Source organism: Canis lupus, chromosome 36 (genome assembly GCF_011100685.1).
Source record: "Canis lupus familiaris isolate Mischka breed German Shepherd chromosome 36, alternate assembly UU_Cfam_GSD_1.0, whole genome shotgun sequence".
Classification (NCBI taxonomy): domain Eukaryota; kingdom Metazoa; phylum Chordata; class Mammalia; order Carnivora; family Canidae; genus Canis; species Canis lupus.
Genome location: NC_049257.1, coordinates 14787333 through 15075690, shown reverse-complemented (window position 1 = coordinate 15075690; position 288358 = coordinate 14787333). Strand labels below are relative to the sequence as shown.

The window sequence follows — 288358 nt, the reverse complement described above, 5'->3', positions numbered from 1 at the left end:
CTGCAGCCTGGAGGCTCCTTTGCCAAACGCTGGTTTTGGACCAAAAGCAATGAAGCCTTGGTTTCCAAAAAACTCCAAGGGGACACCTGCTGTTCGAGGGAACCTCTTCTCTGGGGCCAGTCACCCGGTCTCGCACCTGAGCCTGCGCAAGTGGACACTGAGTCCAGCATGATCCCCGTGTCCCAGAAGCGGCCACTTCTAGGAAACTTCTTTTATGTTCAAAGCAGCTTACTACTGCAGGCCCAGCAACTCCACTAAGCCATTCGTGGGTTCTTTTTTTTTTTTTTGACATTTTATTTGAGAGAGAGAGAGAGAGAGAGAGTGCAAGCAGGGGGTAGGGGCTCAGGGAGAGGGAGCAGCAGGCCCCCCTGAGCAGGGAGCTGGACTCCGAGCTCCATCCCAGGGCCCCGGGATCATGACCTGACCCGAAGGCAGATGCTTCGCCGACTGAGCCACCCAGGGCCCTCGCTGATTCTTTTAACCACGCATCCTTCATTCAACAAATCTTTACGAAGCCTCTCTCTCTGCCAAGATCTGTGCCGAGACCCTGGGATCAAAAAGCAAAACAAGACCAAAGTGTCTCCAGATAGGCTTGCGATTTGTGGCTTTCAGTGCCTGTGTTGGTGACTTTCACATTGCTGTCCCCAGCCCAGACTTCTCCCCGAAACTCAAAACTCAGAGCCAAATTGCTCCTGGATACCTCACGCTGTCTAATAGGAAGTTGTCCAAACCAAAACTCCAGACCTTCTCCCACGGCCTCTTGGCATCATTGACGCCTTCGGCTTTAGTCAGAGTCTGTTTGGGAACTTGAACCACAACAGGTATTTTAACAGAGAGAGTTGAATATAAATTGTTGTTAACTGAAAAGGCCAAAGAGGACCCTTGAGGTGGCACTATGGTGGTCAGCATTGGAAGCAGCCACTACCCTAAGAGGTTGGCCAACAGAAAGAAGAGTTGGGGTTATCTGAACCCATAGGAGGGGCCCACAGAGCTAGACCTCTGAGGAGAGAACCAAAGGCAACTGGCACTGGTACCTCTGAGGGGGCCCAGTGAGGCTGGTTCTGGTTGTGTGAGGAAATGGGAACCGGCTACAGTTGCAGTGTCACTGACAGGGACATGATGGAACATGTCCCCCTCCTTCCTCAGGCTGGCAGTCCCCTCCAGCACCTCCTGTCGGCAGAGCCTCATGTGGAGCAAGCTGGCACAGCTGAAAGGCGGTCTGCAGGGGGACAGGAGCTGAGAAACAGGAACTTAAGAACCAGCACAGTCCACCTCTTTAGCGACTTAGCCTCCACTCACCTTCCCACCAAGCTTCCTTCTCTCACACCCCACCTCCGACTTGCCGCTTGGCTCTCCCTTTAAACTACTTGTGCAACGTGGCTGCTCTCACCACTGCACCGCCACCGCTGTGTTCCAAGCACACGCTGTGTCACCTGGACTGTCACAGCAGCCTCCTGAGAGGCTTCCTTTGCTCACCCTCCAGTCAGCTCTCCACACCGAAGCCAACGTTACTGTACTCATTAGCTCGGCTGCCGTAGCAGATGACCACACGCTTGGTGGATTAAAATGGAAATTGAACTCTCTCCTGGTTCTGAAGGCCAGAGGTCTGAAATCCAGGTGTCAGCAGAGGCGCTGACTTCCGCAGGCTCCCGAGGGAGGATCTCGATGTTCCACGCCTCTCTCCTAGCTTCTAGGATTGCAGGCAATCCTTGGCCTCCCTGGTTCTCGTAGTCACATCACTCTGCTTCCGTTTTCACATTGTCTTCTTCTCCATGTCTCTGGGTGTTTCTGTGTCCACAGACTCTATTTTCAAATAAGTTCTCATTCACAGGGACTGGAGATTAAGACATGAAAAACTTCTAGGGGCCACTATTCAACCCACTACAGCAATAGCATTAAAACACAAATCAGGTCATGTCACCCATCTGCTCAGAATCCTGCAATGGCTCCCATCAACCCTTGAGTAAAAACTGCACTTCTCTACAGTTCTGGACGCCATATCTCTCTGATTTCCTCTCCTACTTCTCTCACCTTCTTCACCCCGCGGGAGCCACTTCATTCCCCTCCCCATTACTCCCCACACACGCCAGCCTCAAGTCTTTGCACATGCTGTCCCTCTACAGAACATTCTCCCCTTCCTGATATCCCCATGGCTCTCACCCTGAGATTCTTCAGATCTTTTCTCAAAAGTCACCTTCTCAGCGAGGCTTCCTCTAACCTTGCTGTAAAAAATTCCACCTTTATCCTCATTTCCTGCTTTATTTTTTGCCATAGCACTTAATGTATAGTATATCATACTATACCTTTTGAGTTTTATTACTTTATTTCTCCTGCCATTAAAATGTAAGCTCCATGAAGACCAGGATTTTGGGTTTTTTTGCTAATTTCATTTGCTGCTATGCCTGAAGTACTTAGAACAGTGCCTGGTACCTATTTAATTACCTATTCAGTAATTCTACTTAAAATGCAGCTTATACAATTGAAATTGCACAAAAGAGAATATATCAAAGCTCCTGGGTTAATAGGGCCCAATCTTAGAGAAGCACTAAAAATAGCAAGTACATCATCAATAAAGACATATGCAAATCTCATCTTAGGGTGTCTGATTCACCTTATACTGGTGATGCCTAATGTTTCCCAAGCAGAATGCATAAGTATCACCAGTGGAGTAAAATAGTTTGAAGCTTTTCTCAAATACGAATTTTTTTCAAATACAAATTTTGATTAACAATGATAGAGGAAAGACTGAATTCTTTCAATTCTAGCTGTAGGACATAATGTTCCAAAATCTTTGCCCTATAGAAAGGCAATTAAAGAGAACTCAGCAAAACTTTGTAGGAAAAAAGTACTTCAGAGATGTGTCAGAAGGTTAATTAATGAAAATATGTTATTTTCTGGATTATTTTATATTTGCAGGATCTGACAGCTTTTTAAATGACTTTTTAAACAACTTTATTGAGATATAATTGGCAGAATAAACTGCACATAGACTATACAATTTGGTAAGTTTTGAAATTTCTATAAACCCATGAAATTATCATCCTCAAGAGAGTGAATCACACATCACAATTAAGATAGTGAATATAGCCGTTATTACACGCAGAACTTTCCTTGGGACCCCTTATAACTCCTTGTAAGCTGCTTTTACCTGCTCTTCAATAGGTTGTGGTTTTATTTGCATTCAGATTAAAATACTTTCTAATTTTCCTTTTGATTTCTTCTTTGATCCATTTAGAGGTATGTTCATTAGTTTCTAAAGATTTGGAAACTTTCCAGAGATCTTTCTTTTCTTGGTTTCCTATTTAATTCCATTATGATTACAGGGCATGTTTTGAGTGACTTGAATCCTTTTAGATGTATTGGGACTATTTTATGCTGCAGGATATGGTCTATCTTAGTAAATGGACTATAAAAAGAATGTGTATTCATTCCACTCTTATTAGATGGCAAGCTCTCTAAATGTCAGTTAGGTCTACTTGGCTGGTAGTGTTGATGTGGTCTTCTATATCCTCACTGATTTTCTTATTTTCTCTACTTATTCTATTGATTATTGAGGGAGGGGTATTGAAATCTCTAGCTATAATCAAAGATTTGTCTATTTCTCTTTACATTTGTTAGTTTTCTCTTCATGTATTTTAAAGCTTTGTTAGTAGCAGCATAATATTTAGGATTTGTATGCCTTCTTAATGAACTGGCTCTTTCACCATTAGAAAATGTCATTTTGTATCCCTGGCAATACTCTTTACTCTGAAATCTGTTTTGTCTGATATAAATATAGCCATTTCAGCTTTATTTTGAATGGTATTAACACAGTAAACTTTTTGCATTTTTTTTATATTATTTGTGTCTTTAAAGTGTATTTCTTGCAGGCAATACATAATTAGTTCTTGCTTCTTTTATCAATTTGACAATCTCTACCTTTTAATTGGAGTGTTTAGACTATTTGTATGTAATATGATTACTGATAAAGCTAGCTTTAACCCTATCATCTTGTTTTTTGTTTTCTATTTGACCCATCTGTTCTTTATTCTTTTCCCTCTAGTTTTCTACCTCTTTTCAATTGAGTACTTTTTACAATTTCATTTTATCTCCTTATTTGGCTTATTGACTATGATTCTTTGTTTTCTTATTTTAGTGTTAGCTTTTGGGGGCTGTGCTCTACATCATTAATATAGCATGATATGTTTCAAGTAAAATTATATCATTTTATGTAGAGTATAAGAACCTTACAAGAGTGTATTTCCAGTTCTTCCCTCTGGGCCTTTATACTATGTTTCTTGCATCCTACTTATATATATGTTACAAAACTCACAATTAATTATTACTTTTGTTTAAATAGTTATCATTTTATAATCACTTTATTGAGATATAATTCACATTCTATGTAATTCACCTTTTGATAGTGTATAATTTAGTATTTTTTAGTATATTCACGAGATTGTGCAATTGTTACCACTAATGCCAGAACATTTTTATCACAGGAAACCCCTTTTGCCTATATCTATCGAATGCTCCATCCTTCCAGCCATAGGTAACTACTAATTTTCTTTATGTCTCTATAGATTTGCCTATTCTGGACATTTTATATAAATGGAATCATACAATATGTGGTCTTTAATGACTGGCTTCTTTCACCTAGCATGTTTTCAAGGTTCATTCATGTTGTAATATGTATTAGTATTTTATTCCTTCTAATTGCTGAATAATATTCCATATATAAATATATTACTTTCTAAATACTCTATCAGTTGATGGACATTTGGGTTGTTTCCACTTTGGAACTGTTATGAATACTGTTAGTATGAACACTCTGAAAATAAATAAAGGAAACCCCATTTACACTGGAGCCAGGAGCTCTGATGTACTACCTCTCAAGCACTACCACTCACTGTGAGAAGCATAGCTCACATTCCCCAGCAGAAAGAATCTCACTCTACATACTCCATCAGGAAGAAGGAAGAATTCCTCCTTGCCCAGCAACAGCCCAGCCAATGAGAAGCTGTAACAGCCCCTCCCAGCTTTTTTCTTTCCCTCCTAAAAGCAAACCCCTCTTCTCTATTCTCTGACCTTGCCTATAGTTCCCCATAGTTGGATGTCCCAAATTGCAATTATCTGCTATTTCCAAATAAACTCATTTTACTGGTAAAATGGTATTTCCAAATAAACTCATTTTACTGGTAAAATAACTGGTTATCTTTTTTTAGGGGTCAACAACACTCGTGCATGTTTTTGTGTGGATATATGTTTTCATTTCACTTGTGTATATACCTACAAGTAGAATTGCTGAGTCATATGGCAACTCTCGTTTAACCATTTGTGGAACTGCCAGACCATTTTCCAGAGCAGCTGTACCATTTTACACTCATATTAGCAATTATAAGGGTGCCATTTTCTCTACATCCTCATCAATACTTGTAACTATTTGTCTTTTTGACCATAGCTGTCCTGGTGGTACTTCACTGTGGTTTTGATTTGCATTTACCAATTAATTATCATCTATAAAACTAAGTTTAAATATAAGATTAAGTCATATATATTTACCCATGTAGTTATCACCTTCAATATTCTTTAGCCTTTTTTAGATCCTTATTTCCATCCAGTATCATTTTTCTTCTGCCTGATGGACTTCCTTTAATTTCTTAAATTAAAGAAAGGACTTTCTTGTACTATAAGTCCATAAATGATAAATTTATTCACCATTTTATGTCAGTAAAGTCTTTATTTTGCTTCACTTTTTGAAAGCTATTTTTGTTGGGTATAAAAATCTTGTATTAACAGAGGTTTTTATTCTTTCGATTCTTTTAACATGTTGCTCCACTGTCATGTGCTTTGCTTGTGTGCGTGTATATGTGTTTTTCTGATGAGAAACCTGCTGTCATTATTATCTTTGTTCCTCTGAGTGTAATTGTCCTTTTTCCTGTAAGCCACTTTTAAGATTTTCCCAGAAATCTGATTATGATGTGCTTTGGTATGGTTTTCTTCATTTTTTGTGGTTGGGGTCATTAAAGCTCCATGTAGTTTTAATGAGATTTGAGAAATTGGGGACCCGTGTTCTTCAAATAATTTTTCTTTGCCCATTTCCTTTTCAGAGCTCTAATTGCTTGTATATTAGGCCACTTGAAGATGTCCGTTAGTATATAGATGCACTGTTCACTTTTTAAAAATTATTTTTTCTCTCTTTACATCATTTCAGAACTGACAAATATCTTTGTCTACAAGTTCACTACTTTTTTCTTCTGCAATCAATTCTTCTGCCATTAAGTCTCTCTAATATTTTTCCATTTTGGCATTATAGTTTTTATCTCTAGAGATTTAACTTGGATCTTTTAATAACTTTCATGTCTTTACTTACCTTTTAAAATATGTATCATGCAGTTATAATAACTGTCCTACATTCCTGCCCACCAATTCTAACATCTATATAAGTTCCAGGTTGACGTTTTTTTTTTATAAGATTTTATTTATTCATTCATGAGACACACACACACACACACACACAGAGGCAGAGACACAGGCAGAGGGAGAAGCAGGCTCCGTGCGGGGAGCCCAATGTGGGACTCGATCCCAAGACTCCAGGATCACGCCGGCTGAAGGCAGGGACTAAACTGCTGAGCCACCCAGGGATCCCTCCAGGTTGACTTTTATAAATTTTTTTTTTCCTTATGGGTCATACTTTCCTGCTTCTATTGATACCTGATAATTTTTTATTGAATGCCAGTTGTGGATTTTTCTTGTTGGCTGCTGGATATTTTTTAATTGCTATAAATATCATCGGCTGTTTTCTGAGACGCAGTTGTATTACTAGGAAACAGTTTGATTCTTTTTCATCTTGTTTTTAAGATTTCCTAGGTGAGAGCAGACCAGTCTTCAGTCTAGAGTTAATTATTTCCCACTACTTAGGCAATGTGCCTCTGAGAATTTTACCTAATGTTTTGAAAATTATGAGGTTTCCAGTCTGTGTGGTGGGAGGAGATACTATTATTGGTCTTGTACAAATTCCAGGCATTGTTCCTTCTGGTCCTTTTGACACACTGATGAGTGCTCTGCCAAATACTTAAAGGGAACCATCTGTTCTTTGGAATTCTTTGTGCAGCTCTGTCCTCTCCAGTACTCTGTGAACTTCAGTTGCCTTGCCCCAGACCCTCAGTTCAGCCTTCTTATCCAGGGAATCAATCTGGTTCTGCCTAGTTTTTTCTTCTTTGTCTTATAGCCTGGAAATACTCAATGAAGTAATTTGGGCGCAATTGTAAGGTTTATTTCATTTGTTTCCCATTTCTTAGAGTGTAGTGTCCTTTGCTGCTTGATATCCAATCTTTTGAAAAAACATTGTGTCACTTATTTTGTGGCAATGTTAGTTGTATATGGTAGGAAGCAAATGTGGTGCCTGTTATTCCATCTTAGCCAAAAGTGGAACCCTCTGCCAGCCCTTTAAATTTTCAGTTTATTATGATTTCTTTTCTCATTCTAAATACATGTTCACTTTTCTACTTAATTTTTACTTATAATTTTGTATTCTTTTTCTTAAAGAAGGCTTCCATTGTTGTATAATCTCCAGCTCTGTACTCACTTGAGCTGAACCACATGGGTTGGAATTCTGCTTCCACCTCCTCTTACCACTGTGACCTTGAGTAGCCTCTCTCCTTCCATTTCTCCATCTATCAAACCAGGATGATAATAGGACCTACTTCAAGATGTTGAGCATTAAATGAGTTATTATAGTGAAACACTTAGAAAAGATTTTGAAATCTAGAAACTACTCAATAAATTGTTTTTTTTTTTGAGCTTTATCAATATATAGGTGGGATTATAAATTACAAGATTGCCTATACAGCATGTGAGGGCTTAGGAAGACAAGATATTCCCCTACATAACTGATGAGAGCAGAGAAAGTGTAGATCACAAAAGAAAGAGCATGGCCAGAAAATGGGATGACCAAGGAATATAATGTCTTAGAAAACAAAGTAGGTAGTCTCCCAAAGAAGGGAGAGATTAATATATTCTATGCCACTAAAGATCAAAATGAGGACTTAAGAATGGTCCCTGGATTTGACAAGATAGCAGTCATGATTGATGTTGTCAAGCAGGGATATGAATAGGCTGCACCACATATGTTAACAATGAGTGTTAAATAAGAAATTCATGCTAGTTCCTTAGCATACAATAGGCATTCGAAAATATTAGATACTATTGTTACTATTATATTCAAAATTATGTTCACTTTTTGTATCACTAGATCCAACACATGCCCCACCCTCGTATATAAATGTTAGGGCAGATCCAGAGTCTCTCTCTGTTATTATCTCTGTTTCCCTTGGCTCACTATCACTCATACCTCAAGGTATGACACTAGGGGTCCTTCTGTCACACATCACATCACATTACATCACAGGCAATTGGCCCTACAAGCTACCTTGCTTTTTTCCAAGGGCAGTCATTTCCCCCAACATCCTTCCCTATCTTATTAAAAGAGTGTAGGCTTCACCAATTATTAGCACACTCCCTGTGGATTCAAGGGGCAAGGTCAATTCTGGGTCAATCCTGGGTCATATGCCTATACCCTTATGGTCTAGGAAAGATATTTGGGCCTATCTTCTCACCAAAATTCCAAGTAAGAAGGGGGATAGACTCTTAGAAGCCAAAGACTATGACCAGTGTGCCAAAGACTCAGCCAATTTCAGGGGTCCAGGGCATAACCAACCAAACCAAAAAGATACACAGGTGTAGTAGATTAAACACCTTGAATTCTATTTCTAAATTTCCTTTTTAATTTAGAGAGGCACTGAATCTATTTGTAAGCCCATATGGATTCCAAGTGAAAAATTGATCCTGAGGTTCTGATTCATCACTGTATGAATCATATTAATGCTATTTGCAGAGAGGTCTGTGTGAAGTCCCAAATTATACCTTTCAAGATGAGAAGCATAATTTGCACCAAGAATTAACTGATTTAAACACCAAATACACTTGTGTTCAAGCCAAAAATTTGCTATCTGGGCTTCTTTGAGCCTTGTTCCATGAGTCTTTCTAGATGACTAAGTCTTCCAATACTTGAATGTTTAATCATTTAAACAGAAAACTTTAGAATTTTAATGATGTGAGACAAAAATCTTCCTAAACAAATATATTTCAATTTCCTAAACAAGGCAAAATGAACATAATTTTTTTTCTTTTCCTAGAGACTCCAGGTTACTCATAAAACTATCATAAATGGCCTAATCTATATAGATTTAAGACTCCAAGGGTTATTTAACCCTACAATAAATGAGTCCACATGGTTGGTTTAAGTTCTCGACACTATTATAGTTTTTGTGTCTCCCATCCTGTTGGCACCTGTCATTTCCTATTGTCAGTTACTATTTGCTATAGTAGGTTCTTCCACATTTAATTATTTATTGCTTTTTATATGAGAGTTTGGATGATGGATGAGAAAAATGTATAAAGTTAATGTAAATGGATTCTGAATGGGGCCTTGAAAGATTTCACAAGTAAACAACCTAAAGTTGCTCTAATGTTGTTTTTGAAAATAGGGTATAAACAAACCAATGGAACATTGTGTAACATCAATTCTGGCTTCTCAGGTTTGGTTGGTTTATTTCATTTTTCTTACTTTGTGATTCTTGGCCCTGTCCTGTATTGGTAAGGATGACAAAATGGTAGGTTTCCCAAGACTGAGACTAGGCTTCTGTTGTGCTTCATTCTTTCTATATCATCATGGGGATCCGCCTGGCTGAAAATATAGCCAGAATTGCTAAAAGCATGAGCTTTTGTGTCGGACCTTATTGGAAGAAGAAACTTTGTGCCATAGGTTTGGATGTGAGGGGAAGTTAGGCTGTCAGACACCATATTCCCATCCTACAGAAATGGCTCGCAAGCAGGGCTTTTTCTCTGGAGCCTCTTCTGTGGCACATCATCCGCCTCTGAATTTCTCTGTACCAGGAAAAAACCCCGCCCAACACTTCAGTATAATCCTGGGGAGCATTTTTAATGGATGAGTGAGCTTCCAACCATTTAATTCCTTAAACAGCAGAAACTTCAACTGTTCCCAGGAGTCTGTGCATTGGCTCAGAAAAAGCCCTGCTGCTTCCATTCCCTAAAAATCCACTGGCAAAGGACAGCTGAGGCATCCATCATCTGTTAGCACAATGGTTGTAGGGGGGTCCCCTGGAGAGGCAGGGGTTCTCGTCCTGGAGCCTGCATCTCATGCCGCCCCCCTTCTCCTCCCCAGACAGGCTGGCCTGTGAGCTTCTTTCCAGCCTCTTCCTTCTGAGCAGCTTCTGGCTTACTTGACCTATTTTTCACAAGCTCAAGACAGAGGGCATAGGAAAGCACCAAATCACTCTAGGGTTTGCAGTGTGTCCAGCTATAAAGCCCAATGTCAAAGTAAAATACCACCCTTTTAGCAGCCCCATATCTCACAGATTTAGTGATCAATTGTAATTAAAGATCAGCCTATGTTTCTTTATTTTCTTTCTCTAGAGTAAAAGAAAAAAGTTATTTTCTTTTAGGAGACTAGATCCTGTTTTGTTTTAAGATTTTATTTATTTGAGAGAGAGAGAGAGAGAGCGCATTAGCAGGAGGAAAAGCAGAAGCAGTCTCCTCGATGAGCAGGGAGCTGGATTCGGGCCTCGATCCCAGGACCCCAGGATCACAACCTGAGCCAAAGGCAGACGGTTTTTTAAGATTTTATTTATTTATTCATGAGAGACACACACAGAGGGAGAGAGAGGCAGAGACACAGGCAGAGGGAGAAGTAGGCTCCATGTAGGGAGCCCAATGTGGGACTTGATTCCAGGACTCCAGGATCACACCCTGGGCTGAAGGTGGCGCTAACCTGCTGAGCCACCCAGGCTGCCCCCAAAGGCAAATGTTTAACCGACTGAGCTACCCAGGTGCCCTTAGATCCTATAGTTCTAAACATCATTAGAGGCTATATGTTTTCTTAGTGATAGGAAAAGTAAATATTTCATCTATTCACCCAATCAGAATAGAATTGTTTCTCCTTTTATTGTTAGGAAGTTTTCCCCCTCCCTATCTCCAGCTTAGTGTCCTGTCTCTCTAGGTACATAGTAGCTACTCAAGAAATATTCATTGATTGAGGGGCACCTGGCTGACTCAGTCAGTAGAACCCTGATGTCAGGGTTGTGAGTTTGAGCCCCATGTTGGTGTAGATATTACTTAAAAATAAGGGGATCCCAGGGTGGCTCAGCGGTTTGGCACCTGCCTTTGGCCCAGAGCGCGATCCTGGAGTCCCGGGATCGAGTCCCACGTCGGGCTCCTGGCATGGAGCCTGCTTCTCCCTCCTCCTGTGTCTCTGCCTCTATCATGAATAAATAAATAAATAAATATTTTAAAAAATCAGTGTCTAAATAAATAAATAAGTAAATAAATAAAGTAAAATAAAATAAAATAAAATAAAATAAAACAAAATAAAATAAAATAAAATAAAATAAAATTTATGGCAGCCCAGGTGGCTCAGCAGTTGAAGCGGCTGCCTGCAGCCCAGGGCATGATCCTGGAGACCAGGGATCGAGTCCCACATTGGGTTCCCTGCATGGAGCCTGCTTCTCCCTCTGCCTGTGTCTCTGCCTCTCTCTCTCTCTCTCATGAATAAATAAAATATTTTTTTAAAAAGTTGTTGAAAATCTCCCTTTTTCTTACCTGCCTGCCTCCCAGATATATAACCAGCCACCCCTCAGGCCCAGCAGCTCTTCCTGCCCACGGGCCCTGCCTGTCCCTGTGCTTTAATAAAACCACCTTTTTGCACCAAAGACGTCTCAAGAATTCTTTCTTGGCCGTCAGCTCTGCACCTCACCCCCGCCAAACCTCACGTGTATTCACCAACTCCGCATGTGGCAGTGACTCCCCACATATTGCTTACTAGCGTCAAGGGAAGGAAGAAAACCAGCGAGCAGACAACGAAGACATTATACCCAATGACTGGATGGTCCAAACTATCATCTACGTGGGACAGATGACATCATGTGGCTCCAGGTGTGGGGGATAGGACACATCTCAGCTGGCCAGCATTTTCTGGCTGAGATTGTACAGCCAATCTCACCAGAGGAAACACCAAACACATAATGAGGAACGTGCTACAAAACAAAACGGCATGTGCTACTCTCTTGGGCAGCAGATAGACGCAAGTCGGAATAAAGCCCGTGCACAAGGATGACGCACAAATTTGTGAGGGAAAAAAATGGTGTGAGGGAGACACAGGGGATGGACCTCATACAAGCCAGATTACAGGAGGCTAAACAGACACGCCAGCCAAACGTGAGCCCTCAGCCTGGAGCCAGGTGCCGAAAAGGACATGGACTGGTCGACTAACAACAGTGGCGTGTGGCGGGTGGAGCAGATAAAAGCACTATGTCAGCCCTATGGTTATGTAAGAGGATGCCCCTATTCACAGAAGACAGCAGCATGTTCAGGAGTCCATGAATTATGGACCTTACTTTTACATGGTTCGGGAAAAAAACTACGTTGTACATATATTCCTGTGTGCAGCTAGAGGCATAAATCAGTACAGATACATGTTATATATGACATCTTCTCTGAACCATTTACATCAATGTACATATATATGGAGTGGAGGAGAAACATGCAAACAATAAAGCAAGTGGGGTTAGATGAAGGCCAGGTAGGTGCTCCTGTACTTTTTAAAGATTTTATGTATTTAGTCATGAGACACACAGAGACCCAGGCAGAGGGAGCGGCGGGCTCCCTGCGGGAGCCAGTGCAGGACTTGATCCCGGGACGCGGGACTCGATCCTGGGACCCGGGATCACACCCTGGGCCGAAGGCAGACGCTCAGCCGCTGGGCCACCCGGGCGTCCGTCCCGTACTGTTTTTATCTTTGCGACTTTTTCCTAAGTTTGAAATTGTTCCCAAACAAAATGTTCAAAAACACAGCTGCAGTTTTTGCAGTTCTCACGCAGTCCCTGACCCTTCCGGACCGGCGGGGCGCGGGGGCCTCAGCTGCGGGAAGCCTCGCAGGCCCAGGCCCCGCAGCCGGGGCGCAGTTCGCGCTGTCCCCCAAGTCCCGCGGGCGTCCTGCGGGGCGGCCTCCCAGGGCCCCGACCGGCAGCCGCCACGCCGCGTCCACACTGAGCGGGGCGCGGGGTCGAAGGCCCCGGGGCCAAGGGGTCCCCGCCACTGTCAGCGGCGACCGCGGAGGCCGGCGTCCCTCCCTGCGGGGGGCAGGGCCGTCGGGAAGAGGACGATCAGGTGCGATCAGGTGCGTGGCGGGGAGGCGCGCAGGCCGGGGAGGGCCCTGCAACCGCGGGGAGCCAGGAGCCCGCTCAGCTGCGCCGGACGCCGCCTCGGTCCCAAGGGCCTGGGAGCCAGAGGGCCGGGCATCCGGGTATGTGGGCATCCGGGCATCCTGGCCGGGAGGGCGGGAGGGCAGCCGGCTTCTGCCCGCCAGAGGGTTTCCTCCATGGGAGGAAGGCTGAGCGCGAGACCGGCACTAGGCCTGCTTGCTCCAGGGAGCGTCCCCGACGGGAGCCACGGTCCCTTCAGGCCTTCCTCCCCTGTGTGGTCAGGACGGGACACGCACGCACACGCACGCACACGCACACGCACGTACACGCACACGCACGCATACGCACGCACACGCACACGCACACGCAGGAGCTCTGCGGCGTCACCGAGCAGGGCGATTTGGACAGTTTTAGCAGCAAGGCCGAATCTCTGTATGAGAATTACCGATCCCTCCGCTTGGGTCAACCGTCTCGGTGTCCGACAAGTACCGGGAAGAATCTAGAGTGTGCCCTTGAATGATGAAGCCCCGCCAGGAGCCCCTGAAGGCGTGGAGAGGCCGGGGGCGAGGCCGGAGGCGGGGGGCGGAGGGCGACACCCTCCTCCTGCAGTGCGGCCATCGCGCAGCCGCGTGCTGCCCGGTCTTTGGGGTTGCCGGACGCCCTCTCCGTCCTAATTCCAGACACACTTCCTCGAGCCAACGCGGATTCTGGTCCGGGCCCTAAATGCCTGTGCCCCGACGGCGTTTGCCTCCTGGGCGCTGGTTCCGTTCCTGAAGTTCTCTTCCCCGCCGTCTAACCCTGCCCTCAGCACGTGGGAACCAGGGAGGCCTGCCGCCACCGCAGGGCACCAAGGACAGGAGGATGCCTCGGACAGTTCTGGAACCCGGATTGGCCCCCTCACACAGTACCTCCACCCACCCACGCCGCAGCCTTTACAGGTGTCCCCTGTGTGCCGGCACTGGGACAGACACCCAGCTGTGGAGGAGAACGAGCCATCACCCTGCCCACCAGGAGCTGGGCACCCAGCCGGACAGAAGGACGCGGACAGCCGACCCGGGGCAGAGCTGCAGCGCAAACACCTTCTGTGCCCGAGGCCCTGAGCAGCGTATTGAAAATGCAGCCTCCAGGCCCAAGCTCACCAGACCCACCAAATCGGAGCGTCTGGGGCTAAGGCCTTGGAATCAGCGTTTTAATAATGAAGTCTTAGATCCCCCATCGTCTAAAACGCACACACTTGCCTCATACTCTACTACATATTCAGACACATCTGGGTGTTTTTGAGGGGCCAGCAGGAGAGGCCCATCGAGGATCCATTTCTGTGGGGTTCCGTAGCCCATGAGACTGAAGGAGGTACCGACAGAGAGCACAGCCCATGAAAATTCTTTAAGAAATGGGAGGTCTGCTGGAGCTTTGGGAATACAAGAGAAGGCGAAGGGGATTCACCTCACCCCAGCATTGGGGTGCAGCGTGAGAGGAAGTACAGAGGTCATGAGGCACTGCGATGGAGGAGCAAGAGCAGAGTCAAGCAGCCACCCAAGGCTGACGGCGCCACCCCCTGGTGTCAGGAGAAGAGAGGGTGGCCGTGCGGTCAGTGCTGTCTGCCTACTGTGCTGTGCTGCAGCCTGGGGACCCCTGAATGCATCAGGAAGAAAGTTTTGGGGGTAGCAAGTGAGTGAGCTGTCTACACCAGAGCTGCCAATGTCTCACGTCATATACTTGGAGAGAAATCTCTGGGCGTTTCTGAAGTGTCCGGCACCAGTGCTGCTGCAGCTTCCTGCATGGAGTTTAAATGTAGCCTCTTCCCCCCAAGGACTCTGTTCTGAGTCCACATGCCCTGTGCTTCCGCACATACAACCCAGAGGGGCCACTGAGGAGAGGAGTCCAGATTCTCAGTTGAGCCATGTTTGACCCAAGCCGGCCCATCTACACTGGCTTCCACACTGGCCTTATCGGGTACACCCACCCGACTAAGGGCCTCCGTCCCTGAGATATCACGTGATGACAACTAGACCATCCTGCAAGTCTGTAGAGAGCCGGCAAAGAGCCAGCCTCAACACCCCTGGGTCCATGCTGCTTTGCTGCTGACCCTAAGCTGGGCTGTGGAAACCACGCTCCCTTGGGTTCACTGAATCCTGGCGCTGCCACGAACTCATCGTGTGACTTCAGGAAAGTTATCTACCTCCTTTGAGAGTCAGTTTCCTCTGGTATTAAATTTGGATAATGACATTTGTTACACAGTATCGTTTACCAAGTAGCAGCCCCTTCCTACTTCTCTATAGTTGAGTGTCATAACAGGCCCTCCGATCTGCCATCTGAAAAGACACTTTATAATCAGCCATTTTGTTAATATTTTCATATATTGATCTCAGTTTGAACATTTAGTTAATAGAAAAAACTTTAGACGCAGCAGGAAGTTCTCCAAATATATTTTTCAATGGGTGGTAGGTTTTAAAGTGTCTCTAGGCCTCTGGAATGGATGGCAGACAATTAGCCTGCCTCTTGCCTGAGAAATCAGACTAATTACTGGTGAGGCTTGGCTAATGGGGTCTTTTGTGAACTCCCTCCCTAAATGAGAAATCTTTAACTTTTCACAAAAAAAGCTCATTTGTGCTGCTGATCCTAATATTTCTAAACAAATGCTTGGCCTCTGGGCTTTTGTAGTCAAATAACCCAAATCAAACCAAGCTGCTCTGCCAAGGGAAAAATTTATTTTGTGTAAATCTATTGGAAGAAATGTTTAGAATCAGTTTGGAGTCACTATAGGCAAAGACTAGCTGCAGCCCACTCTGGGGCAAGTTTTGTGGATGTGGGCTAAAAGATGAATTTACTCTATTTGGGCTTAACTGCCTCATTGAGATTGCTTAAACAGTAAACACTGGCATGGAGAGGAAATATGGAATGTTCTACATTTGGGTCTTTCCTTCCTAGTTCTTCCTCACCAAGGACTTTTGCAACAACTCTTAAAATACAGGGTCAAAGTGGAACTTGGGAATGCTGTGTGCCTTTGGATTCTTTTCATAATATTAAATTGCATTGAATTGCCTCCTAGGTGACCCTGAGATCTTCCTCTATTGTATTTTTACCAGCTCCATTGGTTCTTTCCAAAAAATTTAAGAAGAGATGGTTGTCCGTCCCATGGCTCCTTGGGATATTCTGGGTCCTCAATCTGTTCTGATTATAGAATGGGGGGGAAAAAAAAAACCCTTCTCTTTGGTTTAAAAAAAGGTACTATTCAAAAAATTTTTTAAAAGATTGGATAGAAAATTTCAAGAAGATAAAAAGGGACAAAAATAGTTTCAAGACATAGTTTTTTATTGTAATGAGAGTGCCTGGCAAAAGTTAAGATTAAGTAAACTCCTGTTTCATTCCCTCTCATCTATGCTTCCCCTTGGCCTAGAATGTCCTGACCAAAATCCTCTTTAAATCATTTAGCATCTCCATTCTCTGGTTCCATTCTTAGCATATATATTTCCCCTCCAGAAATAAGCTTAGGCAGGGATCTCAGTCACCACATGCAAAACTATATATGTCTCAAAGGCCTATTCATAGTAAAACAAGAAAGCTCCTCATTTCTAAATGCCTATGGTTCTCAAATTGCAGTATGCATATGGACCAGTTGGAGAACTTATCAAAATGCATATTTTCTATATAAGAGAAATAGTGAAAGTTACTATCAGGGAAAGGAGGGAAACCGAGTGGGGAAAATTAGAGAGGAAGACAAACCATAAGAGACTCCTAACTCTAGGAAACAAATAAAGGGTTGCACAAGGGGAGGTGGTTGGGGGGATGGGATAATTAGATGACAGGCATTCAGGAGGGCACCTGATGGGATGAGCACTGGGTGTTGTATGCTGCTATATTGAATTTAAGTATTTTTTTTAAAGGACACTTTTGAAAGCCTGTTTGAGGGCTACAATAACATCATGAGTCTTAGAGAAGCAGTACAACTCCTAAGAGTAATCAAGGGTCATTTCCCTCTACTTCTCTAGACCAAAAGGGAATCATCCCCTCAAGATCTGGACGTCAAGAGGCCAGCAGGTTGAGTCATCCCACTCCAAGATGGTGTTCTGTGAGTCTGTGCTGCCCATAACAGCTGCTACCTCCTCCTGAAGATCACTTGGGAGCAAGACTCCATAGCCTCCCTTAAAAGCCATTCCAGTGATTAATTGTCTCTCAGTTAAGAAATTCTTCCTTACGTTTAATCAATTCTCTCATTGCAAGACTCATCAACTTTGCGCTATTCTCTGTGGAGATGGAAAAAAACAACTTATTGTGCAATTTCTATCCATTCATTGAATCTCAAAGCACTGGAGACAAAGGGATTGCAGATATTATCTGGCACTATGTTTTTTTTATTTTTTTTAAGATTTTATTTATTTATTCATGAGAGACACAGAAAGAAGGCAGAGACATAGGCAGAGGGAGAAGCAGGCTCCCCACAGGGAGCCCGATGTGGGAATCTGGGATCATGCCCTGAGCCAAAGGCAGACGCTCAACCACTGAACCACCCAGCTCAGTAAAACCCAGCACTATGGTTTTACTGGACCTATGAAGATGCTTGTCCAAAGACATACATAGATTTAGTACGTTTTAGTTTCCAGTACCTTCAAAACATCTGAAAGAAGCTATCCAGAAGGTAGTTAACTATACTAGTGCCCCATCCTGTGCATTTTCTATTCTACTGTGTGCCCTATTTTTTTTTTTTTTTTTACGTATTTTATTTATTTATTTGAGAGACAGTGAGTAAGAGAGAGAGAGACAGAGAATGAGCAGGGAGAGTGGCTCAGGGAGAGGGAGAAGCAGACTCCCTGCTGAGCAGCCGGCCTGATATATGCCCTAATTTAGGGGTAGGAATGAGAGCATCCTCTTAGCCTTCCCTGTTACAGAATATACATAGGAACTCCTTCATCATTCCTCCAAAGAGACGTGTTTTCCATCCTTGTAATCATTTTAGCGGCTTGTCTTCAGATTTTCCTTTGCTCTATATAAGACTCCCAGATACAGCAAATAAAAATTCAAGATATGTCTAGTTAAATTTGAATTTCAGATAAATAATTAATACCTTCTAGTAAATATATCTATGTAATATTTGGGACATGCTTATACAAAAAACAAAAATTATTATTTATCTGAAATTCAAATTTAACAGGGAATCAGGTATTTAATCTGGCAACTCTCATTCCAAACATTCTAGAAATGTATCAATTAAAACTAGAAACAGGGATCCCTGGGTGGCTCAGTGGTTTGGCGCTTGCCTTTGGCCCAGGACGTGATCCTGGAGTCCCAGCATCGAATCCCACATCGGGCTCCCTGCATGGAGCCTGCTCCTCCCTCTGCCTGTGTCTCTGCCTCTCTCTCTCTGTGTCTCTCATGAATAAATAAATAAAATCTTAAAAAAAAAAAAAAAAACTAGAAACAGAACTCTTCACATATTTGGCAATTTCCTCATACTCCCTATGGACACTCTCACCTCATGGTCTTTATGTTTGAAGCTCCATCTGTTAGAATGTTCTGCCCCCAAAATATCTGTGTAGCTTGATCTTTCACTTCAGGTCACTTTCAAATTTCTACTTATCAAAGAGGTGTTCCTGACCATCTTACAGAAACCTCTCCATTACTTCCAATCTTTTCACTCTGCTTTATTTTTCTACCATCACTTACTAAAACCTGACAAAGCATATGTTCATCTATTTATATCTTCCATCTCTTCCTTTAAAGTAGAATATAAACTCCATGATAGAAGGCACTTGGCTTTATTCATTGCTATATTCCTATCATGTAGAACAGTGGCCTAGCACACAATAGGCCATATATTAGTTATTTAATGCTGCATTAAAAGGTGACCTAAAATTTAGTGGCTTAAACAATAATCATTTATTATTCTCTCTTACTGTTTCTGTGGTCAGGAATTCAGGAGTTGCTTGGCTAAATGATTTGAGCTAAGGATTTCTCTTGAAGTTGTGATCAGATGTCAGCTGGAGCTACGGACATCCGAAGATTTGTTTGGGTTTAGAGGATCCACTTCTAAGGTGGCTCACTCATATGACTAGAAAATGATCCTGGCTGTTGGCAGGAGGGCTTAGCTTTTTCCATTCCTCTTCACAGAGCTGTTATGAGGTTGACTTCAAAGTAATACACTGTCATTTCCTCTATATTCTATTGGTCATACAGGCTAACACTGATTCTATGTGGCAAAAGACCTATATTCATTTTCTATTGCTGCATGACAAATTACTACAAAATTAGCAGCTTAAAAGCACGCAAATTTATTATCTCATAGTTCTGTAAGTCAGAAACCTAGGAAACCTAGAAAGGAGTTTCTAGGCTTTCTGCTCAGGATCTCACAAAGCTGAAAACAGAAACATAGACTTACAAGCAGAAAACAAGCACTAAGATTATAGACTTAAATCTAAACATATAAATAATTACATTAAATGTAAATGGTTTAAATATAGATATCAGAATATTTCTTTAAATTTTATTTAAGTAATTTTTATCCCCAATGTGGAGCTTGAATTCATGACCCTGAGATTGAGAATCTCATGCTCTTCAGACTCAGAGGGCCAGGTGCCACAGAATGATTTTCTTTTAAATGCTCCAATTATATACTATACCCAAGAAACTTTTTTCAAATGTAATGATATAGATAAATCTAAAGCAAAAAATTGAATAAAGGTACCATGTACACATTTTCAAAACAGGAAAATAAGTTAGTGGCTATGTTAATTACAGACAAAGTAGACTTCAGAACAAAGAAAGTGATTAGGCATAAAGAGGGTAATTCTATTAAAATATGATGATCATTTCACCAAGAAGTCATAACAATTCTAAATACGTATGCATCAAACAGCAGAGCTTCAAACATGAAGCAAAAACTAACAGAACTAAAAGGAGAAATATGTGAATTCACAATTATAGTTGAAGACTTCACATTCTTCACTCAGTTATTGATTGAAACAGAACACAGAAAATCAGCAAGATTATATAATTGCTGATTTGAACAATCACCATTAGCCAACTTAATCTAAATGACATTCATAAAATATTCCATCCAACAAGAGCAGAATATGTATTCCTTTCAAGTACACAAAGAACATTCACCAAGACAGACCATATCTTTGGTCATAAAATAAACTTTAACAAATTTAAAAGAATTTGAGTCATACAATATATGTTCTTTGACCATAATGGAATTAAACGAGAAGTCAATAACTAAAAGAAAAATCAGGAAACTCTCCAAACATTAAATGGTTATATTAGAAAAAAATAATAAAAGTAAAAAATAAAAAATAAAAAATAAATAAAATAAATGGTTATATTAGAAAGGAAAAAGATCTCAAACCAATTATTTAAGTTTCCACCTTAATAAACAAAAAAGAGAAGGGAAAAATAAACCTAAAGGAAGCGGAAGGAAGGAAATAATAAAGATCAGAGTGGGAATTAATTAAACCATAAGTGGGGAAAAAATACAACCAAAAGCTGGTTCTTTGGAAAAAACAATAAAATTGATAAACATCTTAGAAGTTTGAAAAGAAAAATGATCAAAGACACAAATTCCCAAGATCAGGAATGAGGGCATCACTATAGATTAAATATGCATTAATAGGGTAAGTGAGCACTACCCTATTAATGCACTATAGATTAAATATGCATTAATAGGGTAAGTGAACATCTCAATGCTCATCTATAGTGAGCACTATAGATTAAATATGCATTAATAGGGTAAGTGAACATCTCAATGCTCATACATGTAAAAACTGGACAAAATGAAGTAATTCTGCAAAAAACTCAAACTACCAAAACTCACCCTACATGAAATAAGTAATCTATGTAGTCTTAAAACTATTAAACTTAAAACTATTAAACTATCTATGTAGTCTTAAAACTATTAAAAAATTAAATTAAATCCATAGTCAAAATCTTTCTGAAAAGGGAATTTCCAGGCCTAGATTGTATCACTGCTTGATTCCATCTAGTGTTTAAAGAAATAACACAAATTCTGCAAAATGTCTTCCACAAAACAGAAGAGGAAGGAATACTTCCCAACTCATTTTATAAGGCCAGCACTATCTTGATACCAAAACTTGACAAAGACAGTCCAAGAAAACTGCGGACTGATATCTCTCATAAACATAGATACAAAAATCTTCAATGAAATAGCTAATTGAATCCAGCAATATATTTTAAAATAATAGTACACCATCACGAAATAGGGTTTATGCTCGGAATGTAAGGCTGGTTTCAATAATCAAAACTCCATGTATTCCATCCTATCAACAATCTGAAGATGGTAACAACTGATGGAAAAAAAGAATGAGATAAAATTTAACATCTATTCACAGTTAAGACTTTCAGCAAATTAGAAAGAGAAAGGAACTTCTATTAAAGGACATCTACAAAAAGGCTATGGCTAGCATCCTACTTAGTAGGTGAAAAGACTAATTACTCTCCCCTTAAGATTGAGAACAAGGGAAAGACTTCTGCTCTTATGACTGCTCTTCAATACCATACTTGACATCCTAGTGAGTGCAATGAGGCAATAAAAAGTAATAAAAGAAAAAAAAAAAGTAATAAAAGGCATATAAATGAGAAAGGAAAAAACTATCCCCATTCATAGATGACATGATTGTCCTCATGGAAGATCCTGAGAAAGCTACAAAAAGCTCCTGGAACTAATAAGTGAGTTTGATAAGATACAAAGCCAACACATAAAAATGATTTCTATACATTAGTAATGAATAGTTTGAAATTCAAGGGGCAGCCCCGGTGGTGCAGCGATTTAGTGCCACCTGCAGCTCGGGGTGTGATCCTGGAGACCCAGGATCGAGTCCCACGGGCTCCCTGCATGGAGCCTGCTTCTCCCTCTGCCTGTGTCTCTCCCTCTCTCTCTATCGCTCATGAATAAATAAATAAAAATTCAAAAAAATTTCAAAAAATTTTAAATGCCACTAATAAAATGAAGTTTTGGGTATAAACTTAATATTTAGCCTTAGATTATTTTTCAAATTCCTGCTGTGCTAAGGTATTTTTTTCAATTTTTAAAAAAGATTTTATCTATTTATATGAGAGAACAAGTAGGGGAGAGGGGCAAAGGGAGAGGAAGAAGCCAGCTTTCCACAGAGCAAGGAGCCAGATGTCGGGCTCAATCCCAACACACTGGGATCATGACCTGAGCTGACAGCAGACACTTAACCAACTGAGCCACCCAGGTGCCCCTGTACTAAGGCATTTAAAAGTGTTAAACTGAAGTTCAAAAAGAGGCAAAAGTAAGCTATGGCGCTAGAAGACAGAAATGTCACTGGGGAGGAGAAAGGATGTAGTATTTGGGGTTGGGAAACGGATTTCTGGTTTCTCTGGTACTATTGCATTTCTTGCCTTGGGTGATATATTTACTTTGTGACCATTCGCTAGAATATACAACTATGAATTGTATACTTTTCTATGTTCTCCATAACAAATTTTTAAATAATGATAAACATAAAAGGAAAATATAGAGTGCTATCATGTCTTGAAACATTTATAAAACTGCATTTTGAAATTGTAGTTTGTATTTGCCATTAACTGATTAAACATTAGGCAAATGATTCGAGAAATGCTTAACTTCACCTAATTTACAAGGATGATTAGATCCCTATAAAATATTTTTGTTTCATAAAATTTGCATCATCCTCATCTAAATTTTCCTCACATTATTACCTATCAATGACAGTAAGTGTTGTTACAATGGCTAACACCAATCTTCCTTACAAAGCTTTTATTTGGGGGATGGGTGGTCTTAGGGCCAGAGAGTTGGGATAACTCCCCATCTACACAAGTCCCATCTTTTGTTTGTTTTCGGCAACTGTAATTCCTCTATTTCCCTCTCTGTCCTCCCCCTAGCCCAGACATAGGTAACTAGAGAATGCCCTTGTGATTATCTTGGCTGTTAATGTATTCTTTAAAATTATAAATGGTAGAAAGTTCCAGTTATACAGGATGAATAAACTCTAGAGCTCTAATGGACAGCAGGATGATTATAGTTAGTAATACTGAATTGTATACTCAAACTTTGTTGAGAGTAGATCTTAAATGTCCTCACCACACACACACACACGTGAGGTGATGACTATGTTAACTAGCTTGATTGTGGTAATCATTTCCCAATCTATATGTGTATCAAAACATCACATTGTGCATCTAAATATATACAACTTTTATTTGTTAATTATACCACCTCAATAAAGCTGGAAAATTATATAGTTTTTTTATGTGTATAAAATTTTAATTTATACAAATTATTTATGCCATAGATTTTATTCTTCTTTTTCCACCTGACACCATGGTTTTGAACAATTCTCTGTCATGCTGTGTGGACATCTAGTTCATTATTTCTAACTGTTGCAGAGTTTATTCAATGTATATCTTCTACTTTTTATCCATCTTTTTCTTCGGTGATGAACAATAAAAAAACACTGCATACCTCCTATCCATCTCCTGTGCAGAATGTTTCTCTGGAATATATATCCAGGGTTGGGATAGCTGGATCACCAAGTATGTACATTTATCTTTGCTAGGTACTGCCAAAATGCAGCTCTCTAGAATAGTATCTCATTATGCTCTTTTTTTTTTTTTAAGATTTTATTTATTTATTCATGATAGTCACACGGAGAGAGAGGCAGAGGGAGAAGCAGGCTCCACGCAGGGAGCCCGACGCGGAACTCGATCCCGGGTCTCGATCCCGGGTCTCCAGGATCGCGCCCCGGGCCAAAGGCAGGCGCCAAACTGCTGCGCCACCGAGGGATCCCTCATTATGCTCTTAAATTGTATTTCCCTGATTGTTAGAGCATTTCTTTCTGCTTGCTTGCTTTCTTTCTTTCTTTCTTTCTTTCTTTCTTTCTTCTTTTTTCTCTCTTTTAAGATTTATTTATTCATGAGAGACAAAGAGAGGCTAATAAATAAAGACATAAATAATAAAGACATAGAGCGATAAGCAGTCTCCCCTAGAGGAGCCTGATGTGGGACTTGATCCCAGGATGCTGGGATTAGGACCTGAGCTGAAGGCAGATGCTTAACCACTGAGCCACCCAGGTGTCCCTAGAGTTTCTTTCATAGATATACTAGTCATTGAGATTACTGGATCAGTAAATTGCCTGTTCATATCCTTTGCTCATCTTTCATCTAGGTCTCCAAATACTCTTTACTGATTTAAACAAGTCCTCCCCAAAGTGCAAAGTAAACAATTTGACATCAAACACTAAACATTTTTCTTCCAAAAATAACAGTCTAGGCAGAATTCAAAGTTCACACAGATAACCAAATACGGGAAGATATTTGCAGCATCTAAAACATCACAGCAATCTCCATTCTAATTTACTTAATCCTCCCAAAGAGCATAGAAGTCAGTGCCTTTATAACCCATTTTATAGATGAGAAAACTGAGACCAGAGAGGCTAAATAACTTACCCATTATCCAATAACTAATTAGAAGATTATCTGATAAAAAAAAGAAGATTATCTGATTTTTAAAGTCTATGCCCTGGGATTTCTGCTTTTCCTTTCCATAGAGAAGCTTGAAAGTCATCACTCCATCAATAACAAGTAAAAAGCTGAACGGGCTGAAATATCAACAACTCTTCTTGGATCCATAAGAGAGGGGAGGACACAAGGCAAACCAGTGCCCCCCAAGACTGGACAGACAGGCAACTGTAGGGAGGAGCAGCTAACTAAAGCAGAGACTCAGGAGGAGAAAAACGAATGGGAACCAGTGCTGGGGTAGAAAACCTGAACTAGAATTGACAATTTGCTGGAGGCTCAGTGTGGACAAGTCTGAGAGTTAAAAACTCCAGGAGAACCTGGGCCTAAGGGGAGCCCACAATATTATGAGACTTACTTCCAGAAGCTTGATCAGGTGCCCACAGTATCAAAGAAAACTCCCTCACGTTTCTGGCAGCAGGAAGGGAAAAGATGCCATTTTGAAATGCACCAGAGCACAGTGTTCTTCTTATCAAGGCCTGCCCTCAGGGGAAACCAGTTAAGCAGAGCTGAACCTGCTGGGGTAGCTTTAGAGCCTCATTGACCTGGGGAAGGGAAATACCAGCTCTAGCCATTTTGTCCAAGATAAGAGGGAGAAAAAGACTGAGAAATGCCTCTGAAGTTCATAACCCAGAGGCACAGGCTCAAAACACTGAGTCCTAATCATAAAACTATAGAGCACTTACCCTCGCCCAACACCATATCATCATGTTACTAAAGGCCTATTTACAGCAGCTTCTTTTTCCCGGTACATCATGTCTGGCTATCAAGAAAAAAATTAAAGCCGAGAGGTAAGAACACAATTTGAAAAGACACAGCAAGCATCAGAACCAGGTATGGCAGGGACGTTGCAATTATCAGATCAGGAATTTAAAGTAACTATGATTAATATGCTAAGAGCTTTAATGGAATAAGTAGACGGCATGGGAAATCAGATGGGCAAAGTAAGCAGAGAGATAGAAATCCTAAGAAAGCACCAGAAAGAAATGCTAGAGATCAGAAACTCTTAACAGAAATAAAAGAATGCCCTTGATGGGGTTACTAGTAGACTGGACACAGGTGAAGGAAATCTCAGAGCTAAAGATTATCTCGATAGAAGCCTCAAACACTGAAAAGCGAAAAGAACAACGACTGAAAAAAAAAATAAAGTAGAACAAAATATCCAAGAGCTGTAGGACAACTACAAAAGGTGAAACATACACATAATGGGAATATAAGAAAGACAATGTAAAAGAAGAAATAGTTGAATCAACAACGACTGAGAATTTTTCCAAATAAGTATCAGACACCAAACCATAGATCCAATAAGCTCAAGAACACCAAGCAGGAAAACTAACAATAATAAATACACCTAAGCACATCATCCTCAAACTACAGAAAATCAAAGATAAAGCAAAAACCCAGAGAGGAAAGAGCTACCTAAAGAGGAAGAAAGGTAAGAATTACATCTGGGGGCAGCTGGGTGGCTCAGGGTTGAGTGTCTGCCTTTAGCTCAGGTCATGATCCTGGGGTCCTGGGATTGAGTCCCACATGGGGCTCCCTGCTTAGAGGGAAGTCTGCTTCTCCCTCTCCCTCTGCCACTCCCCCTGTTGCATTATCTCTTACTATCTCTGTCTCTCTCAAAGAAATAAAATCTTTAAAGTTTTCTTTAAATTTTTCTTAATTGATCTAACAGATAACAATTTCTTCAAAATAATAGCAACAATAGTTGGATTATGTATTCTTGTATATGTATTTTGTGTGTGTATACATACCTATATATGTTTTTGTATATTTATATCTAAGTGAAATGAAAGACAACAATGGTCTAAAGGATGGGAAGAAGGAATTAGGGTTATTTTGCTATTATAAGTTACACCATCCATGAAGTGGTATAGTGTTATTTGAAAGTGGACTTGAATTTATTGTAAATGTATATCACAAACTCTAGGACAATCATTTTAAAAAGTAAGAAAAAGAGGAAGAGGGGAAGGAGAGGAGGAGAAGAACTGTATGCTAAGAAAGGAGAGAAAATAGAATTATATAAAATGTTCAATTAAAACCAAAAAAAAAAAAAAAAAGACAAGGAAAAAGAGAAGACAAAAATAAGAACAAAGATCAAGTCCAACCAATAGAAAACAGTAAGAAATATGGTAGCTATTGGGCAGCCCTGGTGGCTCAGCGGTTTAGTACCACCTTCGGCCCAGGGCCTGATCCTGGAGACCTGGGATCAAGTCCCGCGTCAGGCTCCCTGCATGGAGCCTGCTTCTCCCTCTGCCTGGGTCTCTGCCTCTCTCTCTCTCCCTGTGTCTCTCATGAATAAATAAATAAAAATTAAAATAAAAAGACAGATGGTAGCTATTAACCCAACTGTATCAATAATCACTTTAAATATCAATGATCTAAATGCAGCAATTAAATGAGAGATTATCTGAGTGGATCAAAAAACATGGTGTTGTCTGTAAGACACCCTCTTGAAATATAAAAGCACCTATAGATTGAAGTAAATGGATGGAGAAAATACACCGTGCTAACACTAATCAGAAGAAAACAGGAGTAGCTCATTTCAGACAAAGCAGACTTTGAGGAAAGTTATCAGGGATAAAGAAGAGCACTCTATAGTGATAAAAGGGTGAATTTGCAAACAAGGCATCACAATTCTGTATGTGCCTCACAAGAGACTATCAAATTATGTGAGGCAAAACTGATAGAACTGCTAGGAAAAACGGATGAATCCACAATCATGGTTGGAGACTTCAACACCCCCCTTTCAGAAATCGCAGGTCCAGCAGGCAGAAAATCAGTAAGAACACAGCTGAACTGAGCAACTATCAATCAAGTGGATAATGTAATTGACACACACAGTGTACTTCATCCAACATCAGAATACACAGTTTTCTCAAGCTCACAAGAAACAGTCACCAGGAAAATCCACATTCTGGGCTATAAAACACACCTTCACAAACTTAAAAGAACAGAAATCATACAGTGTTTGCTCTCAGACCACAGGGAATTAGGCCAGAAATCAATAACACAAAGATAACTGGAAAACTCCCAAAATAATAATTGGAGATTGAAGAAAACACTTCTAAATCACACATGGATCAAAGAAATTTCAAGAGAAATTTTAAAATATTTTGAAAATGAAAACACAACTTATCAAAATTTGTGAGATGCAGTGTAAGTAGTGCCTAGAGGGAAATTTATAACATTGGATGAATCTCTTAGAAAAAAAGAAAGTTCTTCTGGGCACCCAGGTGACACAAGTGGTTAAGTGACTGACTCTTGGTTTCAGCTCAGGTCATGATCTCAGGGTCATGAGATCGAGCCTCACATTGGGTTCCACGCTCATTGGGTTCCACGCTCATTGGCTTGAGATTCTCTCTCTCCCTCACTGTGCTTGCTCTCTCTCTCTAAAATAAATAAATAAATCTTTTAAAAAAAAAAAGAAAAGAAAGATCTAAAATTAATAATCCAAGTTTCTATCTTCAGAAACTGGAAGAAGAGAAAATTTAGCCCAAAGTAAGCAGAAGAAAAGTCTATGCTCATAAGTTTCCTCCTTTTCCTTCCAGCAGATTGAGAACACCAGTCTTCCAATTGCCACAATTGTATCTTCTCTTCTCTTGTATCTCTTCTTTCCTTTCCTGTTCACCAAGGTCCATACTCCTCAATAACATCAATGCCTTCAATTCTAGGAAGTTTTTGTAGACTTTTTTCACTATACTATGTTTATAATTTTATTATACTAGCCAATTGTGGTTCACACTATAATTTCGATTCTGAGTTTTACAGGTAAATTAATGTCTCACCAGCTACAGTATAACCCCCCTGAGTACATGACATTTTAATTCTTTGTATTGCTAGGAACAAGCAACATAGGGTCTTGAATTTAAGGCCTTCAAGACATACATGCTGCTTTAAAACAAATAAATACACAAGACACCTCTATCTTCCTCTGTCTTACTTTCTGTCATCAATTTCCACAGAGAATGGAAGATAGAAATGTTTCATGTGTCTTTTAGGCATACTGCCTGATTTTCTTTTGCTGCTTATGGTTAGTACATAGCTTGTTTTTCTTTTCTTTTCTTTTTTTTAAGTGGTTAATTAAGTAAATAGTTAACAATTGAAGAGTTGAAAGATTTACGTCCACCTTTGGCCCGACCATTCACTGGTTGAATCACCTTAGGGCAATTATTTCTGATACTGTTTTAGTTTTCTTACTGGTAAAATGTGGAGGATTGTATGCTTCAGGGTCTTTTGGACAGAATAATACAAGAATATAAAGCCTATGTAAACATGTGGATGGTGAGTTTATTTTAAGATTTTATTTATTTATTCATGAGAGACACACAGAGACACAGGTAGAAGGAGAAGCAGGCTCCATGCAGGGAGCCTGACGTGGGACTTGATTCAGGGAATCCAGAATCACGCCCTGAGCCAAAGGCACTCAACCACTGAGCCGTCCAGGTGTCCTGTGGATGGTGAGTTAAAAAAACAACAACAAAAAAATACCCCATCTGGTCATTGTTAAACCCCTTGATTGATGAAGCTATATCCTATAAATCTATATATGCAAACATATGCAGTTATATCTAATTTATAGTATATCTTTCTATCCTTTTCAAAATAGTAAAATATATGTAATGGGGGCGACAGAGTATTATTGGAATTGCAAGCCAGACAGATTTAGAAGCAAGTAGAACTAAAACCAAGGGGCATACAATAAACTTCGAGGTTGATAAAAACAATTAAAGGGATATTAAGAAAGTCCCCAATTTGTTGTCAGACAACAGGTCAAAAACAAAGATATCAATGAGAGATCAACTATACAGAATCATTTGCCTTTTTCAAAAAGAACTGTACATTTTGAAATAATTACAGATTTTCAGGAAGTTGTAAAGATAGTACAGAGACAACCCTATATCCTTCACCCAGTTCCCCCAGTGCTTATATCTTATAGAACCATAGTCAGACATCAAAACTAAGGAACTTTGGTAAAATATGGGTGAGGTTCTGCTGTTTTATCATGTGTGAATTTGCATAACCACTACTGCAATCAAATACAGAACCATCCCATCCCACAAAAATCTCCCTCTTGCTCCCCTTTATAGTTCAGTTGCTCTTAAGGAAGGTAATAAGAGCGTATTAAGAGCCCGGTCTGGGAGCCCATTCAGGTGTGTCTGGAGATAGTAAATGAAAGGAAATTATCACTATAGCCAGACTCTCCAGTGTGTTAGGGATTCATGGTTGGGGATCTCCCATCATTGCTCGTGACCTCCCTGAGCGACAAACTCTTAAGTAGAAAGAGATTAAAATTGTTCCTGCTACATCACCCTCAGTGTGCACAACTTCATCTCTTGCCCCCCATCTCCCCAACCTGGTCCATTCACTCCTACTCTGGCTTCTCTTCCACTAAGAGTTGCACCCACTCCTCAAATCCCTCCAGCAGACCCTGGCCTGCCTACTCTAACGAGTGCCACCACCTACCCCAGGTAACCACCCCCCCCCATATGCTTATAAATGGAGGTATTCCCAGGACTCTGTGCTCTGACCTCTCTTATTGTGTCTTATTCTCATGGCCCCATGGAATTCAGAGCAGTTGACGAGTGTAGTTGCAGACAACTTTCTCTGAGGTAGCTCCACGTGCGTGGCACTAGCACCAAAAACTCAACTCCATTAATCCAGGAAAACTTTCCTCGACCAGGCTCCCTCTTGTGGTAACTAGAATCATTACTCTCCCGGTCATCTAGTCTAGGAGCCTCGGGAACCTTTAATTCTCTCATCTCTCTTACCTCCAGCATCCAATAGCCTGGGCTTTTGAGCACCTTTTTGTGGTTCCCTAGTTCTTCTTCCATTTCCCTCGGGCCCTGATTACTTCTCACGTGTACCACTAAAATAATTTGACTCTCCTTCATGTGCTGCAGTGCTCTTTCCCTCAAAACTTGGGATGGAGAACATCACTCCTCCCTTCAAACTCCTGGGATAGCTTGTTGCCTCCATTCCCTACATACAGTGTATGCTCTAGAGCCACCTGCTTCTGCTGCTCCTTCACTGTCCCTTTTACCTGTTTAATGAAATTCTATGCGTTCTTCAAGGCTACATTCAAAGCCATCTTCTTCGCTGAGCTTCTTTGACCTCCCAGATGGAATCAATCCTCCTTGGCACTCCTATGGCACTTCATTCTAACAATTACTTAAGTCTGCCTAGAAATATGGTTTATGAACATCCTAACATTGTAATCATCTCAGTCATTTTCGATACAGCAAAATCTTGAAGATAATGGGTTTTAGAATTAAACTAGGGTTTGAATTCCAGCTCCTTTGCTGACTGTGTGACATTGCACCAATTAGCTTTTGTGAGCCAAATTTCTTCCTAAGTAAAATGGGGAAATAATATCTAATAAGGTGGGGGCCAGGAGGAAGGCTGTGTGTGTGTGTGTGTGTGTGTGTGTGTGACCTCCTAATAAATACCAAGAGTAATAATACAATCAATTTCAACTTTGAGGCATCTATTCAAATTGTGTCCATATTCTCCTATGTCTCTAGGTTATCAGAAATGCTGAGAAGTGGACATTCCACTCAATTCTCGGTATTCATCCATTTCAGATTTTTGCAATAAGAACAAGTATTTTCACAAATGCTTTTCTCAATCACAAGGATAATTAGTTGACAGGCTTAGCTTTCCTGTCCACCAATTCAGGGTCTTAGTCTAACATGCTCTCTCTATTGTACCCTCTAAGTAGAGTTGGTAAAATGAATTATGGTATAGTTGAGCTATGGGAAGTGCACTGCAATAGTAGAGTAAATTTTTTTAAAAATCTCCTAACCTACCAGATTAAATATCAGTGAGCTTACAAAACAGGTATGAGAAATGCCTAATGACATGTATATGACAGGAGACCCACCTGCTAGCTACCATGCAGTCTGGGATTTGTCTTATTTTCCTCTCTAAAACTAAATTGATACCCTGAAGCACCAAATAGGAGAAAAGACATAGAAAAACCAAGAATATCATTTCCCCAATGATTTGAAAGAACTTTACTATTTATATCATCTTTAAGAGAAATCAAATTATGTGTGACAAATTTTATGGTGGCAGAATTATTAAATGGTAATATAGTATATATTATATGGTAACATATAAATGTATATATACTATATATATAATATAGTATATATATGGTAGTATACTATATGGTAATATAGTATAATAGATGAGAACCACAGGTTCTTTTTTAAAAAAATTATTTATTCATGACAGACAGACAGAGAGAGAGAGGGGCAGAGATATAGGCAGAGGGAGAAGCAGGCTCCCTGAAGGGAGCATGATTCAGGACTCAATCCCGGGACCCCGGGATCACAACCTGAGCCAAAGGCAGACACTCAACCACTGAGCCACCCAAGCGCCCCCATAGGTTCTTATTTTATAAATAATTAATAGTGGAAAATTACAGAGAAAGTTTTTTTTTTTTTTAAGCAACTCTTCCTTTAAATAAACAACATTTAGGAGAAATTGCTTGCCTATAAAGTCCATTCCAGGCAAGCAACCAATCTGTGTAGCTCTAGGTCTCCAAAGTGATGAAATTACCTCTACATAATCATTCATCATGGATTACCCCTTTGGAAAAACTACAGTGAAGGGCATTGATCTGAAGAAATGTAAAGGTCATTGAAAAAATATAACCTTTAAAAATCCCAAATGTCATATAAGGAAAGAAAACCCTGAAGATAAAGTTACATAATTATGATTCTTTTAAGCATCCAGTGATACAACTAGTTTGGACAACAAAGAAAATTTACTAGCAAGTAGATGGCTTGTTTTTGAAGGAAACAAACTAGAATATATGAGTCAATATATGGGTCAGTATAAATAACTCAGTAACATAGTTACTGAAATAAAATATTTTACCTCAGATAGAAATTCTCAAATGCTTTTTAGGGCAAAAGCATAATTTCATTCCATCTAAATGTTCTCCTCATTGACCTTTATTACTTGGTTATATGTATTTTACTTACAACAATCATAATCCTTTCAACCAAAATATTTTACTTAACTTTGACATCTGCTCCTTTACATCTAAAGTCTGTAATCCCTGGGGTTTTTATCTTAATGATTAGTTTTCTTTAGAACTTTTTAATAACATAAAGTGATTTCGTATACATTTTAAGAATTAAAAACGGTTACAGGATGCCTGGATGGCTCAGTGGTTGAGCGTCTGCCTTCGGCTCAGGGTGCAATCCTAGAGTCCTGGAATCAATTCCCACATCAGGCCTCCTGCATGGAGCCTGCTTCTCCCTCTTCCTGTGTCTCTGCCTCTCTCTCTGAGTCTCTCATGAATAAATAAATAAAATCTTTAAAATAAAAAAATAAAAACAAATAAAAACCTGTTACAGAGAAAAACATTTTTAGTTAAAATGTCTAATTACATAGAAAAGCAAAATGTAAATATATAATAAGGGACTAATGACTCTAGTAAACGCTTCTACTTAGAAAGTGGAAAAATTAAAGAAATACAGCAGTCATTGATTCATAGCAATTTTGAAGTATGCCTGGCAAGACATTTTGAAAGCCCTTTATCTGATGGGTGTATAGTATTTCTTGATTAGGTCCAGATTCTGCTTCTTGAGAGGATGTCCTTTGTCCATTGTCTTTGTGGCCTATGGCTCCATGCTCTGGGAATAAGTTCTTTTTCTGTTATACTACTTGTCCACACTGACTGAAGAGAATGTGTCTCCTTGGGAGCTGCACAGCTCTCGGCCCACTTTTTTCAGTATGTGCTTACAAAGTCATTTTACGTCTTGAAAAGTCACAGATTTCTTTCCTGCTTCTTCTTCTTTTTTCTTTTAGAGGGAGAGAGAGAGAGAGAGAACGAGAACGTATGAGGTGGGAGGGGGAGAGGGAGAGGGAGAGGGAGAGGGCATCCCAAGCACGCTCTGTGCCCAGTGGGGAACGTGACGTGGGACTTGATTCCATGAAATCCTGACCTGAGCAGAAGTCAGGAGTCAGATGCATAATCGACTGAGCCACTCAGGTGCCCCAAGAGTCACAGATTTCTAATACCCTGATTCATGGTTTCTTTAACTCTTTTTTTTTTTTTAATTTAACTCTTAAAAACATAGTAGACTTTTTATATATTGGTGTCATTTCCAGTTTTCAGAAGCTCTAGCAACATTTCTTTTCTAGACATTCTTCTTAGATTTGCTCTGTATCATTGCTTTCTGGCTTTCATGCCTCTCTACTTGTTTGTAGGTAGGTTAGACTTACCAGACCTCAGTGGGAGAGCCACGTTTTTAGTCTCTCTTCCATAAACCATTTTGTCTGGCTGAAGGATATATTGCATGCCACACCCTTAGTTTGAGCTTTACTCTGAAGCAAGGACTTTCACAAAGGCTTATCAGAGGTTTTAACAATGATGTCAAGACCATAACCTCATTTCATCTTGGCCAGAAGACTGAGTTTTTTGTTATTCAAAACTTACTCAGTTTTATCTCTTAGTAAGTGGAATTGAGAGTAGTTGTGTTTTACAACTCTTCAATTCCCCAAATTTCTGGACTGTGTTTTAATTCCTGCTATAAAATCGTCAATTCTTTTCCAAACTCGTCTCCTCTTGTAATACATTGTTATAATGCAGCCAACAGCGGGTAACGCATTCTGTTTTCCAACCCTTTCTCTTAGGGCTATAAGTTCATTAGTATGTTCTTCATCTTATAAATTATTGTAGACAACAGCTTAACAAATATTTTACCCCTGGATAACATAGCTCTCCTCTTCATCCTTCAGTATCAGCTTTCTTGCTATCTACCATCAACTCTTGAACCACTGACATGTATTTTATTATTTTTTTGTCACAAAAAATGCCATTCCTCATAGCAATCAGTAGGGATAATCTAGATCATATTGCAGTAACAACCAACTACAAGAGCCTCATCATATTAAAACACTAGGTTTATTTTTGTTCATGTTTGTTTTGCTTATCCAACGCAGAGTTGGATTGTTTTCAAACTGAGACCCAATAGTACTCTGGGAGTAACCACCACCTGGAGCGTCACCAGTTGCCATAATGGGAAAAACAACAGGGTGAATCATTCACCCTGAAATAAAATATTTTACCTTTATTTTAGGTAAAATATTTTACCTAAAATATTTTACCTTTATTTTAAAGGTTCTACAAGGAAGCACACATCACTTCTAGTTATATTACATTGACTGAAGCAAGTTACATGAGTTCACATGAACCTGAAAATGAACTAAAAAATATTTGGTGGATGGCATTAATTATTATTACAACCTCCAATATCTTTAATACGTCCCTTTTCACATTTAGGGCAGCATGTATCTGGTACAGATATTGGTATGGTGTGATGGGATCCATTATAGATACCAGTATCATTTACTGAAAAATCCATACCCTTCCCACTGCTAGGCAGTTGCGACCCTTGTTAAAAACAAAGTGTTCATATATGCATGGCTCTGTTTCTGGGGTCTGTACTGTTTCTTTCTACTTATCTATCCTTACCCAGCTACACATTACCTTAATTCTTGTTGAACTATTACTAAGTCTTCATAACAGACAGGACAAGTCTTATCTAGTAGAACACTGTTCTTATTTAAGAATGTCTTGGCTTAACTTGGATCTCTGCATTTCTATATAAAACCCAGAGTCAGCATATCTTTGAATTTCGATTGGTGGGCAATGTAAGGAAAAATATCTTTACAAATAATGAGCCTATACTTTTATAACATGTAAATCTGTTTAGATTTATCTTTTTAATCTTTGATTTTTCTCATTGATATAATTTTAACCAAAGAAGTCTTCACAGGGGCACCTGGGTGGCTCAGTGGTTGAGCATCTGCCTTTGGCTCAGGTTGTAATCCTGGGGATCTAGTCCAGTATTGGGCTCCCCACAGGGAGCTTGCTTCTCCTTCTGCCTGTCTCTCTGCCTCTCTGTCTTTTATCAATCAATCAATCATCTTAAAAAATAGAGAAGTCTTACAAATCTTTTATTAGATTAGCTCATAGGTACTGGATACTTGTGTGCTTTTGTAGATGGTATGTTCTAAAAATGTTTTTTTGGAAAAAAAGTAATTGATTTTTCTATATTGATTTTATTTCTAGTAACCTATCTAAACCCTAATTGGAATAATTTATCTATAGATTCTTTTGGACTGTTTTAAAAAAAGGTTTTATTTATTTATTTGAGAGAGAGAGAGAGAGCATGAGCATCGAGGAGGGGCAGGAGGAGAGGGAGAAGCAGGCTCCTTGAGGAGCAGGGGGCCCAATGCAGGGCTCAGTCCCAGGACCCTGAGATCATGACCTGAGCTGAAGGCAGATGCTTAACCGACTGAGCCACCCAGGTGCTCTCCTCTTTTGCACTTCTGTGTACAATCACATCATTACTGAATCTGAATACTGACTTTATTTCTTCCTCTACAATCATTATTAGGACATTTGTATGATGTTGAACAGAGTAGCTATATAAGACATCTGGTCTTTTTCCCAATCTCAAAGGGAAAGTTTTCAATGTTTCATCATTATATGTGATCTTTGCAGTAGGTTGGTTTCTTCTTTCTTTTTTTTTTTTTTTTTGCTCTCCAACCTTTATGAGATTAAGGAAATTATCTTCTATTCCTAATTTATTAACAATTTTAACTATGATTGTATGTTAGATTTTTGTCACGATTTTTTTTTGATCAACTGATCTTAGCATTTTCTTCTTTATATGTTAATGTAGCAAATTACATTGATTGGTATTTTAGTGTTAAATAATCCTTCCGTTATTTGAGAGATAATCAACTTGGTCATAATTTGGAAATTTTCAAACTATGTAAAAATTGAGATAATAATATAAAAATTCCCATGTACCCATCCTCCAGCTTCAATAATTAATACATAATCAGCCTTCCTTTATCTATATTCCCATTTCCCCATTTCCCACCCTCACCTCAGATTATTTTAAGGCAAACTCCAGACAATATACATCAGTATATGTCTCTAGAATTCTTTTTCAAAATACAGCCATAATTGTTTTGGATGTGTCTCTGGTAAACATCAAGTGTTGGTTTTCTGTTAAAACTAGTCTGACAACTTTTTCTTACAGAGAAATTCAAACTATTTACATTTAATGTAATTTCTGTAAGTATAAATTCAAATGACTACCTTCTTATGTAATTTTGCTTCTCTCTACTGGCACATTTCTTTTTCACTCCTTTCTTATGTTATTTTTTATTGTTTTTTTTAATTATTCCATTCTCCACTCCCATATTAGTTTGGAAGTTTTACTCTTTTTCTATTTGAAACATTTTATTTATTTATAAAGATTTTATTTATTCATGAGAGTCATAGAGAGCCAGAGACGTAGAGGGAGGAGCATGCTCCCTATTGGGAGCCTGATGCAGGACTTGATCCCAGGACCCCGGGATCACGACCTGAGCCAAAGGCAGATGCTCAACCACTGAGCCACCCAAGTACCCCTCTATATGAAATATTTTAAAAATTGCCCTAGAAATTTACTTTCCAATATTAATCTTATTTCATTTACCAAAAAGTACTGAGTACCTCCATGGTGAAGTAAAAAACCATGGAGGTGAAATGAGCAAGCAGTCTGGTCCTTGAGAGCCCAAGTCAGTCCCTTTATTTTCCTTTTGAAGAATCTCCAGGTCTCCGAAGTTCAGACTACTGCTTTTTTTCACTATGTAAATACCATGTGCTTATAAAAAGACCTAAACATTTCATATGTTTATTGTTGAGATTGTCAGCAGTCTATTACATCTTTTTTACATGTTAATTTTTTGGTTTTGGCTCATCATTTCAAAGGATCCAGCTACTCTGGATCTTTATAAGTATCGTTCTACACATTATATCTATCCTCACAAATTTGCAGTGAAGTATTATCACCCAATCAGGAAAGTTATTTCGGTGAAATTGATTTTCCCACAATCACACATCTAGTGAGTGGTGGGCTGGATTCGTATACAGATCTGCCTGTCTCTAATGCTTATAATTTTTTCAACCCTATTACATGGAAGGATTTGTCAAAATGAAGGCTAGAGAAATTATAATGTATATTAATACCTTAAAAGTACATGACTGTCAGTTTGTCGAGATGCAGTTCACATATCATAAAATTAATGTTTTATTTATTTATTTATAGGGGGGTGGAGGAGCAGAGAGAGAGAATCTCAATCTCCTCACTGAGGCTGATGTGACTCACGACCCTGAGATCATGATCTGAGCTGAAACTGAGTCAGATGCATAGCCATCTGAGCCACCCAGGTGCCCCAAAATTCATCTTTTTAAAGTGTATGGTTCAGTGTCTTTTATCATATTCATAAAGCTGTACAACCATCAGTACTATCTAATTCCAGAATATTTTCATCTCCCCCAGAAGAAATCCTCTATTAGCAACCATTCCCATTTCCTCTTCCCCCAGAACTTTGGCAATCTCTACTCTCTGTCCCTATGGCTTTGCCTATCCTGGGTATCCCAGCTTTTGTGTGCAGCCTTTGGCTTCTTTCATTTAGCATGTTTTCAAGGCTTATCCATGTGGTAACATATATTAGTGCTCCACTCCTTTTGTGGTTGAGTAATATAGTCCATCGTATGGATATACTACCTTTTGTTTATCCATCATTTGTTGGTAACATTTTTGACTATTGTGGATAATGCTGCTATAAACATTTGTGTACAAGTTTTTGTATGAATGTATTTTTTGTTCCCTTGGGTATGTAATTAGGAGTGTTAACTGCTGGGTCATGTTCAACTTTTTGAGGAACTGTCAAACACAGCAACCTTACTTTATGTTCCCACCAGAATATGAGGATTCCAATATTTCCACATTGTCAGCACTTATTGTCCCTTGTTCTGACTATAGTCATCCTAGTGGATATGAAGTACTATTATACTGTTATTTATTTATTTATTTATTTATTGATTGATTGATTGTTTGATTTATTCATGAGAGACACAGAGAGAGAGGCAGAGACACAGAGAGAGGGAGAGGGAGAAGCAGGCTCCTCGCAGGGAGCCCGATGTGGGACTCCAACATGGGCCCTGGGATCACACCCCGAGCCAAAGGCAGAGGCTCAACTGCTGAGCCATCCAAGCATCCCTATATTCTGGTTTTGATCTACATTTCCCTAATGGCTAATGATGCTGAGCATCTTATTAATAGTGCTTATTTGCCACTTATGTATCTTCTTTGGAGAAAGTTTATTCAAGTCCTTTGTCCATTTTTTAATTGAGTGGTCTTTTGATTGTTGTATTGCAGGAGTTCTTTATATATTCGGTATAGTAAGCCTTACCATACATATGATTAACAAATATTTTTTTCCTATTCTGTGAGTTTTCACTTTCATGATAGTGTTCTTTGAAGGAGAAGTTTTTAATATGGATGGAGTACAATTTATCTTTTTTTTTTGAGGGGCAAAGGGTTGTTTGTGCTTTAGGTGTCATAGCTAAGAAACCACTGCCTCATCCCAAGTCACAAAGATTTGTAACTGTTTTCTTCTAAGTAATATTACCTTTACCCTTTTCTGAGACAATGTAAGAAATTTGAGGCATTTCATTTATCCCTGTAGCTTACATTCTTTTTCAAATACATACATACATATTGAAATCCCATATAGTACATTATCATAATCATTGTATGCAATATGTTCATTAAGTTATATATTTACCACAATTTTTGTTTTTTTGTTTCTTACTGAAATTTAATTTTCCACCAGGGTTCTTTTCCTTTTGTCTCAAGAAGGGGGAGAGAGAGTTTCCTTTCTTAGGGAGGATATGTTGCATTAAATTCTATCAATTTTTATTTTAATGTCTTTATTTTGCCTTCATTCGTGGAAAATATTTCTGTTGTGTAGAGAATCCTTGGTTGAGAGTCATTTTCTTTCAATACTTTGAAGATATTTTTCTACTGTCTATTTGTTTCCAATATACTATTGAGAAATCAGATATCTTTTTAAGGTAGTTCTTTTTCCAGTGAGAAACTTTTAAGATTTCTTTTTTTTTTTTTTCCAACTTCACTATGGTGTGTCTAAATAAGGATTCTTTTGTAGTTATCCTACTTGGGATCTACTGACTTCTTGAATTTATGGCTCAATGTCTTTCATCACTTTTGAAAATCTCAGCTATTATCTCTTTCAATATTGTCTCTGACACATTCTTTCTCCCCTATCTTCCTGGAATCCAAGTGTATTTGACATTTTCACAATGCCCTCTATAACTTTTACCTCTCTTACCCACTTTCCATTTTTTAGACTCTTCTGACTTATAATCCAGTTTACCAAGTCTTTATTTATTTATTTATTTTTAAATTTTTATTTATTTATGATAGTCACAGAGAGAGAGAGAGAGGCAGAGACACAGGCAGAGGGAGAAGCAGGCTCCATGCACCGGGAGCCTGACGTGGGATTCGATCCCGGGTCTCCAGGATTGCGCCCTGGGCCAAAGGCAGGCGCCAAACTGCTGCGCCACCCAGGGATCCCTACCAAGTCTTTAAATGTGTCTCAAATGATATTAAACAGCTCCATTGAGTTCTTAATTTTTTTCACTGCCAGAATTTCTAATTGGCTCTTTCTCAAATTAAAAAAAAAATAACACTTTTAGTATCAAGAGACCTTGTGGCCCACTACTATTATTTTTCTGTTGATTCTGGTCTATATATATTGTCTCATCATGTTCCTTCACTTTATTTGAAATATTTTCAGAAATAATTTGGATATTTTCCAGACAGGATGGTTTTTTTTGCTAGTCACTGGAAAGCATTAGTAGTTTATGACCAAGACTTTTTTTTAGAGCTGGAATTACTCCCTTCATTCCATCCATCCATCCATCCATCTTTTTTTTTTTTTTTTTTTTTTAAGATTTATTTATTTGTGAGAGAGAGCATGCAGAGGGAGAGGGAAACAAGCAGACTCCATGTTGAGCAGGGAGCCTGACACAGGGCTCAATCCCAGGACCCTGAGATCATGACCTGAGCCAAAATCAAGAGTCTGACACTTAACCGATTGAGCCACCCAGAAAGCCCCTACTCCATTGGTCTTTTTGAAGTCTTCCTAGTCAACTCATGGTCATGATCCTAGTATCTTGAGATCGAGTCTTACATCGGTCTCCCTGCTCAGCAGGGTGTCTGCCTCTCCCTCTGCCCCTACCCTCTCTACCACTCATGCATGTATGCTCTCTCACAAAAATTAAAATCTTTTAAAAATTGTTTAAAAAAATAAAAATAAAGTGGTGTCTACCAGGTTTCTCTACTATAAAGTTACTATCTTACCCTTTGTGGTTAATTAACATTTTAAGAGGCATACTTTGAGACTACACAAATACTGTTGCTTCTTCAGCTTTTGTCTACTCAATTGTCTTTTAAAGTTTTCTTCAGTAAGATGGGCCCCTAATGATCTCCACCTCCTGATTCTTAAACTCTTGTGGAAATTGATAACTAATGTAGTCTGAATCACTTAATCTGATGTTAACAGAAGCCAGAAGTGTCTATATTCAGTCATATTAGCTATTGTCTCTATTGCACAGATGAGAAACCAAAGTGTTTCTTGCATTGAATTAACCATTGAGAAGTCACTTGCAATCCCTTTTATCCACCCTATATTTCCCTAGCAGAGAGGCTCAAAAGCTAAAATGCTTACCTTCCCAGATTTTTTGCATTTAATAGTGGCCATCTGACAGTACTGACTGAGATGTATGTAAAAGTGCACTGGGAGGAGTCTTCTCTTGCTGAACATGGACAATGCCTTAGGAAGAAGCCTCTGGCTTTTTGTCTTCCCTGGAAAACAAGGTTAGCAGCCATCTTGCTTTTCATCCTCATAGTAGCCTGGAGATTAACAGCTGGCTTGTATACAGCTATGAGGATGAAAACTATAACCTAACAATGTAGAAAAGAGAAACAGTAGGGGTCTAGATCCATAATGATTTCCTTGTGCAGCTTCTCCTTCCCGGTCTAACTTCCTTTTACTTGAAACTAATAAACCCTCTTCTTCAAGCCATTGCTTAGTCAGGTTTTTTGTTTGAAACAGGGCACATTCCTAACTAATATACTGAGGTGAAGTGAGGTCATTCAAACCCAGGTCTGCTGACTTCAAGCCCTAGACTCAGATGGTAAAACACACCATCTGAATAAAAGCATAAACTATTGGAAAGGAGGTTTTAATGCAAATACCCCGCCATCCTGCAGACAGGGATATGGTCTGGCCATGCTAGGGAGATTTGAAAATTGTGTTCTACTCCTCCACTTCACTATCTACTTTCTACTTTCTCACCTCCAGCAGCTATACTTTGGCTTCTACCTCTACCACTTCACCAAAACGAAGCTTGGCAAACTCTGGCCCATAGCCTGTTTTTACAAGTAGTTCTACTGGAAGACAGCCATGCCTATTCACACTTATACGGATTAATGGATGCGGTCTGCATTGTAATGGCAGAATTGAATAGTTGTGACAGAAACGGTCTGGCCCTTTATAGAACATGCTAGCTGACCTCTGCTCTAAATTAAAGCCGTAATGTTCTTTTTAACATTGCAATCTGCCCTAATCTCTTACAATGACTTCCTTCTACGTTTAAGATGAAACCCAAAATCCATAACATGGCTCAAGAGGCCATAATCTGATTCCTGCCTACCTTTCCTGCATAATCTCTTGTTACATACCCTACTACCTTCTGCTTCCAATGCTTCAGCTGTACTGCATTTCTTTCAGTTTGGTGAGTGTCTCCTGCACTTGCTAATTTCAGAGCCCATGTGCTATATGTAATTCCAGGGCCTTTAGAATCCCCTTCCCCTACTTCCTCCTTCATTTAGCTCACATCTGCCCCTTTCTTCAGGTCTTGAACTTAAACATCACTTCCTCCATGTAGGCTTCTGTGAACTTCCCAAATACATGAGTCCACTGGTTCCCACAACCCTCTAACTTGCTGATAACATCTATTTACTTGTAATTACACATTTAGTGGTGTTTTCCATTAGATGGTAAGCAAATACTAACTCTTTCTGTGATATACCTGATCTTTAGCTCAGTATTTGGAATATAGTAGGTGCTTAATACCTAGTCATTGCTCTCCCTCACTCACTGAATTGTCAAATCTCATGATTCTTTCCACTTCCGTTTCTACTATGATTCACCTAGTTGAGCCAACCATCATGTCTTGGCTCTTTCGATAGTTATCTAACAGGTCTTCCCACTCTGGATTTTTCTCTAGAGTATAGCCTGATTGATTTTTCTAAGATGCAAATCAGATTATGTCACCCTCCTGTCTAAAGCCCTAAAATGGCTTTCCATGCTCTCTGAACAAAGTCTAAAACCCTTAGAAGGCCTATAAAAACCCTTTATAATTTAGATTTTATATCTCAAAAGCACCTATGTTAGAGTCAGAAAGATCTCTTTCAGGTCTGTAACTACAAGTTCTCTCTCAACCCTGAGTCTTTGCAAATGGTATTCCCTTTACCTGCCTGAAACTCTACTCCCCACACCTCCACTTTCTCCCAAGTATCTCCTACATAGTATTCAGAATCAGCATAGGCATCTCTATCCCCGGGAAGCCTCCTCATACCTCTGAAGTCTGATTTAGAGGTCCCTTCAATAGTACCTTATATTCCATTCTCCTCCCAGCCAGCCCCCTGACCCCTCAACACACACACCATTTGTAGCATTAGTTACACAGAAAGCTATATGAGAGAAGGGAGTATCTGGTTTCCTTTTCATTGCACTTCCAGTATTCATCACTGCTGGCTCATAAGAGGAGCTCAATAAATATTTACTGAATGAATTAAAATGCTTCAACACAAAAGCAATTTGTCCTAATTCCAAATGAAAACTTTGAAAACTTGCACTACATCTGCTCATTAAGCCTCATCAGGAATTCCAATCCTATATCCAACTTACCCAGCATTGACCCCACACTTATTTCAACCAGTACTTCTATTTCTCTTACCACCTGATGCCCCCCACCTCTTGAATCCCCAAATTATGAATTAATTTAGCAGTCTAATTTCTACCCTTCAGGTTCTGGACTGCTGATCTCAGGGGCTCTAAAAATTCATAAAACCTTTCTAACTGGCTCCATTGAAATGTTATGGCTTCTAACACCATTGGGCTCTCAATGACTTCTGTGGTGCTTCTCCTTATAGGAGCCTATTCACTCCTAGCATATAGCTAAATCCTACCACTTAACTCAGAACCCCAGATATGCTAGGCCTGCTCACTCTCAAGATCATCTTGCACCAACGTAAGAGGGAATCAGATACGTATCCTCTTAGTTTGCTCTAAAGTTTTTCCTTTCTCTTGTCCTTTTCCCTTGACCCTACTTTTCTGGCTTGCTCTTGGGCTCTGCCACATTAATTTTGTTATTGCCACATCTTACATTGCAGCTCTACATAAGGTCCCGTACACCTTTTCATTTTGTTGCATCAGCTGGAGTCACATTCACTCCACTGCTATTTGATTACGGCATACGGCATAGGATGGTAATAGCTTTTCCATATTTGATATGCTTCATTATCAAGGGGAACTTGAAGTGTCACAAATCAAGAAGTGATCATGTTGGCATCCTTCTGCCCACTCCAGCTCATCCAGCCAGATCATAAAGGAAAAGAACTATGTGCTGTGAATGGGCCTCAGATAGGCATAAGTCTTCTGCCCTCCCACCAACCATCATGTCATAAATAACCCCCAGGGAATTTATCTTGTCTTGGTGATTTGATTATAATTATGGTTAAAATAATGCTGTGCTTTGTTTTTGTTGCTGTTTAACAGGACCACAAAGATAAGCCAACAATAAGAACTTGAGAATCAGCAATTACAATCCTGGAGATAGTAGACTCTTGCTTCATATATCCTCTCATACTATTTGTCACCTCCAACCCTTCAGAAAAGCATCTTTCTAAGTTACAGAAATCAATAAATACCAAAATACATAAAACAGAAAAAAAAAAAGGTTTGTGAACACAAATGGATTCCTAGCTGATAACTGCCTGGTGAGCTTCAGTATGGAAGAGCAGGGATGAACACTGTCAATTCCAATAAAATCAAACATCACTCAAAATAAACATTATCATAAAGTCCTTTAGAATTCTGAAGTCTAACTGGAATTTTCAGAAAGCAGCAAGGATTATAGCAGTGTTCCTCAGGTCTGCAAGCTCATTTCCTTCTCCCCAACTTCCAAGAACACACACACATACTTAGCAAAAAGGTTTGCATCCATTTTGAGACAAGGATAGAAGAAACAGGAACTACCTCTGTAAATAAAAGATATAAGGGAAAGCAAACCTTTTATATTTAACTCCACCTTAAAGCAACTTTCCTGCTATGCTCACTTAGATATATTGTTGTCAATACCTTTTAAAAAAAAGAAACATGTATAAGAATTAAACATTTTAAGGACCTTTCACAAACCAAATGACAGTAGGTTTTTATTAACATATCTTACAATGTTGATTATTCCTAGTTTTGTAATCTCTGCTTAATTATAAAGATTGATTTAACCTCTACAGTAATGTACTGTATTTAAATGATCATTCATACAAGATATCACACCAGTACATTTTTTTTGAATAATATACACACATCACTCTAGCTTGGACCTGTTATTTTTAAAAGTGGGCTTATAAATGGGACTTATAAAAGTTATGGGGAAAAAAATTAAAGTTCTAGTTTAGCAGCATGCATGTATGTAATTCAAGTACAATTTTCAACCAAGTGCTTTTTAAAAATTTACTGGTGACTAATTCACCAATATCAAAATAAACACTATCAAATACCCAAATTTTAATGTTAAGGCTAATATTTTCACTTCACATCCATATGCACAATCATAAAACATTCCATTTTAAATATGTAGTAATCAAAGTCTGAATACATTATACCATGTATATATAGCATCAGAGTTTCAAACTGTAGAATTATTCAAGTTCATGAATCCTGTAACAGTATTTACTAGAGATTTAAATTAGCATTTTGCTCTTCAACCACACTTACAAATGGTCTGGTATTCAGAATGACTGATGCAAAAAATATGACAGGCTGAACTTATGATACAGTATTTAAAAAAGTAGCAATGTGTTGGAAAGGACAACTATTTAGTTAAACAGAATCAGTCTTGTCTTTCAGAAAGTTATCTTAATATTTTGGAAATGTATATAAAAATAGCAAGCTATTTCCATGTATTTTATTGTAGAGCTATAGGTAATTTTTTGATGTTTTAAACACATTTGAATATGTACTGTTCTGCTCTATTTTAATGCAAGGCCATCATTTAATGTCCATTTTCACATTCTGTAATGTCATGTCATTCAATAATTTTTAGAACATAGATCTGACTTTATTTTTGTATTTTATCATTAGATGTTTTTTTAGTTTATTTTACATGTAAAAATGTAATTTTATATAACAAGCCATGGAAGTCCAAAGTACCAGGAATTGCTTGATAACACTATATATTAAATAATCATCAAATTACTAAATCATTTGGAAGAAAAATCTTGTTAGCAATATATAACATGCTTTTCTGTAATCTTCCTTCTCTATTTATAGAGTGGGTTTTTAGCTCAATCATTCCCATTCTTACTGATTAAAAAAACTCAACAAACATAAATTGCTTTTCGCAGCAGCTTCTAAGAAGAATGCAGATGCATGGCTCATTCGTGAGGGTCATCACCACTGAGCCTCTTTTTTCCTTTTAGGAAACCAAGCAGAAATAGCAGTGATTATGCTGCACAAATACAATATAGATGAACCTCTTGAGCTGACAGGAAAGTTCCAAAACTAAGCTTCATTTGTGGGTAAGTCTAATAAGCATTTCCAACTCAATCATTTAAACAAAAACTTGGTTGGTAATAAAAGGTGGGCATGCACAAAATCAAAATCTGCCATGTGAACGCTCTTAAAACTTCTGATTTTACAGCAAAACTATTTGTGTATTAATACCTCAAGTAATTCACCGACTGAAATGGCAAATTTTGATTTTTAATGACTCCCTTCCCCAACCACGCATATGTCCCCCAAAATGTACTGTATTATATTAACAGCAGCTATCTACTTATTTTACAACTATTTCAATTATTTACCTGGGGAGAATATTTATGAAATTCCTGAGAATGAATTAAGTTTTCAGCAAAGCCTTAAACTTTTAACAGATTCCTCACAATAAGAAAAAATTTTAAAGTCCTACTATTAGACCAACTTTTACTATACAATATTTCACATAAATCATGTTTTACATTTTTTTCTAATTACATACAGCAAAAATCTCAAATCAACACAAGAATGGGAGAGGGAAAGGATGCATTGTGTTTAGCAGATGCAAATTAAAACACACAGATATAAAGAAGCAGTAAAACTTTAAATAAATCACACCCACTCTAAGTATCAATGAATAGCTGATATGCATTGCTGGGAGAATCATTTTTAAATGATTTTGTCAACAAGTTGTGCTTCTTATTAATTGTGGACTTAAAAAAAAAAAAGGACCACTAAAGAATGATTTAACTTGTTGTTACGTTCTCCAGATATTTAAAAAATTTTTTATTATACCATTAATGTGATTACCAAGCACCTAATTTTGGAAAGGCTTTATAATATATGTTTTCTTTTTCTCCTTCAGCAAAAGCGTTAATCCTCCAAATTAAGGTAAAGCTTATTGTTGATAAATTCTTAATGAAAATGATATAATGCAATGCTGAGGTGGTGAGTCACAGTCCATTGTAATGTGGACCCCATCTTTTATTGATGTGATCAAAAGTATGAGAAATCCACTGTTGCTCAAGAACTTTGTATCTTTCCTTACAAATGTAGAGAGGTTTGCCTCGCCTAAAATAAAAAGGAAAGAAAGGTGTTAAAAGTTATTTAATCCAATGAAGATTTCACACATACTTTTAAAAAACAGATTCTTAATGGCAAAAATCTCACACAGTGGTTTGGTTTATTTCATATTTCCTTAGCATGTGGATGTGGAAACTATCTCAAAAACTAAAAAGAGCTTAAAATTAATGACTGTCAGAATTTCTTAATATAAAAAAATATTATTACAATTACAAAGCCAGGAATGGAGCATTGTCCTCTAATCAAACTTCAATAAACATTCAAACATATGCATGCGTATCTAACCTAAGATCTCGATCTTCTTCTCCATGAGCATCCAAATACACAGAACCCCAGAGGCAGAAGCGGTGGCCTCTAATGATGATAATCACTGATGCATTGATCAAAAGGAAAATCCCCGTTCCAGCACCACAGTTCTGAGAATGCTAAAAAATTAAAAATACATCAATGATATTCATAATCAAATGGACTTCATAAGAAAATCAAGAATGCCTTAGTTAAATATCATATAAATAATACTGAAAATTTTTGTTTTTAATAAGATTTCATCTAAGTTAAACTTACAATTTCATTCTTAACACTAGATTAATAATACATTAGGAGGAATGTGGGTAAGGATTATCTAGGAAAGCAATTAAGAGCCAACGTAAACCAGATTCAGAGGCTGGCATCCACAATAGCAGGTTTGACTACTGTTTCATTGCCCAACATTTAAAAACCCATGCAATGGCTTAAGAAAAGTTTTGTACTTAAGAAAAGTTTTACTCACTTAAATAAAGCCCTGGGTGTTTTTTTTGTTTTTGTTTTTTTAAACCCTTCTATTGGATTAAAAAGAACAAAAGAACAAGAATGAAATCCTTGTGTACTGTGTATTTACTTCAAAGAATAGTTAATGTGAAGAGCTGGCTTAACTACATATACCACATTTCTTTTTTTTTTTTTTTTTTTTTACATTTTTATTTATTTATGATAGTCACAGAGAGAGAGAGAGAGAGAGAGAGAGAGAGAGAGAGAGAGGCAGAGGGAGAAGCAGGCTCCATGTACCGGGAGCCTGATGTGGGATTCGATCCCGGGTCTCCAGGATCGCGCCCTGGGCCAAAGGCAGGCGCCAAACCGCTGCGCCACCCAGGGATCCCCATATACCACATTTCAATGTGATAGTAGATTTGGGTTTTCATAAATTTTATATTATTTACTACTGCTTACCAATACACATTCACAGTAACTTTGTTGCTTGCAGCAAAGTCCTTTCAGGCACACAAAAGTACCACAAACAAGGCAAACAGCAGGATCTTTAGGAACCTTAGTGCAGACACTACAGGTTTTTCTATGGTAGTACTGAAAAATGGTGTTATAATTCTCAGGCAACTGGAGCAGGTGTGGTAATTTCCATCTTGCCTCTTGGATAAGCAAGGCCTAAAATAAAATCCAAAAATATTCATTAGTCCTATAAACTTAAGTCACTAACACAAAATGCTTGTATTTTAAAGGCCTTTTGTCTTTATAAGGAAGAAACATCTGTCTCTAAGTATGTGACTTATTTTCTTTAATAATCTCTCATTTCCATTTTACAAATGACTTAAATAGTACTTCAATAATTACCAATCTCTATTTTAACATTTTGACAATATGATGTCAGTTTTCAGATTAAGCACCCTGAAACATTTAAACTTGTCGTTACCCTAAGAGAAAAATACTAAACATAAATAAGAATGCATGGGAAATATATCTAGATGTACTTGTTTTTAAATATGCTTAATGTAAAATTTTATTTTATTTTTATTTATTTATTTTTTTTGCTTAATGTAAAATTTTAAATAAACACTTTTAAAAATCAAGTTTTGATCTTTCTTGGATAAAAAAATTTTACTGGCCTTTCTTAAGGTAATGTCATAGTTATAGCCCCTTATTTTTATCTCAATATTTTATAATTTAGAATCTCCTTCTTAGAAAATGTAAAATCTTCTCATACCACAATCTGTTAAGGCCTTTTGTATCCATATGTGCTAAGGCTACAACTCTTCATAAATTTTCTGCTACAAGTATGAAAACAATGCCAAATTAGTTAAGTTTCCCTGTAGAATATACTAAATTCATTATTTGCAGTTGTACAATACTGGTAATAGCACTAATTTTTTTCTAAATGCCTCTCCAGGGATCCCTGGGTGGCGCAGCGGTTTGGCGCCTGCCTTTGGCCCAGGGCGTGATCCTGGATACCTGGAATCGAATCCCACGTCAGGCTCCCGGTGCATGGAGCCTGCTTCTCCCTCTGCCTGTGTCTCTGCCTCTCTCTCTCTCTCTCTCTCTCTCTCACTGTGTGCCTATCATAAATAAATAAAAATTAAAAAAATAAAAAAATAAATAAATGCCTCTCCATTAACACTTAAAATAGATAAAATGTAGTATGAATCTATTAGCTCAAGACACTGTATAGATATCAGGCAACTCATGTGGTGATCATTTCACATTACCTACAACCATAATCTATTTAAATTGATGTAGTAGTTAAGTAGTCAGCTTGGCGTTTATCAATAAGTTCATGGACAAAGTGGCCATGGAAGCAAGGATAAGGACAATATATGGGCTTACAATATGCTATTTGCCTGTATTCAGTGCCCAAACCAGACTGCAAAGATTGCATATTCTGTAATGGGTTGATTATATTGCAATCTTCCATTAGTGGAAAGAACAGCAGTTTGTCCTCACTGAACTTGATCTCTATCTAGATTAGGTTGTAAATTACCCAGTAGCTCACACCACATGGTCTTAAAGAATTTTCTTCGTTAAGAGAGATATAAGGCAATAGGTGGATGTCTATGGAATTAACTGTTCCTAACATATATTCAAACATCTGACAAAACTGTTGATCTTTTAAATGATGAACTACTTTGCTGATAAATTTTTAGATGGTACCAGTTGGGAGAAAATAACTATAAAATGAGGTATATGTTCCTACAGAATGAAGTACATGGTCTAAACTAGCAACCAGTATATATGGGTGATCACTTTCTCACGATGAAATTCATCAGTTTAGAAACCTAGAAACCAGGGAGTGCAAAGTGGTTTGGCACATCTCATGATTACACCTAAGAATTCAGTTTTTTATTTCTGTTTCCTGCTATTCTGGATTGTTCTGTGGTTTTAGGACCATCCTAAAAAAGTTGTGTATTATCCTCCAGCAGAGGATAGGATAATAGTTTTACTGAATTGGAAACTAAACATCATCTGGCCATTTTTAGGTTCCCCATATCACTAGGAGAAGAATGGAAGGCTTATAGCATTGTCTGGAGGGACTGACCCTAACTATCAAGAAGAAAAGAAATATTGCTCTACAATTAGCAGCAGTATATTTTGAACTTAGAGATCCACCCATCACTCGCCATGTCCCAAAGCTTGAAAGGAAAAAATTTAATACAAAACTATTAGGCCTTAATATAAGCAAGATAGAACCAAATCACCAGAAGCTCAGACTTCTCAGAATAAAGTCTAGTTCACATACTTGGTCAAATAAATATAAGCTGTCAAGGTTCTGGTCAAAGAAGGTCTAAGAAGAAAGTCATATATTTGACTATATATTAGCTACAGCTTTATGACCACTTGTAAATGTTCTGGCTTAGGTGGTATTTATTCTTGCAATATGTTCCATTCTCTTCTTCTTTCACTTAATTATGGAATTCAGGGTGATAAGCTGCTAATTAAAATTTTCCAGGCCACCAGGGTGTAAATACAACAAATCACAGAAAGAATGGACATCTCTCAGAGCCTCTGAATTCAGAGAGGTCTGGTAATCTAACTGTTGGGTGTGACTTCAGGTTGCGTACTTGGGAAAGTGGTAGATGCATTTGTGATTATGAATGGAATGGTTACATCATTTTGAACAGGGGAAGAAGTGAAACTGTGAATGAGCATAAAGAATGTCTATGTGCTAACAGGTAAGATATGAAGACAGTGTTGGTTATTTATGTTTTTCAATTTGTCTATCAACCTTATCTGCTTTTTTTTTTTTTTTTTAGATTTTATTTATTTATTCATGAGAGACACAGAGAGAGAGAGAGGCAGAGCACAGGCAGAGGGAGAAGCAGGCTCCACGCAGGGAGCCCAACACCGGACTCAATCCCGGAACCCCAGGATCACAAGTCAGGCTGAAGGCGGCGCTAAACTGCTGAGCCACCCAGGCTGCCCCCTTATCTGCCTTTTATATTATTAACAGTATTACAAGTATTTTTGGAAAATAATCTCCTTTCTGGTTCCATCAGGTTTGATAGGACCGCTCTATCACAAGATCTTGCCTCATCACAAGGGTGTACATAGGATGCAAATTATGCCAACTGGATCCTTCCTCCCAGGAATATCAATCTTGAGCACCACATGGAAGAAAGGAAAGTGGTTCAGGTGCAGTTATCCAGTGGTAGCACTTCAGAGAAAACACACCAAAACTGTCTGTGCAATCCAACTGTATGTCTGTGACCAAAGAATCTTAGCTGATACAAAAAATTAGAAGCAGTAACTCAATTTTTCAAGGTTATTTTTGTTGGACTATTCAGCTCCAGTCACTGTTTATATCTTGTTCAAATTTAAAATTCCAAGTAAAGAAAATCTGGTTGGCCTGGTCAGAGTGAGGATTAGAGATAGAACAGAGTGGAGCAGGGACAAGAGTAGGGATGCAGGTCAGATGGGAGTGCATTCAAATAACTGGTAAAAATTCTGCATAAGTAGAAATAAACAAATGACTACTGTATGGCTATAAAACAGATCCTTATCACTCAATTTTACAAAACGATTAATTATTTTAAAATGATAAATTCTTATTTTCCATCAATATCCATACCAATAATCATACATCTAACATGTAAGTAAGCTTGTTATTACACTATCAAATGAGTTAATGTGTATTTATTGCTTAACCCATGACTCCTATGAAGACAAAAACTTTAAGGACACTCATCACTTTCTCCTGTCCTGGTTCTACAATTATACCCATCTCTTATGCCTAGTCATTCCTTATAGGTTTTCAGATATCAATATCTAACTTCAGATTCCAGTTATAATCTGAAAATAAAGAAATTACTAGATAGAAAAAGATTTTTATACATAATATACAAAGTTCAATTAAGGTCTTGATATTGTCTTTCCTTCAAAAAAAAGGAGCGGTATAAAATGAGATACGATCTCCTTAAGGATTTTAATAAAAAACGGAAATGAACAAAAGCAGAAACACTTATTATTTATGCTTACCTTGCCTTTATTATTCACTGTCTTAAAGATTAAGTCTAGTCTGACATCTCTACCTAAAATACTAATCTTTTATTGTCTCTTGATGTTAAAATTAAAATTCTCATTTTCCCTGAAACATGGCTTTTCTTTCACCAGTTCTATTTCTACCTATGAGATCATCCCACCAGTTAACCATTCCACAAATATTTATTAGGTGACTATTCTATATTGGTACTTTCTAGGAACTAAGAACTCAAGGAAAAGTCAGGAACAATTTTTGCTTTTGGAGCCTCCACTCAGACATATTAAACAAAAAAAAAGTGATAAATATGGTGACTATTATAGGTCATCGCAAAAATACTGTCATACAGCACACAACAGAGGGAGCGGATTAGAACTAAAAGAAGATGGATTATCAGCCAGACCTTTATAGAAAAGGTACATTTATCATAGCCTTGATGAGTGATTAATTCAACAGGAGAAGGGTAGGAAAATTGCTTTAGATAAAAGTAACAGCAATAAGCAATAACATAGATGTTTAAAAATATACAGCACACCTAAGAAACATTCTTCTCTGGTTTGACCAAGGTGATAGTAGGGGAGTGGTTTGGATGAGGTTAGAAAGGCAAGCCAGATGGTGAAAATCCCTGAATGCCATGCAAAGACTTCCATAGGCAATGGGGCACTATCAATGGTGTTTTATTATTTTTTATTATTTTTTTAAGATTTTGTTTATTTATTCATGACCGACACAGAGAGAGAGAGAGAGAGAGGCAGAAACACAGGCAGAGGGAGAAGCAGGCTCCATACAGAGAGCCTGAACATGGGACTCAATCCCGGGTCTCCAGGATCACACCCCTGAAGGCAGCACTAAATCACTGGGCCACGGGGGCTCCCCTCAACGGTGTTTTAAGCAGGATCAGATTTCTATCAGAACTATGTCTACTAGTTATTATTCTTTTAATGCTTTGAGTTCAGATCTTAAAGTCAAGTACATCTGGTCATCAAGTCCTATATATTTTTCTCAGATGTCTCTTGCCTTGGTTATAGTCTGTCTAATTTCTACTATCAGAATAATAGGCCAGATTTTCTTCACCACGTAAATAATTTCTGGCTTCCCTCTCTCCTTACTTCAATTTACCTACTAAAAAGCTATCTAAATTACCTCCCTAAAACACTATCATCACATTATTCAATTTTTCAAAAACCGTAGTTCTACCTATAGAGGAAAATCTGAGCATCAAACCATGGCATTCATAGCCACCTCCCACTGCCTCCACCCTACCTTTCCAATTCGCTCATCTCTAATATAAAACCTTACACGGGCCCAGCTGGCAGCACAGGCACGCAACTTTTACAGTTAAAGACTGGCCTTTTAAATCTGCTACTCCAAATCTTTGATTTTTTTTTAATATTTTATTTATTCATGATAGACACAGAGAGAGAAAGGAGAGAGAGAGAGAGAGAGAGAGAGAGAGAATGGCAGAGGGAGAAGCAGGCTCCATGCAGGGAGCCGGATGTGGGACTCGATCCTGGGTCTCCGGGATCACGCCCTGGGCCAAAGGCGGCGCCAAACCGCTGGGCCACCCGGGCTGCCCCAAATCTTTGATTTTTATGTGACAGTTCTCTTTCCAATAAGTTACAAGTTCCTTGTCTATCTTAAAATTCCTCTGTATCTTTCAAGTCTATGATTGTTTAAGACATTCAATAAAACCTGATGACCTAAAACAAGCCAAAAGTAGATTAATAACTTAGCTTTGTTAACTGAAATATTTTTGCTTTTACACTTATAAATATTATATAAGTAAACCATTTTTCAATATAATTAGTTTAATAAATGCTGCCAAGAATAGATGACCTGAAATTTATAATTCTTCATTATTCTCTTACCCTTTTAGCATATCACCACTGTGACAAAGTAGGTAATACTACTCTTTTTTACATACCTTTCCTTGTTCTGCATGTCTTTCAGTAAATGAATTTATCTCAAAACACCACTGAGATATAATATCAAATGCTGGAACTGGCCAATCCAGACAGGAGGCACTGATGAATGGATGTTCTGTTTGGTAAAACGTTGGCAGAAGTCCCAAGCAGCTGGAAAGAACTGAAAATTCTTCTTCTTCCTTTTAGACATGAAATAGAAAATTCTCAAGGCATTTTGTAAAGAACATTTTGCATTATAGATAATTTAAATACATCTTCATTGATTACTTTTGGACAGTAAGAAAATTTTCTTATTACCTGAGTCAACTAAAGGAAAGTAAAGAGAGAAGAGGCAAAGTAGAGAGAATAGGTTCCCAGCCGTATATCCAAATATCCCCATAGTATTTCTCTTTAAGTCTTAAATGCCATAACATCTGCTTCTTCTATATATTTATTTTTAAAATAGTGTTGTCATATTTCTCATGAATACAGTCTACAGAATCTAACCACTCTATAAGAACAAATGTTTTTGTGGCAAAGGGAGAGTGACTTCTGGTTAAAAAGACACAGGCTGTCAGTGTGGATGAAGAACAACAGTAAAAACATGGAATTGACAAGATGCAGTACAAAACAATTTGCCTAGACCCTTAATGAGTGTGAAACAAAGTCATTTTTTAAAAGAGGGTGGACTTTCTAAGAATTTGAGAGATGTAAGTACCAGCTAAGCTGAAGTTTTATTCAGTAATAACAACAGAAATAACCAAAAAAATCAGTGAGCCAAGGACTAATTTCCTGAGTTTTAAAGGAGTTTGTTAGTCTTATAAACACTAAAATATACTTCCCAGCCCTTCTTTATTTAACTAAAAGACTATTTAGGAGGCTAATATGTTTACTTCCCCTGGTCTACTGGATCAATTCCTATCATCCTTCAAATTCCAGTTCCCCAGGGAATCCTTTCCTGATCAAACCTAATAGCACCTTAGATCACTCCGCTCCATTCAGATAAAGTTAATCCCTCCATACTTTGTAAACACTTCTCTACTTGTGTTTATATTTTCTATTAATTAATTTAAAAATAAATTAGCATTTATTGTAAGACTGTACGAGTAGTCCCTGGGGGTAAGGGCTCTGTCCTCCCAGTTCTTCACACATTATAGACATTCTAAAAACATCTGTTTGTAAAACTGAACTAATTATGTAGATTAAGTACAAAATTCTAAATGGTGCTACAAAGAGAAAAAAAATAATATGCAGGCTGAAAAAAATGTAAATTTTTATAATCTTAGAAATAAGGTTATACATCTCCTACTTATACAGCTACATAAAGAAGGCTTTTTAAAAAGCAACTTTACTGAGATGCAGTATATATACCATAAAATTCACATACTTTTAAGTGTAGTTCAATTAATTTCAGCAAATGTATAGTCAGGTAACTACTACTACAATAAAACTTTAGAACTATTCCATGCCCTCCCAAAATTTTGCTTGTGCCTATATGCAATCAATTCCAGCCCCAAGCAATCACTAATCCTGCGTCATTATAGTTTTGGATTTTTAAAAGCTTTCATATTAATAGAATCAAACAGTATATGTGTGTATGTGTGTGTATATTTATATCTATATTTGTGCCTGGCCTGCTTTTACTTAGCATAATATTTTGAGATTCATTCATGTTATTGTATCAGCAGTCCATTCCTTTTTACTGCTGAGTAGTATTCCAGTGTATGGATATACCAACATTTGTTCACATATTCACTTGCTGATGAATTCTGGGTTTACACTTTTTACGACCACAAATTAAACTGTTTTAAACATTTATGTAAAAGTCTTCATGTGAACATATGTTCTCATTTCTTTTGGTAGACACCTAGAAGTAGAATCGTTGGGTTGTATAGTAAGTGCATGCTCCGCTTTTTAAAGAAATTGCCAAACGTTTTTCAAATTTGACTATACCATTTTGCATTATTACCAGCAATGACTCAGAGTTCCAGGTACCCCAAATTCTCATCAATAACCGTGACATTAATTTGTACTCTTCTAATCAACAATGATGGTGAACACATTTTCATGTACTTGTGGGTCATTTATATATATTCTTATAAGAGAAGTGCTTGTTCAAATTTTATGCTCACTTCATGTTTTTTGTTTTCTTATTGAATTATAATCTTGATATATTCTGGATATAAGCCTTTTTCAATATATATATTATTTTTCAATATATTTTTAAATTGAGATTTTTTTGTATACTATAAAATTAACTTAAACATGTATAATTTAGTATATCACAAAATTGTGCAACCATCACAAACTAATTCCAGAATATTTTCATCACCCTATTCTAAATGGAATTTTTAAAAATTTTATTTTCAGATTGCTCATCACTAGTACAAAGAAATAAAATAGACTTTTTTTGTACATAGATCATATATGCTACAAACTTCCTGAACTTATTAGCTCTAATAATTTTTTGGAGATCCCTTCTAATTTTCCACATATAAGATCATCTCATTTGCAAATAGACATTATTTTACCTCTTCTTTTCCAATCTAGATGCTGTTTATTCCTTTTTCTTGCCTAACTGCTCTTTCTAGAGCTTCTAATTCAATGTTAAAAAGCGATAAGGGCAGCCATCCTTGTCTTGTTCCTGATCTTAGAGGGCAAGCTTTCTATCCTTCAGTATTATGATGTTAGCTATAGTTTTTTCCATGCATGCCCTTTATCAGGTTGAAAAAATTCTTTTCTTTTCCTTGTTTTTTTAGTGTTTTTACCAAGATCAGGTGTTGAATTTTGTCAAACATTTTTTGACTACTGAGATGATCATATGCTTTTAAAAAATCAACTTTATTATAATAATGTGAATTAAATTAACAATATTTTTGTTGCTGAACCAATTATACACTCCTAGGATAAATCCATTTGGCTATGGTGTATTATCCTTTTCTTTCTTTCTTTTTTTTTTTAAGATTTTATTTATTTATTCATGAGAGACACACAGAGAGAGAGGCAGAGACACAGGCAGAGGGAGAAGCAGGCTCCATGCAGGGAACCTGACGTGGGACTTGATCCCAGGTCTCCAGGATCACACCCTGGGCCCAAGGTGGCGCTAAACCGCTGAGCCACCCAGGCTGCCCGTATTATCCTTTTCTATTGGTAATATATTTTTAAAGCTTTTGCTTCTATGTTCATGGAAGATCTGGGTTGGTAGTTTTCTCATGATTCCTGGTTTGAGTATCAGGATAAAATTGGCCTAATAAAGTTTGGATTGTTCCTTCTTTCTCTGTTTTCTGAAGGTTTGTATGTATGGATACAATTTCTTCCTTAAATATTCACAGAATTCACCATGATGTTATCTTTGTTGGTATAAAGTTGTTGACTTCTCTTTTTGGAAGAATAATAATCAAAGAAGCTTAATAAGCTAATTAAACTTTCTTACTTGATACAGATCTAGCCAAGATTTTCTATTTCTTCTTGAGGCAGTTTTAGTAATTTTCATTTTTCAAGAAATTTGTCCATTTCATCTACATGATCAAATTTGTTGGCAAATGTTATTCATAATATTCTCTTATGGTTCTGTAGGGATTTTTCTCCTTCATTCCTGATATTGATAATTTGTACCTTCTCTTTTTTTTTCTTATCCATCTAGTGAGGAGTCTGGCTCCTGGTTAAAAATCTGTGTGATTTTTTTCAGGCCTAACTATAGACAATTTACAAAGTTTTTACTTCACAGGCTTTGTGGGTTGAAACTGCCCTCCCTACATCAGACTCAATACATAACCAATGCATTGAAGTCTCTGAAGGAATTTATAGTTAGGGTCTCAGGACCACCTCCCCCAGTCACATTATTTCACATATTTACATTCCTAGCTCTGGTACCTTTATTCCTAGGCTTCTTTATCTGAAGCCTTGGGAAGGAGTTTCTTCTACTCTTATCCCTTCCCCTGACCTTTTTCTACCTCAGAGCCCATAAACTACCAAAGCCTTTTATTTGGGGGCTCCTTTAACATCTCCCCACATCTGTGCTGATCCACTTGATCCTCAGTTGGTGTGCCATTTCATTCCACGAGGGTAGATGGAACAGGAGGAACTGGCATCTTCCCTGGTTTTAGCCTCTTACTTATACCATGACAGTAAGTGATTAGAGACTCAACTCTCTCACTTTTGGCTTGTTGCTTTAATCAGCTACTCTGACACCTACACCTAGTAACTCAGCTCTCTCTCTTCCAGTTCAGCTGAGCTCCTAACGTTTAGGTTTACCTATTTTACTGATCTTTGCAAAATCAACCAGATGTTGATTTTCTCTATTCTACATAACTACTTCATTGACTTCTGTTCTGACTTTAAAATTTCCTTTCTTTTACTTGCTTTGGTCCAACTTGCCCTATTTCTAGCTTCATAAAGTAGGAATTTAAATGAATGACTTGAGAACTTTCTTCTTTTAAATATAAGCACTTGAAGCTATATCTCTTCAAGAATTTAGTGGCATTCCACTTTTTTGCTATGCTGTTTTCATTTTCACTCAGTTTAAGTATTTTCTAATTTCCTCAGAATTTCTGCTTCGATATATAACTTATTCAAAAGTATGTTGCCTAATTCCCACACATTTGGGAATTTCCATATTTTTTATTATTGATTTTAATTTAATTTTTATGTGGTCAGAAAATATGTTTTATGATTTCAACTCTTATAAATTTATTGATACTTGTATTACGGCTTGGTATATGATATATTCTCATGAACATTCAATGTGCTTGTAAAAAAAATATGCATTCTGCTATTGTCTGGTTAAGTATTCTACAGATGTTAATGACACCACCTTGACTGATAGTATTGTTCAGGTTTCATTTATACTGTGTCTCCTTATTAGTGACTAGTAAGAAAGAACACTGATGTCTCCAGCTATAACTGTTGATTTGTCTATTCTTTCAATTCTGTCAATTTCTATTTATGCAATTTGGGGTTTTATGCACATATATTTTTAAATGTTATATCTTCTGCTGTATTGAGAGAGGGCATTTATTTCTATGTAAGGCACAAAAATAATCTGAGAAAAAAGGAGTACCAATGGTAGAAAAATAGCAATATTTTTCAACTTTATGATAGGAAATCCAACAATGAATAAAAATTAACAAAGATCTACATAAATGCATTTTTTTCTCCTGGGATTCATAGACTATTTCAGGATTACTTGGCTTATCTTTATACAGCAGATGTTGAGCCCAAATGTGGGTCACTAAAATGAGAGAAACCATAGCTAAGGAAAAATTTATGAAAGAAGAACAAAATAAAAGTTTCTCACTTGATTTAGATAAAATAGAGTGGCAGATTATTGTAAACAAGGAAAAGTCATGAGATACTTTTTTTTCAAGATCAAAGAGTAAATTATCTTTTTACTTGTTTTCATTTTCTAGTTTCATTTTCAAAATAAGAATTATGTAACAAGTAAGTTATAGTAAAAGAAATAAAGTGGCTCCTAATATGAAAATGCTCAAGCTTAGGAGAAATGCTAATTAAAACTACATTGAGATATATTTTACTCAGACAAAAGATCTAGAGGCAAAGATCAAATAGTCTGAAAACATGATTAAGGAAACTCATATATTATTATTAATGTAACTGATACAATTTCAGTGAAGGGCAGTTTGGTAATAACCATCAGAACTACAAATGTATGTAAAAGCTGAAATAGCAAACCACTTCAAAGAATTTATTCTACCAATACAATTGAAAACATGCAAAATAATTTGCATGTACTATGATTCGTTGTTGTATCATTTATAAATAGCAAAGAATTAGAAATAACCTAAATGTTTACTAATAGAGGACTGATTAAATACATCCTGGTGCATCATACAATGAAATATTCTGAATCTGTAAAACAAAATGAGGAAGGTCTTCATACGTTGAATATGAAATTATCTCTAAGATACACTCTTAAGTGAAAAAATGCAAGCTGCAGAATATGTAAAAAGAGGACTAAAGAAAAAACACACACCTCTACACACATATTTTTTGGTAGATGTATAAAACGTGTCTGGAATAATACAGAGGAAACTGATAGCAGTTGATGATGACTAAGTGTCTAGGGAAAGGGGTAAAACAGTAATTTCTTTTATAGAAAATGACACAAAGAAATAGACATTCCATGCTCATGCATTGGAAGAATAAATATTGTTAAAATGTCTATACCACCTAAAGCAATCTACACATTTAATACAATCTCTATCAAAATACCAACAGTATCTTTCACAGAAGTAGGACAATCGATCCTAAAATTTGTATGGAACCACAAAAAAACCCAAATAGCCAAAGCAACCTTGAAAAAGAAAAGCAAAACTAGAGCTGTCACAATTCCGGACTTCAGGTTATATTATAAAACTGTCATGATCAAAACAGTGTGGTACTGGCACAAAAATAGACACATAGATCAATAGAACAGAATAGAAAACCTAGAAATGAACCCACAACTTTATGGTCAATTAATCTTTAACAAAGCTGGAAAGAATATCCAATAGGAAAAAGACAGTCTCTTCAACAAATGGTGTTGGGAAAATTGGACAGCAATATGCAAAAGTATTAGACCATTTTCTCACACAAAAACAAATTAAAAACATATTAAAGAGTTAAATGTAAGAGCCAAAACCATAAAAATCCTAGAGGATAACATAGGCAGTAATTTCTCTGACATCAACAACAGCAACTTCTTCCTAGCTATATCTCCCAAGACAAGGGAAACAAAAGCAAAAATAAACTATTGGGACACTTCATCAATATAAATCTCCTGCACAGCAAAGAAAATAATCAACAAAACAAAAAAGGCAATCTACATAAAGGGAGAAGATTTGCAAATGACCTATCTGATAAAGGGTCTAAATCCAAAATCTATAAAGAATTTATACAACTCAACACCTAAAAAACAAACAGTCCAATTAAAAAATTGGCAGAAGACATGGATTGGTATTTTCCCAAAAAACACACCCAGATGACCAACAGACACACAAAACGACGCTCAACATCACTCATCATCAGGGAAATACAAGTTTGAGAATGAGATATCACCTCACACCTGTCAGAATGAGATATCACCTCACACCTGTCAGAATGGCTGAAATCAACAACACAAGAAACAACAGGTATTGGCAGGGTGTCTGGGTGGCTCAGTCAGTTGAGTGTCTGCATTTGGCTCAAGTCATGATCCCAGGGGTCCTGGGATCAAGCTCCACATCGGGCTCCCTGCTCAGCAGAGAACATGCTTCTTCCTCTCCCTCTGCTGCTCCCCCTGCTTATACTTTCTTCTTATGTCAACTAAATAAATAAAAACTTAAAAAAGAAAGAAACAAACAGCAAGTATTGGCAAGGATTTGGAGAAAGGGGAACCCTCTTGTACTGCTGGTAGGAATGCAAACTGGTAAAGCTGCTCTGGAAAACAGTATGACATTCTTCAAAAAGTTAAAAAGTGAACTATGCTATGATCCAGCAATTATACTACTAAGTATTTACCTAAAAAATATGAAAATATTGATTCAAGGGGATACATACACCCTGATGTCTATAGCAACATTATCTACAATAGCCAAATTATGGAAACAGCCCAAGTGTCCAATGACTGATGAATGGTAAAGAAGATGTGGTCTGTATGTATGTATGTGTGTGTGTGTGTGTGTGTGTGTGTGTAATGGAATATTACTCAGCCATAAAAAGAATGAAACCTTGCCATGTGCAAGGCCATGGGTGGAGCTAGAGAGTATTATGCTAAGTGAAATAAGTCAGTCAGAGAAAGACAAATACCACATGATTTCACTCATATGTGGAATTTAAGAAACAAAACAAGGGGTCATAGTGAGGAGAAAAGAGGCAAACTAAGAAACAGACTCTTAAAAAGGACAACAAACTGATGGTTACCAGAGGGTAGGTAGATGAGGGGGATGAGTCAAAGAGGTGATGGGGATTATATACATAAGCAAATATAAATACCACTCTCTCTCCCCTATCTGCCATTTAATACAAGCATGCCTTGTCTTTGGTTACTTAATATATCTTTGAGATTTTTCCACATTAGTACATAGAATACCTTTTCTTTTCTGTAGAATATTCCATTGTATGAATAAACTACAATTTACTTAACCAAGTTCCCATTGATCGATATTTGCGATGTTTTAATTTTTTTTGCCATTTCAGTATGTCTATTCAGCTATCAGTAAATTGATTACCCTATTATTGTACTATAAGAGACATCTATAGGTGGAGTACAGTCATAATTACATGAGATTGAAATAGAATATAACATGCAATATTTTAGTGGTTTTTACAGACTTAATAGTAGAAGAAAATTACCTGTATTCCTCAAAAAATGCTTTGTGTTGCAAGCAGCAGCACAGCTCAGATGTTAACAGTGCGGATTTGGCATCCAGACTAAATGTGTTCAAATCCTGGCTGCTTTAAATACTAGCTGTGAATCCTGAGCAACTTACTCACTCTCTGTGTCTGTTTCCTTGTCTGCAAAGTGAGGATTATAACAGCTATTTCATAGTTGCTGGGAAACTTAAATGAATTTATTTTTTTAAGATTTATTTATTTATTTATGATAGACAGAGAGAGAGACAGAGAGGTACAGAGATACAGGAGGAGGGAGAAGCAGCCTCCATGCCAGAAGCCCGACATGGGAGCCCGACGTGGGACTCGATCCTGGGACTCCAGGATCGCGCCCTGGGCCAAAGGCAGGTGCCAAACCGCTGAGCCACCCAGGGATCCCAACTTAAATGAATTTAAATGCAATGCACTTAAATCAGTGCTTAGCATGTGTCAATATACAATAAATGCTAGCAATCATTGTAATTATTTATGGCAAAACTATTGTTGACAGAAGAAAGCAAAAAGAATTAAATAGAAGAAAGAAAAAAGGATTAAAGGAGATATATCAGAGCACTAGTTTTCAAATTGGGGCAGGTGATAATCACAGTCTCCTGTAAGAGTCTGATAATCATTTTCTTCCAAGAAAACTACACATACACAAACATTTTACAAACAATGCCATGGAATTCAAAAATTCCTGAAGTCCCTGTATAAGAATTCCAGAGTTAAAGGATAAATAAAAGAAGATGCATTTAAATAGGAGAAAATGTAACAGAACCATACAGGTCACTATAAGTAGCCCTATTATGGTAGTAGAAACAGTGTCAGATTAAGACATTTAACTAAATTAGGAAAGTCTAACAGATCACTGTGAAGAGCAAAATGTTGTGTCGGGACATGTACTGGGCACCACTCCTCATGAGCAGTAATGCTTACTGGAATGTCTAAAAATCCTGAAAAATTTATTGTTAAGCTCAAGAGTCTCCTGGCTTTTAGAAATAACCACTCAAACTATTAGCAATGTGGTAAATGTGGATGATTAATGTTCAAAACTTCCAATTGGATTTCACCATTTTAGCAACATATTAGAAAATATAATTTTATTTTTATTTTTTTAAAGATTTATTTATTTATTTATTTATTTATGATAGACAGAGAGAGAGAGAGAGAGAGAGAGAGAGAGAGAGAGGCAGAGACACAGGCAGAGGGAGAAGCAGGCTCCATGCTGGGAGCCCGACGTGGGACTCGATCCCGGGACTCCAGGATTGCGCCCCGGGACTCCAGGATCGCGCCTCCAGGCGCTAAACCGCTGAGCCACCCAGGGATCCCAGAAAATATAATTTTTAACTAAAAACAAACAAAAAGACATGCACAGGACATTTTAGAATTCTCTTTGGGATGCAGCAGAATAAAAAAGGATGCTGCCTGTTATTTCCATTGCTCAGAATCCTAAATGGACATGTATTAAGACAACAAGACAAAAATAAAGATGTGAAGGAAAAGGACAATTTTCTCCTTATTTTCAGATGACATGGTCATAATTACATAAAACAGCTAAAAGAATCAATAGACAAATTATTAGAACTAATAAGAGAAATCAGCAAGTAGCCAGTCACAAGAACACACTAAAAATCAATAGTATTATTCCGTACCAGGAAGGAGCAATCAGTGTGTCACCGAAAGAAGGCATCATTTAGATAGAAACTAAAACCATAAAGCGTAGAAACCTAGGATTCTCTTTATATACAATGCTCTAGAATTTAAAGTGACAATTTTACAATTCTATGAAAAGTATTAAAAGAGAACTGAATGAATGGACTTTATATATAAACTATGTTAAATGTTTTTAAAACTACATGTTCAAGGCAATTCTCATCTAATATCCTGGAGTATTTTGGAAGAAAATTTACAAATTGATTATATAATTATTTATGAAAATAAATGTTCACGTATAGCTAACCAGAAAAATTATTCTAAGTGAAAACGACAAAAAAAAAAAAAAAAAAAAGAAAAAAAAAGAAAAAAAACGTGGGGCAGCCCGGGTGGCTCAGCGGTTTAGTGCTGCCTTCAGCCCAGGGCTGAAGATCCTGGATCCTGGAGATCTGGGATCAAGTCCCACATTGGGCTCCCTTCATGGAGCCTGCTTCTACCTCAGCCTGTGTCTCTGCCTCTCTCTCTCTCTCTCTCTCTTTCTCTCTCTCTGTGTCTCTCATGAATAAGTAAATAAAATCATTAAAAAAAAAAGTGAAAAAAAAAGTGAAATCTGCAAGTGAGATTACATAAATGACAGAAATCTAAACAAAAAGAGACCAAATTTCTATCTAAAGTTGTAACTTAACTTTTCTCGCTTCAGTTGAATATATCCACATCCAACCAATCCCTCAACTTGAATATATGCAAAGTACTTTCATTCGGGCCCCACAAACTTACTTCACATTTCCTCCTTCTATTAATTGTATCAGAAAGGTTCAAGTGTCCCAGGTCCAAAACCCACATACAGTATGACTCTTCTCCCTTGACTCCCACATGTTCAACTAAAATCTTGACTATTCCATCTATGAAATCTTTAATATCTTCCTATCCTCTTCTATTTCTATACTATGTCATTCCCCAACTAGCTTTTCTGTTCCCAATTCTTCCATTCCTCACACCCCCAAATCTTATATTATTAGAATGAGATTTTATCCTAAAATAAAATTTGAATCATGTTACATTTTTGTCTCAAATCTTTCAATGGTCCAAATTCCTTCATGTGAAATTCAAGATCCATTACAACTTCACCACAATGTATTTCTTTTTTAAACATTTTAAAAAAATTTTTATTTATTAATGATAGTCACAGAGAGAGAGAGAGAGAGAGAGAGAGAGAGAGAGAGGCAGAGACACAGGCAGAGGGAGAAGCAGGCTCCATGCAACGAGAGCCCGATGTGGGATTCGATCCCAGGTCTCCAGGATCGCACCCTGGGCCAAAGGCAGGAGCTAACCTGCTGCGTCACCCAGGGATCCCTCCACAATGTATTTCTAACACTATGTAGCATTGTTCCTTTCTGTGCTAATTGAATCATTTCTTCCCTGTCCTATGCATATGCCTGGTGCTCTATCACAAGCATCACTGTACAGCCAACCCCAACCAGCTTTCAATGCCGAGGTCAAGAGCTTCTGCTTCCAGATAATTTCCAACTCATGGAAGAAAAATACCTTCCAGTAAAAACAAATGATAAAATAAACCATAAGGTAATAAGTATACAAAGAACCACAGCCTATAGCCTTTAAATGTGAAGGGAAAAAAGCTGATGAATGAAATAGGTTTTTTTCTATTAATATCCATGCTTGAGGATGCTCATACAGTAGTCCCCCACCTTATCACAGTTTCACCTTGTGTGGTTTCATTTACTGGTGGTCAACTGTGGTTTAGAAATATATGATTCATCTTCTGACATATAATCACAAGGTCAACAGTAGTCTATCACAATGCCTACATATCGTTAATTTCATTTCATCATGTAGGAATTTTATCATCTCATATCACAGGAAGGGTGAGTACAATACAGTAAGATATTTTAACAGACTGTATTCATATAACTTTTATAACATATTGTTATAAATATTCCATTATTATTGTTAATCTCTTACTCTGCCTAATTATAAATTAAACTTTATCATAGGTATCCTTTTTCCATAGGAAAAAAACCTAGTATATACAGAGTTCAATACAAGCACTAGTTTTAGGCATCCACTGAGGGTTTTAAAACATATCCCCTGCAGATAAGGGAAACTACTATATGTCAGAGGAAATACTTTTAAGGTGAAATTTTAAAATAAATAACTATGAAAGAAAATATCTAGTGGATGAACATTTAAAATTTATTCAATATCCATAAACTTTAAATGTTTGAGGACAAATGTACAGAGTTTATCTTGAATCACTTGAAAAAAAAAAACACCAAAGAATCTAAACTATTTAATGTAATGATCAATTACTTAAAAAAAGAACAATCAACTGCTTAATTGTGATATACTGCAGGCTTTGAAGACCATATATATGATAAATGTCTTAATTCCCATATCGAATTCCCTGGAAACAGATGACAGATAATGTCAGGATTATAATCCTATGAGCAGTTTGGTTTACTTACCTTCTGGTTTTCTACTCTGTCACTTTCTTGCCTACTCACATCAACTTAGTTTTATGAAATAGATTAAACCAGTGATAATTCATACATCCAAATTTTTAACGTAACTTGTTTACAAACTGAACATTTTCCTGTCCCAAAATTATATAAATGCCATCATGTCTTCAGATAACCAGCTTTCTGACAACATAACTTTTAATAGGATAGTAAAAGCAGATAATGATCAGTGATTAATATATCAATATGATAAAAATAATGATAAATATATCAGTATGAAAACTGATCTTGTTCAAGTACTGGGCATTTAATAGCATTGATCTCATACAAAAATGCTCAAATATTAAATATTAGTAATATCATAAATGTAAGTAGATGCTAGCAAATACAAAAAAACAATAGTAAATGTTCTAAATGTTTATTCCTTTGAGTTGGACTAACATATACCTGCATGACAGTTCTGTATACATATAAATATTTTACTATTTGTCAGTATATTTCAAAAAATTAACTGTAAACCAAGACTTCCTATTCTCTACCACAAATTATACCTGGCAGCTAGGTAAATCTTCCCCAAAAAGATGATGCTGAAGAAGGCTGGTGATTCTGAGGAAAGGTAAGCAGAAGTCCTGTAAGTATTTTTCCATGGATTCAGGAGACCAAGAAATAGGGCTAACCTAAAGTTAAAAAAAGAGAATCTCAACAATTCATTCTATAATAGATATAGCTTAAAAATTATATTCATAATGGCAATAATACCTAAATTTTTAACAAATTACTATATCTGGAACATACCATTGCAGATTCCTGAGTTCCTTCTTCATGGTATAACTTTCCTTTAGATAGTTCACTTATCACAAAGCTCAGTAACACTTCATAAGACTTTTCAGTATCACATGTATTCTGGGAAAAAATTTAAAAATTAGTTCCATCGGTCACTGAAAAAATTACATTGGAAAGAATACTTTTTAATAATTGTGACTGCATTTTTTTCACACATGTAAACTTCAATTCCTTAAAATCTGTTAACAGTACACCCCTGGATTCTCTATGAAACTGGGTATGTCATTAAAACTATTCCAATACTTCTTTATTTTATTTTAAGATTTATTTATTTATTTATTTATTTATTTATTTATTTATTTATTTATTTATGAGAGAGAGAGAGAGAGAGAGAGAGAGAGAGGGGCAGAGACACGGGAGGAGGGAAAAGCAGGCTCCATGCTGGGAGCCCAACACGGGACTGGATCCCGGGACTCCAGGATCGCGCCCTGGGCCAAAGGCAGGCACTAAACCGCCGAGCCACCCAGGGATCCCCCATGTCCTGATTCTAAACTACAAAAACAGCCCTGACTCTACAAGTGCACTCTTTAATCAGGTGACCCTCTCTACCCTTGACTAATTAGCCAAAAGGATGATCACCTGCCAATCAACAAAAATCAATATCCCACTAAATATCAAAAAAGCAACACATTATGTTTCCAAAATTAATTTAATCAGAGTAGTTTTTAAATAGGCAGAGTTCACTTAAACTCAAAATGCAGAAGACTCAAGAGAAAATATTACCATGATTTTGCTGCTTATTAATCAATGTGATATATTAAAGTTTCTGAAAATATACAATTCAGCCTAAAAGCTTCCTGAATTCAATATACCCTTGAGTAAAAGATTTACAGAGTATAACAACAGCAAAGTATTTCAAGTTATAATACTTTCTAATTTATGGGGAAAATACCCTTCAATAAAAACAAATGATGTTCAGATCATTCAAGTAAGTTACTGAGTGATAATCAGCTTTTAAATCATTATTATCAAAACATATCTTAAGCACTTCTTTTATACATGGCAGGTACTATTCAGATCAGAAAGCAAATATAATGTAATATTCACTCTTGTATGGAGAACTTCTGATGAGAAGATTTATTAGATAAGAAAATAATTTTATTTCATATCTAAGAAGTCTCAGGAAAGCATATTTTTATGTAAGCACTATTTGAATTTTACGAGGAGGGTTGTAAAGCTTAAGAAGAGGATTTCTAATACCATGGATGAAAGACTCAGAATCAAGATCAAAAGAATCCAATGGGAGAGATGGCAAAGGTATGTGGGTTAAATAAAGAAAAGGATCAGGGGTTGAGAGATTCAACAGTTATGTGTGGGGCAGATGCTTTATCTAAATAATAGTAGTTCTTCAAATTTGGGGGGGGGGGTGACAGGACCTTTGAATATATGTTGGATGCTATGGTCCTACTCCCCAACAAAACAAAACAAAACAAAACAAAACAAAACAAAACATGAAAAAGGAAAGGAAAAGGAAAAGGAAAAGGAAAAGGAAAAGGAAAAGGAAAAGGAAAAGGAAAAGGAAAAGGAAAAGGAAAAGGAAAGGACCGGACCTTAGATTATGAAATACTGGTACAGTCTTTTAATAGAAATTCCACTAACCAAAAGAACACAACTTATACAAACTGTAATAATTATATTTCTAGCATAACTAAACCTCATTTTCCTTTACAAATATGTAATACCTGTATTTTTATTGCCCTGGACCAGATTAGGGCTGGCAAAATATCTGTTTTCATTGGAACTGTCATATTTGAGGATAAGAAAATGAGGGATGGAATGAGTAAGTGAGACTCAATGAAGAAAGGAAAGAAGAAGAGGGTGAGGGAAAGAAGGAATAAGTAAAGGAAGAAGGAAGGATAAAGAAGAGGAATGACTGATGCAGAATAGTTACAAAAATCACAATGACTTATTTCATTACTTATAAATTTTGTTGTTGCTATTATTTATAATCTGCTATATATCTAAATGTTTCAGTTTATTACAGAATAAGCTAGCAACATGTGGCAAACCAACCAACAGAATACCATAATTTTTTTGTTTCCATTCACTAAAAGCAATTTATATGGCTATAACCTTCTAATATAGGTTCTGATAAGAATCTGCCTTACATTAAATGTTTCATTAACTACTTTTAAAAATAGCTAACAATTATCAAATTGAGAAAGAAAATTGACAGAACAGTTACCTAAATTAGTTCCATCATAGATTTACAATTGTCTGATTTTCTGTTATTAGGTCTCATTTTAGCAAAAATCAGATGAATAGATTTAGACCTAAATTATATCAGAAAATGTTTTAAATTAGTGTACTGTTTAGACATCTTATTAAGGAAATATATTTAAACAACATAGAAATCGAATATACCTGATTTGAATATTAACAATCCAAATATCAGATCATAGTGCAGAGATATGAAAAGAGTATTTAGAAAAAAGAAAGATTAAAAAAAAAAAAAAAAGAAAGATAATTGCAGAAAGCAAAATTATCCAAGAATGAGCTATTTAGTGGCAGGAGCTCAGCCTGGTATTCAGGCCAACAACTAATATCCCTAATTAAAACATAATGAACTTGGTGATGATACTATATTAAATTTTTGTACACATATTCATGGTTTGGGAGTAAACTAGTGATAAAAGTGAAGATTATATTGACTAGATTTCATGTATTTATAATTGCTTCTCTTTTGATATAAGTAGATACGATTTTATTTTTATTTTTTAAATAAATTTATTTTTTATTGGTGTTCAATTTACCAACATAAGTAGATATGATTTTAATACAAACTTTTCATTAAGGTTCAAAACCTCCTGAAGACTCTATAAATCAATCAATAGGTTCAATTAACACCATAGTTACTATTTTTTCCTACCAACTTCCCCAAATAAAACACAGAAGTAATTTATTTTACCTACCTCTCAGCCAAACCATCTAACTCAGTTCTTTGGTTCTATAGTATCATTTCTGTTCTGAAGTCACTGAAAATACTTAGGTTTAACTAAACTTGCACAATTTTTCCAAATTATTTATGTAATTTTAACTGGAAAACTTTAAATTTGCTAAGAACTTATGTTTTTTTTTTTAAGAGGGGAGGAGGGAAGAGCAGGGAGAGAGCGACAGAATCTTAAGCAGACTCCAAGCCCAGAATGGAGCCCAACCCAGGGCTTAATCCCACAACCCTGAGATCATGACCTATGTCAAAATGCTTAACTGACTGAGCCCCCCGGGTGTCCCACTTCTGTATTTTTTTAATTTAAAGAATAATAATTAAGAAAAGGCTAGGATTTTTAAACTCATAAGTGATGAGTCAAAAGCCATCTTTGGATGGACTGGAAATAGGAGCAAGGAGAAGAAAATATGACAAGTAAAATAGGTAAGTCTGTAGATACTTTATTACTTGCTCACTGTGGTTGGCACAAATTTTATAACTTCTCTAAGTTTAAGGTTTGCAAGCAAAGGCAAAATAAAACTGCTCAAATAAAAAGGGAAAAAGGTCAAGGATGCAGAAGACCTTATTGATCAAGGAGACATTTTTAACTTTTTTAACCTAAGGTGCTCCATTTCAATTGAAATACTATAAATAACTCATTTTGCCTTTCAAACACCTAATCTTATTCACTCATATCCCCAACTTAAAGGAGTTCACCGAACTAATAAATAAATTCAGACAAGACACTAACCTTTTTGAGAGCTCCTGTGTGTTTCCAGGCCGACCTATCTTCCTCATTGCATTTAACTGAAAGTGCCACAAGAGCTTGTGTGTATAGTAGGGTAAAAAGCACCTTCACAATGCAGGTGAAGTGGTCTGTAAGAGAAAGAGAAGATCATTATTTCTTTGGAATCTAAATATTTTGTGCTCAAGATCATTTCACAAATATATACCTTTCCTTGAACATGTTATTGGTTTTTGTTCAACATTTAAGTAGTTTAAACTAATGAGATTATAATGTAGTATTAAATTTGCTACCCAATGGACCTGAAATCATGAAAGCAAAATTCTATTATTCATCCACAGAACATATAAATGAGAGGCAGTTAGCACAGCATAAAGTGTGCTCTGTTTTAAAAGACCAGAGTGCTAATGCCACTCAATCTTGGAATAGTTGTGTAATGTTGGCAAATCCCCTTACTGGACATTATGTGCTTAACAACAACATCTAGGAGCCAGTGTTTAAAACCAACACTTCATCTACTCCAGTGTGATATGAACCTTATAAAGAATATAATATATAATATAGAACTTCTAAAGTTAAAAAAAAAAGAAATACTAATATTTTAGGCACTACAATTGAGTTTGAAATTTTGATTTAAAACTGTAATAAAAAAATAAAAATAAAATTATAATAATGCAAAAAGAGTAGTAACAATACATAAAATAAAATGCCTGGTAGCTTCTGGCACATATCTGATACTTCTAGCACATATTAGATATTTCATAAATGGTAGCTTAAAAATCATAATTAATATTTAAATTGATCTAATAGCTTAGAAAATTTCCTCAAATGTCTCATTTAATCCTCATAACAGTCTCAACTGGACATCTGAGCTTCAAAAGGAAGTGCCTCTGATACAAAGCACCCAGGTCTGAACTTGAATCCATATAGATTATTTTATTGCAGATTCAGTATAACTATCTCAAGTCAGTTCCAACATCTCGGACCATGCTTCTGTCCTTTCTTGCCTACAACAGCTTAATTAGTTGTGTTGGGGGTCCCTGAGACCACTTCCAAGATGATGATTCATCAGGAGGACTCACAAGACTTACACTATAGTCCTATGATTTATTATTACAGCAAGAGATATAAGGTAAAATCATAGAAGGCAAAAGGCACATTGGGCATAATCCAGATGAAACTTTCAGAGTTCTCTACCAGTAGAGTAACACAGAGCATGCTTAATTCCTCTAACAAATTGTAAAAGCATGTGAGAAACTCATGTCAGGTAAGTTCATTAAGAAATTCAGTGCCCAAGGTTTTTATTGAGGTTAGGTCACATAGGCACCCTCTACCTAGCACATAGTAAAGTCCTAAACTCCCAGGAGGAAAGCAGGTGTGTTCAGCATAAATAATCATTGTTTGTGCAGTTTAGACAGAGTGAGCCACTCTCATCAGTTCTGTGGACGGGGGTGGGGGGGGGGTTGTGGAGACCCGCCCCAAAACAAAGTTCCCAAATGCCTGTCAAGGCCTTTCAAAAGTTAACAGTGAGGCCTTCTATGTTAATTCTTTCCTCCACAGTGAGTGATTTATGTGCATCACCTCTTAGCCTCTTGCAACCTTTTCTTTCTTTCTCTTTCTTTTTCTTTCTTTCTTTCTTTCTTTCTTTCTTTCTTTCTTTCTTTCTTTCTTTCTTTCTTTCTTTCTTCTTTCTTTCTTCTTAATTACAGGCAGACTGATATTTTTAAAGGAAATATTTGGCATCCTTCTACTGGACCTTTGTACAAGTTGCAACATTCTTTCCTTCCTGATAACCTGGTTAACTCTTAAATTAGATGACACCTTAAGGTCACTTCCTAAGGAAAATCTTTCCTGATTCTAAAGTGAGTGAGTGGGTGTGTACATGCATACACACGTGAGCACCATCTCTTCCTCATGTTGATGGGCTGGGGTGGGAACTTGACATAGCTGAGCTAGTCAGAGTACCTATCTGGGATTTTTCTAACTGGAGGTAAAGATATAAGTCTGGAAGTGTTAGAGGTCATCCTCCTTGGTTTATGGCAGAGACTGTCTAAAGTAACACTGAATGAAGCAGATCCACAGAGAGGAGAGATCCAAGATGGCAAAAACCCTGCCAGCATCCAAAGCCCTGGTTCTGGTAATTCCCAAGACTACTCTCAACTGTTAAAGTTTGATAATGTGAGTCCATCAGTGTTCTTCTGTGCTTATAAGCTAGCTCTAAATGATTTTCTAAATGTCCTAACACCTACGTGGTTACCATATGCCAGGATACAGACAATAAAAACTTACAATCTGTGTAGAGAGAGAGAGAGACAGATGGCTAGATATATGCATGTGGTATACTGGTAGAAGATAAGAGGATGAACTAATGAAGATAAAGGGCAGGGCATGAAAAAAAATAAATAAATAAAGCCTCCTGTATCAAGCAGGAAAGTTAAGTCTTGAATGACAAAGCCTTAATGAGGAAGGCAAGGGCAGGGAAAGGAAAGAAAGGGGGATTCTAGGCTGATGAAGCCATTTTTATGAGAGCACAGAAAAAGCCTAAGGTTTGCAAGAACTATAAATTGTCCATTGTAACTAGAATCAAGTAGTGATTTTTGAGAGATGAAGCTCAAAAAGCAATATTCATGCTAAAGATAAAAGGTTGTGACCTATAGGCTACCTAACTGCAGCTTACAGAGATGTTTGTTTTTCCTTTACCCTGTTTAGTTTTTAGTAACTAACATTTAATTATAGTATATTTCTTATAAAATCCCAGAATTCCCCTTATTCTCAAAAAAACAGGAAGATCTGACAATCCTGGGCTTACATTCTTACATGCCAACAATGATCTGGAGCTGAGTGATAACTGTCCTCTTCAGCCAAGCATACATTCTAGAGAATTGTCAGTCTCCCACTCCTGATTATATCAAACCAAAGGCTGTTTCACAAGGAGTCAATAAATAACATTGTTAACAACAGACTTAGGCTATGAAGCCAAATTGTCTAGATCTAAATTCTGACTTTTTAGATCTGAGGCAGGTTAGTAATACATTCTTGCTTTTGTTTCCTCATCAATTTAATGGAGATAATAATCTCACCTACCTTAAAAGGATTAAGTGATAAAAGGTTTATAATTAAATGCTTAAGATAGTACATAGCAATGGCAATCAGTAAATTTCTGTTATTAATATTAGTATTTATGTTACTTGTTTATTTATAGGCATTGTATTTATAGCACCTGGACTGGCCAATGAGAAGCCACTGGAGAACTTTAAGCCACTGGAGAACTTTGAGACTAATAATATCAGATCTGCATTTTAAAATATTCACTGTTGGTATTGGGTGTTAAGATGGTAGAGGAGTAGGGTGACCCTAAGCTTTCCTCTTCCCTCAAAAACAGCTAGATAAATATCAAATCATTCAGAATACCCAAAAAATTGCTCTGAGGACTGAGAGAGAGCTGTAGGTCTACAAGAAGAAAAACAGCCACCTCATGGAAGGTAGGAGCTGCAGAGAATTGATTTGGGAGAGAAAAAACTCATGGGAACTGCAGAGGGGAGGGAACCCTGGTCTCAGAGAGAGGAGTGAGATTGACAGGGAGAGAGAGAAAAAGAGTGAAAAAAAAAAAAGAGGAAAAACACATACAGGGGATTGCGCAAGAAAATTCTTCCCCAAAATTACTGACTGGGAAAAGGAGAAGGTTTAAAAGCTGCATTTTTTATAAACAGTGGAATGTAGAGTCTGAAGTTTCAAAGGTCAGTGCCATGCCAGGGTCATACCTGGTGGCCTTAGTGGTACTCCTGTGGGGAAGAAGGGTAGAGATCGGGGAGCGGCAGTATGGTCTGAGGAGCCCTGGGTCCCATCAGAGAGAAACAGTTCCCCTGCTTGGAGTGCATTTGGTAGTGGTGATATGGCCTCTCTGGGGCAAAAGACCTGGCAGGTGCCGTTGAACTGGCCTCTTCACCAGCATAAGAACAAAGAAGCCAGCTGAGGGTAGCAAACCTTAGCAGCAACTTTGTGCTATTATTTACCATAATCTCCAAATTGCTGTGCAGTCACATGACCATTTTTTGGGACCAGCTGGCCCTGGCCACAGTGCAGTGAGATCCTCCCCCAGAGAATCAGTGCAGGTCCAACCACAGGTGCCCCTGAAGTTTGGAGTTTTGAAACCTAGCCATGCCTGAGACAAAATACAGGAGTACTGTACCAACTAGCAGATGGACAGTTCAGACACAGACAGGGTAAAGGCAGGGGACTGACAGAAGCTGGGGAAATAGGACAGGTGACCATTTGCTCGTCTGTGAGGGCTTCCTGAGGAGTGGTGGGCATGAGCTCCCAGTCGTGAGGCAAGAGAGTGGGTTGAAGCCATTCCCCTTCCCATCCTGCCCCCCATCAACACTGACCAACTTCAGTAAATAAAAAGCACTATCAAGTGGAAGTCAGAGCTGCTTACACCAAACCCTGCCCTCCTCCACCCTGTAGGTGCATCTCTACTGGGGAAGTCTATCTGAAAATCAGAGCAGCAGGCCCCTTCCCCAGAAGACCAGCACAAATCCCTTGTCTGTAGCAAGTCTTTCGATCATAGAGTGCTGTAAAGTTTCAGCTTTAGGGGAAACAGGATCTAATTTCCTTTGGGGTTTTTGGTTTTCTTTTTTGTTTTTGAGATAGAAAAAGCAATTAATTTATTTTTTAGTTCAAGGTTCTCTTAACAAGCAGACCAAAATGCACCTTGGATCTAGCTTCTTAATTTTAATTTTATTTTATTTTGACCACCAAAATGACAAGATGGAGGCATTCATCTCAAAAGGAAAAAACAGAAGTGATAGCCAGGGATTTAATCAAAACAGATATAAGTAAGATGTCTGAGCCAGAATTTGAAACAATTATAAGGATACTAGCTGGACTTCAAGAACAGTATAGAAGACACTAGAGAATCCCTTACTACAGAGATAAAAGAACTAAAACCTAGTCAGGCCAAAATTAAAAATGCTATAACTGAGATGTAAATCTGAATGGATCCCATGACAATGAAGATGGACAAAGGAGAGGAATGAATCAGTGATATAGAAGATAAAATTATGAAAAATAATGAAACTGAAAAGAAGAGGGAAAGAAAGGTACTGGATCACAAATGTAGACTTAGGGAACTCAGCAACTCCTTAAAGTGTAATAACAGTATCATAGGAGTCCCAGACGATGAAGATAGAGAAAAAGGGGCAGAAAGTTTATTTGAGCAAATTATAGTTGAAAACTTTTCCTAATCTGGGGAAGCAAACAGACATTGAAATCCAAGAAGCACAGAGAACTTCCATTAAATTCAACAATAGGTGGCCATCACCAAGACATATCACAGTAAAATTCACAAAATACACAGACAAGGAAAGAATCCTGAAAGCAGCAAGGGGGAAAAAAGTTCTTAACCTACAAGGGAAGACAGATCAGGTTCACAGCAGATCTGTCCATAGAAACTTGGCATGCCAGAAGAGAGTGGCAGGATATATTCAACATGCTGAGTGGGAAAAACTCGTAACCAATAAATTTTACATCATTCAGAATAGAAGGACAGATAAGAGTTTTTCAGACAAACAAAAACTAAAAGAATTAATGACCACTAAACCAGCCCTGCAAGAGAAGATATTAAACAGGACTCTTCAAGTGGGGGGGAGTAAAAGACTAAAGCATCAAAGACTAGAAAGGAACAGAGAGCATCCCCAAAAGCACCAATTTTACAGGTAACACAATGGCACTAAATTTGTATCTATCAATAATCACTGATTGTAAAGGGACTAAGTGCTCCAAATGAAAGACACAGTGTATTTCAGAATGGATAAAAAGAACATGACTCATCTAAAACATTCACTACTGCTTCTTGTGAGAAAGGGACTGAAATAAGGCAAGACTAGAGGCAAGACAACCTATTAGCAGACAGCAAAAATACCACAAATGAGAAATTAGACAACCTGAACTAAGGAAGAATAATGATTTAAATATTAAAAATGACAGGATTCAGTAGCCCTCTGGAGGTAGAATGATGGTACTCTCTCACTGACAACAAAGTTTAGTGGTAGGACTAAAATGGAACGACTAAAACAGAGAAAGAGGGCAAGTTTGAATGGGGGAGAAAATTAAATTATAATCTTAATGTTATATATGCTGTTTGTAGTATGCATTGGAACTTGGGTCTGGAGCTCACCAGGAGGTTGTCAACTGGAGCTAGAGATTTGGGAATCATCAGACAATAGGTGAGTAGAAGTCATTGGAAAGAAAATAAAACTGAGAAGGGGCAGGAACTAAGGAACAACTCCAAGAATGGTGAGAGGAAGAGATGAATGAAAAGGAGCATTGAAAATGAGTGAAAAATAGATAGGAGGAGAACCAGAATACAATGGTATCATCAAAGTCGAGAAAAGAATATTTCATGACTTAACTGAATGTCTTAATAGAATGATGAACATTACAGAATTTGTCTACTAAACACAACAAAATGAAGGAAGTCATTTATGCTGCCCAGAAATACCACTCATATATAATTACTTCTCATTTTAAACCATGTGTGTGTGTGTGTGTATATATATATATATATATATTTTTTTTTTTTGCTTAAAAAGAAGTAATATATTTAAGGAAAATAACAGCTACTATAAGCATAATCTTAGCTTTTCAATGTAGCAAAGTACTAGTTTGGGTTTCAGTCATTTTATCTACCTTGATTATCATCATTTTTCAAGTATTTCAAATGGCAGTTTAAAGTCACAGCTTATGCTTAAGTTCTCACATTTACTCATTTATCTAACAAATATTTACTAAATGCTTACCATGTGCAATCAGTGGTTTTTAGGGACTTGGAAGAAAACAAGCTATCACTCACATAAGATGTACATTGGTTCCACAGGTTGTTACTTTCTAAGGTTGCAAAAGAGAACAAAGCCTTCAAATCCAATTATCAATATTTTAAAAGGAAAAGGAAATTGGACATCTACTCTCTCAGCCAATATGCTTTTTAAAAGCCCCAAACCAGAACCCTAACTACCAAACCACCTGAAGGTGAACAAAGGAAGATCATTACTTCCTTGAAATGCCTGTGCAAGCAGACTGTGCACCACGGCACAGACTATAAACTTTATAGTGCTACTGCATGATAAGAAAAAGGGGTGGGGGACCATGGTGCTGCAAAGGCTGCTCAATAATGAAAAACTGACCATAAAAAATACAAGAGTTTAGTATGGAAGATATGTTAGCCTAGAGTTCTTTAAAAAGTGAATTTTTCTTTAGAATCAACAATGAAAATTATATTCCTTATTTCCTATTCCAAATGTCTGTGAACTGAAGTTTCTTTTTCGGGGGGAGGGGCAGGGGAAAGAGGGAGAGAGAATCTTAAGCAGGCTCTAAGCCAGACACAGGGCTCGATTTCTTGACCCTGAGATCACAAACTGAACAGCAAGCAAGAGTCATATGCCCAGCTGACTAAGCCACTCAGGCACCCCTGTGAACTGAAGCTTCTGAAATCTTGGAGAGGTGCCACATCTACCTCATTATACTATTTGAGAACATGAAGTCATCAGTTTTGTTATTTATATTCAATTCATCATTTTAAAAAATCTTAAACTTCATACTTCATTAAATTAAAACATTTTAAATAGATAACATGTGTAAATCTTTGCCTGTATTTGACTTAATTTCATCAAGATAAAATCTTTAAAAAACAGGGATAGTTCAAAGAATGGTTCAAAGGGTACTGACATAACTGAGACAACCCCTTGACTCTATAATGATATCATTAAAATATGAGTAAACCAATTTTCTTCAGTGAGTAATACATGAAGACTTAATGAGAAATTTTAAAAATGAGACAATTCAGTATTTAGTAAGTACCATCTCTATGCAATGGCATTTGTGCTGGGTTCTGTAAAAGTAATCCAAGAAATCTATAGTCTTCTGGGAAGATAATTTACTGGCTTGCTTGCAGGTACCATTCTTAGAGTAAGTGATAAAACAAGAAGACAAACGGGATTCAGATGTCTGCAGAAATTCCTTTCCCATAAATATTTTAGAGTTAAGGTAATACAAAATGCTCCAAGTTTCTTTTATGACAAGGTATAATATATGTAAAATAATAAAATCCTAAGGGTAAAATCATGTAAAAAAGATACAATCTAAAGATGGTATCAGACATTTTAATGTTTTCCTAAAATTACCATGAATAATTTCTGTAAAGATACACTATTCCATTGCCTCCATAAAGCTCTTTGCACATATCCATACAAATATCAAATCTTCTCAGTCTTCTCTTTTATGATCTGAGTTTCTAACTACACATGCTCTGACTCTCTTCAAAAAGTCTAGTCTACAACAAAAATCAATTTGTGATGTGTTTTGCATAATAAGCTCAACTCCATTTTCTCTTTGATGAGTGAAGAACCCAAATAGTTTAATAAGACTTTCTTTGTCTTGATCAACAGAACTCAGAAAAGATTCTAAGTTCATCTAACAACTAATAAGGTAGTTAAAGCTGTTCCCTTGGGTATACTTCATGGCAATTGTGGTTAATAAACTGCCTACATCCTCCAAGAACATTATATAGAAATGATCACAATATGAGATATAAAGATTTAAACCAAAGCAATAACTTTCTTGAATTTCAAAACAGAAAATACACCATTTACCAGAAAATAAGACAATTGGATATTTAACATATCCATTATATGAACATTTACAGCATATTATGTAGCAAGTAGGCACTAGGGATATATGTAAAATGATTCAAGTTCTTGAGGAGCTGATAGCTTAGAGAAGGAGATATTAAAAGAAAACCTACCATTATGACAATGAGACAAGTGTCAAAACAGAACTACAGATGAGTTATTATGGGAAAGGGGAAAAAACGCCCATTTAAGTGAAAGTTTTTCAGGAGAAGGTAACAAGGTAAGAGTACCACACCAGGAGTTATTAAGTAAATAATGGAGAAATGGCAAACATTAAAACATGCTCAAAACTCTCCAATCTTTAAAAAACAAAACTCCTTTGACTATAACCACATATAGCTTGTGCTCTTTCCCCACATTAATTCTTGACAGTTCTCTCTGCCATTTTCTTATTGCCCTCCCATTTCTCATCTCACTATAATCTGCTTCTGATTCTCCAACTACACAAAAGCAACTTCCTTACTATGATTCCTCATTACTGTATATAACTAGGAGTCCTCAGGAGAATTTACAGCTAACACATCTTTAGGGGTCCAAATCCTTTTGAAAACCTGGTTATGGGCTATGGAACTTCTCGGGAAAAAAACTGCATATATACATATAAAAATCTCCTATATAGGGGATCCCTGGGTGGCTCAATGGTTTAGCGCCTGCCTTTGGCCCAGGGCACGATCCTGGAGTCCCGGGATCAAGTGCCATGTCGGGCTCCTGGCATGGAGCCTGCTTCTCCCTCCTCCTGTGTCTCTGCCTCACTTTCTCTCTCTCTCTATCATAAATAAATAAATAGGGATCCCTGGGTGGCGCAGCGGTTTGGCGCCTGCCTTTGGCACAGGGCGCGATCCTGGAGACCCGGGATCGAATCCCACATCGGGCTCCCGGTGCATGGAGCCTGCTTCTCCCTCTGCCTGTGTCTCTGCCTCTCTCTCTCTCTCTCTCTGTGTGTGACTATCATAAATAAATTTAAAAAAAAAAAAAAATAAATAAATAAATAAATAAATAAAATGTGTGTGTGTGTGTGTATATATATATATAAAATAAATAAATCTTTAAAAAATCTCCTATATCATTTTAGGAGATTCATGGATTCCTACTAATGAACCCTTAAATCACAAATCAAAAAAGCTTTGGTCTGAAAAAGCTATCAAATCACATGGGATGATTGGGATCATATGATCAGAACATAAGCCAACACAAACCAAACACAGTATTTAAACAGTTATTATTCTACACTGGGAATAAAAGACATCAACTTTATTAAAATCTATGCTTTCAAGGTCGCCTTGGTGGCTCAGTCAGCTAAGCGTTTGCCTTCAGCTCACATTATCAGATCCTAGGATCGAGCTCCATGTCAGGCTCTCAATCTCTTTCTAATAAAGAAATTACTTAAATCTTTAAAAAAAAATCCTATGAATTCATAACAATACTAAAAAACAAAAAACAATCATCTTTGGAGGATGCTAAAAAAAAAAAAAGCACTCAATAGGGGTGTCTTGCTGACTGTCAGTAAAGCATGCAACTCTTGACCTCAGGGTTGTGAATTCCACATTGGGTGTAGAGATTACTTAAAAATAAGATCTTTAAAGAACAAAAACAATCTGGGAACCATGAACAGCCTCTATGTTACAAAAAGAGAGATACCTGGAAATTGTCTTGTGATGAAAAATATGTTACATCATCCATGAAGTATTTTTGCAAAAATAAAAAGAAATAAGAAACTGAATCTAGGTGCTTAAATCTACCTGCCAGTTTGTAGGGAACACATGGGAATAGAACCTATTATTAAAGGATGCCGTGAGGATGCAATTAAAGTACAGACAAAAGATCCAGATTCTTCAATGAATAAAATATAAGGGGAGGGGGGGAAACCTATAGAGTTAAAAGAGAAATAACTACCAAATTCAACGTGTAGATTTTGTTTGGATCCCAAATCAAATAAACCAACTGTAAGAAACCATTTCTAAAACTTACAGAAATATGAACACTGACTTGGTATCTAATGATATTAAGGCAAAATTACCCATTTAAAAGTGGGCTTATAGTATTGTGATTATGTTTATTGAACAAATCTTTATCTTTTAGAGATACATACTAAAGACTACATAGATGAAATGATAGGATGTCTAGGAGTTGCTTCAAAATAACCCAGGTAAGAGGGAGGATTGAATAGGAGGGGGTATAAATAAGATTGGCCATGAGTTGATAATTGGTGGGTACATGGAGGTTCATTAAACTCTGCTCTGTATTGTTATATATGGTTGAGTTATTCTAAAATAAACAGTATATTTTTACACAGCCTTGGTTTGTAACAAAGCAAGACTGAAATACTTCTTTCTTAAAGTGAATGGGAAATAATAAACAACCTTCTATCTCTGGATGCTGGATGCTGGATGCAGAAGATGGTGTATAATCACTAGTACTAGATGTCCCACTGAATCCTGGAGTCTCTAAACTGTAAGGCATGATTAAACAGAATTATGATACTCCTCAATAACTATCATGGGAATGAACAACATGATCGAAATCTGAGTAACTGATCCTTCCTAAAAAAAGATAATAGTTTTATGTTTTAAATCCCAGGGGTTCAAAAAGAAGGAAAACTTTAGCCAAAGATATGTAAGGTAAGTTTTGTGTGGAACTTTCAAGAGGATAAAGTTCTTCCCTCAACTTTCCATACTGCTGCCTTATTAAACAAAACCCTGATGATAGCAACTGCTGCAACTTTCTTAAAATAACAAAGATGAGAGTCACATCATACAACTGGAGTGTTGTGAAGTTGAAAGACCTGAGCTACCTTCAGACTTCCTTCTACATGAAAAAATAAAAATAAACCCGTCTTAGTTAAGCTACTGTGTCATGTGGGGTTTCTCCTCTGTTACATACAGCCAAACCTGATCCTAAGTTATAAAGGAACTAAGCATGAATACCTGAAAATAGCAACATAAGTTACTTTTAAGCTTATTTTTTAGAGGCCAATGGTATAATGGGTATAATAATGGATAAAAGGACATGAAAAGAGATAAAAGGAAAATAAGCACATGTCTTTAATATATTAACTCAAGCTTCTGAAGAGACAACTGGTGTAAAAAAAGTCTTTTAACCTGAACACGGTGCTAAACACTACAAAGCTAAAGGTAAGTTTCTGCATCACCTATTTTCAGATAAAATTGTGGGATCATTTAACATTCTAGTACATACAAACAGTAATATTTCCTCACTTTCCTTTCTTCTAATAACAACCAGTAACTAAAGAGGTACATGAATACATATTATTATATAAAAAACACAAATACAATAAAGATCACTGCTTGTTAACCCTATGTCAACAGGGAGTACAAAAGAAAAGTTACATTAACTCTACCTCTCCTACTCTACAACTCCCCATCTTTAAAAAAAAAAAAAACTATCTGAAAAAAATTCAAGTAACTTACTATTATGAGGCTCCAAACTTCCTAGCAATTAAATAAAAGTCTCTATCTGGTTATACATAAAATTCAAATAAAGGTCTCTATTTAGTTCTCAATGAGTGACAAACTAAAAGAAATTAACAAAGAATGGCAAATTTTTTTCTGGCCCTAAATTCTAAGAGGAATTTATGACTACAATGACAGTGAGCAACATATCTAATATCTTTGAAGCTGTTTTATAAAAACAGTGCGGATAATCAACCTTGAATTATTATGAAGTTTTAAAAAATATATTTTTAAAAGCAATTCTAACTAAAGTTAATGACTAAATACTTAGCTCTCTGGTTCTCCAAAAGTCAAGTCCATGTTTTATTCATCTTTGCATCTCCATGCTATGCAAAGAAGTACAGCAACCTGGCACATTAGCAGGTACTCATTAAAATCTTTTTGTTTCTTTTTTAATATTTTATTTATTATTCATGAGAGACAGAGAGAGAGAGAGAGAGAGAGGCAGAGACCTACATAGAGGGAGAAGCAGGTTCCATGCAGGGAGCCTGATGTGGGACTCGATCCCAGGACTCCAGGATCACGCTCTGAGCTGAAGGCAGACGCTTAACTGCTGAGCTACCCAGGCATCCCTCATTAAATATTTCTTGAACTAAATCAGGTAATGACTTTTACAACTAAATACTAAACAAACATCTATTGATTAAATTTGTCCACCAAACACTTCTTTAACGATATTATTTTAAGATACAGTTACTAACAGTTACATAGATGTTTTCCTGAATCTATTCTATTCATCTAGCTATTATTAAGTAGATCAATTTTCTTGACTCAAATTTTGGTAAACAAATTTAGAATATGTTTCCACTGAATGTAATTTACCATGTTCAATTAATTCAATGTATTACATCCTCTTTTGGCATTAATTTCACTTTCTATTGAGGGCTAGTGCTAACAATTGTCATCTCATGATAAGGGAAATGCACCAGTTACAGCTCTCAGACACTAATACAGTAGGTCCTTTACAATTAACTGAACTATTTTCAATTTAGATAAACATTAATTATAGAAATCAGTTTATTTCTATATATCAAGTTTCCTTCATTTTAGCTTTTCAAAGGTTTATGTAGTAATTATGCACATACATAAAATGTATATTTAAATATAGTATCTTTAAAAAATAAAAAACCTATTTTGAAAAAATTTTTAAATTTTTAATTTTTTTTTAAAGATTTTATTTACTCATTTGAGACAGAGTGATACAGACAGAGAGAGAGAGAGCAGGAGCAGGAGGAGAGGGAGAGGCAGAGGGAGAGGGACAAGCAGGCTCCTATGGAGCCAGGAGCCAAACATGGGGCTCGATCCTAGGAGCTGAAGATCATGACCTGTGCCAAAGGTAGATGCTTAACCATTTGAGCCACCCAGGCATCCTTATTTTGAAGACTTTATAAAACAAAATAAAATTGTTTACATTTCAAAATGTAGTATTACTAGTATAATTACAAGAGCACAGTCAGGGCAAATCAACCTAACTCCAAAGCAACTATTTCCCTAAAATAAAAAAACTAACCAAAGTAACACAAAAAACCTAGACAGCTTATAACTAATTTTGAAGAGATGAAATTCAATAAGGCTATTTAACAAGTATATTTTGTAAAGTCTGTAAAATAAATAATGAAATTCATATAGACAGCCAAACCTCAAAAAAGTAACATTCAAAAATAACTGAAATTTGGCAGTTTCTCAAGAAGTTAAACAGAATGGCCATGACTCAGCAAACCCACTTTTGGCTATGTACAGGTATTCAAACAAAAAGTGTACACAAATATAACAGTAGCACTACTCATAAGAGCCAAGTGGTAAAAACAATTGAAATGTCTATCAAATGATGACTGGATAAACAAAATGTGGCATAGCCCTACAATGAAATATTACTGAGCCATGAAGAGAAATGAAGTACAACACATACTACAACATGGATGAACCCTGAAAATATTCAGTGAAGGCAGCTGGACACAAAATGCCACATATTATATAATTTTATTAATATGGAATATCTAGTACAGGCAAATCCATAGAGAAAGCAAGCAGATTAGTGGTTTCCTAAGGGGTGGGGAAGAAGGAAATAGGAGTGATTTCTTAATGGATACAAAGTTTCCTCTGGGCTGATGAAAATGTTCTGGATTTAGATAACGGTGATGGTTGTACAACATAGTGAATGTACTGCATTTATACACTTTAAAATTGTCAGAAAGGTGAATTTTATGAATTTAAAAAAACTATTTACTTGAGAGAGAGATAAAGAGCACGTACAAGCTGGGGGACGGGCAGAGGGAGGAGAGAGAATCTGCAGCAGACTCAATGCTGTGTGTGGAGCCCAATGCAGGGCTCAATCCCAGGACCCTGAGATCATAATCTGAGCCAAAATTAAGAGTCGATAACCAACTGAGCCACCCAGGCACCCTGTGAACTTTATGTTTCATAAATTTTATCTTTAAAAACAATCCAAAATTACCGGATGGATTTAGCAAATATACTCAGAACATTTCATTCTAAAACAACAGAATAATATTCAAGTGCATATGGGACATTCTCCAAAATCGATCACATATTAGGCCACAAAACAAGGCTCAACAAATTCAAAAAGATCAAAGTCATAGCATGCATCTTTTCTGATACAATGCTATGAAATTACATGTCAACCACAAGAAAAAACCTGGAAAGACCACAAACACATGGAGGTTATATAACATGCTACTAAACAATGAATGCATCAACCAGGAAATAAAAGAAGAAATTAAAAAGAACATGGACACAAATGAAAATGAAAACATAATGGTTCAAAAACTATGGACACCACAAAGTGTTTCTACAAGGGAAGTTTATAACAATATAGGCCTATCTCAAGAGGCAAGAAAAACATCTCAAATAAACAATCTAACCTTACACCTAAAGAAGCTACAAAAAGAATAAACAAAACCTAAAACCAGCACAAGGGAAAAAAAAAGAAAACCCAGCACAAGGAAAGAAACAATAAAGATTAAACAGAAATAAATGAAACTAAAAAAAAAAAAAAAATCCAATAGAACAGATCAATAAAAACTGGGACTGGATCACTGGAAAAAAAAAAAATTGGTAAAATTGATTAACCTCTAGCCAAACTTTATCAAGAAAAAAAGCGAAAGGACTCAACTAAATAAAATCACTAGTGAACCAATATTACAGAAGTACAATTTTAAGAGAATACTATGAAAAGCTATATGCCAAAAAACTGGACAACCTAAAAGAAATGGATAAATTCGTAGAAATATATAACCTACAAAAACTGAAACAGGAAGAAACAAATTTTGAACAGACTGATTACCAGCAAAGAAACTGAATCAGTTATCAAAAAACTCACAACAAACAAGGACCACATGGCTTTCAAATTCATTCAATGAGGCCACCATTACCCTGATACCAAAACCAGATAAAGATACCACCACAAAAAAATAAATAAATAAATAAAAATAAAAATAAATAAAAATAAAAAACCACACCAAAAACTCCCACAGGCTAATATCTCTGATGAATATAGATACAAAAATCCTCAACAAAACATCAGCAAACCAAACCCAACAATGCATTAAAAAATCATTCACCACAATCAAGTGGTATCTATTCATGATAAAAACCCTCAACAACATAGGTTCAAAGGGAACATAATAAAGGCCCTCAATGAAAAACCCACAGCTAATATCATCCTCAATGGGGAAAAACTGAGAGCCTTTCCTGTAAGGTCAGAAACAAGACAAAGATGTCCACCTTCACCACTTGTATTCAACATAGTACTAGGGCCTCAGCAATCAGACAACAAAAAGAAATAAAAGGCATTCAAACCAGTAAGGAAGAAGTACAACTTTCACTATTTGCAGATGACATTATATATAGAAAACCTGAAAGATTTCACCAAAGAACTTCTAGAATTGATAAATGAATTCAGTAAAGTCTGAGAATACAAAATCAGTGTTCAGAAATCTGTGGAATTTTTTTGTGGCATCTCTATATATCAATAATGAAGCAGCAGAAAGATAATTTTAAAAAATAATCCCATTTATAACTGCACCAAAAATAGTAAGATACCTAGGAATAACTCTAACCAAAGAAGTGAAAGACCTGTACTCTGAAAATGTAAACACTAACCAAAGAAATTGAAGATGACACAAAGAAATGGAAAGATAGTCCACGCTTATGGATTTGAAGAATAAATATTGTTAAATATCCATACTACAGAAGGCAATCTACACATTTAATGCATCTCTATCAAAATGCCAACAGCATTTGTATGGAACTACAAAAGATCCCAAATAGTCAAAGCAATCTTGAAAAGGAAAAGCAAAGGTGGAAGCATCACAATTCCAGATTTCAGGTTATATTACAAAGCTATAGTTATTCAAACAGTATGATACTGGCACAAAAACAGACACTTAGATCAACAGAACAAAATAGAAAACCCAGAAATGAACCCACAATTATATGATCAGTTAATCTTTGACAAAGCAGGAGAGAATATTTAATGGAAAAAAGACAGCCTCTTCAACAAATGGTATTGGGAAAATTGGACAGCAACATGCAAAAGAATGAAACTGGACTACTTTCTTACACTATACACAAAAATAAATTCAAAATGGATTAAACTCCTAAATGTGAGACCTGAAACCATAAAAATTCTAGAAGAGAACACAGGCAGTAACTTCTTTGACATCAGCCAAAGCAATTTCTTTCTACACATGTCTCCTGAGGCAAGGGAAACAAAAGCAAAAATAAACTATTTGGACTTCATCAATATAAACCTCCTGCACAGCAAAGGAAACAATCAATTAAACTGAAAGACAACCTATAGAACAGGAGAAGCTATTGCAAAGGACATACCTGAATAAAGGGTCCAAATCCAAAATCTATAAAGAATTTATACAACTCAACACCCAAAAGGCAAATAATCCAATTAAAAAAGACATGAATTGACATTTTCCCGAAGAAGACATCCAGATGGCCAACAAACACATGAAAAGACGCTTAACATTACTCAATATCAGGGAAATGCAAATCAAAACTATAATGAGATGTTACCTCACACCTGCCAGAATGGCTAATATCAAAAACACATGAAACAAGTGTTAGAATGAATCTGGAGAAAAAGGAACCTTCTTGGACTGTTGGTGGGAATGAAAACTGGTGCAGCCACTGTGGAAAACAGTATGGAGCTTCCTCCAAAAGTTAAAAATAGAACTATCCTATGATCCAGCAATCGCACTACTGGATACTTATCCAAAGATTACAAAATTCTAATTCAAAGGGATACATGCACCCCTATATTTATAACAGCATTATTTACAATAGCCAAGATACAGAATCAGACCAAGTATCCATCGATTGATGAACAGATAAAGATGTGATATATATGTGTGTGTATACATATATGTGCATATATATGTATATATGTATATATGTATACATATAAAAAGAATGAAATTTTGCCATCCATAATGACATAGATGGAGCTAGAGAGTATTATGCTCAGTCAAAGGAAGACAAATATCACATGATTTCATTCATGTGTAAAACTGAAGAAACAAAACAAATAAGCAAAGGGAACAAACAGAGAGAGAGAGAGGCAAACCAAGAAACAGACTCTTAACTATAGAGAACAACACACTGATGGCTACCAGAGGGGAGGTGGGTGGGTTATGGATGAAATAGATGATGGGGATTAAGGAGCGCATTTGCCTTGATGAACACTAGAGGTGATTAAAATAAAAACTTAAAAAAAATCCAAAATTCACAGTTCAAGTATAAAATATTATGCTTGTTTATTAATGACATTTAACTCCTCAGAAAATATAATACTTTGCATAAAATATCAATTTGTTTATGTTAGATAAATGATCACTTCATACCCTTAGGTAAAAAATTTTATCAAAGATCAAGTTGAAGTACATGCAAAAGATATCATCTCCAGTAATAAGGCCTTTATACATTTACAGATGTTCTTTCAAGTAACTCTTAACAACACAAAAACAAAACTTTTCACCAAAAGAGAATGATTAAATTTTTTTTAGATTTTATTTATTTATTTGACAGAGAGAGAGCACAAGAAAGGGAAAGAGCAGGAAGAGGAGCAGGCTCTCTACTGAGCAGGCAGCCTGATGTGGGGCTTGATCCCAGGACGGTGGGCTCATGACCTGAGCCAAAGGCAGATGCTTAACTGACTGAGCCACCCAGGCATCCCAGAGAATAGTTAATTATTTAACAGAATATTTTAAATGTCTTTAAATGAAAACTACAGACTATGGAACAATAATTAAAACACTGCAAATGTATCATTAATGCTATTATTATCATAGTATTTAGGCTGTTAATATCAAAATAGTATATTAACTCTAAAAATGATGGGATATCACATTTTGAATAACTCTATGATTACTACTATATAAAATATTTATACATATAAGGTTGAGGCATTAAGGCTCACAGTTTGCTCTTTTTTTTTTTCATATTTTGTATTATCACTTTAAATTTTTTTTAAATGAGGGTTTTCAGAGTGATTTCCCCTTTACCTTATTATTGACTAAACAGCTGAAAAGAACAGACCCATAAATGAAAAAAAGTCCTTTATTTCATTGTCATCTTTTAGATATATGATTATTATTTACTACTTAATAAAAATAATAATAAAAGCATTGACTTCAAAACATTTCCAACAGACTAAATATTTGTCCCCACAATTTTTAGAGTATTATGTATACTATATAATCTAAGAATCGGAATTATAAAGACATACCTTTGCGTAAGGGTTGTGGCATCATTAAGATCTGGATAAGCAAGAGGGATGTAACATCATGATAAAGAATTGGGACCTCAGGCTGTTGTTCTTCATTTCCCTGCCTAAAAGAAAAACACATAATCACTTTAGATGATATTATATATCTTTTCTAATTCATTTCATATTTCACATATATGTCTATGGAACAGAAATCAAACTTTTATAAACAATTGAGAAATCTCAAAAGAAAAAGGGCCATATTTTTTGCTTAAAAATATAATCTTTTGTATTCATATATTCTCTTGATTCTACCGAATATGAATAAATTACATGGAGAATTTATTAGATCTTCTTAAGTAAACAAGTGGGATACATTAACTTGATTATGAGTCTTTCTGATCTCTTGATTGATTACAGGAATCAAATGAAGGATTAACTGGAATTTAGAGGATTAGTTTCACTATAAATGGAGTAGATATAGGATACTTGCTATCACAGACTTTGCACTACAGAATAAATGTTCACATTATTAAAAAAAGAACAGGTATAATTCACAAACAAGTTATATTGAAAAGGTATGATTTATATTTTTTGTTATTTCAATTTTATGACTATCATAAAAATTTTTTAAAAATCTTTAACATTTTCAAAGTTTCAAAAAAAGATAATGATAGCCAAAGCAGAACTTAAAACACTATAAAAGACAAAGTAGTAAACTTTAGGAATGTGTAGTACTATGAGAAACAGAATATATTCTAAAGCAGATCTCATTCTAGATTTATAAGAATTTTTAAAACCGTGTAGAAGGACACATTTTTTGATCACAGGTTTAATTTTTATTATAAGAAAACACAATCAAATCTTAATTGTCTTAATTAGACAATTCTAGAATTGTCTAAATTTTGAAAGTATAATTCAGTCTAGATTTAGGATGAACAAAAGTTGTTCAACTCTTTTACTAGGCTCCATCATTCAACAAATATTGATTATTTACAATATCTTCTTCTATCAAACTGCTGCAGGCACTGGACACAATGGTGAATAAATGAATGCCTGCTGCTCTGAAGATTGTAATTGCCAGAGGAAGTCAGTTCTTTAAGTGTCTCCATTCTCTATAAATATCCCTTTAATTTACTTGTCTCCCTCTCCAAAGCTAACTTTCCATTAATGCTATGAAACCTACTATTTGTCTCTCCTGTCTCTCTTTTATACCAGCCCAAAGTTCCTTTTTTAAAAAAATGAGGGGTGTCATCATTTGTTCACCTATTATTTAAATTCACTCCCTCCCCCCACCCCCCGAATGGTTTCCACATGGCCAACAATGATCTCCTAATTACAAAATCTAGTAGACATTTTTCAATCCTTATTTCATTGACCTTTAATTCTGCATACAGTTGAACACTTTTGTCTGGAAACTTCTCTTGGCTTTTGTGAAACACTCTCTCAGGTTCCCTGGGAGATCAGTAATCTCTGATTACTCTAGATTTTTCTTTTCTTTTTTCTTTTCTTTTCTTTCTTTCTTTCTTTCTTTCTTTCTTTCTTTCTTTCTTTCTTTCTTTCTTTCTTCTTTCTTTCTTTCTTCCTTCCTTCCTTCCTTCCTTCCTTCCTTCCTTCCTTCCTTCCTTCCTTCCTTCCTTCCTTCTTTCTTTCTTTCTTTTTTTTTTTAGATTTTATTTATTCATTCATGAGAAACACAGAAACCCAGGCAGAGGGAGAAGCAGGCTCCCTGTAGGGAGCCCGATGTGGATTCGAGCCCAAGGCAGACAGACTATCAACTGAGCCACCCAGGTGTCCCTGATTATGCTAGTATTTTGGACAAGTTTGACTAACCTAGAAATGGCGATATTTCCCAAGGCTCAATTCCCACTCTCTTTTAACATAAAGGACTCTTTTTGAAAGACCTCCTAATCCATGACTCCAATCTCCAACTATACACTGATGACTCCCAAGTCTGTATCTTTGGCTAGGACTATCTGAATATTTACTCTCTCCACTTGTACATCTAATGGGCAGCTCGACCTCAGCATGCTTGAAACTGAATTCATGATCATTCTATTCAATTCCACACAAACAAACCCCCCTACCCATAACCAACCTACTCTCCCTTCTATGTTCTTAGTCTTGATGTGGCTTATTTATTATATCCTCTAGCATTTAGCACAATGTCTGAATATAATATACACACAATAAAAATATAATAAATAAATAAGGTAGGATCTTGGGGATATCCTGAACCTATCTTCTCTAACTCACTCCATATTTAATTGTCAGTAAGTCCTAACAACTATCTTTATTCCTGTCATCTCTATGGCCACTTCCTTCTCACTATTCAATCTCCCCCAATTATATGTTCTCCCAATTCATCCTCTATATTGTTAAGTGCCCTGAAAAAAAAAAAAAAAAAAACTTTCTACAGGAACTATCTCTTGTTTACCATCATTTCCCTGATGCCTAGATTAAAACAGTTAATAAAAACCAGCTGAATAAATAAAAAAATGAAAAATGAATGGATGGACGGATGTCAGATGGATGGACAAACAGGCGGCAAAAGAGACAAAAACTAGAGAGCTAAGGCTCCTGAGCATAGAGATAAAATGCACTGAGGGAAGAAACATAATAGTAAATTACAAACTTGATGAGATTAGGGCCTATAAATCCCACTATTTGTATTTCTGTGGTTTTATCACAGTTCCTTTAGTGAAATGAACAAAATGACTCAAAAGGAAATATGCAGAGGATAAAATCTGTTCCTAAAGAGGAAAATACACTGAAAAATCCTTGCTGTCCTATGGATAAAAAAGAAAGTGGTAAGAAACAAGTCTGTTAAAAGTTATTTAGAATAAAAATGATTTTGGATTATCAAACTGCTGCATTAAATCTAACAACTAACAAAAGACTCACACTCAGAATTCAAAGGAATTTTATATGCTAGGCCAATCTCAGTCCTATGCAAAGATACATTTTACTGGACAAAAATCAAAGAGGCTTGAGAACTTCTTCTGTCATGATCTAAAGACTAACAAATTACAGAGCTTTTAGGTACAGAAAATAAAAGTATCTCCAAATGAGTAAGTTAAATATAGTTTCTTAAAATAGGGATATTATAAGCAACTGGAAAGCTTAAAGGGCAAATATAAGTCTAGATTCTCATTTATTTTATTATGTTATGTGTCAATAATTTTTTTATAATAGAAGCAATCTTTCTCAAATTTAGAGGTTAGTTACCTTTTGTTATTATTACTTAATTGATTATTATTGCAGTGACCTTCAAATATTATTTAAAATCAGTCTAAATCTTCATATGCATAGAAAACTATACTTCAGATTACATCCTCTATCATATATACTTGATAAAAATTCAGCAATCTTTATATATTAAATTGAGAATGTATAATTAAGAGATGTTTCAAAACTACAATGATACAAAAATGAATTTAAAAAAACGAGAATGTTCTGGGGTACCTGGCTGGATCAGTTGGTAGAGCATGCGACTGCTGATCTCTGGGTCATGAGTTCAAGCCCTACATTGGGCTAAATAATTACTTTTTTAAAACTGGGGAATGTTCTTAATTGAGGAAACTGTCTACTACAAAGATACCTATTTTCCCAACATTAATTTATGAGTTTAAAATAATTCTAATCAAAATCACAAGTGAAGGGAAGGACTTAGAAAATGGTTCTAAAGATCATCTGGAAGAATATGCAGGTGAGAACAGTAAACAAAAATTGGGAAGTAGGGGATGGGATGGGACAGGACAGGGGCGAGGAGACAGAAGAAATGAGAAAAGCCTAATCTAACCAGAGACATACACATAACATAGCTCCTCAGTAAGTAAACCAGAATAGTTCTATCACAAATAAGCTTGTAGGTCAATAGACCAATGTAAAGTCCTTAATCAGGACCATAATGTACAAACATTTAGTATATAATAAACGGGATGTAAAATTTCTAAAAAATTAGCTAGTTATTTGAAAATAAATTTTAAATCTTCACCCATTACTACTGATGAAAATAAATGCCAAGATTTTTTTTAAAAATCATCCCATAAGAAAATTCTACAAAGAATGTATCAATAGGTATTGCACACTCTAAGACAAGAAACACATTGCAATACAGGTTATAAAGGTAAACACTAGAACTTGGATAGGTGAGGCAGGTACTCTAAGTATGAAAGTAACCAGAAAAAATAAGAAATGTAAGGCATGATTGGTTTGGCTACATGAAATTTTAAAACCTTAGTATATCAAGAAAAGTAATACAAAATCAAAAGGCAAAACATATTTTGGAAAAAATGTTTCAACGTCTATGGAAATATAAGGTTTACTATTTTAAGCTGTAAAGAATCACTGAGATAATTTTTTAATTCTTTACTTAAATTCAACTTAACAGATTAGGGCCTATAACAGATTTTGTACTTTTTTTTAATTTTTATTTACTTATGATAGTCACAGAGAGAGAGAGAGAGAGGCAGAGACACAGGCAGAGGGAGAAGCAGGCTCCATTCACCGGGAGCCCGATGTGGGACTCGATCCCAGGTCTCCAGGATCGCGTCCTGGGCCAAAGGCAGGCGCCAAACCGCTGCACCACCCAGGGATCCCCAGATTTTGTATTTTTAGTTTCAGGTGTAGAATTTAGTGATTCATCAGTTGTATATAACACCCAGTGCTCAGTACATCAAGTGACCTCCTTAATGCCCATCACCTAATTACCTCTTCCCCCCACTCACTTCTCCTCCAACAACCCTGTTTGTTAGAGCTCAGCATCTCTTACTGTTTGTCTATTTTCATCTTATTTTATTTTTCCTTCCCTTCTCTACATTCATCTATTTTGTAACAGATAATTTTTAAAAAATAAGATGCCAACAGAAAAATGGACTGTAGTTCTCAACATATAATTCACAAAGAATGTATACAAATAGCTAATAAACGTGAAATATTTATACGAAGTTAACTCTACCAGAAATTAAACAAATTTCTATTACTTTGAGATCCCATTTTTTTAATCTATCAAACTAGCTCAAAATATGTTTTTAAAGTGATAATACCCAAGATTAACAGAAATGGAAACATCCCGACATTGCCAGTGAAAGTTTATATAGGTACAATCTTTCTAAAACACAGTGCTGTGATATGTTAACACAGTGCCTGACATGAAGTGAATATCAAATAAATGACTAAAAACATAAAATATTTATATACTTTCATGTTATTCTAGAGTTCTGAGATTATATCTGACATGTCAAAAATGGCTTAACACATCATCTGATGTTATGGTAGAAAAGAAGAAACAATTTAAAAGATTAACAATAGGAATGAATAAATAAACTAGGTATTTCAAAGAATTTTTAATGATGTGGGAATTTGGTTGTTATGTGTTAATTTTAAAAAGCAGATTCTAAAACAGCATGATTCAAATAATACTTTAAAATTCGTAATATATCTAAAGAAAAAAAGAAACTGGAAATAAATGTCTCCAATGTTACCAATGTTAGAAGAATTCCCAGAAAACAGGACTGATTTTCCCCCTCATATCTGATCTCATTTTTATATTTCATGAATTCATTAAATTGTAATAAACTATATATAACATATGGGTTATAAGATTTTAGATTCTTTCTTTTTTTTCTCACCATTTTTGCACATTCCAAACACTATAAAATAAATGTAATTTTTATAATCAGAAAAAAAATTACAAAAATAATAATAGCCTGGAGTTTGTAGCCTGCTAAGACAACAACAATCATTCTGAAGACACAGAAATGGATTTTTGCTGGCACACAGCAGGCACATAATCAGAATGAATGAGTGAATGAATGAATATACGGCATTGTAGAAAGAAAACCAAAAATTCTGAGTGTGGGGTTTAATGCCATCATTGTGATAGCTATCCTTTTAATGTTTAATATTTTAAAATACAAGCAAAATTTAAAATAATTGTTTCTATTTCTTAAAGTTTTAAAATAATCTTTAAAATCCAGATTATAGAAACTGTATATCACTATTAACTCTATGGATAAGAGGAAACAGGTGGGTTAGAGTTAATACCTTGATTTTCCATTTTTTTTAAAAAACCAAAGTAATTATCAACACAATGAGGTTAAAAGGAAATGAAAAAATAACTTTCAAGAGGATTATAGGGAAAAGTATATATGAGAAACCCATATCATTAGACATAAAATTTTATGTTGGGAAAGTATTAAAAGTGAGAAAATAGAATATTAAAAAATCTTATAGCTAATAAACACAATGTCATATTATAACGAACTATAATATTATAAATTAATAGTTCATTCTACATTCTATTAAGGAACCATAAAATGAGAACAAATATAGGAGGGAAAAATCAACCAGATTTTCCAGAAATTGCTCAGATCTCTTACTACTAAGAAAGGAAACAAAGACTAATAGTTAAGAACTTAGGCCCTTGAATCAGAAAAATGCGGATTCAAATGCCAACTCTATTCCTTAACAGTTGTGTGCACCTAAAAACCATGTTAATTTCTTTCTTTCTTTCTTTTTTTTTTTTTTTAACAGGAGCCCAATGTGGAGCCTGAGTCATGAACTTGAGATTAAGACCTGAGTTGAGATCAAGAGTAGGATGCTGGGGATCCCTGGGTGGCTCAGCGGTTTAGCACCTGCCTTCGGCCCAGGGCGTGATCCTGGAGTCCTGGGATCAAGTCCCACATCAGGCTCCCTGCATGGAGCCTGCTTCTCCCCCTGCCTGTGTCTCTGCCTCTCTCTGTGTGTCTCTCATGAAAAAATAAATAAAATCTTAAAAAAAAAAAAAAAAAGTGTCGGATGCTTAACCGACTGAGCCACACAGGCACCCCAATTAATTTTCTAAACCTCAGGTTCTTCATCTGTAAAACGTGGGATAACAATGGTACCTAGTATATACAATTATGGTGATGATTAAATGAGATTATATATATGCAAAACACCAAAAAGCTAGCATAAAATAATCACTGGATAAGTTTTCATAGCATTTACTAACTAACCTAGTGGGTATTAAATCTTAGAGGCTGATAAGAACACATCTGACAAAAAGTATTATTGAAAGCACAGTACCTATGTCTAGTCTTTAAAACTTTTAATTCATCAATACTACACTTAGGAAATCTTTGGATTGCCAAACATCTTTAGACTCAGAATTAGGTCTTCTGATACTTTACTTGCACACCATTACTGCCCTTGAGTATGCAGGTCTAGAAAAGAAAATTACTAGCGACTGTCAAGAAAAGTGACTTTCCTTAGCCATAAGATACAAAATACTCATAGCTTGCTAATTTTGTCTATAAACACAAAACATACACACAAAACATATTCATAACCTCAAAGTATCTCTCCAGAAAACATAGGTAATTACTAATTACAAAGGACAAAACAATAACTTTACAGTGGAAAAATCCAGCAGATACCACATTAACCAAGTGATCAGAGTTATTATCGTCAATAACAACACAAATCAACAGCATGTACCTCCTAATATGATACACTAAAAAGATTACTTCTGTGGTATTTCTGCCAAAAGTTCATAACCTGAATCTAACCATAAGAACTACTGAACAGAAAGGATTGAACAACAAATTGAAGGATTCTACAAAATAATTGGCCTGAACTCTTTAAAAAAAAAAAAAAGTCAATGACCTGAAAGACAAAGAAAAAGTTGGGAACAATTTTAGATTAAAGGAAATTAAAGAGATATGACACCTGATTTTTCCCCCTCATATTTGATCTCATTTTTATAGTTTATGAATTCATTAAATTATAATAAACTCAAGCACAATCTTGAATTTTCTGTGCACTTCATTTACATTTCTAGGACATTTCTGAAACAATGGGCAAAATGTGAGTAGCTTCTTTTTTTTTTTTTTTTTTTTTTTTTAAAGATTTTATTTATTTATTCATGACAGTCACAGAGAGAGAGAGAGAGGCAGAGACACAGGCAGAGGGAGAAGCAGGCTCCATGCACCGGGAGCCCGATGTGGGATTCGATCCCGGGTCTCCAGGATCGCGCCCTGGGCCAAAGGCAGGCGCCAAACCGCTGCGCCACCCAGGGATCCCTGTGAGTAGCTTCTGTATGAGATAGGGGTCAATATTAATTACTTCTCATAAAACTATCCAATTAACCCAGTATTATTTATTATAAAGTCTATGCTTCCCTTACTGTTCCTTGGTGCCATTTATGCTTGCTATAAATTCACTATCCAGCCATGTATGGGTCTGGTTTGTTTTAACAAGCAAATACAAATGAATTTTCTGAGCCCTACTTGGTTATACAAGTAGTGGCATAATGTACACATTTTTTTCTCCTGTATTTATCTCTTAACATTGTACTTTGATGCAGATCTTTCCACACCAGAAAACAGTGTTTTCTCACCTTTGTTTCCTTTCCTTTTTTTTTTTTGATATATATATATATTTTTTAATATACTATTGTAGGGAAGGCAAAGCAATAGAACATCTGGTAGCTATATGGAAAAAAATAAAATTGGATCCATTTCTCATATCAGATATGATAAATTCCAAATAGAGATCTAAATGTAAAAACTGAAGTCATAGATGTATTAGAAGAATCGTACATCTGATAAGAGGTAAATATCCAAAATATACAAGGAATTCATACAACTCAATAGCAAAAAAAAACCAAGTCAATTAAAAAATGGGCAGAGGATCTGAACAGACATTTTCCCAAAGAAGACATAGATGACCCGCAGGTATTAAAAAGGTGTTCAGCATCACTAATCATCAGGGAAATGCAAATCAAAACCACAATGAGATATAACTTCACTACTGTTAACATGGCTATTATCAAAAAGAAAAACTAGGTATTGACAAGAATGTGGAGAAAAGGAACCTTTGTGCACTGTTGGTGGAAATGTAAACTAGTACAGCCATTATTATTATTATTTTTTTTTATGATAGTCACAGAGAGAGAGAGAGGCAGAGACATAGGCAGAGGGAGAAGCAGGCTCCATGCACCAGGAGCCCGATGTGGGATTCGATCCCGGGTCTCCAGGATCGCGCCCTGGGCCAAAGCAGGCGCCAAACCGCTGCGCCACCCAGGGATCCCTAGTACAGCCATTACAGCAAATAGTATGGAGGTTCCTCAAAAAGTTAAAAATACAACTACCAAATGATCCAGCAATTCCACTTCTGGATATTTATCAAAAGGAAATAAGACTAACTCAAAAAATAAAATATATGCACCCTCATGTTCACTACAGCATTATTTACAATCACCAAGACATGGAAACAATCTAAGTATCAATCAATGGATGAATGGATAATGAAAATATCACACACACACACGCAGAGGAATATTATTCAGCCATAAAAAGAAGGAAACCCTATCATTCTGACAATAAGGATGGACCCTGAGGGCATTATGCTAAGTGAAATAAATCAGACAAAGAAAGACGAATATCATATGACTTCACTTACATGTGGAATATTTTTTAAGAAATGAACTCACAGATACAAAGAACAAATTGGTGGTTGTCAAAGATGGTCGATGGTAAGTGAGCAAAATGGGTGAAGGTAGTCAAATAGTGAGCAAAATGGGTGAAGGTAGTCAAATAGTATCAACTTCCAGGTTAAAATAAATAAGTCATGGGGGTATAGTGTATGGCGTGGTGACTATAGTTAATAATAGTGTGTTGTAAATTTGGAAGTTGCTAAGAGAGGGACACCTGGGTGGCTCAGCGATTGAGTGTCTGCCTTTGGCTCAAGGCGTGATCCTGGGATCCGGGATCAAGAACCTCATGGGGCTCCCTGCTTCTCCCTCTGCCTCTGTGTGTCTCTCATGAATAAATAAATAAATATTTTTTAAAAACTGTTAAGAGAATAAATCTTTAAAATTTTCATCATTAGAAAAAGGTTTGTAATTATGTGCAGTGACAGATGTAACTAGACTTACTATGGTGATCATTTCACAACATATAAAAATATATCATTATGTTGTAATTAGTTTCATTATACCTGAAACTAACATAATGTTGTACGTCAATTATATCTCAATTAAAAAAAGGGATAGGAAAAGAAAACCTAAGTGAATTTCCTTATAATCAGGGAGTGGGGTAAGACCTGAGTGAAGGTAAGTCAAATGGCAGAATTAATAATTAAAAAGATTAATAAATATGACTATATTAAAAAAACTGGATGGCAAAAAAATCATAAAGTAAAAACACATTTGACAATCTAATGAAATATATTTGCAACTTATAATACAAAGGGCCAATATCCATAATCCATAAACATGTTTTTTAAATGAAGAGGAAAAAGACTAAAAACTCAATGTTTAGAAGTGGGCAACAGATAAAAAGTTCCCAAAAAGAAATGCAAACAGGCATGAATGTAAGATAGAGGTCTCTGAATTGATCACATAGTTTTTCATTAGGAAAAATTTAAGTTTTATAAAATTAAGATTAACGAATCAAGGGGAAAAAAGGCAATCTTTAAATACTAAGGCAAATGAGTCTCACTATAAATCAAGTTGATGGCATAACACAAGAATAAAAGTTACTTCAAATGACTTAAAAACAGTACTTTGCCTGTATATCCCTATATTCTAGGTCAAAAGAACTTAAGAGTCAGTAGTAATAGCATTTTAAAAATAATTATAGTTATACTGTAGGTGATGGAAGTAATAATAAAGGTAGTATCATTGTGAACCTAGATTTTCAAAATAAGAGAAAAAAGATGCACATGACAAAAAAGTTAAGAAATAAAATATAACTTTGCAATCTACCATTTGAATTACAAATACCAGTAAGAACTAAAGATCTTTTTCTCAGTAGAGAAAGAGAGAGAGACTGATTTCTGGGGCATCTGTGGCTCAGTTGGTTAAGTGACCAACTCTTGATTTCAGCTCAGGTCATGATCTTGATCCTGAGATCAAGTCCCGCGTATCTGGCTCCACACTCAGTACAGAGTCTGCTTGTCATTCTCCCTCCCCCTCTGTCTCTCCTCTTGTCTGCTCTCTCTCTGTCTCTCTCTAAAATAAATAAATCTTTTTTAAGAGAGAGAGAGAGAGAGAGAGATCCTAGCTCTGTCCACTGGAATGGCCTACAAGCCTAAAAATAATTATGATAATACCCCTTATCATCCTGATTGTGATCTCTAAATACCATTTCCCATTAAAAGGAACTACACAGAAAAATGGCTGATGCCAGGTAGAGAGTGTAAAATGTACAAAATAAGCCTACATTAACTTACTGTGCCAGAAAGCAAGGATATTATCAAAGACTACTCGGATCATGTAAAAATACACAGGGATTCTCACTAACCTAAAAGGGAGCAATATATACGTCTTTGAATTGGTATTTTCACTTTCTTTGGGTAAATACCTAGAAGCAGAATTGTTGGATCATACGGCAGTAGTTCTATTTTTAATTTTCTGAAGAACCTCCATAGTGGCTACACTAACAATGTGTAAGGGTTCCCTTTTCTCCACAATCTTGCCAGCACTAGTGAAGAGATATATGCACCCCTGGTTCACTGCAGCATTATTTACAATAGCAAGACATGGAAGCAACCTAAGTGTCCATCGATAGATGAATGGATAAAAGATGTCAAATATGTGTGTGTGTGTACACACACACACACACACGCAGCCATAAAAAAGAATGAAATCATGCCATTTGTGACAACATGGATGGACCTAGAAGGTATTACACTAAGTGAAGTTAAGTCAGATGGACAAATCCTGTATGGTCTCACTTATTTGGAATCTAAAAAACAAAACAAGCAAGCGGACAAAACAAAACAGAAATAGACTCACAGAGGAAACAGACTGATGGTTACTAAAGTGGAAAGAAGTTGAGGATGGATGAAATAGGTGAAGGGGAGTAAGAGGTACAAACTTCTAGTTATAAAATAAGTCATGGGGATATACAACATAGGGACTATAGTCAATAATATTGCAGTAACTTTGTATAGTGGCAGATGGTAACTAGACTTATGGTGGAGATCATTTTGTAACGTACAAAAATACTGAATGTCTATGATATACACATAGCTTTGATGCAATTATCCTTCGATAAAAATAATAAAGTAGGACAATTTGCACTGAAAAGAGGAATGGCAAAAATGGAGTGAACACATCAAATACATAAAAATGATAAGATCATCAAATAAATAACCACGACTTTTTGGTCACCACTGGAAGTTGCTACAGCATCAATTCATTTTCTTTGAAATTTATAAACTGGGAAAAATCAAGCATTCATCCTACCAAATACCAATACCATCTTCAGGGTAACCAAATAGATGATATGGGGAAGTTATCCCATAAATTAAAAAATCATTCCTAGCTAATAAATCAGAAGTGAGATTTTGCTTTGTTTTGTTTTAAATCACTCTTTTGAAGTACCTAATGAAATACCAGATTTAGGCAGGAATGAATCATCAGGGGTTACAACACTGGGTGTGACTGATGGGGAACTTTACAGTAAAGGGATCAGACTAAGGTTACCTGAACCCCCTGATCAATTTTGACATAAAAAGAAGGGCAATCAGCCATTGTGCACCTCCATTCAAACTTTTTAACTGCATAAAAATTAATGGGATTCTTTTAAACATTTTCTCAGATGGTATGAATTGTTAGGCGATTTTTATAGAAAGTATAATGGTAAACATTTTTTATTTTTTAATATATCTGTGTTTAATAAGGAAAATTCACACATTCATAAAGAATTTTACTATTTTAATACTTGACCTGTTTCTCAAAAACAGTTTTAATTGACTTTAATCTCTCAATAATACTTACTGTGAGTTCACCTCTTCTACTAATTGCGTAAGCTTTCTCCAAGGATTATACTCAGAATCAATGCTATAAAGTCGCATGTGCAAGGCTAATACATGGAACAGCTGATCTAAACAAAATGAAAAAAAGGTAATTAGAAAGTTCACGTAATCCTTCCAGAGCAAAATTCAGACAAAATTTCTAGCTAATTCATATGGAAATATTTTCCATCCTCCTAATTATAATTCACCGAGTTTAAGTATCAACTACTTCACACTTTCTTTTAAGGTAAATTCTGAAATATATATCCAAATAATTTCTACTGGAATCTGGACTAACCTTATGCTCAATCTTAATACTGGAATGGTTTGTCTTCCTCGTCTCCTATCACAGACCTACTTTTCCTTGGCTTTATGCATCAGATTTGACAATTGGCACTCTTGTGGCCATCTCCTAACGATGATTTACTCTTATCAATACCCTAATCTGAGTGATACTGACAATGACATCGACATAAATCACTGTTAGATGAAATTCTTTATGTAATATCTTCCCCTGTATCCTCTTTAGACTGAATTGTGACTTCACTATCTTTTGATTCAACATGAAGAAAAAAACTGAAATAAAACAATATTACTTAACAATTATTCCAGCTGTTTTCATTTCTTTTGTCTAAGCTATAATAATCTACAAGTCTTAACTTTCTTTTTCTTTTTTAAGATTTTATTTATTTATTCATGAGAGACACACAGAGAGAAGCAGAGACATAAGCAGAGAGAGAAGCAGGCTCCTCACGGGGAGCTCAATGTGGGACTTGATCCTGGTACCCCGGGATCACGCCCTGAGCCAAGCCACCCAGCTTGGTCCCAAGTCTTAGCTTTCAACAAAATTCTGTTCATGACATTTGGGGAAAAAAGACTTTTTCTTTAAAATTTTAAAATCAGGGCAGCCCTGGTGGTGCGGCAGTTTGGCGCTGCCTGCAGCCCAGGGTGTGATCCTAGAGACCCTGGATCGAGTCCCATGTCGGGCTCCTTCCATGGAGCCTGCTTCTCCTCCTGCCTGTGTCTTGGCCTCTCTCTCTCTCTGTGTCTCTATGAATAAATAAATAAAACCTTAAAAAAAATTTTTTTTAAATCATTCAGAAGAAAATCCTAAATTTTACTTTCATATCACATGTCCTTTTTTGGTGCCAAAAATGATAAGGAATGGGTTAGATTATCCTGTCACAAATATTCAAAAACCTATGTGACTCAAAAAGTCATTTTTTAGAAAGTCAGATAATACTTTCTGACATATGACTAAAATTAACTCTTATAATCAGACAGAAAAAAGGCCAAATAACACAAGTATATTGTCACTTATTCTCTAAATTAAAATAATCAAAACGAAACAAGGTTTACTTCTCAAGGCAACTAACTTAGAAATCAATATATTTTAGATTAATTTAAGATCCATCAATATGATTTTTGTGTGGGGTCGTATAGCAGTAGAAGGGGTAATAGTAGTAGTAGCTGTGGTTTGGGGAAGCTTTTGTAAGACATATGAGAGCTATAAGATGAACAAAGTAAGTATTCCACTCTGGAGCAGGTAGAGAAAATAGGAGGTGGGCAGGGGAACTGAATCTTAACACTGGACATAACTGTAAGTTTCAATCTCATCTCTCTATAACAAATGGAATGTAAATACCTTAACCTGCTTCACCTCATGCTGTAAGTCAACGTATAGTATAAAGCCTTTCTTAAAATTTCTTCATCCTACTAATAGTCCACATTAGCTGAGTATTTGTTACATGTCAAGCGCTATTTTGAAATCATTTAATATAGATTACCTCAATTACTTTTCACAAAAATTCTACTAGGTAGGTAATATTGTTATCCCCAGTTTTGAGACCAGTTAAGGTTCCCAAATTTCCAGTTTTTTCAGTAAACTGGTTCAACTAATACCACTGACAACAGGAATGTTTTCAGCAGAGAAATAAAATGATGAAAGATATACTGGTCATTTTATTTCAATTCAATTCCACATAAGATTGTTTCTCCCAAGTACATAATTTATAACAAAAGTGTCTAAAACCTGAAAGTGTTTTTTAAAAAACAAAAACAAAAAAACAACAGGAATTCCTTGAATGGAAAAATATTAACTCAAATTGCAAGGTGAAGAGTTTTAGATTTTTTTACATAGGTATTAAATGAATTAAAGAGCTGTTTTTAGTATTTCCTTTCATGATGAAAGTCAATTATCAGGGAGTTTTTCTGATTTAATCAAAAGCATATAAGTTGCAATTTTACTAACTTGTTTTGCATTGAAACTATGGTGGCATAGAAAAAAAATGCTGCAATTTATCTATTATCCTGACCTCTACCATAATTAAAGAAATACAAACGTTGAAGAAACTTTTTCATCTCTTCTATGTCCTCATTTCTGCAGATGAAGAAAAAGACCCAAAGAAAGGAAGAACCTTGCCTGATCACCTTATTACTTACTGGAAAAGCTAAGAATACAGTTGAAGATTTGCTACTTCCTTGCTATTTCTACCACTCTCGCTCTCCTTGGGGGTTTTTATGATTGAAAGAAAAAATTCCTTTCCACTGTTATGTAAAACTGATGCTGTAACCATGAGGTATCTTCTAAAGCTATTAATACAATATATAACAAGAGTCTTTTGTTGACTTTGGAGCTGAAGAATATCTAATAAGGTACATCTATCTTTGAAAAACAATGCTAGAAATTGCAAGTAACTTCAGTAGGAAACAGAGAATTGGCCAAATAACAATCAATACCTTTCATTATTTATTCTATGTTTTCAAATTTTAGTCTGAGGGCTATCTATCAATAAGAATAAACTCTCATTTAGCAGTAAAAATATTTCTTATACTAAAACAAATATTGACAGTAGTAGATGTAGGATAAAGAGAACCTACGTCATAATCAAAAAGTTAAAAACTAAAACTAATGGGAAAACATTTCTTTAAGTTTTATTTCTTTAAGTAATCTCTACATCCACACGGGGCTCAAGCTCACAACCCCAAGATCAAGAGTTGCATGCTCTTCCGACTGAGCCAGCCAGGCACCCCCAAAAACATCTTAAATATCAACTGTTTGTATGATATTTTAAAAGTTGATTTTTTTTTTAAAGATTTATTTATTTATTCATGATAGACATAGAGAGAGAGGCAGAGACACAGGCAGAGGGAGAAGCAGGCTCCATGCACCGGGAGCCCGACGTGGGACTCGATCCCGGGACTCCAGGATCGCACCCTGGGCCAAAGGCAGGCGCCAATCTTGAATAACAACAGTAAAAAAAAAAAAATAGATAACTTCTTTTCCGGAACAACATGTTTTAAAATTCTAGAACCACATTTATAAAAGCATTTCAGAAATGAGAAACATCACTAAATTTATTTAGAGGTGTACTAGATTTCAACATATGTATAGGAGGCACCACTATCTAGTAGGAGCCAAATCCTTGGTTTGAATCCAAGCTCTATACTGATCATATGTTCTTGGACAAAAAACCTTAGTTTTATTATCTGTAAAATAGGAATAATACCACCTTTCTGGCCTGTTATATAGCAATAATAGTTATAGTAATAGCATATATCTGTAGTGTGTAGGTAGGTGTGCTTACATATATATATATACATATAAAGTTTGCAAGAATAAATTCCAAATAATAAATTTAATATTTCTAAACTTGAGATATCACAATTAAAATCAGAAATTATGGCATTACAAATATCAGGTTTCCACATAAAACTACTCCATAAAAAATATTAAAATATATATTTTTAAGTCTCTTCTCTCTCTTCCCCTGAACTTTTGGTACTACCCTAGTTGCTTCTCAGTTACTTTTACATGTTCTACCCTAGTTGCTTCTCAGTTACTTTTACCTGTTCTTCCTCTGTTAAACGTTAAAAGGTAACATTCTCCACAAGGAAAGAAAAAGGAGCCCTTCTTTGGTTCACTTTCTTCCCTCTCATTCTGCACATACTACTTCAACAAATTTAACTTCCATGTCTACTTATAAGTTTACAATTCACAAATTTCTCTAGCTCTTCAATGTTCAAAAGGTACCGCAAAATCAATATATCCAAAAATAAACTGATTATATAGCCCAATGTTATCTGGGCTGCAAAGTTCAGTTCTTCTTATAGTTCCTATTTGGGGGAATGATATCACTGCCCTTACAAACACCAAAAAAAACCAAAACCAAAACCAAAAACAAAAAAACAGAAAACAAAAAACCAACCAACCAAACAAACAAAACCCAAAACCAACAAGCAAAACAAAACAAAACACTTGGGAACTCAAATCCAACATCCTTGCCCTCCATAGCAAACTGATTATCAATCCTATAGGTTCTACCTCCTATGATCCATCCTCTTCTGCTTCACTCCACCGCTACATCATTTCTCAACTGGATTACTCAAGAATGCTCATTCAGCTTCATGCCTTTCATTTCACTCTCTCCCAATCCTTGGAAACAGTAAGTCCATCACATTATCTTATAACTGGCTGGTAAACCACTGAAGGAACAGATTTTGAAAGCCCTTCATGAGCTAACCTCTAACTTTTATTTCTTAACCTTCTTTCCTCTTCTTTCCAAGTATTCCCCAGTGTGTCATGTTGTCTCATTCTGTCTCTGCAAGCTGTTCTCTCAGCCTAGAATAGTACATTCTTATTCTCCAGGCAAACTTGATTCATCTTTCAAGAGCTAGTTCAAATGGTCCTCTGTAAAGTTTTCACTAATACCATAACTGAGACAGATGTAACCATTCCTTGCTTTATACATTATCTATACCTTGAGTTAATTCTATTTTATTACTTCTTATATAGTCCTGTAATTATTTTCACAGGTTTTTCTCTCCCGTTAATGGTGAGAGCTCCCTGAAGAAGACCATTGTGTCCTTTCCTCTTTTGTACTTCCTAGGCTAGCGTAGTGCTTGGTATATAGCAGGATTTTGTTTAAGTATGCTGAATATTATGAATGAATCAGCAATCCTATAAAAAAATCATACAATATAAGCACAAAATTCATGAAGGATTTATACTCTTCCTTTTCTGTCATAATGACACACTGGCTCAGTAACCAAGAAGTAGGCCAATTAATCAGCTCTAATTTTATTGCCCCAAAGAGACTAACCTCTCAACTCTAACAACTAGAGCAGTGCTTGACCTATTTGCTCCCACCATCTTCTTCCCCCTGTTGGTTGTTCTGACAACTCACTTGGGACAAAGAATTCTATTTTCTGTAATACCAAATCAACTTCTTTATAACTGTGACAAGTCTAAAGCATTATAATGTGCTTCATCACAAGACAGACATGTCCTTACTAAAACAGAAAACACCACTGAAAGATTGGTTTGTCCTTAAAAAACAAAACAAAACAAAACAAAACAAAAAACACCCTATGACTTAATTATAAGAACTCTTAGCTGGAACAAAAAGGTAAGTTTTAACAATTCCTTCAATCTTTATCAATATTAAAATAACCAGCAATCTAAAACTGGTAGATTACTTCTTAGTAGAACTCATGTCATTAAGACAGAAATATATATTAAGGAGTTGTCCTAATAAAGACTTTCATAAGTTGGTTCCATGTTAAATTGTACCACTGTTAAAATTTACTTATAGTAAACCTTAACTGCGTCTGTGTTTCAGATCATTCAAGATTTTAGTCCTATCAGTGCAGTTATCCCTGATTAAATAACTGTCAATGAAAAAAACAATTAGCCAAATGATTCTCTGAACTACCACAGGGGTGAAAAAAATATCAATTTCTCTATAAATTACCAAAGTAAGGAAATGGTTCTGACCAATTTATCCAAGGTGAATACACTAGGTGTAGGTATACTCCTTTTAGAGTTGAGTCAGCTAACCCTAGTTCCTCTACACACCCAAGAAATTAGCTACAGAAAGATGGGGAAAGGCTCCTCAAATAAAGTCTGGGAACAACTCTAAGAAGAAAGGAAGATCTGCAGCTCTGGTTCCCAAGAAACAGGAAATTCACGTCATGGAGCCACAGGAGCTGACTCATCTTGCCCCATTCCATTCCTCATCACTCCATGTAAGGCAGAGCAGGGAAGAAAGTATCAATCATGGTAGGAATTTTGAAGGGTCAAGAAAAAATTTGGTAATAGGAAAATAATATATATAAAATACTTGTTTCATATATAAACTAGATGTTAATGTATATACATAGATGTGTATATATACTTTTGTTTTATTTTGTATCATTTAATTCTTAAGTTAACCACGATAGTTATGTCAGATAGTCAGCACAGCTATCATCATCCCCATTTTCACAATAAGGCAAAAAATTAGGTGACTTTCCTAAAGTCCAAAAGATAACAAACAGGACTAAATCCAGATCTTACAACTCAATGCTCCTTCCAGCACTGTATCCTATGTTGCTTCTAGTCAATGAAGGCACATACAAGTTTGGGGATAAATAAGCAGAGCTTTGCTTAGAAGATGTTTTATTCCCCCATGTGAGCATGGGAAAATGTGAAAGAAAAAAGCTATCTTTAGTACCTTCCTGCTTTCCTGCTTCCCAGAGTTCCCATGTCTCTATTCCCAGGCACATTATGCTATCACTCTCTGGTCACCTCAAGTATCATAGCATTAGTATTAATTTCATGGAACTGTTTTCCTTCTACTTTTAAGGTTTAAATGACTGGCACCCTACCACTTTACATTTACAACATTGCTTGGAACAATATGGGGAGAGGTACAAATCTGCTTTTACACATAGGTAGTAATAGGAAAGGTAAAGAAAACATTGGTTCTTAGGAATCCCAATTTCCTTCTTGCCAAAAAGGACACACTCCATGAATCCAGTTTTTTTTTTTTTTAATTTTTATTTATTTATTTGATAGTCTCACAGAGAGAGAGAGAGAGAGAGAGAGAGGCAGAGACACAGGCAGAGGGAGAAGCAGGCTCCATGCACCGGGAGCCCGACGTGGGATTCGATCCCGGGTCTCCAGGATCGCGCCCTGGGCCAAAGGCAAACGCCAAACCGCTGCGCCACCCAGGGATCCCTGAATCCAGTTCTTATTTGAGTACCTCATTTAAAACTGAGGAGCAGGAGTTCTAATCATAGTGCAGAAGAAAGAGATGCCCTGCCCTAAACCTAACAAGATTTGAGGACCCCTATGCCCTGATAGTGAAAATTATTAACTGTGGTACCTAGTTCCTGGAATATACAAATAATAAATTAAGGAAGGTTTGGCTACCTGGCCACAAAACATAGAAACGTCAGAATGGCTTTAAAGAAGAAAGCCACTTCTTTTAGCTCAGATTTTTAAGACATACCCTTATCCCTCTAATCCAGGCCTCCCCAAATTAACAATGTATTTTGCTCCCAATAGATAAACTATATCAATCTTTGGGAATAAATCCCATTCTGATCTCATCTCATCTCTGAACAGGTCAATAGAACATCTGTTAAGCCCTTTAAAAAAAGGCTGAACTAAAAATTAACTTTTATCTTGCATCTGGTCTCCTTACCCACACATATCTGTACACAAATTTGATAAAGGTAGTGTTGAAACAGTAGAAATAGTAACATCAAAATTTATAAGGTATGAAGACCTGACACTGAGTTCTTACAACAATCTTTTGTTTGGGTACAAGGAAGAGAGAATCCATGAGGCAAAACAACTTGCTCCTAAATCATCTGCCTATTCATAAAGAATACAATTAGGAGGCAATTTCTATATTTTTTATATTAATTTACACATTTTGACTGTTACAATGATTTGGTGACCAAATTTTCCACCAAATTTTACGGGGTAACAAAAAGAATAGAACAAAATTGTGATTCAACTCATTTGTAGGATTCATAATTTTTAAATCTAAGAATAAACCTTAATAAACCATAGATATCAGAATTTTACCACTGTTAGAGAACAAGGTCAAACTACTTAGAAGGAATTTTGTGATCTTACTCAACAATATCTTCATGCAGTCTTACAGTAGGATGAAGTCAACATCAAATAGTACTTCTAACTCTGAAATCAACAAAAATTCATTCTTCAAGCAATTAAAATTATTTTAAATTGCCTGCATATATCTAAGCTGGATTGCTTCCTATAAATAACAAATAGGGGCAGTTATTCACCACATGCATCATTTCTTGATGAGATCATAAATTATATCAAAATTAAGTTAGAGCCCCGCAATGAAAATGTCAAAGGAAAGGTCTGCCATAACCTCTCAACTAAAGTTTGATTTTTAATCTCTCTATAAAATCATGAAATTCATTTGTAATGTGAACTGTGGCTTCTTAAACTACAGTAATATGCAGATAGCCTCAGAACCAAAGATACGGAAAGATGTTGTTTACCTAAAGACAGATATTTTTTAAAAACTATCCTCAATATTAACAATTTATCAAATGACATCTCTTCCCTCCACTCCTACCCCAGCCACTGTTTTCAACAATTTCTACTTGAGAAATACACTAGGATCATCATGGCAAAAAAGTGTTGAAAGCCTGTTAACTTCATTGGAATCTATGGTGCTCCATATCTACCTTCAAATCACTTAAATAAAGAAATTAACTAATTTTAATAAAACATTATTCTTATTAAAAGGTCATGCCTTCAATTTTTGCATCTGTTTTGTCCTACATCTATTGCTAACAAAATTGGTGGTATTTATTAGTGTATATACCAATTTGCAACAAAAATCCTAAATTCACTTATCTTTTATAGTCTTGTTCAAATGCCATGTCATGTTCAAAAGCCTTACTGATTTTACCAGCTAAATATGATCTCAAACAAGGGGGAACCAGTCGTATACTAGTGAAAAATAAAAGGAAACCCAACTGGTATTCAAGAAAGAAGGAATCAGGACTTGAGAAAATATCTGAAGGAGTGGCCCAAAACAAAAATAGGAATCTCAGTGAAAGGTTAACAAAAGAAAATATAAAATCATAGGAGTGTTAGTGGGTATAGCCTGGAAAGATCCCAAGGCAACAGTATATAGTAAGATGTTTTTTACTAAGTCCATGGGTAAAATGTCTTAAAAATTTATGTCCTTTGGGATACTTAAGGGCAAGGGATATGTCTTACATAACTGAATTTACAGTCAGAAGGGCTGGGTTCAAGTGCAAGCTCTGATATTTTCCAGTTGTATGACTTGGCAAGGCAATCACTCTGAGCTTCAGTTTCCTGTTCCATGAAAAAGAGATAACACCTATTTCACATGGTCGTTCCGAAGACTAAATAATTTATGTGAAAGTACTTCACAAACTTTAAAACTACAAATGTAAGGTATTATTAAAATACCATAGTATGCTGCTTTGTTACTTTTACTCATTTTTTACTTTGGAAGATTTCCCAGATACATATTTAGGAATAAACTTTTATTATGATTGGATACTGGTCACTTTACTTCAATACTTAAAAAATTTGAACATGTAAGTGCTGAATGACACTGTTCTACTACAATTTTATTTTATTTTTCAGTATAAATTTGGCCAGTAATATTTTTCGCTTTCATTGTTATAGAAAGAGCAATCTTCTCCCCCTCTCCCTGTATGTGTGTGTACGTATGTGTCTATCCATAAGGATCTATCAGGCATTATTCAAGCCATTCTTGACAAAATTTATGTTTTCTTGACTAACCTTCAATTTTATCAGGAAGTTGTAATGGAACATTATTCCAAAGTGTAAGTTCCATATCATTGGCTTAATTAGTGGAACATTTTCTTACTCTTTCCTCAAAATATTATGAAAAGATAAAAAGACTTTAAAAATGAGATATTTAAGAGGAAACAGAGAGCAATAAATAGAAACAGGAAAATACTGACCTATGAGGAGTCTCTAGAGAAAAGAGAGAAATTTTGTTTAATAATATCATTAAAGTTCTACTAGAAGATGGAAAAAATGAAATACTTGATTTAAGGTCCTAAGACACACCATCAATTTAAGTTCTGGTTTCAACAAATCAGGTTTGAGTTAGGCTTATGTAAATAACAAATATATTAAGTTTATTTCTACATTTGCAAAACAGTGGAATTTTATACAACATATAATATATTCTACATTAGGATAAATAATGCATAAGCAATTGAATAATAAATCATATGGAAAATAAAAATAAAAACCATCATGTTGTACAACCTAAATATATACAACTATATATGTCAATCATACTTCAATAAGGTTGGGGGAAAAAAGGACTAACATAAATCATAAGAAAAAGAAAACTGAAAATCATATTAAATTTAGATTTAGGATGATCTTCATCAGGATCTTTTCTATACCGGCACATTATGATTGCTTATTCATAGAAGAAAATAAAAAGAAAGTGGAAGTAACAATTTAATAATTGAAATTAAAATTAAGGATGATAATTGAAGTAGTTGCTGCTAGAATTTTTTACTACTATTTTTAAGATTCTGAATAAATTCATTATTTACAAGTCTCTGGATAAATTTAAGTACCTCAGAGGAAAAAAAAATGAAGTAGAGTTTTTTAACATAAAACTGAAATTCCTTTACTAAATACTTTCTAATATAACAGTTTCTGGAATATTAATAGCCAATGCCAAACAACAATTAAGAACAAATTAATAAGAAAAAGTAACTTAAATAAGGGAACTTACAGTTTTTGCTAATTCACACAGTCTAGAAGCTAAAACTCCTTTGTTTTAAAGGAGTTTTAAAATTTTAAAACTTCTCCCTTAAAACATAATACTAAATGACTGAGTATATGTATGGTTTCAGGATATACAAAAGTCAGTAAATACTAAATATTCAGTAAAAAATAACTTCCAAAACCTTACATTTCTAGGAATCAAGTGATAACCCAAAATAAGATATCAAAATCTAATACAACTAGTAAGAATTTTAAAAGTAACTCAGTTGAAACTTCACATAAGTTTGTACCTTAACATTAAAAATTTCAAAAAAAGGTATCTGGGTTGTTCAGTCAGTTTAGCATCCAACTTCTGATCTCAGCACAGGTCTCAATCTTAGTCATGAGTTCAAGCCCCATGCTGGACTCCATGCCCACTGAAAGGCATGGAGCTCACTTAAAAATTAATTAATTAAAAATATAAATAAAGTAAAATAAGTACTTCAGAGCTTTGCTTTGAAATCATCCTAAAGTCACATACATATTCTCACAATAATATGAATATTTTTGAAAAATCTGTATGTTGGTAATTTTTAATTACTAATATTTTTAGCACTTAAGAAAATATATTCATTTTTCAGAAGAAAATATTATGTATTTTAAACAATTTTTATTTCCTGTACCAATTATGTTAAGGTAACATTTTAACTCCAGTGATTTGGGACCAATAACTAGCTATACCTGACATTAACATTACCCCTAGTATTCACATTAATTCTCTTGTTGGCTAAATAGTGATAGCTTCAAAATCATGCTCATGAAAAATCTACATTAAGTTCCAAATAAAACTTCTCTCAAACTTACACTTACAAAAAGTATTAAAGAATCATGCTCATTTTACAATATAAAGTATATTCATTAATAAAAGCAAACATCCATAGTTTTAATATATTTTAATGCTCACATCAAAATACAGCACAAATACCTTCATTAATTAACAACAGCACTGTATCTATTACAGGAATCTGTAGGCAACACAAATTATTTATAAAAATATTTTCTTAAATCCAGACAATGTACAACTTTTCTAAAAGAATTTAAGTTTGAAGATAACTTTTTATAGCTAAGAATACTATATTGTTTAATTTTGAGCCAATGTAAATCTGATCTATTGGTATGGAATTTATTCACACTGAGTAATCATAGTATAGAAAGAGCTAAATATTCATATGATTCTATGAAGTATAAGATTAACCATAAAACACATTAATCACCATTAAAACTGAATATTTATAACATAAATAGATTTGAAACTACATCAAAAGATCACTTTGCCTGTATAGGCTTTCAAAAATGACATAATTAAAAATGTTTTTAAAATAAAATGTTATAAATTTAGCACTGTTTACTACTTACTTAAACAAGACCTTTTGCCAGCTGTGCTTGCACCACCTGAACACAAATTGCCTCCCCGATGAATTAATTCAAGTTCCAAATTGGTTCTGTAAGTAAAGCATTTAAATATATCTCAATTAGGCTGAAGCAACACCTTTTAATTTGTGTTACTGATATGTCTGAGTCAACCTAAATAATAAAGTTGAAGAGCTTTATGAATAGCTTACATAATATCTGTAATAATATTTTATCTGATATTTAGAAATAAATATGTGTTCATATTATAACCTTATATGTTCATATTATATGTTCATATTATAACCTGCAAAACTGCACATCATGATATAATTGTTGCGCAATCCCAAATGTTGGCAAATACTAAAAACTGGGCCTTAAGGAAAAGAACAGCAACACATTTCATAAACCTGTACATGAATCTGATGAAAGAGTTTATACCCAACTGTTAGCCACTGAGTGGTTACTGTCATATAAAATACAAGGGCATACCAACTTTCTATCAGAGAAATGGTTATCACTCACTGGAGCTTAAATGGTAACTAGAAATCAATATTACACAAAATCACTAACATCAAAATAGCTATGAAAAACACATTATCATTAACAGTAGTAGTCTCTTCCATAGACTTCTAAAATTAGTTTTATTAAAGTATACCGTGCAACCACTGACATTGCTAAACATCAATAAAGTTCACATAGGTTTGAAATTATAATATATTTAGCAATTATTAGCTTACAGATTAGTAATAATTAGTAAACTGACATTTTAAAAATCAAATTGATGCAAAATCTAAAGATTTACTCAAAAACAATGAAGTAAAATAGCCAATGAATTTTGCCAGAATACATGAGAATTCTAAGTGATAAAATGCTTGTATTTTTATTTCAACAATATTAATAAACTTAACACACTTTTTTTGCCACAACTAAAACTGAATAAACTAATTTATAACCAAGATATGCATTTGACACTAACAGTGAGATATCCTCACCTTAAAAAAAGAAAAGGCAAAATTTCAAGCTTATTCTGCAAATGAATTCAAGGAAAAATATTATCCTGTGTTACTTAAAACAATTTAACTGGTTTGGGTTGTATTTTTAATATAAAATGTTTTGAAACATTATTTTCGTATATTTACTTATACAAGCAAAGTGTTAACAAAATTAATATTCTTAGGTCTGTACATTCGCCACCCATTTCTAAAGGAATGCTTTAATCCTCTCTACTGGGGTGGGGGAAAAGCAATTTAACATTGCTAATGTTCCTGCTCAGAGCTCCATCTGGTTGCTGCTGATAAGGGCATCTGTGTGACAAGGGAATTTTCCACCCTTCAGGCGATTTGCATTGCTCACTGAACTTCTAAAAACCTACCAGCAAGGAAGCAGGGACAAGGATTTCATATTAGTGGACAGAAAGCGAGCGGAGACCAGCATGTGTTCCTTCATCAAGGGAATATAAATGAGATCAATATATTTTGTTTTCACAAATCTTCTGTTGCCTAATCTGTAGAAAAAAATTAACGGCTATATTCTCTTATAAAAACTAAGATTTCCTAGATTGTACTTTTAAAAGAGCTAACCAGAAACATGATCAATTCTCACAAACAAATGTCAGAACCAGAATGTCAACTTTTTATTTTAGCACAGTTTGCAAAAATATTCATTAAAATATAAATGCATGAACAATTCTGTTTATTCAATCAGCAAATAAAATACGTTAAAGGATGACAAACATGTTATCAGGAATTTGATTTTAAAGAATACTTGAAAGAAAACTACTAAATCTAAATTAATTATTTCAGGTTATGGTTAGAAAGTCTCCTGAAAAACATTCCTTCTGACATTAAAAAAAACGAAACAAAAAAACCCCAAAACAAAAACCCTACCTATCCAAAGGGTTAGTATCATGCAATAATTCAGGACTTTAAAATATCAATGTCAGAAGCCCTAACCCTCAACTTTTCCTTATTTCATTTACATCAAAATTGGCCCTTTGAGACTTGCTAGAGAAAAGAACATACAAAGTATCATATGCCCCCATGTCTGATCTTTCCTCACTGTAGAAAATTTCAACATGATATTCTGTTTCTGCTCTCCTGAATGGATATAAAAATGAAGATTGTTCTCTGAGAAAAGCATACTCTACTTTTTATATTTCTAACACAAATCCATTCAAATTAGTTTGGAAAGAAAAAAAAGAATTAAAAAATCTCTGTAATTGAAACAATAACAAGAAAGACTGCTTAAAGTCTATCTTGGTGCCCATCAACATATGCCATATAAAAATTCCTCTAACTATGCTCCAGCTTCTTTTTGCATGACTAAGGTCTGCTTTCCCTTCTACTCCCCCCTACCCTCCTCTGGTATGAACTTCTATTTTTAGAGCTATAATTTAAAAAACAAATTATGTGTATACACATGTACACACAAAGACACTCAAACACACACTGGTATTAGTGGGTTTAAGGCCCAGGTCTACTGGTTGAGCAAGTTACTCAATATCTCAGAAAGAAAAAATATCTTTGCCCATACCATAGCCTATATTACATAAAACTCACTCAAGCTCTAACTCTTCCAAGAGTTAATAGAACTAATTCCCTTTTCTTGAGGCAGTAAAGAAACATTACCACATACTTTATATTTCAACTTGTTCATCTTCCCTTTTAAAGTTCTATAGCACTTTTTTTCAATATGATCTTTTTAAAACAAACCACATTCTGTTTTATACAGATTGATATATATTGGCTTTGTCTCTCCAACTAAACTGTAAATTCCTGGAGAGCAGGTACCATTTCAGATAAAGCTTCTAAAACCCTGATGGTACATAGCAAAAGTGCTCAAAAGCACCTTAGGAACTGGCAATCTGTTTGAGTATGAAATCAATAAGATTCTCTTTAGTCCTTGTAGCTTATTCTCTTTCTTTTCTTGACTCGACCCTTCTATTCCCTTAAATCCAGCAGTCAAACAAAAAAAGGGGAAAGGGGAGGTGCTTTATCAAAGAATTTCTTGGTTTTTAAAAGGATTCATAATTTGGTATTTTAGCAAGCATTCCTTTTATTTTGAACATACTTAGTTTATAAAGTTTAAATGTATAATGCAACTAATGTATAAAGTAAGTTTCACTCACTCTACTGAGCAGTTTGCCCACTGTGACTTAAAGATGTCTCTCCATCTACATCTCAGTTACTTATGTTTCATTTTTTTATCTGTTTCCATGTTTCTCACTTTATACTGGCCAAGTGCCACTCATCGATACCTCTAGCCTATATGTAACCTGAGCCCAAATCCTTGGAAAAATCAATTACTAAAATTAATGTCATTTATTGTTTCAATAAAGAAATAATGAATTGGTATTTAGGTGAAGAAAGCTTTCCTCCCCCAATTAACCTTCCAAAATCCATCTGAATGACTGATATTTGCAACAGACATTTTTTTGGAAATACAATAAAACTTGAATATAGTAATTTTGATTAATTTTATAGAAAGATATTATTCAACAATTTCTTCTCTGCTGCCCTCAAAAAATCCTCCAAGGCTTCACCATGCAAATAAAATGAAAAACAAAGAAATACTGTATTGCCCTACAAAAACAAAACAAAATAACCACCCCCCCAAAAAACCCAAAACAACCCCTCTAAAAACAATTATTAAAATTAACAGCTTTATAATAAGCTACTTAACCATTAGAAATATTTTATTCCTAAACATCAAAAAATTTAAGTTCCCTAAAAAGCAAACTAAATTACTCATTCACAGTCAGGAGAAATTCAGCTCTTGGAAATAAGGGTTGTATTCCACTCAAATTACTAATATCAGATACAAATAAATGTGCACATTCTAATGAATTGTACATTTAGGAATCACAATATTTCATTTAAAAGTTAAATAACTCAAAATAAATTTACTTCTAAATATTTCACTTAAACATTTAAGCATTTTAAATATTACCAAATATTTTAATGCCTACCTTTTAGTCATGAAAATAATCATAATCTGTAATCAAACATAGTTATGAAATAAGGTTATATGCTAGGCACAAGATATATATAAAGGCCTGATTTCTTCCTTGAGAAAATCAAATTCTATTCAAATAGGATGCAACATACTTTTTTCCCTAAGTTCATATTTTTATTAATTTTTTAGTTAATTTGTTTTGTTTTATTTTATTTTTCATGACTAAGTAAAACTTATAGAAGGAATGTAATCTCAGTGTGAGAACTTTGCAATGGCCTGAGCAATTTTAACCAAAGGATAATGAGTTTTTTAAGGGTTATATACTTTCATTTTCAGAAGCATTATCTTGTTGCTTTAGAGTTTATCATTAGCAATCAGAGAAAAATGAGAGGAGAGAACATATCTTTTGATTCTCTATATATACCCAGAGTAAATAACATCTGATATCTGTACCTGTTTCTCTATAAAAAGAGAAAAACCAAAATACGTTGGCCTGAGAAGTCTATTAACCACAGCAAGCTATAGAAGTTACTTATATATTTAAGAAAATACGAATTTATACTTTCAAAAAACAGGAATCTAAAACTTCCACTAAACTAATTTAAATCAAGTTATTTGATTTATCATACTACAGACAAATCCCATAGACAAATCATTCCTATTCAACCACAATTTTCTTATAAGATCAATCCTAAGAAAATAAAAAGCATAAACACATAAGCAACATAAACATAGTATTTACACACATGTACATATATACACACTCATATACAGATCTATATAAACACACACATATATACACATAAATATGTACACACACATATACACATGGCATAACTGACTTGGTCTACATTCATCTCAGTTTTCTACATTATCACAATATTGTAAAGAAGCTTTTTAAAACCTTGAAACCAGGGTAAAATTAAATCATATTCAATTTAGTTTTCACAAAAAAATGTATTTTATTACAGTATGCAGCTAGTAACTCTCCAGACACAAAATGTTGAATTAATTGTTATTTCTTCTCCTGAAGTATTCCAGATAAATAACAATAGTTTAGGAATGTGCAGACTAGAAAGTTACTTCCCAATCCATTAGATCCTTTTACATTAAGCCATGTCCAACATTTGCATTCTTAAAGACTAGTGTTTCCTTATCTTGAGCTCTAACTTGCTTGTAATTTTCCCACTTCTGGTTCCTTTTTTCTTGTGTTCTAAAGACTACATATACTTCCTTTACTCTTGTTATCCTCTGCTCCATGAATGGGGCAGAGGGATTGGCCCTGGTGAACTGCATGCTCATATGACCTATAAAAGATGAATACAGGGAAGGAAAAAGGACAGCTATTGAAACCTTGACTCAGAGATCTGAGTTCTACTTCTGTGTGCCACTAATTTGCTGCATGACATTCAAGTTATATTAGTTCTCTAAATATATTATTTAATCTAAATCTAAATCTAATACTATTATAGTATTAGACACTCAAGTCATATTAGTTATGTTACAGATATTGACATTCAAGTTATATTATTTCTCTAAATCTAAATATAATCTCTAAATCTAAATCTAATACTATTATAGTATTATTTGGGACAAAATACAAAGTATGCCTCTAGGGATATCCAGGAGTCTACAGCATCAATTCTGGCAGAATGTGTTTACAAGTTTCTGATTGTGCCTGTATCTTCCCTATTTACGTTTTTATGGTTCTCCATTTTCATTCAATTAAGTTTTCTAAAATTCCTGTCTGGAACTATTTCTTAGGTATTGAACGCCTACTCAGTCAATTAAAATAATCCTACCTAATTTGAAAGATGAGAAGTATTTACCTCTGTTTTCTTGAGCCCCCTGCCAGCTACTAATAGAGGCTTAGACACACCTGATCTCTTGCTCTGTCTCCCTTAACTGATTTTCTAACAACTATAGGATATTACCATATATTTTACTAGCTTAAAACAAACAAAATAAGATCTTCTTATTTACAAATTAAAAAAAATTAAAAGTATTTAACATATTACATACAATGTTTTTGTTTTTAGTATCATCACTTTTTGACAGGACTTAAACAGTGATTTCTTAACAATACCGTTTAGCCACATGCTTTGAGGTAGACATCAGTCCCAAAATGTTAATATTACACTTTTTCCCACATATTCTATAATATATAATAATACTTCACCCAATACTTCATTAAGATAAAAACTTCAGAAAATGAAGGAAACCTACATTTTTATGATCCTTTGAGGAGGTTCTAAAACTAGCCATAATTTCAACCACCATAAAAATACACATCCTTTACTCAAATAAATATGAATGGCATAAATAAAACAAAAAAAAACAACTATTAATAATAAGTAAATTTTAAGTATATACCATGTATACCTACCTAGCAACAGAGTACATAAAGAGAAAATCATTGTCTGGTGAACCTGGAGTCTTGCTATAGTCTCTATATTTTTTCTGAGTGGTATTTTTGATATCTTTCATTACAGATTCCATTTCTTTACTTAAGTTGGTTTCTGACTGTAAAAAATGCAAACATACATATAAAGTTTATTCATATTCATTTTTTCTAATATAGTCTTAACACTACAATGTTTATATGAATATACTAGGAAATAAAAGTTAAAAAGTTAAAACAGATGTACATTAGCTATCCACTATAAATATACTTAGTGCACAAAGATAAAACAGATCTGAAATATTTTCTCTTATTTTATCCTAATTCCATATTGTGATTGGTTAGCCTATAATCTAACTATGAACTAATCACAAACTTATATTCTAAACAAATAAATGAAATGTCATTAAAATAATATTTTAGAACAGTTTCCATGTTCATAAACAACCTTTCATTTAACTTCATATCATAAAAACTAATATTAATGTCCCTGGTTTTTGTTTTTTTTTAAGATTTTATTTATTCATGAGAGAAACAGAGAGAAGCAGAGACATAGGCAGAGTGAGAAGCAGACTCCCTGCGAGGAGCCTGATGTGGGATTTGACCCCAGGACCCTGGAATCACGACCTGAGTTGAAGGCAGATGCTCAACCACTGAGCCAACCAGGCATCCCTAACGTCCCTTGCTTTAAGGATATTTTAAACACATAAAAATTTAGATTTAGAAAAGAAAAAAACCACAGACTTAAAAATTAGTCTTCAACTGAGAAAAGAAACTGCGAGAAGATAAATCTTTGAGTAGCTTTTAACTATGAATTTGTTTCAAAAGTCAATTAATACTTTCATAAATTTACTGCTTAAACTAGGCACAGCTATCGCTTCTTTCCAAGACCATATCATAAATCTATAATGAAGGTGAAATATTTAAATATTTAAATCAAAAAAATAAATCCTACTGGATGGGATAAAAGATGGGTTCACTTACACCAAATCCCACAATAAAATAGTCTGAAGTACAGTGAATAGTTCAATTAAGTGTATGATACTTTAACTAATACACACACACATAAAATGTATGTAAATCTATAATTACACATATAGAAAGTGTGTGTATGTAAATGTATCATTTTAATCCTAATATACCTAATGGGCATATTTTTAAATGATTAGACTGTGCTTTACATTGCAAGATACATATATATGTAATTTGTTTATTTGTTTGGCTTTGCTTTTAAAGATTTCAACATCTTAAAAGAGTCTAACCATAGGTAAGCTTATAGATTTCATGCTCTGGAAGATGTATATTAAAACTATAACAATTTAGACTAAGGAAAAGTATAGCCATTGGTAATAATTTGTTCCATTATTCTCATTTTTGTTTTTAGTAGCCACAAACAGAAGAGAAAAACATCTAAAAGCAATTGCTTTTAAATGTTTAAAGGTCCAGAGTAATTTAGAAACGGAATGAAAATGAAAGGAATGAAAATGAGAGTTGAAAGCAGAGCTGAGTTTACTAGGATATTTCTGTCTTACACTGATGCTTACTGGGAAAGCTCCCGGCCGTCCCTGCAGCTCCTCTACTTCCTTTATGAGATCTTGGATGCTTTTGTTACTAGGACGTTGCCAAAGGTTACTTTCCACGTTGCTCCCAGGATAACAAGGAAGAACACTGTTAGCAAATTGCCTACAGAGAGGACAGGTGAATTCTCCTTTGTCCACGGAGAAGCCCTGAAGAACCTGGTCATTCTAAAAGATGAAATAAACATACAGATTTATAATGCACGCCTTTACAGAAAACAAAAATTTATACCATTACATTTTATAGTAAACAAATGAACCATGCCAAAAAAAAAGACATCTCTAATATATATCATAAAAACATAGTCTATTGATGTAATGAGCATTGGGTGTTATATGCAACTGATCAATCACTAAACTCTACCTCTGAAACTAATAATACACTATATGTTAATTGAATCTAAATTTAAAAAAAAGATGTTTCTTGAAAAAAAAAAAACCCATAAACAAAATCTCTCATTTGACTGTTGAAGCTTATCAAATCACTGCTTTCAACATGGCAATCATGCAACACTTGCCACCACCAAGAACTGCTTAAGTATCTTACTCTTTCCTTAGTATGAAACATTCAGATAACGATGCAAGTGATGCATAATAGGGATTCAAGATAAAGAATAACTTAAAAAGTAGGCCATATTACAGTGGATCACCTTCTCCTACCTCTATGCCCCTATTTCTACAAACTGTAGGTGACCAGTGGGAAGATTCAGTGCCCACGTTCTTTGATGGAGAATAGACAACTTTTGAGAATAAATCAAGCCTAAAAAATGTGATGTGTCTTTGTCTAACTGCCAAACACAACTGACTGGACTTCATGCAGTGAATCTGTTTAGGTTTAATGGATAGGGGAAAGATTTAGTACGAGTACTTAGAATGTAAGTGTGGTAGGAAAGGAATTAATTTAACATTCTTTCCTTTAAATGTTTCTGATAGTAAGAGGAGGAAACCAAATTTTTTAAACACAGATACATAAGCATATGTGCCTAGTAGGAAATTCTTGCTTATGAGAGACTGCTACATATGCTATCTAACCAGAGGATTTAAGGCAGGAATCCAGACTGTTATATTTGTTCCTTTCTTTTGCCTGACACCACCACAAACAGCCATTTTGCTCTTTTAGGCCATTATAATTGTGCAGTCCTAACCACTATATTGCTCTTTTTCCCAGCAGTCTCTTTCTTACTCTGCCACTAACCTAATGCTTTATCTCAGAGTATGTTTTAATGCGTTAATGTAAATGTGTGAATGCTACAATATGAACATTATTCCCAACAAGACAAAAATAATGAGGAGAAAAGGATACCAAGAGAAGAAAATCAATTTGCCTATGGTTACAAAGGTAATGACAATGTCAAGATGAATTTAAGTTTCCCCACTCTTAATTTAGTGCTCATTTCACAATATCTCAGATCTCAAATACATTAGCTAAAAGAATCAAGTTCTATTTTTTACTTTTTGACATTTATTTTTTTCCAGTTCTTAATAATGTAACACCACATCTTCTTAAATCCAATTCTACAAATATTTACTAAAGCTCCTATCATGTGTCAAACACTGTGCCAGGTGATAGCATAAAGTCTTAAGGTACTAATAATATAAAAGCAAACAGAAACAAATAAATTATAATAATTAATGTGAAAAATACAACAGAGAAGGCTTCTCAGAGACTTGGGAGCTAAGTTTCAAAGATATAGAAGAAGAGCATATAGAAGGTTGGGGTGATTGAAGGACATTCTATCATAAGCTCCCCTACAGCCTTAATTTTAAAGAATACTAGATCTCCCTCCTTGCCTTAACTGAAACTAGGATTTTTCCTCAAGCCTCCCCAGAAGCTTCCTCAGGTAGGCACTGCTCATTCTCCCACACCCTCACACCTCAGTATCCTTCTCATCTGCTGGCTTGAGATCTTTACTCTTGCATTCTCCCATCTTTGTGTCTCATGTCATCTAGGGATATTACCCTTTTTCCTTTCTTTTTACTGTCATCTACTGCCCTCAATCACTGATGACTTTGGTACCTAAATGACTTTTCCTCATAGCTCCAAGTCCTACCATCCTCCTATGTTACTTCAGCATATGTGGGGATAACCAATCTTACATCTTAGTCCATCAGCTCTTTGACTTCATTAGCTCCTATGGCACTGACCTCTATACTACTCTAGCACCTGTTACCATGACCACCCCCTTATACTAAAATGACCCCAAATTGTCCATATCTGAAAAGATTAAATCCAAACAGCTTACAGTCTGCCTGCCAATTCCTATCTCTTTTATGTTTTAGTTCCTCTCTTCTCTCCCAGTTTATCAAGCCTTTCCTATTCCGCCTATACACTGTGATGTACCACTTCAAAAACTCTTTGGTTAACACTTCTCATTCCCCCCTCCATCTGTCCTTCTATCATACATATCACATAAAATCTTCATATAAAATTAATCCATTGTATGACTTCTCCAATTCTGCACTCAAATTAAGTGTTGTTAAAGAAAACTGCAATAACTTCTTGCTACCAACTCTTTCCACCTCAACTGAACCCTGAATACTTCCTGGCAATCTTTCTCCAACATCCTATGAAGAATTCTCTCACTCAATTCCAAGGTAGTTTTTCCAAACTACCTCCTCACTTGTGAAGTCCCTTCACCTATTCCAGCCTTGCCCCCTTTACACTAGAAGCATAAGCTATACCTCCAGCCTCAAAAAGAAGAGAGTCATGACAGCTCCTTCAGCTTTCTGCTTTCTTCCACCCCAATATTTATTTACTTAATAAATCCCATTAAGTCCTTCTATCTACTTTCTTCCTTCTACTCTCTTTGCTAATATCTCCTAACTAGTCTCCCAATCATTCTGTTGCCACTATGACGCACCTAATGTGAGACTCTAATTCCCAATCAAAATCTTTCAGTAATCACAATTCTCTCTCATCTTGATTCCTTCCTCCTTCTTACACTCCACCTGCCATTTCTCACCAAGTCCAGAAGACTCTTCTTCTAAATATATTTCAAATCTCTAAGCTCTTCTTCATCTCCAGTGCAATAATTAAGCCCATGTCACTATCATCCTGTACCTCCCAAATATCATCACATTCTTTCTTACTCTACTGAAATCCCAGAATAATCCTCTACCATCTACACAACTGCCACAATGATCGTTCTGAAGATTTCATAACTCTGCTTAAAAGTCTTTTTTTTTTTTTTTTAATTTATGATAGTCACACAGGGAGAGAGAAAGAGAGGCAGAGACATAGGCAGAGGGAGAAGCAGGCTCCATGCACTGGGAGCCCGATGTGGGATTCGATCCTGGGTCTCCAGGATCGCGCCCTGGGCCAAAGACAGGCGCCAAACCGCTGCGCCACCCAGGGATCCCATGCTTAAAAGTCTTTAATGACTTTAATGGCTCTCTATAAAGAACCTATCTAAATAAAGTTCAAATTCCTTACATGAGCCACAAGGCCCTTAATGATCTGACCCCTAATTACTTTTCCAGTCTTATCTTTCATCACTCAAGCACCATACTTCATCAAATGTTCTGGTACTTGGCAGATGTTCCAATAAGATCTGTGTATACCTCATAACACTTAGCACATATATCACAATTGTCTATTTCTATCTCACGCAATGCATAGCAATCCCTTGGAAGAAAAGAACTGTGTCTTATTCATTGTTGAATCCTCAATGTCTATCACAGTATCTCAAACACTCTAGACATTAAGTAAATATTTGTTGAATGAACGATTGAATGAAGATGTGTGAAAAATGCATAATGTGTTTAAGGAACTATTAATTAGCTTATGCTGAGTTGATGAAAGATACAGCAGAAGCAACAGGCAAGCCAGATCATGAAGTATCTTGAAACCATTCAGAAAAGAGTGAACCATACCCCATCTGGAAGAATTCAGTAAAGGATTTTTAAGCCAATGACATAGATCATCAGATTTACATTTTAGAATGATCAATATAGTGAATAAGCTAGACTTGGAGCAAGGAAAATGATAAGAAAGCAACTGCAATAGTCAAGATGAGAGATGAAGAAATACACAAAAAGATAGAAGCAAGAGTAATGAGAGTGTAGTCAAGTGAGATTTAAAAGACAGAATCAGTAAAAAAAAAAAAAAAAAAAAAAAAAAAAAAAAAAAAAAGACAGAATCAGTATAATTTTCTAAGTGAATGAATGTGAGAGGGAAGGATAAAAAGGGAAAAAGTAGGAATCTACTGCTTCTGAGTTAGGAATTGGGGAACAGAGAAGGCCAGGCTTTTAGGAAGTTGAGCTGAGAACTGCATTGTCCCATGCAAGGTGACGGGCCACTGTGGTTCTGTGCTGGTGCATCTCATCCCTGCCCCCAGAGGCACTGGCATTGTCTCAGCCCCTGTGCCCAAGAAGCTACTGATGATGGCTGGTATTGACAACTGCTACACTTCGGCCAGGGGCTGCACTGCCACCCTGGGGAACTTTGCCAAGGCTACTTTTGATGCGACCTCCAAGACCTATAGCTATCTCACCCCTGATCTCTGGAAAGAGACTGTGTTCATCAAGTCTCCCTATCAGGAATTCACTGACCATCTTGTAAAGACCCACACCAGAGTCTCCGTGCAGAGGACCCAGGCTCCACACAGTTTTATACAAGAAAAATAAAAGTGAATTAAAGCTTATTAAAAAAAAAAACCACTCCCCTGCAGCTACAGGGGAATGCAAAGCCAAGGGAAGAAATTCAGAATGACAGGACCTGACTATCTTTATGAACTGAAAAGAAAGGTAACAACAGGCAGAAAAACTGAACATACAGAAGAAAAAGAGGTTACTTACTAATAGACCAAGGCCCCTGAGATGATGAAGAGAAAAGAATACTAGAACATCAACAGAAAAACTATTCCTGAACAGAAGAAGGAATATTACCTCAAAGAGTAGAAAAGAAAGGACTGACTGGGATGCAGACTCATTTAGCAGGGAATAGAGAAGCAAAGCAAGAAATTAAGCTTAGTATGTGACACAAAGCCACATGTTTTCTCCTGGTGACAAAGGAAGAGACAGAATCTAATGACAGGAAAGGGATCTTACAGTTTAGGTGAAGAGTCTGGGATAAGGTATGGAGTAGCTGCTGAAGACACTAGGAGAGGAAACTGATCAAAAACAGGAATTGAGGGATCCCTGGGTGGCGCAGCGGTTTAGCGCCTGCCTTTGGCCCAGGGCGTGATCCTGGAAACCAGGGATCGAATCCCACGTCGGGCTCCTGTGCATGGAGCCTGCTTCTTCCTCTGCCTATGTCTCTGCCTCTCTCTCTGTGTGACTATCATAAATAAATAAAAATTAAAAAAAAAAAAAAGGAAAAAAAAAACAGGAATTGATATGTAATATCTACAGTCGGTGACCCCAGTCTAAGCCACTACTATACAGGAAACTACAAGTTTACAGACATACCACTTCACTTAGTTTTATGATTTTTTCTGGCAGGGCTAGCTGCCTGGGTCTAAAATGAAGGCAGGATGATTAAATGACTGTTATTCAGAGCAGAACAGGCATAGTACAAAAAAGTGAGGCTAGGAAAGAACCAAGAACGCTAGGAAAAATGCAAAGGGGTTAAAGGACTAGAGATCTTGATGTCAGAAGCAAAACACACTAATGAGAATGAAAGTAAGAAAATCTGAAGAATTAATCAGATAATAAAATGATATGGTGGGATATTAGAGCTTTATATTTCAGAACTAGAGTAGCAAAGTTTAAAATTACTACCATGGAAATAATTTGCTAAAGTGAAGCAAAAAAATGAAATCCCTAAAGCCAAAGAGGTCAAGGAACTACAAGACTGGATAGCTCAAATGGTGATCAAAATTACCCAAGATGAGCTGGGATGTATATGCTGTAAAAATATTTAATACCTGGAAATATATATACATCTTTAAATTAACTTACCCGCAATGATTCCATGTAAGATTTATGACAATCTATATGTAACGTGTGGCCACAGGTTTGTACATAAACACCTCCTTCCCAGCCAATTGATACTGCCAAGAGACAAGAACTCTTAAAAAAAAAAAAAAAAGGCAAAATACAATTAATTTTAAAGAAATACAAACATATTTAAATTTTCCACATAAACCTCTGATTTCATATTTTTATACTAATGTGAACTTTATATTTTTGTGATAAAAAGTAACACCCGACTTGAGAGCCATAATGCAAATCTTTAAACTTGAAATACCATAAAGTTTTAGTTTCTAAATGTCTAGGCTCATAGTAAATGAGAATAATTATAAATTACACTTTCTTCACCTCATGAAATGTAAACTCTCAATATTATACTACAGTTCAGTGTAAACTATTCTTTTGTTGATTATTTTACCTGTTTTATGTGGTATTTAATTTCTCTGTGATATCTGACATTAAGAATTTCTTTCTTTTCTTTTAATTCCAGTATAGTTAACACAGTATTATATTAGTTTCGAGTGTACAATATAATGATTCAACAATTCCATACATCACTGGGTGCTCATCACGACAAGTGCTCATCACAAGTGCACACCTTAATCACCATCACCTATTTCAACCATCCCCACCCACTTCCTCTCGGTAACATTCTCTATAGTTAAGACACCATTTCTTAAGTTGTCCTGTCTCTCTTCTCTTTTTCCTTTGCTTGTTCTGCTTCTTAAATTCCACATGTGAGTAAAATCATATGGTATTGGTCTTTCTCTGACAGATTTATTTTGCTTAGCATTATACTCTCTAGCTTCATCCATGTTGCAAATGGCAAGATTTCATCCTTTTTTATGGCTGAAAGGGTTAGTATCCGAAATAAATAAAGAACTTATACAATTCAACACCCAAAAAACGAATAATCCAATTAAAAATGGGCAAAAGATATGAACAGACACTTCTCCAAAGAAGACATACAGATGGCCAACAGACACATGGAAAGATGCTCAACATCACCCATCATCAGGTAAATGCAAATCAGAAATACATTGATATCACCCCACACTTGTCAAAACAGCTAAAGTAAAAAACACAAGAAACCACAGGTGTTGGCAAGGATGTGGAAAAAAGGAACCCTCATGTACTTTTGGTGGAAATGCAAGCTGGTACAGCTGCTATGGAAAATAGCATGGAGTTTCCTCAAAAAGTTAAAAATAGAACTACCTTATGATCCAGGAATCACAATACTGGGTATATATCCCCAAAATACAAAACTTCTATTTCAAAGGGAAACGTGTTCCTATGTTTATAGAAGTATTATAATAATGAAAACAGCCGAACTGTCCATTGATACATCAATGGATAAAGACATGGTATATATATGCAATGGAATAACAACTTCTTTGTTAAAGTGCCTACTTTCCCCTGGTTTCCATAGTGCTACTGTCTTTTGATTTTCCTCTCATCTCTTTAAACCATTTGGTTTAGGCTTCCTTTTAAGACTCTCTTTTCTTCACCTGCGCCTTCAAAGCTTACATTTCTCAAGGTTCTATTTTTTTTCTGTTACTCTCTTCTTACTAAAACTATTCTCCCTGAATGATTTAATCAGTAAATTCAACTACCTTCCAAATTTTGATCACTTGCCTCAATAACAGATACAAATAATCAACTGTCAAACAGAAATCTCTAATTTGATGTCCCTCAGATAACATTTAAAAAGTGTCATGGGGCGCCTGGGTGGGTCACTCAGTTAAGCATTTGATTCTTGATTTTAGCACAGGTAATGATCTTAGTTAGGGTCCTAAGATTAAGCCCCATGTCGGGCTCCATACTCAGCTCAGAGTCTACTTAAGATTTTCTCCCTCTGCCCATGCCCCTAGTTGCACACGCAGCACTCTTTCTCTAAAATAAAGAAATAAAGCCTTTTAAAAATATTGTCATTTCTTTCATGAGTCTTTCTTTTCCTCTTGGTTTAAAAACTCCACAATCTAGTCACCAAATCAGAAAGCTAAGGGTTATTCTACATCACACTCTTTACTTCACACCACAGTATTAGATCCCAAACCATACAAAATCTATCTCCTAAATAACTGGTAATTTTGGCCTTCCTCTTCGTTCTCACTATAACATTCATGTCTGTATCATTTGTTGGGGGGTGGGGGGGATAGGTTCTTCAATAAAGTTTTTTTTTAAAGATGTACTTATTCTTTTTTTTTTTTTGTATTTATTCATTTGAGAGAGAGAGCGAGCGAGCATACACATGTGGCATGCAGGTGGGGTTGAAGGAATAAGAGAGAGAGAAAGAGAGAACCCCAAGCAGACTCCCCAGTCAGTGGGGAGTCCACATGGGGCTTGATCTCACAACCCTGAGAACATAACTTCAGCTGAAATCAAGACTCAGTCACCTAATCAACCAAGCCACCCAGGTGTCTCTTCAATAAAGTTTCTTAACTGGTCTCCCTGACTCCAATTTCTTCTCTGCATAATGCATCGCCCTCCATACATCTTTCTAGACTAAAATTTGGTCATAACCCCATAAGGGACCTTAACATTTATAAAGATTTAATATAATATGCAATAAGGAAGGGACCTAGATTATATAAGCAACTACAATACCCTTTTGAAATCTATTCTAAAAGTTAATTGCTTTTATCTCTTCTTTCTCTTACATCTTCAACTTCTCCTCTTCTTCTCTACTAATTCCTTCCCTTCACCATAAACAGGCTTAGACTTTTCCATCTAAAATAATTTTCTTTGAATTTTCATTTGGCCTCTGTCAAATAGCACTTGGGTCTGAACTTAAGTTTACCCTCTAGAGTCTGTAGTAAACACATGCCATGCCAAAACAATATTAGGAATGTGGTCTATCATGAATGAAAGCACTTGATGAAAGATTTGAAAGCCATTAAAATGGAGTACACCATTAAATTTTATTTTTATATTGGAATGAAATTTTTACATTATAATGTAAGATGACCAAATAATCTTTACACAATACACAAAATTCCAATGTTAAATCAAGACTCTTCATGAGTATCTGAAAGTTGAAAAATAATACACAGTGCAAAATGTCTTCCCAGTTGATTTAAGATGTGTAACAGCACAAATCAAATACTCACAGCAGGTGAGCTAGCTCCTATTGTTACAAATCAGAAAAGCAACAGGAGACCTGCTCATCTCTGTTTTACACTTTGGAGCCACTTGAAGTAGAAGCAGATTTAGATCATTTTAGAATGGTTGGTAGCCAGTTAATAACCAAGCTGCTCTCCTTGGTAATGTACTATAAAAATGTAATTAATCTTTCTTTTTAATAAAAGTAGTTAGTTTTTAAAACTAAATCAGGGGGCACCTGGGTGGCACAGTCAGTTGAGTGTCTGACTCTTGGCTCTCTGGCTTAGGTCATGATCTGAGTCTTGAGTTCAGGCCCCACATAGGGCTCTGTACTCGGCACGAAGTCTGCCTAAGATTTTCTTTCCCTCTCTCTCTCTCTGCCCCTTCTCCCCGCACTCTCCCTCAAATAAATAAATAAGTCTTAAAAAAAATAAAATAAAATCAGTACATCATCTATTTCGTATTTGAATCAGATAGGATTTTTTTTTTTTTTTTTTTTTTATGATAGTCACACAGAGAGAGAGAGAGAGAGAGAGAGGCAGAGACACAGGCAGAGACAGAAGCAGGCTCCATGCACCGGGAGCCCAACGTGGGATTCGATCCCGGATCTCCAGGATTGCGCCCTGGGCCAAAGGCAGGCGCCAAACCGCTGCACCACCCAGGGATCCCCAGATAGGATTTTTTAAAAAGGCAAGAAACATTGACTAACATGACACTAATATCTTAGGAAGTCCTCAACAATGTGCTCAGCACTGTGCTAGGAATTGCTTAACACTGAATCTTCACAACCTCAATATTTATTAAAACCTTACAAAAAAAAGAAAAAAAAAACTTAGAAAAAAGATATAAAGTTTACCAAGATCACACAGTTATAAACGGCAGAGCCCCAGTTCAAACCCAAGTCTGACTCCAAAGCTCAGGTTCTCTCCATACTGTGTCCTCTCTCTCATATCTAACACTCCCAGTTTCAGTAGCAGTACTGTCTTACATGACTAAAATTCTATAGGCCAACTCTGTAAAATGCATGGAACTGATGTGAAGAGAATAGAGTTTACACAGTTCAATTCTATAATCAAAATCAATGCCCATTAATAGTAACTCTTCTGCTGTATACAGTCTGCCTGCCTATGAAACTCTGGTACTCTATCCTAGAGTAATTCAGTAAGAAATTCAGTAAGCATCTCCAACACACATAGCACATGCTAAGCCCTGAGGGAACAATACAACCAATATAAGAATGGCCCTATACCTCTAGAGGAATACAGTCCAGGGAGCACGCCAGATATACTTAAAGAAACCACAATGAAAGTAAAAAAGTATTGTGTAAAAATATATATATATATATTTAAGAATAAAATCCCACAATCACTAACAGACAACACACAACAAAGATTCTGTCCAGTTCAGATTTCAGTTTACAGTTCTTTTTTTTTTAAGACCTTATTTATTTATTCATGAGAGACACAGAGAGAGAGAGGGGGGCATAGACACAGGCAGAGGGAGAAGAAGGCTTCATGTAGGGAGCCCGATGTGGGATTCGATCCTGGGTCTCCAGGATCAGGCCCTGGGCTGAAGGTGGCACTAAACTGCTGAGCCACCTGGCTCAGTTTACAGTGCTTACAAAAAAGATTTTTTTCTAGAAATGAGTAGCTATTCTGGCTGCTTTAAGAAAGAGATACCATACTCTTTCTCTTCTTTATTAGATCTCCCCTTCCCTCAAACTTATTTTGCTCCTAAGTTTGGGTTATATTTTCACTGAATCAAGCTGTTTTGCTTTTCTGTTTGGCTCTAAGATTCATCACTACTCATCTACTCTAAAGTGATTCAAAAATGACAAAATTAAAACCAGGATTATGGCAACAAAATAAAATCTAAATAAAGGTGGTAGTAAATTTCTGTAAAAGCAGAACTTAGCACAATTTCATCATTTTCTTCAAAATGAAGACATTTATTGGTCTATGATTAATAAGATAAATGCTGCAAAAAACTCAAAGAAACAATACAGAATAAAGAAAAAAGTATGAAAATGTGTGTATGTGTGCATAGGAATGCATTTATACATATACACTCATGGGCTTCTTTTTCCAAATAATAATAATTTCATTTTAGAGCCTCTGAAAATATATAGAAACATGGTCCTTATTACCTAATCCAAATTGCCTTCCAAGGCCTACCTAACCCGAGCCCTCTGAATGGTCTAGCTTGAATATTTAAAAACTACACCATAGGGCAGCCCAGGTGGCTCAGCGGTTTAGCGCCACCTTCAGCCCAGAGTGTGATCCTGGAGACCTGGGATCAAGTCTCATGTTGGGCTCCCTGCATGGAGCCTGCTTCTCCCTCTGCCTGTGTCTGTGCCTCTCTCTCTTTCTCTCTCTCTCTCTCATGAATAAATAAATAAAATCTTTTTAAAAATAAAATAAAATAAAAAATAAAAGCTACACCATATTTATACTGACCTTTATAATGTGTAAAGTGATCTAAAGAAATTTCTAACCTGGTGGGTTACTGTATGAAAGACCACATGAGCCCTATTTTATAGCGAGGAAATTGAGTCCTGGATTGTTAATCTGGCAAGTTTATATTGCTACCAGTTTTTCTCACCTAGCCCAGTTTTTCTCACCTAGAACTCTTTCTACACCACAATGCCTCCCTAACTAGAGTTAGTTAGGGATCATCTCCTCCAGAATCCTCCAGAATCCTTCTCCTCAGCATCATTACTAGGCCTGTTATTATTTATTCTAATTATTTTATCTTCCACCTCTCCTACTAGTTTCTTTCATTTAATCCAGTGCATTATGGACAAAAAGAATTGTATTTGGAAATTTATCGAGATATTCACCTCATATAACTAAAAATAATGTTTCATTTTGTATTTTAACTATTTTAACTTCTGATTATATGTGTTCTTAATTCAAAATACAGCAGATTCAAAAAACAACAGGTGAAAGGAAGCCCCATTTGATCATTTGATAATCCACTGATAAAATATTAAAAATGGTACAGAAATTTTACAAGGACGTTAACAATGCAAGTGCTATTAAATTAAGTTGATCTTCTAAGACTTCTGTTTACCTGAATGCTAGATAGTGTTCCTAGGTACAAAGAGTTGGGAAAAAACCTACGAAGTTTGAAAGAAACCATAGAAGCCATGAATTAAATCTGTCCCTCCTTTACATTTTAAAAGCATCATAATGAGATCTTATTGTATATCTTTAAATGAAAGTAAAAGAAGGTGGCAAAAATCTTCATAAAACATTTATGCCATATCTAAAAGTTTCCATGGAGTGAGTATCATTTCATTGAACTGAATGTATACAGCTCACAATAAACATTTAAAACATAACACTTATAACGTGAAATTTTTATTTATTAACAGATTTCCATTTGTTTACTATCCATACATTAACTTTTTTTCTAATAAACTTCAAGATTCTAAATCAGAATGACAATTTATAGAAGAAAAAATATAAAATAAAACTCTGGAGAGAAGTAACCAGCAATTTGGCAGACAAAAATACTATATGATAAACAGGATACTTACATCCTTAAAATAACGCTGTAATAATGAAAGTCTCACATCATGAACTGCTGCACATGTATCCCAAGGGTAAATCTGCTCCTCTTCAGTGATAGGCAATTTTTTTGGCTCAATGTTGTCACGACACTGCCCCAAAACTACATTAACAACAAAAAAATAAAACCTCATTAAATAACCTACCTGATTCAACATGATTCACCAAGAAAAGCTGTTATTTATCACAAGCTACACTAATTTTTCTATCAGAATATTTTTAAAGAAAAATTTAAGATCTTATATCAGGTATATGAATGTGGGCCCTAAGTTCTGAAGAGATTTACAGTAGCAGCAGAAAGAAGAAACAGAAGCAGGGAGATGCTAGCAACTAAAATAAAATTAGCTATGATGTATAATCCTCTTAATACAATGCTGGCTTTGATTTTGTTGAGGATTTCTACATATATATTCATCAGAGATACTAGTCTATCATTTTCCTTTCTTGTAATGTCTTTATATGGCTTTGGTATCAGGGTAAGGCTGTTATCATAGAATGAGTGAGTAAGTTAGAAAGTACTGACTTTTTTTTTTTTTTTTTAAGTTTGAGAAGGACTGATGTTAATTCTTTAAATGTTTGGTAGCATCATGAGTGAAGCTTTCTGGTCTTGGGCTTTATTTGTTGAGAAGTTTTTGATTTTTGATTCACTCTCTTAACCGGTTTAATGTCTGTTTAAATTCTTTATTTCCTCTTGAGTCAGTTTTGGTAGTTTCTTTTTTTTTTTTTTTAACTTTAATTTTTTATTATTTATTTATGATAGTCACACACAGAGAGAGAGAGAGAGGCAGAGACATAGGCAGAGAGAGAAGCAGGCTCCATGCTTGGGAGCCTGACGTGGGATTTGATCCCGGGTCTCCAGGATCGCGCCCTGGGCCAAAGGCAGGCGCCAAACCGCTGCGCCACCCAGGGATCCCAGTTTTGGTAGTTTCTATGTTTCTAGGAACTTACCTATTTCATCCAGGACATCAAATTCATTGACATAATATTGTTCATAATATTCTCTTACAGTCTTTTATTTCTTTAAGGACTGTGGTAATGTTCACCACTTTCATGTCTGATTTTAGTTATTTGTGTGTTTTTTTATTCTTGGCCAGTCAAGTTGTAAAACTGTCAATTTTGATGATACTTTCAAGAAACCAATTTTTGCTTTTCTGACTCTTTCTACTATTCTCCTATTCTCTATTTCATTTATGTATGCTCTAAGCTTTATTAATTCTTTCCATCTGCTACCTTAGGGTTTAGCTTGCTCTTCTTCTCTAGTTCCTTAAAGTGTAAATTTAGGTTATTGATTTAGGATCTTTGTCTTTAAGGTAAACATTTACATTATTATATAGCTATAAATTTCCTTCTGTGTACTATTTTTTCCTAGGTTTATTTCAAAGTATCTTCTAATTTCACTTGTAATCTCCTCTTGGACCCAGCAGTTGTTTGAGAATGTGTTATTTTAATTTCCATCTATTTGTGATTTTTCCAGTTTTCCTTTCATTACTGATTTCTAGTTTCATTCTATCATGATCAGAGAAGATACTTTGAATGATTTCAATCTTTTAAATGTATTACAACTTCGTTTGTGGCCTAATACATAGTCTATCTTGGAGAATGTTCCATGTACAATTGAGAAAAATGTGTATTCTACTTTTGTTGGATAAAGTGTTCTATGTAAATTTGCTGGATCTGTTTTATACTATTGTTACAATGGTTTTCTTATTTGTTTTTGTCTTTTGTTTTTTATTTAGAGATGGGGAGAAAGAGAAAGGTGGGAGAAAAGGCAGAAGGAGAGGGAGAAAGAGATTCCCAGGTTCCATATCCAACACAAGTCCAACATGGGGCTGGATCTCATAGTCCTGAGATCATGACCTGAGCCAAAACCAAGAATCAGGACACTTGACTGACTGTGCCACCCAGGTGCCCCTAAAGTGTTTTCTTTTTTTATCTTCTAGTTTAGTTTACTATCCATTATTTAAAATGGGGCACTGAAGTCTCAATTATTATTGTAAAACTACTTCTCTAGTTCTGTCAATTTTTACTTCATATATTTTGTGTCTTTGCTCTTTGGTATGTACTTTTTAAAATTATTTATTTATTAGAAAGAGAGCAAGCATGAGCAGGAGGGGCAGAGGGAGAGGGAGAGAGAATCCCACACTGAGTGTGGAGCCTGACACGGGGCCCAATCTCACAACCTGAGATCACAACCTGAGCCAAAACCAAGAATTGGACGGTAATCGATTGTACCAACCAGGCCCCCCTGTTTGGTATGTATTACGTCTTTTAAGAAAAAAAAAAAAAAAAGATGTTATTTATTTATTCATGATTTTTTAATCTATTCTGTCAGTTTCTGCCTTTGAATTGGAGAGTTGAATGCATTTATATTTCGAATAATTCTGCCATTTTGTTACTTCTATATGTTCCTCAATTTATTACTGCTTTCTTTTGTGATTAATTGAATATTCTAGTATACCATACTTATTCCCTTCTCATTTCTTTTTTAGTTTTTTCTTAATTGTTACCTTCATTCTCTAACAAGTTGGAAACACTAATATCAACTTCCAATATTCTACAAAAATTCTGCTCCTTTCTAGCTTCATCTCCCCTCCTTGCCCTTCATGTTTTTACCTGACGCTCTGCATTTTTCTACAAGAACACTGATATTTGGTTTAAAAATCTCAATCTGCAGTTCTTTCCAGATTCAGTTCCTTATTACATATTTTTTATTATATATATTTTTTTTAATTTTTATTTATTTATGATAGTCACAGAGAGAGAGAGAGGCAGAGACATAGGCAGAGGGAGAAGCAGGCTCCATGAACCGGGAGCCCGACGTGGGATTCGATCCCAGGTCTCCAGGATCACGCCCTGGGCCAAAGGCAGGCGCTAAACCGCTGCACCACCCAGGGATCCCTTATATATGTTTTTTAAAAGCACTAAGATTAACACACTATCTCAAATTTTGCAAAGACTGTGGTGATTAATAAAATGGAAAAGATTAATATTGCATCCTTCTATGGAGAACTGAAACTCTCATGTCAATAATATTTACAACAGGCATTCTACACAATAGTGAAATGGCATGTGAAGTAACACCTTTAGAACTTTATAGAACTGCTACAAGGCCCTTAACTTAAGCAGTGTTCTAAAGAGTTCCTATCAAAAGTCTCTAATTCAGCACAACTCAAGTGTTAAACTAATGGGAGAAATCACAGGATTTTCTTTAATGCATGGTTTCAAGATAGGCCAATAAAGAACCAGTGGCTATAATAAAGGTCTAGAGCAATAGGCATAACTAGCACCCAGACTGTGGTCTCTAAATACCATTTCCCAATAAAAGAAACTAGGGCTTCTTAGAGAAATGGCTGATTTCTGGACTAGAAAGGTGTAACTTGCCATGTCAGAAAATGTAAACTCCCAAGTCTATAAGTTTTGTCAAAACAAATGAAGAAATAGCTTGAAGATGCTCCCACTGAAGAAAGATGGAAAAATGTAATCATCAACAAGAAATTAATTGCAACAGATCATAATGATACCAAAAGTACTAATTAATTATTTTGAGAAGGTACTAAAGAACCACTACCTCAATACTTTGAGCACTACTAAATAAAGGGAAGAATATAGTATTTATACTGTCTTTCATGTATAATTTGGTTGCCCTGAAGTCAGGGCAACCAAAATAGTTGATAAAGTAGTTTTTTAAAGATTTTTTTTAATCTATTTATTCATGGGAGACACAGAGAGAGAGAGAGAGAGGCAGAGACATAGGCAGAGGGAGAAGAAGGCCCCATGCAGGGAGCCCGACGTGGGACTCGATCCCGAGACTCCAGGATCACAACATGAGCCGAAGGCAGATGCTTAACTGCTGAGCCACCCAGTCATCCCGTAATATTTCTTTTATAGACATATTTCAAGTAAAAAAAAAAACAAAAAAAATGGAAGATTTGTGATCTCTGATGAACTGATGAATCCAGGCAATAATCATCATTCACCACTAATATCTCAAAAAGAGAGAAAACATAGTAGACACAGGAACAAGTTAAATACCTTGGGGATGTACTCAGCAAAGTCCAAAATGTTCTTCAATGACCTAATTTCTTCAAAAACTAAAATGTATGGGAGTAGGAGGACCCCTACCTGAGAAAAGGGAGGAGGAAGAGAGGAGATGAAAAAGGAACTACTAATTAAAAGACTACAAGGAGACCCTACAACTATAAATTAATTAAGAAAAGTAAATAAGAAACAACTGGGGAATTATGAACACTGACTAGGTATTCCTAGGTGAGGAACTAGTTTATTTATCGGTGACTGTAGTTATGTTTAAAAAACAAGAACTTTCTTTTTAACTGAAAAAGTGAAATATTTACTAATGAAATGATGTCTGGAATGTGCTTCAATATAATTCAGAGTATGGGGGAAGATAAATAAGATAAGGTAAATAAGATTAGCCCAAGTTAGTCACTATTGAAGACTGATGGAGACATGGAAATTCATTTCACTAGTCTCTGTATTTCATTATGTGGTTAAAATGTTCCATATTCATACTCGCCATGATCAAATGGGATTTATTCCTGGGCTGCAAGGTGGTTCAATATCCACATATCAGCCAATTAATAAAAGAAATGATAACCATATGATTCTCCCAATAGATACAGAAAAAGCATCTGAAGAAAATAGCTTCCACTTTTTTTTTTTTAATAGCTTCCATTCTTGATGAGAATCCTCAACAAAACAGGGATAGAGGGAACATAGCTAAACATCATAAAGGCCATATACAAAAACAAAACAAAACAAACAACAAAAAAACCCACACAGCTAATATCATATTCAATAGGGAAAAAATGAGAGCTTTTCCCCTACAGTCAGGAACAAAACAGGAACATTCACTCTCCCTAATGTAATTTAATATAGTACTGGAAGTCCCAGCCTCAGCAATAAGACAACAAAGAGTAATAAAAGGCATCCAAATAGGCAGGAAAGAAATCAAGCTTTCACTACTGGCAGACAACATGATACTCTATGCAGAAAACCCAAAAAACTCCACCAAAAAAACTGCTAGAATACATGAATTTAGCAAAATCACAAGACACAAAATCAACATAAAGAAATCTGTTGCATTTGTGTGCACCAATAATGAAGCAGTAGAATGAGAAATCAAAGAATTAATTTCATTGTGATTGCACCAAAAATCGTTAACATATCTAGGAACAAACCTAACCAAAGAGGTATAAGATCTGTCCTCTGAAAACTATAGAACGCTTATGAAAGAAATTGAAGAGGACACAAAGAAATGAAAAAACATTCTATTGCTCATGGATTAGAACAACAAATATTGTTAAAATGTCTATACCACCTAAAGCAATCAACACATTTAATACAATCCCCATCAAAATACCAACAGCATTTTTCACAGGGCTAGAACCAACAATCCTAAAATTTGTACGGAACCACAAAAGACTTCAAACAGCCAAAGCAATCCTGAAAAAGAAAAGCAAAACTGGAAGCATCACAATTCTAGACTTCAAGCTGTATTACAAAGCTGTAGTCATCAAGACAGTAATGTATTGGCACAAAAATAGATACATACATCAATGGAACAGAAGAGAAAACCTGGAAATGGACCCACAACTATATGGTCAATTAATCTTCAACAAAGCAGGAAAGAAGATCCAGTGGGTAAAAGCCTCTTCAACAAATGATGCTGGGAAAACTGGACAGCAACATGCAAAACAATGAAACTGGACCACTTTCTTATATTACACACAAAAATAAATTCAAAATGGATTAAAGACCTAAATGTGAGACCTGAAACCATAAAAAATCCTAGAGGAAAACACAAGCAGTAACCTCTTCAACATTAGCTGTAGCAACTCCTTATTCAACACATCTCCTGAGACAAGGGAAACAAAAGCAAAAATGAATTATTGGGAACTCAACAAGATAAAAAGCTCTGCACACCAAAGGAAACAATCTATAAAACTAAAACGCAACTGATGGGATGGGAGAAGTTATTTGCAAATGACATTTGATAAAGGGCTAGTATCCAAATTCTATAAAGAACTTATCAAAATCAATACCCCAAAAACAAATAATCTGGTTAAGAAATGAGAAGACATGACTCAACATTTTCCCAAAGAAGATGTATACACAAATGGCCAACAGACACATGAAAAGATGCTCAATATCACTCATCATCAGGGAAATGCAAATCAAAACTACAATGCAATATCACCTCACACCTGTCAGAATGGCTGAAATGAACACCACAGGAAACAATGGGTATTGGTGAGGATGCAGAGAAAGAGGAAGTTTCTTACAGTATTGGTGGGAATGCAAACTGGTGGGGCCACTCTAGAAAACAGTCTGGAGGTTCCTAAAAAAGTTAAAAATAGAACTATCTTTCGACTCAGGAATTACACTACTAAGTATTTATTCAAAGGATACAAAAAATACTGATTCAAAGGGACACATTTATACCAGCATTAGCAACAACAGCCAAATTATGGAAAGAGCCCAAATGTCTGATGAATGGATAAAAAAGATGTGAGATATATATATATGATATACATATTATATAAGATATATATAATATACATATTATACATATGTGTATATATAAAACACACAATAGAATATTAGTCATCAAAAAGAATGAAATCTTGCCATTTGCAACAATGTGGAATGAGCTGTATAAGTACACCTGTCAGTCAGAGAAAGACAAATAGCATATAATTTCATTTATATGTGGAACTTAAGAGACAAAACAGATGAACATAGGGGAAGGGGAAAAATGAGAGAGGCAAACCATAAGAGACTCTTAACTATAGAGAACAAACTAAGAGTTGAATGGAGGGGAGGTAGGTGAAGAATGGACTAAATGCATGATGGGGATTAAGGAGGGCACTTGTTTTGCTAAGCAATGAGTATTATATGTAAGTGATGAATCCTTAAATTCTATTCCTGAAATTAACTTTACACCATATGTCAACTAACTGGAATTTAAATAAAAACTTGAAACAAAAAATAAATCAAAATGTTCCATATTCAAACATAAAATGATAAAAGAAAAAGAGAAGAGACAGATCAAAATAAAGAAAGATGTCACAAGTCAAGAAAAAGAAAGAGGGGTAAAATGCAAGATGTAAGTAGGTATGTGAGGCTCAGGAAGAAAGGAAGGAAACAGCCAGAGATTTCACCTACTACAGTTCCCAATTAAAATCATCCTTTAGATTTAACACTTTTAATGTTAGTTTCTTATTCATTTCTTCTATCTCTAAAAGATAATAGAGTTACATACAGTGGAATTATCCAATATTAATAAGTTTAGCTAGTGTACAAAATCGTAAAAGGGGATTAAATGAAGTGACAACTTGGTCAAAGCAACTTTAAAAATACAAATAAGGATTAAAACAACAAAAACAAAAACTCTGCCTTCATTCGGACAGAGATTTTGTTTTGTTTTCTTTCTTACTATGACAGTATCTGGCACCTAATTTCCCAATAAATATTTGTAGAATGAAATAAATAAGTAAATAAATAAACAAACAAACAAATAAATAAATGTATTTGGTGAAATTATAAAAAGTTAAGTGGCAATAATTTCATAAGCTAGTTTTGTCACAGTAGTAGAAAAGAAATATAGCTACAAAATCAGTCAATAAACCCACATATTTCCTTCTTATTTTTTTTAAAAAGATTTATTTATTTATTAGAGAGAGCTCACATATGCATGAGCTGGAGTTGCAGCGGGGGAGCAGGGTGAAGGGTAGTGGGGAATAGAGGGAGAGATTCCCCGCTGAGCACAGCGCTTGATCTCAAGACCCTGAGATCATGACCTGAGCCAAAGTCAAGAGTTGGACACAACCAATTGAGCCACCCAGGAGCCACACATATTTCCTTTTTAGTAGGCATTTCTGGTTTTGACAGCTCTACTCCATGTCCTATTCAATTGGGGTTTCCCAAATGAAATTTATTTTTAAGCAAGAAAAGAAACAAAAGGAGAAATTAATTTACAAGGCACCATATTAAACCCTTTCACCTATATTACAGTATTTAACCAACATAACAATCCTCTGAAGTCTATTATCTCTATAGTCATAAGAAAGCAACAAACTTGGCCAGATTATGTCAAGCAATACCTGTATTTGAACTCGGAGGGGGTCTCATATCTCTTTCCACTTTACTACACTAATTCAGAGAATAAACACCCTAGAAAAAAATGCTCAAGAGAAATGTGTAAGAACTTTATTTTCTCTTTGCTTCACACAAATTCCTCTGTTTAAAATGGATTGAATTCATTGGGACTAGAGCATATAAGAGTTATCACACCTTAAAATATTTTAGTATGGGAAAGGATGGAGAGCACTCAGACAAATCCTTCAAAATTTTTTCAAAAACGTTCTTAGGGGTGCCCGGGTAACTCAGTCAGTTAAGTGTCTGATTCCTGATTTTGGTTTAGGTCATGATCTCAGGGTCATGAGATCAAGCCCAATGTCAAGCTCCATGCTCAGTGTAGAGTCCGCTTGAGATTCTCTCCCTCTCTCTGTCCCTTCCACTGCTCGTGCACGTGCACTCTCTCTCAAAAAGAAATAATAGGGCAAGCCCAGTGGCTCAGCGGTTTAGTGTCACCTTCGGCCCAGGGCAAGATCCTGGAGACCCGGAATCGAGTCCCACCGTTGGGCTCCCTGTGTGGAGCCTGCTTCTCCCTCTGTCCGTGCCTTTCTCTCTCTCTCTCTCTCTCTCTCTCTCTCTCTTTCATGACTAAATAAAATCTTAAAAAAATAATAATAAAATCTTTTTAAAAAAATTGTTAAATTATACAGGCAAATCATTTGGCAGGCTGTTTCAAGAATTACTGCTTCTAGTAGCTCAAAAAATAAAGGCAAAGCTACCTGAATGTGACTTATGTAGCTAAAATATTTAAACTGACAATATTTCTGGGCTTAAAAGGCTTCCCAATTTTAAAACAATTAAATTGTCAAGAAAAGTGAACTTGTTTTTGGCCATCTAGCATTGATATTATACCATCACACTTTAAGGAAAAAGACTGTGTAACATACAGAGAGACTTCTCTGTTAAACACTTCTTCTAACACTCATGTCCAGGAAAATCAGATAAAACCAGATTAAAAAACTTTGCTATACAGATCTAAACTGATCCTTGTTGTATATAGATCTATAGTTATATCCAAAGATATAACTTTCAATTAATACAGATATTTATTAATATGTGTATACTTTGGCTCTAAAATAATTCCACTGAAAAATTACTTTGATTTTACCTGAAGATGCTTGTAATAGTACAACCAATCCTGTAGGTCGGTCTTCAGAGGAAGGGCCACTCTGTCCACAAATAACACAATCATATACTGCCTCAGAAACTTGTGGTTCTGCTGTTGTGATCTCCATAGGAATATCATTCTCAGGAGAATCTGAGGAGAAAAAAAGTTACAGCTCTTAATTCCTCAGGAGAAAAATCTTTCTTCATTGAAAATATAGGGAAAAAAATTAAGTTCAAATAATTAAAGCACAACTTTAATACCAGTAAGGTTATGTAGTAATAAAACTCTGGAAAAAATTAACCTTGCTGAAGTAATGTTCGCTCAGAAAAAAAATGCAGTTGATATTTTATTTTTTAAAGATTTTATTTATTTATTTGAGAGAGTGAGAAGGAGTGCACATGCATGTGCACATCAGCAGGGGAAGTGGCAGAGGCAGAAGGAGAAGCAGGCTCCCCACTGAGCAGAGCCCGATGTGGGGCTCAATCTCAGGACCTTGAGATCATGACCCGAGCCGAAGATAGATGCTTAACTGTTTGAGCCACCCAGGTGCCCCTGTAATGAAAAGATTTTAATTTATATGGTTAAATACACCTCAAATTGTTTTTTACCATTCACATTTAAAAAAAAAACAAAAACAAAGAAGGAAAGGAAATAAGGAGATTGTTTTAATTTTTTTTTTTTGAGGCACTTGAGGAGAGAAATTGATAATAACATGACAGCTCCTGAGGGCAAATGGCAATATTTACTAAGAGATATAAGAGGAACAAACTATTTCTCCTGTATTTTGAATTCTAGTGATATCTTAGCAATAATAATAATCAATATATATTTATGTAGGGAAATCATTTACATATGACTATATTGTTAATAAAGCAAAACTACTATAGAAAATAACAGCAATCCTCTGGTATTAATGTCATTAACAGCAAGAATAATATCATCATATTATTAAGATAAAGACTCTTAGAGTCTATGAAAATCATAATGTTGTCCATAGTGACAAAGAAATAAGTAGAGGGAATTGGGAAGACCAGAAAAATGGAAGTGATATGTAACATTTAAAAGATGGAGGCATATCTAAATAAATAGGTAAGAATACATGAGAGAAACAGAAAAAGAAAGATGTCAAGGTCATATACATTTTAATAAGGATTGATGCAAATAAACATATCTAATATGTATTAACAGTTACTGAGAAGAAATGGGGCAGAAACCTAAAAGGGAACTTCTATTAAACAGCAATAGAAAACTATTACAATACTTTTCTCCTTATATATTTTTTATTCTTTTTTTTATGGGATTCTTCTTAGTTGAATGCTGAAACTCCTGGATTGATATTTTAATCTTTTATATTTTTTATCTTGTATATGATATGTTCTTTTTACTTTGCATGCTTTAGATGTCCCCTCTTCAGTGTCCTGTTCTTACCTAAGAACTAGTAAGAGTCCCCCAAAACCAGCAGCTTACACCAACATTTGTAATCTTACATAGTTATTGAGGGTCAGGGACCTAGCAGCATTTTAGCCAAAGGATTCTGATTCTGGATTTTTAATGAGACTGTTGTCAAGCTAACAATCTATTGGAAGCTTAAGTGGAGGTGGAAGTTTCACATCTAAGCTCACTAATATGATTGTTGACTAGAGGCCTCAGTCTCTTTCCAGATAGGCCTCTCCATAGGGCTGGTCACAACATGGCAGCTGGCTTCCTTCCAGAATGAGTAATTCAAGAGAGAGAGAAAACAATTAAGACAGAAGCTGAAATATCTTTTATAACCTAATTTCAGAAATGACATGGTATTACTTTTGCCATATTCCAGTGGTCATGCACATCAATTCTGGGGCAATGTGAGAGAAGACTACACAGGACATAAATACCAGAAGGCATGGATCATTTGAAGGTCATATTGGAGGATGACTAGTTATAAAAAAGAAATAAATAAATAAAAGGATTTTTTTTTTTCTCAGAGCTTCAGAGACATGAATCTTCAGACTGAAAAGGCCCATTAAGTGCTAAGAAAAATGAAAAAAGATCTGCCTACATACAAATCATAAAATTTCTGATCTCTTGGGATGCCTGGCTGGCTCAGTCAGTAGAGTATGTAACTCTTGATCTCAGGGCTGTGAGATCAAACTCCACATTGGGCATGAAGTCTACTTAAAATAAAATTAAAAACCACTAAAATCTTAAAAAAAAAATTCAGATGTCTAAGGATCAATTATAAAAGTGTTGGGGTTGGGGGGAGTTCAACTACAAAGGAAGAAGAATCAAACTACCAACAGATTTCTCATCAAATGAATACTAAAAAACAAGGAAGTATTGCTTTTACATTTGTGAGAGTGTATCAACCTAGAATTACACACTCATCCAAATGAAAAATCAAGCATGAGAGCAAACTAGAATCCTATCCATAGGCATTATTAGGAATACACTGGTAGCTGAATGCCAATAAAACAAGACCCAAAAAAGAGAGATGCTATAAATGCAGGAAACCCCTGCAAGAGGAAACTCTGCAAGAGGAAAATCTAAAGGTAATGGCTATATAGCATGCCTCCAGAGCAACTGGACCATGGACCAGGCTGGAACAGAATTAACACGTCGAGGATGGTATGAACAAGGAGGCAGAATAACAGAGATATCTTAAGCGTTCATGAGTTAAATTAAAAAACAAAACAAAAAACAGTTGAAAACGTCAGGAAAAACAAAAAACAGTATAACAAAGTGATGGCCCAAGTAGAAATGTTTAGTGGTATGGTTTTAGTAATTGAGAAACTGTAAGAAATGGGGCTATATGCTTTACATACAATATCCTTAAAGTAATCTGGGAGTCAGGCCACTAGACTCAAAAAAAAAAGAAAATGAATCCTAGCACACTATTTAGCTCTGTAGTCAACAGCGTTCAAAGTCAATTATTTCTCAGGGCACCTGGTGGCTCAGTCAGTTGTGTCTGCCTTCGGTTCAGGTCACGATCCTGGGGTCCTGGGATGGAGCCCCAAGTCAGGCTCCCTGCTCAGTGTAGTCTGCTTCTCCCTCTGCTCCTCTTCCAGCTCCTGCTCATATATGTATGCTCTCTCTCTCACATAAGTAAAATCTTTAAAAATTTTTTCAAAAAATAAATTTTTTAAGTCATTATTTCTCAACATTTAAAGTCAACCTTTGGATGGAACACTTGACTGTGACTGCAAAAGAAAATGATACCAATCTTAACAATTTAAAAGTAAATAACTGATAAGAGGCAGAAGGTAGAGATGAGGAAAAGAAAAACAGGGGTGCTTACTAATTCACTTTATATGAAGAGGTATGAAGAAACTGGCTATAGGGAGAACAATTAATATACACTATAATTATATTTGATATGTAAAGAAAAAATATTAATTATGAATTTCTAAAAAGAAGGAAAAGAAGAGGGGAAAAAGGAAAAGTATCAATGAATTAAATCCTCATCTTTCATTTGAGAACATCAACTGATACTAAATCTGATTAACAGATTCTTTACACATCAAAGTTATGTCATGAACATAAACTCACCTGTTGATGTTCAGAAGGCATTTTACTATATCTGGACTAACCCCCTTCCCGCACCTAGATGTTCTGGATGTTGATTATGTGTGCTTATGTGCACAAAAGTGCATGAGAATGTATTTTGTACAGAAATACTATGTCATTTCTGAGATTAAGTTGTGAAAGAATGTATGCATGTTTGAATGCACATATGTGTATATGCATTACATACACAACTTCAGCATTTCTGTCTAAAAGTAAAAAAAAAAAAAGAAAAAAGAAAATATCACTGGAATGCAAGAGGTAGTCAGGAAAAGTTTGTAAAATAAATTACTCATTAAAAAAAATAAATAAATTACTCATAACAATCTACTATCATAAAGGAAAATGGCATCCCCTCTCACCGTACAAATGCTAACGCTAATCCTAATGGAAGTAAATGGAACCAGTTTTAAGAAATATTGAAGGGGTAGCAGAAAGAGGAGGCACTAAAAGTATTTGAAAGCTATTTTAAAAATCTCAGGATAATTTAACAGGAAAAAAAATCAGAAGAAGTAAATCATATTGGTGAACCTCACAAATCAAAAGGACAATCTAATAGAGGAAAATAGCAGAGGATATATCATATTGCTACCATCCGAAAGAACTAATAATTACAACTATGCAATAACCAAATAAACTGCCTATAATAACAGTCTGATCCTCCTCCATCACTCTACTGTTTTAAATAAAGACGAGAAATCATCTGTCTGTAATGTTAAAAACTGGTAAAAATTGAACTAGATAATCCCTGTAGTAATATGTGTCATTATAAGAGTTCTAAACTAGTAAATTTTAACTTACCAACATCCATTGCAGTTTCCATGAAGCTTTTCTGTCGTGAAGCAAACTCTGCAAGCAATTTCTGCTGCCTCTCTCTAGCCTTTTGTCGCCTAAACAGAAATAAGGTGGTAAGTATCAGATGTCTTTAGGATTTACTATATTTCAAGAGTGTATATACTGTATGAAAAGTCCCTGGCATACAGAAGAGGACAACCTGAGAGAATCTTCAAGCAGACTCCCGCTCAGCAGCGGGATGTGGGGCTCAATCCCACAACCCATGAGATCATGAGCTGAGCCAAAATCAAGAGTCAGACGCTCAACTGACTAAATCACCCAGGCACCCCTCCACTGTTTTAAAATGGTTTGAAGATCATTGGCTTAAAGAGGTAAGAAAAAGCCAATATTTACTTTAAAATGTGAAATAATTAAAGTAGATAGAAGATTTGAATTTCCAACAACAAAATTTCCTAATTATATGTCAGTTGGTAGCAAGAGTAAGAAATATCTTTTTTAGCAAGGAACTCACAATTTAACCCCAAGCACAAATAACAGCAAACTAGTTACTAGAAGAAGCTAGGATGTGTGGATATAAGCAGAATCTAAAAGATAAGAATAGTCAGATTTACTGTTACATTAAGAATAGGGTCTTTCCGGGATCCCTGGGTGGTGCAGCGGTTTGGCGCCTGCCTTTGGCCCAGGGCGCGATCCTGGAGACCCGGGATCGAATCCCACATCGGGCTCCCAGTGCGTGGAGCCTGCTTCTCCCTCTGCCTGTGTCTCTGCCTCTCTCTCTCTCTGTGACTATCATGAATAAATAAATAAAATCTTTAAAAAAAAAAAAAAATAGGGTCTTTCCTAAAAGAGAACAAGCAGGAGCCAGTAAATTTCCTAGTTTCTACAAAAAAAAAATTCCAAGTTTGTTTCAAGTACAAAAATATGAGTCTCAAAAACAACATAAAGAATAAAATTGTATTTCAAACCTAAGCATAAACATTCTCTTCAGTTAATTCATCAATTATGAATTACTTATTATTTACCTTTTATCTACTTCCCAAGTGTATTTTAAGGCTGGTTGTAAAACAAAACAAAATAAAAAAAACAAACCACACGCACAAAACTCAATACAACAGGACTAAAACATAAGAATAAGAAAATAAAAGTAAACTAATAAAGAAAAAAGGCTTCCTAGATTTGGGGATGCTAACAATACTAGTAAGCATAAAAATTTTACCCCCCATAAAGAAGGGTTAAAATAGTAATTTAAAACAAGAAGGGAGGAAGAAAAAGAAAAATGTTAAAAATATAAGTTATATATTAGTTCAACAAAAGAAACAAACTTTTTACTTAAATAAAACTCAAAAAGGGATTTATCATAGCCCATGATACAAAGGACATTAAAAAAATCATGGAAACCTGAAATTAATATCATAACGGACATTAAATGGAATTTAAATAAAAACTTTTTTTAATTAAAAAATTAAAAAAAATCTAAAGAACCATAATGGATAGAGCACATTATAGCAGTCTTTTAGTGACTATTTATTATATTGATATACTATAATAATCAAAGATTAAACTGAGATTCTAAGAAGTTATTTCTATTGGAAACCTAAAAAAATTCCTTCATTAACCTGAAATGATTCAAGGATATAGAATACAGTATTAGAAGAATGCTAATAATAATTTTTAGATTATTCACATAACCGTTCCCATCCAATTAGTGGAGATAATCATTAACAGGTATAAAGTACTATGGTCTACCTTGCCATGAGAAATTACATATTTTTGCCAATAATGTTCAAAAAAAATTTAATAATGCTTTTCTAATATTTACTTTAAACATAATTTAGGATCTGGTCTACTTAAGAAAACTTACTTTATTATTTTATAACTACAACTCTTATTTTTACATTGTTTTTGAGCCAAAGTGTTTTTATCCAGGTTGATCATTCACCTTATTCATCAAACTTAACTCTCAAAGGACAATGGCCATTTCAAAAAAAATTAAATCTACTTCTGACCTCTGTTCCTTTCCTGAAAGGCCTGGGGTCAGGGGTTGGTGGGGCGGAGGAGGGTGGAGTGGAGACAATGGCCTAGCGCCTGGTGCCATGATCCAACAGTCTAACGTAAGAGAGCATTCTTGTGGAAAAGGTTAAAAAAATTGATTAGCATACAAGGCTACAGATTTAAAAAGTAGTATCTTCTGAGAATTATGGTTGCCAGGATTCTCACTGTGGGAGCAGGGTAAGAAGTATGGAAAAAGAAAAAGTAAGAATGATTCCTCCGGTGTTGGACTGGAATTGGAATTATCAGTGAACTCACAGTGAACTTAATACCACTCTCCCTGTTCCCTCCACCACCGCTCCCTCACCACACACAAAAACACACATCTTTTCCTAGTTCTGTCTACCAAGATCGACTGAAAATAGTTATATCCCTTAAAATGAACACACGGATTGTGGTTTCTAGATAGAAAGTAACCAAAACTCCTTAGAGAATGCCTAGTTCCAAATTCAAGATGAAGCTGGGCTATCTTCTTGCCCCAGGAAAAAAAGAAAACTCAAAGAATTCTGGGGATACATCAAAAGAGCACAGCTGGAAGGCAGTCACACAGGCCAAATCCAGAGTAATTTGAGCTTCAAAATGAATAGCAAGCATATGAGATTGCAACCCATAAAATGAAATAGGAATCCATAAATCCAAACTGACAGAAATAAATGAAAGTTGGTGAGAACAGATATTACAGCATCTCAAAGTACCTCTCCACAAATTACATATTAATTACAAAGGAGAAAAAAGGGATACTTGACAGTCAAGAAGTCTGGCAGATACCCCTTAACCAAGTAATCAATATTAATCCCCAAATGAAACAAACTGAAATCATGTGACACCTGATGGGGCTGTAATCAAAAGAAAATAGCATCACTTCCTTGATATTCCTGACAACAATTCTTAACCTGAATCTAAACATAAGAGGACATAGACAAGCCCAAATGGAGGGACATTCTACAATGTTACTGCCTTGTGTTCTTCAAAAAAGTGACAAGGTTAAGAAAATGAAAGACTGAAGAAACTAATTCCAATTGAAGGAGACCAGAGACAAACAACCAAATTCAATGAGTGATTCTGTACTGGATTTCTTTTGCTAGAAGAAACATTATTGGGCAACTGTCAAAACTTGGGAATCTAAGAATCTTATCATACTCAAATAAATGTTAATTATCTTATTTTGAAAGCTGGATTGTGATTATATATATATTTTTAAAAGTCCTTTTATCTACAGAATACTAAAGTATTCCAAGGTAAAGCAATTTATTCTGAAATGGTCTAGGAAATTCTTTGTATTATCCTTGAAATATTTCAGTAACTTTGAGATTTCTTCAAAAGAAAAAGGCCTTAAGAATTAAATCCATCCTTTATCCAAGATCTATAAAGAACTTAACAAACTCAACACCCAAAAAAACTAATAATCCAGTCAAGAAACGGCAGAAGACATGAACAGATATTTTTCCAAAGAAGCCATACAAATGTCCAACAAACACATAAAAAGATGCTCAACATCAATAGGCATCAGGGAAATACAAAACCACAATGAGATACCACCTCACATTCGTCAGAATGGCTAAAATTAACATGTCAGGAAACAACAAATGTGTGGCAAGGATGTGGAGAAAGGGTAACCCTCTTCAACTGTTGGTAGGAAGGTAAGCTGGTACAGCCACTCTGAAAAATAGTATGGAGGTTCATCAAAAAGTTGAAAATAGAGCTACCCTACAACCCAGCAATTTCACTAGTATTTACCCCAAAGATACAAATGTAGTGATCTGAAGGGGCACCTGCACCCCAATGTTTATAGCAGCAATGTCCACAACAGCCAAACTATGGAAAGAGCCCAGGTATCCATCAACAGAGAAGAGAGGAATGGATAAAGAAGATGTGGTATATAACATAAGGGAATATTACTCAGCTGTCACAAAGGATGAAATCTTCACATTTACCTCAATGTGGATGGAACTGGAGGGTATTACACTGAACAAATAAGCCAATCAGAGAAGGACAATTATCATATGGTTTCACTCACATGTGGAATATAAAAAATAGTGCAGAGGCTCATAAGGGAAGGGAGGGAAAACTGAAAAGGAAGAAATAAGAGAGAGAGACAAACCATGAGAGTCTAGTAACTATAGGAAACTGAAAGTTGTTGGAGGGAAAGAGGGGTGTGGGGTAACTGGGTGTTGGGCATTAAGGAGGGCATGTGATGTGATGAGCACCACATTTTAAATGCAACTGATGAACTGCTGAACTGCATATCTGAAACTAATGATGTAATATATGTTGGCTAATTGAATTTAAATTTTAAAAAAATTAAATCCATCTTCAAAGGACAAAAATTTGCCACCATAAAAGAAACGGGAACAAAAATGTGCCATAGAAGCTGAAAGCATTCTATGGGCCTCCAAAAATGCTACAAGAAACAACAGCATTGACAAAATACATGTTTGATCCCCTACATCACTACTCTGTAAATTTAGTTTTATTAAGTTTCTTTAATTAAAACATTGAGTTATGCCACTCCATAAATCACCTTTACATCTGCATTTATTTTTATTTTTTTAAGATTTTATTTACTTATTCATGAGAGACAGAGAGAGAGAGAGGCAGAAACACAGGCAGAGGGAAAAGCAGGCTCCATGCAGGGAGCCCAGTGTAGGACTTGATCTTGATCTCCAGGATCAGCCCTGGGCCAAAGGCAGGCGCTAAACCACTGAGCCACCCAGGGATCCCTACAAGTGCATTTAGAGTATATTCATAAAAGAGCACTTCACATAAAAAATCCATATACCAAACATTAGGAAACTTCAAATGTAACTGCTTGGTACCAGCATTAAAATGTACGTCTAGGGCAGCCCAGGTGGCACAGCGGTTTAGCGCCGCCTGCAGCCCAGGGCAAGATCCTGGAGACCCGGGATCGAGTCCCACATCGGGCTCCCTGCATGGAGCCTGCTTCTCCCTCTGCCTGTGTTTCTCCCTCCCTCCCTCTCTCTCTCTCATGAATAAATAAAAATAAAAAATAAATAAAATAAAAAATGCACGTCTACTCTCCCACAACCACATGAGCTTGAAAGACTGTAAGCTCCAGATGATTATGGCTGTCACCTTGATTTCAGCCTTGTGAGACTCTGAGTAGAGAACCCAGTCACACCCCACCTACACTTCAACATACAGAAAATGTGAGTAAATAAATGAATGCTGTTTTTAAGCTGCTTAACAACCACAAAAAAATTCTATACCAACTTGCTATGATTTGCAGAAAAAGAATGTCAATTATTTTTCCCTTGTGAATTTGTTATTAATTTAGGTAATTATTTTCTAAAATTGGGCATAAACGTGAATAAAAATGAAAAGACGAGGAAGTTATGGCCAGACTCAGTACAACTCAGGAATTTTCCATTATTATCCCAAAAGTGGAGACACTGACATTGCACATTGTTTGTTTTTAAGATTTTATTTTATGTATTTATCCATGAGAAACACACAGTGAGAGGCAGAGACACAGGCAGAGGGAGAAGTAGGCTCCATGCAGGGAGCCTGATGTGGGACTCTATCCTGGGACTGGGATCACAACCTGAGCTGAAGGCAGACACTCAACTGCTGAGCCACCCAGGCATCCCATGTCTCGTATTGTTAAACCATCTAAAGGTTTCCTATTTGTATCTTGTTTTCTATGGAGTTACTGTTATAAAAGTAATGCCAAATTTTTCCAGAGATAAGGTAATTGGGAATGGATCACCAATAAATGTTTATAAATTCTTTGGCCTCTTTTATGAAACTTAATCCAAAATCCAAAATAAATTGAGAAAAGATACTGTGAGAAGCATAGTGAAATTCAAATAAATTCATCTTAATCCTTAGTTTTCTGTTACAGAATTAGCTTCAAGGCCTTGTCAGTATCATTATCACCACTCAAAGGAAACAAAGCCCAAAAGGGGGGGTACCTTTAAATTTTTTCAGAGTATTATTTATTACAACAGCATTAGGGCCTCTATAAAAATAGCATCTGAACTACTCCAGTATCACATTTAGTATGAGTAATGATTACAAAACAAACCAAAATAACCAAATAAAATAAACTTTGATTCACTAAAAGTTTATCTTCTTTAAAAAAAGACATTATTCCATAACCAAGAAAATATCACCAATTTAAGAGGTTAACAAAAATTAAAATTTTACCCAGTTTTCAGCCTTCTAATTTTATCAATAGATCTATTAAATCTTAGGAAATTACTAATTCAAAATTAATGAACTGTCACATAAATGATATGTTATTTATAACAACTATTTATGAAGTACTGTAAGAAATAAAACTCTCCTACATTCTTTTTTTCCCTAAGATTTATTTATTTATTTGAGAAGAGAATGCAGAAGTTTGGGGAGAGGCAAAAGGAGAGGGAGAAGCAGACTCTCTGAGGAGCAAGGAGTCACTGATGCAGGGCTCGATCCCAGGACCCTGGAATTATGATGTGAGCTGAAGGCAGACACTCAACCAATTGAGTCACCCAGGCACCCTTCTCCTACATTCCTAATATACTAAAGGCTTTTTTATATACTATAACAAATTTAATTACATCATAAATGAAGTACAACTATATATGTGATTTAAATTGCTCCTGGTACAGTTAGTTACCAAAAGTTGGCCTTCTAACTACTGAATCAAAGAGAACTGCCAACCTTATCTGAACTTGTGTAGCATAATCTCACTATATTTCTTCCTTTCTAAACCCTCTTGACTGCTTTCTACAGTGTTCTTCCTCTTCCACTCTAGCCATCACTTTTCAGTTACCTTTATAGGTGACTTCCTCAATCATTTCCTTTAATGTTTTTCTTATTCTATAAAAGTTCTATATTAAGTATTCTCAATTCTTATTGTACACAGTCTTCCATATGTAAGCCTTTACTACCTGTATACCCACATCTATAGCTCTAACTCAGAACTCTCCCCTAAGTCTCAAGCCCATCTCCAGCCAAATGTCCTCTTTAAACTCAGTAATGTACAAAACTGGGCATATCAACTTTATTGCTAAGCCTAAGCCTCTCTTATCTTGGTCCTCCAGTATCCTCTCCCCATCCTCCCCTATCTTGGTAAACAGAAACGAAGATTTTTTTTTTTTAATTCACAAATATGATTTAACAGTGGTGTCTGGATGATTACGTCAGTAGACCATGCAACTCTTGATCTCAAGGTGATGAATTTGAGTCCCACATTGAGGGTTAAGAGTTCACTTAAATAAAATTTTTTCAGTTTAAAATTTTTAAAAGCACTTTATGATTTAACAACAAAATAAACTTAAAGTTCCAAAAACTAGAGACAGATTAAAGATTTTATTTATTTATTCATGAGAAACAGAGAGAGAGAGAGAGAGAGAGAGGTAGAGACACAGGCAGAGGTAGAAGGAGGCTCCATGCAGGGAGCCCGATGTGGGACTCGATCCTAGGTCTCCAGGATCATGCCCTGGACCAAAGGCAGCACTAAACCACTGAGCCACCCAGGCTGCCCCATAAGTATGTCTTTAAAATATTACTTGTTTAATAAATAGTAATCACACGTTGAAAACATATGACTGGAAAAGATCAAAAGAACTAAATCAAATTTTTACTCTGAGAAATATTTTTTAATTTTCTATTCTCATTTAAAGTTGAACTGACAATAATTTTTGAAAATAGCAGAATTAGATAACCTACAGTAGTAACAAAAGTAGTAATTTTGTAAAGGGGCCTGTCTACAAGTTTAGGGTAGTAATTTAATGTTGGGGTCACTAACTCTTGTCTTCTCACCCTCAACTAACTCCAGCATAATACATGCCCAAGCACTGACTGTATTTGGCTCCTTTTATCTTACAAACTAATCAGCTACGATTATAGCTGTTAAACACTCTGGTGATTAGCCACAGATGGCCAAAAAGGGGATATATCAAATCTTCAACTGTACCATACATGTTTAAAACATGAAAAATAAAAATTACCTTTCTTCTTTGTCCAGTGTTTTCTTCTCTGCTGCAGTGATTTTTTTTGGTGGTACAGGAGGGGTCACTTTTCTACATATCTCTTCAATGATGCGTTTGTTCATTCTGCTTTGCAGTGCGGCTTTTAATAAAATTCTTTCTACTGCAGTTATACCATCTCCATGATTATATTTAGGAATTTCTGGTTGGATTAAAATTTCTATGTCATCAAGCCAAGGAGGATAGTAGGAGTTCTGTTTTCCTGAGAGTTTATGATGAAGTTTAATTAGCAAAGACAATATGCTTTCTTTAATTTCCAAAATGGCCGTAGTTAATTGTGGAGCTGAACCAGGAGCAGACCATTTACTTGAAGTTTTGGGACGAACCACCTGATTAGCTTCACTGCTACTGCGATTGATGATCTCTTGAAACTTCTTTCTACGCTCTGCTACTAAGCTGAAAACTTGAGCTGTACCAGAATTCTACCATTAAAAAAGAGAAAGAAAAATCAAGAGAAGTTATTCAGTATTAAGTGTAAAAACATATTAATACTACATTTTCCAAAGGGAATGTTCAAAGTCATCTGAAGATTTATTCAATAGATTTGCCCTTTAAGTAAATCTGTCCCTTCACTTCTCTTAAATACATTTAGTCTCAATCTGGAAACAACTCTGGGGAGAAAGGTGGTTATCCATGATAACACCTCTTTTCTCACCCACCTAGGTCTATCTACCAGAGAAAGTAAACAAAGCTTGAATAGTATTAATACCAATATTTTTTATTATTATTAATACCAATATTAAAGAGGAATCATACACTAAGTTCCTCACCAGTTTACAGGAAAAAAAAATGTTTCACTCAAGAATACTATACTCTTCTAATGAAACATCATGTGCCAACTATACTTTTATTAAAAAAAAGAATTCTCTCTACTTTTACAAGACTGCTACATTTTCTAGTAAATTATAAATTTTTTCCTAAATTAACGAATCTGAACTGTTAATTAATTTCATTTTTAAAGAAATTCAAAGTTTGAAAATTACTTCTAACAAATGCTTAGTCTGCTTTAGTTTCACTAAAATGAAATATAAAGATAAAAAATCGAACTGATCTTTTTCATGTTTGAATATCACTATAATTTATTTGAACAGATTTTTAAAATATTTCCCTCAATAATTTATCTTCTAAATAGCCTTTTGTCAAAGCAGTCAAGTTGCATCAGAGCTCTTAGAAATCATCTTTTAATTAAGATTCGAGTCAGTTTAACAGATTTAATTTTTTAAGCAAGCATAGAAAGGGTGCTCCAATATCAGTTGAGCTTTTATGAGGTAAATTATAGTTTATGCTGCTTTTTAACATCCAAACTGATTTTCAAAGTATTCTGTACCACCAGTAGAGGCAAATCTGCCTTTTATTAAAATTCCAATTTGAACAAAATTCTTTATGGTATTCACAGCAAAAATATGTTGTTAAAGGCAAAGAAAGATCCTATAAATGGACTCTACTAGGAGAAAGGTCTGATTCAGTGCTCTCTACTCACAAAAATAGATTGTAGGGATTAGACATGTTTAAGTTTAGTTACTTGGCATGTCATTTCAAGATTTTTCATTTCTGCCTTTAAAAATTAGTTAATTAAGCTACATGCAATGAAAAGGCTGGTTTTCAAACTAAATCCAAATATAAATATATTGAGATTTTGTGGGCTTATTTTATCAAAGTTAATTGCCATAGGAAGCAAAAAAAAATCTATAAATGGACATGCTACCAGCAATTAAATTTATTTTGATTTAGGAAACATTCACTTTTAAGATGTTAGTAACAATGCTAAATGCAAACAGACCCAAATGTGTTGCTTATAATTCATCCAAAATCCTAAGAAAAACCCACTATTAAATACTAAGTATTACTTCAATATGAATTTTCTTTAAAAATTAAGCCTAAATCACTATATTAAACACACACATTAAGCTTTTTAAAAAATTTAACCATATTAAACACACACATATACACACAAATACTTCAAAGTGTTTTCCGATTTCCAGTTAAAGCCATATTGCTAGTTAATGCAAATATCAAATACATCTACCTCTCTTTGAAGAACTTTTGGCCTTCGTGAATTCTGGCAGATTAAAGGAAAAAGATGTGTGAGGCAAAAGTTGCTTAGATGTACAGAGGAAACAAAAGACAATTTAAAGTTACGTACAACCACATTTTGCTTTTTAGTATCACAGGATGATCTAAACAATATATTCCAACATGACATGGAGACTTTCCTTTTCATCTTTCTCTCTTCTACACTTACTTGTAAAGAACTCAAGCTGTCAGAGCTGGTACTTGCAGGTGAGTCTCTCTTTACTTCGGGAGCAGTCTCTGGAACTCTCACCCTAACATAGTTTATAAAGTGTCGCATGTTTGACACTAAGTTACTGCCAGGAAACCAACTGTCATGACAACGTTCTGGTCCACATACTGATACCTAAAACATGAAAATAATGAATATGAAACCTTGCCAAGTCAGGTCTAATGTACAAAGGAGTTGTAGCTAACCTAAATAATCACCCACCATTTGTCTTATTTCTGAATCCTTTATAGTCTCATCTTCAAATTATAAAGTGCTAATAAACCCAAATTCAAACATCGAATATAAGAATAAATTTCTCAATACTAATATGGGTAAGTTCAACGGAAGTCAACTAAATTTATCCTGAAAAAAATACATTTTTCAATCTAGAAATACTTAACAGTACAGAATATTTTTCAGCATCTATTCATAATAACTCATAATACATAATACAATCAATGATAACTTGACTATATTATGAGTCATTATATTTGTAGGAAGTCTGAAAAAAATCAACCAAAAGTCTGACCTAGTCAGAAATATTAATGATCTTTTAATATCTATGAAAGAATATATGTTGATTCAACTTAGACAACATATTGCCTAGTCTTTTTACTTTGTTTTTTGCTGTTACTGTGCTGTGCTGTATTTTGTCTTTTTGGAGAAAGGGGAACTTGTATAATCAATCTGTAGTAACAACTGCTTTTATTGAAAAGATACTTCTAAAGTCCTATAACATATTAACAACTTGTATTTTCAAGTACTTTAAAAATTCTCCCATATTACAATATTACTTCATTAACTTAAAACCTTTCCAGAGAGAATCTGATACTCAAAAACAATCCCTGATAAAATTACTAGGATTTCCAGACATAATAAGTCCTAACACAATTATTTATCAGTAATCAATGTTTTTAGCATAACACCAACTGCATTAGCCATTTTTCTTAGATATGTACACTATGAATTACAAATCACAAATTCAATATCATAAGAGTGAAACCTCTAAAACATACGTATTTAAAGATCAAAAAGGGTCTTTTCCAGTAGTTAAGAATATCTTACGCATATAATGAATCTATAAATACGTTTACAGATGACACACTACCTTTGTTAAGGCACTTTGTAACTTTAATATTTAAAAATATAAGAAACTTACTTACCTCTTCATCTGAATCCTCTTCAGTTGAATTTTCAAGTCCTAATTCGATCAGATATAAAACCATGCAGAGTACGTGTTCTGACAGATTTTGATGATCCATCAAAATCTTTAAAGAGGGAAAAAATGCCTCATAATTACTTTTTTCAATAAATATATTTAAGTATCCAAGACATGTTGTTATAGATGAAAAATAACATAACCATATATGTGTATATATATATACACACACAGCATGATCAAAAAATAAGTAAAGCCACATCTTGGTGAAAGGACAAACTATAATCAAAAGAAAACGTTCCCTCCCAAGATCACACAGAATTAGAAGCAATATCTAGAAATACTGGGTTCATGGATTTCTAAAGGTACCATGTTAAGTAGTCCACTAAATTCATTATTATATGCTAGTATCTAATAAAATAATTTAACAAGAATATTTTGCATTCTCATTTGCTGATATTCTTTTCCTGACAAAAATACCAGATAAATAAGTGTACTAAATAGGATAATTCATGCAAATGTGTTTAGCATAGCACCTGGCATGTAACTGCAAGCTCAATAAATATTTATAGAATATTAATGTTCTTAAAATGTCTCTAAAATTAAAGTTCTTGGCCTGAGTATTTTGTGCAGTTGAGTAAATGTATGTGTTAGTATATGGTTTATATGGGTGAGAAAGCAAAAAGGGATGCAACTAAAAGAGAGGCTTCTCTGAGGAAACGTCGAGAATCTGACCTTATGTAGATTACACATTGCAAGTTTTACACATCTTATGCAGGATTTCAGAACTAGCCTACAACAATCATTCATTCATTCAATATGATACAACAAAAACTGGAAGATACCTAAAACACCATAAGAAAAAAATCGCCTGGCAACCATCATGTTCTCCTCATTATAAGGAAGCCATCTGACCAAATGATGGAAGGGGTAAAAGGATGAGGTTCTGGCCTTGCCAGCTGCAGGTGAGACTGTCAAGAGTACAAAAGAGGACACTGTAGGATGGGCCTCATAGAAACTAATCAAATGGCTGGGTGGGCTTAAAAAAGGACTTAGTCACCTAAGAGCTAATTTATTCTGACTAAAGAATAAACGCTTTCGGTTAGCTGCCTTTCTAATGTTTATTTTGACTACTAAGAAGGCTTTTCTTTTTCTGTTCATCTTTTGTGAGGAAAGTAAACCTCCAAAAACCTTTTAAAAATCTATTTTATACAAATTATGTATATACCTAGATTTTTGACCTTGAACAACAGATTCTGGCCTCAGTTTTCTCATCTTTAACTGGAATAATAGGGGCACCTGGGTGGCTCAGTGGTTGAGCATCTGCCTTTGGCCCAGGGTATGATCCCAGGATCCTGGAATTGAGTGCTGCACCAGGCTCCCCACAGGGAGACTGCTTCTTCCTCTGCCTCTATGTCTCTGCCTCTCTCTGTGGCTCTCATGAATAAATAAAATCTTTTTTAAAAAATGGAATAATAGACCAGAATTATTGTGAGGATTACACAAGTTAACATCTGTAATTTATGTAGTACAGTATTTATCAATTGGTGTTCGACAAACAGTAGGCAGATGGTAGGAGGAATGCAGCAGGAGGAGGTGACTGAAGGCTGGGAGGCCATAGAGGTTCACCCTTTCTAATCCACTACTTTACAGAAAGGAAACTAAGGCTTGGCCACACACCCCACTAGTATAAGCAATTCTAGAACAGATTTCAGACTCCCAACTATGCCTCCTCTTGATAAATAAAACATTACTAACTAAACTCAAATTTTGGCTTGAAATTCTGTGGCAGTACATCTTACAGTTTCAAATGAATAACTTAAAAGCTAAGGAAAAAATTGACTAAGAATGATTTTCTAAGTTTTATTAACATGTTCTATATTAATGTTTTTTAACATTAAACATGGGAGATGAGATGCTGTCCTGACACTAATGTTTAGAAAGTTGACTTGCCAATGCAATGTCAATTAGAGAAGTTTTTTCTATCACTAGAGTTAAGAATTTATAAAGTTGAGATTTTTAAAAATTGTTCATAATAATCTTATAACAACTAAAACACTGCTTTTCTATTTTTGATAATACGCTATTTTTACACTAAGCAAATGAAATGACTGAAAAATATAACTGAAAAGAATACAAATTATTTGCAGTAAGGCTTCTTTAATTTTTTATATCATGAATTATTGACCTATTACTTATTACTGTTACCACAGTACTCAGCTTCACCATCTGAACTAGTTTTTTAACCTTTAAAACTCAGTAATTATGTCTGGAAAGTAAGAAGAAAGCTTTCACTCATGAAGATTTTTGCTAGAATTAAACAAAGTATGTAAGTAGTATTTAAAACAAAAATCTTGTTTATGTAAGCATCCAAAAAATGTCTGTAAATATGGCAGCCCCGGTGGCGCAGCGGTTTAGCGCCGCCTGCAGCCCGGAGTGTGATCCTGGAGACCCGGGATCGAGTCCCACATTGGGCTCCCTTCATGGAGCCTGCTTCTCCCTCTGCCTGTGTCTCTGCCTCTCTCTCTCTCTCGCTCTGTGTCTCTCATGAATAAATAAAAATAATAAAATCTTTAAAAAATTAAAAAAATAGGGATCCCTGGGTGGCGCAGCGGTTTAGCGCCTGCCTTTGGCCCAGGGCGCGATCCTGGAGACCCGGGATCGAATCCCACGTCGGGCTCCCGGTGCATGGAGCCTGCTTCTCCCTCTGCCTGTGTCTCTGCCTCTCTCTCTCTCTCTCTCTCTCTCTCATAAATAAATAAAAATTTAAAAAAATTAAAAAAATAAAAAATGTCTGTAAATACAAATATCTATTTAACAAAAAAATTCTACCTTTTTGATGAAGAATATTTTAATTCATTTTACTGAATAATCATCTCAGAAATTAATGAAAATAATTCAATTTGAGGCAGATGTCTAAAATCTTAACAGGAATAACTTTTATAAATAAGATGAAAAAGTGGTCATGGGGTAAAGCTGAAAGAATGAGGGGTACAGAAATCTAAAAGTATTATTTCATTACAAAGCAAACATTAAAGAAAACAACCAAATGTCTACCTAACTAAATGCAATGTATCTTTTTTAAGTAATCAAAAAAATGTGTATATAGTCATTAGAAATTTGCATAATTAAATATGCTCTTTAAAATTTTCTTTTAATTTTTCAAATTCTAATTAGGAATAAGAAGCTATAGTTTTTCTTTTCTGTGTATTAGAAATCTGCATAATAAATAAGCTCTTTAAAAATTTCTTTTAATTTTTCTAATTGTAATTAGGAATAAGAAACAGTTTTTCTTTTCTGTGTAACATTTATCATGTCTATACTTACTTTATTGATGTCTATAGTTATTTTATCTATATGATACGACTATATAGTTTTTTTGTCTTTAATTTCTTACCCAAGTTAGATAATAAATATGCCTGTTATATATTTACATATACTCTACAATATCATGATTGCAATTTCTGAGTACACAGCTAATGTTAGTCAAATAAATAAATAAATAAATCAGCTCTACGATAAGAAAACCCAAGAATAAAACAAATTCTAGGTAGCAAAAAAATAAAAGCATCTATCTTTTCAGAAAGTTTCTGAGGTATTTACTAAAGCAAATTCTTAAGACTGCCACATAGAAAGCCATTCAAATCCCTCCATGTCACATTTCTGATCAGAGAGAAAAAACAAAGAAAATAATCTGAAACACAAGGTCACTGGCCCTCATGGCTTAGTTTTGTCTTTTTAATGGATTCTGGTGGCTGTTTGGTCCCTATTGTTCATTTCATTTCTCCTAGTTTTACAGTATTTCACTTTTTATTCTATAAGAACCATAGATATTTCTATCTGAAACTGGATAAGATGAATAGTTTCCCACAAAGAATGGTATAGCTACTCCATTTTCAACTTAGAATATATAAATACAAAAAAAAAGAATAAATACACTTTGCTTTATAAGTAGTACTTTTACATAAATATTATGTTAACATTTTTATTGGAAAAATGGAAATAAATTCTAATCTCAGTCTTTCTATTCAAATTACTACTGTACCTTGTAAAGCAGAGTGAATAGCACAATGTGTAAAGTTTTACAGTGCAAAAGTCTCATAAGACCTTTATAGCTGGGATGGAGTGGCGTCCTTTTCTTATAGGGAGGCCAGGGATTTCCAGGGAATTTTCCACTCTGTTTTAAACTGTAAAAATAAAGCAAAACTAAAATTAGATGATAGACTCAAGATTAAACTGTGGTTTAAGTAGTGATTTATAGGGGTGCCTGTTTGGCTCAGTTGGTTAAGCATCTGCCTTCAGCTCAGGTCATGATCCTAGAGTCCAGGGATTGAGCCCCACGTTGGGCTCCCTGCTTGGAAGGGAGTCTGCTTCTCCCTCTCCACCCTGCTCCTCTCCCTGCTTGCATTTTCTTTCTTGCTCATTCTCTCAAATAAATAAATAAACAAATAAATAAAATCTTTTAAAAATAACAGCGATTTGTACATAATTTTCTCATATTTTTCTACGCAGTACCATTTTTAATCAAATTGCTCAAAAATGCCAAACACATATCTATGCTTTCACAATAAACATTATTATTTCTTTTTGTATTAGATAAAAACAAGTAGGGAAACCTAAGCTGAAAACTAGAAAAAACTATATGAATAGGAAATGTTAATAAAAGGAAAGAAACAAAGAATACAATGTAAACTACTAAACAAAGAAATTTCCAGTTGCAATAATTGAAAAAAAAATAGATAACCTAAAAATTCTCCCACCTACCAATGGCTTAGAGAGCTGGACAAAACATAAAATGTAATCCTCTGAATGCATATTTGAACTCACAAAACAGAAAGTGAAGTTCCCCAGTTACCAGAAAAAGAACAAGGAATTAACAACAAGCACTAACATGGGTTTACCAATGGTTTTAAAGTCCTTGAACAAGTAGATCTCAAAGTAAGAGGCTCACACAAGGCTTAGAGATGGAATGAGATCTCACATAAAGCTGACACCTTTGAAGAGCTTCACCCTCAATGAAAGGATAATTCACAAGGAAAAATAAGAAAGCTTATCTGTCTCTTCTGTGGTGCAAGAACAACAGGCTCCCCAGGAAGATAATGATAATGAACTTATGTACAAGTAACAGCAGACTCAAAACACAAAAGGTAAAATTTGAGAGAATTACACAGAGAAACTGACAAATTCACAATCATAACAGAAGATATTAACACATTTCTAACAGAAAGCCCAAGGAAAAAAAATTGCTAAAGACTTTGATGATTTCTTAAAGATTTATTTATTTTAGAGAAAGACAGAATGTGTATGAGGGGGTGGACAGAGGGAAAGAGAATCTCAAGCAGACTCCCCATTGAGCATGGGGCCCAACACAGGGCTCAATTCCACAATCCTGAGACCATGACCAGAGCCAAAATCAAGAGTCAGACACTTCACTGACTGAACTACACAGAAGCCCCTGGATTTTGAAGATTTTTAACAACATAATTAATAAGCTTGAGCCAAAAGACAAATAAAGAACATCCCATAATTAGAAAATACATATAATTTTAAACGCACTTAGAATATTTATGAAAATTTTAAAAATACTAAGATTGAAAGTAAATTTCAAAAAATACCCCAAAAATGGATATATGGGCCTTGACCACTTGTCACAAAGTAAATAAAACTAGAAATCCACTAAATGATAATGCAAAACTTCAGACATGTAGACATTTTATAACATGATGTTCTTAGAAACTCACACAGAATTATAATCATAATAGAAATTTAAATTTAGAGCCTAAACTATATAGAAAAACTTGTGGAATACAACTAAAACAGTACTTAGGAAAACCCCAGTATTAAATGCATGTGTTTTTGTAAAAAGTCAAAAACCGAGTGTCGGGATCCCTGGTGGCTCAGCGGTTTAGCGCCTGCCTTTGGCCCAGGGCGTGATCCTGGAGACCCGGGATCAAGTCCCACGTCAGGCTCCCTGCATGGAGCCTGCTTCTCCCTCTGCCTGTGTCTCTGCCTCTCTCTGTGTCTCTATCACGAATAAATAAATAAAATCTTAAAAAAAAAAAAAAAACAACTAAGTGTCTAAGGGAGAAAATCCAAATTAAATTGAAAGAAGATAATAATAAAGAAGAAAAAGGTACAAAATAGAAAACAAGGGAGAAAAGAAACAACAAAATCAAGGTTTATTCTTAAAAAAAAAAAATAGTAAAACTGGCTGTCCTCTGAGAAAACTAATCAAGAATAAGAAACAGCAAACAAATAATAGGAATAAAAAGGCAAAGATAATTTTTTATTATTATATACTTGAGACAAAATAAAATATTTCCTAGAAAAATAAAACTTGACTGTCCTTCTCAAAAAGAAATAAAAATCCCAAGTAAGGCTATAAGCTTTTTAAAAAGTGAGTTAGTTTTAAATTACACTCCTAAAAAAATAAAATAAATAAATAACACTCCTCTCACATAAATAAATGAATGAATGAATGAATAAATAAATAAATAGATGGATAGATAGATAGATAAAGAAATAAAGAAATAAAGAAAATTACATGAGGCCCAGGTAGTTAAATAGGAAAGTTTTATCAAATCTTCAAGAAATATCCACATAAATAAGAATGAAGTTGGACCACCACCTTACATCACCTGTAAAAATTACCTGAAAATGTATCAAAAACTGAAATATAAGAGCTAAAACTATAAAACTCTTAGAAGAAAACATAGGCTTAAGTCTTTGTAACCCTGGATTAAGCAATAGATACGATACCAGAAGCACAAGCAACAAAAGAAAAAACTAGATAAATTGAACTTCATTAAAGTTAACTTTTGTGCATCAAGAGATACTCAAAAAGTGAAAAGACAACCCACATATGACAGGATAGCAAAAATATTTATGAATCCTATTCCTGATGTTAGTATTCATAATATATAGAGCTCTTTAAATTCAGTAACAAAAAGTTAATCCAATTAAAAATGGGCAAAAAGGGCAGCCCTGGTGGCGCAGCGGTTTAGCGCCGCCTGTAGCCCAGGGCGTGATCCTGGAGACCCCAATCGAGTCCCACGTCAAGTTCTCCGTATGGTGCCTGCTTCTCCCTCTGCCTGTGTCTCTGCCTCTCTCTCTCTCTCTCTCTCTCTCTCTCTGTCTCTATGAATAAATAAATTTTTTTAAAAAAATGGGCAAAAAATCTCGGTAGTTCTCCAAAGATGATGCACAAACGGCTAATAAATACATGAAAATATGCTCAACATCATTAGCCATCAGGGAAATGCAAATCAAAACTACAATGAGATACCAGTTCATACCCACAAGGATGGCTGTAATCAAAAAGACAGATTATAAGTGTTAGTAAGAAGAAGAAGAAACTGGAACCCTCATACACTGCTCACAGGAATGTATAAAGCTGAAGCTGCCTTGGTAAACAATCTGGTAGCTCCTTTAACAATTAAACATAGAGTTACCATATGACCTAGCATTTCCACTCACAGGCATATACTCAAGAGAAATGAAATATAATCATACAAAAATTTATGCACAGATGGTCATAGTAACATTATTCAAAATAACCCCAAAGGGAAAAGAACCCAAGTATCCATTAACTGATGAATGGATAAATAAAAGTGGGATATCCTCACTATAGGAGTACTGTTTGGCAATAAAAAAAAAAAAAATGCTTCTGATACATGCTAGAATGTAGATGAACCTTGAAAGCATTATGCTAAGTAAAAGAAGCTAGTCACAAAAGAACGCATTTGATTCTATGTATATGAAATGTCCAAAATAGGTAAATCCATAGAAACGGAAAGCAGATTAATAGTTGTCTATGACTGGAGGGCTGGGGAAAATGCATAATTAATTGAAAATGAATATGGGGTTTCTTTATTTAGAGTAAGGAAAATTTTTTGAAATTATTATAGTGGGGCAGCCTGGGTGGCTCAGTTGTTTGGCGCCACCTTCAGCCTAGGGCCTGACCCTTGAGAGCCAGGCCTGAGTCCCACATCACGCTCCCTGCATGGAGCCTGCTTCTTCCTCTGCCTGTATTTCTGTCTCTCTCTGTCTCTGTCTCTGTCTCTCTCTCTCTGTGTCTCTCATGAATAAATAAAATCTTTAAAAAAAGAAATTATTATAGTGATAGCACAATTCTGTGAATATACTAAAAACTACCTACTAAATTGTCCACTTTAAATGGGTGAATTGTATTGTAGGTGAATTATATCTAAATAAAGCTGCTTAAAAAAATTTCAAAAACAAATAATCTTAATCTCCTGAGATACATTTTAGAAAATAGCAAAAAGGTAAAAGATACATAAATAATTCCATGATGCTAATATACATTGTTACCAATATAAAGACAACATGATACAAAAAATTTCTAAGACTATATTCCTCTGAGTATAATGGGGAAAAATTTTTTAATGAGTAAACCATAACAAGCAATTATTTTTTAAAAGTACATTATCACAAGATTGGGTTTCCCCAATAATGCAAAGATATCTGGATTGCAAACCATCATCTACACAGATGCAAGAAAAGCATTTGATAAAATTAAAAACTCAATCATAATAAAAATTCCTAGTAGGGCTGCACTAAAAAAAATCTTCCTCAATCTGATACAAAACCACTAAAGTAAACATTTTATCTATTGGTGACACATTTGAAAGGTGTTAGAAACGAGACAAGAATGCTTTTCAGGTCTATTACTCATTTAACCCATCCCCTCTGGTAACTGGTGGAAGGACATGGGTTAAATGAGTCATAGGGACTAAGGAGTGCATTTGTTGTGATGAGGACCTGGTGATGTATGGCATTGCTGAATCACTATATGGTACACCTGAAACTAATATAACATTGTATGTTAACTGGAATTAAAATAAAAACTTAAAAAGATGGCATTTCAGGGAGTCTGGTTGGCTCAGTTGGTTAGGCATCTGGCTTTAGCTTGGGTTGTGATCCCAGGGTCCTGGGACCGAGCCTGGCTTCTCCCTCTCTCTCTGCCTGCCACTCCCCTTACTTGTGCTCTCTGTCAAATGAATAAACAAAAATATTTTTTTAAAAGATGGCATTTCTACTGAATTAATCTAGATGCTGTTAATTAATTTCAATCAGCACAATTTCAATCAAAATCCAACATGTTTCATCATTAAGTTTGACATGGTCATCATAAAATTCTAGGCAAAGAGCCAAGAATAAATATTATAAATAGAAGAAAGAAGAGAGAGGAGAAGAAGGAAGAAAAGAGGATGTGAAGAAAGGTGAGAGAGAAACAACAATATTTGTGATAGTATGGGATTAATTTACAGAATGAACAGAAGAGAAACAGATCTATATATACAGATACCTGATACAGTCAACTGCCTTTATTCAAGTAGTTATGTTCTATAAAGTCACCACAAACAAAATTATTGCTCCTAGGAGAAATACAAGATTAGGTTCCTGCAAGTCTGGGTCATTTTGTTAATCAAAATTCCATTTGCATTATATTTGCCAATGTCCTTGTAAATCAAGACAGTCCTATCAACAATGAAAACCTGCTCTTTCACATGACCCTTTTCTGTATAACTCTTAGCAAGTATTTTTAAAATTCTTCTCCCTCAGGATCTATAGAACCTGCCTTGCCTGAAAATTTAAAAATTTTCACATTATATTATTTTTTGAAACATGCAAGCCAGCCAGCACTAGTGGAAAAAAGTTTAACATTTTCCTGACCCTTGCTAAATGTGACAGGAATTTCTTTACGCTATACACTACATTTTTTATCAGTCATCATCTCAAAAGTCCACAAATTTAGCTTTTAACCTTTCCATAGCTTCATCACACACTACAATTGCTACTTCAGTACTTTTTGGAATGACCTCATGCATAGATCAGTGAATTTCCTCTACCTCTTTCTGGATGTACCATTCTATTGATTCATTACCACGGAACTCAAGTCAACAGCATTATAGCTCATGACAGAAAGAAGCTTATCGAAGTATCTGCCTTCCGCTCAGGTCATGATCCCAGAGTCCTAGAATCAAGCCCCGCACTGGGCTCCCTACTCAGCAAAGAGTCTGCTTCTCCTCCCTCTGCTGCTCCCCCTGCTTGTGCTCTCTCAAATAAATAAATAAAAATCTTAAAAAAAAAAACCCACAAAATATTGAGAATAGCCAAAATATCAAAACAAAATAAAACAAACCAAAAAAAAAAAAAAATGCCTCTAACATGGAAGCCAGAGAACAAGCAAAACAAACAAAAAACCAAAAACTTAATTTACAGGAAATATATTTGTAAGGGAGGGGGAGAATCTTAAAAATAAAAAAAAAAAAAAATTATCTGGCACCTGGGTGGCTCCATTAGCTAAGCATCCAAATCTTGGTTCCGGTTCAGGTTGTGATCTCAGGGTTGTGAGATCAAGGCCTGCATTGGGCTCCTCACTAGGTGTGAAGCCTACTTAAGATTCTCTCCCTCTCTCTCTCTCCCCCTCCCCACTCCTCATTCACAAGCACATGTGCACAGACTCCCTCTCCCTAAATTAAAATAAATATGCTTTTTAATTAAAAATCCTTCTTAAAAAATTAAAAAATTACCATTAAGATTCCAGAGAAATGAATTGCATCTATGATTCAAGAATACCATAAAACTAAGTTTCTGTTTAAAAACATAGGGGAGGGGCAGCCCGGGTGGCTCAGCAGCTTAGTGCCGCCTTCCACCCAGGGCGTGATCCTGGACACCCAGGATCGAGTCCCACTTGGGGCTCTCTGCATGGAGCCTGCTTCTCCCTCTCCCTGTGTCTCTCATGAATAAATAAAATCTAAAAAAATATATATATATATAATAATAAATAATAAATAAAAATAAAATAAAAATAAAAACACAGGGGAAGGGGGATTCCTGGGTGGCTCAGTGGTTTGGCGCCTGCCTTTGGCCCAGGGAGCGATCCTGGAGCCCCGGGATCAAGTCCCCAGTCGGGCTCCCAGCGTGAAGCCTGCCTCTCCCTCTGCCTGTGTCTCTGCCTCTCTCTATCATAAATAAAATCTTAAAAAAAAAAAAAAATAGGGGAAGGAGAGAAAATGAGTGAAAATATCAGTGAGGGTGACAAAACATGAGAGACACCTAACTCTGGGAAATGAACAAGGGGGTAGTGGAAGGGGAGGTGGGCAGGGGGTTGGGGTGACTGGGTGATGGGCACCGAGGGGGACACGGGGCGGGATGAGCCCTGGGTGTTATGCTAAATGTTGGCAAATTGAACTCCAATAAAAAAATTCTTTTAAATAAATACATACATACATATATACATACATACATACATACATACATACATACATACATACATACAAACATAGGGGATCCCTGGGTGGCTCAGCGGTTTAGCGCCCTGGCCCGGGAGTAATCCTGGAGTCCCGGGATCAAGTCTCACATCAGGCTCCCTGCATGGAACCTGCTTCTCCCTCTGCCTGTGTCTCTGCCTCTCTCTGCTAAAAGAATCTCTCCCCCCATCCTCTCCTCTCCTCTCTCTCTCTCTCTCTCTATCTCTCTCTTATGAATAAATAAATCTTTAAAAAAATAAAAATAAATAAAAATAAAAAAATAAATTGATCGGACGCCTGGGTGGCTCAGGGAGTGATCCCGAGGTCTGGGATCAAGTTCCACATCAGGCTCCCTGTGAGTAGCCTGCTTCTCCCTCTGCCTATGTCTCTGCTTCTCTTTCTGTGTCTCTCATGAATAAATAAATTAAATCTTTTAAAAAATAAATAAGAAAACAAATTGGTTTCTGCATAATACTGTAGTATTTCTATATAAGCATATTTTTCAAAACCCCAACAGCTTATGATAAAATATTTCAACTATCCTACTAGCATAAATAAGCATTTTTAGTGCCTATTTTGTTTGTTTGCTTTAAGCACTAGCCCCTAAATATGCAGCACCTAGAGTAATGAAGTATTCCAAAATAAAGTTTATATATTTGTTCAAGGTAGCAAATGATACATCATTCTGACTGCTCTTTTCAAAAGCATTAGTAGGATAATGCAAAGGAAAAGCTACATGAGAGCAAAAATTTTTCAGTGATTCAAACCAACACTTAAATAAATATTGACTAATTTGAGACAAAAATGTACATAAACTCATACACCATACTTTTCAAACATGGGCCAGCAGTCGTTAACCTTCAAGATGGGAGACAGGAAGCAATAGAAATATCAAAATTATAGTTGAAAAAACTTACTTTCCAGCAGAATTTAAAACAGTCACCATATAAAAATCACATCTGCATGTTGGAAATGGCCTAAACAAAAGTTTCAACACTACCATTAACAAACATTTTCACTAAACTTCTCTGGGTCACAATGTCTTCATATATAAAATATAATATTGAATATAATCTTCCAACTATTGTTTTGTTCCTTATTGTTGTAGTCTTGTTTTTGTTTTCCTTTTAAAAGTTGAACTGCCTACTAAAGGGTACTTGGGAGTGAGGAAAGCAGTACAGGCCACCTCCGTCTTCTCTTGCTGTTGCCTAACACCCTCTGGCCCTAAGAGATACTTCAATGGAACCTGGATAGTATATTTTGAAGGCCTTTTCTGACAACACGATCCTAAGATTCTAAACATCTAAACATTACATACAGGAAATAGCTTATTTTCACTTAAACACTCAGCATAAAAATTTAAAGAAACTTACTTTTCATTAATTTAGCAATTACTAATTACCTAACGAAGTGCCTAGCTAGATTTTGAAGAAACAACTGTTAATTTATCCAATCATTTTTCACCATAATTCTTCAAAAGGATTTTTTGTTGTTTTCTTGCAGATAGAAAAGGATCATGGGCAGCCTCAGTGGCTTAGTGGTTTAGTGCCACCTTCAGCCCAGGTCTTGATCCTGGAGTCCTGCAACAGAGCCCCAGGTCGGGCTCCCTCAGGGGAGTCTGTTTCTCTTTCCCTCTGCCCCTCTTCCCTGCTCATGCATGTTCTTTCTTTCTAATAAATAAAACAATAAAATCTTAAAAAAAAAAAAAAAAGTACAGTACGAAGAACTTCAAACTATCTCTCCAAGGGTTTTAGAGAAAGGTAGAGATACTGATGGCTGAACTAGGCTTTGTTTTTTGTTTTCGTTTTTTAGGTGAAGGAGAAGTATGCTAAAATTCTACACTACAAACTATTTCAAATATTTCTGTGATAGATCATAAATTCAACGTATTACTGCAATGTCTTGGCAAATAAAAAGTTTCAGTTATACCCAATATTTATATTTATACTTTGATAGACAAATATTTTCTTAAGATCTAAGACATCGGGGGGGAAAAAAGAGCTAAGACATCAGTATCATTTAAAACTTGTTTTAAAATATTTAACATAAAAATAAATAAAATAAAATAAAATATTTAACACATGCTTTAGAAAAGCAGATAAAAGATATTATATGATATTCAGCAATACAATATTTAAAAGATAGTCTGTAACAGCAAAGAAAAATGAATTCTTCATTGAAAAGATATTCTTCAAAACTTTTTTCTGCAATCATCAACATTTTAAACCATTTTGTTAAATATTTACAAGTAAAATTCAATTTGCTTCAGCTATTTTCCCAGTTGTGAAAAACACAGCAACATTACCACACTTTTTTAGGTACCCATCATCTCTGATAACAATTTTATTCTCTTAACTTGTGCCTCCTCTACTGGTTTAAAAGCAGAACAACATAAAAACTAGGTTTGGCATTTCACTGGTCAATAGCAACCAAATAAGTTTGTATTTTTTTATTTATGTCTATTTCTGACATTTTATAAAATTTATCAGATTCTGGATCAAGGATATTGAGAACAAATATATATGGCAGATTTTTTAAAATTTCAAAATATTATTTTCTGCCCTAAAGACTAAGAGTATACTTTAATGATAGCTTATCACATTTGTGTTATAACTGAAATTTTTCGACATAAAGACAAAACATCATTATACTAATATAACAGACTTACAATGCTGTATATCTGTCCATTGCAGACTGCACATCTCTACGGTAAACTGTTCGAAGAATGACCATGACAGGGTCAAACTCCTGATCCCAGACTTCAGCTATTATTCAAAAGAAAGTAGAAACAAAACACTGACACCTTAGGAATAAAGTCAATATTTAATGACTAATTACATTTAGTATATTTTAAATTCATAGATGGGATAGTTTGATTTGATGATTACATGTTTGCTTTAATAAGCTTGATATTATGACTACTTTTCTAAGTCAAAAATCGTAACTTCATCATGATGAATGTTCTTTTAAATTCAGTAAGAACTAGTGAGCAAAAACTATTAACAATGAAAAAAAAAAAGCATTATAATGTGATAAGACTTCACCATAAAAGTTTAGTTCATCTTTTTTTGTAAAGTGCCAATAGAATATAAGAAACGCAATGCATTAACAACTTTGAAAATATTCAAAGATAAAAATATGAAAGCTATATTAAAAACTTAATGAGCTATGATTTTCAAGAGTCTTACTTTGTAATATTTTTGGCTTATAAAAGATTTTCTGTTCTTTTGCTAAAATTGATCACTGATCACCTTACCAACTTCACAATTAGGAACCATTATCCCATGTGTAGTATGTGTACAACTGGTGGTACAAAGATGATTTTAAGTATATAAAGATTTTTATTTTAATAATTATATAATCATGTTTAACATGTATTAAGAAATTATACATTGCATATAAAACCCATGATCTCACTAATAATCATGCTTAGCATGAGGTGAAGTTTAAAAAAGTAAATCCATTTAAGGAAACACAACAGACTATGATATAATAATAGAGATACTATTTAGATGTGGCAAAAATCTACAACATGGCCTAAGAATAATAATTTTAGAAACTATTGCTTTAAGAGTGTAATTGGGACGCCTGGGTGGCTCAGTGGTTAAGCGCCTGCCTTTGGCTCAGGGAGTGATCCTGGAGTCCCAGGATCCAGCCCCACATTGGGCTCCCTGCATGGAGCCTGCTTCTCCCTCTTCCTGTGTCTCTGCCTCTCTCTCTCCGTGCCTCACATGAATAAAGAAATAAAATCTTAAAAAAAAAAAAAAAAGTGTATCTTTCCTAGATTGTTTTTCCTTACTCATTCTAGCAAAATTCTTAACATCAGAAAACAAGAAACTTTAAGCCTCCTATACATCTACTGTAATTTCAACTTCCTGGCATAAGAAACAATTAACAATTGTCCCTATTTTCATGTAACAGACTATTCATTCATCTTAAATTATCGATTATAAGTATGACACAAGATACTTAAGATAGGCCTTATCAAAGAAAAAGACCTTTGTTATTATTTCTATTATCATTTCTTGTCCTTCACTTTTAAATCTATTAACTTGTACAATTAAAATGCCAATACTTTTATCAGAATTATAAAACCATAACAATAGAAGAAAACTTCAGCAATTAACCAGGTTAGCAGACTTTAGTGTTCTGTGGTTTTCCACGGAAGTTTAACTGGGGCCACTTCAGGAGCAAGAAGATGAAAAAAAAGGTGAGAAATGTGATGTCCACCACCCACATTGACTCTAACAAGAGCAAATGTGTTTTTATTGGTGTTATATAACAGATTTACTTAAGATTTAGTTTCTCAAAACTAAAGTCTTATTTCAACCACTTTTAAAAAGCTTTAAAAACTCTCATCTACTCCAACTCTTTCATTTTACAAATAAAAGTAAAATCCAAAATTAAGAAACTGCTTTTCTCAATACTAGCTAACATAATTCAATACTGTATTTGAATATGAAAACTAATTTCTTTTTTTTTTTTTTGAAAACTAATTTCTTGACTCTAATCTTCAAAAGCCCAGTGCTCCATCTCAGTGTCTCAAACATTACTGTGCGTAACAATCATCTTACAGAGCTTGTTAAAAAAAAAAAAACAGATTTCCAGAATTCATCCCCAGAGGTCCTGATGAGAGCAGCAGGGGCTGAGGCATAGGACCCAGTGATTTTAATAAGGACCACAAGTGAGTATGACAGAGGTAATCCTCACACTACACCTTACTAAGCGCTGTACTATACTAGAATGCTGCTCCACTTCAAAAATTCAACTAAACTTTAGATACAAAGTATTCTCTACAATAAACACTGTGCTTTTCCTTTAATGGAATACACACTGCAACCAGAGACTATGAATTCACCTTTGCGGACTCCTCGAAAAAAATTCCACATGATCAGGTTTATTCTGCTGTTTTGCCAAACACAGTATATGTTATTTACAACTTCAATGTGGGCATCAGTTTTTTCAGTTACACAATGCATGCTAAAGAAGTCAAGAAGCATGTAAGTGCTACTTCCTTCAAAATTTTAACTTAGATTAGTGAACACCTGGAAGTGATAAAGACAAGACTGAATGAAGACTTCACCTACTCTGGCTCTTATCAAGCATATCATCTATGAAGCCAGGGAGAAAACCTTGGAAAACCAACCACTTAAGGAAAAAAATTTAAGAAAATGTAATCAATCTTCTATACAGATTTTAATTTTAACGGTATCAAGTTAAATTTGGGGTAGTGAGAACTATCTCAAAATGAAATTTAGAGAGCAAATACATTTTTAAAAACTTTAAGTATATAGTTTTATAATTTCTGGTTCATTTAGAGTTCATCCACTTATAAAAATGAACTTGAATTCATATATAAAGTTCCTTTTCTAAAACAGAGTCATCTAAGAAAGCTTGCTGTAACATAAAACCATAGATTTGTAAATAAATGGAAGCATAATCACTATATACCATAAAAACTCAAAGCTGAATACATAAAAAGCAAAACATTTTCCTTTCAGTGTATACAACTTATATTCAGAAAACCAATTTTGAAATAGTATCTTAAAGTATATAAACGTACCTTTAGGGGTATACATGCCTTGCTGCATTGAACCTCCAGGTTCAAAAACAGGAGCCTTAAAATCAGCTACAGCTGATAGAACTGATTCAAAGCTATAACTGCCTGGAATAATGCCACTTTTGGGATTTGGGTTTTCTGGAATATGATTTATGTGTCAAGAAAAAAAAATAATACCTAAAAGCCAGTTTTTAATCATAAAATTACCAAGGTATTCTAGTTTCTACTACTTTTGCTTCAAGTGTAATTGACTGTAATATGTAAAATTGACCACAAGAGGGCTATATAATACAAGAGTTCAATAATAACTTTAATTGTGAATTTTTAAAATATTTAATCTAGAAGCCTATTAATAAGTTATATGCTAAAATAGTTCCCAAGTTTATTTCCACCAAAATTAACCAAATTTCAGAAAATGAAAACATCTTTTAAAATTAATCTCCATTTTCATCATTTTACAAATGTTATACTTTCCCTTAGAGAATCAAAACAATATGCTAAAAATTAGCCAAGATTTTTATGAGCAAAGATTATTTTCCCAAAGACACAAAATGTCATCCTCAAAGAAAAAAGAAAAAGATGCTAAACAAATTTTTAAAAAGAGGAAAATCAGAAAACCATAAAGATCCTTTCCCATTGATTTCACATCAATTAATCAATTAATTTTAATTCAAAGTTACAGAGGAATACTTTTGTTCTGTTACAGCACTGATACATATTATATAATAGTTGAATGAAATCCATCAAATAAAATCAATTGGTACTGCTTATGAAAATCTTCAAGGTTATCAAATAGGCATGTCATAGGAGTTATTTCACAAAATTTTTGCCAATTATTCCAAACGTATTCATAACATACAAAGTAAATTTAGTCCAAAATTTACAAAATAAATTTTATCACAAAATAACACAATCTTTGTCTAAAATTTTAATAACTTAAAAATTATAAAGTGTATATTGTATGCTCTGTCTCAAAGAACAAAGTTTTTGAAGTTCATAGATGATAGTCTTTGCCCTTAAAAATCTCTTGGTTTGGGCAGCCCAGGGGTCTCAGCGGTTTAGCGCCACTTTCAGCCCAGGGCGTGGTCCTGGAGACCCAGGATCAAGTCCCAGGTCAGGCTCCCTGCATGGAGACTGCTTCTCCCTCTGCCTGTGTCTCTGCCTCTCATTCTCTCTCTCTCTGTCTCTTATGAATAAATTAAATCTTTAAAAAATCTCTTGGTTTAAGACTGAATTCTAAGAAACAAACAAACAAAAAAAATCCTTAAAGTGTTTAAAACCCTGGCAATAATTACGGTATACCTCTAAATTTTAACCATGAATTCCAACCTAAGTATACAGATAAAGTAGACCTAACTGCTTTTTACAAAGTGTCCAGCTTCCTTTCACTAATATCATCCTAAAAGGGCAAGGGCAGATCCTCAGGTGCCCAGAGCCATCGGTTCTGAAATCTAATACCCAAGGCTAACGAGCTCCCTGAGAGGTTAACAATGAGACAAAAATATCTGCCATAAGCCCGGAACGCAGAATTGAACAACTGAAGTTCTTTTTCCTTACTATTTTTTAACTCCAAAAATATTCTTCAATCACAAAAGTGATATACTTTTAAATGGGCAAAAACTACTTATTATTTAGATTCTATAATTAACAGAAAAGTAAACTTTTAAAAGGATATGAGGTCCAGCAATGAACTATGTGTCCTGTCATTCATACACAACTGGGCTACCATCTCTGCCCTGAGAATTTCATCATCAGACATCCCTATAACAATTAAAAAGAGAATTAATAAATCTGAATATATATAAGTTATAAAGAAACAACTTACCATACTTTTTATTAAGGTGTTTTACCAAAAATGAGGTGCTTCAAAAATGAAAGAACAAAGACTGTAATGCCCCAAATATAACCAGTTTAACTAACCTGCTGTTTGCAGCTCCCTTTAAGTAAAGGATTTTTTAAACGATATTCTAAAAAGAGTAACAACTGTACAACATGTAAAGAGTTTCAAACAATGTTTAAATATATCCAAATCCTTTTCTCTTTTCCATAAGCCAGTTACTACCACAGGGAGAGGGGAAGACAGGGAGAATAGTTAATATCCAAGCATTAGTATGAGTGCTTTTTACCTAAATGTAAACGAAGACTTAAAAGAATCACAAGAAATGTAAGAGCGCCTTCTAACATCGATCTCTCATGCTCTGCATCAAGTACTGTGTTTTGATGTTGTGATGCCATTGTCAACAAATCCACTACCTTAAATCTATAATAAGAAATATTTGAGACAGATTTTTTTAAGTTAAAACAAAATCAACTTAAATTCCAAATACTTCCTAATATCAGTCTTAATAAATTATGCTTACCTTTCAAAGACCGATGAAATAAAGTAATCTGGGTCAAGTCTAGAAGCACAAACCTTTAAAAGACAAAAAAAGAAAAAAAAGAAAAAAAAAGAAAACCCAGAAACTTTATTTCTCAATATTGTTTTATTTCTTGTATTAATCATGTGGTTTGCTTAAGTTCTGTATCTTACCATGTTTTGACACCTGGGGGGCCTTACAGACATGGGGAGAGACTAACCCTCTCTTTAGCTATAAAGACAGTAAATACTAACGATATTCCTAAAGACAGTAAACAATTACCTAGGAGCAAACCTCTTACAGGCAAGTCAATCACCCCTATTATCTAACTCTCACACACCAAGGCAATATTGTCCCTGCCCTAAACCAAACTGGGGCCAGGTACCAGATAGCTGGGGACAGCCTTGATGCCCCAAAGTCCACCAGAATTATTATTATTATTATTCAAACTAACCAATCCTAAACTGTTGCCTTGCCATGCCTTGCCCTTCCTATGCAAATGCCAAAAAAGGTTCTGCTTTAGGATTTCTCCTTGCTCCTATTCCTCCCTCTTGACCAAGATCTATTGCTTCCCCTGTGGCACTAACTTCTTCATGTCATCATTGAGTCACCTCTATAAACTAAATTCTGTGGATAAAAATGAGACACTTCTAAAGTAGAGTATCTGCATTATCAAGTTGATTTACCTGTAGTAAGTAAATGTCAGGGTCAATCATAGAATTACAGAAGTGAGACTGGACATAGGTCATGGCTTGTCCTTTGATTTGTAGACCATTTCTTACCCACATATTACTATGGATTTCAGCAAGACTTGCCTAATAAAATAAAAATAAATTAGACAAAGAAGACTTCTAACTTCAATCTTTATAAAAAATATGTTAGACTGAACAATCATTTCAAAATCTTTTATAACCTGATCGTAGCATGAGCCTAACATTCTGTCCCATGTTAGTTTAAAATATTCAATTCAAATACATACTTCGAAATTTTTAAATGCTCATTATGCTTTATACAATCTCTTCTTTTGGGGGATTTTTTTTATACCTGAGTTAGTTTTCTTTTATTTTTTTTAAAGATTTTATTTATTTATTCATGAGAGACACAGAAGGAGAGAGGCAGAGACAGGCAGAGGAAGAAGCAGGCTCCATTCAGGAAGCCCGATGTGGGACTCGATCCCAGAACCCCAGGATCACACCCTGAGCCGAAGGCAGATGCTTAACTGCTGAGCCACCCAGGCATCCCCCTGAGTTAGTTTTCCATGATGATTCCTAGAAACATAACAATTTTCAATGAAATCTTTCAGGAGGAATCAATAACACTTATATTAACTTCCTTCTCAAAAAAGAAAACCCTATATAATGCTTAAAGAAACACAGGAATAAGCATAAAACAAAGCTAATTGTTCCAGACTAGCCATTTTTCAAATAATGAGCAGGTAAGAAAGTCAAATAAAAATGTTTTATTATGTTAATGTTTAATTCTTTTCTTTCAAATAAATAAATAAAATATTTTTTAAAAATTACTTAAAAAATAAGGAGAGGATGCCTGGGTGCTCAATTGGTCAAGCAACTATCTTAGGCTCAGGTCATAATCCCAGGGTCTTGGGATAGAGCCCCATGTATGGCTCCCTGCTCAGCTGGGAGCCAGCTTCTCCCTCTGCCTCTCCTCCTGCTCATGTGTGCTCACCCTTCTCTTACTCAAATAAATAAACAAAAACTTTTTAAAAAAATAAAATAAATAAAATTGCCAAGAAAAACAAATTGAAGTGCAAGTCCCTCTATACACATAAAAGGTTGGCCCACAAAATTATAGTACTTGAACTGAAAGAAACAATAGTGCTTATGCACAAAAATCCTCTTTTCCCTCATTTTCCAGATGGGAAAACTAAGAATCAAGTAGGTAAGTTACCCCAAACAACAATGGATAATTAAACTGAAATAGTACTAACACTAGAAAAATCTGCTGGGTCTCCTATCAAAAAAAAAAAAAAAAAAAATAGTGCTGTATAGTATGTTAAAAACTTCCCTGTAAGTCAAGACAATGAAAAGAATTCCTGGGGAAATTATAGCTAAATGTAAATTTCAAAGAACAAAAAATACCAAAATATAATATAGCAAAAATATCTAAGTTTAAAAAAACTTTTCAAACATTTTGGCTATAACAACAATGTAAAGGCATAAGAATAAAATAAAGGAAGAATCACATAACTAAGAAATTCAATTCAAAACTTTTTAAAAGCCTGAATACATACTTGAATTTGGAGTGGGTGAATCATGAGTTTCATTAACATTTCCTGATCAGGTAAAACAGAATCCAAATCTAGTTCTTGACATTTCACAGCCTAAAAATTATGGGGAAAAAAGTTACTAATTCAATACTTATTTCCCAATATTAAAAAAGTAATAATAATTGTTTGATTATAGTCTTACCTTACTCAAAAACATAGCATAGTAACGATGAAGGGGCAGATGAAAAGTGACTTGGTTAGGTGCTGGCTGGAATAAACAAACAAAATCCACAAGTCAAAGAATGTTTTACAGAAGTTCAAAAGTGTCAAAATGCTAAAACCATACTTTCACTCTGATTTATTCCTGTAAGTTTTAATCCAAACTTAAACTTTTAGAAGATATAGGTTTAAAAAACTACTGTATAGGTAAAATTAATTCCATTTTAAATATCTAAATGTAAATTTCTAAAGGAAGAAATTATATACTCTCAACCCTGAATTCTCTGAAGCATCTAGCACAGAACAAGGGATGGAACAGATTTCCCTTTACAGTAGTCTATTTGGGAATCTTCAAAGCATGCATATCAAACATGATGATAATAATAAGAACAATAATCACAGCTGACCTTATTCATATTACCTCATTTAATCCTCAGAAAAACCCTATGGAACAGAAACTATTAATGTTCTTATGTTATAAGGGAAATTCAAGCTTAGAAACTTAAATATCTTCCTAAATTTAACAAATAGTGAACTAAAGAGCCAGTCTGGACTCTATGTTATATTCAGAGTGGTAAGAGACCCTGATCACAGTCATAAAGTGGGGTGCAGGTGAAGGGCTTCCCTGTATTCCTTCACAAGCTGGGTAAGATGTTCCACACTAAACACAGTCTCCATATCCAGTATATATCAAGGAACTTTAGCATTCTTGTGAATATTACAAAAACTGTATTTTAAATCTATAAATCATAGAAAAAAAAATAAATAAATAAATAAATCTATAAATCCCATAGATTGTTCTATCACTATAGGGCAAAAAAACTACACCACCATTGTCCTTCTTAAACAAATAAGAAAAATGAAAAATGAAAAAAGTATTATTTGTTTTTAAATACTTTTACAAGTATTTTCTGGGTAGAGTTAAAAAAAAAACTATCCAGAACATTCAATTATGCTAATGTAATATTGGTATAAATTTATAATTTAGAGTTTAAAAGAATTGCAATGTCACCATCTCTGAGTTTTTTCAAAACAAATATAGTAACAACCTCCTCAATATGTGAATAAATGGCTACAGAAATTTGTTCTAATAAATACTGCCTCCCACAAAAAGGAAGGAATTTCTGATATATGCAACATCATCTAAGAAAGGACATTATGCTAAGTGAAGTAAGCCAGTCAGAAAAAGATATAGATTCCACTTATATAAAGTATATAAAATAGTCAAAATAATGGAGAGAAAATATAATGGTAGTTCTCAGGGGCTGGGAGGGAAGAGAAAATAAGGAGTTACTGTTTTGAAAAATGAAAAGTTCTGGAGATCAGCTGCAGAACAATGTGAATATACTTAACACTACTGAATTATATACTTAAAAGTGGTTAATGGTAATTTTTTTTTAAGATTTTAAGTATTTTTTTTAAATTTATTTATTCAGAGAGAGAGAGAGACTGAGAGGCAGAGACACAGGCAGAGGGAGAAGCGGGCTCCATGTAGGGAGCCTGGGAGCCCGACGCGGGACTCGATCCTGGGTCTCCAGGATCAGACCCCGGGCTGCAGGCCACGCTAAACCGCTGCGCCACCGGGGGTGCCCTTTTTTTAAGATTTCATTTCTTTATTTGACAGAGCACAAGCAGGGGAGCAGCAGGCAGAGGGTGAGGGAGAGAGAGAAGCAGTCTTCCAGCAGGAGCAGGGAGCCCAATGCGGATCCCCGATTCTAGGACTCTGGGATCATGACCTGAGCCAAAAACACTCAACCAACTGAACCACCCAAGCACCCCCAGTTGATGGTAAATTCTGTTATTTTTATTTTACAATTAAAAATAAAAATAAGTTTGCTCCAATTACCATAATCATTTGAGCAACATATTTTATACTAACTAGCTAAATAAGACTCTCCCTCGGGTACCTGAGTGGCTCAATTGGTTAAGCATCTATCTGCCTTCAGCTCAAGTCATGATCCCAGGGTCCTGGGATCAAGCCCCACATGGGACTCCCTGCTCAATAAGAAGCCTGCTTCTGCCTCTCCCTCTGCCTGCTGCACTTCCTGCTTGTGCTCTCTATCAAATAAATAAATAAAATCTTTAAAAAAAAAAAAAAAAAAAGGATCTCCATCAATTTCCGCCAAAGGCATTAAGAACAGTGGTTAAGAGTATAGATTCCTGGGTGCCTGGATGGCTCAGCCAGTTAAGCATCTGCCTTCGGCTGAGGTCATGATCCCAGGGTCCTGAGATCAAGTCCAGCATCAGGCTCCCTGCTTAGGGGGGAGTCTGCTGCTTCCTCTGCCCCTCCCTCCTGATCGTGCTCACTAGCTCTCTCTCTCTCATGCTTGCTCTCTCTCTCTCTCTCAAATAAATAAAAATTTTAAAATCTTAACAACAAAAAAAGAGTAGGCTCCTAAAAGCTAGATTTTCATGAACTCAAACCCTGACCCTGCCACCTCTAGTTATAAACTGTGAGCAAGTTAAACTCTCTGCACCCAAATGCCTGACTTATAAAGTAGGGATAATAAGCAGGATAGCTGTGAGGATTATCTTTAACACGGTACCCAGGGATCCCTGGGTGGCGCAGCGGTTTAGCTCCTGCCTTTGGCCCAGGGCGCGATCCTGGAGACCCGGGATCGAATCCCACGTCGGGCTCCCGGTGCATGGAGCCTGCTTCTCCCTCTGCCTGTGTCTCTGCCTCTCCCTCTCTCTCTCTCTCTCTCTCTCTCTCTGTGATGACTATCATAAATAAATAAAAATTAAAAAAAAAAAACACGGTACCCAACATAGTGCTATTAACTACAAAGTCATGGACTCTTATCTTGTCTTTCAAGGCTTTAGCATTTCCTAAACTCGCACTCTTCTGCAGTGTTACATTCCATAACCCCTCCTTTTCTAATGTCACAGATTGGCCACTTGCCAAACTCTTCTTCCACTGCTTCCATACATACTGGTGGTTGTCAGATGCCATTCTCAGCTTTCTATTCTTCTCCTTCTGGGTGATTTTCTACCTCCTTCTCTATTTCCACACTGCCCGTAAGTAACCTTAGCTCAGGCCCTCAACGTTTAGTGCCTAGATTTCAGTGGTAGTCCCTGCTTCTATTCTAACTCTGTGAGACACCTTTGTGGTATCTGCCTAGCTCACAACTCTCTTCATCTCAGAACATCCCTCCCTACTCCATCTCCCAAACATACATACATATACACACATACCACATCACACAAAGAATAGAGCCTGACAGTCAAGTTTATAGAAGTGTTGTCTTAGTGATGCTACCATTTCAATAATACCTCCATAAGTTTCAAATACCAATGAGAACTGGTGTAAGAGAAGTTCCAGCTGAGTGATTAACCCTAGAGGGGGCAAAGGAGTACAGCAAGTTGAAAGTACAGAGGCATAATCTGAATCTAACCATGGGATAAATCCAGACCGAGGGATATTCTACAACATAACTGAGCTAGCTGTACTCTTCAAAATGAGAAACTGTTCCAGAAGAAGACTAAAGACATGATGACTAAATGTAACATGGGATTCAGAATAGGATCCTTTTGCTATAAAGGACAACACTGGACAATCTGTAAAACATGAAGGAATTCTAAGGACTGGGCAGTAATAATATATTAATGTTAACCTCCTAATTTTTGTAGTTGTATCTGGTTGTATAAGACAATGTCCTTGTTTGTAGGAAATACATACCAAAGTATTTGGGAGTAAAAGGCATCAAGTCAAACAGTTCAAGAAAATAAAGTTCTTTGTATCCACTTCTAGCTTTTCACTAAGTTTGTGATTGTATCAAAAAATTTTTATAAGAAAGGCAAAGAAAAAGAAAGAAAAATCCCCCCACCTCACTAAAAATAATTAATTAATCTTAAAAACTAAAAAATAAATAAAAAAGGACAACAGGAGTTCCATCTCCCCAGGATTCAGAAATCAGATTGGGGAGCTGAAGTTGTCTGAAACATGGTCTTCCTTATGCAAACGGCATATTCTGAACCTGCTTCATAAGTGGAGTAAAAGGCACTTCTGGTTGGAAACTTGGCTAATTACAAGCAAACCCTTGTTTAATTTATACAGACTATGTTCTGTGCCAACTCTTCTCAGCTCATTATTAATAGGAATCACCTTTGTTCAAGCCCACAAGAGGAAACTGATCAATTAATGAAGCTGTAACATCCTTTCCATTAATCTCCCCTATCCCATTCACATTTACACTGTCACTTTTACCTCTCCAAATGAAACTAATATTTACTCCTGAGAAATATGGAGACATATACACTTAGAAAAAGAAATTATACTCTTCCCTAGGAAATAAGCAAGTGTGATTAGCATGCTTTAGAATCTCTTAAACATCAAAGAACTAATAAACCACTTCTCCTTTTTGAAACCTAACGGTATTATGCTCATTCTGACTTTTTTCCCATACCCCATGAAAAGATATTCATTATTTTCAGTGTTAAATGAGATTTTCTCCTAAGTATCTGTACGTGTGTCAAAAATATACATACCTCATCTACGAAGTTAATAGCATCAAACCAATCTTGAAGAGCTTCAAGACAATATCTAACAACATTTCGGGTGTATTCTTGAGTTTCCTAAAATAGTAAGTTATACAAATTTTACACTACATAAATATGCATATTTTCAACTTCAAAATTATGTGTAATACCTAAAAATTATATGTTTAATGGTAATTATATATTATCAAAATAACCACACTTGCCATTTTAAGAAATTCTTCACAATAGTAATGACCAGTGACAATTATGAAAATTATGAGAACATGCTATGTTTTATATAATATTCTTGAAAATGAATCAAAACTGAAATAGTTCTATGGGATGCATATCAAGTTCCATTTGAAAACATTCCAAAAATATTATAAGTTCCTTAATATTAACTATTTAATGAGTACAGTTTCCTTGGAGATGACAAAAATGTCTTAGAGATGAATGGCAGTGATGGTTGCACAACACAGAAATGTATCTAATGTCAATGAATCGCACATCTAACCACAATTAAATTCTACATTATGCATATTTGCCACAATAAAAAATAAAAACAAACAAAAGGAACGCAGAACACTTAAGCACTATAAGCAACCTGTGAATATCTTAGCTTAGCTAAGAAGAAGAAAGGACAAGTGTGTGCCACTTAAAATAAACGTACTCTGAAAGAAAATGATAATGCTGTATAGAGAAATGAATCCAGTGACATAGGCAACTATTAAATTAAATGGCACAATAAATCATGATAGCCTGTCTTCAAAAAAATACTAGTAACAATAACGGGCAAAGGATCTGAATAGACATTTCTCTAAAGATCTCCAAATAGCTAACAAGCACATGAAAGATGCTCAACACTATCAATCATTAGTAAAGTACAAATCAAAGCCACAATTAGATATCATTTCACACCTATTAGGAAGGCTCTAATTTCTTAAATACAAAATAAAACGTGTTGACAAGGATGCGGAGAAACTGGAACTCTCAGACATTGCTGGTGGAAATGTAAAATGGTACAGCCACTTTAAGTTAAACACAGAGTTGCCATATGACCAAACAATTCTACTCTCATATATCCAAGAGAATTAAAAACACATGTTCACACAAAAACTTACACGCAAATGTTTACAACAGCATTATCCATAGTAACTAAAAAATGACATTAATCCATGAATGAAGAAGTAGAATGTGGTATATCTATGCAATGGATTACTATTCAGCTATGAAAAGAAATGAAGTACTGATACAGGCCATAACATAGTTGAACCATGAAAACATTACGCTGAGAGATGACAAACACAAAAGGCTATATATTGTATGATTCCACCTACATGAAATGACTCGATTAGGCAAATTAGAGACAGATGGGAGAGCAGTGGTTTCCAGGGAATAAGAGGAAGTTGGGACTGGGAGGTATGAGGTTCCTTTAGAGGATGGGTGATTAGTGGGGAATTTGTGGTACCAGTTGCACAGCTTTGTGACTATCCTACACAACTGTACTGTATACTTTAAGATGGTTAAAATAGAGAATTTTAGGTTGTATAAATCTGATCTCAATTTTAAAAGTTTTAAAAATAGACATTTTTCGGGCCTTAATGTATGATAAAAGTACAGGCAGCATCAAAGTCAAATAGGTTAAAATCTTTAGCTGTACATATAAATTACTCAGTGTCTTTCAAGAAAGCTAAAAGTCTCCCATTGCTGCCTTCTCCTTTACCCTGCTCAGTCTCTTATCCTGTTAATTCTTCCTCAATATTATCATGTAAATCCACTCTTATTTCTACTACCCTCCAGACCAAATATCACTTATCTAGTTTCCTTGCTAACAGTCTCACTGTTTTAATCTATCCTATATGAATTTATCTTTATAAAAATATTGTTTTACAGATTATATTTCCTTATTTCTTACTGAAAAAATTTAATGGCACTTTTAAGTTACCATAAATAATGTGTCATAACCAAAATATGTGGCAGATAAATCATGGATAAAAAAAACATTTAAAATCAAATGTTTTCCCAATTTATCAAGGGTTTGGGCAAATGTGTATCATAACATCCTCTTGGTACAAGTATAAACCGATACGAGCTTTCTGGAGAAAAATTTGAAAAGTATGTATCAAGGGCCTTTAAAAAGGTGACAAGTTAATTACATTCCTAAATACAGCATATTTAATAATCATGTGCAGATCATCGCTCTCCCATCTCCCGCCACTAACAGACCCACCCAAAAACATTCAGTGTGCATGTTGGTACTCCTTACTAGTTTTATAACCTTTTTAGTTTGTTTATCCATATGTAAAAATGGACATAGTACTATCTACCTCCTAGTACTGTGAAAGAAGCAGGTGAAATAATGTTCGTAAAATGCTCTGTGTCGTAGTCTATCTAGCACTATGTGTGACAAGCAGTTTAGTGCTCCAAAGGGTCCTGGCCAAACACTTCTGTAGTCTGCAGTAACCTAACGTTGCCACTAGATGGAGATTTTACAGCTTATCTGTTCCGTTAGGAAGGCAAAAAGTAAGATTCTGGAAATGTGCCATCATTTTATTCAATATATCTGTTATCAATCTAGTATTGTTTATCTAGCCCTTAACATTTTCAAGAACCAAACAGCATTAAGGGCAATCATACAAAGAAAGTAAGTTATCTCATAAGTTTTTTTTTTTATCAGTAATCCTTTAGTTTTGTATTTGATAATTAGAGAATAGAAACAACAAAATAGCTAATTTTTTTACTTTAATAGTCTTTCATGTAGCCTAAATTTCTAAAACCCAACAATAATACTGGTAAAAAGTTCTAGACATTCTTGCTTTTAACAGACAATTACAAGAAAGTGGGAAAGAGCACAAGTTCTGAAATCAAATGATTTCAAATTCAGCTTCTACTTAATAGCTGTGTGAACATGGGCAACTTATTAACTTCTGAAAGAAAGAGATGACAGTATCTACTTTATAAGAGATGAAGATTAGATAAGAATATGATGCGAAGAATATAGTGTAAAGAACATCTGGCAGAATGTAGGTGCTCATCAAGAAAATGTCTTATTTTAGGAACTAAATACTATTTAACTGAGAAACTACTTTCAAATTCTATCAGGACAATATAAACTTGTTTTTCTCTATTGTCTTCACTTCTTAGGCTAATGGAACTGTAACTCACTGCAATCTTGCCCTTCAAAGCTAAAAATTAAACTACTATCTAGAAACAATGAGTTCTCATTATCAGAAATAAACATAACCCCAATTTCATAATCAAAATTCATCCTAAACACAGTTGTCAGAATAATCCTCTTCAAATACTGATCTTTTCATATTAATATCCTATCAACCTCCCTGCTGCATCACTGTCTTTTGTTGACTTCTATGATACTATGTTCCTAAGGCTCTTCTCCGCATCCTTATCTCTGATGTCAAAATGTTAGTTCTTTCTTGAGGGTCCACTTCTCTCCCTTTTTGATCTTATCTTACCCCCTGGTGATAAATATAATTTACATTACCAAGGGTCTAAAATTTATAACCTTAATCCTGATTTATGTTTTGAGCACAAGACAAATCAGTCCCCACACTCATTACTCTCACAGCAACCTGTTTTCCTATAGAGCACTTACAAAACAAATCTGTGTGTTTACCCACTTAACATCTGTCTCCCTTATTAGACTGCCCCATGAGAACAAGAACCGTGTCTCTTCAATTCAACACCCAAAACCCAAGTATCTAGATAGTGTCTGGCATAAGAATAGCATTCAACAAATACTTTTTTTAGTGAATGAACAAATGAACCTCATATTATATGACAGGGTTTTTTATTTTTTATAAATGCTACAGCAGAAATTAAACAAAATACTATAAAACATTGAAACTAGAATCATAAACTTGACTGAAAGAACTTAAATGAGCAGGTTACGTATCAGCTGAGTAGCATTTTTGAAGAGCTAACACAAGTAGTTCTTCACTCTGATTAGAATCACTGCCGAGATCCTTCTGCACATCAAAGAAATCAAAATTTCTGACAGTGGAGCTTAGGCATATATATTTTTAAAGCTTCCCAGATAATTCTCACATAAGACTAGGCAGAAAGCATGAGAGACCATACAAAAAGGGACTAGTTTGAACAAAAGCACAGGAATCAAGGGAGGACACCACATGTTGAAGAATGATATTTAATCCAGTGAAGATATAGATAAACAAAGAGGTAGAGATGGAAGATGAATTATGAGAGACAAGTTAAGGGCAAATGATAAAGGATCTTAAATGTCTCTATAGAAAACACAGATGTTACCCTGTAGACAGTTGAGAACTATAATGATTCTTAAGCAAAGGAGAGATACGCACAGAGCTTAGAAAAGTAATTTAAGTATTGGACCGGTTAGAGTAGAAAAAAATCTAGAGGCAGGAAAACCAGTTAAATTATCTTAACAACCCAGATTTTAAAGATATAAAGAAATAAATTAAAACACAGGAAGTGGGAGGAAGACTTTCTAGAACAGAAACAAAATTTCATAGTATCTGATTACAGGTTGAATGCAACTGGCACATGAGAGAAAGTTTCTGTATTAGATAACTACATATTTTCAGATACCATAAATGATGTAAAGGACACAGTACAGGCAGATGAATTTAATACATTAATTAGGGGCTTGAGAAAATTAAAGTACCTCTAAGGAGATAGACATGAATAGCCAGAGCTGTTGAAAATCTGAACCTGGTTAGACTAACAAAGTTGTAAGTCACATGCATTTGGAGAACAGCCGAACTCATGAGAGAAAATATGAATCTGCTTAAAGGAATTCATATATTTAAAGTATATATGGAGGAGGGCCTCATAATAACCCTGTGAAGAAGGGCAGGCTTTAGTGTCCCATTTTCTTTTGCTTTGTTTTCTAAAAAACTAAGGAGAAAGACGGAGATGTTCAAATAGTTTTAAATGAGTTGACCAAGCAACTTAAGTAGAAAAATGCAGAGATAAGATCAAAATCCAAGACTTCTAAATATTTCCACTATAAAATCTTGTCCAGCATCCTTATTAATACAGTTGGCAGCTGGTCTTCATGGGATCCATATAGCAAAACCTCAGTCAGGGCATTTCATTTTTCTAGATCATCCAAGGACTGTGGAGACTACCCATCAAACCAATACTTTAAAATGCAAAAGTAAAAAAATATATTTGTATACGGACACAAATACATGCAATTACAAGTGATCATTTTCTTAACCAATTATAAGAATTTATATTGTTGCTATGTTACTCTTAAGATTCCTTTTGTAGACAGCTGGAAGTTGTATGAAGTGTATACTTTGTGCTTGGAATCTTAAAAATATAAACTTTATTAAGAACTATTCTCATTTCTTGAAAGACAAAAAGCATCAGGCAACTAACTAACATAATGGATAAAATGAAGCAACAAAGATAAATGTGGAGACTTCTAATAAAGCTCCAAACACTATTCATGGTAAGAGAAGACTACAAGGATCTGACAAATATAATGAACTCCAATCTAAGAATAATAATTACTGTCTGAGGTCAGCTGTCACAAAACTGAATTCACAATTAAACATTGCCCATTATTATATACGAGTAAACAAGTCAATGTTTTCACAAATCTTTTTCTTAAATCACTCTTTTAAAGTTAAAGACAGAAATTAACAAAAATATTTTCAACATACCCTAACTTTACAATGGGATAAGAGCCCCCACATTGGCTGTGCACAGGCCTCAAGTTCAGCAGCAAAGGCAGCATAGTAGGTCTGAGACTCAAATTCCACATGCTCATTTAGTTCTCGCTTGTTTAAGTTCATACCTTGCAAAAATTAAAGCAGATATAAACTTTGCCAAATGGGAGCAAGTATTCAAATTAAAATCAAGTAAAATACTTCCTAGCACCAAAGACTGATGCGCACAAACAGCATAAATGACACAATATCTAGAAAAATAAATAAATTATTTAAAATAAAATAATCTAGTCTTTTCAGAAGTTTTTACACTTTGTGAATTATCTGTTATATAACTAAATATGTTAAACAAGAAAGTCAAAACTATTTAATTGGTGCTACTTGAAATTTTATGAAAGTGCTATAAATCTTTCTTGAGTAGATTAGAAATTTCTGGATTAATGATTTAAAGTGCTAAAATACTACACTCATTTCCTTTTTAATAATTTGATATTTTGCATGACTCTAATATATCTTCATGAACACCTGATTAAAGTACTTACAAATCTTAATTAAAATGAAACATTTCACATGTAACCCAAATAATGTGCTACTATCTTTTAATTAGTATATCTGATCGTTTTGCATTATGCACTTTGTAAACTAAAAAAAATTAACCAAAAAAGTAAAATTCATACCTTGAAAGAAAGATACAAAGTTCATCCATGTAACTAACAAACCATGGTCCTCCAAAAATCTCTTAGCCACACTTTGATGAGAAAGGATATTAATAAAATCACTGACAAGAGGCCAGTAAGTGTTATTCTTCAGTAATGCTTCTCCACAGTTCACTACCACATGTAAACTATTTTCTTCATCTAAAACAGACACACACAGCCCAGTAATAAGTTTAAAAAAAAAAAACAAACCAATGATACACATTATACACATTAGAAACAGGGATATCTGAATTCAAACTACAGCCATATGATGTGTTACTTAGACTCTGAATCAATTTACCCATCTATAAAATGGGGAAAAGACATGTATCTTAAGGGAATTAAATGAAGTATTAACATAACACATAACATATAACATTACATTATTAAAATTATTATTACCACATTAGTTTAACATACTACATGACATTGAGCTAAGTATATGTTCATAAAACTTTATTATTTCCTTGATTTTAACAACATAATGTAATATGTTCAGTGCCAATTAGTAAAATATCTTTATCCCTAGGTTAATCTCATTCCACCTTATCAAACAAATCTGTAAGATATGGATTATATAATTGCTTTCTTCTATTCAAAGAATATATAAATATAATTTTATAGCAAACACAGTGTTCTAAAAATTAAAGATACATGTAACTAAACTTCTTAATCCTTTTTTAAAAATCCTAAAGTTTAATTACATTACTGTGGGTGGTGAAAGATTAGGCATGTACAAATCTTTACTATTAGAAATTAGAGTGTATATGCATTAGCTCTCTTAACCTATTCCAACTTAACTGATTCACTGGACAAATGAGCCCCCCATTCCTACTATAAAACATACTAATATTCATAGTATACAGAGTGCTCAAAGCTACTAACCTATTCCCTCCTACATAAAAGCCAAAATACATACTTATCCAGAGTCTTTTTTTGTTTCTGTTCATGCTAATTGTTCTTTTTAAAATTTAAATTATAAGTACATACATAAACTGATGATTATGAATACATAAAGACAAATATTACAAAAACTGGGTCATAAGTTTGAGAGACAATAAAAGTGCCTAAGAAAATGCTAAAAAAATCTTGGAGAAAAATCATAAAAACCTAGAATTTTACACTCAGATTGGTTCACAAAGATCTTTCTGTTCTAACTCTAAAGACACTGAAACTGGAAATCACAGATGATGCTTTGCAGAAGTGGTACATATAAGAAAGATGAAGGAGAACTCCAATCAAGGAAACCATATCTTAAAAATGCTTTGCCCAAAATTAACAGGTTAGAGAATGAATATGCATCTCTGTATTTTAAGTTAAAGTATATTGTTTAATACATCTATGTATCTTTTTTTATGATTCCTCACTTTAACCAACTTTTTCAACTAACCATCTACTTGTTAAACTCATCAGTGAAGAGGCTTCTATTGCACTTACTTTCCATATATTAAATTTACGTTTTCAGTCCATGAAATTATTTTACCCACCTCTTAACTTTTAAACATATATAAGAACAGGACCCACAATGTTAATCATACTCTCTTTTAGTGCCTCTAATAGGATGAGAGGTATAACTGAACGAAGTTGGGACTTTTACAGATACCCATACCTAAGATTAGTTGTCACTCTGAGTGACAACTATTGCCACCATGAGTTAATGAGCAGTTGCTATTAACGGAACAGTGCTCAGTGATGCTGGAATTTAAAATTTTTTAAACATGAAAATCACTGTTCTATTTTATTGAAACCAGAAGATGAATATGCAGAATACAATTAATCAAAATTATTATTTTCCTGGCACTGCTTTAAATACTACTGTTCTTGTGAAAACTACTTTGGAACCGTCAATGAAATAAAAGGACTAGGACTTCTATTTTTCCCTGAGACTCACTCAGCAACAAATATTCATTGAGCACTTACTGAGGGCAGGGTATTCTATTAAGTTTGAGAATACAGAGGTAAATCAATCAGAACTTATATAGTATCTCTCTCCATTGAGATTAATAAAAGAAGACTGGGTGTGATAGGGCTATGATAGCCAAAGCACAAGAAGTTATAGGGAAAAAAAACAGCTAGTCTACAATTCAGGAAAAGACTTTCCTGAAGAATAAATGTCTAAACTAAGACCTACAGAATGAAGGGGGAATTAGGATCAGCCAAACAAACTAGGGATGAGAGAGGAAAATGGTATTCTAGGTAAAGGCAGCAATAAAAAAAAAAATGGAATTGCTGGGAGAAAGAAGGGTGACACAAATGAAGCCAGAGGACCTAAAAAATCAGCTTCAGGAGATTGGAGTTCATGTGAAGAGGATGACAAGACACCGGGGGTGGGGGGGGTAGGGTTGAGAGAAAGGAACATGATCAGATGTGTAGTGTGGAAAGTGACTAAGAGAGGGTGGTGATGGCTAGTGGTATAAGGTCTTAAGAGACGACAATGGCTTGAATTATGGTGGTGGCGTGAAGATGTAAAGATGAAGAGAAATGGCTACTTTTAAGATGTTTAGAAGGTTCAAATGACAGACTCAGCGATGTTCATTATATCTACAAGAAGCAAGAAGTCAAAAATGACTCCTAGGTTTCTAATTTGGGCAGCTGTGTTAAGTGGTTGGACAGTGGTACCAAAACACACACTTGTGTACTCACATACACACATACACACACACACACACACACACACACACACAATAACTGAAGAGAAGCAGGCTTGATAAAGACGTAAGAAGGAATTTTTGGTGTGGACATTGTGTGTTTGAGGTACTTGTAAACATCCAAAGAGTATAGCTCGATAAACAGTTTCATATTCAGGACAGATCAGTCTGGGATTATTACCATATACAAACATTCCTATGTTATGCAACATTTGGTTTTGGGAATGGGGGGGTTGGCTTTTTTTGTGAAAGAGAGAGAGACGCCAGGAGAAGGGCAGAGGGAGACAGAATCTTAAGCAGACCCCATGCCCAGTGCACAATCCTCAGATCATGACTTGAGCTGAAATCAAGAGTCAAATGCTTAATCGACTGAGCCACCTAGGCGTCTCTATGACATATGGTTTTAAGTTCTCATTTTATACAGACTGTTTCATAAGACAAATTATAAGATTTCAGGGATATGAATAGTTATGAGTTATGCTTGAATCACAAAAGTAATACGGTGTAGAAACACAAATACAACAAAGTAAAAGTATAAGGTAGGGATTACATACTACTAGAGGCTTTTTTCTTTTAATCTTTAGCTATTGCTGTGGCCATGTGAATTCTCATTGTCTCAGCTTCTGTATTTACTTATAGAAAAAATTTTCAAAACCTGTATAACAAAAATTTCTGTAAAAGCTAAATACATTTAAAAAATAAAAACAAAAAAAAAAAATAAATAAAAAATAAAAAATAAAAAAAATAAAAACAAAGTACAGAGATCCTGTTGTAATATCTGTAGCTACTTATAGGTAGTTCAAAATATTTAAAGCCCATTCTAATAAACTTGATGTAAAAACAGGAAAGTTTATGGTGTCTTTAGAAAACCAGTAAATATGTATCATGAAATATTATGCTACTTTTGAAAATGGAATAAAACACCATGAGAGCTAAAGATAATTTTAGACGTTGGCTTAGAAATAATGTGATATACTTCTGGAAAAAAATTGTACTTAAAGATCTTAGCAATGCTACCAACAGCTATTTAGCTTTTGGAAAATTCAATTTTTTAAAGAATTTCTAGGACAGACAACCTGCATTAGAAGGGAAGTATATACAGAAAGCTAAATAAGACTTTGCAATATGACTTCAGAAAATATGGGAAAAGTGACAAAGTGCCAAAAAACACCAACATCAACAGGACAATCAGAAAAGAGTTTGGGGCCACAGAAAGAATAGACCATCAATAGTGTGAAATGCTACTGAAAAACAGGAAAGATAAGGTCCAAAGAGTGGTCACAGTTTTCCCCCATCATGTATGTCATGAAAAGAGTGATCATATAATTTATTATATGAACTGGAATACTGATGAGAGTAAAAGAGAATATAAATAACTATGTCAGAACAACAGAGGGACACCTGGGTGGCTCAGTGGTTGAGCGTCTGCCTTCAGCTCAGGGCGTGATCCTGGAGTCCCGAGACTGAGTTCCACATTGGGCTCCCTGCATGGAGCCTGTTTCTCCCTCTGCCTGTGTGTGTGTGTGTGTGTGTGTGTGTGTCTCATTAATAAATAAAATCTTAAAAAAAAATAGAACAATAGGCATTGCTTGGAGCCATTTTGGGGAAAGTAGAACATGTGACCACTAGAGTCCTAGACAATTTCGGGGAGAGCAACAGAATTATGAAAGTAGACACTAGACTAAGGTTGGTTACTGAATGACGGAAAAGCAAGGAAACAAACTCTTTCAGGAAATCTGGCTACAGAAAAAAATATGAGGCAGATTCAAATACATCTTCTCAAACATTCTTCCTTGAAGATCAAGTGCAAACTATATATAACTAATAAGTACTGCTAAACCACTTCATCAAGAAAATAGACTCCAGATTGTTTCCATAAGAGCAGACACTTCTAAATTTTAAAAGTTTTCTAGTTTAGGCCACCTGTGTGGCATAGTTGGTTAAGTATCTGATTCTCGATTTCAGCTCAGGTCATGATTTCAGAGTCCTAAGACAGAGCTTGGCATGAAGTCTGCTTAAGACACTCTTTCCCTATACAAATCAAAACCACAATGAGATACCACATCACACCAGTGAGAATGGGGAAAATTAACAAAGCAGGAAACCACAAACGTTGGAGAGGATGTGGAGAAAGGGGAACCCTCCTCACTGTTGGTGGGAATGTGAACTGGTACAGCCACTTTGGAAAACTGTGTGGAGGTTCCTCAAAGAGTTAAAAATAGATCTGCCCTATGACCCAGCAATTGCACTGCTGGGGATTTACCCTAAAGATACAGATGCAGTGAAACGCCAGGACACCTGCACCCCGATGTTCATAGCAGCAGTGTCCACAATAGCCAAACTGTAGAAGGAGCCTTGGTGTCCATGGACAGATGAATGGATAAAGAAGCTGTGGTTTATGTATACAATGGAATATTCCTCAGCCATTAGAAACGACAAATACCCACCATTTGCTTCAACGTGGATGGAACTGGAGGGTATTATGCTGAGTGAAATAAGTCAATAGGAGAAGGACAAACATTATATGGACTCATTCATTTGGGGAATATAAAAAATAGTGAAAGGGAATAAAGGGGAAAGGAGAAAAAATAAGTGGGAAATATCAGAAAGGGAAACAGAACATGAGAAACTCGTAACTGGGAAACGAACAAGGGGTGGTAGAAAGGGAGGTGGGTGGGGTTGGGGGTGACTGGGTGATGGGCACTGAGGGGGGCACTTGATGGGATGAGCACTGGGTGTTATTCTATATGTTGGCAAATTGAACACCAATAAAAATTTTTTAAAAAGACTCTCTTTCCCTCTTCCTCTGCCCCTCCTCACCACTCTCTCTCTCTCTCTCAAATAAATAAAATCTTTAAAAATTTAAAACAACTTTTGAAAATTAAAGTTTTCCAGTTTATAAATTAAAAATATTTTGTGAAAAATCCTTCTCTAAATATGTAATTCTATATAAAAGAAAATCACCAATATACCTGAATTATAGATACTATTTCAAAAAAGAATAAGCAATACATGTAATACAGAATCTTTAAACAAAAGGGTCATCTTACATGAAGATAAAAGAACTATATAATACAAAGCAGCTTTTAAGTTTTCCTTTAAAAAAGGGAAACGTATATGGCTTAATGTAAATAATGTATTATGTTCCCACTATACCTACAATGGAAAGACAGTCACGTAGTGGTCAGGAGTACAGGTTTAAGTGCTCACTTCAGCAGCACATATACTAAAAATAGGAGTACAGGTTTAAGTCAGACACCTAGCCTTACTACTTATAGCTAAAAACCATAGATCATTAACTTCAATTCCCTAAGTCACAGTTTCCTCCCCTATAAATTAAGAAAAAAACAAAACAAAACAAAAAATACAGCATCTACAGATGGCTAAATGATATAATACAAAGTACTGAGAAAAGAGTACTGCATATAGTGAGTGCTCAAAAGATGGCAGATATTATATTAGCTAGCTATTATTAGCATATATAAGGCAGTGCACTCTATGTTGAGTATACACTATTTTTCAGGCTATGGTTCACATGAGAATAGACAAGACTATCAGAATAGAAAGAAAATAGTAGCTAATATGCAAAAGGAAGTAACAGTGGAACAAAAAAGTCTCAACTACAAGATCTCTCCTCCAAAGAAAATGGAAGTCCTGAGATTTAATCTCAGGTATTGTCTGGTGTTAAAGTTTAGCTCCATATGCCAACAAATGAAAACACAGTACTATCGATGTTGGCTTGCTTTGTGTCATGGTTAAGGGCAGATTCTGACATCAGGATGATAGGAAGACCTTGGCTCTGTCATTTACTAGCTATCTTATCTATGGTAAATGCCTTAACTTCTCTAAACCTCAATTTACTTATCTTTAAAGTGGGAATAATAAGGACAATAATAATATCAATCTCAGAGAATTATTCAGAAGTTTAACCGAGACAACATATGAATAGTGTTAACATAGTGCCCCATACATAGCAAATACTCCACATAAATTATTACAAGGAGATAAAGTTAAGATGAAAGACCACAGTGAAATGAGAACAGGAGGAAGCCCTAGAAATATTATGGCAGTTTGAGGAGTACCAACCATATAGTGGGCACAAAAGAAAAAAACTAAAGATATTACTGTGGAAAAACAAAAAACAGCAAGATTTATTTCAATTTTTAAATTATTAAACTATAGGCATATAAAAATATCTAAGGCAGATAACAAATTTATAATAAAAAATAGGAACATGTCTAATAAAGAAATGGGTTAAATTATGGTAAAGCCATATGACATACTGCAATCATTAAAAAACATGTTTTCAAGACATACAACACAGTGGCATATTTTTAAAGTATTATTTGAATCTGTAAATATGCTCATATCACGCAAAAAGACAGAAAAGAAATATCCAAAAATCTCAACAAGTTATTTGTGAATAACAAAGCTAAAAGTAAGTTTAAAGTTTGTCTCAAAAAAAATAGTTTGTCTTAAATTTAGATGAAAATTTTCAAAAAATTATTTAACAAAGATATACTATAATATTTTAAAGCTATTTTAAGCATATAAGGATTCTTAAGATTAGTTACACAAGTATACCAATAATAAAACTAGTGAAATAACCCTGAGTTTACCTTGTAGCTCACTTTTAATAAGGCAACTTTCCATCATGTATAATAGCACAGTGACCATAATATCCAGCAGTTGACATTCTTCTGTTACCTGTCTGGCTAACTCTTCATTGCTGAACAACTGAACACTAATATGCACAATTCTGTTAGACATTGTATCTGATTCATGACTTTTCTTCAGTGTTTTCATAATGAAAGCATAATGCTGAACAAAAGTTTTTGTAAAAGCAACCTGTAAATTTTTTTAAATAGGAAGAAAGAAACACATTAGTTTGAGTTTTAGAACACATTTTCCAATACATCATATTAACATTTTAAAGCTATTGTTAGCTTATGATGACATCCAAAGTAATTTTATTTTTTTTCCAAAGTAATTTTTAAAGTAATTTCAATGATGATAGTAGTCACATTCTTTTTTTGGAACCTTAGCAAAATACCTGGTTAGTTAAGAAAAATTTTAATAGGTATTTTTAATTATTAAACTTTTAGAACGATTATAAATACCATGATTTTAAAATACAATTTTCACTTTGCTTACAGATATGTCAATTAACTAACATAAAAGTAGGTGTCTTTGCTTTGCGCTATCTACTTTAACAACAAAATCTAAGGTCTTGATTAAAAACCATATCAGAGGATTTAATATAACTCCAAAATCAAGGGAGTCAATGTGATTACTACAAAAGAAATGTCTTCTCCTATTTGATTGGAAAGCTGACCATTATCTGACTAAATACTCTTGCTGTGTAACATATGCATTTCTTCTTGTTTTCTTAACTGGGTATAGACACAAAACAATGGCATTATTCATTAAAATGTAACTTCTAAAAAAAAAAAATGTAACTCCTAAGGAGGCTTTATTACCTAAACTGTAAGAACTACAGTCAAAAAAAGTGGGGGGGGGGGGGGGAGAAGGACAGCATAATTTATTTTCTTTTTATACACTAGGTTATGTCACTTTGCCATGACCACATGGTGGTCATAGGTGAGGGTCCAGACCATCTGGAACTAGAGCCTCTACCTATCTACATGTGTATATAGGTCAATAACTGCTCTGTGTTTAATGGTTATGGCCAGCAACAACTAACCCTATGATTTTCCCAAGCCTAACTACATAATCCTCTTTTATTAAAGTAATCTCTACGCCCAACATGGGTCTTGAACTCATAATCCCGAGATCGAGAGTAGTATGCTCTACCAACTGAGCCAGCCAGACATCCCTCTAATCCTACAATCTAAATTTAGCTGTCCCCTTAAACATTCTCATAGCACTCTGTACCTCTCCTTTGGAGAACCCACCACAATTTAATTGTACATATTTACTTCTGCAATTATGTTTTTGTTTGTCCCTCGGCATTCTCTTTGGACCAAGTTCCATGCAGAGAGACTACCCTTAGGAATACTGCTTTGTAAAACTGCTTTGCTTCAGATTTATGATCCCTTGCTTTTTGTGCAAACCTTGTTTTGATAGCATAAGAAGCTAATGCTTTTTATTAGTATTATATCAACCTTCAAAGCTACAATAAGCCACAGCTGAGAAACAAACCAAAAAAATTCATAATGAAAAGGCAAAGAAAGGGGAGCAAAGTTCAGAAAAGAAGGGAAAAAACATATGGATACCTTATACTCTTGATCTGGAAGCATGTTGAGTAAGAAAGTTACCATCTTCTGAGGGAATTCATACTTTATAGTCCAAAACAACAGTTCTTCTAGAAAACTTTTATGTTTCAAAACATCCATTATAGATTGATCTACATAAAAAAAGAAAACTTATCACCTAATGATTTAAGTTGCTCATCTCATTTAAGCCTTACTATAATTAATCATCTATCAACCTCAAACACTTGAATGTTTCTACAAATTAAGGATATCATTTCAATAATTCAATGATAATAATGACATCATCAATCCAGGTTTCTATCATCTCCATGGTATATAAATAATAAAATACCTTATATTTTATTAGAAAGCAGTTACTAAAAAAATAAGTAATTACTTGTCCTTAAACATAAGGTGTTTAAAATTTCTAAGATTCAAAATAATTATCTTACAAGAATAATATTCACAGTACTTAGTACTAATATTAATAGTAATAACTTTATTTTTTTAAGATTTTATTTATTTATTCATGAGAGACACAGAGAGAGAGGGGCAGACACAGGCAGAGGGAGAAGGAGGCTCCATGCACGGAGCCCGATGTGGGACTGGATCCCGGGTCTCCAGGATCAGGCCCTGGGCTGAAGGTGGCGCTAAACCACTGAGCCACCCAGGCTGCCCCAATAGTAATAACTTTAAGAACAAAATATTAAGGCCATAAAGCAAAGTTATTAAATCGTTTAATTTTTAGTTTTTAAAGAAAGGGAAGAAATTGTTATAAGATTCAATAATTTATTTCTTTAAAATTGTTCTTCATAAATTAAACACTAACTTTGCTGCAGGAAGTAATTACTAATCTATTGCTTACTCTAGTCTACAGAAGAATTTACTTTTATCTGGTAAGAATATACCAAGAAAATTATAAAGAATTGTTAACTTGCAACAGACTCAAGCCACCCTTCTTCATGCATAGGGAAAACAGAAAATGGATGCCCCTTTTAAATAAAAGTATTCAAAGAGGGATAAAATTACTAAACAGCCAATTTCTAAGCTACTCCTTGAGGTCCACTTTGTCTCCTGCTAATCTCTACATCTTTGTCACACTTAGTCAACAGAAAGGTCTCAACGGGTATATAATGAACTATTTTTAATACTTTGACTATTATTTCTTTCTCTCACTTTCTCTAATGTCTTTCCCTAAAAAAGAACTACAAAATTCTGACTATTGATCTTTGTGGGAGCAAATGATCTTGGGCTACTCCTCTGGATCATTAGGTCTATATAACGACATTTAAGAGGATATAGCAAGTGTCATATGTGAACGGACTAGTTAAGAGATGATGCTTACTGAAGGACTAGTGTTAGATGAGGGATTTTAAAAAATAGTATCACATACACCAAAATACTCAGGTATAGCCCTAAGTACATTACAGTTCAAAATGTTTTTCAGAAAAAAAAAAAAAAAAAATGTTTTTCAGGGTAACCTGAAGCATTTTTTCAACTAACTCTACTCTCAACTAACTCTGAATAATGCAATCACACCACATCTCCTTAGGTCATGGATCAGTCTAAAAACGTAACAATAGGGACACCTGGGTGGCTCAGTCGGTTAAGCATCCGACTCTTGATTTTGACTCAGATCATGATCTCAGGGTCCTAAGATTGAGAGCCCTATATCGGGCTCTGCACAGAGTCTGCTTGTCCCTCCCCCTCTGCTCCTCCCCGTGCTTGCACTTGTACATATGCTTTCTCTGTCTAAAATAAATATTTTTTTAAATGTAACAATAAGCTCAATAAACATGCCATCAAGAAGCATGCCACTACTCTCCTGATTCTTCTATAAAAGTGTGAGTTTAATAGGCTTGAATCAGTACTTCTCAGACATAACTTTAACAAAATTTTTCTGTTAATAATTAATAACTCATTATTTTCAGAATAACATTTTTATTATTCTGGAGACATTATAATTTTAACTACAGAGAGGCAAAAGTTTGTCCCAATTCCCTAACTCCCTTTCAATGTGCCTTTTACTAAAAGGCACTTACATACATAAGCAGTATGTAATAGGGATAAAAATATACATACAATTATACTATACATCTCCTTAGTGGAAACATATTCTTTATTTTCTAAATCTCAGAACTTTCTACTTGTAAAACAGAAATCTCTTCTTCCTGAACTAGATCATTCCCAGGATATGATAATGATTTTAAAATAGAAATAAACCAGTCTTGCAAAAAATGAGGTAAAACATATTCAAAGGCACACACTGACAGATTCAAAGCCAAAAAGTAATAAAATTAGGGCCCAAATGAATCAGGTGACATGAACATATGGATTATGATTCAAAATTAGAATATAACCCAGAACATATTGCTGATGTCAACTTAATTCTTACACTTTAACACTGATTGAAAATTTTAGACTATCGAAAAATAAAATCCTTACAGATAAGTGTTTCTAGAATTATTTACAAAACTAAAAGAATTTGTAGTATTCTCAGAATTCAGTTACAACTCTGCAAGTCTGCATTTGCCAACTGAAAGCCTGAAGCTACCATAATTATTAGGTGTCATGTACTGAAAAAGAAAGAAACATTCACCTTGTTTTAATAAATAAAACAATCCAAGTGAACCAGAAAAGCTATGGCTTCTACGAAAATGAAATTAGCTGCAGTTGTGTATGATTCCATTTTTTCATCTTCAGACAAAAAAGGCAAAGAAAAACCCCACAATGTCTTCATTGTTGTTCTTAAAATAGGTGATGTCAGTTTCCCCAAGATATTTAAGACACAGTGTGATGTGTTTTGTGTGTTATGGAAATGTGGTTAGAAATGTTTCCACTAATTATATATGACTACATATTTACCTTTAAAAAATGGGTTAAATTGTCATGATTTTTACAATGCCTAAACTACCTTAAGCCAAACTGTAAAAAAAGAGACTTCTGAGCAATCAGCACGTGGTACAAATGCATAAGTGAGGTAAAGATTTCATTCGACAGCAGAGTCCAGACCCTGTAACTCAGGAGCTCCAATAATCTCAGCATGTTGACTAAAGCCCTGTAGGCCTCAGTTTCTTCATCCTTAAAATTTAGGTTTTGAGAACAGACGGTGAATGTAGCACAGTACCTCAACCTCTGGCCTATCATTACCTATTTTATTTTCGGCTCACTTTCAAAGTGCTAAACCAAATTCTTACAAAAACTAAACCACTCCCTGGATTTTCAATATTTTCAAAAGCAACTAACTATCACTTTTTTGGAAATAGGGATTCTACTAATTCAAAAAGCCATTTCTTCCATGCATATACTTAAAGCAAAATGATAACTGATCAAATCTTAAATCTCTGTACCACTTCCCATCAGTGGAGGAAGAAGAGAAGATAATCCAATCTTAAATATGAAAAAAATCAAGTATAAAATAAGCTTCAACCTTAAGTCTCCATAAAAAGTATCATCAGTCAAAGTTTGACCAAGCTGAAGGAAAATAATGACACCATAATAGGTATTTTTTTGGCATCCCTAAAGCTTAAACTCAAGTGTGTACCTAACAATCTGCTTCAACTCAGATGTGTCTCAAGGATTCAGATAAACACATAGACAACTCTGGTAAGTCTAAGGGCCAAGTAGCCATATGGAGTTCTAATTTCCTTCAGGCATTATAGGTTCTCCTGCTAGGCAAGGAAGAAGGGGAACACATGTACACGTGCGCATCCTGGACCACAGATCAAATTTCATGAACGTTGCTAGTGTAGGGGCCAAATGTAGGCTACCCCAAGATGGGCCACTTTGGCATAAAGATTACAAGGTTCCTCAAAAAATCAAAAACAGAAATACCATGTGATTCAATAATTCCACTATAGGGTATTTACCCAAAAAAAACCAAAACACTAATTCATAAAGATATATTATGTACAGCATCGTTTACAATGTTTACTGCAGCATTATTTACAATGGTCAAGATATGGAAGCAACCTAAGTGTCCATCAATAAACAAATATATAAAGAAAATATGATATATATATACAATAGGATATTAGGCAGCCATAAAAAAGGACAAGATTGTGCCATTTGAGACAACATGATAGACCTAGAGGATATTATGCCAAGTGAAGTAAGTCAGACTGAGAAAGACAAATACCATATATGATTCTACTCATAAGTGAAATCTAAAATATATGTACATATATATAAATAAACAAAAAGCAGGATCAGACCTATAAATACACAGGACAAACTGATGGTTACCAGAACAGAACAGAACAGAACAGGTAGGGAGATGAGCAAAATGAAGAGAGGACATAAAGGCCTCCAGTTATGGAATGAGTAAGTTACAGGAAAAAAAAGCAGACCATATGGAATACAGTCTATGATACTATAATAGTGATGATAGCCACACTTGTGAACACAGCATAATGTACAAACTTTCAAATCACTAAGTTGTGTGCCTGAAATTAATGTAACATTGTGTGTCAACCATACTCAAACAAACAAAAGCAATCAAAACCCAGCAGATTCAGGAAAAGCTCTTTATCCTCTCCATCAACTGCCTAAAAAGAATTTACATAGAGGACCTGCTCCAGGAAAAAAACTATCACCATAGATAACTACATTATGATATAAACTAAGTACGGTAGGCAGGGAGGAACCTAGCAAGACCTGTTTGATCAAAGTCCTCTATTCTCACTGTTTCTAAGTGGACTAGGAATCATGTGTTTATCAAATATTTACTTTTTTTCATCTTCCTGTGAACCGCGTATCTTCCCTCTGAAGACCCAGACATCATTTACCCCCTTCTCACTAGTTCAGAATGACCTATATGCTTTATTTTGTCTGTTTTTGGAATTTCTATGTCTGTATGAATTCCCCATATGTACGTTATTAAATTTTATTTTCTCCTGTTAATCTGTCTCATGTCATCTTCGTCTGGTTAGAAGGACCTTGAGGGGTCTCCACCACTAGGCTCTCCAAGTTAAATGCAGCCACAAAAGAACTCAGAACAGACTTACAAAATGAGCCTCAACTGAAACCGTCCACTTGCTCCACCTTTCCAAGCAGTTGTAAATATTCCACAAGACACATTCAGTACCAGAAACTATAATCTTATTATTCAAAATATTATTCAAAATAATAATTTAACTTCTGGAGACTATACTACCCCAGGATATAGACTGTGTTAAGATTTGGAAATCCATGGCAAAAATCCACAGAGCATGGGCTGTCAATTAGTAACAAGGGCTCTTGGAAAGATTCTAGTGAGGGTCAAGAAAACATAGTGATTAACAGTTGAGGCTCGGAGATTTGAATTAAGGATCTACTTCTCATTAGCTGTGATGTCTAACATGTCTCCATTTCCTCATTCATAAAATAGTAATAACTGTTTTGTATGATGACTTTAAGAATTAAATGAAACAACATATGTGAAGTGCCTAGCACAATGTCTAGCATATACAAAAAGATCAATAAATATTACTCATTATTACTAATCTATTTCCTCACTATATATCTACTTCCTCCTTTGAGCAACCACATATTGAATCCTTACTGTACCCTAAATAAGTGCCATTCATTTTTATTCTCTTCCTCCCCCCGACCTCTCTCTCTCTCACCTTCTCTCCCATACTCACCCTTTTTCACTCTAGAAATTGCATATCTCAGATTACAAAAAGATGTAAATCAAACTATAACTTCAGGCCAAAAACACTGGATCAAAGCATCAATGACAAGATTTACTTTTTTATGGCGACAAACATTATATGGTCTCATTCATTTGGGGAATATAAATAATAGTGAAAGGGAATAGAGGGGAAGGGAGAAGAAATGGGTAGGAAATATCAGAAAGGGAGGCAGAACATGGAAGACTCCTAACTCTGGGAAATGAACTAGGGGTGGTGGAAGGGGAGGAGGGCGGGGGTGGGGGTGACTGGATGGTGGGCACTGAGGGGGGCACTTGATGGGATGAGCACTGGGTGTTATTCTGTATGTTGGCAAATTGAACACCAATAAAAAATAAATTTATTATTAAAAAAATAATAATTCACATCTTATGAAAAAAAACAATAAACAAAATTCCAATAGTAAGAGTTTCATTTGCTTTGGGATACCCCACAATCACTCCCTAACAATACTTTCTCCATTATTAGACAAATCTAAGAACATAACTCTCCCTTCAAAATGGCTAACCCACCAAGTGTTCTTAATGATTAAACATTTTTAGCTTATTTTTTAAGTTTTTATTTAAATCTAGTTAGTTAACATACAGTGTAATATTAGTTTGGGGTGTACAAGAGAGTGATTCATCACTTCCATATATCACCTAGTACTAATCACAAGTGTCCACCTTAATCCCCATCACCTATTTAGCCCATCCCCCACCCATCTCCCCTCTGGTAACCAACAGTTTGTTCTCCATGGTTAAAAATCTGTTTCTTAGTTTTCATTTTTAGCTTTTTATACAAGGAAAAAATTAAATATAAATACCTTTGGTGCTACTGCTTAGTTTGACCCTCTTTCTCTTGCCCAGACCTTGACTCCCATCCTGATCCTCCTGGAAGAGAATAAAAAAAAGAGAACAAAATCATATACAGTCCTATTCATGAATTTATACATTTTACCTAAATATAAATATACTTATAAATTATGTTAAATATGTAACACAGGCACGCTTACATAGTATTAATCAACACATTTCACTTCTATGTATACAGTATAATAACATATATTTTTTATTTTTAAATTAGCATAATTAAAATATATAATGAAAATCCTTAGTATTAAAATACAAAAGCTCTTAAATTTAACCTGTGCTTTTAATGAAAGACTTATAAAAATCAAAAATGCCAAAATTAAAAATTTCCTATTTAGAAACATTTCCTAACCTTATAATATCACATGCACAAAGAAGATAAAGGGGAGGAGGGAAGCAGATTAACACAGGAAGAAAGAAGAGCAGGGGAAGAGGGCTAAAACAATGAATAGAGAAAAAGCTTTGAAGGATCTTAGAGGAAAAAATGAGTTCAAGAAATCAAATTCTGAAAAAATAAGCGTATTACAAGCTAGAAGTGACAGTTAAAAATAATAACAAATTTTAAGATACTTCGGGGAAAAAATTCAGGAAGGAAATATAGGCATTTCTGCTTATAAGTGATATATTCATTCCTGAAAAACCTCACACTAAAAATAACAAAGCTTAAAGGGGAAAAAAAATGAGGGGCAGACCACTGACATCCTATTCAAGTTTGTAACCCAAGAAGTAACAAAAGCAATGATCTGTACCTGGGGATATCATTTGGCCCAAACACCTTGGAGTGGTTTGAGGCCATCTCAAGGGATGTTAACACAGCATCACAACCAGAAAGGAAACCCAGGCAGCTAAGACAGCAAAGAAGGAAAAGGAGCAGAGGAAGCAGCAGCCTGCCCCTAGTGCAACCAATTGTGAAGCTAGAGGTGTGCCTCTTGGGGAAGGAGCCCTGAACGCAAGTGCTCCTTTCTAATTTTTTTTCCTTTCTAATTTTTTAAAATATTGTTGGAAAAGTTCCTGCTCCCTTCACAGCAGAATTCAGGTTTTTTCCCCTTCCAACTAAAGGATATGATTCTACCCCATTATCCTAGTTCTTCTGAACTAGGAAAGACTGAATAGGATTCCCAAACCTCCATGTTATACTGACATCTTTTTCCTATTTTCCAAATATCTATGAGCCAAATGATATTACAAAGATATGTGTGGTAGTATTCTGTATACAGTCTGTTGTACTAGCAATGGTGTTGTGCAGGTGTGGCAGTTAGAACTGTGGTACAAATTCCCAGGTATTTTCTCAATTACAGCCCATCAGATCTCCAAAGCAGAAAAGCAGCCTCGGCTTCATGCCGTTTTATCTATTGGTATGGCTTCCTTGGCCTACACACCACAGCCTTCACTTCAGGTTTCTGTCAAACCTAGCATCCTTCCTCAGAGCTGGGGTTTTCCAAACATAACACTTAGCTTAGTCAATGAGCATTTCCTCAACCCTTCCATATGCTCTCCCCATGAACCCCCCACCCCCCGCCAGTCCTCTCTATCTAACACCTGGCAGTGGTACTAATAGTCAAACTACACTCTCCTCCTCCTCTTCTACCAAGCTCACTTTCTCTAGGAGTAACTCAGCCAAAATGAAATTCTGAGCCTTAAAAGACAAAAAAACAGACACAAGAATATAAAATCATGACATAGAGCCCAGAGGGTTCAAAAGTATGAGATCTAGCTAATAGCCATTTATGAAACTGTTCCCCCAGTCTTGAGAAAAAAGACAAATTTGGAAAAATATTTTATAACCAAGGCTAGGATTATTTCATAATTTTAAATATAAACTTCCTTAAAAAAAAGAGTATCCTAGATCAAGCAATGGTCATGGCATAACAAAGTTCTATAAATTTCCCAACCTTCCAGTCTAAAAAACAAGTAAAATTAACCAAGCAAAGGAGAGGAAAGCCATTCCAAGAAAAGACAGCATGAACAAAAGCACAATGACAGAAGTCTTGAAATAGACCAGGGAGTTGGGCTTCACATCATGGTAGATTATCAAATACAGCTAGGAAGGGAGATTATAGGAAATTGGGAAAATACATACTCTAGTATGTTACTGGTGAGGGTATAGTGGTATAATTTTTCTGAATGGCAATTTATCAATACATGTCAAAAGCCTTTAAGTATATTTATTTATCATTGTAACAGAAGTTTTAGTTACAGGAATTTATCCTAAAGAAACAGACAAGTGAATAAGGACTATATGCACAATTATTTATCACAATGTTATTTATAATAGCAAAATAAAAGAATCTCTGGCTTCCAACAGCAGAGGAATAAGTAAACAAATTATAGCATACCTCTACTCAAAGAAAAACAATGCTAGAGCTCTATTGTCATTGTGACCAGGTATTTCTTCAAAAAAAACATTAAAAACGAGCTGAGTGAAGTAAGTCAGTCGGAGAAGGACAAACATTATATGTTCTCATTCATTCGGGGAATATAAATAATAGTGAAAGGGAATATAAGGGAAGGGAGAAGAAATGTGTGGGAAATATCAGAAAGGGAGACAGAACGTAAAGACTGCTAACTCTGGGAAACGAACTAGGGGTGGTAGAAGGGGAGGAGGGCGGGGGGTAGGAGTGAATGGGTGACGGGCACTGGGGGTTATTCTGTATGTTAGTAAATCGAACACCAATAAAAAATAAATTAAAAATTAAAAAAAAAACGAAAAAAGCATGCTATATAGAATAGCATAAAAAGTATGAAACCATTTAAGTATTGATAATATACACATAAAAACTGTTAAAATATATTCCTTATAATGTTCAAAACTGGCATTAGTGAGAAAAGCAGGTTATGGAATAGCACGTATAACATGAAACCATTAAACCATTAAAATATACTACATATAAAATCTCTTAGAATACAGATGTTTACAATAAGCCACCTCTAAGTGATAGATATATAATTTTATGTTTTTGTTAATATTTATTTTCTATTTATTCAACAATGAATATGGATTATAGTTTTAAGTTAATAAATAAATGTTAAATACAGTTCTGATTTCCAATCCTGTGACAATCTGCTCAAGACAACTCATTACCGTGTTATCTATTACAAGTCCCAGATTTTTATCTTGAGAAAAAACACCACTTTTAACAACCAGAAGGACTCCCAGTGGTGGGAATTTAAGAATTAAAGAGGATAAAAATACAGTTATCATGACCACAATACCACACCTGAGCCGAAATCCCTAACAGTAAGTTGTAGTTCTTCCCTATTTATCCACGAAGAAGCTGTATAGAACCTTGGGAGAAAATCATAGTCCAAAGGACAAGGAAGGAAATAAATCAAGTACAACTTCAATCCAGACAGCATTTGTGCAGCCCAGAGAAATACTTTAATCTGTAGGCAGGGAACTAGACACACTGCTACATGTGTTTCAGGCACAAAATATGTATAGTGTCCAAAATGAGATTATTGATAAGATCCCAAAAACCTAGATTCGAATTCCCAGTCTGCAAAATTTATAGATGGTTTCTCAGACAAATTAACCTTTCTTATATTCTTTAATGAACTTACTAGACAGAAGAAAAAAATGTTAGCTTCATAAAAAGAAGTCAGGTAAATTCACAGATGGTTAAAATAATACTCAAAGGCTGTTAATACGGAATACACAAGGCTAAAAAGAATATTTAACATATCAGGTTATAAAAACAAAATCCAAAGAAAATCTTGAAGACCAGAATAATAAAATGAAACAAAGATTTAAGTAAACTGCTATAATCTGAGATTGTTTACTTTAAACCAACTTTACAAGTACAAAGCAGAGAGGAACTTCTAACTTGTCAACTGTTCAATGCTGGGGGAGTGGGAGGGTCAAAACCTAGGCATTTCATTTTTGACCACAGGGTTCCTGCCAACCATCCGCATAGCTGCTAAAAGGCTAACAAAAAACTTGGACCTTGACAGTCTGCTTCTCAAAAGATAGCCCATGTCTGTGTATTGAATCAGATCAGACATTTAAAAGGCAGTGAACAGATGAAAAGGCATGTACAGCAGAGAATATTAAATAACTAAAGCTAAATATTTAAGAGGTGTCTTATGGAAGCAAAAATAAAAATCTTTCAGGTGGCTCAGTCGGTTAAGCATCTGCCTTTAGCTCAGGTCAATATCTCAGGATCCTAGGATGGAGCCCTGTGTCTGGCTTCCTGCTCAGTGGGGAGTGTGCTGCTCCCTTCCCCCTACCTTCCCCCCTGGTGTATGCATGCACTCTTTCTAATAAATAAATACATCTTTAAAAATAAATATAAATTTGGGATGCCTCGCGTGGTTCAGTGGTTGAGTGACTGCCTTCGGCTCAGATCATGATCCCGGGGTCCAGGGATGGAATCCTGCATCAGGTTCCCTGCAGGGAGCCTGCTTCTCCCTCTATGTCTCTGCCTCTCTCTCTCTCTTTGTATCTCTCATGAAAAAATAAATAAAATTTTTTAAATAAATAAATCTCTTAATAAATCTTTCTAAAGAAAAAAATAAGAAATGGGTGAAAATTACAATATTTTACATAGCATTAAGAAGAATGTCCTATTAGAGCTATCAAACAAAAGAACAAGTTGCCTCAGAAACTAGGTAAATTCCCTATTGTTCGAAGTGTTTATGAAAAGGCTTACCAACTGTCAGAAATACTGTAAAATCAATTCTTGCACTGGAAAAGAAATACATTAGACATTTCTAAGACCCTCCTGCCAAAAGTTTCTATGATTCCCTACCCCATTCTTAACCATTAATATAATTTATAATTAGAATTAAGTCTTATACCTCCAAAAATAAAACTAACTTTTCCTTTATCCTTGATTTATGAAAAGCAACTGTAACTTCTAATTTCAATAATGGCTGAAGGTAAATGTTTCTTTTTTATCCTTTTTTCTATTTTTCAATTTTTGCACAATGGACATTCATATTTTTACAGTTTCACACAGGGAAAAGTGTCTTAAATGTTTCATTTGTATTAACAGCTAAGTACATCAGTGTCACAGAAATTAATGACACACAGATAAATGGACATTGGTATGGTAATGGCCATAGTGAATATAATCTTTTCTTAAAAAGTTATATTGATTTAAAAGATCCTATTTCGGGGATCCCTGGGTGGCTCAGCGGCTCAGCGGTTTAGCGCCTGCCTTTGGCCCAGGGCGCGATCCTGGAGTCCCACGTCGGGCTCCCAGCATGGAGTCTGCTTCTCCCTCTGCCTGTGTCTCTGCCTCTCTCTCTCTCTCTCTCTCTCTCTCTCCATGTCTATCATAAATAAATAAATAAATCTTTTAAAAAAAAATCCTATTTCTCTAATTAGAAAAATATACATATAATACTAGAGATAATTTTCTTTTGAACTACCTGATGGTTATAAATAAATCTAAACAAAAAATTAATATAAATATATATTATATTATATATAATATATATATTATTATATATATTATATAATATATAACTATAAATCTGAAAATACTTTGTAAAGTATTTACAAAGTGCTTATTTTCTTTTTGGTTCCATACAACACAAACAACATTTTCTACTCCTATTTCATATGAGCTATACAAAAAAAGAATAAGAAGTAGTAGTATGAAGAATGTCATGTGTATAAATAGCACTGCTGAGTACATAATGTACTAGGGACAGTGAGGACAAATATCTGACACAACTTGTATGAATAAAATTAAGCAGACTGCAGTATGTGCCCTCATTCAAATAAAACTCTTTACAAATAGAAATCTTGTTTTTATAGTTTCAAATCTATTTCTTCTTTTTTAAAACAAAGTGAAAGAATAGATTACCTCTAGGGTCTCTCCAATTCTAAATTCTTACAACATTTTTTAATTGTTATAATCACTTCTCTACAGTAGTAATTAAGATGTAACGGCCCTCTTCTCATCCTTTTTATATCATTTGTTAAATTATAAGAATGAAATCACAGGGGTATCTGGGTGGCTCAGTTGGTTAAGTGTCTGCCTTCAGCTCAGGTCACGATCCCAGGGTCCTGAGATCTAGCCCTATATCAGGCTCCCTGCTCAGCAGAGGGCCTGTTCTTCCTCTCCCTCTGCTGTTCCCCCGACTTGTGTGCATTCTCTCTTTCAAATAAATAAAAAAAAAAATTTTTTTTAAGAAAAAAAAAAAAGAAATCATGAAAAGAGTTAGCTCAATAATCCCATGGGCCTGTAGGGTAAGGGTGTAGAAACTACCATCCTTAACCATACCCAGGTTTTCATTAAATTTCAAATATTAATACTAAAAGCAAACATACTATTTGTGCCTATAGTTGCAAAAATATAAAAAGTTATAAAAATATCAATACAGCTTTAAAAGCCTTAATGACATTTTTAAATGGCATAAATATATATTTATTCAAGAACATCTACATCTAGGTACTCTTCTATCATTCTCTATCTTATCCCTTCATCAACTTTCTCCTTTACAGAGTTAAAAAGAAAGTTCAAAAGGTAAAGATCAACTTAAAAAAAAAAAAAAATCTTGGGATGCCTGGGTGGCTCAGCGGTTGAGCATCTGCCTTTGGCTCAGGGTGTGATCATGGAGTCCCGGGATTGAGTCCCACATCAGGCTTCCTGCATGGAGCCTGCTCCTCCCTCTGCCTGTCTCTGCCTCTCTCTCTCTCATGAATAAATAAATATTTTTTTTAAAAATCTTACATCTGAAATTTAAGTTTTCATTTTCTTCATGTACAATAGTAACTATTACATTTAAGGAAAACTCTAATTTTAATTAAAACCCTACAACAGCCATTTCTGATTGCAGTGCTATTTCATTGTCATGTGATAGTTTTTCCAACCAAAAAAATGTCACTAAATAGCTGGAAAAATTTATCATCAATTGTTGTTATGTTAGTTAGCTATAATCACTAGTCATCGTTTTGGGTATCAGGTGAATCCAGGAAAAACAATGGCAAAGGCCACATCTTGGTTATAGAAGTTTTAAAATTTGTTTACAAATTGTCACTCCTCCTTCTAGAGGTGGGGATCTATGTCCTCTCCCACTGAATCTGCACCCACCTTCACAATTCACAAGGAATAAAATGCAGTTGGAAGTGACACTATGTAACTTCTAAGGACAGCTCAAAAAAGACTCTCCAGTTTCTGTTCTCCAACAGTCAATCTGCAAGAGCCAGTAACTATGCAACAACTTGAGACCACCATACTGGAGAAGCCACCTGTAGTTACTCTGGTCAAAAGCCAGATGAGCTCTTGTGGACAGTAAGCAATCAACAATCAGTACTGTCAGTAAGCCACCTTAAATTTCCACCTCAGCTGAGCCTTAGAGGACTGCAGTGGCAGCCAAAGACTAACTAGAACTGCATGAAGGTACCCAAGTGAGAAATGCCCAGCTGTGGGCCCCAAATTCCTAAATCATAAAGTTGTGAGAATAAAAAGGTAATTTTAAAGAACAAAGCTTAGGACCATTGCACTGCACAGCAATAGTAATAAACACTTATTCCCTTTACAGAAAGCACTCTAAACCAACAAGGTAAGAGACCTAGTGTCCATTTCCCACTCTACCACAAAGTAGTAAATGAAATTTACTAGCTTGAGTGATCCTGTTATTTCCATGGAATTCAGCTTCTTCACCTGGAAATTTGGCAAAATGAAATTTAAGGTCTGTCTTAGGTGCTCGCTTCGGCAGCACATATACTAAGGTCTGTCTTAGCTCTAGTATTCATAATTTTTAAAACCTTCAAGTTGCTTCCTCCTAATTCTCGTATTTGTTTTTGTTGTAGTATGTAATTTTTCTATTTCTAACTCAAGATTTCGAAAATGTGTTCACAACCAAAAAGCTGGGGTGCCTGGGTGCCTTAGTTAGTTAGGCATCTGTGTTCAGCTCAGGTCATGAACCCAGGGTCTGGGGATCAAGCCCTGAAGTTGGGCTCCCTGCTCAGTGGAGAGCCTGCTTCTCCATCTCCCTCTGCCCCTGCCTCCACCTCGTGTTGGGGTGCGCATTATCTTAAATAAATAAAATCTTAAAAAAACAAACAAAAAAAAGCAAAGACCTAGTGGTACACAAATCAATAAATCATAAATGAATATGTTTTTGTATAAAAAAAATATGATCACAATCTTAAAACAGAAAATTTCCTTTATCACTAAAACCCTTCTATGATTAGCCCTAGGTAATGGCCATTTTTATTTTTATGTTTTTACTTTTATACTTTTCCATACTTTCATTTTTATACTTTTCCATACTTTTTTTATATCTTTGCATATTTTTATATTTTCAATACTTTTCATTTTAAATGTATGTGATTTTTAAAACCAGAAAGAAATTTTATAATCTATTAAAATTCAAGATATGCATACTGTGACCTAGCAATTCCACATCTTAGAGAACTATTTGCACATATACACAAATAGAAATGTAAGCACTGAACCTTCAATTAAAAAAAACCCTGCAAATTAAGGAAATGATTAGGTAAATTGGAGTTTAATTCATATTTCAGAATACTATACAGCAAATGGAAAGAAAAAAGTATTGACAAAGATGGATCCGCACAACACATTATGGAGTAAATAAAAGAACATAAAATGGCATAATATTCTTTATTCACAAATACACACATACACACAACACTTTTGTATAAACACATAGTTATTTAACTCCACAGAAGAGGGTCTATCAAGGACATCGAAACTATTAACTGTAGTTACCCAGAGAAGAGCTGGTGTTAAGGAGAGCAGAGAGAGGATTTTTATTTTATCTGAATTATCTGGCAAAACAACTACAGTGTATTTGTGCATTACTTAGGTAATATTTCAATTAAATTTTTAAAAATAAACTTCATTGTTTTAAAACATGTTTTAGTAAACTATTTCCTCTGGAAAGATGAGTAGAAATATGTAGAATATGACCCACAATAGCTCAAAAACTCAAATATCTCAATCACTCCCATATAAAGTACTAAGAGAAAAACACTTATGCAGTCTAATCTGTGTCTAGGGACACCTGGGTGGCTCAGCGGTTGAGCGCCTTCCTTCAGCCCAGGTCGTGATCCCGGAGTCCTGGGATCGAGTCCCACATCAGGCCCCTGCATGGAGCCTGCTTCTCCCTCTGCCTGTGTCTCTGCCTCTCTCTCTTCATGTCTCTCATGAATAAATAAATAAATACTTTAAAAATAATAATAATAATAATCTGTGTCTAATCCATTATATGTACATTATATATTATCCCATTTAATCCTAACAGAATTATCATCATTTTTCCATGAGAAAATAGATTTTCATAAGTTAAATAACCTGGCAAAAAACACAGCAATATTATGAGACAAAATTCAAACTGAGGTCTGACTAACTCTAAAAAGCTCAAGTTTCTCTTTAAGACAAACTAAAATTGGGGCGCCTGGGTAGCTCCGCTCCGTTGGTTAAGCACCTGCCTTCGGCTCAGGTCATGATCCCAGAGTCCTGGACTGAGCTCCATGTTGAACCCTGTGCTGAGTCCCCTGCTCAGTAGGGAGCTTGAGTCTCTGTGCCCCTCCACTCATGATCTCTCACTCTCTTGCTCTCTCTCTCAAATAAGTAAAATCTTAAAAAAAAAAAAAACTAAAGTAGGTATCCCTTCAAACGACTTCTTGTTTAGCTCTACTTAAAGTAGAGCTAAACAACTCTACTTCAAATTCTTAAGTAGAATTAAGAAATTCTTAAGTTTTCAAACACCCCAACGACCCCATTTTTATTCCAACTAGAAAACATAACAAATCTATAAATTATAAAAAGTACCTTTAAATATATTAAATATATTAAAATTTTAATTATAAAATGATTTTAAAAATCAAAGAGCAATCTATTTTTAAATACGTTAAGTTAAATATGTATCACATGCCCTAACAATAATTCTCAGCTACTCTCAAAAAATGATGTATTTTGAGGATAAATGAAGTATTTTAAACTTGTCACCATCAAAAAGTTTGTAAGATGATATTCACACTGAGACATACTCATAATTAAGGAACAATTTTTTTAAAATAATTTTTATTTATTTATGATAGTCACAGAGAGAGAGAGAGACAGGCAGAGACATAGGCAGAGGGAGAAGCAGGCTCCATGCACCACCGGTAGCCTGTTGTGGGATTCGATCCCGGGTCTCCAGGATCATGCCCTGGGCCAAAGGCAGGCGCCAAACCGCTGCGCCACCCAGCGATCCCGGAACAAATTATTATAAAAAATATTATATACAAAAGTTGCTGAAACAAAGAATCCAAGAGGAAGGAACAGAACAAAAAAAACCTAAGAAAGATTAAAAGCAACAGTAATGAACAAAGAAAACGTATTTCTTTTTTTCTTTAAGATTTTATTTATTAGACAGAGAGCACAAGCAGGGAGAGCAGCTGACAGAGGGAGAGGGAGAAGTAGGCTCCCTGTGGAGCAAGGAGCCCAAAGAGGGCTCAATCTCAGGACACTGGGATCATGACCTGAGATGTTTAACCGACTCAGCCACCCAAACGCCCCAGAAAAGCCATATTTATCTTTTTTTAATTTTTATTTATTTATGATAGTCACACAGAGAGAGAGAGAGAGGCAGAGACACAGGCAGAGGGAGAAGCAGGCTCCATGCACCGGGAGCCCGACGTGGGATTCGATCCCGGGTCTCCAGGATCACGCCCTGGGCCAAAGGCAGGCGCCAAACTGCTGTGCCATCCAGGGATCCCAGAAAAGCCATATTTAAAATCCTCTGATATCCACACAGAAATTACTTCTCTCCCACACACACAAAAGGATTTCCTTCTAGGCATGCTGAGTGGTTCAATCAGTTAAGCATCCAACTCTTGGTTTCAGCTCAGGTCATGATCTCAGGGTCATAAGAGTGAACCTCTCATCAGGCTCTGCGCGCTCAGCACAGAGTGTGCTCAAGATTCTCTCTCTCCCCCTCTCCCACTACCCCCTCCTGCCCAGCTCACTCTCTAAATTAATTAATTAAATCATTTAAAGAAAAAAGAAAAAAAAAAAAAAAAGGATTTCCTTCTAGCACCCTACCATAAAATCCCCAGCAATTTAAAAGGTAATCCGGGGAGTTTAGGCCAAGACAAAAATGACTATTGGTTCTTTCCTAGACAGAGGAGAAAGCATTTATGTTGAAGATCAGCTTTCTAAATGCCCAGAAATCAGATTCAACTCATGACAATAAAGTAAAATTGTTATCACAGCTATTAGATGCATAATGCTAAGTATGCTAAAATAATATGAAGGTTTTAACCTACCACAGAAATATAAACAAACATAACTATAGATTTTTATTGTTCTAGATCACATCAAGATGTTTATTTTTTTCTAATCTTCTATAACATCACTAAACCATTTCATTATAAAATCATTTTCTAAGTTTTTACTGACAACAGATACAAGGCTCCTTTCCTGTCTGGCTGGCTTTAAACAAAAAAATGTGCCTGTGCACCCACTCATATTCAACGTCTAAGTGTTCCCAGATCTTGCCTTGTGAGAGGCAATTCTGCTTCCCCACAAAATGCCCTTAAGGAAAGCAGAATAGGGGTGCCTGGGTGGTTCAGTCAGTTAAGCGACTTGATTTTGGATCAGGTCATGATCTCAGGTTTGTGAGATCGAGCTCTGCGCTGGGCTCTGCAATAAGCATAGAGCTTGGGTAAGATTCTCTTTCTCCCTCTCCCTCTGCCCTCTTCCTCCCAGCCACCCCCCCATCTCACACTTAAAAAACATAATAATGAAAAAAAAAAACATAATAATGAAGCAGAATAAGTTATTTAAAACCACATGTCTAGCGGTGTCTGGGTGGCTCAGTTGTTAAGCATTTGACTCTTGATTTCCGCTGAGGTTATGATCTCACAGTCATGAGATTGAACTACGTGTCAGGCTCCTTGCTTGGTGTGGAATCTGCTTGAGATTCTGTCTCTCTCCCTCTATAAAGAAATAAATAAAATCTGAAAAAAAAATGTCTAGGGGCACTCAGGTGGCTCAGACAGTCAAGTGTGCAGCTCTTGATTTCAGCTCAGGTCATGATCTTAGGGTCCTAGGATCGAGCCCCTTGAATACCCCTCCAGGCTCAGTGGGGAGTCAGTCTGCTTAAGGATTCTCTACCCTTCCCCACCACCCAACTCGTTCATGTGTGCATGCTCTCTCTAAAATAAATACATAAATCCTAAAAAAATAAAATAAAACCAGATGTCTATTATTAAATTTCTTCCACTCTGACATATAAAGAATTGGTATTCTTACCTCCATCACTCCCCTCCCCTAGCTTCAAAATGGAATTAATACTATTTTAGTTGAAATAATGAATAATAACATTTATTTGTATTTTTTAAAGTCTATTTTTAAGTCTACTTTAAATACTAACTTTTCCCATTCATCATTATAGCAACATTGTTTGTAACTCTATGAAGTTAAAAAAAACAATAGTTTTAGCTAATCATAGTATTTTTTAATGATTTTAGGTAATTTTATTTTTTTTTAGTAATTTTATTTTTTTAATGATTTTACTTTAATTTATTTAATAGACACATATATGATGTTTACAATATGCCAGGCACTAGTGCTCCAAGTGCTTTCATATATAAACTCATTCAATCCTCACAATAATCCCTGGCAATAATATTATTATTACCTCCATTTTCCAGAAGAGAAAACTGAGGCATGAAGAAACTAAAACGTTTGCCCAAAATCACACTATTAAATGGTACAGGAGCCAGTTTCAAACCCAGGCACTCTAATTCAGAGCCAAAATTGCAAACAGCATATGAAACTTCCTCTCCAGTTTGTTGAAAACTCTTCAAAACTGTTTGTCCAAAAAGAAACTCCAGAAAATGTTGCATTTTGTGGGAGCCTTTTTAGAGGCAAAAAATACTACTAGGAAGTTTAAAATATAAGGCATTCAATCAATTACAAGGCATCAATAACATAAATCATATTTTCAAAAAGAGGATATTTTGCTTTGGTCATGTGATATTATCAAAATGCATTTTCAAAAAAGCTACATTAAAAAAGTATGTTTTAATGTAACAATTTGGTTTTTAAAATTGTAATCATTAAACTTGACAAAAATATGAAATTTACATAAGCATCAAGATTATACACAAATATTTGCAAAATGCAATTCTCCCTTATAGATTGTATACTAATAGAATTAGGAATGCTATAAAGGATTTATCAGAAATATTTAATAAACATTACTATTTGTCTAACAAATATTATAAAAGTTGAAATTTCAAACTGACAGTCTACTTCCCAGTACATTGCTTTTTTAAGTAAGGTATAACATGTAAGGTAAAACTTACATTATGAGATTGGAAAAGCAGTTACCTTTTATATTCTTTTAATACATTGTTCCAGACTTAGCTAAATTTCTTAAAACAATTTCATTGAATATATGAGGATTTGGGTCAATGTGGAGATATCTTCCTAGGAAAGATCTCTATCTCCCAGAAGAAAGAGATAAATTATAAAGAAGTAGTAAAAATCTAGTAACTGTACTCCTGGATGGCTAAGTTATTCCACTGTAGGCTTCAGTGTCTTTGTCTCCAAAATGAGGAACTTAAACTAAATTAATATCCACAAATCTGTAAAGTTCTAAAACTTTTAAAATCTATTTTCAAAAAGTTTTAAAATTTTAAATCTCACCTCATCTGAAGAATCTAGTTGTCCCAAAGTTCCTGTTGCACCTGCAAATCCTTTAGAAAGGGAAAAAAAAAGTTTCCTTCATAATTGTTACATATTGCCTTACTTTAAAACCATTTTGAGACATAAACAAAAAGCCAAGTTTTGTTTTTAAAACAACTCATTCCAACAGTTATCTTGGCCGAGTTCAACATTTATCTAATAAATTCAGGCCTAATAGGTTTATACTTCAGAGGAAATCTCTAGTGAAAATCTAAATTCAATCATCCCAAATGGTATTTCAGACAGATTTCTTTCTTTTCAGTTTTAAACCATGGCTGCCTAAAATATTGAGATACTAAAGTTTTGGGCTACTCTTAAATACCAATTTTTTCACAAGATAGAAATAGAACCTTAATAAACTAACTGAATTCCATTTAAGAAAAATGCATTCTCTTCTTTGGCCAATCTATTCTTTCTTGCTTCTACATTTTTATTACTTTCCTTACAAAGATTGACACAGTATTTAAATTTCTTCAATAATAAGTTTGAGGTCTTTTTGTTTTATTACAGAAAAGTTACCACTGTTCAAATTAAATACACAAACCTTGAACTGCCAGAGTGCTAGTGCCAGCTGATGGCTCCTGTATGCCATATACAAGTTTATCCTCAGGATATGTAAGTCCAGAGCTCTTCAAAGCTATAAGGTACTTTTCATGACTTTTCTTTGCACAAGCATTTTCTCCAAGACCTAATATTTAAAACAAATTTAAAATCAGAAAAAATATTCCACTGAAAATATAAGTAAAGCAATCTCAGTAATTAATAAATATATATATGTATTTTTATATAAGTATTACATATTTATATATAAAATAGCTATATGTATATATAAAGAAGTCATTTGATACATATTTTTATATATTATATAAATTTTATATGTACAAAATAATTATATATTTTATATTTTATATACATGAGCTTATACTTTGTCATATATTTTAACATATATATATAATATAGTTGAATATTCTAATGGCAGTAGAGCCCCAAAATAAATATAAAACAGCATCAGACAATATTGCAGAGCATGTTTATAATGAATAATAAAATCTACTAGGTAAGTGAATATCTAAAATATGTCAGAGATTACATGCAAGTCACAGGAGGTACAGAACTTAATAATAGTATGATTCCTGGCTTCAAGAAACTTGAAAACTCATGGTAGAGAAAGGCAGATAATATGGTAAAAGGCAGTTGTATAGCAGACGTCACCATTTGGTTTGACAATCTGTGCTCTCATAACACTATGCAGGTAAACTTCCCCAAAGCAAAGTACTTAGGAAAGGCTTCCTGGATAAAATAATGCCTGAGTGGAATTTTCAAATATTATAACTGAGATTACTCTTAATTCCTGATTTATCAAACTTTTCCCATCACATTTAAAGAATTAAAAGCATAATTTTACAAGGGGCTCCCTGCATGGAGCCTGCTTCTCCCTCTGCCTGCGTCTCTGCCTGTCTCTGTGTCTCATGAATAAATAAAATTTTTTTAAAAAGCTTAGGTTCCAGAATTACATACTCCTAAACTTTCACTTAGCATTGCAGCTTTTTAATTATTGCCAATTTTTGTTTTCTTTTTTAATACATTTATGGAGAAGAGAATAATAGTAAAAGAAATATTACTATTTATTTTGAGAATTCTTTAAAAATAAAAACTATTCTGACTGAAAGCCAAATTCCAATGGCATTTGATACCTCCTAGGCCAATTACATATCTTAAATTAAGGTCTCAAGCTCTCTGATTATAAAAATATATAAATGAGCTTCTTTAGTATTTGTTGAGTTTTTCTGTACTTCCTCTCTTTGCTAGTCTAATAATTGCAACAGAACAGCTTGTTTTTTAAATGTCTGTCTCTCCAAACTGGTTTAAAAAAAAAAAAAAGAAAACACTTATTAAACAGTCAGGAATACATCTATCCTTCAATTTAAGTCCAATATTAAAAACAATTACACTTAGTTTAAAAAACAATTACAGGGCAGCCCAGGTGGCTCAGCAGTTTAGCGCCGCCTTCAGCCCAGGGCCTGATCCTGGAGACGGGAATCGAGTCCCACATCAGGCTTCCTGCATGGAGCCTGCTTCTCCCTCTGCCTGTGTCTCTGCTTCTCTCTCTCTCTCTCTCTCTCTCTCGGTCTCTCATGAATAAATAAAATCTTTAAAAAAAATAAAATTAAATAAAAATAAATAAATAAATAAATAAAAATTACACCTTGTTTATAAAAAATACTTTCTAAGCATCCTATATAAAAATGACTAAATGCCTCCTAAATAATAAAAGCCATGTATTTATCTCAATCATGATAGATGAAGTTTATAATACTTTTTAAATAACAAAATATTTTTTATCAACCCTCACAACAAGCCTCAGAAAAATGAATGTATAACAAACATGTATGTTTGGGGGGGGTGCTGGGGCTGTAGGGGCAGAGTGGGAAGGAGAGAAAGAATCTTAAGCAGGCTCCACCCCCAGCACAGAGCCCAACAGGGGGCTCAATCTCACAACCTTGAGATCATGACCTGAGCCAAAATCAAGAGTTGAACCCTTAACTGACTGAGCCATCTAGGTGTCCCTAAAATCACCATTTTTAAAAGTAAAGAAATGGATGCTTACAAACATGGCTAGTCAGTGAATAAGCAAGCAGTAATAAGAAGGGCAGCTAGACTACAAATTTTAAACTTCTGAACCAAAATTTAATGTGATTTCCATCACTAAAAGTCAGCCAAGGATTTCGTTGTGTTGTTTTTTATTTCAAGAAATAATTAAAAAGGAATTGTAGAAATAAGACAATTACCATAAATCACTCCTAAAGTATACGTTCTTATAATAATTAAGAACAACTTGCTGGTTTCTTCCAACCGCTGATTTTCTGAATAAGGTTTGAAGAAACAACAGACCACCAGGTATAATCTGATCTTTCTCCAGCTTTATCACCAAAATTCGAATACCAGTTACCATCATCTTTATCCTAGGCCTCAGTTGAGCTTTTCTGTTCTTGCCCCTTCCAATCTCTTTTTGGCAAAATAGCGAGTCATATTTTTATAACACTTATCTGATCACGTCACTCTTAAGCTTAAAATATTTCGGGATCCCTGGGTGGCTCAGTGGTTTAGCGCCTGCCTTCAGCCCAGGGTGTGATCCTGGAGTCCCGGGATCGAGTCCTACATCGAGCTCCCTACATGGAGCCTGCTTCTCCCTCTGCCTGTGTCTCTGCCTCTCTCTCTCTCTGTGTCTGTCATGAATAAATAAATAAAATCTTTAAAAAAAAAAGAAACGCTTAAAATATTTCCATGACTTCCCAATACATTCAAGATAAGATAGAAGATATAAAATATTACATGGCGGGCAGCCCAGGTGGCTCAGCAGTTTAGCGCCGCCTTCAGCCCAGGGCCTGATCCTGGAGACCTGGGATCGAGTCCCAAGTCAGGCTCCCTGCATAGAGCCTGCTTCTCTCTCTGCCTGTGTCTCTGCCTTGATCTCTCTCTTGCTCTCTCTCTCTCTAATAAATAAATAAAATATTTAAAAAAAAAATATTACATGGCCCATGAAAGCCATGGATCTAGTCTGATGTGGTAACCTTATTTGTGCCACTATCACCCTACATTCATTTTATTTCAACACTACAACTTTTTTAAATCTCTTTTAAAAAAAGTAAGCTCATTCTCACTCATAAATATTTAACATGGAATCTAGGAGGTGTCTAGGTGTGATTGATATTTTTTATATTTATCCTGCTTGGGGTTCCTTAAGCATCTTGCATCTATAAGTCAATGTTTTTCACCCATTTGGAGAATTTTAGTCATGATTTTTTTCAAATGTTTTTTTCTGTCACATTCATAATCTCTTGTCCTCCTGGGATTCCAATCACAGGCATGTTAAATCATCTGGTTCTGACTAACAGATCCCTAAGACTCTGTTGTGTTTTCTGTTTTCTAGATTGAATAACCTATTAACTTTCTTCAAATCCACTAAGTCTTTCTTCTATTCTCTCCAATCTGCTGCTAAGCCTATCCAGTAAATTTTTTCAATTTAATTATTGCACTCAACATGAATTTTCAGTTCTAGAATTTGCTTGTTATTGTTTATATTTCTTTGCTAAGATTCCTTATCTCTTCACTCATTAACATCATATTTACTTTTACTTACTTGAACAGATCCTCCTTTCATTTCTTGAACATATTTATAGTACACGCTTTTTTATTTTATTTTATTTTTTTAGAAAGGGAGACAGTACAGGGGGAGAGGGAGAACGAGAATTTTCAGCAGGCTCCATGCCCAGTATGGAGCCTAACACAGAGCCTAACACAACCCTAGGGATGCCTGCATGGCTCAGCGACTGTCTGCCTTTGTCTCAGGGTGTGATCCTAGAGTCCCAGGATTAAGTCCCACATCAGGCTCCCTCCATGGAACCTGCTTCTCCCTCTGCCTGTGTCTCTGCTTCTCTCTCTGTCTCTCATCTCTCATCTCTCATGAATAAATAAATAAAATCTTAAAAAAAAAAAAAAAACCCACAACCCTTAGATCATGACTTTTGTGGAAATCAAAAGTCAGATGTTTAACCAACTGAGCCACCCAGGTGCCCCCATGATAGCTGTTTTAATGTCTTTATCTGCTAAATCCAACATCTGGGTCATTTCAAGGTCAATTTCTATTGACCATCTTATTTCTTGGTTATAGGGTATAATTTCTTATTTTCCTGTATGTTTAGTAGTTTTTATTGTATGCTGAATGTTCTAATATCACATTATAGAAGATTCTGGATTCTATTATCTTCCTTGAAAGAGTATTCATTTTAACTCTAGAAGACCATTCAATTAACAGCCTTGTCACCTAAACACTCACAGAGGTTTGGTAAAGGTTTGTAAAGGGCAGGTCTGTACAGAAGCCTAGTTGGTTAGGCATCTAGCTCTTGATTTTGGCTCAGGTTATGACCTCAGGATTGTCAGATTGAGCCCCATGTCAGGCCCTGCGCTGGGCATGGAGTCAGCCCGGGATTCTGTCTCTCTCTCCCTTTCTCCCTCTCTCTCTCTCCCTTTGTCCCTTCCCCTTGCCTTTCTCTCTCTCTCCTTCCCTAAAAATAAAAATTAAAAAATTAAAAAAATTAGGGCAGGTCTATAGAAAGCCTAAGGTTCTCAAAAGGCCCTCTAAATTGACAGAAATAATCTCTAAACTTTGTCTTAACTAGATGTCTGGGGTATTAACAAGTTGTCTCCAGTCTGGTTAGCTGAAAACTCCAATGTCTCGGAAAAGTGCTTAACCTCTAATATTTCTACTCTGTGTTTAACCCATAGCAGTCACTCTCTAGTAAGCCTGAGTCTCATTCTGTAAATATATATCTGTCCTCAATCAAGCACTTTCAGGGCTCCCCCATAAATCTGCCCCACTACCTTTTCGTATCTACCCCCAACAATTCCAGTTTCCAACTGCTTCAGTTAATCTAAACTGTGATCTCCACCTCCTCAGCTCAGGTAGACCACCACACTGTTTCAGTGCCACCTCTTGTACCACAGGCAGGACGTTATCCCTAGACAGAGATTCTGAGCAATTGTGAGGTTCATCTCATGCCTCTTCTTTTCTCTCAAAGATTTATAGCCTTGTACTGCCTCTTGTCCAATGCCTGATAAGAGCTGCCTCATATTTCTCCAGTTCTATGTTATGACATACAGCCTAGTCCAGCAGTCAAAAGCAGATGTCCTCGACCTTGGATATAACTCCATCCCATTACCACCAACTCCCCTCTCCCTCTAGCTAAATGACTTTCTCTCAACCATCAGGTTTAAGTATCACCTTCCCCATCGGTGAAACCAAGTCTCCCTTTCATAAACACTTTTCCTATCCTTATTCGTATCATTTACTATAAATTATACATGTTTTTTTTTGTTTGGGAGTTGTATTAATACCATCCTACTCACTAGACCTTTAGCTTTATAAGGACAGAAATAGGATTGATTACCTGGGTTAGTACTTGCATTCCCTACCCCAAGCTCCAGTACCTAGCACCAAATCAAGCACATAGAACTTAATATTTGTTGAAAAAATAAATGTTGGGCAGCCCAGGTGGCTCAGCGGTTCAGTGCCGCCTTCAGCTCAGGGCATGATCCCAGGGATCCGGGATCGAGTCCCACATCAGGCTCCCTGCATGGAGTCTGCTTCTCCCTCTGCCTGTGTCTGTGTCTCTGCCTCTCTCTCTCTCTCTGTGTCTGTGTCTCTTGTGAATAAATAAATAAAATCTAAAAAAAATTTAAAAAATAAATGTGAGATAGACTATTTCTGAATAACATATGGTTCACAATACACATGAAAATTTCACCACTCTAAAGAAAATACACTTCAATTTTTAAAACATGTTATTCAGGAGCCAACAAAAATAATGCTATTTAAAGTATCTGTTGTACTATAAAATTGAGCTAAACTGAAGAATTTTAAGCTATTTTACATAACAGTACATCATAGACAAACATACTTGACAATTTTATAACTTAAACCCTACATTATTATAAAATCCTATGCCACAACCAAAAAGTATAGAATGCCAAAAATGAAGGCATAGTAGTAGTTTTGCTACTGTTTGAGGAAGGAGAGGTGGAGTAAAATTATGAATATGTCACACCAAATCTTAGCAGAGACTGAATTCTACTGCAAACTCCAAAATAAGTTGATTGTGAAGCCTTAAACTGGTCAATTAGTTTTTCTAGGACTGCTTCTTCATCCGTAAAATAATAAGTACTTTTAATTACCTCCACCTTTAGCACTCTATGAAAAAAAAAATCTACATTTTATTAAGTTTGAAAATACACAATTTCTTATGATTACAGTGACATAAGTAAATTTTAACTTTCTGCTATTCTAATATTTTACTTACCAGAAGTCAGATCTTTGTAGTTTTGTTGGTTTGTCAAAACCTGAGTAAGAACAGACCGCATTGCTCCTCCCATTTTAGTTAGATCTTCTAAAAAGGAAATTTGAGGTTCCAAAAGCTGAAGGACTTTGTTAAGGTCTTTTTCTGATGGTACATCAGCTGCTGAAAAACATGTAATTAACTTCCTCTCAAGTATTTTGTTAAGAATAACAATATTTTATTCTTTTAAAATTATAGCAACTTGGGTAACAGTATTTTATAATAAAAAAAATTAATATAAGAACTCTGGAGGGATGCCTGAAACTCAGTGGTTGAGCACCTGCCTTTTCAGGGCGTGATTCCAGAGTCCTGGGATCGAGTCCTGAATGGGGCTCCCTAGAGGGAGCCTGCTTCTCCCTCTGCCTGTCTCCGCCTCTCTGTGTCTTTCATGAATAAATAAATAAAATATTTTTAAAAATAAAAGAAAGAACTCTGTTTGGAAAGCAGTTATTCACCCATCACCCAGCCTAGAATAATAGGCTTGCTCAGGAATTCAATCCTCTGAGGAAAGGTAGATGGGAAAAAGAGGTAACTTCATAATATTAAGCATTTAATTTGGTTAAAAAGCATTCAATTTGAGGTTCCTATATTTTTAAATATATAAAAGTAATCATAACATCATTTCACAATTAGATCGTGTTTAAGAAAAAGTTAAGATCGCTTCCTAAAATAAAACAACAGAAATCAAATAATATTGAGACTAGTCTAAGAATATTAGAACAAAATTACGTCAGTTCTAAATTTAAACCTGTGTAGCAAATAACCCATCCTCTATCATATTCTAAAAATACAGACTCATGTTGGCTGGAGGTCAAAGCAACTAAATTGAAAAATAACTGTTTTCATAAACATAAATGTTTTTACTAAAATAGTTTTTAAATATCAGAAAAGAATGCCTAGCAGAGCTGGAAGAAGAGAAAAGAAATTTGCATAGCAACTGAAAAAGAATATTTAAGAGGGGGAGTAAACTGAGGTCTTAAGGAAGAAATGAATAATGAGATTCAGAGTTCCAACATAACTGGCTAAAAGGATGCATATAAGGAAGCTAACAGAGGGCCTGTGTGCCCAGGAAAGGGAACAACAACTTCATTTATTAAGCATCTACTACATGACAAGCACTGGGAAGCAAAACCAAATAAGAACTAATTCCTACTCCCAAGGAACTCACAACCCAGTTAAAAGATGATCTGTGAATGAAATTCTAGATAATTCTGAGTTCTGGGAACCAAACCAAAAAAACCTTACTTTCTTAGTGTACAACCAATACTGTATATTATTCATCTTTATATCCTCGCCAATGACTTATGTAGTAACATAGCAAATATTTAACACTTGTTCTTGGTTTGTAAAGCTGCTAGATAAGCTCTAACATTCATCTGAGGATTGTAGGGTGAAATGAGAAATGGAACTCAAGGCATCTGTGAAATAACAAGATCTCCGAGCTTCTATTACCTCAAATTAGATGACTTCAAGTTCTTCCTTTAAACAGTGATCTCTACACAAAGTAACGTATTAACTTTTCTTGCACAGAAAAGAGAAATGAATGTTGAGCATAAGTGGTAATAGAGAAAGGAAAATTTGATGAACCTAAGTTCATGACTCTCATCTTAAGACAAAAAAGTGCTTCTATTCACTCCTTTGTATTTTCAGATAATGGCAAAAAATAATTATCAAAGCTATGTACTTAAATCATCTACCTATTATAACCGCTAAATGTCACTAAAGAAAAAATAAACAATTCATTTTTGTGTGAATTACACTGATCAAACTAACGGCTTTAAAGTTCTCATAATAAATGATTTCTACTTATTACCCTTCTAAAATAGGACATTTATAATACAAAATGTAAATTGCCAAAAACTTCATTAATTAGTATATGAGAAAGAGCACAAAGGCAAGCTGAATAACCGAGCTGGTCTCTAGTTTCTTCATTCCAAAGAGAGAGTAGTGTGGGGGCTGAATCAAAATAATATTTCTTCCTGTATTTTAAGACGTATACTCTGAGAGGAGAGGAAGCAGTTAACAAAGGACTGTATATTTTGCTTAAAATGTAGAAATAAGGAAGTATAAGTGTTTGTTCACAATAAAAATAACATGGTACTTTTAATTATGATGAAGCTGCTTTGTATTTCTTCACACTTCAATGATGGGGGAATAGATAAAAATGTGAGCCATAGTTTCCAATTGGATTTAAGATTATTTACAGTAAATAACTCAAAACCTCTAAAAGTAAATGTAGTTCTTTAAATGATAAATATATACGTATCATCAGAAAGGTAAAAGATCATAAAACGTTAATAAATTTGTTTCATACCACACTAACTGGTATGTATAATTCACAATGTCAAATGAGACTGACACCTTTAACAGACAATATCTAAATCCAAAATATTTAACTGAAGTACATTAATCTAGATCGTGACTAAATCATAAAAGGCAAGAAGCATATAATTTGTAGGTTTTTCTTTTCAATTATATCATGATGCTTACACCCATACATTCTATCTGTAATATGGGAGTGAGCAATGTCTCTCATAAGTTGCTATATACTGAGGGGAATAAAAATACAGACATCTACAAAAAAAAAAAAAAAGAGAGAGAGAGAGAAAGAGAAAGATGGTAAAATGGTAGTTTATCTTCGCACACTGGCAGGACTTAATTCTATTATAATATAATTATAAATAAAGTCACCTTAACCCCATAAAATTATTATTTCCTCATTTGCAAAAGGCCATGTAAGTTTGATCCTAAACATCTATGATCTCAGGAGCAGGAAGTCCCAAACTATGCCCTACTCCAAGGTATCTATGAGATTATATAATTGATGTATAGTTAAAATACGCTTTTATTTAGTCTCTGTAATTTCAGTCATCTCATAAAACATGTTAAGCAAAAAAATGTTATCTGAAAAAAATTCACCTTGTTATTAATGGTAAACTCTGTTAATTGGGAATTTAAAAAAGAGTACTAACAAAGAGTAGATTAAACATACCTGGTTCATTATAGCCTTCTCTTAAGTACTGAATAAGACAAAAAATAAATCTTGGAAGAACAAATTCAGACATCATCAATAAGTCTTTGGGGACACAGGGAATATTTGAACTTGATTTAATTTGATGCCTTTTGCAAAACCTGTAATATGAAAAAGAAAAAAATTAACAGTGATGTCTAATCTACCAGGAACATATTATATCTTTATATAATATCTATAAACAGAAAGCAGGCCAATATGAAAGCTGATTTATTACTTCTCTATGATTTTTAAGGCACCAAGTTAAAAGACTATAGTTTTAAACAGTCTTTAAATCTAAAATGTGGCTGAGGGGGGATTTCTTCCTAATAAAAGACCATACTAGATAGGTGCCAACTAGAATACTAAAGAAAATCTCATCACAGGAATTAGTATTTTTTAGCTGCAACTTATTACTGTCACATATTACTTTATTACTTCTACCCTTTACAAACCATTAAGTAGAAATTGATCATTTCTTAAGAATTCACATTTTCTATTCCTTAACTATTTCTAACTTATCATATTAGCGAGTATGTGACAGAAATACCTAAAGTCTATTTTAAAAGTTTATACAGTACACATAAGTACATACATTCCTTCTAATCTTGTTTATACTTATTTTAAAGTATGATTGGTGAATCTGAACAAAAATGAAGCAAACTATTCTGTATGTACAAATAATCACAAATAAGATATTTCGTGACAATACAAAATAACCACACTAAATATATAAAAAGATGACTTTCAACAAATTGCTTTAGGACAATTGATTATTGTTATGCAGAAAGTAAATCTTATTCTTATCTTACACCATATACAATATTCCAACATATCAAAAGTGAAAAAAGTTACCAGGGTAAAAAACAATCCCCCCTCCATTACCTCAAAGTATAGAAGGCATAACTAAGTAAAACTTTAAACCAAAAGCCATAAATGTAAGATAAAAATGGACTATATAAGTCAAGCTTCTATTCAGAAGACAATTAAAAATTGAAAAAAATATTTATAAGAGGTAAAACAGAAAAAGAATTAGTATCTTTGCTTATAAACACTTGAAAATGGATAAGAAAAAGAAAAAAGAAGAAAACAATTCAATAGAAAAATCACCCAAGGTCATGAAGAAGTCACAGAAAAATTGCTGAATGGCCTGTAAACATGAAAAGATGTTCAAGTTTTCTAATAACCAAAGCAATGAATTTTATTAAAATAAAAAGTGAGTAACGAGAAAATTATCATTTTGTGTTATCTACTGAAATAATCGACCCATGCAATGGAACCCTTATAGAGAAAGGCTTATGGGGAAATTTTCCACTTGAGATCAAATGATCACATCCTTATCAATCTTAGTAAAATGAGGAGTAAAAATCAGACACCATGATGCTTGTGAAGAACATAGCACCATTTAGGAAGTGTTTTTACCAAAAAAAAAAAAAAAAAAAAAATATTTTTTTACCAAACATGCTGAATTTGACACCAAGTCTCTAGAGCTCACTTCCAATTATAAGTAGTATAGTACTAAAGGAAAAGTTAAAAACACCACAAAAAAAGCAAATAGACAAAGCATGAATGCAGACCATTATATATGATAATGGACTCAATTTCTGCCACCTCTCAGTAGCAAGAGGAAAAAGTAGAAGGACCACTCTGGGGGTAAAAAAGCTTGAGAGCCCCAATAAATATAATGTGTAAAAAGATTCTAACAAACCAACTTTATAAAGGTATTATTTTAGACAATCAGGAAAATATAATTATGAACTGGGTAATAGTTCATTCAATAATTTTATTAGGTATGATAATGGTATGGTTATGTAAGAAGGTTCATTGGTTTTTATAATATTAAGGAATTATTTTGTTATTTTTGGTAACAGCTGCATTGCGGCTATCAACAAAAAAATGAAGCCTTTTCTTTTAGATACATCAATATAAATACTTACAAATGGAATGCTATAATGTATGAAATTTGCTTCAAAATAATCTGGTGGGAAAAGATAATAATAATAATAATCTGGTGGGATGAACTGAAATAGGTAGGAGTATACCAACTATGAGTTGTTAATTGTTGAAACTGGGAGATGGATACACAGGGTTTCACTATGTTGTACTCATTAAATAAAATGTGGGCCAATATCAAAGCCAATAAAGTATTCCCTTCAGATTTTTAAAGCACCAAGTCAAAAGACTGTAGTTAAAAAAAAAAAAAAAAAAAAAAAAAAGACTGTAGTTTTAGTTGGTCTTTACACAAAAAATGTCACTGAAGGAGCTTTTTTCCTAATAAAAGATCATAGTAGTTGGGTTCATTATGTGAATTGCTTTTATGTATGTGTGAAATTTTCTGTACTAAGAACCTAAAAATTTTTTAAAAGGAAGGAAATATTAGCCTTTTTAAATTTTTTTAAAAATACTAGACCTTTAAAAAAAAAAGATTTTATTTATTCATGAGACAGAGAAAGAGAGAGGCAGAGACACAGGCAGAGGGAGAAGCAGGCTCCATGCAGGGCGCCCGACGCAGGACTCGATCCTGTGACTCCAGGATCGCGCCCCGGGCCAAAGGCAGGCGCGAAACCGCTGAGCCACCCAGGGATACCCTGCTCTAGCCTTTTTTATTTTTTTTTATTTTATTTTTTTAAGATTTATTTATTTATCATTCAGAGAGAGCAAGAGAGAGGCAGAGACACAGGCAGAGGGAGAAGGAGGCTCCACGCAGGAGGCCCGACGTGGGACTCGATCCCGGGTCTCCAGGATCACTACCCGGGCTGCAGGCGGCGCTAAACCGCTGCGCCACCAGGGCTGCCCTCTAGCCTTTTTTAAAGATAAATACTGAAGCATGTCAGGGTTAGATGACAATGTTTAGGATTTCCTTCAAAATACTTCAACAACAACAAAATACTTTAGCAAAAGAGAAAAAAGGATGTAAGAAGCAAATGTGGCAAAAATCTTGATAAATGTTGAATCCAGTGATGGGTATATGGAGGTTCAATGTTCTCGTCTTCACATGTTTTATGTTTGAAAATTTTGATAATACAAAAAAAAATTTTCATCTTGAGGACTGGGGAAATTCATTTTACTAATTTTTTGTTGGAAAGCACATTCAGAAATCTCTGTGATCTTATATCATGGAAGTGTAAGTAGATGCAGTTTTTGATGATGTTTTAGCAATATCTATTAAAACTTTAAATGTTCAAAAGCAAATGAGCAAAGGAAATTTTAAAAAAGAGAGAGAGAAACCAAGAAAAGTCTCTTAACTACAGAGAACACACTGATGGTTACCAGAGGTGAGACAGCTGGGGGAATGGAGGAAATAGGGGATGAGATTTAAAGAGTACACTCCTTGTGATGAGCACTGGGTTTTGTATAGAAGTGCTGAATCACTATATTGTACACCTGAAACTAATATAACACCATATGTTAAGTATACTGGAATTAAAATAAAAACATTATTTTTAAAAATGTTAATAATTGTTCATATCCTACTCTAACATTTCTATTTCTAATGAAGCTAATTCTAAATTGTTAAGACTGTATCTACAGAGATGTTTACTATGGCACAGTTTGCAATGCAAAAAAAAAAAAAAAAAAAAAAAAAAAACTAGAAACCGCTCATGTGTTCAGCAATAAATGTTAAATTATGGTAGAGCCATAAAATACTTTGTTAAAAAACTTGAGAAAGACCAACAAGTACTGAAATAGAATCATATCTAAAATTAAGTGAGAAAAGAACTATATAACAATATATATATTACAATATCTCAGTAAGGAAAATTTTGGAGAAAGAATAGGAAGGAAAATGCTAATATATGTAAGAAAGAAATATTTATACCAAATAGATGTATACCAAATTCGTGGAAATTAATAGGAATATGATACAGCATACTTCACTATCTACATTAACTCTACCTATAATGTTTGAATTATGTATAATATGCATAACTTTAATCAAAAAAAAACTTTACATTAAAAGCAAACAATAAGTTATACCATTCATTTGGCTTTAGTTCCACAATTTAAAGCATTAATTCTTAACCTCTCTTGGTTCATAGACCCCTTTGAGGATCTAGCAAAATTTATAACTCTTTCTTAAGAAAAATATATAAACATAAAAAAATAAAACATTCAGAATGTTTATGCATTGCTGAAGTCTATCTAGCCTTAAGGCAGAGACTCCAAATGTTAGGTCAATATATTCCAGTGTAGAGATATGAATTTCCTTAGTCTTCAAGGCAGGATCTGAGCAGCTTCCTCAGTTCCCTCTCTGTCCCATCCAAATACATTTCCACATCTATCATTTTATGAAACAGATAAGGAACTATTATATCTTAAGGTTCAAACCTTTATTTAAAGATAAATATCAGGCAGCCCGAGTGGCCCAGCGATTTAGTGCTGCCTTCAGCCCAGGGCATGATCCTGGAGACCCAGGATCAAGTCCCATGTCAGGCTCCCTGCATGGAGCCTGCTTCTCCCTCTGCCTGTGCCTCTCTGCCCCTCTCTCTCTCTCTCTCTGTCTCTCATGAATAAATAAATAAAATCTTTAAAAAGAAAGAGAAAGAGAGAAAGAAAGAAAGAAGAAAGAAAGAAAGAAAGAAAGAAAGAAAGAAAGAAAGAAAGAAAGAAAGAAAAAGAAAAAAGAAAAGAAAAGGAAAGAAAGAGAAAGAAAGAAGATAGATAGATAGATAGATAGATAGATGATAGATAGATAGATAGATAGATAGATAGATAGATAGATAGATAGATAGATATGGTGGGGCACCTGCCCGGCTGGCTCAGTTAATCATCTGACTCTTGATTTTGGCTCAGGTCATGATCTCAGGGTCATGAGATCAAGTGCCACATCGGGTTCTGCACTCAGTACTGAGTCTGTTTCTCTCCCTCACTCTCTCCCCCTCCTCTTGCTCATGCTCTCTCTAAATAAATAAGTAAATCTCTTTTTTCGAAAATATAGTGTCAGGATGGCCAAGTGGTCTAAGGCACCAGACTCAAGTACCTGCTTCATAAAGGTAAATATGAATTAAAGAACTTCTTTCAGTTGTGACACACAAAATCTAAGCAAAATCAAGGAAACATTTCTATTTTAAAAGGCTTTAAAATTAAAAATTAAAAAAATTGTGTGGTTAAAGATAATTTAATTGCACTATCTACAAGCATAAATATAAAGGACAAAAAACAGATGAAAGGAACTCCTGAAGAATGAGAACATAGATACACCAAAGGATGCAATGAAAAGCTTGCCAGTTGAAAAGCAGGAAAAGAGAAAGCATTAGATAAATAAGGGCACAGAAAACTCTTAGATACTTTCCACGTAGAAAAGAAATGAATTCCAAAGTGCTATTGGGCAGACAGTGAAGAACAATTTGAATAGAGTATCAGCAGCATCAAAGAGTGAAATTTAAACCTGGAATTATGCCAAAGGAACAAGAGTGGTCTAAGCAACCTAGGGACTGGGATTACAGGAGTATATCAGATGGCTGTTGATTAAAAAAATTAAGAGCCAAAAGACTTAAGCAAGCTCTGTGAGCTAGTTTAAATAATGCAGTACTAAGCAATACAGGTATAATTTATGGTAAGATGGACAAACAAAATTGGTTTTTGTATTCCAGGCTAAACACAGTGTGGGAACTAAAGCATCTTACATATTACATAGCAAGTGTTCAATAAAGACTTGAGTAACAAAGATTGAATCTAATAATAATAAAAAAAAAAAACCACCAAAATTATTTCAAGGGCATTCAGGTAAAAAATACCCAGACTTCTTGTGAACAAAAACAACAGAAAAGAACCAGACATCCATTTAATAATATCTGCTTTTTAACTACTTGAAGAACCACTATATGCCTGGCACTGAGGCCCCAGGAATACAGGGGCCTTGCTCTCATAGAGCTATCTTTCTATTGGGGTGGAGTGGACTAGAAGGAGAGAAAGAAAAACAAAAAAAACAAATATGTGTAAGCTCTACAAAAATAATCTAACAGCATGATTTATACAAGGGGCTTAAAATGGAAGGCCCTTCTAAAGAGGTGGTATTTCGGCTACCAGCCAAATGACATGGTTAAGCACGCAAAGCTCTGTAGGTATATTGTCAAGAGATCTGACAAAGGCCACCGTATATAAACAGGTATTAAAGATCTCTTCCCTGGGGTACCTGGGTGGCTCAATGGTTGAGCATCTGCCTTCGGCACAAGTCATGATCCCAGAGTCCTGGGATCAAGTCCTGTATCAGGCTCCCCACAAGAAGCCTGCTTCTGTCTCTGCCTCTCTCTCTGTCTCTTATGAATAAATAAATAAAATCTTTAAAAATAAAAATAATAAAGATCTTTCCCCAAGTGAACAGGAAGAGGCCTTTCTAGACAACTAGTAAGGCTCCAAAAAAAAAAAAAAAATTAGGCAGAAGTAATGTGTTCACAATAGCAGTTCGTGGGTCACAAATACTTTCTCCAAGGAAACCTACAGTTTTGAATAATTAAGAAGACTAAATATTCCTTAGTGGAGCAGAATATTATGGCAATAATAGAAATGTTGAATAGAATTACAACCTAAAATGACCTCTCCAAATTTTACCTCAATTTTTAAAACCTGAAGTATAACTGATAGAAAATTGCCAAAAAATAACTGCAGCTCAGTGAAGTATGACAAACAACACACCTATGTGACCATCCTCTAGATCAAGAAACAAAACAATATCTGCATCCCAGAAATTCTCCTTGAGACTCCATTGATACTGAGTTTAGATGACTAAAAGTAGAATTCCAGGACTCTGGGAGGAGAGAGGAGGAGACAGGATGGGAAGGGAATGGACAGGACCAGAGGGGAGAGTGGGAAGGAAAGAAAAATGGCCTGGGGGTGGGAGGATGCACCTGGGTGGCTCAACTGGTTAAGCCTCCAACTCAATTTTGGATCAGGTCATGATCTCAGGATTGTGAGATTGATTCAGCCCCACAACAGGCACCACACTGTGCATGGAGCCTGACTGGGATTCTCTCTCTCCCTCTCTCTCTGCTCCCCACCCCCAACCTGCTATGGCACACTCTTTCTCTCTTCAAAAATAAAAATAAAAATAAAAATAAAAATAGAATAAATAACAAGATCTTCTGTCTCCCTCTGCCCCTCCCCCACATCTCTCCCTCTCAGAAAGAAAGAAAGAAAGAAAGAAAGAAAGAAAGAAAGAAAGAAAGAAAGAAAGAAAGAAAGAAAGAAAGAAAAATGGAAAAGGGACCAGAGATTCTTGGTGGTCCATTTGCACATTACTAAAACTTAATGGGGGGGGGGGGGGTAGGAGTGCAAGAGGAGGCCAACTCAAATAACCCAACCACATATTTCAAAAAACAGAAAAGTATCTAAAATAAATGCCCCTAAAAATTAGCCTGGGCATATACATCCCATTTCCACTTTTGCACAAATTACATACATACACATTATTTTTGCGTATAATTTAAAGTAATTCACAGAGCTCCCTGAAAAGTCATGCATTCCAGATTAAAAGCTCTTGAAATAATTTGTTCTCTTCATCTTACAGTTGGAGAAATCTCAGAAATACTAAACAACATGCCTAACTGGTAAAATTTTGAAAAAATTTCTGATGACCACAAAAGACTTACCATAAAGATATATGATCTTCACTAAACTAATCTATATATTTAATATGACCTCAGTAAAAATACCAATAAAGAATAAACAAAGTGATTCTGAAGTTCCTAAGGAAAAGTAAGAGTAGTTAAGAAAATTCTGAAAAATAAGAGTAATGAAGTAGAATACTTTCATCCTGTATTAAAACTTAAAGTTAAAATAATCAAAACTGTGTTAGAGAATTTTTAAGAAAGCTTATATTCTAGAGCATAATAATAGATGTTAATGATAAATATCAATATTAATAAAAATTAAATATACTGTAAGGCAAAGGTAGCTGGGTCAGAAATTTAGATCCAAATTCACCTATAATCTAATGTATTCTTGTGCTATTTCTCTAGATATACGTTTCTACATTTCTAATTTGTATGGTTTAAGGTACAGATTCATCTCATATCTAAAACTGTTAGCCTACATGAATAGTTAAGAAAAGAAACAAAATTCCATTAATATAGGTTTAATATTATTTGGTGAGACCTAAAGTACTACAAAAGCAAAACATGAAACCGTAAGTCCTAAATTCAATTATAGGGTGCATATAAGATCAGAAGACTTGAAAGCCAAATTAGAGATATACAGTTATTCAATTATTAAAATAGTAAATAAATTATAAATTGAATGCAAGAAGGCAGAAAACAATGTGGTAACGGTACATAAAAAGGTATATCAATGGACAAATTAATTATTGTGGGTCCAAAAACAGAATCAAATTCATGTGGAATTTAATTATGACATGGTGGATTTCAAATCTATAAAACATGGTTTATTCATTGAAATGGTATTGAGATGGAGTAACCAGTAAAGATTCAGGGAAGGAGGAATCTCCTCACATCTTATACCATAATAAATAAATAAGACCCATATCGATTTCTACAAATGAAAAATACAGTATCGGAAATGAAAAATACACCACACAGAATAACAGTAAAGTAGACACTAGAAAAAAAAAGATCAGTGATTGAACTGACTTAACAGTAGGAAACTATCTAAAATAAAGCATGGAGACTAAGAAAATGAACAGAATTTAAATAAGATATGGGACAATAACAAGCTTTCTTGCATTACCCTAAAAACCCAAAAACGGGAGGGGAGATAGAACAAATGGCTTAAGTTTCTCCAAATTTGCTGAAAACCATAAAATCACAGATCCAAGAACTCATCAAACCCCAAGCAGAATAAACTTTTTTTTTTAAACCATATGAAGGCACATCATAATCAAACTGCTGAAAACAGGGATAAAAAGAAAATCTTCAAAGCAAACAGAAAAAAATGATCCATTATGTACAGAGCAACAAAGATACAAATGACAGCATACTTTTCACCAGGAATTGTACAATCAGAACACAATGTAGAAACATTTAAAGTGCTAGAAGCACGCAAGCAAACCCGTGACTCTAGAATTCCATCTCAAAGAAAATTCCCTTCAAAAATGAAGACAAATGAAAACTTTTCAGAAAAATCTGAGAAAAATCACTGCTATCCTACCTGTACTATAAGAAATATTAAGGAAGCTTTTCAAGCAGCCTATGATAAGCTCACATGGCAAGAAACTGATCCTTTTGTCAATAGCCATGTGAGTGACCCACCACAGAAGTGGATCTTCAAGTCTCAGTGAACATTCAGAAGACTGTAACCCTAGTCAATATCGTTACTACAACCTGATGAGATGTTACGCCAGAACAACCCAGGTAAGCCATTTCTAAATCTCTGGTCCACAGAAACTATGAGAGAATAATCTCTGTTGTCTTAAACTTCAAAGTTTCAGAGTGATCTGTTACACAGTGATAGATAACTGCTGAAAATACTATCAACAAACTAGACCTAACCGACAATAGAACATTACACTGTACAACAGCTGAACGCTCATTCTATTCTTCATAAAATACATCCCAATAAAGTTCTTTTTCCATTTTTAAGAAGCACTGGGATGTTTTTAACTCACAGAATTATATAGTCAAACATAGAGACCTTTTCAAATAATCTTTGCTGTATGTTTATCAACATACACCTTGATATACCCACCGTCCGCAATGCCTTCTCTTACAGAACTGTGGCCCTTGAAAATTTATACATCTAAGCCCTAACCCCAGGGGCGCCTGAGTGGCTCACTTGGTTAAGCATCCAACTCTTGGTTCTGGCTCAGGTCATAATCTCAGCATCGTGAGATGGAGCCCCATGACGGGCTCCATACTCAGCAAAGACTCTGCTTGAGATACTCTCCCTCTACCCCTCCCCCTACTTGTGTGCATGTTCTCTCTCTCTTTTGCTCTAAAATAAATAAATCCTTTTAAAAAATGTTTTTCTTGAAGCCCTAACCCATAATGCAACCATATTTGGAGATAAGACCTTTGAGGAGGTAAGTAAAGTTAACTGAGGTCATATGGTAGGGCCCTAATCCTATACAAGTGGTATCCTTATAAGAAGAAAAGGAGACATCAGGGATACACAGGTACACAGAGGAAAGACCATGTGAGGATACAGGGAGAAGGCAGTCATCTACAGGCCAAGGAGAGAAACCTCAGGAGAAACCAAACCTGCCAGCACCTTGATCTTGGACTTTCAACCTCCAGAACCATGAAAAACAAATTTCTGATGTTTAAGTCCCCCAGTCTGTGGTATTATGTTATGACAACAAGCTGACTAATATAGTCCCTCAGCAGGACATGACTGCCTACATACACAATGAAGCCAGCCTTATGGCTAGCACTGAAATTAGTCCAGACCAGACTGATGGCTTTTCAGTACTGACAAGCAGAAAATATCAAAGAATGATATGGATTTTATGGACCCATAATGAATATAGATCTTATCAACTTTATGATATTGAAGCATTTTAAATTGAAATTATGTGAACTATGTTCACAGACCACAAAGGAATTAAAATGGAAATCAATACCAAACATAGATTTAAAAATCCTTACAATCTGAAAATTAAATAACATACCTGTAAATAATGCATGGACAAAGAATAAGTAAAAGTATCCTGTGACAATTTTTTTTGTGCCTATCATGTTCACAAAGACAAAAAGTTTGATGATATACTACCTTGGCTAGGTACTAAAGCAATGGATATTCTCATTGTACCAACAGAAACAGTGTAAATTAACAACATACCAAAAGTGAGGACAATTTGTAAAAATATATCAAAAGTATAAATGCATATCCATTTGCCCCAGTAATTCAAGGGATTAGAGTCAGGAGTCCCTAATTTCTAATCCATCACTCTTTTTCATGATACCTATGAGAACATTTTCTCAAGACACAAAGAAAGAACTTTCATATAGTATCCAGGTGAAAGAGATAAGCTATAAGATGTAGTCTAGCCAAGATAATAAAATATTGTAACTCCTATAGTTTTCAATAGTTTGAACAAAGAGAAAATCAAAATCAGAGCTAATTCAAAAAATCCTACCAAGAAGGAAGCAAAGACTGGCACTTGGCCAGGAAGCACAGCCTAAGGTCCCACCTAATCTAGCTGGTTAAGGACCTAAAAAGTGTCCCCACCCAATCACAGAGTCCAACCAGCTACACCACCAACCCAGGGAGCACAGTTTGTGACTCTACCCAACCAGAGGAGATTATGGAGCCCAGTCAATGGCCCTGCCTGACCACAAAACCCAGCCCGCAGCCCCACCTGAATACAGACTCAATTGACAGTATAACCCAGCCAATGTACCCCGCCCAATTTCAGAGCACAGGCAGTGGCTCCACCCAACCCAGACACTCAGAAAGCAAATGCTGCCTGCCAGTGGACAGTATCAGATGGCCTATACAGAATCCCAGGCTGAGCTAACTGAAGAAAATTTTTCCCTGCCAAAGTAAACCTACAGGGCAGCCCTGATGGCCTAAAGGTTTAGTGCCACCTTCAGCCCAGGGTGTGACCCAGGATCAAGTCCCACATCGGGCTCCCTGCATGGAGCCTGCTTCTCCCGCTGCCAGTGTCTCTGCCTCTGTATGTGTGTGTGTCTCTCATGAATAAATAAATTAAATCTTTAAAAACAAACACACAGGGATCCCTGGGTGGCGCAGCGGTTTGGCGCCTGCCTTTGGCCCAGGGCACGATCCTGGAGACCCGGGATCGAGTCCCACGTCGGGCTCCCGGTGCACGGAGCCTGCATCTCCCTCTCCCTCTGCCTGTGTCTCTGCCTCTCTCTCTGTGTGTGTGTGACTGTCATAAATAAATAAAAAATAAAAAATAAAATAAAAATAAAAAACACACAGGGGATCCCTGGGTGGCTCAGCGGTTTAGCGCCTGCCTTTGGCCCAGGGCATGATCCTGGAGTCCCGGGAACCGAGTCCCACGTCGGGCTCCCGGCATGGAGCCTGCTTCTCCCTCCTCCTGTGTCTCTGCCTCTCTCTATCATAAATAAATAAATAAATAAATAAATAAATAAATAAATAAATAAATAAATCTTTAAAAACACACACACACAAAGTAAACCTATAAAGACTGGAAGAGGAGACCACTTCTTCCAATGCACAGATACCAATGCAAAAACAGAAGGATCAAAAAAAAAAAAAAAAAAAAAACAGAAGGATCAAGAAGAATCAGGTAAAGCTGACACCATCAAAGGAAATCCATAAAGTTCCAATAACTGACCATGAAGAAATAGAGCTGAACTAAACAACAAAGAATTTAAAATAATCCACTTAAATAAGTTCTATGAACTACAAGAAAATACAGCTAGGCAAATAAGCAAAAATGAGGGAAAATACATCAATAACGTAAGTCTAAGAAGAAAAGAAAATTATTTTAAAAACAAATTCTAGAGCTGAAGAATATAATTTAACTGAAAAATTCAACAGAATTCAACTGCAGACTTCATCAAGAAGAAAGAATTCATGAACACAAAGACATGTCATTTGAAATCATCCAGAGGAGTGAAAGGAAAAAAGAATGAGAAAGAGTGAAGAAAGCTAGAGGACTCCTAAGATATCACACAAACAACATACATTATAGTAATCACAAAAGGCGAAGAGAGAGAAGGGGACCAAAAGCCTATTTAAAGAAATAATGGCTGAAAACACCCCCAATTTGGGGAAATAAATGGACTTAAGATTCAGGAGCCTTAGAATCCCTAAATAGGTTCAGCCCCAAAAGGGCTACACTGAGACATATTATAATTAAGTTATCAAAAGTCAAAGACAAAAATTTGAAAGCAGCAAGAGAAAATACCTCATCACATAAGGGAGCCCCCCATTAAGTCTATAAATAAATTTCTTGGCAGAAATCTTGCAAGCCAGGAGAAAGTGGGATGATATATTCAGAATACTGAAAGAAAAAAACTGCCAACCAAGAATACTATGCTCAGCAAAACTGCCCTTCAGAAATGAAGGAGGGGGTGCCTGGGTGGTTCAATCAGTTAGGTGTCTGCATTTAGCTCAGGTCATGATCCCTGGGTCCTGGGATCAAACCCCGCTTTGGGCTCCCCACTCAGTGGGGAGTCTACTTCTTCCTCTGACCCTCCCCAGTGCTCATGCACTCTCATGTTGTCTCTCAAATAAATAAAATCTTCAGAAAGAGAGAGAGAAAGAAATGAAGGAGAAATAAAGATTTTCCCAAATTAAAAAAAGCTGAAAACATTCATCACACCCAGACATTACTTAAAAGGAATCCTAAAGAGAATTCTTAAAGCTGAAATGAAAGGATGGTAAATAAAAATGTGAAAATATAGGAATGCATAAACCTCACCAGCAAAAATAAATATACAGTCAAAGGAAGATTCTCTAATATTGCAAAGGTAGTAGGCAAATCACTTTCAACTCCCATATAAAAGTTAAAAAATGAACACACTAAAAATGACTATAATAATTTAAAATATAAAAAAAATATGAAGTGTAGTATCAATAATCTAAATGCAAGAGGGAGAAATGTAAACTACAGGGGTTTTAGGTTGTTATTACCTTTAAAAAGGTTGTTCTAGGCTGCACCTGGGTGGCTCATTCAGTTAGGCAGTCAGTTAAGCATCTACCTTTGGCTCAGGTCATGATCCTGGGTTCCTAGGATCAAGTCCCACATTGGGCTCCTTGCTCAGTGGAGTCTGTTTCTCCCTCTCCCTTTGCCCCTCCCTGCCATTCATGTGCACACTCTTGCTCTCTCTTGCTCTCTCAAATAAATAAAATCTTTATTTATAAATAAATAAATAAATAAATAAATAAAGTTGTTCTAAGATACTTTATGTTATCATCACGGTAAGCACAATAGAAGAACTTGTGGTAGGTATATAAAAAAGTTAAGAGAAACAAATCAAAACATGTCATCACAAAAACTCATCAAATCCAAAGGAAGAGAGGGAAAAAGAAACTCTAAGAGTCAAAAACAATTAACAAAATAGCAACAAAAAGCCCTTACCTATCAACAAATATTCTAAATGTAAATGGATTAAATTCTCCAATCAGAAGTCCTAGAGAAGCTGACTGGATTTTAAAAATCTAACAAGAAGTTCACGTTAGCTTTACAGGGCACACATATGCTGAAATGGATGGAAACGATATCCCAAACAAATGATAGTTAAAAGAGAGCAAAAGCGGAGGCACCTGGGTGGCTCAGTCAGTTAATCATCTGCCTTCAGCTCAGGTCATGATCCAGGGGTCCTGGATCAAGCCCCACATCGGGCTCCCTACTCAGCAAGGAGTCTCTCTCTCCCTCACCCCATGCAGGCTCACTCTCTCTCTTAAATTAATAAATAAAAAATTAAAAAAAAAGACAGCATAAGTGGCTGCACTTACATCAGATAAAATAAACTTTAAGTCAAAAATGGTCACAAGAGAAAAAGAAACTTATTACATAATAAGAGATCAAGAAGATATAACAATCATAAATACTTATGCACCTACACATCAGAGCACCTAAATATGTAAAGTAAGCAGTAACACAACTGGGAAAAAAAAAAAAAAAAGCATACAATAATAAGGGACTGTAATACTCCACTCTCAACAATGGATAAGTCATCCAAACAGGCAATTAATAAGGAAACAGCAGATACGAACAACACTATAAACCAAATGGATGTAACAGACATATATAGAACATTCCATCCAACAGCAGCAGAATACACATTCATCTCAAGACAGAACATTCTCCCAAAAAGATCATATGTTAGGCCACTACACAAGTCTTAACAAATTCAAGCAGACTCAAATTACATATTTTCTGAACACAATGAAAACTATAAAACTAGAAATCAAAAACAGGAGAGAAAATGGAATTTCACAAATATGAGAAAATAAACAATACACTCCTCAACAACCAATTATAGGTCACAGAAGAAAGGAAAATCAAAAAAGTATCTTGAAACAAATGAAAATGGAAACCCAACAAACCAAAACCTGTAAGATGCCAAAAAAGCAGTTATAACTGAAAATTTATAGCTATAAATGCCTACACATTGAGGAAAAAGAAAGCTTACACAACCTAACTTAAACAACCTAACTTGGCACATCAAGGAGCTAGGAAGGAAGGAAGGAAGGAAGGAAGGAAGGAAGGGAGGGAGGGAGGGAGGGAGGGAGGGAGGGAGGGAGGGAGGAAGGAAGGAAGGAAGGAAGGAAGGAAGGAAGGAAGGAAGGAAGGACAAACTAAGTCCAAAGCTAGTAGTAGGAAGAAAACAGAATAGAGCAGAAATAAATGAAATAAAGAATGGAAAGCCAATAGAAAGAACAAAACTTAGAGTTGGTTTTTTGAAAAGATAAATAAAACTGACCTTTAGCTAGACTGACAGTCAACAAAAAAGAAATATGACTCAAATTAATAAAATTATAAATGAAATAGAAGAAATTACAACCAGTACCAGAAAAATACAAAGGATCATAAAAGGCTACTCTGAACAATTATACACCAATAAACTGGAAAAACTAGAAGAAATGGATAAATTCCTAGAAACATATAATTATTAAAGACTGAATAAAAAAAAAATAGAAAATGTGAACAGACCAATAACAACTAAGGAGACTGAATCAGTAATCAAATACCTCCCAGCCAAAAGAAATTGCAGGAACAGATGGCTTCACTGGTGAATTCTACCAAACATTAAAGAAGAATTAATGCCAATCCTTCTCAAACTCTTCCAAAACACTGAGGAGGAAAGAACACTCTCAAGTTCATTTTGCAAGGCTAACATTACCCTGATACCAAAACTAAAAGAAAGGAAAATTACAGGTCAATATGACTCATGCATTTGGATGCAAAAATTCTCAATAAAACGCTAACAAACTGAACTCAATAGCACATGAAAAGATCAGATCTTACACCATAATCAAGAGGGATTTATCCCTGGTATATGAAGATTGTTCAAAATATGCAAATCAATATAACACCACATTCACAGAATGAAGGATAAAGATCAGACAATAATCTCAACAGATGCAGAAAAGCACTTGACAAAAGTCAACATCTGTTTCATGATAAAAACTCAACAAACTGGGTACAGAGGAAATATATTTCAACATAATACAAGTTATATATGACAAGCCCATAGCTAACATCATGATAAATGGTGAAAAATTGAGCCTGACATGGGACTCGATCCTGGAACTCCAGGATCACACCCTGGGCCAAAGGCAGATGCTCAACTGCTGAGCCACCGAGGAGTCCCAAAAAATTTTCTTTAAAATCAGGAACAGGGATCCCTGGGTGGCGCAGTGGTTTGGCGCCTGTCTTTGGCCCAGGGCGCGATCCTGGAGACCTGGGATCGAATCCCACATCGGGCTCCCGGTGCATGGAGCCTGCTTCTCCCTCTGCCTGTGTCTCTGCCTCTCTCTCTCTCTCTCTCTCTCCGTGACTATCATAAATAAATATTTTTTTAAATTTTTTAAAAATTAAAAAAATAAAATAAAAATCAGGAACAATATATGAATACCTATTATTATCACTTCTACTCAACATAGCACTGAAGTCCCAATTGCAACAACTAGGCAAGAAATATAAATAAAAGGCATCCAAATCAGAAAGCAGCAAAATTATCTGTTTACAGAAGACATATTATATATAAAAAACCGTAAAAACTACACCAAAAAACTATTAGAATATTACTAAACACAGGATGCAAAAAACATACAAAACTCAACTACTTTTTATATACTAACAAAGAACTATTTGAAAAAAACTAAGGAAAGAAATCCCATTTACAATAGTATCCAAGCACTAAAATATGTAGGAATAAATTTAACCAAGGAAATGAAAGATCTGTACACTCTAAACTATAAAATATTGATGAAAGAAACTGAAGATGATATAAATAAATGGAAAGAAAGATTTCCCATGTTCATGGACAGGAAGAATTAACATTGTTAAAATGTCCATACTAGACAAAGCAATTTATAGAATCAATGTAACCCCTATAAAAATTCCAATAGCATTTTTCACAGAAATAGAAAAAAAATCCTAAAATTCATATAAAATCACAAAAGACCTTAAGTAGCAGTCTTGAGAAAGAAGAACAAAGCTGGAGACTTCACACTTCCTGATTCCAACTATATTTCAAAACTATAGTAATCAAAACAGAATGACACTACCATAAAAAAAAAATACACAGATCAATGAAACAAAACAGAAACCCCAGAAATAAACTGATGCATATATGGCCAACTAATATTCAACAAAGGAGCTAAGAATAAACAATGGGGAAAGGATAATCTCTTAAATAAATAGCACTGAGAAAACTAGATATTCACATGCAAAGAAATGAAATTGGATCCCTACCTTACACACTCAGAAAAATTAACTCAAACTGGATTAAAGATTTAACTACAAGACCAGACACAATAAAACTCCCAGAAAAAAAGGCTTCTTGACATTAACTTTGGCAATGACTTTTTGGGTATAATACCAAAAATATAAGCAAATAGAGCAAAAATAAACAAGTATAAATATCTTTACAGGGATCCCTGGGTGGCACAGCGGTTTGGCGCCTGCCTTTGGCCCAGGGTGCGATCCTGGAGACCCGGGATCGAATCCCACGTCAGGCTCCCGGTGCATGGAGCCTGCTTCTCCCTCTGCCTATCTCTGCCTCTCTCTCCCTCTCTCTCTGTATGACTATCATAAATAAATTTTAAAAAAATTTAAAAAAAAATATCTTTACAAAATAAAAAGTTTCTACACAGCAAAGGAAGCAATCAAAATTAAAAAGCAACCTAAGGAATTAGAGCACTGGAATGTTTCCAAACCATTTATTTGATAAAGGGTTAATATTCAAATTTATTAAGAGCTCATATAACCCAACAGCAAAAAAAAAAAAAAAAAACCTTATTTTTAAATGGGTAAAGGAATAGAATAGACATTCTTCCAAAGACAACATAAAAATGGACAAAATGGACAAAAAACATGCTCAACATCAATAATCATTAGGAAATGTAAACCAAAACCAAAATGAGGTAGATCACATCATTTTTTTAAAATATTTTATTTATTTGAAAGACAGAGACAGAGATAGTGACAGCATGAGTGGGAGAGGAGAGGGAGAAGCAGGCTCCCCACAGAGCAGGGAGTCTGAGGAGTCTCCATCCCAGGATTCTGGGATCATGACCCAAGCCAAAGGCAGAAGCTTAATCAACTGAGCCACCCATGCACCCCAAAATCTCCACACTTCTGTTAGTATTCCTTTTATCAAAAAAACAATAGTTAGCAAATGTTGCCAAAGATAAGAAGAAAAGACTCCTGTTTACTGTTGGTAGGAACGTAAATTGGTACATTATGGAAAACAGTATGAAAGTTTCTCAAAAAATTAGGGATCCCTGGGTGGCGCAGCGGTTTGGCGCCTGCCTTTGGCCCAGGGCGCGATCCTGGAGACCCAGGATCGAATCCCACATCGGGCTCCCGGTGCATGGAGCCTGCTTCTCCCTCTGCCTGTGTCTCTGCCTCTCTCTCTCTCTCTGTGTGACTATCATAAATAAATAAAAATTAAAAAAAAAAAAAAAAGTTTCTCAAAAAATTAAAAATAGAACTAGCATACAATCCAGCAAACCCACTTCTGAGTATATATCCAAAAGAAATTAAGTCATTATCTCAAAGAGATAGCTGAACCCCAATGTTCAAGGCAGCATTATCACAATAGCAAAAACATAGAAACAACTCTCAGTTGACAAATGAATGCATAAAGAAAATGATACACACACACACAATGGAGTGTTATTCAGCCATTAAAAAAAAAAAAAAGGAAATCCCAATCACAAGAAGAAAACTGGAAAAACACAAACATATGGAATCTAAACAACATGCTACAAAAAAAAAAAAGGCAATCCTGCCATTTGTGACAACATGAATAAACCAAAAAGGCATTATTATGCTAAGTGAAATAAATTAGAGAGAAAAAGACAAATACTGTATGACCACACCTATGTGTGAAATCTAAAAAGCTAAACTCATAGAAACAGAGTAAAATGCTCATGGTCAAAGCCTGGAGAGGAAATAAGGAATTACTAATGACTGGGTACAAGCTTCCCGTTGCAAGGTAAATAAATTCTGATGATCTCACATATATCATGGTGACTATAGTTAACAATACTACACCATATACTTGAAATTTGCTAAGAATGTAGATCTTAAGAGTTTTTACTACAAAAAAAAGTAACTATGTGAGGTGATGGATGTCTTAGCTAATTTTATTGTTGTGATCGTTTTGCAATACATACATTTATCATCACATTATATACCTTCAATTTATACAACTTTATTTGTCAATTGTACTTCAATAAAGCTGAGGGGAGTGGAATCCAGGCTGCATGGTCCTTCTGATTAAATGATGATAAATTATCTTAGTTTAAGAATCAATCATATACAGTTAGCCCTTGAACAACCAGGGAGACAGAGAGAATATGTGCAGGGGAGAGGGGCAGGGAGAGAGGGAGAAGCAGACTCCCCTGCCAAGCAAGGAACTCAAAGTGGAGCTCAATCCCAGGACCTTGAGATCATGACCTAAGCCAAAGGCAGATGCTTAACTGACTGAGCCACCTAGGCACCCCACTTCTGATTTTAATATTTTCTTTGCTCTAGCTTACTTTAAGAATACAGCATAGAATACATATAACATAGAAAATATGCATTAATCAACTGTTTACATTATCAGGAAGGCTTCCAGTCAACAACAGGCTACTATTATTAAATCTGAAAATCTCCTTATAACTTTTCACTAAGTAGATTTTCAGCTATGCAGAGGTCATATCCCTAAACCCTGGTTTGTTGAAGGGTCAACTGTACTAGAATCCTAGAGCCAGAGAAATTATCTTTCAAAAACAAATGCAAAAAAAAGCAAATGAAAGACATTTTCAGACATACAAAAAAGGAAAGAATTTATCACTAGCAAACTCACACTATCAGATATGTTAAAGGAAATCATTTAAGCAGAAGGAAAATGGTACCAGATGGAAACTCAGACCTACACAATGGAACAAAATACACTACAAATGGTAACTAATGGGTAAGATTTTATTTATTATTATTATTGTTGTTGTTGTTGTTATTGTTATTGTTATTTTAAATCTCTTCCAAAAATTATTGATTGTGTAAATAAAAATAAGAACAATGTATTCAGTGGTTTATGGTGCACATAAAAATAAAACACATGACAACAATAGGATATAAGCTGGGAGAGAAAAAAACAGAAACACACCATCATAAGGTTCCCATATATATATATAAATTAGCATAATATAATTCAGAATGGACTGTGAAAAGTTAAAGATGTATACTATAAACCATAAAGCAACCAGTAAAATAACAATAAGAAGATAATAAACCAACAAAGGAGATAAAATGGAAACAAAAAAAAAATCCAAAAGAAGGCAGAAAAGAGAGGGAAAAAAAACAAAAGATAGATGGGATAAATAAAAAGCAAATTCCAAAGTGACAGATTTAAATCTTTGGTTTAAGTTTTTATTTATTTATTTGAGAGAGAGAAAATGATTTAAAGAGAAAGAGCGAGCACAAGTAGAGCAGGGGCAGAGGGAGTAGCAAACTCCCTGATGTGCAGGGGGGCCTGATATGGGGCTGAATCCCATAATCCTAATCTGAGCTGAAGACAGACACTTAACAGAGCCATCCAGGCGCCCAACACATATTTTTTTCAAATGCACATGGAACATTCACAAAGACTGACCATATTCTGGATTATGAAGGAAAGCTTAAAAAAAAGTTAACATTTTTAAATAAATTGATATATACGTATACCCTCTGACTATAACAGAATTCACCTAGAAATTACTAAAAAACATAATCTGGGAAAAATCTCTAAAACTTCTAAATAACCCATGGGCCAAAGAGGAAACCATGGAAAACAGAAAACAGCTGAAATTGAATAAAAGTAAAAATATATCAAAATCTATGGGTTGCCTCTAAAGCTGTACATAGAGGGAAATTTATAACATCAAAAACTTATGTTAGAAAAGAAAAAAGGTCACAAAGCATTGCTCTAAAATGCCATCTTATAAAAAAAATGACAATATTAAAACCAAACAAGAAGGAAGACAGTAATAAAAAGCACATAACAATGAAGAACAGATAGAAAAGAAAAAAAGATAGAAATCAATAAAACCAAAAGCTGATTTCTTGGAAACACCAATAATTTTGACGAATGAAAAACAGGATCCCTAGATAACCTAAAGACATGGAAAGAACAATAAAATATTACAAAGGACATTTTGCCCATAAATTCAATTTAGATGAAATGGACAAATTCCTCAAAAGATTAAAACTGCCAAAGCATACACAGGAAAAAAGGTAACCTGAATAAGTACTACATCATTAAAGAAATTCCATTTGTACTCGAAAACATTCCAACAGGGACACCTGGGTGGCTCAGCGGTTGCCTTCAGCTCAGGGCCTCATCCCAGATTCCCAGGATTGAGTCCCACATCGGGCTCCTTGCAGGAGTCTGATTCTCCTTCCTCTGCCTCTGTCTCTGCCTCTCTTTTTGTGTCTCTCATGGATAAATACATAAATAAACTTTAAAAAAAAATTCCAACAGTAAATACTCCAAACTTATTGCTTCACTGTGAAACTCCTCCAGACATTTGAGGGAGAAATAGTTATATTCTACAAAAACTCTGAAAAAAAAAAAAAAAAAAAGAAGAAGAAGGAGGAAACTTTCCCGGCTCATTTTATGTAAATAGCTTTACCATGATACCCAAATCAGACAAAGATATTACCAAAGAAGAAAACTAAGATATTGCAAAGGAAATCCAATATTTCTCATGAACACAGATACAAAAATCCTTACATCAAAATACTAGCAACTTGAATCCAACAATACATAAAAAAGACAATAATACATCATGACAAAGTAGAGTTTATCCCAAGAATACAAGAGTGGTTCAATATTCAAAAATTATTTCATGTAATTCCCCATATCTACAGATTAAAAAAGAAAAATCATCTAATTATCTCAATAGAAGCAAAAAAAAACACTTGATAAAAACTCATTTGTGATTTTTTTTTAAATTCTCAGCTAAGAAGAGAAATTCTTCAGTCTGATGAAAGGCATTTAACAAAATCCTACAGCTAATATATTTAATAATACAACATCAGGAACAGGACAAGAATGTCCACATTCACCACTTCTGCTCAATAGTGTAATGGAGATTCTGTTCCATGCAATCCAAAATAAATAAGTGGCACTATGATTTGAAACGAAGAAGTAAAACTATCTTTATTCAGAGTCAGCATACTCATCTACATAGAAAACATAATGGAGTCTACAAAAGAATAAGTAAGTTTAGCAAGGCTGCAAAATACAAGATCAATATACAAAACTTAATTGAGGGGTGCCTGGATGCCTCAGGTAGGCATCCAATTCTTGATTTAGGCTCAAGTCATGATCTCAGGGTCATGGAAAGAAGCCCCACATCATGCTCTGTCTCATTGGGGAGTCAGCTTGAGAGTCTCTCTTTCCCTCTCCTTTTGCCCCTCCCTGAAGTGCACATGCACACTCCCTCCCTCTCCCTCTCTAAAATACGTAATCTTCACCAAAAAAAAATTGATTTCTATTTACTAGCAACAATCAGAAATTGAATTTTTTTTAATGTGCAAGATGTGTTCCCTGAGAACTACAAAACACTGCTGAGAGAAATTAAAGAAAACCTTAAAAAATGAATAGATTTACCATGTCCATAAGTTGGAAGACTTACTAATGTTAGGATGTCAATTATCTACAAACTGATCTACAGATTCAACACAATCCCAGTCAAAATCTTAGCAGACACCTGGATGGCTCAGTCAGTTAAGTACCCAACTCTTGATTTCAGCTCAGGTCATGATCTCTGGATGGAGGGATCAAACCCCAAGACCGGCTCCATGCTCAGCAGGGAGACTGCTTGAGATCTTTCCTCTCCCTCTCCTGTCACATCCCCCTCTAAAATAATAAATAAATCTTTAAAATATATATATTAAAGTTGGAAGGCTAATACTATTTTACTATATTCTTACTACAGTAATCCATAGAGTTAGGCACTGGCATAAAAATAGGAAGTCCAGAAACAGGGGATCCCTGGGTGGCTCAGCGGTTTAGCGCCTGCCTGTGGCCCAGGGTACGATCCTGGAGTCCTGGGATCGAGTCCTGCGTTGGGCGCCCGGCATGGAGCCTGCTTCTCCTTCCTCCTGTGTCTCTGCCTCTCTCTCTCTGTCTGTCTATAATAAATGAATGAATGAATGAATGAATGAATCTTTCAAAAAAAAGGAAGTCCAGAAACAGATCCACACATAGAGGAGCAACTAATTTTTGTTAAAGGTGCCAAAGCTATTCAATGACGAAAGGACAGTATTTTCAACAACTACATTTCCATATGCAAAAAAAAAAAAAATGGACTTTGATCTAGATCTTATACCATATGTAAAAATTAACTCAAAACTGCTCAAAAGCTTAAACCTATAAACCTTCCACAAGAAAATCCTAATGCTGAGTTAGGTAAATACTTCTTAATTCTAACATCAAAGGTAGGATCCAAAAGGGACCAACACATTGATAAGGTGAACTTCACCAAAATTAAAACCCTCTAGTCTTCAAAAGATATTGTTAATAGATAAGTCACAGAGCAGAAAGAAATATTTGCAAATCATATATCTGATAAAGGACTTTTATCCACAATAGATAAGGAACTATCAAAAGTTAATAATTAGAAGGATGTCTGGCTGGCTCTGTCAGTGGAACATGCAACTCTTGATTATAGGGTCATGACTTTAAGCTCCATGTTGGGCATGGAGCCTACCTTTAAAAATAAATAATTAAATAAAATAACTAGAAAAAAGTTAATAATTAGAAACAAAGGAAACAAATAAACCAGTAAGAAAAAAATAGGCAAAAGATTTGAACCAAGGGACTCCTGGGGGGCTCAGTAGTTGGGCATCTGCCTTTGCCTTGGCTGTGATCCCGGGGTCCTGAGACTGAGTCCCATATGGGGCTCCTTGTGGGGAGCCTGCCTCCCTCTCTGTCTGTGTCTCTGCCTTTCTCTCCTTGTGTCTCATGAATAAATAAAATCTTAAAAAAAAAAAAAGATTTGAACCAATCAATACCTGACTAAAGATATACAGATGACAAATCAGCAAATGAAAAAATGCTTTAAAGGATCATGAGTCATCTGAACTCCACCTCTGAAACTAATAATACACTATATGTTAATTAACTGAATTTAAATTTTAAAAAGAATATATTTGAAAGCCCCCTAAAAAGGATCATTAAATCATTAAAAATGCAAATTAATACTATAAGAAGACACTACTACATACCTATTAGAACACCTAAAATTTTAAAAACTGACCATAAAAGTGTTAGTAATGATACAGAGGAACTGGAATTCTCCGATATTGCTGGTAGGAATATAGAATGGAAAAACGTGGGAAGACATTTTGAAAGTTTCTTTAAAAGTTAAACATTATGCAATTAATGCACTGAATTACACACTTAAAAATAATTGAAATGTAAACTTTTATCATATATATAAAATCACAGCTTTTTAAATTATTTTTTTTTAGCTTTTTAAATTCTTAAAAATTAAACATACTTCTACCATATGATCCACTCATTACATACCTAGGTATTTACGTAAAAAAAATGAAGTATCCATACAAAAATTTGCTAATATCCATATAAAAACTTGAATACAAATGTTGATAGCAGCTTTATTTTTAATAACCCAAAACTAGAAATTACTCAAATGTTTATCAACAGATACACAGATAAATAAATTGTGGTTTATCATATAATGGAATACTATTTAGCAATAAAGTAATGAACTTTTGACACACAACTTTATAAATGAAACTCAAAATAATTATGCTGAAAAAAATAATTATGCTGAAAGACAACAGATCAAAAAATATACATACATAATTCCATTTATATAAAACTCTAGAAATGCAAATAATCCATAGCAATGGAATGTAGATAAGTAGTTGCTGGGGGAAGGGGCACAGGAAAAGGCAGGAAGTATGGATTACAAAGAGGTACAAGGACCCTTTTGGGAGTCATTGCTATGTTTATTATTTTGATTGCGGTGATAGTTTTACAGAGGTATACATATGTGACAACTTAAATACATTTTAAATGTGTACAATTTGTAGGGCACCTGGGTGGCTCAGTCGGTTAAGGGTCTGCCTCCGGGTCAGGTCAGGATCCCAGGGTCCTGGGATTGAGCCCACAGCCTGCTTCTCTCCCACCCCCTGCGACTCCCCCTGCTTGTGCTCTCTCACGTTCTCTCAGTCAAATAAATAAATAAAATCTTTTTTAAGAAATAAAAATGAAAAATAAAATTACTACAAGCATAAAAGGAATTGAAACCCTAACTAAAGAATAAGACTTTTGTTTAAGAAGGGCAAGTTAAAAAAAATGGTGGATGGGAGGGCAAGTCAATATGAAAAGATTTTCCTAGGACTGAAAAATACATGTATTCAAATTAAAAACTTAATAGGCAAGCTAAACAACGGATGAGATAGAGTTGAAGAAGGAATTATCTATAAGACAGATCTGGGGAAATCACCCTCAATCCAGCCCCCCCAAAAGATAAATGGATAGAAAATGAGTATGGTCTAGTATTTAGAAGACAGAATGAGAAGATCCAACAAATATATTACAGCAGTCCCAAAACAGAAAAGAATGGGAAAAACTTGAAAATCAAAGGGACAATGGTTGAGAATTTCCAGAAGAAATGAGACAATCCTCATCTAGAGCCAATGCAACAAATAAAGTCATACCTAGACACATCATAGGGAAACGACAGATCACCAAAAGATAAACATTAAAAGCAACTAATGAATAAAGCAGATTACTTACAAAGGAACAATTAGATTAAAATACTTCCCAACAAGAGACCAGAGGACAACAGAATAGCATTTTCAAAGTGCTAGGGAAATAAACGTAACTAAAATTCTCCACCTAGTTAAAATATTATTCAAGAGAGAAGGTGAAAAGTACACTAGCACTTGATTGCATTATGTTCTTTCATGCCTGTGAAGCTTTGTGTGTTCTGTTCCTTTTATCCATGAAGTTCTCCCTCACCCCCCAACCTCCCTGCAGATCAAATTCAAATTCTCTGTAAACTTTTCCTTAACCTTCACTAAAATGCAGTAACAACAGAGGCACTAGGAGTTAAGTACACAGGTTCTGAATGTGGACAAAAAATAGTTGTGAATAAGAGCTGTGTAACTTTGGTCAAGTTGCATCTCTGGGACAATATTTTACTTGTGTAGATGATAATATCAATACCTAGGGGCTTGTTGAAAATGTTAAATGAGGGACACCTGGGTGGCTCAAAGGTTGAGCATCTGCCTTTGGCCCAGGGCATGATCCTGGGATCCAGGATCAAGTCCCACATTGGGCTCCTTGCATGGAGCCTGCTTCTCCCTCTGCCTAAGTCTCTGCCTCTCTGCCTCTCTCTCTCTCTCTCTCTCTTTCTCTCTCTCTCTCTCTCTTTCTGTCTCTCTCATGAATGAATGAATGAATAATAAAATATTTTTTTAAAAAAGAAAATGTTAAATGAGATACATGTAAATGCCTGATATAAAATAAGCACTTATTTTTTTTTCAAAGATTTTATTTATTCATGAGAGAGACACACACACAGAGAGAGAGAGAGAGAGAGAGAGAGAGAGAGAGAGGCAGAGACACAGGCAGAGGGATAAGCAGGCTCCATGCAGGGAGACAGACGCGAGAGTCGATCCCCAATCTCCAGGATCTCACCCTGGGCTGAAGGTGGCGCTAAACCACTGGGCCACCCAGGCTGCCCAAAATAAGCACTTATTAAAGGAAAATCTACTGATTAATTTTAGAAAAAAACTTCCGAAGGTTGGTTAAAGATGCTCCATATAAAAAATTCAAAAGCATTTGAAAATGTTTGTAATATAAAATATTGGATAAAAAGCAATAAACAAGAAATTGGAAAAAGTAGTTTTTTCCAAAAATAATATGTCAGGGAACAAATCTTTTTTTTTAATTTTTATTTATTTATGATAGTCACAGAGAGAGAGAGAGAGAGAGAGAGAGAGAGGCAGAGACATAGGCAGAGGGAGAAGCAGGCTCCATGCACCGGGAGCCTGACATGGGACTCGATCCCGGGTCTCCAGGATCGCGCCCAAAGGCAGGCGCCAAACCACAGCGCCACCCAGGGATCCCCTCAGGGAACAAATCTAACAAAAGATATATAACTTATGGAGAAAATTACTTTATTGGAGGCAAAAACAATTTATACTACTCTCATGGAGAGGCACACTAAATACTATAAAGATAACAGTATTTGTTTTCTACTATAAAGTATTCTACTGCATGATTAAACCACAGTTTACTAATCTCTCTGTTGCCAATTTTTCCCAATTTCAAATGGTATTATAATGAATATCCTTGTTTAATGTCTCCTTATGCAATGTCCTCAAATTTAATGTGATTTCAATCAATATCTAACAGAAATTTTCCACAGAATTTGACAAGCTGATCCTGAAATTCAAATGAAAGAGTTAGGGACCAAAAATGGCTAAGATCCTTTAGAAGAACAATAATAATGGAAATCCTGACATATCAACATTTATTCTAATAATAATTAGAATTATTATTATTGTTGCAACATTTATTCTAACGTTATAATAATTAAAGCAGGATGACATTGTTGCACATACCAATACAACAGAAAGCTTAGGACACACATAGAAAATTGCCATATGAACTAAGGTAGAGAGGAGTGCTTTTAAAAGACACAAATTGGGGCGCCTGGGTGGCTCAGTCAGTTGAGCATCTGCCTTTGGCTCAGGTCATGATCCAAGGGTCCTGAGATCCAGCCCCACATTGGGCTCCCTACTTAGCAGAGAGTCTGCTTCTCCCCCTCCCTCAGCCACTCTCCCTGCTTGTGCTATCTTTCTCTACCAAATGGATAAATAAAATAGTTAAAAATAAAAATAGGGGGATCCCTGAGTGGATCAGTGGTTTAGTGCCTGCCTTCGGCCCAGGGCGTGATCCTGGAGCCCCGGGATTGAGTCCCACATCGGGCTCCCTGCATGGAGCCTGCTTCTCCCTCTGCCTCTGTCTCTGCCTCTCTCTCTCTGTAAATAAATAAACTTTTAAAAAATAAATAAATAAAAATAAAATAAATAAAAAGACACAAATAATGCAAACTATAGAAGAAACATTATATTTTTAATTTAAAGCGTTTTGCCACACTATTATACATAACGAGGGGAAAAGACAAGCCGGGATCCCTGGGTGGCGCAGCGGTTTGGCGCCTGCCTTTGGCCCAGGGCGCGATCCTGGAGACCCGGGATCGAATCCCACGTCGGGCTCCCGGTGCACGGAGCCTGCTTCTCCCTCTGCCTGTGTCTCTGAGCCTCTCTCTCTCTCTCTGTGACTATCATGAATAAATAAATAAAATCTTTAAAAAAAAAAAAAAAAAAAAGGAAAAGACAAGCCACTGACTGAAAGATGAAATTAGGAATCTACATAACTAAGGATCAGTATCTAGAATATATATATATATATATAGTAGTCATAAAACTCAGTAATATAAAACAGAAAACAGGCAAAGAATATGAACTAGCAATTCACAAAGGAAGAACTCAAATGGCCTAAAGACATGAAAACATGTTCAACTCTCCTAGGAGTCAGGAAAATGCAAATTTTAAAAATATGTTTATATCCAACAGACTGACACACAATACACAAAACTGTATACGTGCATATGAAGAATAGCAAGCACACTCTATGAACTAGCAGTTCCTCTCCTAATCTATCCTAAAAAAAATTCTAGTATACCTACACAAAGAGACACATACAAAAAGTCCACTGCAGCCCTGAAAAAACAATGAAAAAATGTAAAGCATCTAATTGTCCCGTAGCAAAGAAATAGATTGGCAAATCATGGTTTAAAGACACTACAGAATACTTAGCAGCTAGATACAAATGTACTCATTTATTTTTTTTAAGATTTTTATTTATTTATTCATGAGACACAGAGAGAGAGAGAGAGAGAGAGGCAGAGACACAGGCAGAGGGTGGAGCAGGCTCCATGCACGAAGCCTGACATGGGACTCGATCCCCGGTCTCCAGGATCACGCCCTGGACTGAAGGTGGCGCCAAACCGCTGGGCCACCTGGGGTTGCCCAATAAACTCATTTACATTAGTAACCTGGTAAGTGAAAAAGGCAAGTTTCAAAGAAATTCTAATTTAAGCACAATTTTAACACTAAAATAATCATATATTGTTTAAATGTAGTAAAAGTAAAAAACATGCATGGATTTTCACACAGGAATTTCAGGATAATGATAATCCCTCGGGAGGGAAAGATAAAGGAAGGGAGAAGATGACCTTTAGTTTTTTACCCCCACCCCCCCCAAAAAAAAAAAAAAAAAAAAAGCTCTAGGGGATCCCTGGGTGGCTCAGCGGTTTAGCACCGCCTTCCGCCCCCGGCCATGATCCTGGAGTCCCCAGATCGAGTCCCACATCAGGCTCCTTGCATGAAGCCTGCTTCTCCCTTTGCCTGTGTCTCTGCCTCTCTCTCTCTCTCCCTCTCCATCTCTCATGAATGAATAAATAAAATCTTAAAAAAAAAAAAAAAAAGCTCTATAGCAAGTAGGGCAAAAGGTTAACATCTATTAATCTCAGTGGTGAGTAAAAAGATATTTTTTAGATTACTTTTCTGTATCTTGAAAATGTTTCATAGTCGAAAAAAGTTTTAATGGGTTTTATATGACATAAAAATGGTTAGAAAAAATAATTACAATCTAATAAGACTTACAAATTGCTGTGTTGTAGTTAAACCTTACTACAATGAAGATGACTAGAAATTATACTTCCACCTCAAGTAGACTCTTCTAAATTAAGAATCAGTCTATACTATTTCTGGTAAATTAGCAATCAAAAAAAAGAAAGTAAAAAATAAGTAAAATGAACACAGAAAAGAGAAAAGGTTTTTTTCAATTATTTTTCCTCCAAGTTCTTGGATCATGAGAGGTGTCATGTTCCCTTGTTTGAATTCATGACCTAAGTTAGATTGGTATTGCTGTAGAGAAAATTACAGATTTATAGGAAAGAAAATTTCACATGTAAATACATGGATACATACATAAATAAATAATTTAAGAGATTAGCTCTAACACCCTCCCTACAAAATCAGTAAAACACAATATATGATACAATTTACTAAAAAATAACCCATTTACTAAACTCTAAATATATGTGAGAGGATATAAATAAAAGAGGTAGATATGGCACAGGTCTTTATCATCAAATCTTTATTGAAAGTTTGTAGAAATAAAACCTAGAGATGACAAAAGAATTGTTATAATTCAGAAAAATCAAATCCTGCAATACAGTTTCACAGTGTACTTATGTTACAGGAGTGCTGCTCCTACAGATGAGCTTGACAGTCAAAGGAAAACTTTCCACTGGACTTTGTAGGAGCAGAAACAACATGAAACTTCAAGGACAAGAATATATACAGTGAGTTAAAGAAATAACAGAGGATCCCACTGCAATGGAGGTTATAAGGTTGGCAGTACAGGTAGAGACCACATAGGAGTACACGTGATCCTTGAAACTTGAAAAGCAGTCTAGAAAGAACTCTCATTAGAATATAAAAGGATACTAAAATTAGAATATCACCATTTTGCAAACTCTAATAAAAATATGGATCTGGACAATAATAATAATTTAGATACTAAAATATTTAACAAGATAGGTAACTTTATAACAAATGGATCACACTAACAAGTCTAAGCCCACTGATTAACCCTAACATTAGTAAAGGAGAGACAAGGAAACATTCTCTAGCTCCTGATATGATTCAACAGGAAGTATAAAACTATTGTAAAGTTTCCTTGCCAAAACAAAAAAAAAAAAAACAGAATCTAAGGGGTGCCTGAGTGGTTCAGTTGATTAAGCTTCCGCATTCAGCTCAGGTCATGATCCCAGGGTCCTGGAATTGAGTCCATGTCAGCCTCCCTGTTCAGTGGGGAGCCTGCTTCTCCCTCTCCTTCTGCCACTGCCCCTGCTTGTGCTCTCTCCATCTCTCTCTCTGTCAAATAAATAAATAAATAAAATCTTTTTAAAAAAATAGCATCTAAAATTTGATCAAGACTCTAGATCCCAACAACTGGTTTACAGGAAATAATGGGCAAAGGAACAACTTAAACATCACATCTCAGAGATGCAATCAGGAATACCCAGAATGCAGGTTCCTTCAACTAGTAAATGGCAGAGAACCAAAAAGGGGGGGTTGGAGGTATAACAAAAAGAGTCCTAAGAAATGTAACAACCAAGCGCAATATGAGGGCCTTATTTGAATCCTAATTCTAAATCAACCCGAAGAAATCATTCATGAAACTGGGAAAATCTGAACATTCACTGGATATTTGAAGACTTTAAGAAGTAATTGTGAAAGGATACCTGGGTCGCTCATTCGGTTAAGTATCTGTCTTCAGCTCAGGTCATAATCTTGGGGCCCTGGGATTGAGCCCCACATCAAGCTCCCTGTTCAGCAGGGAGTCTGCTTCTCCCTCTCCCTCCCCCTACTCTCTTGCTCACTCTCTCAAATAAATAAAATCTTAAAAAAAAAAAAAAAAGAATTGTGAATATTTTAGGTATGATTAGGGTACAGTGATTGTTCTTTTAATTATGATAAAATATACATGACATAAAACTTACCATTTTAACATTTTTTAAGTGCGCAGTTCAGTATATTAAGAACATTCACACTGTTGTGCAGCCATCACCACAATCCATCTCAAGAACTTTTTCATCCTCCTAAATTGAAACTCTGTACCCATTACACAATAACTCCCCACTACCCTCCTCCCTCCAGCCCCTGCCAACTACCAATCTATCTTCTGTCTCTAAAATTAAACTATTACAGATACCTCATAAAAATAGAATCATATAATATTTGTCCTTTGTATCTGGCTTATTTCACTTAGCATAATGTCTTCAAGGATTATCCCTACTGCAGCATGTGTCCAAACTTCATTCCTTTTAAAGGCTAAGTAACATTCCATCTTATGTACAAAACCACATTTTGCTTACCTATTCATCTGCCAAAGGACATTTGGGTTATGTTTCATTCTTAAGAGTTCACATCTCTTTACTGAGGTACATACTCAAATATTTATAAATTAAATTATAAGAAATCTGAGATTTGCTTCAAAATACTCAAGTTTGGAAAGAAAGGGTTGGGGGAGGAGTAATAAATGAAACAATGTATCACTTCTCACTTAACAGATTAACAAAGATTGAAATACTGATAACACTGTATATATTGGCCAAGATGTGGGGAAACATGCTCTTTCATACATTGTTGATAGAGTGTAAATTCATGTCTTTGGAAGGCTGTATCAAAGTTTAAAATGTACATTTCCTTTAACCAAGATATAACTTCTAGGAATTTATCCTCACCCATACGCTTACACATATACACAGAAAAGTGTATACAAGCATACTGACTGCAACAAACATTTATAATAGTCCAAGATTGGAAACAATTTAAATGTGTATCAGTAGGGAAATGACAGCATAAATTACAGGAAAAAAATATAAAAGTGCAATGAAATACAATTTAACTGTAAAAAAAATGAAATGGTTCTATGTGCACTAATAAGAGACAGTGTCCAAGAAATGTGTTAAAGGAAAAAGAGCCAGGTACAGAAGAGTATGACACTATTTAACTAGACATTGACTGCCTCCATTTCTGGTACTGCCACAGACCAAATAAACCTAAAAATTTCCCACAACAAAACAGCTACAATTCCAGAGTAAATTATAACTAGCATCTTTTAAATGTATGGCTAAGCTTAAAAGAAAATAAGGGAAATCTATCACTGAGAAGTGGGACGGAGGAAAAGGAACCCTTACTTTTTACTTTATCCATTTTTATTTATTTATCTGAGAGAAAGCATGAGCCTTGGGGAAGGGTAGAGGGAAGAGAGAAGCATACTCCCTGCTGAGCAGGGAGCCTGAGAGCCAGAGGATCCAGGGATCATGACCGGAGCCAAAGGCAGACTTAAGCTTAACTAAGTCACCCAGGCACCCCTCTGGTTATTTTTATGTTGTAACCAATAGGTATTACTTTTGAAATTGAAAAAGAAAGAAATTATTCCTAAAGCAATCTCAAAAAAGATGCTATGGATTTAATAATCAATGCCACCACCTGAATAACTAAACCAATGGAATCTCATGGCAAATTTTCAGGCGTAACAGCCACTATTTTATCCAATTTAACTCAACGTACTTTAATTTATACAACTTACTAAGCACCTACTAAGTGCAAGAGACTATGCTGGCCTCTGATAAATATAGCAAGATAAGGTTCCTATTTTTTAAGGAGCTTAGAATCTGTGAGGAAGAACAAGGGGGCAAAAAAAACCCTATAAATACAGGATAGAACATGAAAATGGTCATCCTCTGCACCAAAATTTGGGAACTAAATATTTAAAATTCCAACTTCTGGTTAGCACCATCAGAACCACAAACCAATCAGACTTTATTTTAGATTTTTCATTATTTTTTTAAAAAATTTATCCATCCTTCAACCATTTGTTACAATGAGTGCATTTTATTAATTATTGGCAAAATTATGCTGTTATACATACAGTTATTAATATCTAGTTTCCATAGTTTTCGTAATTTCAAATTTCTTTTTTTTTTAAGATTTTATTTATTCATAAGAGACACACAGAGAAAGAGGCAGAGACACAGGCAGAGAGAGAAGCAGGCTCCCTGCAAGGAGCCCAATGCAGGACTGGATCCGAGACCAGGATCATGCCCTGAGCCAAAGGCAGATACTCAACTGCTAAACCACTCAGGCGTCCCATGCTTTTGTAATTTCATCCCACAAATGAATTCTGTTGTTTTCTTCCTTTGGTTTGTACACCTGTTAATATTGCCACACTATATCAATACCACTAATCAAAAATAACTGAGTTCTCTCCTCATAATTTTATAATTATAAATTTGAAAATTAATTGGCAATATAGGTTGCAATGGATCCAAGATCCTTCCCCATCTCCAGTACAATATCCTATCCATAACAGACACTTGGGAAAAGGATTAAGGCACAGCAGGGTTTCTTCTCTTTATTAAGAAAGCAGATACAGAGGAAATAGAATCCTTTAAAAATGTACTGAACAGGGGATCCCTGGGTGGCACAGCGGTTTGGCGCCTGCCTTTGGCCCAGGGCGCGATCCTGGAGACCCGGGATCGAGTCCCACGTCGGGCTCCCGGTGCATGGAGCCTGCTTCTCCCTCTGCCTGTGTCTCTGCCTCTCTCTCTCTCTCTCTGTGACTATCATAAATAAATAAACATTAAAAAAAAAATGTACTGAACAATGGTATTTATAAATGTCTATTGCAGTTACAATTACAAACTAAAACACAACTTACCTTAAACTTTTAGTAACCTAAAAGGATTTTAAGAAGTATCAAAAACTGAAAAAAGTTAAATATATTTTCTCTATGCCAGCATAGTCCAGCTTTGCCCACCAGAAACACTGCTATAATTTTTAGATTTCCAGTTCTGAAAAGGTTCCAGAGGCAGCCTTTTAACCTGTACTGTTGGCTAACGTCACCTATGTTTCTCCAGGCATTAGATTAGGTGTGTAGCCCAGAATTATTCTATCCCAAAGAGTTGTAAAAATATCAGAATTTTCACATGGCCACAACACATTTATTGTTTACTCTTGCCCTTCATGAAACTGGACATGGCAACTGCTGGCACCTACAGGCAACAGTTCTGCATTTCAGAAAGGCAATAATAATTATTTAACACTATGTATCAACAACTCACAGAGGGCTGCCAGAGGAATAAGAATCTACCAGATGTCAGTAAAGGCAAATGCTGTAAGATTAGAATGTGCCCTGTATGAATACCTTCAAAGAAATAAAGAGATATTTCTGCTCCTGCACCGAAGCATCACAATTAGAGATCAGACTTACAACTCATCCAGATCAACCTGATGATTATGACTGTGTTCCAAAATTCAGGAAAGAATCAATACATTTCCTACTTTCCCCTTCTTTAGGGATCCCAAATGCTAACCTCGTCTAAGAAGTAAAAATGTCTAAATACCTGTAAAGGATTGTTCCAATTCCCATTTTAAAATCCCTCTTAAAATTTTTTTTAAGTTTTTAAAAAGAAAAAAAAAAGGGCCCAAATAAGAATGGCATATTAAAAAAAAAAAAAAAGACAAAAACACAGTATTGAACAGAAACATCCAATAGGAATGCTATTTGTAGAGGCAGTAGAGAGAAATGTTGAGCTGTCATCTCTGGAGCCAGGAGGCTAGCAGTAACTTACTACCTGTATAATCCTGAGCAAGTTTTTTAAAACTATGCCCTACTTTCCTCTTCTGTATCATGAGAATAATGACAGTAACAATCTCAGGTTTGTTGAAGATAAATGACTTACATAATGTAACACAGTTAATATTTGACCACTATTTACCAAACAGATAAAAATCCAAAGTGTTAATAACACTCTTTTGATGAGGCTGTTGGAAAGCAGAAAGTCTGATACTCTGCTTAGTACTCAGACTTAATGGAGGGAGGGCAACTTGAGAATCCCACTGTTGAGAATATATCTCCCTGATAGTTTTGCATAGGTGAAAAGACAGGTATACCACATTTTTTATTTCATACTGGAAACCCAAATGTCAAACAGCAAAAGTGATGACAAATGAAGAGTGGCAGGGTGCCTGGGTGGCTCAGTCGGTTAAATGCCCAACTTGATTTTGGCTGAGGTCATGATCTAAGGGTTGTGAGATCAAGCCTCACAATGGGCTCTTCACTGGGCAGGGGGGGCCTGCTTAACATTCTCTCTCTTTCTCAGTCCCTTCCCCCATCCATGCACTCTCTCTCTTAAAAAGTAAAAACAGGGCAGTCTGGTGGCTCAGCAATTTAGCATTGCCTTCAGCGGAGGGTGTGATCCTAGGGTCCCGGGATCCAGTCCCATGTCAGGCTCCCTACAGGGAGCCTGCTTCTCCCTCTGCCTGTGTCTCTGCCTCTCTGTGTGTGTGTCTCTCATGAAAAAATAAATAAATCTTTTTTTTTTAAAGCAAAAACAAAAAAAATCAATAGAGTGGCAAATTTGTGGCATGGAACACATTACAGATATTTTTTTTTAAGTAAAGTTAATACACTGATTTACTGACATGAAAAGACCTCTTGGTAAGTGAAAAATGCAAGATGTTATGTTACTTTTTGCATAAAAAGAAACTGAATAATCAAAATACATATTCATCCTTGTTTATTTTTGTACTAAGAGAAAGCAGTAATGGTGGGAAGGACTGGGCAGATGAAAGACAGGATGGGAGGGAAACTTCAAACTGTGCATCTTTTAATTTTTTCTCTTTTGCTTTTTTTGGCTACTTGAATATTTTACCTATGCAAATATTAATTTTTTAAGTATTTTTTAAATGTCAGGAATACACTTTAAGTCTCAAAAGTTTTCTGCAATTACTATCGCCGTTGTTGTTAATAGTTGCAGTGATAGTAACAAGCTCAAAATACCTCCTTTCTGAAGTCTTTTACATACTTCCTCTGCACAGAAGGCTCCTCTAACTCCCGGACTATTTAAAAAATTTATCATTTTCTACTCTAGTGTAAGAGGCTTAACCGGGTAGGTCAATGTCTTGTTCATTTTGCATATCCTCGGAGCCTTGCTTGCACCTGATAGATTCAACATTCTATAGCAACAGTAACCTACAAGTACTCCAAAGGAAAAAAAAACAACAACAACAACAAAAAAGTGACCCTTTCTAAAGGATGTGTGCTCTACCATTAATTACAACACCTGAAAATTTTAAAACTTGAATAACTGGATTGGCTAACATTCTTTCAACTACTGCCCCAGCCAAAATGTCCTCTCTTCCACCAAGTTCTTTCTTTTCCCAGGGCTTCCCCAGATATGATATCACGTCCCAAGCCAAGACACTACAACGTACCAACTCTTTAACTCGCTGCAGTCTCTGAAATGCCTTTTGTCCTAAGTCCCGACACCCCGCTACATTGCTCCTATCGAATGTGCATTTGTTGACTGTCTCCTCTTAGACAGAGGTTCACAGATTAGTCACTGAATAAAGTGCCCTTTTAACTGCAGCAGAAGACCTAACACCTGATTCCTCATTCGCTCAGTGTTTTTGTTTGTTCTTCTGGTGCGTAGCGTGTTCTGCAACCGACTGCTCAGTAGCCCGGTTCTAGATGTCATTCCAGCACGCCGAATACTCCACTGACAGCTCAACAGTCGCTTTTCATGCAAGCCCCTCCCCTTTCCCTCCTCCCTCAACTCTCACAAGCTCTCGGGCTCCTCCGTCGCCGCTGACGGACACACTGACAGTTCAGAAGCCCTTCCACCCGGGCAGCCGCAGGACCACCTCCCCGACTCGTAGCATCCTGCGACCCAAGGCAGCCCCCAGGACCAGCCCCCTCCCAGCCGGGCCAAATCACATCGTCAGCCTCTCCTTCCCAAGAACCAGGCGGCTTTTAAAGCTCTTCCCGACAAGTACACAACTGACAGCTCGGCAGCAGGTTCCCCAAGCAGCCCTTCCTCCTGCCACCCCGCGCACGGCTCTTCCGTGGCTGCCGCTCCCTCGCTCGCCCCGGCTGCCCCGAATACCCACTGCCCCGTCCCTAGGTTCGCGCGCTCTCCGCCCTCCCCTGTCCCCACTCCCCCTGCGGCGCTGACAGCTCAGCCACCCCCACCCCCACCGCCACCGCCGCCGCCGCCACCGCCACCCCCACCCCCCGCGGCTGCACCCTCCCCCACCGCGTCCCCTGACAGCGCGGGGTCTGCGCCAGGCCTCCCCGCCCCGGCCCGGCCCGGCCCGGCCCGGCCGCCCGCGGCGCCCCCGCCCCGGAGCAGGGCCCCACTCACCCACTCTCCCGCATCACGTTGCTGTCCCCGCAGTCACAGGCTCCGCCGGCCTGGCTGCGGAACATGTTGAAGTCGTGTCCGGTGTGGTCGCCCTGGTGGAAGCACTCCGCGCACAGCGACATGCAGGGGGAGATGCCGCACGTCCGGCAGCGGTAGGCCACGAAGTTGGCCGTCCAGACCAGGCCGCAGAGCGCCGCGGGGTCGTAGGCCCGCACGGCCGCGCAGAACTCGTCGTAGCCGCCGCCGCCCGCCAGAAGGCACTTACACCACTCCAGGGCCTCCTCCTCCGCCGCCCCCGCGCCGCCCCCGCCGCCCGCGGCCGCCGCCTCCTCGCCGTCCGCAGCCGCGGCCAGCGGCCGCTCGGCGCTCAGCACCCGCTCCAGCAGCGCCTGCAGCTCCTCAGCACCTGCCCTGTTGTCCGGCCGGCTGAGGGCCGCCTTCAGGTGCGCCGCGGTGGCCGCCTTGTCCAGGCCCGGCCCGGGCGCGGGCAGCTCGGCTTGGGGCGGCTGCGGCCCCCCGACGGCCGCCGCGGCCGCCGCCGCCGCCATGATGAGAGCTCAGAATTTGGAGAGCCCAGGGCCGGCGGCTCCTCCCGGGAGGGTGGGGGAACCGACTGCCGCGGTCGCTCCGCCCGCCCAACTCTCGCGATACCCCGCGCCGCCGCCGCCGCCGCCGCCGCCGCCGCCGCCGCCGCCGCCGCCGCGTCCCCGCCCCTGCACACGCCCCCCGGGCGTCGGGCCTGCTCCCCGCGCGCTCCTCCGTCGCTCCCCGCCTCCCGGCGCCCAGAGGTGGAGTACGGGAAGGAGCGGCCCGCCTCGAAAAATACACAGAGAATAGACAGACAGACAGACAGAGACAACTTTAACATGGACTTTTATTTGCCTGGACTATAGGACTTACACACAGCATCTTCCAGATGTAGCCTAAGGATCCGCATCTCGTTTTGAGCTGTAGATTCCCATCCTTACGAACCCCAATGACCACCGAATCCCTGTTCCTATTGAAGCAAGCTCATTTTCCCCCTGAATTAATTCTTACCCTCACACTATTACCAAGTTAATCTGAAGTACATTTTTTTAGACTATTAAAGTGCACTCTGTTCTATTATTCTCCTGTTCAAAATCTTCAGTGGAAAAAACAAGCTCCTTAAATCTTCTCTCAAAAACTCACCTATTTTTCTATCCTTATCTCCTGATACTACTCCAAGTTTGCCATATGAGAGAGACCAGTGGGACTGTTTACTGTTTCATGAGGCTTTATCTTTACTGTTCCTCGTTCCCACAGCTACCCCATCCCACTTGCTCACCCACAGCCTAATCTGGAACAGTCTACCTGTGTAACTTCTTTTCTTCAAAAGGATGGCCCTTAACTTACTTTATGATACTTTTTGTTAAACTCTACACCCAAAGTGGGCTGGAACTCAACACCCCAAGATCAAGAGTCACATGCTCGGGAGGCCTGGGGGGCTCAGCGGTTGAGCATCTGCCCTTGGCTCAGGTCATGACCCCTGGGTCCGGGATGGAGTCCCACATCCGGCTCCTTGCAGGGAGCCTGCTTCTCCCTCTGCCTGTGTCCCTCTCTCTGTGTCTCTCATTAACACATAAATAAATAAAACTTTAAAAAAAAGTCACATGTTCCACCAACTGAGCCAGCCAGGCCCCCCTTGGTGATATAACCTATTGTCTTATCATAAAAATCTCATCTCCACCCCACTACTAATTGGTCAATTTCCTGAGGGCAAAGAATGAGTCTTCATCATTGGCCATAAATGCTCAAATATTTATCGAATTATCATTAAATACTTACATTAGATGATGTTTGTTGCATATTAATTATGGGCCTTGTTTTTTATATATGTTATTTCTTTTAATCCTCTCAATTCTATGAGGTAAATTCTGTTAATAGAGGAAACAAACTTAAAGAGGTGATTTCTGTGCCCCAAAACACACAGCTGACAATTAAATGAAATGTGACTAGAACCCAGATCCATCTGATTAAAAAACCCTGCTCCTAACTACCACATCAATATTTCCCAAACAAACACAAAAAAAAAAAAAATATTTCCCAAACCCACCTGATCCCTAAGAATCACCTGAAGTTCTACTCACGAAACAGATTCCCAGGCACCATCTCAGACCTAAGGAATCAAAATCTCCAAAGGTGGGGTGCCTGTGACTGCAGGGGTACCTGGGTGGCTCAGTTGGTTGGGTCAAGATCAAGCCCACTTGGCTCAGGTCAAGATCTCAGGGTCCTGGAATATAGCCCCACATTGGACTCTCTGCTCAGCGGAGAGCCTGCTTCCCCCTCTCTCTACCACTCTCCCCACTTGTATTCTCTTGCTCTCTATCAAAAAATAAAAATAAAAAATCTCCAGAGGTAATCCTACCCTAACAAAATCTGAATCTTGAGGGAGATTATCATTACTGATCCTTCCAGAACTAAAAATCTACAGCTTACTAAAGTTTCCAGACAGCTCTCTGTGTTATAACTTAGTAACACATGACAGAGGACAACCAAGAATGAAAATACTGTAGGAGAAATAATCCAAGGAAGTAGAATAAGAGTATTTCTAATCCATAACCCTGTTTTATAAATGAATTGAACATAATTAAAACACACTATTTCACATACTCTGATATCTACATTAACAAAGCATTTCATAATGATCATTAAGCAGTGATAATTAATTCAAAAGTTGCTCAATAATTCTCTTTATGAATCACCAAATTATAAACCAAGTAAATTCCAGGAACATTTCAAACTAAGGTAGAACACTAGTCAATGTCTATGGATCAAGGCCATTGGGAAATTTCTGCAAATGTCTACAAAATCTTACCACTGCTTCTTTTTTTTTTTTTTTTTTTTTTTGCTGTACAACAAAATTTAAATACTACCCTGTACTTCAGTTACATAGACACTGCAGTACACATACAGATTTCCCACTTATTCTAGTTATGATGATATCAGACCAGTTCAAAAATCAAAGAACTGTTAAAAATAACTGATAATAATAAGAATATAAGTAAACAAATTGGAAAATGGGCAAAATATGTGAACATTTAGAAGATGTATAAATGGCCAATAGACATAGAAAAGATACTCAGCAGTCATTAAGGAAATTTACATCTACAAGATACCACTATACTACCCACTAGAATGGCAAGCATCAAAAGATAGACAATAACAAATGCTGGCAAGAATATGTAAAAACAGCAACTCTCAACTGCACTGATCAGGATGTAAAATAGTATAGTCTCTCAGGAAAACAGTTTGGCAGTTACTCAAAAAGTTGAGCATACCATTTGAGACAGCATGGATGGACCTAGATGGTATTATACTAAGTGAAATGTCAGATTGAGAAAGACAAATACCATTATGATTCCACTCATAAGTGAAACCTAAAAAAAAAAAAAAAAAAGCAGAATCAGACCTATAACTACAGAGAATAAAGTGATGACTGTCAGAGGGGAGGAAGTGAAGGGATGGGCAAAACAGGTGAAGGAAAGTGGGAGACACAGGCCTCCAGTTATGGAATGAGTAAATCATGGGAATAAAAGCAGAGCATAAGGAATACAGTCAATGATATTGTAATACTGATGTCATGGGACAGATGGTAGCTATACTTGTAGTGAACATAGCATAATGTATAAACTAGAATCAAATACTAATTTGTACACCTGAAACTAATGTAACATTGTGTGTCAACTATACTCAAACTAATAACATATATATCTATCTCAGCTGGTGGAACATGTGACTCCCAATCTCAAGGTCCTGAGTTCAAGCTCCACATTGCACAGGGAGCCTACTTGAAAAAAATAAAAATTAAACATAAATTCTACCCTTAGGAATCTACGCAAGAGAATCTGCACCATATATCCACACAAAGACTTACAGGTAAATATTCATACCAGCATTATTCATAATAGTCCCCCAAAACTGGAAATGACCTACGAATTAATAAATAGAAAAACAAACTGTAGCATGTTCATATAAACATATATCATTTAACAATAAAAAAGAATGAAGTATTGATACATGCTATGACATTAATCAACTAAAAATATTTTGTCAATAAAGGAAGTCAGAACAAAAAATGATTATTATATTACTCCATTTACATGAAATGTCTAGAAAAGACAAATCTATGGAGACAAAGTGGTTGTCTGGAGCTGGGGTAAGAACAAGAAGTAACTGCAAATGGGTACAAGGGATCTTTTTAGGATGACATAAATGTTCTAAAGTTGGTTGGGGTGGGGGATCCCTGGGTGGCTCAGTGGTTTAGCGCCTGCCTTTGGCCCAGGGCGCGATCCTGGAGTCCCGGGATGGAGTCCTGCGTCAGGCTCCCAGCATGAAGCCTGCTTCTCCCTCCTCCTGTGTCTTTGCCTCTCTCTCTCTCTCTCTCTCTCTCTTATAAATCAATCAATCAATCAATCTTTATTTTTTTTTATTTATTTATGATAGTCACACAGAGAGAGAGAGAGAGAGAGAGAGAGGCAGAGACACAGGCAGAGGGAGAAGCAGGCTCCATGCACCGGGAGCCCGACGTGGGATTCGATCCCGGGTCTCCAGGATCGCGCCCTGGGCCAAAGGCAGGCGCCAAACTGCTACGCCACCCAGGGATCCCTCAATCAATCTTTAAAAAAAAAAGTTGGTTGGGGTGATGGTTAAACAACTATGTAATTTGCTAAAAATCATTGATTCAACTCTAAAAACAGGTGGATTTTATGGTATGAAACTATACCTCAATAAAATAGTTTAAGATATATATTAATAGTAATCAGTAGTATTAGGTATTGTTTGAGACAAATGAAATAATCAAGTTTCTGTCCAGGTACAAACTAGTTTACTGCTTTAGTTTTTAAAATGAATATGACAAAAAAAAATGAATATGACAAGCTCTCATATATTTGCTTCTCCTAGAATGTCTGGGGCTTCTATCATTTGGATTCAGGAAGTCTGACATTTTTCTCTTTCAATGCATGAGTGTATTATAAAAACTCTTCTAAATTACCTCTCAAATCATTGTGCTGTGTCACGGGGAATTCCTACAAGGATCATATTTCCATGAGGGAAAGCCAGATTGAAATTCAGCTGAAAACTCTGCGCTCCTTCAATGATATACCTCATTAAATGTTACTGTTACTCTACTGAGGAATAAATAATGCTACATAGTGCTGTAATAGAAAGCTACAAAATAGAACCTAAAATACTGTATTTTTATGTATTCTATCTTAATTAATGTGAAAAATAATCTTGTGACACTTCTAAATTGGCTTTTCAAATTAAAATAAACCACACAGGGGCAGCCCTGGTGGCTCAGTGGTTTAGCGCCTTCAGGCTCCGGAGACCTGGGATTGAGTCCCGTGTAGGGCTCCCTGAATGGAGCCTGCTTCTACCTCTGCCTGTGTCTCTGCCTCTTTCTCTGTGTGTGTGTGTGTGTGTGTGTGTGTGTCTCATGAATAAATAAATAAAATCTTTAAAATAAATAAATAAATATATAAATAAACATATAAATAAATAAATAAGCCACACAGATAAGGTAACAAGCTATAAATGATAGATAACACAACTGTATCCAAAATTAGACTCTTAAGAGAACTAACAATGTAATGGAAACGCTCCAAAGTTGCTTTTGTTTTTATCAGGACTTCCTAGTTGCAAGAAACAAAACAATTTCAACTAGCTTAAGCTGAGAAAAGGAAAATATTAGGTCATATAAACAATGGAGGGAAGAGAGAGATGAACCTGTATGTGTATGCATCCTCATCTTTGCTTTCAGGATGGGCTCCATTGTCTCCAAAAGCTTCTATGCATGGGGCCTCCACAAGCCCAGCTCTAGACCATATCTCCACAACTTCACAATAGAGAAAAGGGGTCTCTTCTCTGCCAGATCCACCTAAAACCCTGAGGAAGGGGGCACCTGGGTGGCTCAGTCGCTTAAGTGTCTGCCTTCGCCTCAGATATGATCTAAAGATCCTGGGATGGAGCCCCTCATCGGGCTCCTGACTCAACAGGGAGTCTGCCTTCCCTATGTGCCTCCCCTCTGCTCATGCTCAAACACACACACTCTCTCTCTCTTTTTTTTTTTTTAATAAATAAAAATTTAAAAACAACAACAACCACAACAACAACCTGAGGAAGAATTCTGAGTGACCTAGCTGGTGGCCCCTGCCACCCTTAGTACCAGAAGAGGAAGAGATACCTGTTGGAAACATGCAAGATGCCTACCACAGTATTAACTTCTAAATTTCTGCCTGGCTTCCAGGTATACACACCAGACTTTCTCTAGGTGCACAGCAAGTTCACCCAATCTAATCACAACTGCTAAAATTCATACCATAAAAACATTGTTTCTACTATAGCCAAGAAATTCTGCCATTTAAGATTCACAATAACCCTGAAACATAATTATTATTAGCCCCAGTTTATAAGTAGAATGATACTCTTTATTTCACATGTGTCAAAACGCAAGAACAAACCCTGGAAGAGAAATCACTTCTTGTTCATATATGTGCCTTTCTTGCTTCTCTCCCTCCATCCTCTCCTTTCTCTCTCCCTCTGCCTTCCCTTCCCTCCCTCTGCCTTTTCTCCCTTCTTCCTTTCTTTAATAACTGAGTCCTTTATTATTCTTTAAGATTTTGTTTATTTATTCATGAGAGACACAGAGAGAGAGAGAGGCAGAGACACAGTCAGAGGGAGAAGCAGGCCCCCTGCAGGGAGCCTGATGTGGGACCGGATGCTAGGACTCCAGGACTACACCCTGGGCCAAAGGCAGGCCCTAAACCACTGAGCCACCTGGGCGTCCCAAATGAGTCCTTTAAAATCTTGCAACTATATTTACTGTGATTCTCTCATTTGCTTAATATTGAAGAAGGACATTTTTAGTAAGTTTCTCAACTCATGCTTTAGAAATATTTTTGGGAAAAAAGCATGACAGTGCATTAAGGGTTTGACCTATATTAGCTCCTCTACAGATTTGTCTCTGCAACTTTCCCAAAGTTATACTTAGCAATCTTCTGGGGTATTTTTCATTATCATTTTTTAAGGTTTTATTTATTTGTTCATGAGAGACACAGAGAGAGAGGCAGAGACAATGGCAGAGGAGAAAGCAGGCTCCTCGAGGGCAGCCTGTTATAAGGGCTTGATCCCAGGACCCAGGATCACCACCTGAGCCAAAGGCAGATGCTCAACCACTGAGCCACCCAGGCGCCCCTTTCATTCTCATTTAATATCATTACACATTGTCTTAATTTCCTTCCCCTCCTTTTAAAAAAAAAAAAAAAAAAAAAAAACAGAGGAACATTTCCTTCTCTGCACCTCCAATGAAGAACAGAAAACTTTAACCACTGCCATTTTTCTGCAAAAAACAAATTCGATATTTGTTGAGCCCTTACCAGTTGCTCTCTGCAACAGCTGAGGATATCACTGTGAACAAAACAGACATAGTCTATGTAGCACAGGCATGGCCTGGTGTAGCATAGCTCCAGAGGTACCATTCACATAGAATAAAATGCTTCTGACAAGGAGCTTGCAGACTGATAAAATTATACAATAAATTACAACCTAATCTAACACATTATTACTATTGCTATAATTATTATTACTTCTGATCTTGGAGTGAGAAAACATTTTTTTAATGGACACAAAAAATACTAACCACAAAAGAAAAGACTGGGGGATCCCTGGGTGGCTCAGTGGTTTAGCGCCTGCCTTTGGCCCAGGGCATGATCCTGGAGTCCCGGGATCGAGTCCCACGTCGGGCTCCCGGCATGGAGCCTGCTTCTCCCTCCCTCTGTCTGTGTCTCTGCCTCTCTCTCTATGTCTATCATGAATAAATAAATAAAATATTTTTAAAAAAGAAAAGAAAAGACTCGCTGACAAAATTGGTTAACTTAAAATTTTAAATTTCTATTCATTAAACACCATTAAGAGTTACAAAGTTTTGGTTTGAAGTGATAAAATAGTTTTGGAAATAGTGATGATGGTTGAATAAAATTATGAATATAATTATTGCCACTGAATTGTACCCTTAAAAATGGTTAAAACAAAAAATGGTTAAAACAGCAAACTTCATTATATATATTTTACCACAATTTTTTAAATTAATAATGTAACATACCAAAAACCATTGAATTGTACACTTTAAATTGATGAATTAAATCTGAAAAAAGCTGATAAAAGAAAAAGATAACATTAAGAGTAAAACAGGCAAGTTGGAGAGTTGGAGAGAATATTTGCAACACGTCTAACCCAAAAAGGATATGCATCTAGAATATAGAGAATTCCTACAAAGCAACAAGGAAATGACAGTCATCCCAATAGAAAAATGGAGAAGAGACTTCAACAGATACTTCATAAAAGGAGATAAAGGAGATATCCATTATAGCAAATAAACATATGAAATTAGTAATCATTAGTAATCTGGGAAATACCAATCAAAGTTGTATTAAGTGTCTACTATACACCCAAAAGAAGGGCTAAAATTTAAAAGATTGATAACCACTGAGCCACCTCGTGGTCCCGGAGTCCTGGGATCAAGTCCCACATAGGGCTCCTTGCATGGAGCCTGCTTCTCCCTCTGCCTGTGTCTCTGCCTCTCTCTCTCTGTGTCTGTCATGAATAAATAAATAAATAAAATATTTTAAAAATAATAAAATAAAAGATTGATAATACCAAATATTGGTGAGGATGCTGAGCACCTGGAACTATCAATGAATGCCAGCAGGAGTACAAAATGGTTCAGCCACTCTGAAAGAGTTCAGTGGTTTCTTGTGAAGTTGAACATATGCCTACTTAATAATCCAAAAATTAAATTTAAGAGAAAGAAGAAGAGATGTATCCAGAAAAATATTTATACAAGGATGTTCATAGTAGCATTATTCATACCAGCCAAAAACTAGAAACAGTTCAAATCTCCATTAACGAATGAATATATAAACAAATTATGGTATATTCATACAGTAAAATACTACTAAGCAATAAAAAGATACATCAAGGATGAATCTGAAAAACTTTATGGTAAATGAAAGAAGGCAAACCCCCCAAAAATTGCATATACATAATTCTGTTTATATGATGTTTGTAAGAGGCAGAAGTAAGCCATGATGATCAAAATTAGAATAGTGGTTGCCTGTGGGATGACTCATAAGGAGTAGAAGGGAAATTATTAGGATGAATAGTGGAAATTTTTAGGATCAGCTACTTGAGGTGATGTTTATATGATATATATTATTCATGTTTCATCAAACTGTACAGTTAAGATTTGTGCATTTTATGTAAACTAAATCCTCATTTTAAATCTGAAACAAACTAAATATCCATCAATAGTAGAATAAATTATAGTATATTCATATAATGGACTACTATACAGCAATGAAAATGAGCAACATGGATGAATCTTAACAAACATAACATTGAACAAAAGAAATCTGACATAGTATGATTCTACTTATATAAATTAAAAAGAATCAGCAAAATTAGTCTCTAGTGTTAAGTCAGGATAGTGATTGCTTTTGGAAATGGGGGCAGGGAGTGACAGAAGGGAGCCTGAGGTAAATGCTTTTGGGGTGCTGATGGTGTTTACTCTTGACCTGGTTGGTGTTTCTACAGATTTGTTTATTGTATTCACTTGTTCATTTATAAATGAACAAATTATGATTTGTTTATATATGTTATATATCACTAAAGTTTTTTTAAATTAGTACTATTTGTTTATATATGTTATATATCACTAAAGTTTTTTTAAATTAGTACTATTAGTGAGGAAGATATATATTTTACACTTAATAATTTATGAATAAATAAGTGAATCTTCACCAGTGACTAAGAAACCTTGAAATTTAAAAGTCAAATGTGATTATGAGTTTATTTAAATTGAAATATTAGAATAAGCTTTAAGTATATGTTCTAATATTAAAAATATAATAGTTTACACTTAAATTTCACTGAAACTCTGCCTTTCTTCCACACACATGAAGGAGAAACTTTAAAGTTCATTTCATAACAACACAATTGATCCAGAGTCAGAGTGAGAATTCAAAAAGAGTTTCAAAAACAAACAAACAAACAAACAAACAAAAACAAAAAGAGTTTCCGGCTCCAGTGCTTCCCTATAGGACATATGCATAAAGATACTCGAACATGTACTTTTTGCCTGCTACAGAAAACAGGTAGAGTTCCCTAAAAGAAGAAAAGGAAAGAATATCAAATTACTGGACTAGTGTAAAAAGAGAAAGGGAGTAAGATATGTAGAACAAGGAAGGCCCTAATAAGAATTTGTAAAAGGATGTTTGGGCAGTGGTCAGGAAGGTAGGTTTTCTACTACAAGAGTCCTGATGGAATCCCCCTGACCTCCCAGCACATATGCACTGTATTTGGGCAATTCACACTGACTTGTTCAATCTCACTGCCTTTTTCAATCACACTGACTTGAGCAATTCATCAAATACTATTTGATAATATAACCTGAGTTTCTGGAGAACTAGGAAGCATATCTTAATTATTTTCCAGGACATAACACAGTCTCTTATAAATTCCAAACATTCAATATTTGAATATTCATTAATCAATTCTCAAAGTATGTCTGCAGAAACTCAGGCAGGAGGTACCCAAGAACCTTTCAGGATATCTACAAAGGCAAGATTATTTTCATGACAATACTAAAACATTATTTGCTTTTTTCACTCTTATTATTTTAGGGGCACACAGTGGAGTTTTCCAGATGCTGCATGATATATGATGACATCACCATTCTGACAATTAATGAATATGTCCTTTTGTATTCTTGTGCTTTTTAGAATCTTCTGATACAAAAAGACACATCATTTCATTTATAGGAAATGTTTGCAATTAGGCAAATCCATACAAACAGAAAGCAGGTTAGTGGTTGTCAGGTGCTAGGAGAAGAGGAGGAATGGGAAGTTCCTACTAATAAGTTTAAGGTTTCTTTATGCAGTAATGAAAATGTTCTAGAATTGGATAGTGCTGTTGGTCATTACAACCCTGTAAATGTACTTAAAAATCACTAAACTTTATACTTTCAAATGAAACTATATACATCCTATAGTCCTTCTGCTGCCAAAGAGGTAGAATAGAACATTTCCCTATTCATCCCGGAGTACAAATGAAAACCCTGGACTTTATATATCTATATCTATATCTATATCTATATCTATATCTATATCTATATCTATATCTATATCTATATCTATATCTAACTATCTCACAAACATAAGGAGATGCAGAGAAGAAGACAGACCAGCTAGGGATCTCAAGATCCAAGGAAGAACACAAACACAGGGAAAGAAGTATCTCAGCAAGACAGGAAACTTTTAGACAATAACCGCTCTACTCTAGTCAAATACCACAAAAATTACCGTGGTCCCATCCACATCCACACTAGCAAAAGCCCAATGCAAAGCCTAGACTTCTACCTTCCTCGGGTTGTACCAAGGCTCTCCCCCATTCCTCCAACCCACAGATATCAGTGGAGACCACATAGGGAGCCACACTTTCACCCGCTTCTGACAATAATAAGGGATATAACAGAAGATGCCATTACAGACCCTGAAGATTAATAAGAAAATACTACTAACAATTCTATACACACAACTTGACAATTTAGACAAAATGACCAATTTCTTTTTAAAAATAACATAAATTATGACAACTCATCCAATATGAGATCACTAATTTGAATAGCCCTCTAACTTATAGTATTAAACTTGTAACTTAAAAACTCACTCCCTCAAAATTTTCCAGGTCCAGATCGTTTCACTCTAGAATTTTACCAAACATTAAAGAATTAACAGTAACTGTATATTATCTCTTCCAGAAAATGGAAGAGAAGGGAACATATTCCAATTATGAAGCTAGTATTACCCTGATAACAAAACCAGACAAAGGGAGTACACAAAAGGAATTTATAAATATCCCTCAAAAATATAAAGGTAAATACCTTTAACTAAATATTAACAAACAGAATTCAACACTGTATAAAAGGTCTTATACATCCTGACCAGGAATGCATGGCTGTTTTAATCTTTGAAAATCCCAAAATGCAAGGCTGTTTTAATATTTGAAAATCAATCAATGTTACCCATCAAATTAAATCACATGATCATATTGATCATTGAATTGATATAGAAAAAGCATTTGACACAGTTTGACACCTACTAATTTTCAAAACTCTCAGAAAACTAGGAATAGAGAAGAACCCCTCAACTTGATGAGGTACATCTACAGAACACCTACATCTAACACTATACTTTACAGTGAATGAAAGGATGAAAGTTTTCTCCCTAAAACAGAAAACAAGGCAAAAGTGTCCACTCTTACCACTTATTCAACATAGCATGGGAAGTTCTAGTCAGTGCAGTAGGCTAATGAAGGAAATAAAAGGCATACAAATGAGAAAGGAATAAATTTGTCCCTAGTTTCAGATGACATGATTTTCTACATAGAAAAATTCTAAGGAATCTACCAAACAAAATCAAACTAAAACTTCCTGAAACTAACAAGTGAGTTTATTAAGATTACAGGATACAAGATAAATATATTGTATTTTTATACATTATCAATGAACATTTGGACACTGAAATTTAAACCATAATACCACTTACATTTGCTCAAAATAAAAATTAAATACTTGAGTGTAAGTCTAACAAACTATGTACAGGAATTATATGCAGAAAACTACAGAATACTAATGAAAGAAATAGAAGAAGTTCTAAGTAAATGGAAAGACACTGTATTCATGGATTGGAAGAATCAATGTTGTAAAGATGTCAATTCTTCAAAAACTAATATTGGTTTCACCCAATTCCTATCAAAATCCCAACATGTCTACAATATTGACAAGGAATTAAAGTGATTTTTTTCTTTTTTTTTTCCTATGCCTAATGTGGAGCTCAAACTCAAGACCTCAAGATTAAGAGCCACATGGTCTACTGACTGAGCCAGCCAGGCACCCCAACACAATTTTTTTTCTTTTTAAGTAAGCTCCACTGTGGAGCTTGAACTCATGACCCTGAGATCAAGACCTGAGCTAAGATAAGAGTCAGGTGCTTAACCAACTGAGCCACCCAGGCACCCCCACCCCAACACAATTTTTAAAACGAATAAAGTGGAGGACCTAATTTCAAGATTTATTTTATAGCTTCAGTAATCAAGACTGTGTGGTAATGGAGGATGTATAGACATACAAGCTGATAGAACAGAGTAAAAAATCCAGAAATTGATCCAGACTCAACTGATTTTTGACTAAGGTGCAAAAGCAATAATGGAGACTGTATAACCTTTTCAATGAATGGTGCTATAGCAAACTGGGCATTCATAGGGGGAAAAAACCTCCACCAAAACTTCAAATTTTATACGACAATTTGAAATGAATTTACGGATTAAAAATTAAATGGAAAGCTATAAAATCTTTACAAAGAAAACATAGGAGCAAATAGTTTTGAGTTTTAGGGCCAAAGAGTTCTTAGACTTGATGTCAAAGGATTGATCTATGAAAAGTTGACAAACTGGACTTTATCAAAATTGAAAACTTATTCTGCAAAAGATGGTTAAGAGGATGAAAAGACAAGCTGCAGACTGAGAGAAAATATTTGGAAACCACATATCTGATGACTAGTAATTAGAATATATTAAGATATCTCAAAAACTCAACAGTAAAAAAATTCAATTAGAAAATAGGCAAAAGAAATGAACAGATATTTCAGCAAAAAGGATATACAGATGGCAAATAAGCACATGAAAAAGTGTTTAACATCATTAGCCATCAAGGATATGCAAATAAAAACTTCAATGAGCCATCTACACACCTATCTGAATAGCTAAAATGAAAAATTGTGGCAACACTAAATGTTCACCAGGTACAGAGAAACTGGGTCACTCATATGTGACTGATGGGAATTGAAAACTGTAGCAAAAAAAAAAAAAAAGAAAGAAAGAAAACAGTATAGCCACTCTGGACAAGCTTGGAGTTTCTTTAAAAAAACAAACAAACAAACAAACAAAAAACTGACTAGGGCAGCCCAGGTGGCTCAGCGGTTTAGCGCGGTCTTCAGCCCAGGCCATGATCCTGGGGTCCCGGGATCGAGTCCCACATCAGGCTCCCTGCATGGATCCTGCTTCTCCCTCTCCCTGTGTCTCTGCCTCTGTGTGTGTGTGTGTGTGTCTCTCGTGAATGAATAAATAAAATCTTAAAAAAAGAAAAACTAAACATAGATTTACCATATGACCCAGGTATTGTGCTTCTGGGCAATTAAATTATCCCAGAGAAATTAAAACTTATGTTCATACAAAAACTGTACATGCTTAATTTGTAATAGACAAAAATTTGAAGCAACCCAGATGTTCTTCAGTGGGTGAATGTTCAAATAAATCTAGCACATCCATGCCACAGCAATAAAAAGGAACAGATTGTTAATATACACAACTTAGAAGGATGTCCAGAAAATTATGGTGAGTGAAAAAAAAGCCATTCCCAAAAGTTTACATACTGTATGCCTCCATTTATATGAAGTTCTTGAAATGATAAGATTCTAGAAATGGAGAACAGATTAGTAGCTGATGGAGGTTATGGAGGGAGTCAGGGCTAGAATGAACTAGGTAGGTGTGGCTACAAAAGTGTAATATCATGGATATTCGTGGTGATGGAAATGCTTATCTTCCCTGTATCAGTGTCAATATTCTAGGTGTGATATTATACTAGAGTTTTGCAGAATGCAATTATTGGGGGAAACTGGGGAAAAGATACACTATTTTTTTATAGTTACATACGAATTTATAATTATCTCTAAATAAATCTTTATCTTAAAAAAGATAGAAAAAAAATTGCCTTCAACTTCAGACGAATTCACTATCCTTCAGTAAACCTGGCTAGTTTCCATCGTCCATTTGGCTCCATCTCCTTACTCCAGCCACCTCCTCCTCAACAGCGACCACTACCACCACCAACAACAACTAACATTTGTTGGGCATTTGTTATGTGACAACATTATGTGCTCTATGCAGTAAGACCTTTATATGCATTAACTCATTTAATCTTCATAACAGATAATTTTGGATTTCAGACACTGCTTTTTGTAGTTGATCCTTGTCCCATCATTCCTTGTTTTCTTCCTGTAAGAATGGAAAACATCCATTCTCCAGATTAAAGGCAATCTTTTCACTTAGGCACAGGATCCTAACTCCTTCCAATATCCTCCTTGTATTTTATTTATTTTTTAAAGGGATTTTATTATAGAGAGAGAACTTGGGCACGTCCCTGCGTAGGGGAGGAGGGGGGCCGGGGGAGGGGGAGAGAATCTCAAGCAGACTCCCCACTGACCGTGGAGCCTGCCCTGGGGGGCCGATCCCAGGACTCTGAAATCATGACCTGAGCAGAGACCAGGAGACACACGCCTAACAGACTGAGCCACCTAGACACCCCTAGCTTTCTTGTAACTTAGACGTCTGCCTATGGGTGGCGCAGCGGTTTAACGCCGCCTTTGGCCCAGGGCGTGACCCCGGAGACCCGGGATCGAGTCCCGCCTCGGGCTCCCTGCGTGGAGCCTGCTTCTCCCTCTGCCTGTGTCTCTGCCTCTCTGTCTGTCATGAATAAATAAATCTTTTTAAAAATTTTTAAAAAGCCATTTGAATTGGGTTTAGAAGATGGGGTAGTAGAAGTGTTTCTTGACGACGGTGAGAGGAGATGGTCACTCCCTGAGAGGGGCCTCGTGAGGCCGGACACAGAAAGGGCCGCACCAGCCGTTCACCTCAAGTGGCCGTGACTTTTACCCTCGTTGTCACCTCTTTTCTTCCCCCATCCTTCCAGGGCCTGCAGGTGCTAGCGGGTCTGGGCCCTGTGACCCGCAGGGCGGGCCGGTTCCGTCGCTGCTACAAGGGAGGGGCCACCGGTCGCGCAGACGCGGCGGCGACCAGGGTGGATGACGCTCCGCGGACGCCGGCGGAACCCGAGCGCGGGGCCGCGGTTGCAGCTCGGCGCGGGGCTGCTGCGCGCGGACAGGGGTGCGCGTGCGTGGCAGCGCTTCCGGCCCCGCTCCTGGCGCGGGCGGCGTCCTACCGAGCCCGGGCGCTGCGCGAGGAGTCGTGCGTCGATCTCCCGGCCCCGGCCGGGCGCCTGTGCGGGCATCGGGGAAGCGCGAGGTCGGCGCGGGGGACCCTGGAGGCGGGTCGGAGGCTGGCGGGGGACTCCGCCTGCTGCCGGAGCTGGAAGGAAAGCAGGCACCCGCCTGGGCTAGGTGTGCCGTCGGCTCGTTGCCTCCCCAGCCGGGAAAGAGGGGGTGAGGGTGGGGGGTAGGGGTGCGGGGTGGGGGGCGGTGCAGAAAATGCCAGATGCAGGTTCATTGGGTTTCTCTGCAGATCCAGTGCCATTAAGCCCTGCGAACTCACACTTTAAAAACAATGAAGAAATTAAAGCTTAAGGAACTAGAAAGTCGCCTGCAACAAGTGGATGGATTCGAAAAGCCCAAGCTGCTTCTAGAACAGTATCCAACCAGGCCGCACATTGCAGGTAGGGCGGCTGGGGACCCCACCCCGTCTTTGCTCCCCCGGGTTCGTCCTGTCTGCTTACTCCGTAATGAAAATAAAACAGTTATTTGAATACAAAGAACGTCTGGAGGAATTCTGCTCTGAGATGACCTATGACGTCGGAGAGGACCTCCTCGACACCGCCGCTAAAGACAGCATCCCCTCCCCCACTTTGTTATTCCACTGCTCGGTTTTCTGCATCCCTCTTAACGCTGTCAGCGTTTTAATGTTTGTTTCTCTCGTTGCACTATCAACTCCTTGAGAGCAGAAGAATTTGTTGGTGGTGTTGACACAATTCCATCTTGTCCAGAAGAGTTCCTGCTACCAGTTAGGAGCTCAGTATTGGTTTGCTAAATACAGATCAATTTTCCATTGCAACGAATTGCCAGGGCAAGGCTTCCTATGCTATTCTCCACCCCACCCCACCCCGCCCCGCCCCCAGCATGAATTAACTAGAGTTGGTAGCCAAAGGACCGCGTTTAACCAATGCGTTTCAGTTTTTAATGATCTGAGAATCATCAGTGTTGCTTGATGCAAGAAACTGATACTGGAAGTACAGGAGACAACACAGGAAAAACCCTTCATAGCTCGTAAACGTATTACCTAAGTCGTTGGGGAGTCTTAGGACAATGAATTTGGGATCCGTCCTGGCTTCAACTATTTCTTAATACAATTTTTTTTCAAGATTTATTTATTTATTCATGGAGACACACAGCGCGGGGTGGGGGGGAGGGGGGAGAGACACAGGCAGAGGGAGAAGCAGGCCCCATGCCGGGAGCCCGATGTGGGACTCAGTCCCAGGTCCCCAGGATCATGCCCTGGACCAAAGGTGGCGCTAAACCGCTGAGCCACCCGGGCTGCCCAGCTTCAACTATTTCTAAGCAGCCAATGGAAATCAAGGAAAATACACATAAACCTGCACTAAACAACATATTGTCATAATTCCAACCAAAAATTGGCACAAAACTGTGTCTGGGTTAAGTCCTGTTTTCTTAGTTTAGATGACTTCTTTAGTGTATTCTGGCTGTAGGGTTTCTTAGTGAAGTCTAATTTAAAAAAAAAAAAAAAAAACAATCATTGTTCATAGCCAGGATGTAACATGCCCATGGATGTGCTGATTTTTTGAGATACCAGCTTCAGAGTCGCTAACACCTGCTGCAGTAATTAGGACAGCAGTCAGAGATAGCCCTCTAAGTGTGTGGTTTTTTTTAAAAGACTATTTTTAAGTAATCTCTAGACCCAACGTGGGGCCCAAACTCACAACTCTGAGATGGAGAGTCCCATTCTCACCAACAGCCAGCCAGGCACCCCTGATTATGTTTTTGATGGCCCGTAGTTCTGGCTGGTTCACATATCCACAGGGAGAGATCAGTGGTTTTACTCATGCTTAACCTTTGTGTATTTGAAAGATTCCTTTCTCATCTCAGCAGTTTCTTCTCTGCTCCTCAGTTCTCTTATCAGTTCTCATTAGATTTTATGTGTCGATGGATCAAGCGTA

General features: G+C 35.8%; 2 protein-coding genes across 14 annotated transcripts in view; one reads left to right on the top strand and one right to left on the bottom strand.

The window, feature by feature from the left end:
- Nucleotides 1-45132: 45132 nt before the first annotated feature.
- On the bottom strand, nt 45133-270869 carry UBR3 (ubiquitin protein ligase E3 component n-recognin 3). Of its 7 annotated transcripts, none has more exons than XM_038584782.1 (40): nt 270322-270869; nt 232372-232511; nt 229344-229502; nt 223031-223174; nt 222448-222497; nt 208780-208846; nt 202324-202454; nt 200707-200935; nt 193419-193598; nt 192736-192869; nt 187076-187162; nt 182571-182636; nt 182393-182482; nt 180828-180956; nt 180145-180197; nt 179911-180044; nt 179460-179545; nt 177788-177929; nt 174893-174989; nt 164994-165135; nt 160953-161057; nt 159751-159924; nt 159535-159567; nt 157470-157930; nt 149470-149558; nt 145129-145278; nt 135833-135966; nt 129178-129288; nt 123232-123444; nt 121685-121821; nt 115348-115433; nt 103369-103474; nt 90618-90721; nt 71710-71834; nt 67985-68092; nt 67741-67866; nt 54731-54910; nt 48777-48986; nt 47856-47995; nt 45133-47558 (listed from the first exon to the last, which is right to left on the bottom strand). In XM_038584782.1, exons 1-40 carry the CDS (start codon nt 270867-270869, stop codon nt 47441-47443), a joined length of 5718 nt encoding a protein of 1905 aa, XP_038440710.1. In that variant the 3' UTR covers nt 45133-47440. The 7 variants fall into 7 exon arrangements, with proteins under 7 accessions (XP_038440710.1, XP_038440712.1, XP_038440711.1 ...); XM_038584784.1 differs by having other exon boundaries at nt 123244-123444; XM_038584783.1 differs by having other exon boundaries at nt 229344-229499.
- A 15487-nt stretch (nt 270870-286356) lies between these two features.
- Nucleotides 286357-288358, top strand: part of METTL5 (methyltransferase like 5) — a 7183-nt gene continuing 5181 nt past the window's right edge. For 5 of the 7 annotated variants that reach the window (XR_005384675.1, XM_038584779.1, XM_038584777.1 and 2 more), the window contains exons 1-2: nt 286357-286571; nt 286693-286843. Coding sequence is in view for 5 of the 7 variants with exons in the window: in XM_038584779.1 (XP_038440707.1) it covers nt 286735-286843 (109 nt within the window). In the remaining 2 variants the exon portion in view is untranslated. Of the gene's footprint in view, nt 286572-286671; nt 286844-287000; nt 287188-288358 lie in introns of those variants that run through there. The other 2 variants (XM_038584776.1, XM_038584778.1) reach the window with 2 other exon arrangements.

What these genes read in the sequence shown, in the direction of transcription:
- UBR3 (XM_038584782.1), bottom strand. Translation starts at nt 270,869, where the DNA reads ATGGCGGCGGCGGCGGCCGCGGCGGCCGTCGGGGGGCCGCAGCCGCCC. An exon ending in AGAAGGCTATAATGAACCAG is followed by an intron (nt 229,503 to 232,371) that starts GTATGTTTAATC and finishes CATGTTTTTCAG; the next exon opens with CAGCTGATGTACCATCAGAA. An exon ending in CTTACATGGAATCATTGCGG is followed by an intron (nt 123,445 to 129,177) that starts GTAAGTTAATTT and finishes TTCATCTTTTAG; the next exon opens with AATGACCAGGTTCTTCAGGG.